We start from the raw sequence: 286,266 nt of genomic DNA on the forward strand, positions 1-286,266 counted from the left end.
TGAATAACAGTGGCGAGAGTGGACATCCCTGTCTTGTTCTTGACCTTAGGGGAAAGCTCTCAGTTTTTCCCCATTGAGGATGATATCAGCGTTGGGTCGTTTGTATATAGCTTTTATGATCTCGAGGTATGTTCCTTCTATCCCTACTTTCTTGAGGGTTTTATCAAGAAAGGATGCTGTATTTTGTCAAATGCTTTCTCTGCATCTAGTGAGAGGATCATATGGTTCTTGTCCTTTCTTTTATTGATGTGATGAATCACGTTAATTGTTTTGTGAATATTGAACCAGCCCTGCATCCCAGGTATAAATCCCACTTGGTCGTGGTGAATAATTTTCTTAATGTATTGTTGGATCCAGTTGGCTAATATCTTGTTGAGGATTTTTGCATCCATGTTCATCAGGGAAATTGGTCTATAGTTCTCCTTTTTAGTGGGGTCTCTGTCTGGTTTTGGAATCAAGGTAATGCTGGCTTCACAGAAAGAGTTTGGAAGTTTTCCTTCCGTTTCTATTTTTTGGAACAGTTTCAAGAGAATAGGTGGTAACTCTTCCTTAAATGTTTGGTAGAATTCCCCTGGAAAGCTATCTGGCCCTGGACTCTTGTTTTTTGGCAGATTTTTGATTACTAATTCAATTTCCTTACTGGTTATGGGTCTGTTCAAATTTTCTATATCTTCCTTTTTCAGTTTTGCAGTGTATATGTTTCTAGGAATTTGCCCATTTCTTCCAGATTGCCCATTTTATTGGCATATAATTGCTCATAATATTCTCTTATTATTGTTTTTATTTCTGTTGTGTTGGTTGTGATCTCTCTCTCCTCTTTCATTCTTGATTTATTTGGATCCTTTCCTTTTTCTTCTTGATCAAACTGGCTAGTGGTTTATCAATTTTGTTAATTCTTTCAAAGAACCAGCTTCTGGTTTCATTGATCTGTTCTACTGTTTGTTTTTTGTTTTTTGTTTTTTGGTTTAGATAGCATTCATTTCTGCTTTAATCTTTATTATTTCCTGTCTTCTGCTGGTTTGGGGTTTTATTTGCTGTTCTTTTTCCAGCTCCTTAAGGCGTAAGGTTAGGTCATGTATCTGAGATCTTTCTCCCTTCTTAGGAAGGCCTAGATTGCTATATACTTTCCTCTTATGACTGCCTTTGCTGCGTCCCAGAGGTTTTGGGTTGTGGAGTTATCATTTTCATTGACTTCCATATACTTTAATTTCCTCTTTAACTGCTTGGCTAGCCCATTCATTCCTTAGTAGGATGTTATTCAGTCTCCAAGTATTAGTTACGTTTCCAAATTTTTTCTTGTGGTTGATTTCAAGTTTCATAGCGTTGTGGTCTGAAAATATGCACAGTATGATCTCGATCTTTTTGTACTTACTTAGGGCTGATTTGTGTCCCAGTATATGGTCTATTCTGGAGAACGTTCCTTGTGCACTGGAGAAGAATGTATATTCTGTTGCTTTAGCATGAAATGTTCTGAATACATCTGTTAAGTCCATCTGGCCCAGTGTGTCATTCGAAGCCATTGTTTCCTTGTTGATTTTTTGATTAAATGATCTGTCCATTGCTGTGAGTGGGGCGTTTAAGTCTCCTACTATTAAAGTATTACTATCGATGAGTTTATGTTTGTGATTAATTGATTTATATTTGGGTGCCTCCACATTTGGTGCATAAATGTTTACAGTTGTTAAGTCTTCTTGGTCTATAGACCCCTTGATTATGATGTAATGCCCTTCTGCATCCCTTGATACAGTCTTTATTTTAAAGTCTAGATTGTCTGATATAAATATGGCTACTCTGGCTTTCTTTTGTTGACCATTAGCATGATAGATGGTTCTCCATCCCCTTACTTTCAATCTGAAGGTGTCTTTAGGTCTAAAGTCGGTCTCTTGTAAACAGCATACAGATGGATCTTGTTTTCTTATCCATTCTGCCCATAACAGCTTTTCAAATACAGTAAAACCTCGGGTTGTGAGTAACTTGTTCTTCAAGTGTTTCGCAAGATGAGCAAACATTTCTAATAAATTTTAACTTGATAAATGAGTGATGTCTTCTTACAATACGAATAGTACGTGATGCCAAACATCACATGATCTCAACTGAGCCAATGGTTCCTCTCTCTCTCTCTCTCTCTATTTTTCTGTGGGATTGTGGGTAATCATCTCCCATGCTCAGATGCTGGGTCTCAGACTGCAGTATTTGGCAGAAACTGGTGAATTTTCAGACCATTAGAGGGTGCCCACAGCTGGCACTAGTGTATTTTTTGTCACTTCGAAGCATCAATGGACAGTCCTTTGCCTTTCCATACAAGAGTGAGCTTAGGAATATTTTACTTCATTCTAGGTCCAGCTTATAGACCCTTTCCTCTGCTGCCTTATTGCCAGTTACATTAAATACGCTATATGACAAGAGTTTATTAACATCCATGGGAGCGTATACAATGGCCCCCCGTGCAGAAAAAGACTGAAAAGAAAGGCGGTAAGAAGGAGAGGATTACGGTGGAAGTTGAGAAGGAAACCACCGAGAAGTATTTGAGTGTATTCGAGTGGCCAAAATTGCACGATTTTGTAATAAGTCTACATGTACATCTCATCTGCCGAGGAGGAGAAGGAAAAGGCGGAGGAAACCCTCACCTCAAGTGCCACCAGGGAAATGCGTAAAATGTAGGAAACAGTGCAGAATTTTGTAGAAAATCACCACCCGACTAAGGCTGTAGCAGTGCAAGTGACGAATCTGTTTGACAATGCAATATCGCATTTCCAGGAAATCTGCAGAAGGAGGCAATAGCAAGTGTCGTTGGATAGATTCCTTATTAAGTTTCCATGAAAAGAAAAGGATTCCGTTGAGCCAATAGATAGCAGTGATTTCGGTAGTGGTAGTGAAAGTCGTCCTACACTAAACCCTCCCCTCTCTTGTCTCCCTCACACCAGCCATGAAGGTTTACAAAGGTGAGTGCAGGTTAATTTGTTTGTTTTTCTTTATATCTTGTATTTCTTTACTATTTTTCATTATATTACAGTATCGTAATCGTTTTTATATGAATATTTTGGGGTTGTGGAACGAATCACCTGAGTTTCCATTATCTCTTATGGGGAAATTTGCTTTGATATACAAGTGCTTTGAATGACAAGCATGTTTCTGGATCGAATATGCTCACAGACCAAAGTTTTACTGTAATTGCAATTAACTTTACTTTCACCACACCTTTCCCAGAGGCTGTTTGGATTTTCTTCTAGTTGAACACCCAGTCGTCTGCAATGCTCCAGAGTGAGCAGTTTCTAAGCGCCTTCCTATCCTCATCTGTTCCATCTTGTTAACCTCAGAGCCATTAAAAAGTGAGATGCTAGGGGCGCCTGCTGGCTCAGTCAGTTGAGGGTCCAACTTCAGCTCAGGTCATGATCTCACTGTTCATGAGTTCAAGCCCCGCATTGGGCTCTGTGCTGACAGCTCAGAGCCTGCAGCCTGCTTCAGATTCTGTGTCTTCCTCTCTCTGCTCCTCCCTGCTTGCACTCTATCTCTCTCTCAAAAATAAATAAAGGTTAAAATGGGGCGCCTGGGTGGCGCAGTCGGTTAAGTGTCCGACTTCAGCCAGGTCACAATCTCGCAGTCCGTGAGTTCGAGCCCCGCGTCAGGCTCTGGGCTGATGGCTCGGAGCCTGGAGCCTGTTTCAGGTTCTGTGTCTCCCTCTCTCTGCCCCTCCCCCGTTCATGCTCTGTCTCTCTCTGTCCCAAAAATAAAAATAAAAAATGTTGAAAAAAAAAAAAAGTGGGATTCTACTCCTGAAGCCAAGACTATGCTGTATGTTAACTAACTTGAGAATAAACACACACACACACACACACACACACACACACAACAAACCTAGGGCCCACTAATCCCTTCTTGCCTCATAAAAAAAATAATAATAACCTAAAACTAATAAAAACAAACAAATCCTTAGGTTATGAAACAGAAATAGGGCAAAGCAAAAGTATCATGGTGTGTGTTTTGTTTTATTTTAATTTGCTGATTAAAAAGTGCGTGACAAGGTTCTAGGACCAGAAAGACTGGCTAAGATTGTAGGAGAGAAGTATGTATCTAAGTTGGGCTTTTGGTTGCAAGTGAGAATATCCAACTGAGAGTAGCTTAAGCAAATATGAGCATATGTTGATCAAAGAACAATAAGTCCTCTCGCTTCTCCTTAAGTTCCAGTTGGAAAAGTTCAAATTGGTCAAATTGGGTCATTGTCTACCCCTGGGTCCAGGTGAGATGAGGAAAGTTCTACTTGGATCACATGGCTGGAGGAGTGGGTCAGAGCATTACCAGGAGGAAGGTGAATATTCCTCCCAGAAGGGAAAGTTGCTGGGCAAACAGAAACAGATGTGCCCTACAGTGGGTGAGCCAAAAATTCAAATAGAGGAAAAGTAGAGACAACGACGATATAAGAATAGAGTTGATAAGGGGCGCCTGGGTGGCGCAGTCGGTTAAGTGTCCGACTTCAGCCAGGTCACGATCTCGCGGTCCGTGAGTTCGAGCCCCGCGTCGGGCTCTGGGCTGATGGCTCAGAGCCTGGAGCCTGCTTCCGATTCTGTGTTTCCCTCTCTCTCTGCCCCTCCCCCGTTCATGCTCTGTCTCTCTCTCTGTCCCAAAAAAAAAAAAAAAAAAAAAGTTGAAAAAAAGAATAGAGTTGATAAGATACGTTTTTTTTTTTAAGGTAAACAAGTAATGAAATAAAATGTTGAGTGTATTGAATTCTTATTTGATACGTACTAAAATGAAATTTAGGATTTTGTGGTGGAAAAGAATTAGAGTCATGTAAGTACATCTTTTGTTAGGTTCTAAAACCCGTGCTGAGTTCATAGGTGTAAGAAGGTGCTTTGAAAATTCAAACGGAAACAACTTGTGACCACTTGAAAGTGGACCCATGCCGACTGCTGAGGTGGGAGAACCTGGCTGAAAGACCCTGTCATTCTCCTGTCCTTGGCAGTGCTCCCTGGGAAGAGCATGTGCTGTGGGCAGACATTTGCACTGCATTTCTAATGCACTGTTTTCTTGAGCACTGGGGAAACCCAGAGAGGGACACTTCATTTTTCCAATTAAAGATGGGCTTTCATTAAGTGCCACCCCAGAGCCCACAGACCAAAAGGCAGATATGCATTAGTGGCTGTCCTGAGCTGATAAGACAGCTAAAATGTCACCAAGCAGGACCACGGAGTGGCTCTACTTTCCTTGCGGTTGGAATCTGTTGAGTTAACAGCCCAGATCTGACCACACAGGCCTGGAACAGCACGCAAGAGAGCCAGTGGGAGGAAGTTAGCCAACGTTGGATCGAAGCCAGTCAACCTTCTAAGAAAATGTGCCAGCAAGGGGGCAGGGGAGACCCTTGCCAAGAGAAAGCTTGTCTCCTGTGACGGTTTCTCATGGAGACATGACGCATTGGCTGACCAAGTGCTCCCACTGGCCCAGCAAAAATGTGTCCTGCTTCTCCAAGCCCACAGAACAATTCCTCTTCCTCCTTGAGCTGAAAAAGGTCAGCATGGCTGCCCAGGAGATAATCGGGACCTGGGGCTCTTCAGATAGCTTGTCCTGTTCTCTCAGAGGGCTTTGGTTGTTTACACAAAATGGAAAAACAGTTAAAAATAAAAGGTTTTGATACTTCACTTTCCAAAGGGAACTACTGAGGGCTTTTTTAAAAAACCAATCAGCAATATTTATTAAGCAGCTACTATCTGCAAAGTACTGTGCGAACTAACCTGTTGTAAATTCACAGGAGTGTGGTATCATTTAGCCATACACATGAGATTAACTATTTCCCAACCAATACGCCTGAGCCTATATATCAGATGAATACGATCTTCTTCAGAACAATTCCTTCTTAGTCCAGTTGTATTATCTGTAGAAAGAATTTTCGAAAAATCTTTTCTTTGGGCATCACCTCTAGATCCCATGGTATAGTCTTTTGAATAGTTTCTTTTTTTTTTTTTTTAATTTTTTAAAACATTTACTTATTATTGAGAGACAGAGAGACGCAGAGCATGAGCAGGGGAGGGGTAGAGAGAGGTAGAATCCGAACCCGGCTCCAGGCTCTGAGCCGTCAGCACAGAGCCCGACCCGGGGCTCGAACCCACAAACTGCGAGAGCATGACCTGAGCCAAAGTCGGTCGCCCTACCGACTGAGCCACCCAGGCGCCCCTCTTTTGAATATTTTCAATGTTGCAAAGCTAGTGCGGGTAGAGGCAAGATAAAACTGAGAGATGTATTGTCTGATAAAGAAGAAATCAAATCCACACAAAGACCAGTATGTGAATGCTCAGACAGCTTTGAACTAGAAACAGCTCAAGTGTGGATCACTGATGAATGGAGAAACAACTATGATATATCCACCCGGTGACTAATAACGCCACCACAAAAAAGAATGGGGTCCTGATACAGGCCACCACACGGATGAACCCTAAAAACATCACGCTAAGTGGAATAAGCCAGTCACAAAGGATCATACATCATATGATCCCGTTTATAAGGAATACTCAGAAAAGGCAGGTCTATAGAGACAGAAAGTCAACTACAGGTTGCCAGGGCTAAGGGTGGAAATGGGTGATGGAGGTGTCCTGAAAATTGGATGGTGGTGACTTTTGCACAACTCTGTGACTTTAATAAAAATCATTGAAAATGCACACTTACAATGGGTGAGTTTTATTATACGTAAATTATACCTTAATCATTCCTTAAAAAAGAATTCTTTAAAAAACTTCTTGAAACAATTCTTTTAAAAAAGAAAAACTTTAAAAATGAAGTGTGAGGGTGGCAAAATATCCCTACGGATGTGGGGGTGACTTGGGAACCAGATCCAAAGTAAATGCAGTACATGGAGAGAGCTAGAAACCACCCCTCTCCCCTGCCCCCACCCCGCCACCTTGCAAAGTTCCAAAATCAGCTGAGCAATTGCAGCACCTTGGGAATGAGTGCCTATCACCTCCCAGGCTAAGGGAGGGGATGTCAATGCTCATTTGCATACAGACTCATGGGCACGGCTCCCGTAGGGCTATAACCATTACAGAGCTAATGCTTTTCCCCAAGCTTGAGATCCACGATGGAGATACGCGATCTATAAAAGTACGGTCATCTATCAATAAACAAAGAAAAATAAATTCGTTAATGTCAAACTGGTAAAAGCCATTTTTTTCCCTCTTTTCAAAGTGCGAGTTGATAGCTGAGTAAGAAATAGGCTCCCCCCCTCCCCCCATGGCTAATTTGCAAAATCCCTACATACAGGAATAAGAAAAAGCAGTTACAAGGAGGAGAGGAAGTCTCCAAATGTGGGAACATATTGCTCTCTCTTCCAGCCTCCCCTCCCTGAAATGTTACTGTAGTAACGGGCAACCTTCCTCTCAAGTCCTTTTGCCCCACGTCCAAGAGAAATAGCACCATGATTGATACTGGATCTTCAAAGTCACAAATATATAGAAATAAATTCAAGCCCTAGTTCAAATGAACGACTGCATGTTAGATGTCAGCTGACACGGAGTTGAAATCTGTCTCTCTTTGGCTTCAGTCCCAAAGCTGAAGTTGGCAACCTGAGATTTTTCTCTGGTGGTTGCACCAATGGCATCTCTCTCTGCCAACCTCGGTTTCTTGTCTTGAGATTTCTTTCCTGGAGGTCAGAATGATTTTCCCCTTGCGCCCTGAAGGATAAACCCACACGGGGTGGCTATGACACTGAGCTCTGTGCCAGGATGCGGAAGTCAGATTAAGGATTTTGTAGGTCCAGTTTTGTATGATTTTGAGAAGTTTAGCACAGTGGGGAACTGGCCTTGTTAATTACTCAGATGAATGCTAATTGACCTATAAAATGCAGGATGAAGTTGTTAAGATCTGCTCCAACTGGCTTTATGGAAAGACGGAGGGGCTCAGGCTGTGGCTACAGCTCTCCTGAGGCAGGCAGGCAGCTATGTGTCACAAAACCAGATGGCCTTTCCATGTCAGTGAAGGGCCTCTTAAGGATATCTGAAGGATAAGAAGAGGCTCAGTTAAAGTACACTGTGGCGAACCAAGCTCCTTAACACGTTCTAGCCAGTTGAAACCTAATATCGAAACAAAACACCAAGCTACAAGTCACCAAGAGGGAACTCCAGGGTAAAAACATTTGGAGGACCAAGCCTAGGACTTGGGAAGCTGTCACTGAATATTCTCACCGTTACTGGGCGAGCAACAGGCAATTCTAGTGTATTTCAGCAGGTCTGGTAGGAGGGGGTGCTCAGCGCTTAGTTGTTAAAAGTTTAGCTAGGAAGCAAGTGTGAATGCATCATTACCACACGTGAGCACATTCCATGGTATTATGTCTGTTTCATGTTTGTGTCAGTTTTGCAATATAAATATTCAAAGGACACCGACTCTCTCCTCTTGAACTCAATTGCTAGTATTTAGCATAGATTCTACAAGGATGCTTGAACAATATTATCGGATTTTGCTGACTTTTATACAGGTCAGCAAGCTCAGCTGAAGAGTTAGAAAAACACAGCCTCTCATCCCAGTAAAATAAATTATGCGAGCCAAGAGTGCCTCCCAGATTTGTCATATAAATTAGCAGTAAAAAAAAAAAAATATATCTCCCAGACAAACTAAGCCTCGAATCTAATCCCCATGTCGGTCACCTCTTTTCTAATTATCACTAAAGCATGACTTAGCTGGATGAACCATAGCTCAAGAGGGAGCATTAAAGTGCAGACATTAGCCATGATGACTTCTCCCAGGCACTGAATAGAGTGGAAATGTATCTCTAAGACTGAGCAGTGGCCTGAAGATATTCTAGATTTGTGTTAAGAACTGACGATCAAAAGCAAGGAGAATCAAACCAGTGCCCAAAGGCAGATAAGAGGGAGCCTGCAATCTACAAGGTGCAGTGTCAAGACCCAGTGAACTTCAAGAAAGACAAATGGTTCTACCAAGAACCAACCCATATCCATCTTCCAAGGCTCCGAAAGCCTGAAACACACGGGTCAGCCTGCACAAGCCAAGAAACCATATGTGAGTCATGACAAGGAGAACATTAGGGACCGAACAAAGGGAAGGAAATGTTGGACTCAAAGAAAGAAGAGGGAGAGGGGAGGAAAATGTTTTGGACAGATGATTTGCAACCGGGTCTTAATTTATAAAGGTGACTGAGTGACAACACAGAGAGGTCAATGCCTTTGAAAGACGTTTTGTTACTTACAACTCCCAAGGGAAGGGGATCACGCCATGCCACCCAGGGCCACGTAGTGAAGCACCAGGTTTGGTCAGGAGACAGAAGCAGGAGTGGGGAGTGTGTGTGTGTGTGGGGGGGGAATAGAGGCCAATAGAGGCCACAGCCTTTATTGGGATTTCTGCGGTAAGGATATGATAGGACAAGGTAAACAGCTGAGGATTGACTTGTTTGAATAATTCCAGAGAGCCTTGGGGGCATAGGGACTGTCCCTGGTTGTCTAGTACCTGAGTTGATTTAGGGCAGGGGAAATACTGGTTTGATGTGTGAGTCAGGTAAGGAGGTGGTTGGGAACAGGGCCTCAGGATTGGTTGGAAGGTTTGTAATATGGTTTTGAGGTTTCTACCGAAGCTGGATCACAGGGAAGATGCGAACAATTTTGGCTATCTAGTTTGGCCCTGTCATTGATGGAGGCCAAATAGACAAATACAGAATCTAAGAAGGCACAGAGCAGGGGAATCTTCTACATCCCTATATATTCATAGTACCCAATCCATTGCTGTACATGTGGTTGAAGATCAATAAATACTGGTTGGTTGGTTGATTGGTAGGGCAGACGGTTGCATAAGACTTTTTGGCCATCGAGAGCCCTTGAGAGAGACAAATGGCACTCTCCTTTTTTTCCTAAAGCACACCCTCCTGTAGCAGAATTTGCCAGCCGCAAGGTTGTATCCCAAGTTGCTCAAGGATGAAATGGCTTGGGTAAGAGATATGTCGATATCTTTCTTGTGTAGGCAATCTTCGCTAGTAGCGATATGCGCACTTACGTCTTTATGTTCCTGATCTATTTTTTATCCTTCGCCATAAACTTGCCAGGGATAAAATGTTCCCTCGTTTACTAAGAACAAGGCATGCAAAGCAGAATCTTTGGTGGGTCCTCAGTAACGTTAGACATGCTCCAGGGGCTCCTCGTCTGACAGTCAAATCCAGATGTCTCACAATTATCCTGTGAGGCCTTTAAGAGCTGGCCCCACCCCCTCTCTGATCTCTACTCCCACCGCACTACCCCTCTGTGACTGTGCCCTGGCCACACAAGCCAACTTGTAGCTCCTAGAGCACAGCAAGCAGGGCCTTTGCATTTACTGTTCCTTTACCTGGAACACCCCCAAGATATCCGTGTAGCTTCCTTTCTCGCCTCCTTCAGCTTTCCAATTCAATGTCACCTTTGTCGATGAGGCTTTGGCTACCCCATATAAACTACCAAACTATTCCCCTTACACACACGCGTGCACCCACTTCATTTTTTATCCTTTGCGTTACTTCCTTGTATACATAGCATTTATCACCAGTTATGCCACTTGCTGTCTTATATACTTATTTTTGTGCACGTATACCCCTTCTCCCCCCTAGTAGGATATAAATTCCATGAAAACAAGAATTTTGGCAATCAAAAGCTAGAAGAGGGTCTGGCCCATGATTGTGCCCAATACACATCTGGTGAATGAATTAATGAATGACCCAAATAAAAGCATACATTCCCTCTTGTTCTCTCTCTCGGATTTTTTTTTTCTCTTAGTCCCACGCCCAGACTTCCCACGGGGTAAGAGAAACTGGCCACCGAATGACACACAAATTTGTTCTGTAAGAAAATCATTCCCACCCTCCATAGCTCTCCTCCTGTTAGCCCTCATCTGGGTAAATGGCACCACCACCATCCAGAAACTGGGAGCCACGTTTCCTGTCGTCTCCTGGTCCCCCCACGCTGGGTGCATGAGCAAGTCCTACATGGTCAACCCCCAGAACATAGGTTGCCCAGACTAAGCCACTATCCTGTTTCACTCAACCTCCTAACCTGTCTCTCCTATTCAATTCCTGACCCACCCCCATCCCCACCCCCACCCCCACCCAGTTTGCCCACAGTAACCAGAGAGGGCTTTCAAAAATTATCTAAGATCAGGTAAGTACCCTAGAAGCCCTTGGATGTCTCCCCAGATTTCTTATTATCGGCCCCCATATTCCGTGTGGTCTGGCCCTGCTCACCCTGTAAACTCATCCTTTGTCACCCTCCTCCCCCTGCTCACTTTACTCCCGCCCTGCTGGGTCCACGCAACCTTTTGAGGATCCCAAGTTTATTCTGTCCTGGAACCTTCTTCCCACTTGCTTCTTCTGCTCTTCTTTGCATGGGTGGTTCACAAAGTCCATTCTTTAGATGTCAGTCCCATGTCACCTCCTTAGAGAGGCATTCCACAGACCCGGTAGGTCTCCTCATGCTATATTCTATCACACCGTCTTGTTACTTCAAGCACTTTACGATTGCTCATTATTTCATTTAATAGTCCATGGGGCCGTCCTTTCAGCTGGACCCTGGGAATTACCTCTCTGGATAAGGGTAACATTTTAGGGAGTGTATCAGGCCAGAGAACTTGCACCTTTTTCCTCTCTGGGGGCCCTTTCTTAATGTCTCCATCCAGCAGCGAGTGTTCCTTTACCCTCTTCCTGATATCAAATTCTGCCCTTCTGAAGGTAGCCAGTGTCAATGATGTATGTGTTAGCATGAGGGGACAAACTCCAATCAATTGCCAGTGTCTGCCTAGAGTCCTGTGTGGAGAATTCTGAGTTGTGCCACAGGCTAAGCGAGACATTCTACTTTGACCAATTCCTGATGTGAAGCCCGGGTAAGGGAAGGAGCAGACAGGATATGCGGTCATGTATTTATCACATACTCAAGTTTATTCTTACTTGCTCCAAGATCATTTGCAATTTTATTCTTTCTTTCTTTCTTTCTTTCTTTCTTTCTTTCTTTCTTTCTTTCTTTCTTTCTTTCTTTCTTTTTCTTTCTTTCTTTCTTTCTTTCTTTCTTTCTTTCTTTCTCTCTCTCTCTCTCTCTTTCTTCCTTTCGAGAGAGGGCACAGGTGAACGAGGGGCAGAGGGAGAGAGGGAGAGAGGGAGAGAGAGAGAGAGAGAAGTGGGGCTCGCCCAAAGAGGGGCTTGTGCTCACTCAAAACAGGGCTCGAGCTCACAAACTGTGAGATCATGACCTGAGCCAAAGTCAGATGCTTCACCCGCTGAGCCACCCAGGCGCCCCTTTATTCTTATTTCTAACTTGGCAGAAAGGATTTGGTCTTCTGGAAAAGCATTTCAAGTATCAAGAACAAATGAGAAAGTTATTTCACAGACTCAGTACCTTCTTCAATCATATCACTAAGGAAACAAATACTTCTTAAAGGATCCTCAAGCATCCTTAAATGTTTTTGAATACGTAACTTATTTAATTATCACTTTTTAGAAACCCTCAAGAATTTCTTATCACTTTTTCACGTAAGAAAATTAAGCTTTTACATATTGATCTTTTCCCCCGTACAGCTAGTATATAACAGAGCTAGAATCTCCCCTCTGCTCTGGCATTTTGCAGAGTCCAGGATCATTTGCTACACATAAGTTCCTCCGTTGTCTTTGCTTAAAGCAGTCCTGTGGATCAGGGGGATGGGAAAGGATGGTTATATGGACACAGAAGAGAAAACCTCTGCCCATGAATTGTCACCTACTTGGAGAAGTGGAACCTATCTATACTCACAACCCGACTCTTGAAACTTTAAATCCATAGACAAACAAGGGAAGGTGAATCTAATTAGAACTATACCTATAATGAATATTTAGATTATGAAAAAAATATGTAATTAGATCTGGCAGTGATGAATCAAGGAAGACTTTCTGGAGGGAATCATTTGTATGAGGTTTTGAAAGAGTATTGATAAAGGGGGGCAGGGATTCTGGGAATAGGAAAATGCGAACCTCATGTCTAAGATGGTTAGTTGTAGCTTCTCAGGTGGACTGTACTTGCGAATGTGTTTGAATGGGAGAAGCTGTATAAAGAAATCACCATTTATTTCTTTGGAAAACTCTATTATGTTCTGCTTAAATGGCTGAAATGTCAGGGTGCCTACAAAAGTTATTTTTAAAAATTGATCGTTAAATTGAAACTATCTAGTGAAGGAATTATAAAAGCCAGCTGTCAGAAAAGCCCCCTCACTGAAAACTAAGGAGGCATCGCGGAGTTGTCACAGAGGAGTGATGAATAGATGTTGGGGACGTCTTCTCATTCTTTTTGGTTCTACCCCAACGGAAAGAAAAAGCAGATTGGGGAACTGAGAGTATGAAAAGATAAACGTGACTGTTGCTCGTGACCTATTCTGTGCCAAGACCCTTTCTTTTTCTGTCTCACAGGTGCGTCTTTAGCTACTATCTGTGGAGGTAGGAGGGTAAATTGGGGAGGCAGTGCAACGGAATGACCGTTTCATTGTTTTACATCCAGACTGTAATCGCTAAGTAGATTATCACCATCAACCAGTGGTCCACCAGGAAGTACAAAAAGTTCTGAGAGTGACCGGGCAGGCAGGGATGACCTCTGACCTGCCTTCGAGGTCATCAAACCCACAGTGCTCCTCTTCCCAAGCCAAATATAGACTGAGCTCCGTGAGTGTTAAAACAGCTTTGCATTTGGAGATTTTAGAAAAAATGTCCCAGCCAACTGGAGTTGGAGGCTGTTGTGGATCGCTGTTCTCCCAGCCTTCCTACTGAAAAGGGCTCTTTCCACACCATGGGACTATGGTGGGCACATCGCTCTACAGCTAAACAATCCTGGATATAGACAGACGGGCATGTGACCTCACTACGGTCCTCTTCAGGGACTGATATGGACTGAATGATATGCTAGGGAGGGAAGGTTTTTCTCTCTTCTCTTTACCTCTAAGGAGGATATAAACCAGGGAGAACCAGAGATCACCTTCGTTGTCACCTGGAGAAAATCTGTCCGGAGTCAACAGAACTAGCTGCCTGCAGAAGTAAGAGGTGATGACAACCGTCATTTGAACCCCAAGACCCGGCTGGGGTCGAACTCAGGTCACCTCTCGGCCTTCTTGCTTAGAGGAATGTAATACTGTGATTTATTATAAGAAACGTACATTTGGTGTCCATCCACATTTCTGGCTTCTAGAGCTCCTAAAACCCTTGGGATTTCATAAGCAATATGAGAGGCCAAGGTGTATTTTGTATTCCGAACAAGCTCCTTTAAACCATACCTGAGTTTATGTTAATGAGGTGATTTTGGAAAGCCCCTAAGGATTTGGGCTGGTTGCCAGGAGAAGCAACCACGGTCATTAGGGGGTTGGAACTTTCAGCCCCAACCCCCTGACCTCCGGGGAAGAGAGAAGGGTTAGAGGCTGAATCACCAACAGCTAATGATTTGAGCTAATGAAACCTCCACAAAACCCCAAAAGGATGGGGTTTGGAGAGCTTCTGTGTTGGTGAACAAGAACCCATCTATGTTCTGGGATGGTGGTGCATCCCAAACTCCACGGGGACAGAAGCTCCTGTGCTCAGATCCCTCCCTTCCAGATCTTACCCTATGTATCTCCATCTGGCAGTTCATTTGTATCCTTCAATATCCTTCGAAGAAACCAATAATCTAGCAAGTAAACTGTTTTCCTGCATTCTGTGAGCTGTCCCAGGAAATTAAACAAACGGGAGGAGGGAGTCATAGGAACAGCACCCCACCCCTACGCCCCTGCCACCTTGATCCAGCCAGTCCATGGCGAAAAGATAGCTAAGATCTCATTCAGGAGTGTGAGGAATGAAATATTCAAAATTTGGCTTGAAATCACTTCTGATCCTAAGCAGACCCGATGCTTAGAAATCAGAACTTCAGGGATGCCTGGGTGGTTGAGTACATTAAGCATCCGTCTCTTGATTTCAGCTCGGGTCATGCTCTCACTGTTCATGAGTTCCAGCCCCGCATCCGGCTCTGACAGTTCAGACCCTGCCTGGGATATTCTCTCTCTCTCTCTCTCTCTCTCTCTCTCTCTCCCATTCATGTGTGTGCACATACTCTCTTGCTCTCAAGGTAAATAAATAAACTTAAAAAAAAAAAAAAGAAATCATGTGCTCAGGAAGGTTTTTGACTACAAGAGAAATTTCAGCGTAACGTTAGAAGGTTATTTTCTATTTAAGCCTGGAGGGAAATCCAAAAGTAGCTTGAGAGATTGAGAATAATTAAAAGGCAGAGAGAAAGGAATCAAATTATACCTAGGTGTTTACACTTAAGTATTATTATTTAAGTATTAATTAACACTCCTGTCACTTTTAGCTATGTGCCAGGTACCCTTCTAAGCACTTAAAAGATATTAGCTCATTTCACCTTTATAACAACCCAATGAGATAAAATAATGATATACTTGAAAATAATTTAACAGGATTTTACCATTGGTAATAATATCTACCATTTGGGGGGCTCCTGGGTGGCTCAGTCGGTGAAGCATCCGACTCCTGATTTGACTCAGGTCACGATCTCACGGTTCGTTGAGATCGAGCCCCATGTCAGGCTCTGTGCCCCATGTCAAGCCTGCTTGAGATTCTCTCTCTCTCCCTGCCCCTCCTCCACTCATGCTCTCTCTCTCTCTCTCTCTAAAAATAAATAAATAAACTTAAAAAATATATATCTACCATTTTTAAGTGCTCACTGTACCTTTATTTTATGTCCAATATTTCATTCAATCTTCACGACAAACATAAAAAGCAGGTACAGTTACTATGACTATTTTATGAATGAAAAAACAAGCAAACAAACAAGAGAAGTTAGGTAGCTTTCCAAAGGCCACACAGCCAAGTGGTGGTATACTCGAATCCCTATCTGCCTGCCTTTAAAACTTGTACTTGGAATCACTGTACTATAGCCTATCAATATTTAGTTACTCTATCTTACTGTTCTAATATAGTTTTATATTCTCACAGAGTAAAACAAAAGCAGGCATATCCAATACCTATACATATTTAACAAGATTATTACCCAACACTATCATCTGTCTGAAGGCAGCTTATTCAAATTGGAGGCAAGGCACACAGGATAAAATTAAGAGCTTTCGAAAGTTGTCTTTGCAACTATCCAAGCTAATAAAGCCAGAGGATAAAACCATAGGCAGCATATCAACTTCCCTTAGGGACAGTTATTCTCATCTTAATTTCCATGCTGTCAGTTGATGGATGTTGATTGAAAGTCAGGTTGATGGAATATCACAAGTGTTCTGAGATATTTTAAGGAGAGTTTGATAAAGCTACGATTTACAAAGTGTGGAAAATCTGCAAGGAAGAGTGCAGTGTCCTGCATTAATCACAGCAGGAAACCCTTAGACCTCCTCTTGTCCCCTTGAAGGTACATAAAGAAGCAGTTCCTGGAACCCAGGGAGGGGAGCTGTATGGAAAAGGACTGCCCACCCACGCTGGGCCTTCATCAGAGCAACGTGGCTAACCCACAGCCACCTGGAAAGTAAGAGACTGGGGGGAATAACCCCCCCCCCCCCGACTGCCTTTCTTTGCTACACTGTGATCTCCTTTCAGTGCCTCAAAGCCAACCCAAAGCCAGAGGGTCAAGGATTCTGTTGAATTTGCCAGCATGTGGGAGCACAGGACAGGGTGAAAAGGGGGTGGGGACTGTCTGAAAGGCAAAAGGACAACATCCAAGAAGTTGATGATGGCCCACATCGGTGTATGTGCCTTGAGAAAACTGAATTTCCAAGCCTGCCCAAGTGTAGGTCCCTGAAACAGCCTAAGTAACTGGTCTCTATCCTCCTTCCAGTCGTGTCAGTCCAAAATGGCCTCGGACCCAAGTTGGACCAGCCTACAGCTTTGGTCTCCTTTGGTGTTCTTCCTTAATCGGCGGGCACCGTGGAGTGCAGAGTGCTGAAGGTCCCCCTCCACCCCCAGCTCAAGGCTAGCGCGGCATTCGCACCTCAAACCAACCTCTGGGGTGGCCCCGTTTGTTGTTCAAGCCAAAGGCTTCCCTGGGAAATTTCACCGCCGGTCTGCTCAGTAGATACCTTGCCCTGAGGTAAGCTTGGAAAGGTTACAAGTTTAAGCAACAGCCAGAAACTCTGGCTCCCGTTTCTAGACTTGTGCAAAGTACGTGTGGTTGCTGCACAGGCAACCCAAAGAGATGTTGGAACTAGCGTGTTTGTTTAAGCTGTCCGGTGAGATAAAGTGTCAACATGTTGGCTCAGTTCAATTTCCTTTCTTCGTCCTTCCTGAGAAACCACTTGACGCAGGGGTTGCACACACACACAGCTCATCCTTTACTCGTTTACTCGTGTGTGTTCTTATCCAGCTCACCTCGACGAGGATGTCCCACTGCGTCTTACTCAGCCTTGGGCCCTTGGGTTAACACTCTGTGCGTTGCTTGTTTCTCTCTGCTCTCGTCGCTATAAAAATTATTTGCTCTAGTCTCAGTCCTTACACCTGGCTGAAAAAATGGGGAGATGAAAAGAAAAACCTAATTGCTGCTAAGTTAGTGACGTGGCTTTCAACGTGTGCTCTGCCTGCGACTAGCTCTTGAAACGTAGCTTTAAAACCTCCCACTCACCAGCTCAGTGGTCTGAGTCATTTGGGGTTGCAGCTCTGAGGACTGAGGTCAGGCTCTTGAGCAAGCGGGACCTGTATCCTCGGTTCTCAGGGCACTGTTTTCGAAAGCAAGGATTTCTCTGTCATACAGTCACATGCGCTACTGAGGAGGAAGAAGAGCGGATGGAGAAATGAGTTCCCAGCAAGGGCTGAGTCTATCTGACACGGTTTTTAGTTTATTTAGACAAAAGTGACCAAGAGGAGAAGACTATTGCAAAACTTAAGCGTAACATTGCTACGGTTTCCGCTACTTGACGTGGTGCCTTGCGTTCTCCTTGGCTAGACCACAGTTTCAGGTAACGATAGACTCCGTGGTCTCCTGTGCTTACACCTTAGTGAGAAGGAATCCATTTCGCAGTCTCCTTGATACGCGTTTTCTTTTCTTTTTTTTTTTTTTTAAACGTTTTTTATTTATTTTGGGGACAGAGAGAGACAGAGCACGAACGGGGGAGGGGCAGAGAGAGAGGGAGACACAGAATCGGAAACAGGCTCCGGGCTCCGAGCCGTCGGCCCAGAGCCCGACGCGGGGCTCGAACTCACGGACCGCGAGATCGTGACGTGGCTGAAGCCGGACGCTTAACCGGCGGCGCCACCCAGGCGCCCCAATACGCGTTTTCTTTTTGACGCGTCGTGTCCCTTCATCAGCCACCTTTATGTGGTTCTAGACCACGCTGGGAGGGAAACCTGGCAGAATTCAGACGCCCCAGCAGTTTCCGCATCCCCCTTCTTCCACTGAAATTATAACTGCAGCCTCGAGCTCATGTGCTGATGATAAGACAAGAGAAGAGGGGACTCAGATTAAATACAGAGATGAGGGGCGCCTGGGTGGCGCAGTCGGTTAAGCGTCCGACTCCAGCCAGGTCACGATCTCGCGGTCCGTGAGTTCGAGCCCCGCGTCAGGCTCTGGGCCGATGGCTCGGAGCCTGGAGCCTGTTTCCGATTCTGTGTCTCCCTCTCTCTCTGCCCCTCCCCCGTTCATGCTCTGTCTCTCTCTGTCCCAAAAATAAAATAAAAAATGTTGAAAAAAAATTAAAAAAAAAATAAATACAGAGATGAGCACCCTGGATAAAGATGTGAGAGACCCCAGACCAGGTTACTTGGGAACGCTGTAGACGCTTCTTTTCAGATAACCTAAAAAATAACGGGCAAGGAGATTGTCAGTTTGGATCGGTTGAGGTTCCTGGAACAAAAGACAGGGTAAGAGGACTTGGGCAATTTCTTTCCGGGGTACAGTTAGAGCCCAGTGAGGAAGAGTACAGATTTCGGAGTCAAAGAGACCCGGAAAGGAGACCCGGTTCTCTGACTTACTGGCTGCAAAATCTTGGGCACAGCACTTAACCTCTCTGCAGAGACTTATAATGAGGATTAAATGAGATTAATGGAAACACAGTACTCAGGATAGAATCTGGCACCAGAGAAAGTACTCCATAAATATTAGCTTCTGTATTTAGCCTCGAGTTTTTTATTAATCCTTTCCTTTCAAACCCCCATGCCCAGCACGTGCACAGAGACCCATTCTCATGCAACCATGGAGCTTAGTCCTTTTGTATCCAGCCCCAAAGCTGCCTGTCTCCAGCTTTACCCAAGTTCCACAGTCTCAGCTACCTCTTACTAGTCAGCTGATATTGTAGCTTCTGACCTAATTCGATTATTTTTTAAGTTTTTTTTTTTTTTTACATTTTTTATTTATTTTTGGGACAGAGAGAGACAGAGCATGAACGGGGGAGGGGCAGAGAGAGAGGGAGACACAGAATCGGAAACAGGCTCCAGGCTCCGAGCCATCAGCCCAGAGCCCGACGCGGGGCTCGAACTCACGGACCGCGAGATCGTGACCTGGCTGAAGTCGGACGCTTAACCGAGTGCGCCACCCAGGCGCCCCTATTTTTTAATTTTTTAAAAAATGTTTTATTATTTATTTTTGAGAGAGACAGAGAACGAGCAGGGGAGGGGCAGAGAGAGAGAGAGGGAGACAGAATCTGGAGCGGTCTCTAAGCTCAGAGCCCGACCTGGGGCTTGAACTCATGAACCGTGAAATCACGGCCTGAGCCGATGTCAGCCACTTAACCAACTGAGCCACCCAGGTGCCCCAATTTCTGACCCAATTTAAAGTATTGTACAGTTGACCCTTGAACGACATGAGTTTGAACAACGCATGTCCTCTTAAACATGTTTTTAATTTTTAAAAAATATTTTGAGGTTTAGTTTTCGGAAAGAGTGCATGCAAGCGGGGGAGGGGCGAAGGGGGGGAGGAGAGGATCTAAAGCGGGCTCCACGCTGACAGCAGAGAACCCTACGTGGGTCTTGAACTCACAAACCATGGGATCATGACCTGAGTTGAAGTCAGATGCTTAACCGACTGAGCCACCCAGGCGCCCCCCCCCCCCGCTTTTTTTTTAGATTTTTTAAAATGTTTATTTAAACATGATTTTTTAAAAATACAGTAAAGTACTGTAAATGTATTTTCCTTATCATTATCTTAATAACATTTTCTTTTCTCTAGCTTGGTTTACTGGAAGAACACAGTACAGAATACACATAACATACAAAATACGTGTTAATCGACTGTGTTATCTGTAAGTCTTCCTTCCGGTCAACAGTAGGCTATTAGTAGTTAAGTTCTGGGGGAGCTGGAAGGAGCACACAGAGTTTTTACTGCACAGGGTGTCAGCATCCCTAGCCCCTTTGTTGTTCAGGGATCAGCTATAGTTGCCCCACGTCTGTTTCTTTCATTCAATCTCCCTCACGTAGAACCTGATGAAGATCCTATTATTGAAGGCTTGCCTATTTCTCTTCAATCTTCGAGTCTGGAATCTATGTTCCAAGAGCTAAAATCTTTGAGCTGGAGGGAACGTTGGCATCATCTAGCCTAGGGTAAAAGCAACGTTGCAGCTAAGTCTAAGATGGGCGGAGAACTCAAAGGGCAGGGAGTAGCGTTTGTAGAGAAGTCTCCTCGGTGTGGTTCACTTCTGTACAGAATCTTCAAAGAGGGTCAGAAGTTGACAGTAAGTGGAGGAGGGGAGGTTGTTTAGCAAAGGAAATGTGTAAACACTGCATGTTCTAAGGTACAGGAACATAGAATGGCTAAAGGCTTGGGTGTCAGGAGGGAAGTTGAGATAAGGCTAGATATAGGAAGAATTTCAGAAAAGAAAGTCATGCAAACATTGAAAGATGTTTTCAGCATTTTAGGAACACAAATTTCTTTACCCACGTTGAGTGCCCTAAAGTGGATGGTGAAGACACACACGGTCTTTTCTGAAATAGATGATTAGTTCAATACCGTGTACATCAGGGTCTCGAAACCTGAGTTTATGTTTTCTTTTCTGTGATGACTTAATCTGAACTCTCACATCTGAGCCCTCCGCCATATCTCCAACAAGCATTTAACGTAGCTTGAATACCTCCAATGCCAAGGAGCACAATCCTGGGAGAGGCAACTAATTCCGTCCTTTTTAACTTTAAATTTATTTTTCAACTGAGGTATAATTACATACAGTAAAACGCACAGACCTTAAGTATACAGTTTGAAACATTTTGACAAATATACCTGTGTGTCCAATGGCTTGATCAAAATGCAGAAAATTGCCATCACACAGAAAATTTCCCCATGATCCTTTCCAGTTAACCATCCTGCCTCCATTCTCCCCCACGGAGACCCAATTCTGATTTCTATTCCCACAGATTAATTTCGCCTTTCCTGGACTTCCCATAAGTAGAATTATTCAGTGCGTGTACTCCTGTCTGGCTTTTTTTCCCCACATAATGTAATATTTTTGAGATTCATCTATGTTGCTGTGTGTATTAATAGTATTCACTGCTGGTCAGTATCCCACTATATGAATTAAATTACCTCCATTTGTGTATCCATTCTGCTACAGCTGAACATTGGCATGGTTTCCAAATTCTGGCTTTTAGAAATAACGCCACAGTGAACATTCCCATACTCTTGTTTGTAGACATAAGATTTCATTTCTTTTGGAATTCCTAGATCACAAAATAGGTGACTCCTTGTAAGAAAATGCCAGTTTTCCAAAGTGGTTGTACCATTATGGATTTGTAGTTCTTTATTGTTTTTGAGTCCTTTGCCAGAGATGTGTATTTCCCCCAGTGTGTGCCTTGCCTATTCTTTTTACTAACAATTATTTTGATAATCAGAAAATTTAATTTTAATGAGGTACATTAAATCATTTTTTCTCTTATTGCTATATGTTTTTTGTATTCTAAGACATCTTTGTCCGTGCCAATCTTTGCAAATATATTCTCCTGTGTTTTCTTCTAGAAAGTTTATAGTTCAGCCTTTACATTTAGGTTTATGACCCATCTCAAATTAATTTCTGTGTGTGATGTGAAGTAGGGGCTGAGGTTCATTAATTCCATATAAGATATCAATTATACAAGTACCACTTAAAAATGACTTCCTCTTCTCCACTGAATTTCATTGGTGCCTTTGTCAAAAATCATCTCAGTTTATATATGTGATTCTATTTCTCGATTCTCTATTTTTTTCTATTTATGCCAACACTACATTGTCTTAATTACCATAGCTGTACCGAAAGTCTTGAAATCATGTGGTATAAGCCCTTCAAATTTGTTCTTTCTCAAGAGTGCTTTGGCTATTCTCGGTTCTTTACATTTCTGTTAAAAATTTCCTATCAACCCATCAATACATTTCATTTTTGAATAGCTCGATTCTTAGAAGTTCTTTTTAAATTTGAACTTAACTTTCCCAGCTCTCCTGTAATGTCTTAGTCTTGCTCTACCATGGAGGCGTGTGAATATGTTCACTTCCTGTTTCGCAGAGGAGGCAGCATAGCACCGGGGAGAAAGCTTCCCACTTTGAAGCCAGACATCCAGGGGTTTAATTGTTGACCCTGGTTTTATGTCTTCCACAAGCAACTCAGTGTCTCTGATCTTCAGTGCCTTGGTCGGTGAAATGAAAATAATTTCCACCCTACAGGATTGCTCTGAGAATCCGAGAAAGTACATATAAAGCACCGAGCCCAGTTCAGGTCTTGGCACGTGATAGACACTAAATGTTTAAAGGTAGTGATTGTTATTATAAACCTTTAAAGATGATGGTTGAGCTGTTCCTGCCAAACCTCCATTTTAGGTCAAATATCCCTAGTTGTTCAACTTTTTCATAAAATATGATTTCCAGACATTGCTCTCGCCAGTTATATTTGAAATATTTAAAAAATCAGTAAGACAAGGGCAGTGACTTCTCAGAAGAGAAGACACAGGCCATTGGGCAGGATCTGGAGGGCCCGTGGCGGACCAAGCATTAATCGATCTTTTATTTACTGGATCCTAGGGGAAGTCCATGGGGACTGGGACAGCGGAGGTTGGGGGTGGTGCTCAGAGGCTAGAGCAGTGACCCTTTGCCAATGGATATACAAGTATTTCAATGTTTTTAGAACCAGAGCATCAGTACTGGAGGTTGGCCGGGGATTCTCAGCCCTCTTCTCGGCGAAGAGAACCTCTGATTTGTAGGTGGGCCTCCAGATGCTCCAACAGTGCCCCTACCTCCTGATGTCCCTTGCAGGTAGGTGTGGCCCCATGACCAAGCTCTGGCAAAGGGGGTGTGAGCAGAAGCGATGTGTGCACTTCGGCTTTGTGCCTTTTCTCCCTCCCACTGTCGGGAATGAGCCTCTGCCTGTGAGCCATCGTGGACCACATGAAGGAGGTACCCTAGGACGACAGGGCCACAACACAGAAGAAGCCTGAACTCCTGACAACTTTGCAAGAGCAAGGCTGGCCCACCATCTAAGGTGAGAGCTCAGCTGTCTGCGTAAGGGCATCGTTTTGGGTCTCCGTGGCCTGCAGCTGACGTTTTATCACAACTCATGAGAACATCGTGTGACCCGCTGTTCCCAACCTCACCCTAGTTTTCAGACCACTCTATAGCCACACGTTAAAACTGACCTCAGTCAGTTCGGTTCTGCCTCATCATCAGTTCTTTTTAATAGAAAAGGGTAGCTGCCAAGGGAGAGCAGGTATACAGGTTAGTTACTTCCCGTTATGGGCTGAATTGTGCCCCCCTGCAAATTTATATATTAAAGTCCCAGCTCCCCGTACCTTAGGAATGTGACCATATTTGGAGACAAGGTTTTTAAAGAGATGGTTACATTCAAATAAGGCCTTTAGGGTGAGCCCTCATCTAATATGTCTGGTGTCCTTATAAGAAGAGGAAGAAACTCCAGGGGTGGCCATGCACAGAGGGATGACCATGTGAGGACACAGTGAGAAGGCAGCCATCTGCCAGCCAAGGAGAGAGGCCTCAGAAGAAACCAACCTTGCTGCCCCCTTGATCTTGGACTTCCAGTCTCCAGATCTGTGAGAAAATACATTTCTGTTGTTGAAGCTGCCCAGTCTGTGGTATTTTGTTAAGGTGGCCCAAGGAAACTAACACCCTGCCAGTTCCCTCATTGCCAGATTTTAATGACAGCAAACCTCACGATGGATTCTGCCATGCATGCAGGCACTTATTGATCATTTATTAGAAACAGGGCAGATTAAGTCTCTCCTCTTTTTTTAGGAGAGCTCACCACACTTTACTTGAATGTGCTTTGCTAGGTGCAGATACAACATTCCGGCGGCAACATTCAGTTAAACTTATGGTCTGTAAACAGGCAGCGAGAATCCCCAAGACGCAAGCAGACAGGACCATTTACAGAACACGATTCTGTTGCTGTCTCTGGAGCGAGAGGACTTGTATCCCTACACCTGTTCGCCTGTTCATGCGATGGATGGGTGTGTCTATAAAATATTTGTGACAAGCCATTTTCTTGAATACTTCTGAATTCACTAACGTTAGCCCCTTTTTTAAAAAAAATTTTAAGTGTTTATTTTTGAGAGAGAGAGAGAGAGAGAGAGAGAGAGAGAGAGAGAATGAGCGGGGAAGGGGCAGAGAGAGAGGGAGACGGAACCTGAAGCGGGCTCCAGGCTCCGAGCTGACAGCACAGGGTCCGACGCAGGGCTCAGACTCTTGAACGGTGAGATCATGACCGGAGCCGAAGTTGGACCTGAGCCACCCAGGTGCCCCAGGAGAGTCTATTTTTAATGCTCATTAAGCTAATTAGCAAGCCACTAATGAAAATCCATTTTTAACATTTTGTGTGTGTGCTGGTTAGTAAAAAAAAAAAAAAAAAAAAAAGAGAGAGAGAGAAAAAAATCACTTGTATTGATTGAGATTAGAATAACTAAAATATTTGTAACAGCTACCTCCCAGGATGGGCTTTCTGATTAGGATGTGAACTGACACCTCCCCTCCCCCCCCTCCCTTAGCATGAATTTCTGATTAGGGCAAATGACTGCCTTAGGGTGCTCTCAAACTAACACAGTAGTATTTCATTGTCTAGGCTGAAGTACCTTTAGTAAATTACAGGCCTGACTGTATCCCTTGAAGGAGGATCTTTAGTTCTAGAGGAGAAACACTCCTCATATATGTTACTTCACAACACACACTGCTACGACACACAGATTATGTGGGTTTTCCACACATCGAGCAATTCTGTGAGGCCAGGTGGTTCAATGGAGTTTAATTCAGTCCAAACACTATCTACTGAGAGACAGCAGCAGATTCCACAGGTCAAGGGTTCAGACAACCCTACCCCCAACCTCAGATGCAAATCGAAAAGTCTAGTTTGTAGCACCTGTGCTTCTGACCAGCCGGCTGTAGATTGCAGGTCCCCACATCCCCCTCCTCAGGTTTGCTCAACTGGCTCACGGAACTCAGGAACACGTTTTACTTACTAGGTTACCGGTTTATTACAAAAGGATGCCATTCAGGAACAGGTAGATGGAAGAGACGAGTGGGCGAAGTATGGGGGAAGGGTGTGGAATTTCCTTGTCCTCTCTGGGTGCATCCAGATCTCCATGTGTTCACCGACTTGGAAGCTGCCGAACCCCATTCTTTTGGGTTTTCATGGAAGCTTCATTAAATAGGCATGATTAATTAAATCATTAGCCATTGGGGATTGATTTGATCTTCAGGCCGGCACTGGTTGGGACTGAGAGTTCCAACCCTTTAACTTTAGATGGATGGTTCCCCGGCAACCAGCCCTGCCCTGTCCTTAGGTTACCTAGGGGCTTTCCAAAAGTCATCTCATTAACATGAACTCTTGGGGTGCTTGAACGGGGTTTGTTATGCATTACAAAAGACACATTTACTGCTCCTATCACTTCAGAAATTCCAAGGGTTTTAGGGATGAAGACCAAATATGTATTTCTTATTATAAAATCACAATCGTTCACATCCCTCTCCTATTCCATGGATGCTGGAAGCTTTTCCTTACTCGTAGTCGCTGTATTGTCTGTAACTGACTTTTAAATACTTCAACATAAAGAGCGTCATGTACATATATGTAAACTAACTTTAATCCATAGTGGGGGACATATAGTTAACATTTGAAGGGTCCCAGTCAAGAATCCGTGCTCTTGTGATCAGCAGTTTGAGCCCCCCACCCCCCCCTCACCGCCACCCCGGGGCAGGAATTCACGCTTCCAGAGAAGGCTCCCTCCGCCAAGAACTTGCAATATCATTATTTAAATCTGAATCAGATGATGCGCTAATTAGCATATCAGAAATAGTTTTTCACTGATGAAATCAGTGCTGTATCGGAAAGGTGGTTGGCTGGAACGGGCTTGCACGGACAAGCTAGAAGAATCCAGCATCCAAATGGCATGCTAACTCCAGCCCCGGGGATGTCTGGTCTTTTGTACCTCTGCTTAAAGAGCAACTCTGTTGCCTGATGTGGCCCAAGAATTTGGTGGACTCCCTGGCCTCAGAACACTGTTGCGTTTTCCTGGGGCCCTGGTTTTCCTGCAGGAAAAGAAGAAGAAGCCAGAGAGAGAGAGAGAGAAGCCAGAGAGCAGGGCCTGACCACCTGTGTGTGTGTGTGTGTTGTCTGTGTTGGCTAAGAACCTGCGTGCATGTGATACAGCCGGATCGGAGACTTGCTTTAGAGCAACGTGTCACCTGGGGGTGAGGTCAAAGGGACACACAGAAACCCGAATAAAACACTGACAATTGCTGAAGGCCCAGATTCATTTAGCAACGATACCTGACCTGAATTCTTCACAATAACCATAGGTCTCATTTAGTGATCAAGTCTTTTGTTCAGGGTTTTAGCCCAACCCATTTAATCCTTTAAACCTGCCAAGGTTGGCAATTCATTTATAAGGGAAGAAAATTAGGTTTTCTTCCCTTTTCTTAGGAAAAGAGCCAGGTGAGCTCTTTCCCGAATGTCCAAACCAATGCCTTACGTCTGCCCACGCTGCTCCCCAAAGCGGGTTAAGCGCGCATCGACCTCGTTACCTTTATGCGATTAAGTGATCCTGGCACGATGAAATCGTAAGGAGGAGGAGAGGTGTAGGGTCAGATCTGACTTCAGTGGGCAGGGAAAAAGGGACACAGTGGGTGCCCCCCTGCTGGCAGGTGACTAAGGCAGGTTGGGGGGGGCAGAAACCACACACTGTGCTTGGCAGACTGTGAGGTATTCCATGGCGTCATTATCAGAGAATAGCAGCCTTTTAGAATTAAGAATAGTCTTAATTTGCACTTCGTTGGGGTTTTCATTTACATAATGTTCGAATGCAAAGAAAATTCATACAAAAAAAAATCCACTGCTAATTTAGCATTGGAGTTCTTGTTTAAATAACCACTGAAAGAGAAAGGATTTTTCACTCAGCGCTCAGGTTTAGGTGGTCAGGCAGTTTTCTAACTCTGGCATTGTGTCAAACCCCAAATGAGAAGGTGTTTGCCTCTGAGCAGATCTGTTGGTATGATCCAAACGCTAATCACCATTTCAATAACGTAGTTGGTGTGGAGGATTTAATATAATTTGTTTAAGGGTTCAGAGAAAATGTTTTATGCGGGGCCTCATTAAAAGTGCTTGCAGTCTCGAGTCTGGTGGGAATGATCATTATAACAGGTGTTAATTCAGCTGATGACACCACCCAGAATTTCAACTGTGACGGATTTAGGGATGGGAGGCAGAGAGGAGTAGGATCCATAGTGCCTTGGGAAAGATCCCATAAGTGCTAAGCAGGTGCCTCAGGAGGTAGATGGACCAAATGACAGTTTGGAGCATGTGCCATGGTCCTGGTGAAAGGGGTGATTGAAGGACACTCTTCAGGCCTCCCTGCCTGCCCGGCACCCCCTGACCACCCTGTACAATGGTGCTGACAAAAGGCAGTGAGGCACTGCATTCAAGGTCTCCCTACACCTTGCCCCTGGCCTTCCCAGCCTCCCTGTGTGTGGCACCACCCTACCCATTTGAGCCCACACCCTGCCTCGCTGCCACCCTTTGCCCTTGAAGCCTTTCCTCATTCTCTTCAGATGCATAAAATAACTTCCGGCTCCTCTTGGAAACAACAGTTTCAGCCTCCCCCTCCAGTCCCCACACGTCCAAAGACACACGCTTGAAACTCCCCTGCTCAAAACGGCTTGTTCTGTGAAAACTCTTCCCCAGTTCACCTTCCCCAAACCCATTGATCATCTTTCTTTTTTTCAAAGCATAGCCTTTTCTGTTGCTAAAAGATAAACCGGGGTATAGGACAGATTTTAAGCGTTTTCGGAGCCAAAATGGGGGCCCCCGGGTGGCTCAGTTTAGTGTGTCTGACTTCAGCTCAGGTCATGATCTTGCGGTTCTTGGGTTTGAGTCCCCCTCCCCCCCACCCCGCTTCGGGCTCTGTGCTGACAGTTCAGAGCCTGCTTCAGATTCTGCGTCTCCCTCTCTCTCTCTGCCTCACCCCTGCTTGTCTGTGCTCTCTCTTTCTCAAAAATAATCAACATTCAAAATAAATTAAAAAGAAAAAAGAGTTCATTTGAACAAAAGTGAACTCAAGTTGGGCAGCACCAACACGTTAAGTGGTTAGGAGAGCTCCTGGGAGCCGGGGAAAATACTTATATAGGGAAGGTGCAGAAGGAAAAAAAAAAAAAAAAAAAAAAAAAAAAAAAAAAAAAAAAAAAAGGTAATTAGTTGATTGGCTCCAGCCTAGAGCCTGGTTGGCTATTTATGATGGGTTATCCTTAGGTTTTGATTTCTTTTTCTGTTTTTGGTTTATTTGTTTATTTTGAGAGATAGAGAGAGAGAGAGAGAGAACGTGAGCTGGGAGGGGCAGAGAGAGAGGGAGAGAGAGAGAACCCCAAGCAGGCTCTGCACTAATAGTGTGGAACCCGACTCAAACCCACAAACTGTGAGATCGTGACTTGAGCCGAAATCAAGAGTCAGATGCTTAACCAGCTGAGCCACCCAGGTGCCCCTAGGTTTTGATTTCTTAAACTTGACGTATTTACAGGCTTAGGTCTCAGTTTGCTCACGTAGGCCACCAAAGCATTAGAGCCACTTCAGTCTAATTTAACTTAGTAGTGGCTCGGTCCTTTCCAGATACTTGTTCCCTATCTTCCCTATCATCGGGCGGTTGGCAATGACCGGATCACACATAAAAGTATGTCACGACGGAAGGACTCACTTTTCTTCACTAGGCTGACTCACTTGGTGCTGACAGGAACCTCAGCTATCTTTCTAGTGTCCTTTGTTGCGGCCACTGGGATGGGGAAATTCCTTCTCCCTAGAGCAGTAATCATTCCATCCCCCCCAGCCATTCATTTCCACTCTGTAACCTATTATAATCTATTAAGTGCCAGACAGGGGGATAGGTCGGAAAAACCTAATTATAAGTTAGAAAAGGAGGTAAGTACTGTTAAAAAAAAAAAAAGACAACAGGCCCCAAATGGAGTCACTTGTGCTAAGCCCCATGCCACCAAATTTAGACTTAATTATAATTTCAGTCTCCTCCAGGAATGGACTCTTAAACCAGTCAATTTGGAATTACCTGGTCAGCACTTCTAAGGTATCTGCCTGATAGACCCCTGCGGTCCCCTAAAGAAAGGTGACCTTGCCAAAAGTAATCCATTCTTTGCTTTTGTGAATAACTTCCTCCTCCTGCCCCCTCTGCCTGTATATCTTTTATTTTGTACAGCTCTTTGGAGCTCCTTTCTGTTGGATGGGATGCTGCCTGGTTCATAAATCATCAGATAAAGCCAAGGAGATCTTTAAAATTTACTCAGTTGAACTTTTTTTTTTTTAATGTTTATTTTTGAGAGAGACAGAGTGCGAGTGGGGGAGGGCTTTAGAGAGAGAGGGAGACACAGCATCCGAAGCAGGCTCCAGGCTCTGAGCTGTCAGCACAGAGCCCCACATGGGGCTCAAACTCACGAACCGTGAGATCATGACCTGAACCGAAGTTGGATGCTCAACCGACTGAGCCACCCAGGTGTCCCTGAACTTTTGTTTTTTAATAGCACTAAGATTGTTGGTCTAATGGAGGAAGAATATGATCAACATTTCAGGAGAGGCATATATCAAGATTGTAGGGCTTTGGAGTGGTTGGGGAGTATCTGGGCAGAATCAAGAAGTGACCTTTTAGTTGAAGAGTAAACAATGGCAAGGTGTGTGGGGCGTTTTTGTCTCCATTTTTGACTGGCACAGGAAAATGGAGGAGAGTTTCTGGGGATTCTATGTCTGAGTGGAATGTATTAGACAAAGGAGGGCAAAAAAGCCAGCATGGGTTAGTCTACTCTTCTTGTCTTGAGAGTGCCAAGAGCAATTCGGGTCATCACACACTTAAACTGGGTCTGTCCAAGTGGCTTTCCATGCCTCCTTACACTCCAGTGCCTAAAGCCATGCCCACCCAGTGTTACTTGTTTTTAAAGTTTTTTTTTTTAATGTTTATTTTTTTTTTTAATTTTTTTTTAACGTTTTATTTATTTTTGAGACACAGAGAGACAGAACATGAACAGGGGAGGGTCAGCGAGAGGGAGACACAGAATCTGAAACAGGCTCCAGGCTCTGAGCAGTCAGCACAGAGCCCGACGCGGGGCCCGAACTCACGGACCGCGAGATCATGACCTGAGCCGAAGTCGGCCGCCCAACTGACTGAGCCACCCAGGCGCCCCTTAATGTTTATTTTTGAGAGAGAGAGAGAGAGAGCGCGCGAGCAAGCGTGAGCGGGGGAGGGGCAGAGAGAAAGGGAGACACAGAATCCGAAGCAGGCTCCAGGCTCCAACCTGTCAGCACAGAGCCCAACGAGGGGCTCGAACTCACGGACCGTTTAGAGCATGACCTGAGCCGAAGACGGACGCTCAACTGACTGAGCCACCCAGGCACCCCTCAGTTATTGTAAAGGCTCTAAGGGAAGGACATAGAAGTCTTTGATATGCAATTTTTCAGAGGTTTTCAAAGAATCTCCAGTTTTAGATCTTCTCATTCTGCCCAAACCCGGGAAGGGGCGTCCCAGTCTATATTCATGGAGAAGGAGATAATTTCCCAGTGTCCCTCAGCAGACCTGCCAGGAGTTTTTAATCCCGGAGTCTACATAACAATAATGACCTTTTCTATGTTTTTGCACCACACACTTTCTTGTCACAGAGGTTCAAGAAGTTGAGTTGCGGGGAGATCAAGGCAAGACCCCTAGGTAAGCAGTGGACCCAGAGGTTGAGGGCAGCCTTTAAAGCCTGCGCTCCTTCACGGGAACAAAATACCCCATTTGAAAATTCAAATCCCTCATTACATTTTTCTAGAGGAGTATAGAAAACAGGGTTTGACCTGGGAGCACTATAACATAACTCCCCACGTGGCCCAATCGAGGGCCCGAGGTGGGAGAAAGGCAAATGAGCACCACGAGCCGCCTGTGGGGGGTTGAAGCAGGGCTGGGCCGTGAGAGGGGAGAGGACCTGAGCGGTTCTGTCTTTTGTGCTGGTTCTCACGGCCTTGCCCACCCCTGGACTTGATACACCGGCTCTTCTCTCTGCCTCAGGGAGATCAGATGGTGGCAGAGAAAGTCAGAGCGGCTCGGTTTGAATCTACCTCGTACAAAGTGTGTGGCTTTGAGCCAGTGATGTGATCTTCCTTCCTGAGCCTTTATTCTCAAAATCTGTGAAATGGGGATGTCAGTAATGCCCGCGTTGGCCCACTTCCACGGGTTGCTGGGAGACGCCATTTGATAGATGATGTTGTTATAATGCTATGCAAATGTAAACTTCTGCTCTGCAAAAGTTACTCCTATTTCCAGAACCTCCTCTTTGAAGTTAATTTATTCTAGAGTGAGAATCTAAGTTACTTGTTCTGGGTGCACCGTATTTTTAACTCCATCAATTATCCCGGACTTTGCCTTAACGAAAGGAGTTTCTGACAACAGCAGGGGGGTACTTCTGTCTTACCCTGGATGGTGAGATGGATGATAGTTATTTGGCTAACGTGATGGGTAGGGGGATAAAGTTGACCACTCTAAGTGTTGGGCAGGGAGAGTCCCTTTTCTGTCTCGGCGACTTCTGGGGTCTGATTGTGACTCAGAGAAGCCAACTTTGGAAGAAAGAAGTGGTGGGGGGTGGGGGGAGTGGTGGTGGTAAGAAAAGGTTAAGATTCAGCTCCATTGGCTCTTTAACTACCCCAAACCCTCGCCACAAGCAAAGGTGGGGGCGTCATCCCTCCCCTCATTCATTTGCATTCATTCTGTAAGTATCACTGGACGTTCATTATGTGCCAGGATTATGCTGGGCACTGGATACACACATGAGCAGGACAAGCCCATTGTTGGCCTCCTGCTGCTTATAGTTGGAGAGGAAGATGAGGTTAAGTAATGTGACCAGAGAGGAAGTATCAAAGACTGCGGGGGACTTAGAACCTTAGTGTGAGGGCTTGTAACCTACCTATGCTGGGTACAGGTGCTGGGAAGAGGGACAGGAGTTGGGGAGGCTGGGGGCAGCGGGGGAGGGCGAGCAGACAGATTCTGGCATTTGGGAAGGCAATGAGGGGAGAAAGAGAGAACAGAAAGAAGTTCAGTTAGGCTTTTGGGATTTTTTTTCCCTTCTCCTCATGGCTGTCCTTGTTACTATTTTAAATGTGACTCCATCTGGATAAAAATGTGGGACGCCAAGACCTCTGGGTGGTTTTCGCCTAGCTTTATCTCCAGCCGGAGCTCCGGATGGCCTAGAATGGGCAGGACAGAGGGGGGCCGCTTAAAGGCTGACCACAGGCTCAAGACTTTGTTACACAGCCGTGAGTCTAGTATTCCTACGCCTGATGATTTTCCTTGTGATACTGCACAGCACGGAGATCGAGGCCGTACACGTTGGGGCAGAGGGTGATGAGAGTACTGCCTCCCTCTGTCTACATTCCCACCCCAACGGTGATGTTGTTTTGGAGGCATGGAGGAAGTGGTGGCGTGTTTACAACCCAGATCCGGTTTTGAAGCTAGGCAGAACACCCTGCTCAATTGCACAATTCAGCTCCAACCCCTCGTAGGTGGCCTCACCTGTGGCTGCTCCCATCTCACGCTCAGGTGGGGGTCCTGAAGCGGGCAGGGAACAATCAGGGCTGCAAAACCTCTTTTCGTGTCGCATATGAAGAAACCATATGCGGACGGGCGAGATGACCAGAACAAAAATCACATGGTCACTTGGTTGCAAAGCCAGGACTAGAATGCATGTCTCTAATGCCACTCGTCCATAATACTCCTTTCTGCGGCCTTTACAACCGTAGTTATTTTATTTTATCTATGTGATTCTATCTGATACTCTGAGCAGTCTCGTGTGATAGATACGGATTCAGGTCCTTTTTTTGTAGATGAGAAAATTGAAGCTTGGGGAATTTATTTGGCCAAGTCCTCCAAGTTAGAAAGCAGATTTCCTAACTCAAAATTCAGTGTGCTTTCCATCCTGCCCTGTGGTTACGGGGCATACACAGTCTCTGGCTTTGCCGATTATCCACCTGAGAACCGCCTGGAATGTAGATAACGACCACAGAGGAGGGCTTTCAAGGAGTACATTTACCATGTTTGAGCATTCTTGCCAGGCTTCCTGCATCCAAGTTGCATATCAGAATCAAAACCAGCAAGTAGCTGGCCCTGGCAAATTGCCATCTGAGCCTCAAGCCAGCAGTTTTGTGTGGGAAAAGCGCCTCCTTATCTTCAAATCCGCACTTAAGGGACCTGTGTCTCTGTTTTCTGCTGCCATTTTCATGCTGCTGGGACTCTGACACTTGTTCTTGTAGAGAAGTTCTCGTTAAATGTACGTGGAAAAAAAACCAATAATTGAATCATCTGCACGGTGTTGTGACTTGAACTGCGTTCCTCTCATTTATCCTTGGGGGTTAAGTAGGGGTAGCAGTGCCTTTGCTGTTGGTCCGGGGAGGCCACAGGGTGGTCCGCTTCTGGTAAGGTGGTCCTGACAAGACATCACTGGTCTAGATTGGGGGTGGGAGCTGGCAGTGGTTCCGGGGCTTTCCCAGAGGATAAGCGATCTGCTAGGTGGGGAGAACCAGGTGGTTCTGTGATTGTATGGAGATGGACGGCAAGATGGGGTTTGGAGGGGAACCTGCTTCGGGGAGAAAATGGGCTGGGAAGAGGTCGGGGACTGCAGAACCTGAGGCCTGGTCCCCAGCAAGTCTGGCATGGGGTGGGGAGGGTGGCAGAATGCTGGGTTTAAGGAGGTGAGGAAAGGCTGTCCCTCCTTTGGAAGGGTGACGCTTGGCAGGGGAGGGGGCCTCTGCTAAGCTAACTGGAGAGGACTCTAGGGCAGGGTGGAGAAATCAAGCTACTGTGGTTTGTTGAGAACAAGGAGCATTTTGGGAGAACTGAACCGATCACCCCCTGCTCCCTCTAAACCAAGGACTGGACAACCGTAGAAGCGGCCTCATCTTTAGCCTCGCTCCTTCTGTCTTTAGTCTTATCAAAACCCAGGATCTGAGACCTGAGCACAGTGAAATATAAAATGGAAGAGAGGAGCCCACAGCAGATAGGTCTTGACTGCTGCTACAAACCCGCAAATCCATGTTTACCTTGGGTGTGCCTCCGTAGTTCCAACCTGAGGAAACTGTATCTCGTGGTTCAAAGAGGGTCTGGATCTTTAAGCTGAATTGAGCTGTAACCTGTGTCCTCCTCCCTCTTTTGAGTGTCTGTCCCCTCCCACCCCCAGTGGCAAGCTTTAGAGGCTTGCGGCAGGTGTTGGCCGCAGGCTGAGAGGACTGGCATATTGTGCCCGTTTGGCAGCAGCGTAGGTAGTAGGGTGGCTCAGTGCTTGGTCACCCTGGAGGGTCACAGGCAAGCCGCTGTGCCGGGGCCCAGTGTCAGGCACAGGCACTCACGTGTGCAAGGAACCACTGTATAACTGTGTGCTTGTCCCCTTTTGGGATGGTCCCTGGCTCTTACTGCCTCTGTGCGGGCGCGTATTTACTGTGCTCGGGGCCTGGGCAGTTGAGCTTGATGGAGGGTAGTTTTTGGCTGTGGCCACTTCAAATACGTTTTGATGCCCAGAGTAGTAGAAACCGTGTGAATTTCACAATGGGGGCGGGTTCATCTGGACCGTAATTTGCCGGCTGCCGTGTTCTGCCTTCTCAGAGCTCGTTTTCTTTGGCTCCGGGCTCTCCCTCCGAGGTGGGGATGCGGCGGGGGGCCGGGGGAGGTGGTCGTGCGGCGAGACAGGACCGGGGGCTGTGCAGTCAGGGAAGGAGACCGGTTTAGGGCGACCTCGACGCGACCCTGCGGAGGAGGCAACTAACTCCGGGGAAGACGAGCGAGCCCCACACAACTCTCGACCGCCGCAGGGAGGACGACGCGGTGCGCCCGCCGGCGGGCCAAGGGGACGCACGCTCGCGGGCGCTCGCTGCCTTGACTTCCCCATCCCCGCGCGGGGGAGGGGCCCGAGCGGCGCCGAGGCCGCCGAGCGCAGAAAGTGCGCGAAGGGGGGACGCGGCTGCGAGCCGCACACGTGACGGCGCCGCGCCAAGCCGAGCGGGACCCGGCGGCGGCGGCGGCGGCGGCGGGCGCAGCGGGGCGGCCCCGAGCGGCGCGGGCGGCCTGGAGCCCCGGGAGCGGCGCGCGCGGCCCCGGCCCAGCCGCCGTCCCGGCCTCGCGCTGCACATTCTCTCCTGGCGGCGGCGCCACCTGCGGCAGCGTTCGCCCGAACATGGCGACACGGAGCAGCAGGAGGGAGTCCCGACTCCCCTTCCTATTCACCCTGGTCGCGCTGCTGCCGCCCGGGGCTCTGTGCGAGGTGTGGACGCAGACGCTGCACGGCGGCCGCGCGCCCTTGCCCCAGGACCGGGGCTTCCGCGTGGTGCAGGGCGAGCCGCGCGAGCTGCGGCTGTGGGCGCGCGGGGGGCCCCGGGGGGCGGACGAGAAGCCGCTCCGGAGGAGACGGAGCGCTGCCCTGCAGCCGGAGCCCATCAAGGTGTACGGACAGGTGAGCGGCTGGCCACCCGCCTTCCTCCGGCTCTTTCCTCTCCCCGCACTTCCTCAGCCCCGCATCCATCCTCTGCGGTGGCCTCCCAGGTGCAGGCACCACTGGGGACTTCCCGGCTTGCATTTGTGTTTTCCCCCCCTCGCACGAGTACAACCGTCAGCACTTGAATTGCATTGATCTTTCCTTCTTCCTGTCGATTTTAGCAAACGTCTGCCAGGTAAACTCGCGGGGTGCTGTGCACATTTCCCCGGGGTGGGGGCACACCGGCGTAGTTTCCAGCAGGTAGAGGAGGGGTGCAGCTTCATTTTACATGTGGCTGAAAAACGGGGTTTCTTTAGTGTGTATCGTCAGTTGGCAGTGGAGGCGAGGACCCTGCAGTTGCAGGATACTTACACAGAGCAGGCAGGGGAGGGGGTTTCCGCACCACAATTAAGGTGGGCAAACCTGAAAGCTGACTATCTTGCCGTGGTCAGAGCAAGGGGTGTGCGTGCGTCTGTGTGTTTGTGTAAGGGCTGAATTTTGTTGTTGTTGGTTGCGGGGGTGGGGGGGTGGGGGGTGGTCTATCCATTCCACCTCCCCCTTTGAGATACTGACTTTATTTTTGGACAGGGATATTAACTCATGACACTTAGGGGTTTGAAAGACTGCAAGAATTTGGTGGGCATTATTCAGTAACTGATTTATGTCTATCCAGGCAATGGGTTTATTAGCTCATAAGTAACATGAATTTCACTTTTATGGTCAGACTTACTGCTAGGAATAGCAAACCGAGTTTGTGGGGGTTAGTATCAGCATTGGCGAAATTAATTTGACCATGTTCTTTGCCTCATGAGACTCCCAGCCCTGTGGTTAAGATTGACATCAGCAGAGCTGGAAGGTCAGTGGTGGGGTGGGGGTGGGGGGAAAAGTGGGGCCAGAGGAGATGGCAAATTGCACGATTTCTGGAGTCAAAATGTTCCCATTTAAAGTAGAAGTTAAAAGATGAGTCCGAGTTCTGCCTCCCTTCACTGATTTTCTTTAGCCATGTCTTCAGGAAATACAGAGAGTTAAATATTCAACCCTTGAAGCCAGGAAGAACCTTATAAACCACCTCACTGATTGTGCCATTTTGTCGATAAAGAAACACAAGCTGAGAAAGGTGAAGTGACTAGCCCAAGGTCACGTGGGGCAGAGTTGCCTGCTGTTTCGTTTTTTGTTGGCATTGTCCCGGTGACCTTTGGGTGATCAAATAGTTGTGCTCTCTTTATACAAGGCTTCTTAAATAACTGCTTTCTAAAATTAAAAAAAAAAAAAATACGGCTCCAAAGGGGCTTGGGATGGTGGCAAGTGGGTGGGAGCATCTGATTTCCATCAACCATCAGTCCCTGGGAAAGAGTGTGTGCCAAGGGGGCACGTAACTGCTGCAGGCAAGGGCTGCCGGAGCCCGCCTGCTTGATTTGTTTGTGGGTCCCGACCTTCTTCCCCTCTCCACCCCCATCTGAAACTTCTTTTTGTATGTTGAAAAGAAAACAGCAAGGTCCTTGCTCTCAACTGGGACAGCAGCATCCCCATGTTGGGTGGGGGCGGGGGAGGGGAAACAAGAGATACTGCCTTGTTCATTGAGTCTTAACAGCCACCCAGCTCTGCTGTCTTGAATCAGCTCTCTGGGGGCTGGGAGTGGGGAGGGGTGGGAGTCCATTCTTTCTGGAGCTCATGTCCCCCGCAGCTATAGTTTTGGCTGAGGGAAGAGCTTCCTAGGGGGCGCCCCGGTGGCTAAGTCGATTAGGGTCTGACTTCAGGGCTCAGGTCACGATCTCGCGGTTCATGAGTTCGAACCCCACGTCGGGCTCTGTGCTGACAGCTCAGAACCTGGAGCCTGTTTCAGATTCTGTGTCTCCCTCACTTTCTCTCCCCTTCCTCCGCTTGCGTTCTGCGTCTCTCTCTCTCTCTCTCTCTCTCTCAAAAATAAATAAACATTAAAAAAAAAAAAGAGCTTCTTAGTCTCAAAAATACGCATACAGGTGCCATTTCTTGCTGGGGTTTGGTTTGTGAGGGCTCCTGGGGATGTGGGGCAAGTTAAAGATGAACTGTGTTCTCATTGGGAATGACTCTCAAACCCTCCGCTTTTGTATTTCTGAGCCAACCAGATGGCGTTTGGTTCAGTTGAGGAATGGAGAGCTAGTAAGCGAACTCATAATGAGGAATTCCTACCACGAAGGCCCAGGGCAGTGTTTTTCTCTTCTCTGAGGCCCCGAGGTTAATAAAAGTGGGATTAACTCGAATCTTTAAGGATCTGAGTTAGGTAGAAAGAAGAACTTCCCGGTACTGGGCTATCTGCCTCAAGCATGTTTGGCACAGCCCCTTCAGGCTGAAAGCTCAAGAGTAGGTGACTGAGGGCTTTGGCGCGTCCCTCTTGGAGCTCTGGAGTCCCTCATCTATTTGGAATGACCTTTCTAGCAAGGGTGACCATTCGCCTCTGTTTTCCCTAGGGACAGACCTAGTTTGTAAGTTGTCTGTGCTGGTTATAAAAGCGCTGCCTTCACTCTCCAGTGTCAGGATGCAGACTATAAATTATATGTCCCTTCTGCTTCTAGCTCTAAGCCAAGTTCACTTCATTCCTCCCCTCCCCTCGCCTTTCAGTTTTTTTTAAACGTCTATTTATTTTTAATATAATTTATTGTCAAATTGGCTAACATACCGTGCGTAAAGTCTGTTCTTGGTTTTGGGGGGTAGATTCCTGTGGTTCATCGCTTACCTCCAACACCCAGTGCTCATCCCAACAAGTGCCCTCCTCAATGCCCATCACCCGTTTTCCCTTCTCCCCCACCCCCCCATCCACCCTCAGGCTTTTCTCTGTATTTGAGAGTCTTATGGTTTGCCTCCCTCCCTCTCTGTTTGTAACTATTTTTTTTTCCCCTTCCTTTTAACCTGAGGAATTGCAATATTTTCCCACAGTAGCCCGTGGAAGAGAGTGCAGTTCTAAATCGAGACGGGCATGCAAATGAGGGAGGGCAGGACATTGTTCATCTCTCACCCCCCCCACCCCAGAAAGTTTTCAGTTTAAGGGAGTAGATACAGCAGATGCAAATCCAGGCGTGTGACCGTGCTGGACAGGAGCAAATACACAATAAAGCGGCTACAACCCTAAGGTCGGATGTTAGTGGGTTGTGTGATACGGGAGGGCATGGGAGATGGCGGGATAAAGGGTCATCGGGCTCAGCCACTGCAGCTTCTTGCCCTCTGACCTTCGAGTGAGGTTAAGTGGATGCCTGGCAACACAGATTAGGGCTGGAAGCTGAAGCTGTCTGACCGGAGAAGCTGTAGGGGTGACGTTGAGGCCGCCGGCTTCGGGAACAGGGGAAGGAGAGCTTCCGCAGGGAGGTGGCTGGCCTGCAGCTGAGAAAGAGCACTGTGTCGGAGGCAATGCCGGTTCTCTTTTTCTCCGGCTCCACTCACCTACGGAGCAAACTAGGCATGGTTCCTGTGACGATATTCCTCCTCGTGTTCTGGAACGTGGGAGAGTGGTTTCTGCCGTGATCCCTTGCGGGCATGTTTGTAATAATAAAATATGGGAAGAGCAGTGAAAACAAGTTGCTGTCAGATATTAGGACTTTTCTGTTCCGGGTTCAGAGTTCCGAGGTTGAGCCCCGCCGCAAAAGCGCCAAGTCGAAGACGGGGGGCCTCCATCGTTCTTGCCACACTGACTTTCTTCCAGACTTGACGCCTGCTCCCTGCCTCTGTGTCGTCATGCTTGCTTTTCCTCTGCCTGAGATGGTCTTCTCCCACTCCTGTCTTTGCTCGCAAAGCCCCTGTTCCCTTCTTCGGCATCCAGGGAACACCTCCAAGCATTCCCGGGCAGGCGCCAGTGGGAAGAGCTCTTTTGAACTTGGTTGCAGCACTTACTGCCTTGTGTTATAATTGCTTGTTTGTCTCATTTCCCTGTTTGCTCCTTGAGGGCATGGACCAAGCCTTTCTCTTCTCTGTGGCTGGCACTTGGGAAGCCCTTAATGAATATTTGTGGACCGACTGCCCGCTTGGAAGAGGAGGAGCCCAGAGGGTAGGAAGCACATCCAAGTTACAGAAAAGGTATTTAGGAGGAGGACCATGGCGAGCCCACAAACGGAGAGGGAAAGTGGGTTGGCTCTCTCCGTGGTGAGGGTAGTGAAGTCCTGATTTTGCTGTGCTGTCCTGGGGGTTATGTGGAACAAAGAGCTGGGATTCTGTTGTACAGAAGCCTCCCTTTTAGGGCTATCATGGTATTGCTAATGGTATTGTTTTGAGGGAAAAAATCCTTTGGAATGAAGCGCAAAGCCTAACAGGATTTACAGGTTTATTTTCCTTCCAGTGAGCGCTCTCTTCATAATTCCTGCTTTTTTAGAGGCCAGGGAGTATTCAATGTCCTGATTTGAGACTGAAAATAAAGTGTCTGTTACAGCACAAGGCCCGGGGACAAAGAGCCTCCTTTGGGGGTGGGGTACTTGTGGCTTTAGATCTCTTTGGAGTAGATTCTTGCATGATACCCTTGCTTGGGAAAGAATCGGCAGGTTGATTCTGACGTTAGGATGCTTGACCTGTTTGCTTCCAAAAGATGAGAAGGCAAAGCATTTGTTGTTTCACGGGGCCTTCTATGTAGGTGAAGAGTTGGCCTGGGGTGTTGGGTTGGGTCGGTAAAGGCCGTGACCTTGAAAAACTTCCTGGTTCCACTTGGCATCTCTTCTTCTTGCGGGCTGCTCCTTGCTCAGGCTCTGGCCACCCTTTAGTTCATTAGGGGCTTGTACATCTTGGGGCACGGTGGGCGGAGGCTGTGGGAGGTGGAAGGGATGGGAGGAAGAAGGGATGGGGGAGGGGCGAGGAGACGGAGAAGTAAACAGAGAAAATGAAAAGCCTTCCAGTGGGTTCATTTAGCCTTCAGTGGGTAATACATGTTTATAAGATACGATTTGTGCAAGAATATAGCGAGAAGTAAATTTCCCTCCTTCTCGTGTCCCCTGTTTATGTTTATGTGCTGCCACTGCCCTCAGTTTTTCTGCGTGTCTTTGCGGAAACATTCTACCCACATGTGTGGCATGTATGTTCAGAAAATTTGGAACTTGCAATATCGATGGCTTTCTGTTATCCATAGCCGCTGATACCATGAGTAACGAATGAGATTCGCTCTGGCTCCAAAATGTTATTTATGGTATATGACTATCAAAAGGCAGGGACTTACGTGCAGTGTCAGAGTGTGAGATAGGTTGTTACTTTTCCTCCAGGCCAGGTGAAGGAAAAGGCAGTCTCGTTGCACTCAGGGCTCCTGCAGGCGGGAAGAGCGGCATGGTAGCTCTTGTTTCTTGGCAAGCTGCTGGAGAGCCGTTCCCTAGAGGGGAAGAGCCCAGATTTGCGAGAACGTCAGAACGCAGACATCACGGATCTTGGTTTTGCTCATGTTCTTTTTGAGACTATTTTCTTTATATTCTGCAAAATGAAGTCAGTGGTGTGTTTAATCAGTTGCTCTGGGACCTGGGATCCAGGAGGCAGGTCCTAAGAGCAAACTAATATCCCACAGCCGAAGATGGATGTTGTCAGGGCATTTCATTGTCATATTTGGGTCTGTTCCTCCTTAGAGGTGACAGCCATCTTTGTATTGCCATCGTTCCATCCCAGGGCCGGAGGTAGATGGAGCCAGTCATGGGCAGACACAGGAACATTCTAATAACCTGGAAAGGAGGTAATCCAAAAAGTAATCGATTTACCTTTGCTCTGTATTTATTTAGCCTTTTCACTTAAAGCACCAGGTTACCCTCCTGGTTAAATTTTGCTTAGGTGAATATTGAAATGAGTTTGCTTTCTTGAGTAGCTGATGTGTGAAATGGCTGGCATAAACGTGTTCAGGGAAAGCCAGTTTGGCGTGTAGAATTTTCGACAACAAGTCAGATGCCGATAATTGAGAGTTAACTGCACGGAAATCTCTTCAAGCTGAGGTATTACGTTAACTTTTCAAAACATTTTAAAAAAAGAGTTAGTTGTGATGGCAGTAAAGGAGAGCTCGCTACATTTTGGTTTGAATAATCGAGGGCTAGTATTTCTTCATAAGTGGTCTGGGCTGCTAGGGGTAGGGCGTTCACTTTGTTGAGCATAGAACCTTCCCGTGTATTCTCTAGGTACGCCCGAATCCATTGGCACATGGCATATTCAGTCCAGCCACGTAGATGCAAAAATCAATTTCCCTCAGTTTAAAATGAGCCACAGTTAATTTCGACCTAATTGATTGGTTTATCGACCTGTGGACCTGGGGCCTTCGAAGAAGTGGCATGGGCAGCCTTCTGGCATTGAAGTGGCTGATGATGCTATAAATCAGAGAAGGCAGGGTCGGTGGCTGATCAGCATCAAGATTTGGATTGTCTCTTACGTTACTGTGAGACCTTGAGGTCTCGATTGTCACACGAGGCATGCTTTGTGCATTTTGGGGCGGGTCCCCTAGAAATAGGACTTCATGACGATCAGGACCACGGTGGGGAGTCAAAAATAAGCACAAAATTCTGTTATCCACGGGGTCATTGTTAGCAACAGTGGTGACGTCCATGATCATGTCACTGCTGCCAGCCAAGAGCTGGAAGACCCTGTCTTCCTGGCCCCACGGCAGGTCTTCAAACACAGCGCTCTTTGCTAGCCCTTCCTGCGGCGACGGAGACGTTCTGTGTCTGTGTGGTCCAGCGTGTCGACTGGCACAGGACCGGTAGGACTGAGAACTGAATTTATTTTCTTTCACTTACTTCTGGTCAATTTAAGTTTAGGTTGAAACGGCCACATGTGGCCCTTGGCCACTGTTTTAGAAGGCATAGCTTTAAAAAAAAAAATTTTTTTTTTAATGTTTATTTAGGGGGAGACACAGACCCTGAAGCAGGCTCCAGGCTCTGAGCTCCAAGCTGGCGGCACAGAGCCGGGTGTGGGTCTCGAACCCATGAACCGCGAGAGCACGGCCTGAGCCAAAGTCGGACCTTCAACCGACCGGGCCACCCAGGCGCCCCTTAGAAGGCACAGCTTTAATGGATTGAGGGAGGCCTGCCTTTTGCAGTACTGGGCAACCTCTGCCTCACCCAGGAGAGAAGCCGTGGTGACAGCAGAGGCCAGCACTTGTTTCCGCCACAAATGGCGGGAGCAAAGCAAGAGCCGAGGGCTGTAGTCTAAAGCCAGGATTCGGTGGCCGCCGACTGCCAACTTGGATGTCGGGAGACAGTGGCCTCTCTTCCCCAGGTCGGAATGCATCAGCGGCCACGGGGCGTGCAGTGGGTGCAGCGTTCCTCTGAGAGGGGGGGCCCCTCTGGGCATTAGCCACTTGGGTCGTGAAGGCTGACCCCTGGGCCTTCACCTGTGACATGGCCTTGCACACCCAGCTCCCTCGTACCGGGCTTTGCCGGGGTGGTGTTGCACACACCATGCGCGTCTGTGGAGCGGTGCAAGATGCAAGCCGTGCCTCGCCGGTGGGGCCCTCTCCTCCCCGCCCCTGCCCTCCGCTTCCTGTGTGCTTATTGATTTACCTCCGTGTAGCTGGGTCTGTCTTTCATCCCTGCGACCCTGCAGGCTGGCACGAAGACAAACATCACGGGCGTGTGGTCTTCATCACTGCATGCGCCCCCCCCGCCCCCCCTTCCTGGTCGGCCCCTTACCTTAGCATGCCACCGCTGTTCCTGCCGCTGCAAGCTCTTGGCTCGGAAAATCGGGACCCTTCACGATGATTTATCTCCAGTCCCCGGAATTAGATTAAAAACACAGCTACGAATTCTCAGAAAGGCAGGCTGATGTGATTATGTCCCAAATCTGAATGGCAGACAAGGGCAATAAAAAGATGTACTTATAGGCGTTTTGCGCCGCGTGGGGGCCGACGTGCTGTTTATTATTTATTCAACCCCCTCCCCCCCGCCCCCTTGTTGGTTTTTGAAATGAAGAAAGTAACAAACGTGGCTTCCGTGTTTTAGAAAAGAGACTAGCCTGTTCAGTAGAAACTTTCCTTCCCCAAATAACTGTGGATCAGAGTGTGGGGGAAGATGGCTAGGGTGATTCTTACGTAAAATAAATGTGGGTTTGAGCCAAGGAGTGGATCCTGAATTTAAGACGCTAGCTGGTACTGGGGTGAGATCCATTTCACTCTGCCTGCGGCGGACGGGGGGTGGGGGGGGAAGCTGAGGAGTGTTGTGATGGATTTGAACTCTTAGGAAACCTCTGTGCCCAGAAGAAATCGGGAAAAGCTGGGATGATCTCATTGAACCAGGAGGGCCAGGGTTCAAAGCAGCCTTGGGTCGGGGAGCCTGGGTGGCTCAGTCGGTTAAATGTCCGACTTTGGCTCAGGTCATGATCTCACCGTTTGTGAGTTCGAGCCCTGCGTCGTTGGGCTTGTGCTGACAGCTCAGGGCCTGGAGCCTGCTTCGCATTGTGCCCCCCCCCCCCCTCTCAAAAAATAAATAAACATTAAAAAAAATTGTCAAGGCAGCCTTGGATGAAAGGCTGGTTTGGAGACTGTCGCTGTGGACACTCAAGTGAGTGCCTCTGAGATGAGCTGTATATGGGGTAGTGGTCCAGGTAGTGGAGGACCCTGTTTCTCGTTAGCCCAGGGGATGTGTGCAAGGCAGTTCCATGAGGGTCTGCCCCGGGGACCTGGGAAGAAAGGCCAGTGCTGGCCTGCCTAAGGATCCCCGCAGAGGAACCTACTGACAGCAGGGTGTGGGAACAGAGTGGAGGTGGGAGAGCAGCCGGTGACACCGTGGGAGCTTTTGGGGAGACGGGAAGCGTTTGAAACCTGTGCTGAGTTCTTTGCGTCACAGGAGACAGTGCACCTCTGCCTTACCTCGTCTGTATATATTTAGTCCCCTGGGCTCGGACAGGGGTGAAAGGCTGGTTGGCTCTGAGCTGGGGCGTTGAGCTCACAGAGAGATGCCTGGGGGGCTTCCCACGGGTGCCTTGCCCTCCTGTGAGCTTAGGGGGCATCTCGTATTACCCTGGATCACATCCCTGGATGGGATGTGTTCTCCTCTCTCTCAGCTTCCTCAGTGTGGTAAAGGAGCCACCGGTAGAGCTTGATGCATGATTTGAATGTGGTCCCTTTGGGGCAAGGAAAGTTCTAGAAATCAGTGCCACCTCTGCACTGGAGCCTCGGGAACGGGAGCTTGGGTTACCCCACATTGCGGTGAGGAAGGCTCCCTGGCCGCGAGCTCTGAGCTAGGCTCAGGCGTGTGGCGTTTTCATCATTGTCCTATGTATGATGTCACCGTTGGCCCTTGAGGCCTCAGGATTCCAGCCTCGGTGATGCTGATGTTCATTTTTTTATACAGAGCCATTTTGTGAAGAATGGCTTGTTTTGGTGTAAATGACATACCAACAAGAGGAAATAACGTTTTAGCATTTTGCAGGTTATGAAGCGTATTCATGGGTAACATCTCGTTTGATGCCTCCCCCCCTTTTTTTTCCTGTTTGGTACTTCTAACAGCCCCATAAAATCAGGAAGATAAGAATTCTTCTCATTTCACAGATGGGTATTTGAAGGCTCAAAAAGATATAGCGACGTACCAAACGTCTTGCCGCTATTAAAATCGTAGAGACCAAGACTGAAAACCAAGCCTCTGACTTGTCTCCAGTTTACTGTGGCACATTTGCCTCTTGTAAATACTCCAGCGAAAGCTTCGCTTGCAGCCAGGGATCCACAGCCTGTTTGCTGTGAACTCTCTTTTCCTCCTGTAAAACCTAGAGATTCATAGAACTCTCCCCTCCCCTTGGCTCTCCTGGTTGCACTCATTTTCTTCCAGCTTTTCAAATGGGGCGGTTCCCGTGTCCCTCCCAGCTCCTGGCTTTTGCTCTGCTCTTCCGCCCGGTGTGGATCTTTCTCCTCCATCCCGTTTCTCCTAACTTCTCTCTCTTCATCTTTGTGGTCCCCACTGTAAGTCACGCCTTCTGGGCACTCACATCCTCTCCCTGACCTGAGGTTATGCCCCACTCCCAGAAGTCATCTGTTTCCTAACACCTGGCATGGCGTTTGCTGTATAGTAAGTGCTCAATAAACATTTATGAATGAACGAGGTGGAGGGCGATTTGTGGTGAAGCTGCCAAACCAAAGAGGCAGGGCAAGGTAAGTGCATGTTGTAGAGCCATCCTCTAAAGAGCTCTTAGAAATGGCTTGGGTTCCTAGGTGAATCCTCATTTGCGGTTAGCCCTGGCTTAGCGGGTCAGCAGCCTGTCCCGGCTGCTGAGCTGGCTCGCTGTAGCCTCTCCCTGTAATGCCCTGCTCTGGGGGCCTGTGGAACAGCACCTCTAACTCTGTCTGTGGACTTAACCTCATCTGCAAAACGTGCAAGTTGGTTTAGTTCTCTGAGGTTCTTTCTGGCCTGATATTTTCTTCTTTTTCTTACCACCTGGTAAATTAGAGGCTGCTAATTTTCATGACAGGTTTTTTATAGTTTCTTATAAATTTTAATTCATTAATTAATTCATTATTTAGAGAGAGTAGGGGAAGGGGCAGGGAGAGAGGGAGAGAATCGTAAGTAGGCTCCATGGTTGGTGTGGAGCCCAACATGGGGCTCGATCCAAGGACCCTGGGGTCGTGATCTAAGCTGAAATCAAGAGTTAGACGCTCAATGGGCTGAGCCACCCAGGCGCCCCTCACAGGTTCTTTTTAATAGGGAGCCCTCCTGGAATAGCGGGGCTGCTATTGGCCAAATGACAAAGTGGGGTTCACCAGGAGGGGGTGCCACAGATAGGTCAGTGGTGGATAGATTCTTCTAGCCAAGGATCAGTCAGAAATACAGGTCAGTCTTTCTGAACTGGTATTGTAAGTCATTGAAAATATGATTATTACCCTTTTGGTAGAGGGAAAGCAAAAGATATCCCCCTACCGACCTACCTACCTAGCTCTTCTCTAAAGCGAGCTCATGACCCCAGTGAAGGAGGTGGTAATGAAATGCGTTTTTTTCACCCAGAGTCATTCTCTGTTTGTTTGCTCATCTGTAAAGTGGGCAGCTGAATTTATCAGCAAAGTCATTTATGAGTTCTGTGGCTGAAGCGTCTTGAGCCAACAGAGAAGTCAAATGTGTGAGCTGAGCAGGGGCTCTCTGCAGGGAGTTCTTAAACTAGATCGTAGCTCTCCTTCCGAGGTGGAGTGCCCAGGGAGGATAATGAGCTTTGCTAAATATAGTGAGGACACCGTCCTGAAAGGGGACACTCAGGACACGGAGGGGCCATTTGCACACCTAGCATTTAGGTCATGCAAATGGATGGTTTGACAAAACCTTGTTATTCTTGGGCCTCGGGAGTCTGTCTTTGGTTTCCTCAGGCCTGTCCTATAGTCCAGGGGATTTAGCAGCCTCCTGTCCTCGAAATTGAAGGACAAGGTATTTGCTTTATCCTTCATTGTAGAATTTGAAAAATCCTTCTTCGCATTTCGTTGCTGCTGAGGCGGAGGAGTGAACCAGACTGCCTTGTTTGTCCTCCTCATCCTGCGAGCTGGAAAGAAGCTGTGTAGGAGTGGTGAGGACCACAGGCTGTGGGTGTCCGTCTAGGACATCCCGATCTTTGGCTTTGACCACTTTGAAAGAGGCGATGGCAGAAGAAATGAAAGGAGATGATACGGGGCCTGTTCCATCGACAGCCCCCATCCTCCTGAATAAGCTTCAGCGAGTCTATGGATTTTGACGGTTCTTCGCACCGGTCAGACTTGGCAACACTGATTTCCCCCAGAGGGGCTGTGTGTCCTCTTGATGGGGGAAGAAACCATTTACGAGCCTCAAAGAACGCCTGGCACCTAGTAGGCCCCAGTGCCTTCATCAGTAGGGGAAGGCCGGAGCGGTCAGGGCCTCCATACAACAAGCAATTTATTTGTCCTCCTTTCTATTTATAACAACCCAGAGCTTGGGGCTGGGGCGGTAGCAGATTCTTTTTTTCCCTCTGAATAATGAGGCAAATCATTTAACCTCTTCGGAACGCCAGGGCACCCCGGGGGCCGGGGGGAGGGGGCTGAGAGACAACGTGGGGGCGGCTTGCACCGAGGTGTGCGGGGGGGGGGGGGGTGGGGGGGGGTGGGGGGGGGTGGGGGGTGGGGGGGGGTGGTCCTGAGGATTGTTGAGAGCTGGAAGTGGATGCTAGCTCGAGGCTGATTCTCCAGCAGGGGACTGGGGATCCTGGGAGCAGGGACCAGGAGGCCTGTGGGGATGCCGCGGCTCTGCGGATGCTGCTGACGGCCCTTTGAAGGATTGCTTTGGCCAGAGACCCACTCCTTAGCCTGCCTCTTCTATGACTCATTCTGACTGCATATTTTGGTAGCAGGAACGAAAGAACGAGATGAGTCGAAAAAGCAGCTAAGAGTGGGAGTTCTAGGTATTAGATCAGCACTTCGGAAGTATGATGTTCTTCACAGGTCACCGATACAGGCTTAACAAAAAAATTATTGAGGTGGGGGTGCCTGGGGAGCTCAGCTGGTGAAGCATCTGACATCGGCTCAGGTCATGATCTCGCGGTCTGTGGGTTCAAGCCCCGCGTCGGGCTCTGGGCTGACAGCTCAGAGCCTGGAGCCTGCTTTGGATTCTGTGTCTCCCTCTCTCTCTGCCCCTTCCCTGCTCGTGCTCTGTCTCTCCCTGTCAAGAATAAGTAAAAGCATTAAAAAAATAAAATAAAAAATTATTGAGGTGAAATTCACATAACATAAAATTAGCTATTTTATTATTAATTTTTGTAGCGTTTATTTTTTAAAATTTTTTAATGTTTTTATTTATTTACTTATTTTAATTTTTTTAATAATGTTTATTTTTTGAGACAGAGACAGAGTATGAACGGGGGAGGGCCAGAGAGAGAGGGAGACACATCATCCGAAACAGGCTCCAGGCTCTGAGCTGCCAGCACAGAGCCCAACGCGGGGCTCGAACTCAGGAACCGTGAGATCATGACCTGAGCCGAAGCCGGTTGCTTAACTGACTGAGCCACCCAGGTGCCCCATGTTTTTATTTATTTTTGAGACAGGGAGAGACAGAGCATGAGCAGGGGAGGGGTAGAGAGAGAGGGAGACACAGAATCCGAAGCAGGCTCCAGGCTCTGAGCTGTCCGCACAGAGCCCGACGTGGGGCTCGAGCCCACGAACCGCGAGATCATGACCTGAGCCCAAGTCGGACGCTTAACCGACTGAGCCACCCAGGCGCCTCAAAATCAACCATTTTAAAGTGAATAGTTCAGTGGTGTGTAGGACATTGGCAGTGTTATGTGGCCACCACCCCTGTCTAATTGCAAGCCGTTTCCATCACTCTAAACGAAAATAAAACCCCTCACCTAGTCAATGGTTACTTCCTGTTTCCCTTTCCCCCCAGCCCCTGGCAACCACCAGTCTACTTTCTATCTGTATGGATTTACTCATTCTGCGTATTTCATGTAAATGGGCTCATGCCACGTGTGACCTTTTGTGTCTGACTGCTTCCACTAGTGTAGTCTTTTTTTGAGGTTTATCCATGTTGTGCCATATATAGGATCATAGAATTGTAACAACTACTCCAGATACCCAAAGACGGCCTCCTCCCAAAAAGAGTGAGTCTTTTTTTCTTTTTCGATGTTTACACATGTTTGAGAAAGAGAGAGAGCGCTCACGTGCATGCGAGTGAGCATGAGCGAGGGAGGGGCAGAGAGAGAGACATGGGGACAGGGGATCCAAAGCAGGCTCTATGCTGATAGCATTGAGCCTGATGTGGGGCTTGAACTTGGGAACCGTGAGATCACAACCTGAAGCCAAAGTCAGCCGCTCAAGCGGCTGAGCCGCCCAGGCACTCCAAAGAGTGAGTCTTCCAGTTACCACGAGTTTGGTCGCAGGTACTAGGAGGGGAATGGACTAGATTCATTGCTCCCCAAAGAAGCTGCATTATGGACACCTGGAGCGTGTCTTTTAAAAAGATGAATTCCGGGGCGCCTGGGTGGCGCAGTCGGTTAAGCGTCCGACTTCAGCCAGGTCACGATCTCGCGGTCCGTGAGTTCGAGCCCCGCATCAGGCTCTGGGCTGATGGCTCGGAGCCTGGAGCCTGTTTCCGATTCTGTGTCTCCCTCTCTCTCTGCCCCTCCCCCGTTCATGCTCTGTCTCTCTCTGTCCCAAAAATAAAAAAAAAAAAAAAAAAAAGATGAATTCCTGGGCCCCAGTCAGGGGATCTGAATCCCAGAGTCTGGGGTGGGTTCTGTCAGCTGGGTTTGGGAGCCCCTGATCAGGTGACCTCTCGGGCCTGAAGGAGCTGTCTGTGAGCCTAGCGGGGGTGCGGGGGGTGCTGAAGCACCTCCCAAGTGCTGTTGGTTGTTGATGACGCTGTTTCTGTGTGGGGAGATTTTTCTGGCATGCGATTTTTCTCTGCTTTCTGAGGGGAGACCTCGGCCCCTCCCTGCTGCTTTTCCAGCTCCAATTAACTGTGTCTCATTTATCAAGTCTTTTTTTTTTTTTTAAGGTGTTTCTCTAGGCTTGCCTTCGACTTCCTTTGTAAGAAAGCCCTTGGACGTTGTGATGCTCGTCCTTTGTGCCGCTCTCACCCCTTCACCTCTGTTAGGACTGGTGGAGGGGGCCTCATAAATCTTACGTCCTCTGAGTAGAAAGACTTCAGCAAGGAGCATTGAGACCTCTTTCCTACTCTCCTCACCGAAGGCTTTGTCACCTATTGCCAGTGTGATTTGATTGTCACCTGCCACAGGGGACCGTGCTGAGGTTGCCCAAGTTAAATATTGGTGGGCTCTTTCATCCCAGACCCTGAGAACTTGGGTGATTCTCGTGGGTTCTGAATCCTTTATTGTATAGATGTTTGCATACGGTCTGTGTTTATTCCCCTCTGGTTCTAAGGGTGGGAAGGTTTTTGGAGGGGAAAGGCTTGTAGCCTGAATTCCCAGGGCACCTGTGCTAGTGGGCTTCTGATCTGTAGATGCTTCTAGATTCTTCCCAGAGGCATGAGCTGGAAGGGGAGAGGTGGGGGCACAGGAAGGCTGGAAGTAAGGCATGAGTTGCTGGTGGAGATTCCAATCTTAGCTGCTTTTTTCCCCTCTAGCGTTCTGGGTTCAATTATTTACTTCTTTCTCTTTTTTATTTGTACCTCTCGCTTGATGGTCGCCTGGACTTACCTCTGGGAATGAGAAGGGACATTTTGGAATGACATGTTTTCCTAAAAACATATCAAAGGTCTTTTCTTGAAAGAGGTCTCATTTCCAATAGATCAAATTAGACGCGGGCGCTCAAGAGCCAAAGCAAAGTAGTTAAGGATTAGCTCCTTTGTCATCTTGTCTGCCAGGTTTTATGGCACTGTTGTTTTCTGTCTCCCCTGTGACATCTGGGAGCACCTCAAGGAGGGGGTGGGGAAAGCTAGGGCAGTGGCGGGGTAAGGAACAGAAAGGAGAAAGGAGGTGTGGGGAGGGGAGGGTTTTCCGCTGCAGAACCTTGATAGGAAGACAGCTCAGAGGGCACGGCAGTGAGGGTGGTGGGGTGTGTGTATAGGTGGGCTATACAGAGACTACCCAGAGCCCAGGATCTTGATCCTTCTCCGTGTGCCCAAGACAGCTGAGGCTGGAGAAGCAAGAAGCTTCTCCACGACGTTGCTCCGCAAGAGGGAGCATGCACTCTCCTGACTGTTGGGGGCTGGTGGGGGGGGAGGCGGGCGGTGGTTTGCCCTGATTCTGACCATTAACACGAGCCCACGGCATTTTTGTTAGTACGATCCTTGGTTTGCTCATCACACGGAGGGGGTGAAATGTTAGCTCGGGGGTTGTGAGATGCCAGCCCTTGAACGATCCATCGGTGTCTGGTGAAGTAGGACAAATAAAAGTAACGTAGTTGGTTTTTCATAAAGTGGGACTATCGGACGAACTGTTCTTTGTTCTGAGATAGATCCTTACTCTGTTTTCGGTGTGAAACGGTCCTTCCTTTAAAAAATGGCAGTGATTGTAGATGGTGGTTATGTTGCTTAAGAGGGCTAACTGCATAACGGACGAGTCCCGGCAGTCCCAGTGGTGTCATTGGGTTGCCCAACTGTGGGGAGTTCAAAATGAGTGTGACTGATTAGGGGAGGGCTTTCTCCTCGGGGACGTGGGCTCCTTCCTGCTTGTGGTTCCGCTCACCTTTGGGGCTCTGGAGTCCCGGACGGAGCCTGCAGATGGGGAAGAAGCAGAAGGCTGGGAGGGGGCTGGGGCTGGTTGGCACCGCCGCCTTCGGTCAGTCCCAGGCCACACCCCGCTGCAAGGCAGCCTGGGCAACAGTCTGCAGTGTCCTCAGGAAGCAGAAAAAACCGGTTCAGAGACCAGCAAGTCAGGCTCTGACTGCTGTTTTTGTTAACGTCCCTACCTGGCAAAACAGAGTTGGCCAACCAGTCGTCTGTTGGCTTTTCTAATTTATTTTCATTTACTGGTTTACAGAATCCAGGAGTCCGGGAACTACTGCTGGCAATAATCCAAAGGTCATTTCTGGGGAGTCCTGGAAAAGATTTCCTCGCCTGGGACACTCTAAAACTAATTAAATAAAACTGTGCCATGATGTTTTTCTCTTGTTCCTCCTTGTTAGGCCCTAAGGGTGAGCAGTGGCCGCTCTAGGCCAGCCAGCCGGAGCACCCGGTGGCACAGATGTTTGCAAGCGCGTGGTCTTTCGGGGAGCCCGGGTGGCTCAGTCGGTGAAGCGTCCGACTTCGGCTCAGGTCATGATCTCACAGTCTGTGGGTTCGAGCCCCACGTCGGGCTCCGTGCTGACAGCTCAGCGCCTGGAGCCTGCTTTGGATTCCGTGTCTCCCTCTCTCTCTGCCCCTCTCCCGCTTACACTCCTGTCTCTCTCTCAAAAATAAAATATTAAAAAAAAAAAAATTGAAAGCGTGTGGTCTTTCTGGCCTTAGCACTTTTTCTGAATGAGGAAGATGTTCCAGCGTTTTGGTTTTAAGCCTTAGGGGGTGCATGTCCTGTGTATGGGTTGGGGATGAAAGTGACCAGAGATTGATTACGCAGAAGACAAGAATAAGCGAAGTCATTGGTGATGCCAGAGAGAGCCTGAGAAGTTGGGTTTTTTTTTTTTGTTTTGTTTTTGTTTTTGCAATCCATTTGTATCTAAAATAGCAAGGAATTCGTGTTTCTTTTTGGGGAAGTTGTGTCTGGTGGCCTCTGCATTGGTGGAAAAATAGGCCGCCCTGGCCCAGTGTTCCAGATCTAAGAACCTTAGCTATTTGTGAGTGACAAAGGAGGAGTCTTGCTTTAGAACATTACGGCCTTCGCTCCTCATGGGTCCTAATGCCTTTGTTGGTTTGACCTCTTTCAGGTTAGCCTGAATGACTCCCACAATCAGATGGTGGTGCACTGGGCCGGAGAGAAAAGCAACGTGATCGTGGCCTTAGCCCGGGACAGCCTGGCGCTGGCGAGGCCCAGGAGCAGTGATGTAAGTATTGGTGTTGTTCTGCACACTCCTGTGCCGCCAGCACGCCCTTTTGGAATGTGGTGGGGTTATCCTGCCAGAAAAAAACAGTGGGTAATTAGAGAAGGGATGGGGATACGTTTTACAACAGGGGAGAGACTCTAGAAGGTACTAAATACCCCCTTGTTCGTCGAACAGAGGGCGGCGCGGTCAGTTTTGCAATGAGATCCACGGGATGTGTGATTACTTTTGTGGAGTGATAGGGTATGATCTGGCTCGTTGCGTCTGTTCCACGAAATGCCAGAAGTGCGTTCCGGGCGGGGCTGCGCGTCTGCCGCGGAGCCCGAGGGAACCCCTTACGGTTGGGTGAGCGGTGTTGAATCCCATTCTTTCCACAGTTGGCTTTCGGGAGCGTTTAATCGCCCAGGTGCTTTGGATGTGTGAGACCAGGGGTCACAGACCCAAAGGCCCACAAGAGACCGGGTGGGTGGCCTCCACATTTACAACACTCTTATGTCCCCCGAGAAAAACGATCTTTCCCGTTTTTCTTGACGTGTGTGGCCTCCTGGTACCCTGTGGGTCGTTTTCCCGCTTCGGTAGAGATACAGGTTCAAGAAGCATTCCCCCGTATGTTAATTTGAACATGGTGATTGATCCTTGGTCTCCGTGTCCTAGAGACACGAGGAAGTAGAAGGGATTTGCGTGCTTTGGAGGGGCCTGCTGTCATCGGCCCCAGCTCTGGTTGCCATGGAGGGCCCGGCGTCGCCAGATCTGATCTCCGAGAGAAGCTCAGAGATTGGGCTTTTTCTGTGAAAACTGCTGAGTCTTAGAAGTTGGCAGCTCATGTGTGGTTTTCACAAATAATTTGGGCGGGTCAAGCACAATGTATGTGAGGGCCAGAGCTCGTCCTTGAGTCCCAGCAGTGCGGCCCCTGCTCCAGACTTCCCCGTGCTGGAAGAGGAACAGCCCCTGCCTTGGGTCAGGGACCGATGTCACCACAGGGTAAATCTGTGGACAAAGAAACTCAGTGTGGAGCTTTGTTTCCTGTGCCCCCTTGGCCAAAGGAAACCTCCTGCTGAATTTGCTGGTACTGTCCCATCGGCCTGAAGGATACACTTGTAATTCTTGAGTATAGATTTGGTCTCAGTGAGGTCCCTCTCTGGGTATCCGCTGTCTGGGTCACATGAGCTCCGAGGTGGGTGACTGGAGGAAGCACTGGGGGCTGTTTCCTAGCGGGTACAAGCGAGGCAGCCATGGACAGGGAGGGCAATAGAAGGGCTGTGATGCATCGCTTTGCCCAGGGTGGCTGCTGGGCAGGGGTGGGTGGGAAACCCCTGTATTGACAGCCAGGTTGGGTGTAGTGCTCTGGAGGACAGCTGGACTTACTTGGGGGCAGGGGCTTCGGCCCCTTTGTAAGTATGATCAGGGTTTGCAAACACAGATGGCAGTGTATGGATGCCGTCGGTCCCGTGAGGCCCACAGGCACTTGGGGATGTATGTATCTCACAGGAAACAGCTCTCTGCCCTACTGTGTTGAGAAGTCCTCCTTAGGGTTTTTTACACATTAAAAACATTCTTTATCTAGATTATTATTATTACTGTTATTTTTGTAAGATAGGTAAAAGCCTTAACCATTGGTTTATGGCCTTGCTGGACAGACAGGAGCCTGGAGACATTAAGTGGCCTGCATGAGGTCGCTCGGCATGTCTGTGGGAGGAGAGCAGTGGCTAAGGAGGCCCGATCACGCGCTGTCTGTGTGAGAGTGTCGTGTTTCTGGCATGGCCAACTTGTCTGTGCTTCGGCCCCCAAAGTCCCACATCCTGGGAGCCTCCTCAGTCCGAGGTGGACCGGGATGGCCGGTCACCCCACGAATTGCCACTCTGCCCAAACCCGGGTTCTCACGCTAAATATTTGGGTGTATCTTCCCAAGAAGCCATTGAACAGTCCAAGTGATAAACTATTCTGTAACGAAATACGTGATAAGATTCAATGGAAAGGAAACGCAATGCTTGGAGGTCATAAATAGGAGTGGTAGAGATTTCCCCCGTCTGTATACAGGCTACGTTGAAGCCTTGGCAGCTGGCAGTGAGATGTTCTGATGTGAAAAGTTAATGCAGAAATAATGACTCAGAGGCTGGAGTCGGTGGTGCTGGGATAGGAACGATCCAGACTTTCTTCAAAGAAGAGTGGGAACACGGCTCATAAGGCCCCGTCAGCAGGGCAGAAGGGAAAGAGCCTGCCCAAGTGAGGGACTGGGTGGGTGTGTCAGAGGACGGCCAAGTCATACATATTCAGTATATAAAAAAGGGCTGGATCTGAAATCCCGGAAGGTTTGCTTTTAAACAGATTAAAAAAAACAAGACAAAACAAAAACCTGTCCTGATGAACTTGTAGCAAGTTGCATGGGGAATGACAGCTGAATGCCGTCCTTTTCTCTGATAAGTCTGGTCGACGAAAGGAAACACTCGGTGTTTAGGTGTCGTTTCGGTTCGTCCTTCCCACCTCTTTGTTTCTGCCCCGTCCTGACATAGTTTACGACGCACTCGGTGCAACGTCATTGGCCAAAGAGCTCTCCAGAGATAGCGTCCGAGGGAAGATCAGAATCCACCAGCTAAGGTTTTAGCAATGGTAGGACTTGCTGCCCTTGTGCCCAGAGTGGTGCGACATGATCGGTGTACCCCAGCATTGTCCGAGGAGCGGGGCCAGTACTTGCTAGCTCGGTCACAGGGCAGAACTTGGTAGCCCGTGGAGCTGGCGTGTGGCTGAGCTCTGGCTCTGTAATCACCCTCCCTGCGTTTGGATCCTGGCTCTGCCGTTCATGAGCCGTCTGACCTTGAGCCGAGTCATCAACCTTCTTTTGGTCTTCTCATCTGTCAATGAGAGAGTGCTTGCAAAACCTTGCTCCTCAAAGTGTGGTCTTGTGAATCAGCAGCCAGGAGTATTTTCTTTTCAAAAGGGAATTTTTTTTTTTTTTTAATGTGTGTTTATTTTTGAGAGAGAGAGAGATAGAGAGTGTGCACAAGTTGGGGAGGGGCAGAGAGAGAGAATCCCAAGCAGGCTGTGCGCTCACCGGGGGGCTTGAACTCACGAACTGTGAGATCATGACCTGGGCTGAAGTTCGATGCTTAACCGACTGAGCCACCCAGGCGCCCCGCGTTGTATTCTGTTCCTTAGGGAGCAGTGCCTTGGAGAAGTCAGAGGGGACCAATCAGTGCAGAAACCTGTGCTTGGAGAAAGACCATGCTGTCGATGCACAAGATGAGTGGGCACAGGGTGTTTGCCCGGATTTGCCTGGAGATCATAGTGGGCAGTGAGTCAGCAGCCTGGTACAAGCCTGGGGGCAAGACTGAACCAGAATGTACCGGTGGGGGTGCAGTGCGGAGACCATGAGGCCGTCAGCCTTCTTGGCGTTATCTGTGTGCTGGCAGAGGCCTTTTCTGGGCTTCCTGGGTGGAGGAGGGTGGAAAGCTGTGCACAGCCCTCAGCCTGGGCTTTGCCCTATGGAGCTTAGTGTCTAGGTTAATCCAATAGAAATAAGAATTATGAGGACAGGATCGGGGCTCCTGGGTGACTCAGTCGGTTAAGCGTCCGACTTCGGCTCAGGTCATGATCTCACGGTCTGTGAGTTCAAGGCCCGTGTCAGGCTCTGTGCCCACGGCTCAGAGCCTGGAGCCTGCTTCGGATTCTGTGTCTCCCTCTCTTTCTGTCCCTTCCCTGCTCTCACTCTGTCTCTCAAAAATAAATACACATTAAATATTAAAAAAAAAAAAAAAAGAATTCTAAGGACAGGATAAAAAGATCGTGTTGGGATTGTTCAACCTGGAGAAAGGAGGAAAGGTTGGTGAGTCCTTTACAAGAGCCTGGAGGTGTAGGAGGGACCCTCACATACTTAGTCTTCACTTCTAAGAAGTAGAAGTCCTAAAGAGATGGGGTTTGTTTGCAGGTGTGTCTGAAGGAAGAGCTTTTTGGTGGTGAGGGCTGTTGTACCTCTGAGTATGAAATGGGGCTGAGAATCCCAGAAAGGACCTGTATTTTGTTAAAGTTGGTGTTTTATCCCTTCTCCTGCACACCTACTGCCCGGCCTGGAGATTCAGCGTATGATCTTCCTCTTTAACAGAGCGACGTAAGTACGTAGAAGAGAACGTTCTCTTAGAAGAGTAACTTGCAAGAGTGGAAAGACAACTGGAACCGGGACTGGAGGAACCCGTTAAGTTTTGTCACTTACTAGCTGTATGACCTCGGGCTGGTCATGAACTTCTCTGAGTCTTAGTTTTTGTGATCTCTTAAATGGAAATAATTCTTCATTCACTCACTGACTCATTGCTGTCATTCTTTTTTATTCATTTATGGGATCCATTCATTTACTTCGCTCTGTGGTATATAATGATACTTACTAATGCGAGAAATCTTTACCGAGTACCTGTGATGTCTCGGGTATGCCGAGGGCGGCAAAGGTGAGGCTAACCCACAGAATTTTTAAAGTTGAGCGAGAATTTATATCGAAGAATATCATATACTGAAAAATGCTACCCTAATATGACTTATCATCACGTGTGCTTCTGAGGAGGTAACACATAGGAGATTATCCATTTTGGGGATGTTGGAGCTGGAGGGGGCTGAGTTCCCTTTTTGAGAAGCCATTAGTTTATTACATGTGACATGGGAACCTAACGGGGAGTCTCAGTGTCCGTTGTGGGTCAGGAGAACGGAAGTAAGAACTACTTTATCTTTTTACCCACTCAAATTATCTGCGAACTTCTCAACCTGCTGCATTTCTGAAGCCATTTTTATGGTGACCCCTTACTGTGGTGCTTGGTAGTTGGGAGCACACATGTGTAAACATAAGTGTTCGTAATAGGGTTTCTTCCACGGTGGCCCAGATATGGGCACAGGCTCTATCTGTGCTCTTCTAACCTTGACATCTAATAAATATTAACGCCCTGTAGATACTCTCCGTTCCTTTGTACCTGCCTTGCGTAGTTCATTGTTTCCATGAGTTATTGTTTGCAAATATTTGTATGCTTACATCGTGTGTAAAGGGCATGTCTTTGTATATCTTGTGCTTAGCACAGTCCTTGCCTCCTGTCAGATCCTTAAACCGTGTTTGCTGTTGCATCAATGGGCCTGGTGGCAATACCCTTTGTGGGATTAGTCCAGTCCTTCCTGTCCTTGTTGGGATGCACCTGTCATTTTTCTTCAGCGCTTACCCCAATGCTCACTAAGTATTCTTAATATTGGATTCATCAGCCAGCCTTGTTTTGAATCCTCTGATTATGTTAATTTCACGTTGCATAGGCAGCAAGTCTAGGTGCAAAATACCTGCCGGCTTCTCTTCTGCCATCTATTTACCCCAGGTGTAGTGGCTTTGGGATTTCTGGCTTTGGAGGCAAGCAGCCTGGATCACAATTCCACGCTGCTGCTTACTATCTCTGTGGCTTTGGCAAGTGACTGATCACGTAAGCCCCCCCCTCCCCCCATGCCTTATCTGTAAAGTGATTTTGATCATTGCAAAGAGCTACCTGAGATCTTTCACGTGACGGTGGTACAGGATCTGGCACCTCGTAAGCACACGGCGAACGACAGTTATTCTTCTGTTTTATTACTGTGGTTACTGGGTAGCCAGAGACCCGGAAGCAGGAGAGAAGAAAATACCGCTGGCACGGGCACGGCTCCTGTGGCTGTTCTCCCGAGCTGTATGTAGCATTAGCAAGCGTAGGCCAACTGGGCCAGGGATCTGGTGCCTATGTATTTAACCTCCCTGCATATTTAATCACTCAGCGCTTTCTTTCTCATCTCTGGGGCTACTCTGCGGAGGCCCGGGAGGGTTTTTTTGTTTTTTTTGTTTTTCCTTTTTTTCTTTCATCTTCCTCGGTGCTGTAGGAACAGAACTTCCCAGCAGAGGATTGAAGGATTAGATTACCTTTTGGGGACATTTCGACAGATGGCAAAACAAGTTCCCAGTCCCTCCCCTCCCCTCCCCAGACAACCACATTCTATCTGCCGCTGGATGTAATTTGTTAAACACTTAACCGAGCCGTGGGGAGGAGGTCAGCCTCGTCGCCATCCGTGGGTCTCCCCCTGCAGGGGGGTCGTGTCTTGGCGGCAGAAAGGAGCCTGTGTAGCAGGCATTGCCCTGCCGTCCGCCCCCCACGTGACTGGACGGAGAGGTGCCCCGCTTCTCCTGTGTGTGTCATCTCTTGGCTTCTGTCGTTTTGTGACACCGGGGGCCTCTCACCCACATTTGGGACCCAGGGCGGGATGTTCACAGGTGGGGTCTTTTCTGCTGCGTTTCTCACCAGCTCTGTCTTCTTTGCCCTCTCCTCCTCCCTAATCCAGGTGTATGTGTCTTATGACTATGGAAAATCATTCAAGAAAATTTCCGAGAAATTGAACTTCGGCGTGGGAAACAGCAGCGAAGCCGTGATTGCGCAGTTCTACCACAGCCCCGCGGACAACAAGCGTGTAAGGAAGCGCTGTCCCACCCGTTGTGACTCCCTGGGGCTTGATTCCATCCGGGACGACTGCTCTGCTAAAGGGGGGCTGGCAGAAGGACTTCCTTGTCATCTGTTTGCAGCTTGGCAGTGACTGTTTTTCTGCTAACCTTGGGAGAACACGGTTGTTAGGGTGGAACTGTGCATAATCAGGGGGGCCAGGTGCCTGCCAGGCGGGATTTCTAGACAAACCTGTTGGGCTAATGCACAGAAAATCTGCCAGCTAATGAGCTGCCCTACTCACAGGTGGCAAACGCGTTACCCATGTGCGCCCCTCCCTCCCCCCAAACCTGCACCAGTGGAGAAAAGAAAACCAAGGCTGCAGACCTGCTGTGCCTCCTGATTTGTTTTCCCAGCTGGCTGGCCTGGGGCTTTGTTTCTGCAGCAGAACCCCAGGCAATTAGATTTGGAGGGAGCATTGATGTGAGATTGTCCGGGGTCCCAGAGAGGTGGCTGCAGAGGTGGGGAGGACAGGAATCAGGCAGCCTGCAGGGTTAGGGTGTATTTGATTGCTTTCTTCCCCACCCTGGTGAGTCCTAGCTCACTTCCAGAGTTAAGACCACTGCTTCTAAGGATGCTCAGAAACCTCTGAGGTAAGCATAGCTGCTGCTTTTTTGGGCATCCAGAAAGGAACAAGATCCACAGGCAATCTCGGCCAGGTTACACCTCCTCCCTGCCCACCCCCCAGCGCTGGCTTCTCCCATTGCCTGTATTCAAAATATTTAGCCACTGGTATGGCACTGACCAATCAGAACAGACTCAGTCTGGAGGGAGCTGGGTCCTGAAGGCCACGCTGCTGGGCCAGGCATTAACCTTTTAGTTGCTGGATTGTGGACAGGTCCTGGGGAAGGGTCCAGGCCACTGGTCCTTAGGAGGGACCACTCCTGGGTTTCAAGGAAGCAGCTGTTTACTAATGGGTATAGAAACAATGAAAAAAAATTTTTTTTTAATGTTTATTTATTTTTTAGAGGGGGTGGGGAGGCGCAGAGAAAGAGGGAGCCAGAGTCTGAAGTAGGCTCTGAGCTTTCTGACGCGGGGTTCGAACTCATGAACCGCGAGATCATGACCTGAGCCAAAGTCAGACGCTTAACCTGCGGGGCTACCCAGGCGCCCCTAAAAACATTTAAAAAAAAAAAAATTTTTTTTTTTTAACGTTTATTTATTTTTGAGACAGAGACAGAGCATGAACGGGGGAGGGTCAGAGAGAGGGAGACACAGAATCTGAAACAGGCTCCAGGCTCTGAGCGGTCAGCACAGAGCCCGACGCGGGGCTCGAACTCACGGACCGCGAGATCATGACCTGAGCCAAAGTCGGACACTCAACCGACTGAGCCACCCAGGCACCCCTATTTTTTTTTTTTAAACTAAAATAATTATTACTGGTACGTCGTGGTTCCTATCAGTCCTGCCTGATCTTGAAGAAAAGCAGCAGCTAGGAACAAACTCACCTCTTCCCTAACTCCCTCCGCGATGAGAATCAAGGAAGAGGTGCTGGAGGGAATTGGCTCTGTAGACAAGATTGCCGGCCCTTTGCACCACACTCCCCACTGCACTTGGCCAGGCAGCCCTGGTATTCGGGGCTCCCACAGTTGGATGGGTCCCGCTGCCCCCAGGGCTTGACTCCCGTGAGGTGAGGAACCCTGCCCCAGGGTCCAGCTTGCTGGCTGTGCCACATCTCCCACGGAGAGATCCGTATGCCCCCCCTTGCCTCTGGGAATCAAATAACTCAGATTACTCACTTTGTCAGGTTGTGCCTGTTACCGTGACTTTTTACACATCGCCCCAGAGCTAACCCTCACTGCAGTTGTGGCCTTGGAACCACCCTGTTGTCCCTCTGGAATCTTCCTTTTCAGCTCTCTCTGCCCCCTCCTCACCTCCCACTGCGAGGGCACAGAGGTCCGCAAGCAGGTTCTGACTTCCTTCCTGCTTGTCATGGGTTGTGGCGAGCGGCTGCCAGGCCCGCGTGCACGTCTCAGTAGTCAGAAGACAGGAAGGGTGATGTTCTGGGCTCGCGAAGATGGTTTGGTGCAGGAAGAAGAGGGGCCTTTGAAGCAACCGGTCTGAAGAAGGAGCAGGGCAGGGGCCGGGGCGCTGGGGCGAGCGGGAAGAGAACTCCAGGGGTGGTTGTCAGGGAGTTTGAGGTGCCGGGGGGACGGGGCATGCCCGCGGCCTTGGGTGCCCCCTCCCTGGAAGGTGCTACATCTTGGGTTTCTCGTGGGAGAGAGGGACGTGCTTTGCAGTTGGTGGGGAAACAGAAGAGGAAACCGCCTTCTTGGAGAACCTGGTGACAGGTGGAGGCCGAGCCTGGAGCAGACTGAGTAGGTTGGAGACACAGCATTCTCTGCTGAGTTTCTAGTTCCCCAAAGAAGGTGGTCACCCCTCCCCAGACTTCTCAGGAAGGAAACCGTGACTCTCGTTGTGCCCGTTACTTCCGTTACTTTTGCCTTTGTCCCTTGGAAGGCAGATTGCCCCACCAGCCCCACCACTTCCTGAGAAAAATCACACAGGCTGGGTGCCTTACTGTTAAGTCCTGGTTGCGGGGCCCAGGCACGTCCCCTGGGTGAAGATGTCAGGGGGGCTGTCAAGGAGTATGGTTTGAAATGGTTGAAATGACCATCAGCAGCTGCCTGGAAAGGTGAGGATGTCACACAAGGGCCACGTGGAAGCCCGAGGGGCTGTGTACCTGTGCAAAGGGAAAGGAGGTGCTGGGTAGGCGAGCAGCTGTGGTCCAGTGGTTTTGCTTCACGATGGAGATGGAATGGCTCTGGGGGTCATGTGAGTGTTTGGGTCTATTTTTGTACCTGCCAACAGCCCCACTTCCTTCTTCTCAGCCTTGTGTGCTGCCTCCCTGAAGCAGTGCACAGCCCTGGCCACCCGCCAGTGCTGCTGGCCTCACAGTGCCCCTGAGGTCAGCCACGCAGTGTCTGCATACGCCTGGGGCTCCTTACAAAAGGCCCCCGAGTGTGCAGCCAGGCTTCCCAGCCTCAAGAGCTGGTCCTCTCTCTTTCCCTTCCGGAGTTATGTTCCTTCATTGCCTCCTGTGTGCCCTTTGTCCTGTCTTTGTGCTCTTGGTTCCTCCCCTCAGAACTGGAGAGAATCACTTGTGCTAACATGGAGGTGAATTCTGTAGCTTTTTTTTTTTTTTTTTTTTAAGTTTAAAGTGAGAGAGCGAGAGAGAGCAGAGGAGGCGCAGAGAGAGAGGGAGAGAGAGAATCCCAAGCAGACTCCACACTGTCTGCAAGGAGCCTGATGCAGGCCTTGAACTCGCAAACCGACAGATTGTGACCCGGGCCAAAATCAAGAGTCAGATGCTTATCCGACGGAGTCACCCAGGCGCCCCTTCTGTAGTTTATGTTTCTAGACTCTTTGTACTTTAAAGAGGAAACATAGGTATTTTAATACATTTTTCAAAAAGAGTTTATTTTGAGAGTGAGAGGACAGAGAGAGAGAGAGAGAGAGAGAGAGAGAGAGAGAGAATGAATCCCAAGCAGGCTCTGCGCGTGTCAGCGTGGAGTCCGACACGGGGCTCGAACTCACGAACCGTGAGATCACGACCTGAGCCCAAACCAAGATCTGGATGCTTCACTGCCTGAATCGCCCAGGCACTCCACGAAGAAACATAGTTGTAAGCCAAGAGCTGAATATTCAGTGACTGCCGACAAGGTGGGGAAGGTGGGGATACGTGAGGACGCTCCTGAAATCACATCACCCAGGAAGCACTTGGTAGGTCAGGTCAGCTCTTCTGGCAGATCTGTGGGGCTGGCCTCGGGCAGACTTGACAGCCAGGCAGGCTGGGGACCAAAGGCAGAGTAGGATGTGCTGTACTTCCTATCACGTGCACACGCAGCACGGTTACGTAACCACGTGAAGCCACACGTGCCCGAGTGCCGGCTGGAACCCACGGGTGTGTGTGGGGCTGGGGAGTCAGCGAGGTTGGATCAGGGAAGTAAAGGCCTCACGGGGTACGTGGGGTTGGAAATGGAGCTTCGAGGACAGGCATGATTCCAGTAGCTCCGTGGAGCTGGCGGGAGTCCAAGAGGGGGAACAGGCCACGGGCCGAGACTTCAAGGGGCCGGCGTATGTGGTTTCTGTGCAGGCGGTGGGGAGATTCACTTCTCAGGGGTGGAGCGTTTGCACCGCGGTGCTTTGGGGTATCGGGCAGGTGCTCATCTAAAGATGGTCGTGTTGGCTTTTGGCCTTGAGGACAGTAGGGAGCCATAGCAGGGTCTGAGTGAGGGGGCTTGCTGTAAATAGTGTCTTATAGGGAAATGTGTGTCCTGGCAACATGCGGGATGCATTAGAAGGGGAAAGATCAGAGAGGGGCCGGGAAGGGAACCGTCGTGGTAATACAGGCATGAAGTTGCCCAGTTGCTCAGCCAGGCCTCGAATACCTGCTGAGCGTTTCGCACCCTGCCAAGCCCTAGAAGGCATGAGAAGGACCAAAACCCAGTGCCCGGCACCGGTTTGCTCGTGGGCTCCACCCGTAGGAAGTGGGCCACGCTTGGCAGCACCGGGGATAAAAAAAAAAAGGAGAGCGGAGAGTGTAAAAAGGAAAACGTGGCCGGCTGGGTGGCTGATTGGGAGTGGGGGCCGAGGGAAGGCAGCGGAGTGCCACCCGTAATGGTGAGAACTCGGGCCGGGCGACGGGGTCGCACGCACAGAGCGGGGGACGTGGCCGGAAGGTGTGGGAGGGCTCGGTTTTGGACCCGGCGAAATACCTCGGCGCGTTAGAGGGGAGATGCCGAGGAGGGCAGCAGTCAGGGTGAGGCTATAGATTAAAGGTCACCACACGCCTGATCGTGCCAGAGGAGGGGAGTCGAGGATGGGGTGGTCGGGTGTGGGGCGTGCAGGCGTGGCATGATTCAGCGTTGCCACGAGGCGGGGGAAGGGAGCTGCCCGCAAAAGCTTGAGGAGCGGAGTAAGAGAGGAGGCGCAGGAGTGAGCCCCGGGGAACAGTGTGCGACCTCGGCATTAAATTCAGGAAATGCTGCCTCTGTTGGAGCAGGAGAGGAAAGGCTTGGTGGCTGGACTGTTCAGGGATGGGCTCTGAACCAGCCAGACACCGATGTAGATGCTGCCTCCTGGGTCACCTTGGCCAGTGAACTTCTCTGCGCTTCAGTGTCCTCGTCAGTAAAGGAGATGATACTCATAGCTAAAGCCCTGACTTGCCGTGAGTACCAGAAGGATGGAATTTGGTAAGGCAGGCGCACGTTTGCAACTCAGTGCCTGGCGCACGCTGAGCGCTCCTGACACCTTTTGTTGGACTGTTTGTTTAGAGTAAACTCCGTGCCCCACGTGGGGCTCGAACTCACGGCCCTGACTCCACCACGTGCACCAGCCAGGCATCCCTGTTCTTGCCGCATTTAGCTATTATCAGGAATGATAATAAGCTCCCTGACTGGGAATGTGATCTTTAGATTTTTTAAATGGGACACGTGTCGAAGCCATGGAGTAGATTTCTAGAGGAGTCTTTTTATTTATTTTTATATTATATTTTAGTTTTTGAAAGTTTATGTTTGAGAGAGACAGAGACAGAACAGGGGAGGGGCAGAGAGAGAGAGAGAGAGGGAGAATCCCAAGCAGGCTCAGTGCTGTCAGCACAGAGCCCGATGCAGGGCTCCAGCTGGCGAAACCATGAGATCATGACCTGAGCCAAAACCAGGAGTCGGATGCTTAACCAACCAAGCCACCCAGGTGCCCCAGAAATCTTTTCAAACCAAGAACACTCCCTACCTTAGGAACCAAGATGGTTTCAGAGCAGGAAGATGGGCTCTGTTACTTCTAGGGAACGCCTTCGTGCCAGAAATCATGATGGTCCTCTTAGGATCATGACTGTTTTCACAACATTGCATTTGCTTATGGTAGTTTTTGGTTTCAAAACGTTTACTAGCCTCTCTGGTTAGGTTTAATTAGGCTCCTGCAGACTTTGGAGTTTTGCATTAGATGCTGTGGAGGAAACAAAAACACATAGAGCGTGTTCTTGGGAATTGGGGAGGGAAAAGCCAAAGGGAAAGGAGCAGGAGCAGTGTGCAAGCGAATGCAGAGCATTAGGACGAGCCTGAGCTGTTAGCACCAAAAGGATTCTGAACAGAAGATTGATCTGGGTCAGATGCAGCCAATTAGGGGACGTGTGCTTGAACGGATTCCTTTGGGTTGTTGATTTCGGGGACTGGCTGGCACCCGAGGAGCTGGGTCCCTCTTCCTCCGGTTCACGGTGACCCTCTGAGCCGCCCTTGCCCTTGTGGGAGCAGGGAGGCTTTCCTTCAGATCTCTCCTGTGTGTTCAAGGCCTGCCACCGTCTGTGCTTCTTGATCCGTTCCCTCAGTCCCTCAAGTCTGTGCTGTACTTTTTTTTCTGCCCGCCCTTGTTCCCAAGCGCAAACTGCCTCAGACTCGGGATGTTCTTTCCCTGTGGAAGTCTTGCCCGCCTTTTACAAGGGCCAGCTCTTCCCTGGAGTCCTTTCTGGTCTCCCAAACTGGAACTAATCTGTGCTCTGCGCTCCTCGTAGGACTCTGTCCATGGTGTCTCACTGAATCGCATTTTCCCTCGAGTTATAGTTATCCACGGTCGTGTCTTTCTTTCTGCCACTTCGGACCCTAAGGATTCTGTGTTTTCACCGTGGCATCGTACCATCTGGTCCGTGGTGAACATTAAATGCACATTTGTCAGGTTGAATTGCCTCCGTCCCTTTCCCTCGAGAACTCTTTATTTATTTTGAGAGAGAGAGAGAGAGAGAGAGAGAGAGAGAGAGAGAGAGAGAGGAGTGTGAGTGAGTCCAAGTGGGGAAGGGGCAGAGAGAGAAAGAGAGAGAGAGAGAATCCCAAGCAGGCTTCGCACCACCAGTGCAGAGCCCGATGTGGGGCTCGAACTCATGAACCGTGAGATCGCGACCTGAGCCGAAGTCGGACCCTCGACCGGCTGAGCCGCCCAGGCGCCCCTCCCCTCGAGAACTCTTTGGGTTGGCCGTCACTCTACAGTCCGGCTTGTGCAGGGGCTAAATAGGGTGCCGCCCCTGCTCCCCCAGGCTGTTTCCTGCCGTGCCCCACAGTGAGTCTGCCGGCCCCACTGGCTGCACGGTCCTCCGAGCTGCCCTGTCACCTGGCCTTGTGTCAAGGAGAAGCTCATCTTCCTAGATGGGTGTGACTTTAGGGATTTTCCTGGGAAGACATGCCCCGTAGCTGCTCAGAGGACGGAGGGGTAGTAGAAACAGTCCTGTCTGTGTGCAGCAGGTCTGAAGAGCAGGACTTCTGTGTCCCCGCTGCCGGTAGCCACCCTCCGATTGTGACCGAGTGACCTGCCAGAGAGGGAGAATGGCCAAGTCAGCTGAGAGAAAAGAAAGGAAGGCTTGACTCGCGCCGTTACCTGGTTAAAGGAGAGCAGTCTTTGGCTCTGTCCCAGCCCGTGCCGCACCCCTTCCTTCCCTGAGCCTTGCTTGGCAAGCACCGGCATCTCCTGGCCCAGGGATGGCGAGGAAGCCGCACGGAGGCCCCACAGGCCCCCAGCACCGCACGCGCTGTGAGAAGCGGGGCTGTGGGTGGCCCTGGCCACGTCTGCTCTGAACTTGCCTTTTTTTTTTTTTTTTTTTCCCTCTTGCAGTACATCTTTGCAGATGCTTATGCCCAGTACCTCTGGATCACGTTTGACTTCTGCAACACCCTCCAAGGCTTTTCCATCCCATTCCGGGCGGCCGACCTCCTGCTGCATAGCAAGGCCTCCAACCTTCTCCTGGGCTTTGACAGGTCTCACCCCAACAAGCAGGTAAGGGAGCTTCTGGAACGTAGTCAGGTGGGGCTTCTCGAGTTTTCTGCTCTGCCCGTGTGGATCGTGTGGCCTCTGAGTGACCTCCCCCGGCCCCTCCCTCCCTCGTCCCCCAGGCTTAGCCCTTGGAGCTATTATTTCACTTCCCATGGCTAAGGAAAACTAGATCTCCCTGGCACTTTCAGAATGCATCCCGGCCAGGGGGTGACGCCAAGCACTTGGCAGGCCCTGTTCAACATCGTGCCTTTCTTGGTGTAGATGCACCTTTGTGGGGCTTGGGGGGTAAATCGAAGCTCTAGAAATTGACCAGAGAGAGCCAGCTAAAGAAGTGTGGAGACTGAGCTCTGCTGGGACCCCTGAGTGAATTTCTGTTCTACTTTCCCATACTCTACTGTAAACACACTGATTTTGTACCATTTAATTGAAATGACCGTTAAATTTAAAATTGTTCCTCTTCGTGCGTGTGCGTGCATGCACATGCATATGTAAATATAAAGGTGTGTGTTTTTTCCTCCTTGAACCTGGATTTGAAGGAAAGCAAGATGGGGAGAGAGCCCCTGTAGGATTCATATCTCAAGGTTGAAACTTGCCAAATCGACAGCATTGGTCTGGTCTAATCCTGTGAAGCCTGTAGACCCTGTGGGTTTGGATTAATGATGACTGTTGAATGGCTTTGCTCAGAGGAACCTTGGAACCTTTCTCTTTCTTTGCGGGTTGTTTAACGAAAACATGATCTGTTTACACTTACTTGCCTTAGGGAGTAACCTAAGTAAGCCTGGGTCAGTTTACCAGTATAGGTGGATTATTGTTTTTTTTGTGGTCCCCTGCTGCTGCTGCAGCTTTTTTCTTCTTCTTTTTTTAAGTTTATTTATTTATTTTGAGAAAGAGAGAATCCCAAGCAGGTTCTGCTCTGCTGGCACGATCTGTGAGATCGTGACCAGAGCTGAGATCAAGAGTCGGATGCGTAACCGATGGAGCCACCCAGGCGCCCCTGCTTCATAATACATGGTCACTAGGGCCAGAGGGGCTCAGGTCCGGTGTTTGGAAGTTCACGGGCTTTGGCAAAGATCAAGATCGGCAAGTTAATTACTCATGGCCGTATCCTTTGTGTTCAAGGTGTTTCCCTTTGGTGCTCTTTGCCTCTGTGCCTAGCCGGTGTTCTCTCTGTTCCCCTTTAGTCACCATGACCCCTTATGGTTTTCTTTGTTTGTTTCTATGAATATAACTTGTTGTCAGATTGGCTTACATGCAACACCCAGTGCTCATCCTAACAAGTGCTCTCCTCACTGCCCATCACCCACTTTCCCCTCTCCGCCCCCATTAACCCTCAGTTTGTTCTCTGTATTTAAGAGTCTCTTGTGGTTTTCCTCCCTCTCTCTTTGTAACTCTTTTTTTCCCCCTTCCCTTCCCCTATGGTCTTCTGTTAAGTTTCTCAAGATCCGCATATGAGTGAAAACCTATGATATCTGTCCTCTGCCTGACTTATTTTACTCAGCATAATACCTTCCAGTTCCATCCATGTTGCTGCAAATGGCATGATTTCATTCTTTCTCATTGCCAAGTAGTATTCCATTGTGTATATAAGCCACAACTTCTTTATCCATTCATCACTTGATGGACATTTAGGCTCTTTCCATCATTTGGCTATTGTTGAGAGTGCTGCTATAAACATTGGGGTACAAGTGCCTCTATGCATCAGCACTCCCGTATCCCTTGGGTAAATTCCTAGCAGTGCTATTGCTGGGTCATAGGGTAGATCTATTTTTAGTTTTTTGAGGAACCTCCACACTGTTTTCCAGTTTGCATTCCCACCAACAGTGCAAGAGGGTTCCCGTTTCTCCACATCCTCTCCAGCATCTATTGTCTCCTGATTTGTTCATTTTAGCCCTTACGGGTTTTTAAGGACACTGTTTCCTAAGCAGGAAGAATGGAGTGTAATCCTTTTGTTTTTACTCTACCTGAGGGCTAGTCTTGAGTAAACTGTAATTTCTGATGATCTGTAAATGGAAGATAAGCCCCAGTCATTTTTTTCTTGTAGCTCTTGAGGTCTTAGTAACTATGGGGAGGAACTTCCCTCCCTGCCCTTGTTTGTATTTGGAGTAATCGAGCTGACCCTGGTGATCTCTGTCCCTGTCTTCACAGCCAAAGTGTTATTTAAGGTGGGGTTTGAGGGCCAGGCCATTCAGGTGGTGGGTGCTGCTTGGATCCTGATTCCTTCTTGTCCTTTTGGTCTTTACAGCTATGGAAGTCGGATGATTTTGGCCAGACCTGGATCCTGATTCAGGAACACGTGAAATCCTTTTCTTGGTAAGTCGTCCATCGAAGGAGTTAGAATTACATAATCACCTTTTTTGAGTTCTGGCTCCTTCATGGAGGACACACCTACCCTCACCTGAAATGCAAAGCCTGTGGTTCAGAAAATGCACGCTCCAGACCTGGGAATTAGAGGTGCCAGTATAATACACCCAGTGTGGGAGGTGGTGGGGGATGAGAAAGGAGGGCTATTTGTGAGAAAAGTGGCAGAGCTTTTGCATTTTTCAATCCATCAGGGGACCCAGGGGAATCTCCAAGCACTTGCATGGATTAGAATTTCTAAAGACCTTCACTCTTCGAGCATGATAACAGAAGTGTGGATTTTTCTGTATAGAAAATTCATTCACTTGTTCATTCATAACTTTTTTTTTTTTTTTTTGGCGTCTGCTGAATATAAAACATGCTAGATGCTTTAGGGTAGAAGTTGAATAATTTATGGCCAGAGTTACTAAGGAGACCGCAGCTTAGGAGGTAAGAAAAGACGTTTCGTGCGCAGAACACGTTTGGAAAGAAGCACAGAAGTCATGGACGTAGCAGGAGAAGCCAGAGGGGAGGGACACAGTTCTTTCCAGATGGGAAGGCCACAGCTCCATAGAAAAGCTTGCTGTTGACTGAGGATGTGTGCAGCAGGCTGGAGGTCGCCGGAGGGCGTGGAGGTGTGCGGGCTGGGATTCCAGGCAGGAACAGAATGGCCCGAGGCAGAGATGAGACACTGTGGTCTCGGGTGGAGAACACAGAGTCTGACTTTTGGACCGTATGTCGGGTGAAGTTTGGGGGAAGGGATGTGGGTGTCCGAATCTGCAGTGCTTGGTAAAGGAACCTGGACCGAATCCTGAAAGCGTCGTGGAGCCCTTGTAGGGTTTTGGGAAGGGAGAGTGAAGTCAACAGAGCCGCCCTTCAAGAAGTACAATTGTTGGGGCGCCTGGGTGGCTCAGTCGGTTAAGCGTCCGACTTCAGCTCAGGTCACGATCTCACGGTCCGTGAGTTCGAGCCCCGCGTCGGGCTCTTGTGCTGACCGCTCGGAGCCTGGAGCCTGCTTCCGGTTCTGTGTCTCCCTCTCTCTCTGCCCCTCTCCGGTTCATGCTCTGTCTCTCTCTGTGTCAAAAATAAATAAAACGTTTAAAAAAAAAAAGAAGTACAATTGTTTCTAGTCCCACTTGTCCCTGATCTTTCACAGTTGCAGGATGCGGGACGCAGCCTTGAATACATGGATTTGTCCCCGTGTGGGCGAATGTGCAGAAAAGATTCCCAGAGAAGGATGTGCTGGGTCAGTGGGTCACTCCACCGGTTCAAAGTTGATTCTTCCCAGATAGATACTTGACCTTCACTGCCCCCAGTCAGCTGCTCCTGTAATCTTCCCCATTTCACTTTCTAGTTGTACAGGGCAAGAACTTTGGGTCGTCACTGATTTCATGTGTGTTTCATGTGTCACATCCCACCTACCAGGAAATCCTGTCGTCTCTTCCTTCGGTTTACATCCAGGATCTACTATGTGGCTGCTACTTTACTCCAGGCCACCACTGTCACTCATCAGTTGTCCACCTGGTCTTTCTGCTGCCACTCCTGTCCTTCTGCAGTTAATTCTCAGTACATGGCCTGGTTGATCTTCCTAAAAACAGGTCTGATCTTGTTCCTCCCTCTGCGTTGAACCTTTTAATATGCACCAATGTTTCTCTCAGGTTAATACCAAGTACGTTCCTACCACGGGGCCTTTGCACTTACTTTCCTCCCTGCCTAGACAGCTCTTATTCAAGATATACGTATTGCTTACTCCCTTACTTCATTCAAGTCTGTTCACATAACACTTTCTAAATGAGGCCTATCTTAAGGATCCTACTAAAACTGCACCTCCTCTCCTGTCATTGTCTGTACCCTGCTCTATTCTTTTCTTGCGTAGCATTTACCAAGATTTTTAGGCTTATCATTTGTCTTTCTCTCAATAGAAAAAAAGCTCCACAAGGGCAGAGGCTTTGGTCAATTTTGTGGACTGCTATATCCCCAGTGAATAAAGCATTGAGATTGTGACTTTGGTAGAGATTGCCAGATCTTCTATAGAGAGTATCAAATTTTGCTCTCATCTCAACCACATAGAAACGTGCCTCTCTCCACAGCCAGTATGTTAGGTAAGACATGCTTACCCTTAGTCTGCATTTTATTGTGAATGAGTTTGAACATCTTTTAACCTGGTCAAGAGTCATTTTTATTTCTTTTTTTTATGACGGCGTGTCTGTTCATGCCCTTTGCTCTTTTTCTATTGATCGGTTAGTCTTTTTATTGATTTCCAGGTGCTCTTTATATATTTAAGGTTAGTCTTGTGAAATGACATATCACACATGTATGTTCATTTGTATTTATAATTCTTGGTTTATCATTTGTCTTTTGACCTTTCCACATAGTGTTAGTTGTCACTAAACGCAGAGTGGCACATACTGTTTGTGCTTCTGTTAGCTCCTTATTTGAAGAGGAATGTCTTGGAGTTGGTATTGCTTCCTTGGCAAAGGAGGTCCGTCAAGATGGAAGGAGGGGTCTCCCAGCTGAGTATCTTCAGGTGCCCCTGGACTTCCTTTTCAAAGAGGGCAGCTGTTTCTGGTCCTTTCGTTATTTTCCTTGGGCAGCGGTTGTGGCGTCTCAGTGAACTTGTAACCACAATCTTATCCAAGTATAACCTCTACCCCAGGAATACCACTAGAGCTTTCTTTGAGTTTTATTTTTATTTATTTATTTAAGTTTATTTACTTATTTTGAGAGAGAGGGAGAGAGAGAGAGAGAGAGAGAGAGAGAGAGCAAGCAGGGCAGAGATAGAGGGAGAGAGAAAAAATCCCAAGCAGGCTCCACACTGCCAGCATGGTGCCTGATGTGGGGCTCGAACTCACAAACTGTGAGATCATGACCTGATCCGAAATTGAGAGTCGGACACTTAACTCACTGAGCCACCCAGGCGCCCCTGCTTTGCTTGAGTTTTACAGGGACACATTGCCCTTTGATCTGTTTAGGTAACCGTATATCAAGAGGGCAAACCAGCAGGAAGACCAAATAAAGGAACTTCACGCTTGGGAATTTGTATGTTGTACCTTTTGCCTCCGTGCAGATACGCAGATATCTTAGGGGAAAGGACCGGCTTATCTTATTTTAGATAATTACATGTCTGGTGTCAGGGAATTTCAGGCTATTTGGAGGATTTCCCCCTAGGATTTCCCATAATACGTGAGAGCGTAATCTGACCTCTCTGCGAATAATGGCATACATTTGTTCAATAACGCGTGGCAGCCTGGGAGCAGCAAGAGTCAGGAAGACCAATGATCTATGTAATCCAGAGCTGGAGACGGGCAAGACAGGACAGTGGGAGGGCTATGGGAGAGGGACTCAGAGGTTCCCGGTAAAGCATCACGAACGGGTGTTCCATGAGGCCGGGTGAGGCCAGGTGACCGCGCTCACAGATGGGAGCAAGCCTCTGCATTTTCATTCCAGTGAGGGCAAAGAGAACCGGAAGTAGTGGAAGGCAAAGGAGCGGAAGCTTGTAGGTGGCCTGCCTTTCGGAAACGGGAGGTCCAAGTATGGATTGTGAAAGAGAATTGGGAGAAGAGTCCCAGCTCTTTCTCTCTCTAGATACTGCCTGCTGCTTTTGTTTAGGAAAGAATAATAGAGGTGAGCTCTGTCTCAAAATAATCTGAGTCAAGGTCCCTTCCTCTCTGCCTTTTTAAAAATATCTAGCAGCTTTGTTTTAATTTGCATATCCTCTAGGGTAGAGGAAGTACTTTAATCAGTACTTCTAATTGTGGAAAAGCACAGAGAACATGCCACAGCACCCCCACACATACGCACCCGGAGCAGAGCGTCTGATGATCCTACATTGGGACCAAGGCTGCTGGCTTCTCCAGTGCCCTGCTGAGACTCTGGATTGTGGGGCCAAAGTCAAGTCTTCTGTTTTTTTCTCTTGCTTATCTCCTCCTTCCTCCCTTCCTCCTCCCTGCTTGCTTGCTTTCTTTCTTTCTTTCTTTTTTTTTTTTAACATTTATTTATTTTTGAGACAGAGAGAGACAGAGCATGAACGGGGGAGGGTCAGAGAGAGAGGGAGACACAGAATCTGAAACAGGCTCCAGGCTCTGAGCGGTCAGCACAGAGCCCGACGCGGGGCTCGAACCCGCGGACAGTGAGATCGTGACCTGAGCCGAAGTCGGACGCTTAACCGACTGAGCCACCCAGGCGCCCCTCTTTCTTTCTTTCTTTCTTGGAGCACATACTCTTGACAGTTCGTCTCTGAAGGAAGTCTATATCAGAGACTTCATTATCCTGAGAGCCATTGTGAATATGGCCCTGTGCAAAGACAGGTACAGAAGCGAGTCCTGCCTTTCCTTGGTCATCACCGTGTCCTCCCTGTGAAGCTCTCCTCCCGGTTCTTCTAGTTATTTCCCCCACATGTTGAATGGTCTGCCTGGCCTGGGGTCTTGGGAGAGTTAGGAAACCTGGGGTAGATTCATCGTCCTTCCAGCTATTGTTTGGGGCCTTATTTGGGGCGGGGGGGGGGACCCCGGTTCAGAGATTCTTCTCGAGGGAGTTTGATCTAGTCAGCGTTACGGTTTTTAAGTAGCCTTTGTACCGTGGTCCACAGGTTCCATGCAGCAAGGTTCAGGTCAGCTGGGAGCCCTGTAGGACAAAAAGAAATCTAAGACGTGGCCTTTAAGGCATCTGTACTTTCTCTAGGAGGCTCAGACACGTTATGGTGAACAATAGATTACAGTGAATAAAAGGCACCACTGTGTCAAGTCACGAGAGTGATTCCAAAATCCACCCACCCAAAGCAGCTTTGTACCTTTGTTTGAAACTCAGATAAAATTCATATGAAAGGCTTGAAATTGAACACTGCGCAGATACATTGCCTGGGTTGGGAGAAGGGTGGAGAGCTTTGGGGGGGAGGGCTTCCTGGAAGAGGTGCCTTGAACTTGACCTCAGAAGATGAATAGGATTTCGAAGTGGAGATCAGAGTGCATGCAGGGAGCATCCCTGCAGAGGAGTGCTCTGTTGACAGAGCACGGGGAGTGGGGGAGCAGTGAGCTCTGTGTTTCTGAAGGACCTCGGCGAGATCAGTACGCGTGGGAAAGAGTTTGTGAAGGACCCTCACGGAACGTGACTTTGCACTGGTTGGATGATTCCCGATTGCATGGACGGGTGACGACAGCACAGGATGGACAGAAACAGAGAGGGCAGGGTCCGTTAGCAAGGCTAGACTCACTGGTTCGTCAGGTGGTTTCTTCTAGAGCTGTTCTTCTGAGCACATACCGTCCTGGGGACACACAGTCTTTCGTTCTCTGGGGCTCATAACTTGGGGCCAGAAACTCACTGACAGCCTCGAGCAGTCCATTGCTTTGTTGATTCCGAAATAGCCCACCTTTTACTTTTTCTTGTTTTCATTCTTCTCAAGCATGGCCGAGGCTTGCCTGGAACCCAACCCAGGGTGCCTGAAAGAGAGCAGTGAGAAACTTGACAAAAGAGTATCCTGGGTAGACCCCACCTTCATGCCCTTCAACTCCCGTTGGCTGTCTGCACAGAAGAACCTCCATTTGTCCAATGGTTAAATGTGGTGATGGTAGCAACTGCTCTTTTTCCTCTAGGGGTGTTGATCCCTATGACAAACCGAACACCATCTACGTCGAGCGGCACGAGCCCTCTGGCTACTCCACAGTGTTCCGAAGTACAGACTTCTTCCAGTCCCGGGAGAACCAGGAAGTGATCCTGGAGGAAGTGAGAGACTTTCAGCTCCGGGACAAGTACATGTTTGCTACCAAGGTGGTGGTAAGTTGAAGGCACTAAGGAATAAAGTCCCTTTGAGTTTCCTTTCTGAGGTTTGGCATGCTGTGATCCAGCAGGTGAGTTTACGCAAGCAGAGACTGGATTGGGGCGCCCACGGGAGCTCGACTGAGGGGCACTGGATGTAGATGAACCTTCCCGTGGGGCTTGGACGGTCCCGGGAGGCTGGAGGAGGTGGAGACGCTTAGACAACCACTCAGGGTGTCTGTGGGGCCTTGGAATTTGTCTCCTGGTAGCAAAGCCTCCTTGTGAAACACGTGCTTCTTTGATGGGGCTCCTGGGTGGCTCAGTCGGTTAAGCATCCGACTTAGGCTCAGGTCATGATCTCGTGGTTCATGACTTCAAGCTCCGTGTCGGGCTCTGTGCTGACAGCTCAGAGCCTGGAGCCAGCTTCGGATTCTGTGTCTCCCACTCTCTGCCCCTCCCACACTCACGTTCTGTCTCTCTCTTTCTCTCTCTCTCTCAAAAATAAACAAACAGTTAAAAAATTAAAAAAACAAACAAACACAAACCTAAACACACGTTTCTTTGACATCCCAATTAAAAGAACACAGAAAGGAGAGGTGGGGCTCAGTGGTGATTTTCTTTCATCTCGCTGCCTGATTCCTTTCACATTAGGGTGATGTCTTTGGGAATTCTGGACACATGTTAATTTCCATGGCTAATAGAATGTGTAGTCACTGGCTAGTGGGAGTTAATGCTCGAAGAAAAGCAGTGATTAAGCTTCCAGCTGTCAGTAAGTAGCTTAACTTCTCAGCCTTTGGGAAAACCGTCCCCTTGATTTGATGTGTTGGATGGAGCCAGATGCTGGAATGGAGGGCTTGCTCATTTAAAGGCAGAGTTGATTATTTAACAGGGCTTGCTTTGCCGTTGTGTCAAATTGTAGGTTGCAACTGTACTGCCCTTGTGTAAAGGAAGAACCTGCCCTGCCCCAGAGCAGGCTGGGCTGCTCTTTCTGGAGTGCAATAAACTTACTTTCTCAATGGCGGCCATTCCCTCCTTGACCTCAGGCTCTGACCATGGCCGCTGGCAGGTGCTTTCCTTTCCATCACACTTGACCTTAGGGACTAAGATCAGGTGTAATATTTTCCTCCAGGTTCTCACTTACTTGTATGATCGGTAGCTGGCCAGGCAGAAGCAGGTCACCCCACCTTGGGAGGACTCCGGGGTGGAGAGAGGACATCCCCCGCAAGGAAAGCAGAGATTAAAGGTTGAGGTGAGAAGATGTGGGTGGCTAGAGGCAAGATAGAGTCCCCATTACCTACTTTGCAAAATGGTTTTATTTTTATGTTTTTAAACACTTATTCATTTTTGAGAGACAGAGACAGTGCAAGCAGGGGAGGGACAGAGAGAGAAGGAGACACAGAATCCAAGGCAGGCTCCTGGCTCTGAGCTGTCAGCACAGAGCCCGACGCGGGGCTCGAACTCACAGAGTGTGAGATCATGACCTGAGCCAAAGTCGGATGCTTCACTGACTGAGCCACCCAGGCGCCCCTGCAAAACCACTAAAATTATGGCAGTTTTTCTTCTGTCAGGCTGTTTGCATTGGGTCACTTGTTGGTCCTTCCTTTCCTGCCTTGCCTGTCACTTTCTCTCACACATGCACAGTGGCCACTAGGCAGGCACCCTTGGATTGTCCTGGGCAGAGGTGTGGTGAGGGGAGCTCAGGGTGAGAAACCAGGCCTGAGAACTGATTCCTTGTGACATGTTCTTAGCCCTCCTGAGGTCCCGGATTGTTCCCAGTTTTTCAGGGCTCCTGGGTCTTTCCTGTGTGAGTTCCTTGGGCCTGAATTTATTTATATGATTTTAATTTCCTTCTATTGACCGAGTTGGGGCTGAGGTGGAGCGCTATTTTACGTCCCTCTCACCCCTATTATTTCTGGATCTCACACCTAAGAGCTGAAGTTATATCCCAGCTGGAACTTTCTGTGCCCTCCACGCGGACCTAACAACTATGTCTGTTCTCTCTCGACGTAGCTGCTTTGCAGACTGCTGGCAGCAAGTTTACTGTTGGTCCTGGCCAGTGGTCAGATGAGAGGCCGTGTCTGTTTTGTTCATCACTGATGTAGTACCCAGCATGCTGCTCGGTGCTTGATCCAGAGCAAGCATACAATAGTTGAATGAATGACATCTTCGCCTGTCTAGTTTAGAAAGCATAGGCCAGTAGATTATTTTTGGTGGGGTAGGGGGTGTTAAATGATCGGTATTTTCATTGTCAACTCTCAGCTCTCTGCATGGCTTGATGGTGAGCCACCAGGTTCCAAGGTCAGTGGTGTTAGCTCGAGGCTCTAGGTCAGGGGCAGATGAGGTCGGCCACCCCATGGAAGCATTTCTCAAATGGCGGTCTTAGGAGCACGCACAGCACCGTCACACAGGGGCACGTATTCCAAATGCAGATGGCCGGACCCAAATGCATTATTTTCTGAGCATTCCTAGGCTGCCGAAGAATCTCCAACATTCGAGAAGCTCTTCCCTGAGGCCTTCTGTCTGCAGATGCTTTCGATAATAGTCCATTCTGTTGTCCAAGGAACATTGTAGATTGGATGGGTTGATGAGGGAAGAAACACAACTGGCAGTGAGTGTTTTCTCCCTTTGAATTCCTTCGTTCTTATTACATTAGACTGTTGAACCACGAGGATAAACAACATTGGACTTGGTTGGATAACCCTATCAGTGGGAGTGTTGAGGTCTGCAAGTATAACTTCTTATCTGGGGTGTACTTAGCACTCGGGCTGCCTGGGTGTGGGGAATTCTGAGTGACCTTAATATTAAATTGATTCAAATCAAATCACGGAGCTAATTGGAAAACCACAGAAAATTGGTCTTGGATGATTAACTCTCTTGCTTTTCTCCAGTACCATGAATGATTACAATTCTCTGCCAGTTAGCTTTTTAGAACACGTGGGGACAGCCATCTGGATTCTGGACTGAAGCTCGTATCTGACTCTTCAGCATCCGCTGGTGCCCTGTTGGCCTGGATCTTACGTCATATGTGCTTTTGGTCTGATGGCCTTTGATGTATGTGTTTTTATACTTTACGTATTTATTTTATTTTTTCATTTATTTTTGAGAGGGAGACAGTGTGAGCAGGGGAGGGGCAGGGAGAGAGGGAGAGAGAGAGAGAGAGAGAGAAAATCCCAAGCAGGCTCTGTGCTGTCAGCGCAGAGCCCGATGTGGGGTTCCAGTTCAGGAAACCGTGAGATCGTGAGCTGAGCTGAAACCAAGAGTCGGACGCTTAACCGACTGAGCTGCCCAGGTGCCCCTCCTTTCATATCTTTTTTAACCTAAATTTAATTTTTATTCCTTGTTTTTTGGCACAAAGTTCACTTACTTGTCTTCATAGTCCACCTCACAATGATAGGCCGTTAAAGCAGCATCGAGATACTTCTGCAAACCAACTTCGGTTTGTTAACTTGGCAATCTGTAGCTGTTAGGTTCTTGCCGGTAGACATCAACAGTTGCCAGAATGTGGGAGGTGGGTGACAGCTAGCTGCTCCTCTGTAGGTTCACCACCAGCTTACCGTGGTCCAAGCCAGGTTCAGACCTTTCTGGCACAAATGTGTATCAGTAAGCAAAGACCCACTCTGTATGGGCTTGATGGTATTTCCCCTGTTCTTACAGGTGATGCAGACACAATGTTGTAGAGCAGGGATTGGCAAACTATGGCCCTTCCCTTGTTTTTGTCAATAAAGTTTTATTGAAACAGCTATTGCATTTGCCCCCATGTTGTCTTTCACTGCTTTCACGTTACAGTGGCAGAATTGAATAGTTGCATGGAGGCAGGATGGCACACAAAGTCTAAAATATTTCTCTATGGATCTTTACAGAAAACCGACCCTTGTTGTGGAGGCAAGATTCTGTTACCCTTTGAGTTGGCATCAGGCAACTGGAATCCTCTAGCTTGATAAGTCATAGGCATTACCCCTAAAAGTTTAGGTTACGGGCCTCCTTAAATTGTTATGTCCTGTTCATGCCAACGTATATATCTTTAGGATATTATCGCCAACTCAAATACCTTGCATGCTGCTGATCTCCCAAGACGGCTCATTTGTACTTTTGCTATTCTGACCGACCAACCACTAATTTCGCTATTGAAAACCAGTTTCTAATGCTCATTATGCTAATTTAAAGTCTCTAAGGATGATAGAGATAATGAGAAAACTTAGGAATTGTCTCAGGATTGTGGGCTTCTCTATGAGAAGTTAGCTGACCATAGTTGCGGCGTGAATTTTAGGATGACTGTCCGAAACCAAGCTATCGGCAAATTATTTTAATCATAACATTACTTCAGTGTGCGTAAACATAACGCTAGGTATAAGCACTTAATGCTTATAACTTAAGTGCAGCAGTAAAACCCAAACACATTTACAGATTGTAAATAAAACTATAATACCAAGAAGTTTAAAGTTAATTTTTATAACACCTTTATTGAGATATAATTCTATGCCATAAATTCCCCCTTTCATTTTTTAATTATTTTATTTTATTTTTTTTGTGTTTTAACTAATTTTTTTTTTAATTTTTTTTTTTAACGTTTATTTATTTTTGAGACAGAGAGAGACAGAGCATGAACGGGGGAGGGTCAGAGAGAGGGAGACACAGAATCTGAAGCAGGCTCCAGGCTCTGAGCTGTCAGCACAGAGCCCGACGCGGGGCTCAAACTCACGAACTGTGAGATCATGACCTGAGCCGAAGTCAGACGCTTAACCGACTGAGCCACCCAGGCGCCCCAAATTCCCCCTTTTAAAGTATACAGGTTGTCAGTATATTCACAAGGCTGGGTAATGCTTATTGTTACCTGATTCCAGAACAGTTTCATCACCCTCTTACCCCCATTCTTTTCTCCTTGCCTCCCAGCCTCTGGCAGCCACATATCAATTTCCTGCCTTAGAGAATTGCCTGTTCTGAACTTTTTTTTTAAGTTTTATTTTTATTTATTTGAGAGAGGCAGCGCGAGTGGGGGAGGGTGGAGAACTCCGACCAGGTTCCCTGGAAAGCCTGAAGCTCGAATTCATGAAACCAAGAGTTGGGTGCATAATCGACTGAGCCACTGGGCGCCCCGCCTGTTCTGGACATTTTGTGTAAAGAGAATCTTATCCTATGTGATCTTTGGTAACTGTTTTCTTTCCTAGTATAATATTGTCAGATTTCAGCTGGGTTTATTGAGGATGATCAGAATTCATGTGTTTTTAGGTTCATTGCCAGTTCAAATCTCTTGTTGAGCCCGTCTGGGGAATTTTTTTTCTTGTGAGTCATTGTACTTTTCCACTCAAGAATTTCCATTTATATAATTTCTATATCTCTATGGATATTCTTTCTTTGGTGAGATAGTGTTCTCATACTTTCCTTTAAGTTTTGTGACATGGTTCCCTTTAATTTAAAAAAAAATTTTTAATATAATTTATTATCAAATTGGTTTCCATACAATGTCCCGTGTGCATCCCAACAGTGCCCTCCTCCATGCCCATCACCCACTTTCCCCTCTCCCCTACCCCACATCAACCCTCAGTTTGTTCTCAGTATCCAAGAATCTCTTATGGTTTGCCTCCCTCCCTCTCTGTTTGAAACTATTTTTTCCTCTTCCCCTCCCCCATGGCCCTCTGTTAAGTTTCTCAAGATCCACATGAGTGAAGACATATGGTATCTGTTTTTCTCTGAATGACTTATTTCACTTAGCATAATACCCTTCAGTTCCATCCACCTTGTTGCAAATGGCACGATTTCATTCTTATTGCCAAGTAGTATTCCATGGTATATATTAACCACATCTTCTTTATCCATTTGCCGGTTGATGGACATTTAGGCTCTTTCCATCATTTGGCTATTGTTGAGAGTGCTGCTATAAACATTGGGGTACAAGTGCCCCTATGCGTCAGCACTCCTGTATCCCTTGGGTAAATTCCTAGCAGTGGAAAAAAAATTTTTTTTAAGTTGATGTATTTTTGAGAGAAAGGCAGAGCAAGCAGGGGAGGGGCAGAGAGAGAGGGTGAGAGAGAATCCCAAGCAGGCTTCACATTGTCAGCATGGAGCCCAGTGCAGGACTTGAGCTCATGAACCTGTGCTGAAACCTATGTCAGATGCTGAACTGACTGAGCCACCCACGCGCCCCTCCTTTCATTTTTTTGAACTTATTTATAATAAGGATTTAAATTTTTGTCTCTAAATCCAATATCTGGCCTTCCTCAGGAATGGTTTTCACTGACTGTTTTGTGTGTGTGTGTGTGTGTGTGTGTGTGTGTGTGTGTGTGTGTGTGTATGGGCCATACTTTGCTATTTGCTTGTCTTGTCATTTTTTTGGTTGAAAGTAAGACATTTTAGATGATATAATGTGGCAGCCCCTCAAGGCAGGATTTTTTTGTTGTTGCCTTTTGGTATTGTTATTGTTGCCTATCTTTGTTTTGTTTGTGAGTTCCCTGCATTCATTTTGTAGTGTTTGTATTTTTCATTGTGGAGGTCTATGAAATGTTTGATAATTAGGTTTAGCGATCTGCTAATGATGGAATAGAGATTTTTTTTAATGTTTATTTATTTTTGAGAGAGAGATAACGAGCAGGGGAGGGGCAGAGAGAGAGAGAGAGAGGGAGAGAGAGAATTCCAAGCAGGCTCAGCACTGTCAGGGCAGAGCCCGATGCAGGGCTCGAACTCACCAACTGTGAAATCGTTACCTGAGCCGAAATCAAGAGTCGGACACATAACCAGCTGAGCCACTGAGGCGCCGCTAGAGATTTTCTTAAATACTTTGAACTTTCTGGTAGCTTTTGCTAAGGGCCACTGAGCATGGGTTGGGGGCCTGCTTTCAGTGCTATCTACAACTCTGCCTTAGCCTTCGGTTCCTGTTCCCGTAGAGCCCGAGGTTACTAGCCAGCCGGGAGAGATCAGGCCCTTTTCGCTTCAACCCTCATCATACTCACAGCTCGCAGATGCGTGTGTGTGAACTCATAGATGCCCCGGGATATTTCACACCTTATCAGAGCCTCTTACAGGCATCTGCTTCCCCCGTTTTTCCTTCCACGCTTTTTAGTTAGCCTTTCGGTAGCTCCGAGTGGTCATGCTTCTCCAGCAGCTGTGATGTTAAACCTTTGCCAGTTGTCACTGTTTTCCGTAAATGACCTGGCTGTAGGTGTGTTTGTGCAGCGAGCGGAGTCAGGTGATATGAACAGAAGGCCTGGGGATGCAGTTTTGAAGCAAGCCATGGGAGTAGTCTGTGCGTCCGTGCTCTCCGGGGACCGCTAGGCTGCTGGTTTTCACAGTTAGGTTTCCACGGCTACCACAGACCGAGAGAGAAGGGGACGGGACTGAGGCCACGAAGTCGTCTCTATCGCTGTGCTTCAGTCACGCTTCTTGAGTAAGTGCCCCTTGTGTTTTGGTGAGCCTTTATTTAATTTTTAGAACTCTGAGAAAGTTGACGTGGAGAGTTATCTGTCAGCGTTCCTGCTGCCTTTCAGACACGAGCGGAGTTTGAGAGTTCTTCCTCTGACGTACCGGACGTGCTTCTGATGAATATTAGCTTCGTGAAACTTTTTATAATTGTGGGCGTGTTCACATGTGCACGAAAGAACGGTTTATACCGATAGGATCTCCTCCGCAGGTGCCGTCATTCGGCCTTAGTATTATTTATATTTTGTGATGTTTGCTTTATTACATTTGCTAATCTCTTTTCATGGGTGTCTTGGAATATTTTAAAGCAAATCTTAAATATATGTATAAAATATATATAAACTCTTATCTGTAAATATTTCAGGATAAACAACATTAACGTGGACGATGATGTTTCCCTGAAACTTTGTTACTGCTCTGAAGGAGAAGGTGGCCGTAAATGCTGTAGCCCGAGAGCTTCTGAATTGGTGTCCACCATGTGCCTTGGGGTCCCTCATTCTCTGGCCACTTTTCTCTGTGAAACTTTGAATTGAATAGCTCACTGTGACATCCTTTGGCCTTTACTCAGCAAGAATGCATCATTTATTTAGATCTTTTCTTGCTCTTTTCTCCTTGATGTCTCATTTCCTTTTTTTGCTTTTTTTTTTAATGTTTATTCATTTTTGAGAGAGAGAGAGAGAGAGAGAGAGAGAGAGAGAACGAGTGGGGGAGGAGCAGAAAGAGAGGGAGATACAGAATCCAAAGCAGGCTCCAGGCTCTGAGCTGTCAGCACAGAGCCCAACGCGGACCTCGAACCCACAAACCACAAGACCATGACCTGAGCCAACATCGGACGCTTAACCGACTGAGCTGCCGAGGCACCCCTCCTTTTTTTGCTCTTGACCTAATCTCAAACATGAATGGAAGTGCGCCCTCTGAAATTCAGATTATTCAGATACACATTTATTTTTCCTTGTCAGAATGAAAACACTAAGTGAAAAAAAATCATCGTAAATTCTCAGACCCTATAATATTGGCAATAAGTTGAAACATTTAAGTAACCCTGGATGCTGGTGAAAGTGTTTGTGTTGAGAGATGCGTTAACTGTGGGCTTTTCAGGACGGCTATTTCTTCCGTCAAAAATGAAAATTTTGACCTAGGAGTTTTAAGAATGGCATCCTACATATATTCTTATGTAGTTCTGAAAAAGGGAATATATACAAGCATAGTCACCGAAAAGTACTTCTAGAGATAACACCAGTGCCCATGAGCTGTTAAATGGAAGATGTCTAAGAGCCTCTGTTAACGAAAAAAAGTTGAATTGCATAACAGTATTTCTATCACAATCTCCTATGTATATAGAAAATAAAATTGCATGTATCCAGTTTGCATTGTGTTTGGATACTGGTAACAGACTAGAAATGAAAGTGGCTTAATGAAGACAGAGGCTTATTTTTCTCGCATCAGTGCTGCCTCGAGGTTGGCAATCTAGGGCTGGTATGTCGGTGCCCTGCTGTCATGGGGGACCCAGCCCTCTCTCTTCCTTTTCCACCAACCTGGCTAATGATTTCCATTCTCAAGGTTCCCTCTTGGTCCGAGACATCTGTAGTAGCCTTTAAGTCTTTATGGGAGTTAGGAAGAGTGAGGACAGGTAGAAAGGCCAAAATAGGACCGCTTCCAGCTGATTCCATCCCTTTAAGCAGCCTTCTGAGAAAGCCAATACCACGTTTCTGTTTATACCCATCGATTAGCACACAGTCACATGACCACATGAGATTACGCAAAAGGCAGAGAACCCTAGTGGTTTATTTGGGGTGGCAGTCAAGGTCCTGGTGCTAAGGAGAAAGGAATCATGGGTGTTGGGTAAGTGTCACCGGGTCTGTCACTATATAAATATGCTTTCAGGCATGATGGCACAGAATACTTCTGTAAGCACCCATGAGAGCCCGTTACCACTGGGTACCCTGGGGAGCAGAGTAGGAGGAGAGAGTGAGGGGAGGGAGAGCGTCTGCATTTTACCTTCTATCTGGCTGTACTGTTGGATATTTCTTTCTCAGGAGCACGTTTTACTTCTACAATTGTGGTAAAGAGAAACTCAACAACCACAGAAACCCGTGGTTCATTAAGGAAAGTATTAGATCATCTATCTGATAATCCATAGTGTGCCACAGTTTCATTGTTAATGTGTTTCTTGGTGGCAGGAAAGTATTACGGTAACTCCTTAAGAGGACCTGAGGAGCAAGCCGGAATGTCCGGGCTTAGGAATCATCATGGTCCCAGAAGGAAGTGGGACAGATGTGTTTTGAGGTTTCTTGTGACCTTTGTATTCTGTGACTTACTGCATTTATGGAGTAAGACTGGGCTTGCTATGAGTTCCCAATTCTCCTGCTGACCAACAGCGCACATTAAGAACGCTTACCGGGGGCGCCTGGGTGGCTCAGTTGGTTAAGCGTCTGACTTCGGCTCAGGTCATGATCTCACACTTCGTGGGTTTGAGCCCCGCGTCGAGCTCTGTGCTGACGGCTCAGAGCCTGGAGCCTGCTTCAGATTCTGTGTCTCCCTCTCTCTCTGCCCCTCCCCCACTCGCTCTCTGTCTCCCTCTCTCTCAAAATTAAATAAACATTAAAAAAAAAAAAAAAGAACGCTTACCTGATGATGGGCCCTGGTGTCACCGAGAAAAGTGGCTCCTTTCTAAGGTATAACCACAGTAGGAAGTAGTAAAACATAAAGCATAAAATAAAAGTGTGTGTTTCACTGACATCTGTGTATTCATGTATATTAATAGGGATTTATATAGGGTAACTTAAATGAATCCTCTGACCTTTATAAATAGCTATAAAATTTTATTGACTCAAAGAGGGCTTTTGGAATTTATGCCTAATGGTTTTGCTAGGCACTGTTTCCTCGTTCAGGTAATACGTTCTGCGTTTTTAACGATCCTGTCGTTTCCTGTGGCCCCATACAGAGTACAAGCCATTAACATGGTTTCCAGTGTGCCATTTTGGAAAGGCGGTGTTTTGCGCCTCCATACCTGGCTTCTGTAAAACAAACTATTTTCAACCATTTGTTCGGTGTGGTTTGAACATATGAGTATATATATATGGCTCCGATGAATCAAGAATAACTTCGTGTCCATCGGCTTGCTTTTCCAGCGGTGTTTATTGGGCGTATATTGGCACAGGGGATTCAGTTGTTACAGTTAAGAGCAATTGGTATGCTTCTTACTCTGTAGGAGTTTAAAGTCTGTAATAAACAGTAGCAACATAGCCAAAGGTAAACGAAGCCAAATTAACCCCTTCTGGCTGGGGAATCCCACTGTTCCGCTGAGCTCAATTGTCATCTGCGTGATTACGTCCACACGGAGGGCGCGTCTCCATTTCTGTCGGGATAGACATGCGACATTTGCTGTCAGTGCTCAGTCCCGTGCTTTGAGAGCTGGGAAAAAAAAAAACCACCTTGAGCCTCTATAGTGGTTCTCCTTTTTTGAATCATTGAATCATTGGAGAACCTGGTAAAAAGCATCTACACAAACTATTCGCATATGTGTTTACAAGGTTCCTGGACCATTGAATCCCGTCGACAGAGAAGTCCTGATGCTGAGCAGCTTCTCATTTTCATAGATGAATAAGCTGAGACCTGGAGAAACTGAGTGAATTCCTGATAGTGATTTCATGCATATTTTCAAGATTCCACAGCTGCACTTTGGTGTCTCTAAAACACAGTGCGTTGTGGCCAATGTCCTGTGGAAATGCCCGGTGCTCTACCCAAGAAAACACATCCCGGCAAAAACGTTCATCAGTGAGAAGTGTTAAAAGATTGAAAAGTAGGAGCAGTGAAGGTTTCCTCAACTCTGTGCAAGTTAAAGCCAGGTGTCACCGAGAAAAAGTGACTCCTTTCTTTTTTTTTTTTTTTTTTTTTTAAAGTTTGTTCATTTCTTTTGAGAGAGAGTGAGAGAGCACAAGCAGGTGAGAGGCAGAGAGAAGGAGAGACAGAATCTTAAGCAGGTTCTACGCCATCAGTGCAGAGCCCCATGTGGGGCTTGACCTCATGAACCGTGAGATCACGACCTGAGCCGAGATTAAGAGTCAGACACTTAACCGACTGAGCCGCCCAGGTAGCCTGAAAAGTGGCTCCTTTTTAAGGTACAACCACAATGGGAAGTAATAACATATAAAGTATAAAAGGGTGTGTTTCACTGACATCTGTGTATTCATATATATTTATAGGGGTATAAATAGGGTAATCTAAATGAATCCTCTGACCTTTAGAACCTGTAACCTGAAAATAGGGAAAGAACAGGGAATAAGTTAAAAAAAATTTTTTTTTTAATGTTCAAGAGAGAGAGAGAGAGGGAGAGACAGAGCGTGAGTAGGGGAGGGGCAGAGAGAGAGGGAGACACAGAATCTGAAGCAGGTTCCAGGCTCTGAGCTGTCAGCACAGGGCCCGACGCGGGGCTCGAACCCACGAACCGTGAGATCATGACCTAAGCTGAAGTCGGACACTTAACCGACTGAGCCACCCGGGTGCCCCAATGTGTATTTATTTTTAAGAGAGAGACAGAGTGCGAGCGGGGGAGGGGCAGAGAGCCAGGGAGACACAGAATCGGAAGCAGGCTCCAGGCTCTCAGCTGTCAGCACAGGGCCCGACGCGGGGCTCGAACCCATGAACTATGAGATCATGACCTGAGCTGAGGTTGGATGCTTAACCAACTGAGCCACCTAGGCGCCCCAGGGAATAGGTTTTATATGCGTGGTGTGTGGCTGACCTCACCCTGTGCTGCACTGGGGAGCTGTCGGGGTTAAGCCTCCACCCCCACTCCCAAACCTAGCTTCAGCCACGGGACCATCTTCCCTTCCTCCTTATCTGGTGTTAGGGAGTATCTAGTACCTGTCGGAGACCAGTTGTCTGGGATGAAGGTCATGCAGCCTGAGCCATGGCCTGAACACAAACGTTGCAAAAATGTGCATTTGCAGTCACACTGTTTTGTGCTTTTGGTAGAAATAGAGGGGTCTGACTTCTCTGTTTTGCTTCTTCGCTTATTTTGAGAGGCCGAAACGTGGCACAATTGACATATCCCCCCTCCTTTTCCTTGGCAGCATCTCCTGGGCAGTCCGCAGCCGTCTTCTGTCCAGCTCTGGGTCTCCTTTGGCCGGAAGCCCATGCGAGCGGCCCAGTTTGTCACAAGACATCCTATTAATGTGAGTGGGGTCCGCTTGGGGGTGGAAAGAAGTATATCGTCCCCGTGTAGGGTTCGGGGGAAGGGTGTTGGAGGAATGTCCTTCTGGGTAGGCGTTGGATGGAATCCCCCTGCATTCACTTGCTAGATGGGTCTCTAGAAAGAACCATTATGCTTTGGCCATCTTGGTCTGTTTTCTCCCTCTTCCCTGTTTGAAGCACAACTCAATGGGAGCCTTCATTTGCTTTATGTGGAGAGGGATTGGCGGGGAGGTTTGGGACCGGAGTCCGTGGGCTCAGTGTGCCAGTACTGAAGGATTGGGGAGCTAGTGACCACAGTTATTGATGAGGCACCTGCTGTGTTGCTTACAGATGGCCGGGTTCCAAAACAGGATAAGATTTGGGTCTCACCCTTTTAGAAACACACAGGTTGGACGTGCGGAGAATCGAGCCGAGGAGGAAATCATATGTGGTCAAACGCTTGACTCCCGCATGTGTGTGTTAGTACGTAGAGATCAATAGGGACGATCTGCATCGGCTGGGGTCATCAGAGAGGTGACCACAGGCAGGAGGTGGCATTTAAAAAAAAAATTTTTTTTTTATGTTTATTCATTTTTGAGAGAGAAAGAGAGAGAGACAGAACATGAGAGGGGGAGGGGCAGAAAGAGAGGGAGACAGAATCTGAAGCAGGCTCCAGGCTCTGACTTGGGGTTTGAACTCATGGACCATGAGATCAAGACCTGAGCCAAAGTTGGGTGCCCAACCGACTGAGCCACCCAGGCTCCAAAGGTGGCATTTTTTTTTAATGTTTATTTATTTCGAGAAAGAGAGAGAGAGAGTGCATGTGCCTGAGTGGGGGAGGGGCAGAGAGAAAGAATCTCAAGCAGGCTCCATGCATAGCCCAACACCAGGCTCAATCCCTTGAGATCATGACCTGAGCTGAAACCAGTCAGACACAACCAACTGAGATGCCCAGGCGCTCTGAGAGGTGACATTTGAAGGCCTTGCCTCTAGCAGTGGGCGTGGTGGCAGGCTGGTAGCTCAGGTGGAGAACATTCTTATCAGTTCTTCGCTTTTTATGGGTTCCGCCTTCCTTTGGTACCTTAGAGACAATGCAAGGAAAGGAAATGCACATTAATGTGTATTGTGCTTTGTACTAATGATAGATCTCCTGAGAAAAAGAGGGAGGAGACATTATTAACTACAAAGAGGTTCTAAGGTCATTTACGGAGTACGGCGGCCCACTCTTTCGTGCCCCATTTGCCAGTAAGGGGCTTACTCCACCTACAGGGCATCCTCAGCCCCTTGACAGAGAAAGCTCGCCAAGCCTTCACCAAGCTTTGGAAGCTGTCCATGGGCTCCGGGCCTACACCTGTCCTTGGGACATTTGGAAGTCATTACTTTAGCGTCCATAAGGAAAGCCCACTACGCGGGTGTGTTTTTTGACTTGTGCATTTTTTGGTTCTTGATTCCAAAGGAATATTACATCGCAGATGCCTCCGAGGACCAGGTATTTGTGTGCGTCAGTCATAGTAACAGCCGCACCAACTTGTACATCTCGGAGGCAGAAGGGCTGAAATTCTCCCTGTCCTTGGAGAACGTGCTGTATTACAGCCCAGGAGGGGCGGGCAGTGACACGCTGGTGAGGTAAGATGATGAGTTCCTCCCCTGCTTTCTTACATCGCTGCAGCCCCCACCATTACATTGGGTGTTTTTCAACGTTACCTGAGCATTTGGACTCATCTGGTGAGTTTCTGGAAAGCCCGATGCCTGGCTTGTGGTGCTATTTAACCACTTTGGGGTGTGGCTGGGGTAGGAAGATTAAAACAATTTTTGGGTAATGTTTATTTATTTTGGAGAGACAGAGCACAAGTGGGGAGGGACAGAGAGAGAGAGGGAGACACAGAATCTGAAATAGGCTCTGAGCTGTCAGCACAGAATCCGATGCGGGGCTCGAACTCGAACAGCGAGATCACGACCTGAGCCAGAGTCAGACACTTAACTGACTGAGCCACCCAGGCGCCCCTGGGGTACGAAGATGTTAAAAAGCCCTCGGGGGGATTTGGATGTGATGCCAAGGCTGAGCATGTGTCAACCCCTCCCTGGGTTCCTGTCCTTCAGTTGTCTGGCTTTGTGGTCTCTGAGTCAGTGGGAGGAAGCACTTGGAAAATGTCAAGCTGTCATGGGTAGGCTGGTGTGGGTAGCCATGGGGCCTGGCCTCCAAGTGACTCAGGTTAATTGACTTTTTTTTTTTTTTCTTACTGTAATTGCAAACATTACTCTGTGGGTGTCTATGGGAAGGGACCCGTCTGGTGAAGCTGGCTGGAGGGCAGCGAGGTCTGGCTCTGAGGCCACGACCACCAGGTCAGAGGGCTTGGGATTGCCATCCATGGTCTCTCATCAGGCTGGTGATTGATGTGGTCACCACTTCTCTCAACAAGGACACGGCTGCTCTGGGCCAGAGCTTGTTCCAGGCACCGCAGTGAGATCACGTGACCAGTGACAAAAAGTCAAAACAGGGCCCCCGTTCCATGGAGCTTTTGTTCTCACTGGGGGAAGACAGAACATAGACGGATATGTGATTTGCGGGGTGATGGGGAGTGCTGGGAAGCAAAGGGAAGCAAGTTCAGAGGACGGGATTATGAGCGTGTTGTTTCGTATAGGCTGGTCATGGAAGGCTGTTCTAGGACAGTGACATTTCAGCAGGTGCCTGAGTTATGTGAGGGAGGGAAGAGGCAGGTACCTGGGGAAGGGCACTGCAGGCAGAGGGAACAGCATGCACAGAGACTGTGAGGTTGGGCGCTGTTGGTTTATTTTAGGAGCGGTGAGAAGGCCAGAGTGGATCCAACAGCTGGAGGAGGAGGGAGAGAACCCAAGATATGGGATCTAAGAGAGCAGGGCTCAGATTGTAGAAGGACTTCGAGAGCATGCAGAGAACTTGCTTTTTCTTCTTTCTAAGCGGAATGTGGAGGGTTTTGACCGGAAGATGGACATGGTCTGATTTAACCCATTACATTTTTTAAAACCATTTTAAACACTGTGAATCGCATTATATAAAGGAGAGCACACGAAACATAAATGGACAGTGTTATCAATAATTTCAGGTGAACACTCCTGTGACTTATCTTTGAAAGAAGCCATCTGGATGCTGTGTGCAACGCAGACTCTGGAAAGATTCTGGGAAGCAGAATGGGAAGATTCTGGGAAGCAGTGTTAGAGAAATCCAGGCCCAGTGGGGATGGCTGTGGGCTGGGCCCAGGGCAGTAGTGGCGGAGATGAGGGAAATGGGCAAATTCTGATCCTTTGCTGGTAGATTTGCTGCTCGGCTCTGGAGAGTCAGGGGCCCACCGCTGCCTGGGCTGGGCCATTGGCAGAATGATGCCCGGTACGGAGTCAGGGAGTCAGGGAGGGCTGGGTGAAGGGCAGGTGTTGGGGGAAAAAAGCAAGACTTCGGATCTGGACTCACCAGGTTGGATGTGCCTGTTGGATGCCCACGGGGAGAACTTTCTACGTGGTCTCTGATAGTGCTTTTCCACTCCCTGTTTCGGCTCTTTTGGAGGTGTGTCCTATTTTATGCCTTACTTCCCCCCCCCCCCCCCCCCCCCAGGATAAACTCAGGAGTCATTTATTATTCAGTGTGTGTTAATGTGTTCTAAACCGTTCCTACCATGATTCAGCCTCAGATTTTTCTGGTTTGGTCAGTGGCAGGCTCTTTGGCCTGGTTCCTGTGTCCTTTTTGTTTTCTTTTTAAAATAATTTATCGAGGTGGAATTCACATAACATTAGCTTACGTATTGCCTGTTACATACATATCAGATACATATATATCTGATATATATATTAACGTTTAGTTTTGAGAGACAGAGAGTGAGTGGGGGGAGGGGCAGAGAGAGAGGGAGACAGAATCCAAAGCAGGCTCCAGGCTCTGAGCCGTCAGCACAGAGCCCGACGCGGGGCTCTAACTCACGGACCGTGAGATCGCGACCTGAGCCGAAGCGGGACGCTCAACCGACTGCGCCGCCCAGGCGCCCCTCCTTCCTTTTATTATAATTAAAACTAGAAGCCATTATTCCTCAGGCCTTGTATAGATTCTGGGTTTTTTTTTTTTGCCCCCCTCACCTTTGAGAGCCTCTGGCTGTGGAGCCGGTAAATCCCAGCTTGCGGAAGGTTTTCTTATCCTCCACATTCGTCAGGTAATCAGGATTAGAGATCTCAGGGCAGAGCTGAAGCCAGAAGCCGAGGAGGGCGGCTCCCCAGGAGGCAGTAAGCCCGGTTATGTGACCACGTGTCCCTGTCATACACACGCATGGTCCTTTATTTGATCACGAAGGTCACTACCGCCCTGCCTGAGCATACGATCCAGTTCGGAAATTGGAAACAGATTTATGTATACACTCACAGACCAGCACAGGCTCAGCCTTCTGGTCGCTCTCCTCAGATTTTTATCTCACGACTGGAGATCTTCGGATAAGCTCCGTCGAGTCCAGTTTTTTGTTTTTTTTGTTTTTTTTTTTTTAATTTTTTGTCTTTTTTCAACGTTTTTTATTTATTTTTGGGACAGAGAAAGACAGAGCATGAACGGGGGAGGGGCAGAGAGAGAGGGAGACACAGAATCGGAAACAGGCTCCAGGCTCCGAGCCATCGGCCCAGAGCCCGACGCGGGGCTCGAACTCACGGACCGCGAGATCGTGACCTGGCTGAAGTCGGACGCTTAACCGACTGCGCCACCCAGGCGCCCCCGTCGAGTCCAGTTTTGTCACCCGCTTCTCCATCTCAGCAGGATGAAATGGGATAAGGGTGCGTGAGCGGATTAGGTGGGCAGGCCGATTAAGAAAAACAGCACAACACAAAGCGACACAAAGCACAGCACTTCTGTGGTATTTGAAATGAGTTGTTCTTTGAACGCAATAGGAAACGCGCCAAAGAACCGATCCTAACTTGCTTTGAGAACTGGAGAAGGAGTTCCTAACGGGGTGACCCTGGCGCTGGAAGGATGGGCAGAGCAGAAATGTCATGGAAAGTGACGTCTGGGTGGAGGACCTGGTGCGGGGAGGAGATGTCAGGCCTGGTGGGGGGGGCAACTGAGGAGAACCTCAGATGAGGGTGAGGGGGCCTTGGGTTCTGCAAGGAGGGTGGTCGAGTGGCCCCGGTGTGTGGCCGGGGAGCAGGGGCAGGTGCTGTTGTGAAGGCTAACGAGAAGAAATGTAGGAAAATGGATGAACAGAGGGCGCTCGGGGAGAGGTGAGTTGTCGCAGGGCCAAAGGGGAGCCGACAGGACAGTCTGGGGAGCGTGTGAGGCACAGAGGACAGGTTTCTGCTTGGCTCCAAGAGCCAAAAATTCCAGGGGAATGACCAGAGGGAACAAGCAGGGCTCTTTTGATGAGAGAAACCCAGACCTCCCGAATGCGTGAAGGAAGCCAGTGGAGCAGCTTCATGATGATGGAATCCAACACCGTATTGTTGAGGCAAACAGAGAGCAGGTAGATGATAGATCTTGAACCGATTTCCAAAGCAGCAACCAAAACATAACTCCAGGAGACCTAAGGAAACCACATGTCAGAATATGTGGTCTCAACACCCGTATCTTACTTAGGATTGTGCTCCGTCTCTCACCCTGAGGTAGCTTTGTCAGTGCTTTTTAAAAATGTTCTTTTTCAGGGGCGCCTGGTGCCTCAGTCGGTTAAGCGTCCGACTTGGGCTCAGGTCATGATCTCGTGACCAGTGAGTTCGAGTCCTGGGTGGGGCTCTGACCGCTCAGTGTCTGCTTCGGATTCTCTCTCTCTCTCTCTCTCTCTCTCTCTCTCTCTCTCTCTCTCTGTCTCTGCCCCTCCCCCGCTCACACTCTGTCTCTCTCTGTGTCTCAAAGATGAATAAACATTAAAAAAAAATTTCAAAAATTTCCTCGTCTGCCTCAGAGCCTGGAGCGTGCTTCTTTCTGTCTGAGGAGGCCAAGCACCCAACCAGCTCAAGATTTATACAGCAGATCATGGAAGAAAGCACTTCTGTGTTTTGTTTTGTTCTGTTTTGTGTTTAAACAAAGCCCAGTGGCTCAGAACCCTTCTAAATAAAGGACACACTTCCAGTTTTGAAAGCCACGTGTGAAGTCTGGTTAGCGCTTCTCCGCGATCTGTCGCATTTGAATCCTGTGGTACCATTTCAGTGCAGAACTGCTTTCCGGTGAAATCAATGTCCTAGCATGGCAGTTCAGGCCTGGGAGGGCTTATTCTCTGCATCACTGTTACCAAGTAGAACCTCAAGTTTCTAGAACCATCCTCGCTCTGCACATGGCCTCCTTGGGTAGGGATTCTGCTCTGCTTTCTGACAGAAACCCTGTGGGCTTCTGTCCGATCAGCGTGTTGGATAATTAGTCCAAAGTGTAAGGCTGTGTAAGCTGTAACACCGTATTCCTGCAGTTGGGGTAAAGCCCCAGCTCTTCTATTAGCGTCTGGCAAAACCAGCTTATTGTTTCCCGTTGGCCGAGGCTCACTGGAGGATTTGCGGTGAATTTGTTAGTGAAGAACTGGGTGGGACCCTTTCATCAGCTTTCTGTGTTGTACTCAGCATTCTGAACTCCCTACCGAGGGGATCAGCATCCTGGCCTTCAAGGTTAAAAAACAATCATGTTAAAAAAAACCCAAAAAACCAACAGATTATTCAACTGTGACAAGGGACGGGGTGCTGTTACGTGCTACAATATGGGCGAATGTTGAAAACGTGGGAAAGTAACCATAAAAAAGGCCACATGTTGCACGATTCCGATGATAAGGAAACATCCAGAATAGGCAAACCTGGAGAGAGGAAAACTAGTGGCGAGGGCTTGCCAGGACCTGGGATGGGAAGGAGACGGGGAATGCTTGCCAATGGGTATGGGGTTTCTTTCTGAGACGCTGGAAAGGTTCTGGAACCGGATAGTGATGCTGGTACAACATAACGTTGCCAAGTGTACTTCATGCCATTGAGTTCTGTCCTTGAAAACAGTTAAGTTTTATGTTATTTACAATAAAAACATACCAAGGAAATGTCAATTCTGGTTCGCAGCTGTTTATTTTCTCTTACTGCAGGTATTTTGCAAACGAGCCATTTGCTGACTTCCACCGAGTGGAAGGGTTACAAGGAGTCTACATTGCTACTCTGATTAACGGTTCTATGAATGAGGAGAACATGAGATCAGTCATCACCTTTGACAAAGGTGGCACCTGGGAATTTCTTCAGGCTCCAGCCTTCACAGGATATGGAGAAAAAATCAATTGTGAGGTATCGATGCTTTCATCTTGTTTGGGCTTTTACTACAAATTTTTATGCGGCGATCTGCCCTTACAGTTCCCAAACTCAGCACCCAGGCGCCCGGGGCTGCCGTGGTGAACTCCCAGGGGCACCTGGGATGTTTTTAAGTTTTTAAGGGAAACACATGACAACGTGATACTTGTTCGTCACCCTGTGAAATGCTGTCTTGAGTTAGTTCCTAGTTTCAACATTACTTCATGCTGTATTTCTTTGGGAGGCATCGTTCCTTGGTGAAGCTGGATTTTCTAGCAGGTGATAAGATAAAAAGCAAGTGGGAAAATCAGGGTGCAGCAGGAAATGACATTGGTATGATTCTAAACTTTGAGAGGTTACGTAGTACCCATCAGGTACACATATCCCGTATTAAGCAAATGTGGTTATTTAAGAATGAAATAGAAATTTTGTTTTCTCTCTCTTTCTCTTTCTGTGTATATGTATATATGTGTGTGTGTGTATATATATGTATGTATATATATATATATATATATACACGTGTCTGTGTGTGTGTGTGTGTGTGTACATGTATATATACATATGTATATATATATATTTTCTTGAGCTGCTACTAAGTTATTAGAACATGTATACTTATTTAAGTTGCTTGGCCTTAACTACTTAAAAAACAAGCGTTGGTATTTCTTCTGGCCTGAGGCTGCTATAAAAAATTCATGGGGATACTAATTATGTTGTGAACCAGAAAAGTTTTGGAAACTCTGACATTTAAAGTCCCACATTTATGTGGAACTTGAAAAAAAAAAAAATGCTTTCTTTTTTTTTTTTTAATTTTTTTTTTTTTTAATGTTTATTTATTTTTGAGACAGAGGGAGACAGAGTGCGAGTGGGGAGGGGCATAGAGAGAGGGAGACACAGAATCTGAAACAGGCTCCGGGCTCTGAGCTGTCAGCACAGAGCCTGATGCGGGGCTCGAACCCACGAACCGTGAGATCATGACCTGAGCCGAAGCCGGACGCTTAACCGACTGAGCCACCCAGGCGCCCCAGAAAATGCTTTCTTGAATAGAATTTAGGATTCTACAATTTTCCCAATCAGTGGCTCCATCTGAAAAGCTGAGAATATGCAAAGTATTAGTTGGTCTCACTAAAGGGTTCCCCCTCCCCTAGGTGGCTCCTTTCTTGTCCCTTGGAAGAACAGTGCGTTCTTGGCTTTGAGTTCTTTGGCCTTATGTGACACCCCACACCTCCACTTTCGCCTTGCACAAGGGATCTGGGGTATATAAAGTAGGTGGGCAGAAGGAACTCAGAAAAACTCGAGTGGCAGCAGTTCTTGGAAAAACCTTAAGAGTTAGACAGTCACCTGGTCTTTTGGGTTTTTGAATTTTGTTTGTCCACGATTGTGTCGACTCTACTATATGCTGTATCTGTGGCCATTGGGAAATTTGTTTTGGAGGCTCTTGCTTTCCCCAGGCTTCTCGATTACTCTTCCCTATTTGGCAACAGGTTTCAGCTTACCACATGGAGTCTAACTTGGGGAAGAGGCAGGCTATAAGTAGATAAGAGACAAACATCCAGGTGCTTCTTTATTCAGGAGTGTCTTCTAGATTTGGGGAGTGTTTCGTGAGTCTGTGTGGATGGGGGTGGGCTGCTTTTGAGTGTCCGCTGGGGGTCTGAGCCCTAGTTTTATAGAATTAGTGGTGTTGTTGAAACTCAGCTTATTCCCCTGACTCATCTGTTTAGTTCTGAGTTGTACAACAGTTGGTCAAGCTTTTCGTTTCTGCTTGTGAGTTTAGGTGGTGAAAAAACAGGTTGGTCGGCACATCTTTCTTTGAGACCCAGCCTAACTTGCTCCAGTTTTCATTTGCGAAACTGTGATGCCAGCAAGGTGGACGTTTGTTAGATCCTTTTTTTTAATAAAAACCAGCGTATCTTGCAGACCATGTCAACTTTTACCTATTAACGTGAGCGCACCCAAGAGTTACCCTGTCTAGAACACCAGACGTGGCCGAATGACATTCGACCATCACATTGTGGCCAAGGGAACCGGGCCCGACCACACAGCAAACGGCTTTGTTTGCAGAACTATTAAAATCCGAATGTGAAGTGGTGGAGGCGAGTTTGAGTAACTCGTTTTGCAGTGGACGTTCATCGCAGGGCTGGTTCTTGGGACAAATGCAGACTGCATCACAATTGTTTTCATGTGGATTTTTAGATCTCATGTGTTGTACATCTGGGAGCTTTATGACTTCTGATTCTTGGTGTTTTCTCTGACGGCGTTGCGTAAATCCTATTTGCAATTGATCTCTCCTGACTTAAACAACGAGTGCCCTGAAATCGTTTCATTTCTCTTCGGTCCCAAATCACGTGAGAGTTATCTCTGGGTAATCTAGAGGGAGTGACAGCTTTCGATCTATTTGAGTTGACACTGATTTCTAATTGCCATTCTCCGAGAGTCTCCGAAGGAATGTTTTAATTTTATTTTTCTCTTTTCTTCAGCGGGAGGCATTTGTGTGGTTCAGATAATCGCATCCACCTGGGGTGGGAGGGGGGACGGTGCGGGGACAGCTGGGGCGTGAGTTCTGGTTTCCTCTGGGCCAGATTCCCTTTCGCTGTGTGTGGCCGCAGTGTCCTCACACGGGCCTCCGTGTTTTGGGGGAGCGGGAGGCATCCTGTCACGTGCTGATGGGGTCTGGAACTTGTGTCCCGTAGCTCGCCCAGGGCTGTTCCCTCCACCTGGCCCAGCGGCTCAGCCAGCTGCTCAACCTTCAGCTCCGGAGGATGCCCATCCTGTCCAAGGAGTCCGCTCCCGGGCTCATCATTGCCACTGGTAGGTCTGCTTTGCTGCTTCTCACTTAGGCCCTGAGCTCTTTGGTTACACGCAGCCGAATACGCGGTGACCACGGACACCTGCCGCGGCAGGTGCCGTTTGTGGTTTGGAGACGTTCTCAGTCGCTAAATACCACTTCGGATTCCTAGCTGGGCAAGGCGGGTATCTGACATATTCTTGAAATTGAAAGTCATTATTCCTCTTGCATTTCAGGGTCAGTGGGAAAGAACTTGGCAAGCAAGACGAACGTGTACATCTCCAGCAGTGCAGGAGCCCGATGGCGAGAGGTCAGCTTCACCCCTGCCCCCCCCCCCCCCCCCCGACCCCAACCCTGCCCCCAGCCTCAGCCCGTGTTCTTGTTTGTCTGAGAACACGATTGGGCCTCAGCATTTCAGGAACACTTGTGGCCTCAGGTGGAGGTCAACGGCACCAAGTATGACTATAAAATAAAGAGGGGAACCCAGAGCCACACATGAGCGCCTGCTGCGCTGACTTGCGTCCACACCTTATAATGTGGGCTGGCGATTTTGCCGAAAGATAGCCCTTTGAATCAAAAACAGACCTTTTCTTCCCCCTGCCTTGTAAATGTAACTAAATATCCCAAGAGGACAAAGCAATGCCCGGTTTGCAGGGCCTGGCATGGGGCGGGTACTCAGCATAACGTTTGCAGACCCTGTCGGCAAAGGACGGTGTGGGTATCTGGTGTGAAGCTGGCTGTTTTATTTATTTTTGTATCTTTTTTTCGTTAAAACTTTTTAAAAATGTTTGTTTATTTTTGAGAGACAGAGAGTGCAAGCGAGGGAAGGGCAGAGAGAGAGAGGGAGACACAGAATCCAAAGCAGGTTCCAAGCTCTGAGCTCTCAGCACCGAGCCCGACGCGGGGCTCGAACCCGTGAACTGGGAGAGCGTGACCTGAGCCGAAGTGAGTCGCTCAATCAACTGAGCCACCCAGGTGCCACAGAAGACTGTTTTTACCTTAAGTTCGTAGAGCTACTTTGGGTCCTTAGGCACTGATCATACTAGTTCTGAAAGTAGAACTCTCTTTATAGTCCCAAAATGTTCATCCAGCCATTGGATGGACATTAGAGAATTGCCAAACTTGTTTAAAAAAAAAAAAAATGAGAAACAACGCTTTCAGCAGCCTCCCATGCCAAGGGGTTGCTTTCAGGGGCACTCTCCTGCCCGTGTGGGGAGCCACCAGGAGATCGCAACAGACTACTGGGCAAGAATTTAACTGAGTACGTCCCGCATGATGTCAGGAGGGATGTAGCGTTCTCCGAAGAGCCAGCATCCTCACGGTGCTTCTTATTGGGGAATGTGATATGTACACGTTCATATTTACTTCTTTATTTATTTTTATTGTTTTTTCTTTGAGCGAGAGAGAGAGGGTGCAAGTGATCCAGGGGGAGACTGAGGCAGAGAGAGAGAGAGAGAATCCCAGGAGGGGCAGAGGGAATGAGAGAGAGAGAGAGAGAGAGAGAGAGAAAGGCAGGGCTCACCCAAAGTGGGGCTCGTGTTTATCCAATGAGGGGCTTGAGCTCACTCGATGTGGGACTTGAACTCACAAACCGTGAGATCATGACCTGAGCCTAAGTCAGATGCTTAATGTCTGAGCCACGCAGGCGCCCTGTACACATTTATATTTAAATATGTACTATGTGAAGCATTAATAATACCCAACGTTTGTTTGGCTACTGTACAGTTTACAGAGACCTAGCACCTCTCTCCTACGAGGTAGGGCTTACCGTCCCTCAGGCTGAGGGATCTGGGACCGAGACGTCGTGTGTGCACGTAAATAAAGAACCATCCAGGGGCGCCTGGGTGGCTCAGTTGGTTAAGCGGCCGACTTCGGCTCAGGTTATGATCTCACGGTCTATGAGTTCGAGCCCCGCGTCAGGCTCTGTGCTGACAGCTCAGAGCCTGGAGCCTGTTTCAGATTCTGTGTCTCCCTCTCTCTCTGCCCCTCCCCTGTTCATGCTCTGTCTCTCTCTGTCTCAAAAATAAATGTTAAAAAAAAAAAAAAAAAAAAAGAAAAGAACCATCCAGGATGGTGGAGAACATAACTCCGTATTCGGGTGAAAGATGTCGTTCAGGCCCAGGAGTCAAAAAGCGTGAACAGTTTGCAGTGTGGGGGGCATCCTTGCGCCGCCCCCTTGGGAAGGATTAAACAGCTGGCTTTCCTCTTCTGGGGAGCCAGACCTTCCTTTTGAAACGGGGTGTTCTCAGCGGATAGGCTTGTGGTTTGTTTTGGACCTTCTGATGTCGGTGTCCTCTGGGATTTGAACATCTGCGAGTGCTCTCCTTAAGGGTAGAAAGCAGTGGCTTGTTCCTTCTCCAGTGAAGCAGTGTCATGTGGCCAATGCTTGGGCCACTCTTGTGCCTCCTGCCAGGCATGCTTCATGCCCACCAAGAGCAGCCATTGCACAAGGGATCTTATTTTTGGAAGGAGGGGAGAGGAGGGTTGAGACTGCGTCTGTGCGAGTGGGCATCTGAGTGCGCTCAGGCGGTGTTCGCATGGGACAGTCTGGGGGTTTGAAGGGCATGGGTGGTGACAGGGGAAGTGTGAGATAGAAATGCGGTGGGTAGAGGCTGCCCAGAAAATTGGTGACTATACTTCTCGTTCCCCTCCCGGTACTCATGAGTAGCGTAAATTCCCCGATCCCGAGTTCTTTTCTGTGCCGTCTTTCCTTACCTTTATTTGTTGAGGACAGTAAACTCTGCATAGGAAAGGGTACGGTTTGATCAGAATTGGTCACCATCCCTAAACCGTCGCCGACCCCACAGTTAAGGTAACAAGCCTTTCTGTCCCTCCCCAAAGTATCTTTCTTCCCCCTTCGCAGTCCATCCTTCTCTTGACCTCGTCCCTGCCAGATTATTAGTTAGCGTTTTCTAGAATTTTATATAAATGGATTCATAATATGCCACCCGTTTGCCTGGCTTCTGTCCCTCGTCGTGGTGATTTTGAGGTGTATTCATGAGGTTTCATGTATCAGGGGCTCTTTCCCATTTTGTTGTTGATTGGTGTCCCACTGTAGGGATATTCTACAATTTGTTTATCCATTCGTCTGTTGATGGGCATTACAGTTTTTGCCGATTATAAATTATAGCGGTTATAACATTTGATTACGTGCTTTTTTTTTTTTTTTTTAGCTACATATTTCTATTTCTTCTGGGCCGATACCTCAGAATGGAATGACTGGACAGCTTAGTGGGTCTTATGTTTAACTTTTTAAGGAATTACCAAATTGTTTTCCCAAGTGGATGTACCATTTTACATTTCGACCAACAGTGTGTGAGAGTTCTGAATGCTTCAGGTCCACGCCAACACTTGGTATGGTCAGTCTTTTTAATTTTAGACAGTTTTTTTTTTTAATTTTTTTTTAATTTTTTAACTTTTTTTTATTCTTATTTTTGAGACAGAGAGAGACAGAGCATGAACGGGGGAGGGTCAGAGAGAGGGAGACACAGAATCTGAAACAGGCTCCAGGCTCTGAGCTGTCAGCACAGAGCCCGACGCGAGGTTCGAACTCACGGACCGTGAGAACATGACCTGAGCCAAAATCAAGAGTCAGGCTCAGTCTGACTGAGCCACCCAGGCATCCCCCTCATCATGGTCTTAATTGGCCTTTCCTTGGTGACTAATGATGCTGAGCTTCTTCTCATATGCTCATTGGCTATTTAAAAATCATGCTGTGCAGTGTTCTCATCTTATACCTATTTTACTTTAGTTTGTTTTAATTAAAAAATTTTTAAAAATGTTTTTGTTATTTTTTAGAGAGAGAGAGATCGTCACGCGTGAGCTGGGGAGGGCCAGAGGGAGGGAGGCAGAGGATCTGAGGCAGGCTCTTCGCTGACAGCAGAGAGCCCGACGCTGGGCTTGAACTCCATGAACCATGAGATCATGACCCGAGCCAAAGTCAGACGCTTAACCAACTGAGCCACCCAGGGGTCCCACTTGCCTTTTTTTTTTTTTTTTTTTTTTTTTTTTTGATGATTATAGTGGACACCATGTATTGTTGGCTGATAGATGTTACTCCTGACTGTCAAGAAAGTTAGACGAGTCTGGGAGGTCCTGGGACCTTTTCTGTGTGAGCCTGGATAAATCTTCTGTGCCCTTTGGAGCTGAGGTTTTCCCCATCTGAAATTGGGTAGTTGGTTTAGAATTATAAAATGACAGCCTGTCAGAGCCGACCAGGGTCCTTATGTGTCAGCATCGATGATGAGACTGAGGCCCCCGCACGGTGGCTGGACCGGGTCTAGGGCCAGTCTCCTGAGCACCTGCCGCCTCTCCTTGTCCCACAGAATCTGCATGAGTGGGTGGGTTTATGGGAGAAGATGAAGTGGCAAGACGGAGCAGGGGCAGCACAGGCTGTGGGCTGGGATAGCCCTGGAGCCATTACTTAATTGTCGAACGGAATTCAAGAGTTGGATGCTTAACTGATTGAGCCACCCAGGTGCCCCAGAATACTTTTTAAAAAGAGATTTGAAGTACCATTTTTTAAAAGTTTATTTATTTATTTTGAGGGAGAGAGAGAGAGAGAGAGAGATCACAAGCAGGGGAAGGGCAGAGAGAGAAGGAGAAAGAGAGAATCCCAAGCAGGCTCCGCACAGAGCCCGACTCAGAGCTTGAAACCATGAACTGTGAGATCACCCAGCCAAAATCACGAGTCAGATGCTTAACTGACTGAGCCACCCAGGCGCCCTCAGAATACTGGTGACACCCAATGTTGGGGGAGTTTCCCCTCACAAGGAGCAGTTCTCCAATTCTCTGGACACCAACTGGATGTCCTACACTTGAGTCCTACACTCCAGCTAGCTGGAGTCAGCACAGACCCCGAAGGTTAGGGGTTCAGTCTCGTGAGACTGAGCCCCACCCCACCTCACCTCTCATGCTAATTGCAAGGTACAGGTTGTCACTTATTCTTCTGACTGACCAGCTTATAAATAGGACGTTCCTATGAACCACCCCCGCCCCGCCCCCGCCGCCCTGCCCCGCAAGCTTCTTGGGTTCCATAATTTGCTAGAATGGCTGACAGAATTCAAGGAAATATTTACTTACGTCCATCAGTTTATTATGCAGGATATTACAAAGGCTATAGATGAGTAGCTGGATGAAGAGGTACATAGGGCAAGGTCCAGAAGGGTCCTGAGCTAGGAGCTTCTGTCCTCATGGAGGTGAGATGTGCCAGCCTCCCAGCATGTGGATGTCTCCATCAACCTGGGAGCTCTTCACATCTTTCAGTTAGGGGATTTTTTAATTTTTATTTTTGCTTAAAAAAATTGTTTTTTTTTTTTAACATTTATTTATTTTTGAAACAGAGAGCGCGCGCGCGCGTATGAGCAAGCATGAGCGGGGGAGGGGCAGAGAGAGAGGGAGACACAGAATCTGAAACAGGCCCCAGGCTCCGAGCTGTGAGCACAGAACCCGACGTGGGGCTCCCAACTCGTGGACTGCAAGATCGTGACCTGAGTCGGATACTCAACTGACTGAGCCACCCAGGAGCCCTAGGGATGTTTTTTTTTAATGGTGGCTTCATCATTTAGGCATGATTGATTATGAACTTAGACTCTCCAGCCCTCTGTCCTTTCCCCAGGGGATGGGGTGGGGCTGAAAGTTTCAGGCTTCTAATCGTGTTTAGCTTTTCTGGTAGCAAGCCCCTGTACTGTCCAGGGGTCCACCGAGAGTCACCTTATTAGAACAAAGGACTCTCCTATCATCCAGGAAGTTCTAAGGGATATAGGATATGTAAGATACACATCACTCCCATCAGGAAGTTACAAGGTTTTTAAGAGCTCTGACCAGGAGCTGGGAGTGAAGACCAAAGTACGTAATTTTTTTCATTATCATACCATCACATATACGATATGGTATTTACATTGTTTGATTCTTGACTATTATACTAATCTCAAATTACTGGGATAAACTCGATTTCATTATGATATATTATCCTGATTAAAAATTTTTTTTTTAATGTTCATTTATTTTTGAGAGAGGGAGAGACAGAGTGCAAGCTGGGGAGGGGCAGAGAGAGAGAGAGAGTGAGACACAGAATCCGAAGCAGGCTCCAGGCTCCGAGCTACCCGCACAGAGCCTGACGCGGGGGGTCGAACCAACGAATCGTGAGATCATGACCTGAGCCAAAGTCGGACGCTCAACCAACTGAGCCACCCAGGTGCCCCGATATATTATCCTTATTATATAAGGTTAGGTTTGAGTCGCTAATACTTTGTTACAGATTTTTACATTATTCACGAGAGAGATATTGGTCTGCTTTTTTTTTTTTTTTTGTAATGTCTTTTCAAGTTTTGGTGTTAGGGTTGGGCTGGTGTCATAGAACAAGTTGAGCAGTGATCCCTCTTTTATGTAAAAGTGGTGTTATTTTTTTTTTTCTTGAATAATTAACCAGTGAATGTATCTCGACCTAGAGTCGTCTTCTGGTTTTTTTTATTTTTTATTTTTTTAATTTTTTTCAAATTTATTTTTAGTAGCACATTTTTATTCTTGGGAGTCTTCTTGGGAATGTTTTGGTTAGAAATTCAGTTTCTCTGGCAGATAGAGAACTATTCAGATTTTCTACGACTTGTGTCTGTCTTGGTGAGTTTCATCTAAGTTATTGAATTTATTGGGTTAAAATGACTCAAGGTATTAATTTTTTTTAATGTCTATAGGATCTGTGGTGATAACCTGTTTTCATTCCTGATATTGATAATTTGTGTGTGTTTTTTTTCTATTTTGCTTTTATTAGTTTAGTTACTGGTTTGTCAATATTATTGATCGTTTTAAAGAACATGCTTTTGGCTTTGTCTCTGTTCGTTCTCTTGTTGATTTCTGCTCTTTCGTATTGTCTTTAACGTTATTTACTTCGGATTTACTTTGCTTTTCTTCTTGTAGTTTTTTTGGTGTAACTTTAGGTCACTGATTTTAGATATTTTTCCTAATAGAAACATTTAAAGCTGTAAGTTTTCCTCTAAATACTGTGTTAGCTACGGCCACAAATTTTAGAGATGTTATAATTTTGCTGTCACTCAATTCAGAATATTTTTTAATGTTCCCCTTTAAAGTTGAGATGTAATTCACATACCATAAAATTCACCATTTTATTTATTTACTTATTTTATTTATTGGGTGTGGAACCCAATATAGGTCTTGAACTCATGACCCTGAGATCAAAACCCGAACTTAACTGACTGAGCCACCCAGGTGCCCAAGACTGTTACCATTTAACATAATTATTGATATAGTTGGATTTAGGTCCATGATTTTATGTATGTATATATGATCTTTATTTTTTATTCCTCTGTTCTTCCTTTACTGCCTTTTTAATATTATTTAGATAGTTTTGGCATTCTACTTTTACTTAGGTATTGTCTTTTTTATTATATTTCTTTATATTTTTTAAATAATTTATTTATTTTCAGAGAACATGGGAGGGGCAGAGAGAGAGAGGGATAGATAGAATCCCAAGCAGGCCCCACCCTATTAGTGTGGAGCCTGACGTGGGGCTTGAACCCAGGAACCATGAGATAATGACCTGAGCCAAAAGCAAGAGTCAGTTTCTTAACCAACTGAGCCACCCAGGTGCCTCTCTTTGTATTTTTTTAGTGGTTACCCTGAGGATGACAACATGTATATTTAATCTTTCATAGTCTTTTTTGAATTAACATTGCTCTTAACATAATGTTACACCTAACCTAAAATTTAGAAGCCTTGCAAGCATGGAAGTCCCTTTCTCTTTTCCTGACCTTTTTGTTATTATTCTGTGTATCCCATCGATATACATTAAAACACTATAAGACAGTGTTTTTGCTTTTGTTTTGCTTTACCTGTTTTTAAATACCAGTTTTAATACCAGTTTTAAAGAGTTCAAGGGGGAAAAAAACAGTCTCTCATATTTACCCAGGTTATTTCTTTTGCCCTTTCTTCATTCCTGAGAATCCCTGTAAGCCCCTGATAGGTTTCCCTACGGCCTCAAGAAACTCCTTTAGCATTTTTTGTTGAGCAGACCTATTGGCTACGCATTTTCTTGGTTTTCCTTCATTTGAGAATCTCTGTATTTCGCTTTCCTTCCTGGAGGATATGTGTGCTGGATATAGAATTCTGGTTTGACAGTAATTTTCTCTCGGTACTTTAAGGACGTGCTACTATCTTCTTGCCTCCCTGGTTTCTTATGAGAAATCTGTAGTCATTTTAGTTTCCAGTTTCCTGTATGCAAATGCGTCATTTTGTGTAAATGCTTCAATATTTTTTTCCTTATCTTTGGTTTTCAGCAGTTTTCTTGTGATATATCTAGATGTGGTTTTCTTTGCGTTTTTCCTGTGTGGGTATGCTGATCTTGAGTATGTGAATGTATGTTTTTCACCACATTTGGGAAAGTTTCAGCCATTATTTCCTCAATTTTTTTTTTTTTTCCTCTGCTCTAGTCCCTTTTTCCTGTTATTCTTGGACTCCAGTTACACATGCTTAGACCTTTTATTATTGTCCTCCCTGTCTGTGGAGCTTTTTTCTTTTCAGTCTTTTTTTGTGTGTTCTTTAATTTGAAAATGTTTTTTATGTTTGTTTATTTTTGACAGAGAGACAGAGTGCGAGCTGGGAGGGGCAGAGAGAGAGGGAGACACAGAATCCGAAGCAGGCTCCAGGTTCTGAGCTGTCAGCACAGAGCCTGCCAGAGGGCTCGAACTCACGAGATGTGAGATCATGACCTGAGCCAAAGTTGACTGAGCCACCCAGGCGCCCCTGGTGTGCTCTTTAGGATGCATAATTTCTACTCTTCTATATTTATTGCCAAGTTCACCAATTCCTCTGTCATTTCCATTCTGTTGTTGAGCCCATTAGTGAATTTGTTACTTCAGATGTTATATTTTTCTGTTCTAAAATTCTTTCCTTAAAAAAGAGTTTCCACTTCTCTGGGAAGAATTCATGTCTTTTGTTCATTTCAAGTGTGTTTTCCTTTAACTCATGAGACAGAGTTATGATCGTTATTTAAAGTCTTCGGTTATTCTGGCATTTGAATCATCTTGGTGTTGGCCCCTTGATTGTCTTTTCCCTTGAGAATTGGACACGTTTTATTGATATGCTTACATGTTGAGTAATTTTGGATTGTGTGCTGGACATGTGAATGAGATGCATGGAATAAAATCTACTGGAGGAATGTCGATATTTTTGTTTTAGCATATAGTAAATCTGCTCAGATTCAGACTTGAGCTTCCTTTTTGTATTCTGAGGGTGGCAGTTAAAATCTCAGTTCTGTTCGCTAAACCTTTGCTGTGCTGGTTTAGGTCCTGCTGCACACATGTTTAGTTTAGGGGTTGGGCATGAGTTCATATACACAGAATTAGAGGATTTACTTGTTCGACACTTTCCCCTCTGGGATTTCATCCACATTCTCCCAGGCCTGTAGGGGCTTCGTTTCCTGATTCCTTAGGCAGAAACAGTTTCTCCTGAAGGTTTAGCCATCCATCTGGGACTGAGGTATTCCATGACTGGGACTTTCCCTTGGGGCAAAGCCATACCAGCGAACCCCAACCTTGTGTTAGCTTCTCAGGTTTTTAAGTCCCCTACACAAGCCACCTGATTTTGTTTACTTTTCAGCATCCTTGGGCAGCTGACTTTTGTATCTTGTTCAAAGTTTTCAGTTGTAATTGGCAGGAACGATGGACTGCCGTGGGTTTATATAATCACGGTAGAATTCGAACTCCGGTTGGTTAATTGTTAAAATTTTTTTTTTTTAATTTTTTTTTTCAACGTTTTTAAATTTATTTTTGGGACAGAGAGAGACAGAGCATGAACGGGGGAGGGGCAGAGAGAGAGGGAGACACAGAATCGGAAACAGGCTCCAGGCTCCGAGCCATCAGCCCAGAGCCTGACGCAGGGCTCGAACTCACGGACCGCGAGATCGTGACCTGGCTGAAGTCGGATGCTTAACCGACTGCGCCACCCAGGCGCCCCGTTAAAATTTTTTTTTAATGTTTATTTATTTTTGAGAGAAAGAGAGAGACAGAACGTGAGCAGGGGAGGGACAGAGACAGAGGGAGACACAGAATCCGAAGCAGGCTCCAGGCTCTGAGCTGTCAGCACAGAGCCCGACGCGGGGCTTGAACTCACAAACTGCAAGATCGTGACCTGAGCCGCACCGCAGTTGGACGCTCAACCGACTGAGCCACCCAGGCGCCCCTCCAGTTGGTTAATTTTTAATCTCTGGTTGGTGAGAGTAGATTTGGGTTTGACTCCTGCCTCTACTGTTTATAGTCAGCCCCTTTAATGTGACCCCTACTTTCTTCATTTGTGAAAAAAAAAAAAAATTAGGATATGAGAACTTGCTGTCCTATCCCAGCGTCGTGTGGAGCAAATGAGGTAATGGCTGTGAATGTGCCCTGAAAACCAAAACATTGTATTCAAGTGGTTGATGTTGCTGCTGCGTTTTCATGTGTGTGCCCGTGTATGTGTGTGCCTGTGTGGCGTGCATGGTTTCTGCCCAGTCACCTCCACAGCGGTGGCATCAGCGCTGGCTTTTCCTCTTTAGGCACTTCCTGGACCTCACTACTATACTTGGGGAGATCATGGCGGCATCATCATGGCCATCGCCCAGGGCATGGAAACCAATGAGCTGAAGTAAGTGTTTCCGATGAAGCTTTTTCTTTTAACGTCACGCTGTACTCCCCAAAATTTAAGTCTGTGAGTATAAGCGGATTATCTCTCTACAGCCCTAGATTGTTGACGGCACAGTTTATGACCGCAGCGTAATAACCCCCCATTTCTAATAGGGGGATGATAATCTGCCCTTCCTATCTCAAGGGGGTATCATAAGGAACAGATGAAATAATTTTATTGAGCCTACAAAGGACAGCTCTCTATAAATGTAAATTAATAATGACCAAACAATTAACTAGGGACTTTAACTTGTCTTTCTTTGCTCTGTGTGTGACGTAGAATGAGTGATAATAAAAACAGTCGATAAATGATAATAGTACCTGAGTAATCATTTCAGAATGCATTCTACGTGGTAATCAGTTGACTTCTGCTGTGATCCATTTGGTTTTGGGATTCATAGGAACAGACCTAGAAGGGACATTTGGGGTTAACTGCTTCATGTTGTAAATGAGAAAACTGAGGCTTAGTAAGGTAAGGTAGCTTGCCGAGGATTCCCACATCTGTTAGTGACAGGCCGGACTGGTACTCATGTTAAATTGCATTCTGTACTCTTTGCAGATGTATTGCTCTGAAAAGCAAAAATGTCAAGGGTCTGTAAACTCTGCCTGCGTAAGTCTGCTTTTATCGGAACCACTTCTTTGATTATTTTTGTCTGAGTTAGGACAAAAGTTAGTTTTGTTAACGTTACATCAGGGCACACAGGCTGTCACTTCTCCCTCTTTTTAAAAAAATGAGCCTGTGGCTCAGTTGGTTGAGCATCCGATTTCAGCTCAGGTCATGATCTCATGGTTTGTGAGTTTGAGCCCCGCATCGGGCTCTGTGCTGACAGCTCCCTCTCTCTCTGTGTCTCCCTCTCTCTCTCTGCCCCTCCCCTGCTCATGCTCATGCTCCCTCTCTCTCTCTCAAAAATAAATGTTAAAAATTAAAAGAAAGTTTATTTATTTTGAGAGAGAGAGAGAGAGGGAGAGCTAGAGCGCACATGCACACATGCTAATTGAGGAGGGGCAGAGAGAGAGGGAGACAGAGAATCCCAAGCAGGCTCCTCTCTGTCAGCACAGGGCCTGACACGGGGCTTGAACCCACAAACCGTGAGGTCATGACCTGGGCCAAAATGAAGAGTTGGACGCTTAACCATCTGAGCCACCCAGGCGCCCTCCCAGTTTTGAGCTGAACCCACAAGATGTATTACTAACGGAGGCGGAGAGGCTTCACTAATCATCTTGTTTAATGCAAAGAAGAAAGCCTTCTTTTCCTTTGCTCCTTTTAGAAACAGGGTTCAGCAGCAAGAGAGAGGTGGGTGGTTTGAAAAAAGAGGCCTTAGCATCTGGTTTCCCCTGTGGTGAATTTGCCCTGTGCTGAGGAGCCTGGCCTCAAAGAAGCAGAGAGAAGCCAAGTCCTGGCGTCTGGCCGTTCTCCAGTCCGTATGGCCCTGGTCAGCTGCTTCTCTCGAGCCAGGAGTCAGAAGCCCTGTTTGTACGCAGCACTGTATCCGCATTCCGATTGGTGTTTGCTCCCATGAGGACAGTCACCGAGCGCTGTGCTTCCCACATTTGAGCTGCCATTTATTTACCTATCCGTCCACTTACTTATTTATCCATCAATTATCAGTTTGCATCTCACGTGCTTGGCAAACCTGAATCGTGCCGGGTACTGAGTCTCTAAAATAAGATGTTTCCCTTCACTCGGAAGGAGTCCATCCTCCAGGACTAAGATCCCCAGGCCAACAAACGGTGTGACGGTTGGGGCACTGCTGTGTGAGACATATGGTAGGGGACACAGTTGGGCTTCCTGTGCGTCCCATGCCGTTGTTTGAGTGGCAGTCCGATCGTAGAGTCAGTTTCTGGTTCTCCTCGTTTAACTTCTCTGCAGGTTCCATTTGCATTCCGGGCTGGCTTCACGGAAGCCGTTCGCGTGACTCTGGTCCTCTCACACCATCTGTCGGTGCGCCCGTGCTCCGGGAACGCAGTGTCATTGCTGCACTAGCAGGAGCAGCACACGGTCAGGAAAACAAACCTGCTGCCAGAAAAGCACCGTGCCTTCCCCAGACACTTAAAAGTGACCGTGGGGTTGTGGACTGGAGGGTGTGTGGGCACTGTGGCGCCTTTGTATTGCTCCGGGGTGTTTGGAGGCATCTGCATGGGTGGCTCAAATAAAGCACTTGCAAATACGAGAATATTTTCAGGCCTCCTAGTGACAGGTGCATGTGTCCCGAATAGGAGTCTGAGCTTGGCCTAAATCTCTGTAGCCACCTGGCATTTGCTTAGTATGTTGCTTTCAGAGGTTTTTGTTTTGGTTTGGTTTTTGGGTTTTTTGTGGTAGTGGTGGTTTGGTTTTGTTTTCTGCTTCTCCTGCTTCTTTGCTTTTGACCTGTCACCCTGTGCCATCAGCTTCATCAGAAGAGAAGCAGGAAATAATACTATGGTTAGTTCATATCCTCAGACTGCAGTGTCCACTTACTGTGATACCTGAGCACAAACAGAGGATTTCTGTTGCAGGTCTAGATGTGTTGGGCCCCTTCAAGTCTGGCCTCCCCGACCACCGTGATCGCTCTCCTGGAGTCTTGCAGCATTTATTGTCTGTCTTATTATTTGGGCATTGATCACATATGGACGTCCTTCGCTAGTTACCCTTTCGTTATATGCCTGACTTTTTCAACTCATTAACAATACTCTTTTGCCCAGTATTTCTATTTTGTAAAGGCTAGCAGGTGCTTAGTCAGTGTTCGATTGTTCAGTAAATAGGTCATGCACACTTAGTCTTGCAAGATTGCCTATTTCTTTACCGATTTATTTAAGCATTTATTTGTTTTTGAGAGACAGAGCATGAGCAGGGGAGGGGCAGGGAGAGGAGAAGGCACAGAATCCAAAGCAGGCTCCAGGCTCCAAGCTGTCAGCACAGAGCCTGACACGGGGCTTGAACCCGTGAACTGTGAGATCTGAGCTGAAGTTGGACGCTTAACCAACTGAGCCACTCAGGCGCCCCTCTTTACTGATTGATAAAACCAGAAGGGGTGCAGGACTGTGGCAGGTGCACGGCTCTGAGGGGACTGCTCCCACAGTGCTCTGCCTAAATGGCAATTGCTGGAACTCAAGTAGGAGTGACAGGGGGTGGGGGTTGGTCCCCCAGATATGTGCAACCCAGAGGCATCAGGGCTAGCCCAGTCTACCTTCCTCACTTTTCACATAAGGAAATAATGTGACTTGTCAGTAGTTAGGGCCCAAGCTGGAACTCGAGCATATTTCTGTTAGATAATCATTTCACGTCAATTACGTGAACATTTGTTGAACACGTGCAATGAACCAGTCGCGGTTCTAGGTACGGAGGGTGCAGAGGCGAGTGAGGCATCATTCAGGAGCTGCCTGTGCCCACTGTGGCTCTGTTATGTCTCTGAGCCAGCTACAAAGAGAGGCCAGGGGAAGGACCTGTTTCCAAAGAGAGCTTCCTGACACAAAGCCTTAGGGAAGAAAGCCATCATCAGGAACAACAGGAACTCTCGTAAGAGTTTCAGTAGGGACAGAGGTTGGAACATTGCTTAATATAAGAGTTAGGTTTTTGTTTCGTCTTGTTTTGATGGTGGTTCTTTTAAATTATTCACATCTGGGGTGCCTGGGTGGCTCAGCCGGTTAAGCGTCTGGCTTCGGCTCGGGTCATGATCTCACGGTTCGGGGGGTTTGAGCCCTGCGTCGGACTCTGTGCTGACAGGTTGGAGCCTGGAGCCTGCTTCGGATTCTGTGTCTCCCTCTCTCTCTCTGCCCCTTCCCCGCTTGCGCTCTGTCTCTCTCACCCTCTCTCTCTCTCAAATCTACATTAAAAAAAATTTAAACTATTCACGTCTTTCTTTCCCTGATTAGCACAGATACTAAGAGTCAGCCATTACTTGTTCAGCTCCTGCCTGGACTCTCCTCTGAGGCCTTTCTGTTACCTTTGTTATTGTTAATTGAAACTGAGGGCAAGAAGTGGAACCCTGTATTTTTTGCTCTTGTGTCTGCATGTCTGAAATGAGTAAATAAGAACCCCTTCTGGGGATTCAGCTTCATTCGATCAGCACGTTGTCACCGTGAACCTGCTCAGGGGATGCGCGGTTTTCTTGTGTATAATCGGTGTGTTCTTCAGAGAAGGGGCTTCTGTGTTCTTCCACTCTGATAAAACAAAACAAAACAAAGCAAAACAAAACAAAACAAAAACCCAAACACAGGTTTGCTGACTTGATCATGAAGGACAAGATCATTTTCTGTTTCTTCTAGGCAGGTTTACCTGCCAGCAAAAGGCTATTCTTGGTAGTTTACTAATAATATTTTGGACTCGCCCAAAAGCGTCTTTCCTCACAGGAGATTTAAAAAAAAAAATTTTTTTTAACGTTTATTTACTTTTGAGACAGAGAGAGACAGAGCATGAATGGGGGAGGGTCAGAGAGAAAGAGGGAGACACAGAATCCGAAACAGGCTCCAGGCTCTGAGCGGTCAGCACAGAGCCCGACGTGGGGCTCGAACTCACGGACCGTGAGAGCATGACCTGAGCCGAAGTCGGAAGCTTAACCGACTGAGCCACCCAGGCGCCCCTCTCATAGGAGATTTTTGATTGAATAGGGCTTTCATCCCGGAACCCCGAAAAGACAGTGCAAAGATTACATCCGGCAGTGCAGCTGTCTTTTCTGGACCTGAGTTCTGGAAGCAGCCCCTTGGTTCCAGAATGTGGGAGGTGGCAGTTAGCCTGCACGCTTGTGTCAGCATTAAGGCGGCGGGGGGGGGGGGGGGGGGGTACCACTTACTGGGACGGTTGCAGAGAGAGTCATCCCTACCTGCTTCATTTTAACCCTCATGTGGTCTCTTTGGCCTTTGGGTTATAGTGAAGCCAGTGTTATCACCTGTTAATTGTTAAGAAACTGAGTGATGGGGTTCAAAAAATACAGTGCAGTTCATTTACTTTCCTTTAGCAAATGTTAATTAATGCCCCTTCTGTGTGCCAAGAAAGGTGCCAGCTGCCAGGGGCGGGAAAGTGAGGAGGAGGGCTCGTTTCTGACAAAGGGCAGTCTGCTCGAAGATGCTCACAAAATCAGGTCATGAAAATAGAGTACGGGGTAAGGTAGAAGGAGCACACGGTGCTGTGGGAACACAGAATGGGGGCCAGGGAGAAGGAAGGAGAAGGAAGCCAGGAGAAGGAAGGAGGAGGAAGAGGAAGCTTGAGCGAGGTTGGTGTGCCATTTCAGGGTTAGAAAGACCTTGGCCAGAGAAGGTCCGGCCTGAACCAGGGTGGAAGCTGTAAGCTCGAGTAGTAATAGAATGCAGACTGCAGGGAGGCGGCCGTGAGACATGGGGATTGAGGTCGGTGTAGGTAGGGGCTGGGGGCCGGAGGACCTCCATGCCTCCCCGGAGAGATCAGACTTGCCTTTCAAAGTCGGGGGTCCTAAAAAACGCCTAGAGGGTTTTCAGTAGGGGAATGACAGGGCTAGATTCACGTTATGGAAAAGATGGCTCTGGCCAGCTGAGGAGGATGAACGTAAAAGAAGCAAGAGTGGAGGTGAGAGAGGAAGCTGGTGGGGGGACTGAGCATTTTGGGGGACAACGTCTGCAGGGCTGCTTTTGACTAGGATGACGGGGGACGCTGATGAAACCCTTCGTAGAGGCGCAGGGGAAAGTGAGGGGAGCAGGCCCTGAAAGGCCATCAGAGGAATGTGGGTTTGGACACGGTGGGCTGAATTGCTCTGGGCTGTCCAAGGGGAGATGTCCAGCAGGAATCTGGACGTAGTCCGTCATCTGGGTTGGCCTTTCGCGAGTGCTTGAAAGCATTTTTATGGAAGTCCACCAGTCTTTCCTTGAATAGTTTGAGTCACGGGAAATTTACCAGATCACGAAGGGCTTCCATTTCACTTTGGGACAGTTTGTTCATGTCTCCATTCGCTCACCATTTTTATCCATTTATTCCTTTATGAATGGAGGTTCTCAGGTCGGAGAGAGCCCCAATTCTCCTCTCTCCGGTTTCTAGCGAGTAGGCTTAGTTCTGCCCCCAGGAGACGCACACGGAGGCCCTTTCCTCCTTCCCCTGAACACCTTTCAGGATCTGAGGCCCCTCCCTGTCCTCCTGTGTGTCTCCCATTCCGTGGCAGGTGGCTCCGGTTCCTGTCCTCTGATGCTGTGGGGTCCCGACCCTTCGCCATCCGGGTCTCCTTTAGCCCACCTCACGGTGTCAGTGCTTTCAAATGTGGGGCCCAGATCTGACCCCAACATGCAGGGATGAACACCAACGCAGCTCTGGACACCCAGTTTCTGCCAGTGAGAACCCAAGACTCTTTTTACACTTCTGACCGCCTCCCTACCTTTCTAGCTTCTACTAAATCATCTCGTAGAAACTGAGATACCAATTTACGCACCATGAGATGCTCAGATTGTAAATCCACCACTTAGTGCTGGAGGATGCCTCGTCAAGATGCAGAAAATTTCCATCACCCCAGAAAATCCCTCTGTGCCCCTTCCTCCAATACCACCGCCCCCCCCCCCCGCCCCTCCCCAGCTAGAGGCAAACTGATGGTCCGATCATATTTTTATCACTGTAGGTTACTTCTGCCGCTAGCAGAATTTCCTGTGTTTCTTATTTGGCCTCTGCTATTCAGCATCATGTTTTTGAGATCCTATCTGTGCTGTGATCTCTATCAGTAGGTTTAGTTCAGTGTCACCGTGAAACCTACAGATCTTATTTTTTTTTTTTCTGATGGATTTTATTAAAGGCACGATTTTCTTTTTCTTTTTTTCTTTTAATTTTTTTATTTGAGTATAGTTGACCTACGATGTTACATTAGTTTCAGGTGTACAACGTCGTGATTCAGCATCTCTGTATGTTCTGTGCTCACAAGTGTAGCCACCATCCGTCACTATACGACACTACTGTAATATCATTGACTTGAGACTATATTTAGTAGTAGTACTTTTATTTTATTAAAAAAGTTAAAAAAAATTTTTTTTTTAACGTTTATTTATTTTTGAGACAGAGAGAGACAGAGCATGAACGGGGGAGGGGCAGAGAGAGAGGGAGACACAGAATTGGAAGCAGGCTCCAGGCTCTGAGCCATCAGCGCAGAGCCCAACGCGGGGCTCGAACTCACGGACCGTGAGATCGTGACCTGAGCCGAAGTCGGACGCTCAACCGACTGAGCCACCCAGGCGCCCCTAAAAAAGTTTTTTAACGTTCATTTATTTTTGAGAGAGAGAGAGAGACACAGAGCGCGAGTGGGGGAGGGGCAGAGAGAGGGAGACACAGAATCGGAAGCAGGCTCCGGGGCTCCGAGCTGTCAGCACAGAGCCCGACATGGGGCTCGAACTCACAGATTGAGCCGCAGTCAGACGCTCAACCGACCGAGTCACCCCGATGCCCCCAGTAGTCGTAGTGGTATTTTAAAAGTTTATTCACTTTGAGAGCGAGAGAGTGAGCATGCGGGCAAGCAGGGGAGGGGCAGAGAGAGAGAGGGAGAAAGAGAGAGAAAATCCGGAGCGGGCTCTGTGCTGTCAGTGCAGACCCCAAGGTGGGGCCGGGCTGGAACTCATGAGACGTGAGATCTTGATCTGAGCTGGAATCAGGAGTTGGACCCTCAACCGACTGAGCCACCCAGACGCCATGAGATTTTATTTTGAATAGGTGCGTGTAGGGTGGAAATGCCACCTTCAGCATTAATGGAAACTCCAGAAGGAAACTAGGGTAGTTAAACATGCAGCATACTTTCCTTTCCTTGCATCTCTGGGAGTACGTAGCTGTCTGTCTCCACAGACATAACCCAGGAGGCCCGTGACTTCCTTTGCTATCGTGTAGGAAAACAGCCTGAGAATGAAGACCACAGAGAGGAAAAAATGATCGAGGGGTGGAGAAAACAGACTGAATCCCAGCGACAGCTTTGCCGTACTGGGGGGACTTGTGCCATTGGACTGCTCACATTCATGAAATAACGCATTCTTTTAATTAATTTATTTATTTTACCTCCAAGCCAGTTTGAGTCGTATTGCAACTTCATGATAAAGGCAGTATAACCCTTCACTAGCTGGGTAGCCTCAGCAAATTACTTATCTTATGGAGACTCCGTTTTCTCATCCGTGGAAACGCCTCACAGTATTTTTAACGTGGCAATTTAAACAAGGTAATTGATGCAAATAATGGAACGCATCATCTCGACTTAGAGTAGTTTTGTCACTACTTTTTTTCCTTCCGTATAGCGTTGTATTGGTTTCGGGTGTAGAATTTAGGGGTTTATCACTTACGTGTAACACCCAGTGCTCATCCCAACAAGCGTCCTCCTTGTGCCCATCACCCATTTGGCCCATCCCCCACCCACCACCCCTCCAGCAAGCAACCCCTCAATTTGTTCTCTATAGTTGAGTCTCTAATGGTTTGCTTCCCTGTTTTTATCTTACTTTATTTTTCCTTCCCTTCCCCTGTGTTCAATCTGTTTTGTTTCTTAAACTCCACATGGAAGCGAAATCATATGGTATTTAAGACCAGATTTTCTCCATCTGAGCAGGTGTCTGAGCAGGTAGGCTTTTGAAACAACGTGGGAACTTTTTTCTCATGTTTGCTTATTCTTTTGATGTAATAAGAGTGTTTTGAATCCTGTTTGGGCATTAATTGCATTACCAGTCCAATTAGCCTTGTAGGCTTTGCACATTTGATGGGTTGACCTTCCACATTGTTATTCATGTCTTTGACTAAAGCAGGGAGCAGTGTGGGGACTAGCGATCTCATTTGGGGTTGGGTTCACACCATATGTCGGCAATCAGCACACCGGGACTTGTTTTCCCAGCGGTGAATTTTATCTAGCTGTGTGGTCCATAGAGATCCTTATGAAAAAAGAACGTTCTCTATCATTGCCCTCTTCTTCAAATCAAGGATTACCTTGAGAAAAGGAAGTGGGATTCGATTGTTGTGTTGTGACTTGGGTGTGAAACCATGTGAGTCCCAGCCCTGACTTCCTTCTTTTCTAAGGTCTCTCAGATCAGCTGTTTCCATTCTTGAAACCATTTTTTAGTTCCTTTTTTTTTTTTTTAATGTTTATTTATTTTTTGAGAGAGAGACAGAGACAGAGAACGAGTGGGGGAGGGGCAGAGAGAGAGGGAGACACAGAATCTGAAGCAGGCTCCAGGCTCTGAGCTGTCAGCACAGAGCCCGATCGATGCAGGGTTTGAACTCACGAACCACGAGATCATGGCCTGAACTGAAGTCAGATGCTCAACCGACTGAGCCACCCAGGCGCCCCCATTTTTATGTTCTTTAGGAAAGTAAAACTATTCTTCCTCCTCTGGGCTTCAAGAATCTCTGTTCTTTGTGATTCTTTTAGAGATTCTTATCTGCCATCGTATTTTGAACTTTTTCTATTCTCTAGAACGTTCTCTCTTTTGTACTCATTTTCTTTTAACGTCCCTGTCTTTTTTTCCTGCCTTGTCCAGTCTGAAGATCATTCTTGGTAAAGATACAACCAAAATAGAAATTGAGTGCTTCTGCCTTTTTTTCTCCTTTCTATTGTTACTATTTATACCACTGACCATCAAAAGGACCCTTTCTGGTTCTTTATAGAATTTCTTGCTAATACTTTGTAGAATTTACTAGGCAACCAACCCACCATCCCACTGACTCACGAATCTATCACTAATTGTTATAATTTGAAGCATAATCTTTGACTCATTTTGGGTTTGTTTGCTCACGGTTGCTGCAGATTACTTGTCATCAGAATTATAACGGGAATTAACCAGCAGATAAGTACTGCCCTTTAATTTTTTTTTCTGAGTTCATCAAGGACCTTTCCGTACAGCCACACATTAATGTCTCGAATATTACCACTTCCCTTATTTAGTGTATCTGTGTTATATTTATATTACAAATTTATTACATTAATTATATTAAATGACCTTCCCATCCTCTTGAGAGTTTTGACCCTGGGATTATGTGTGTATTTTTTTTTAACATTAAAAAATTTTTTTTTAAATTTATTTATTTTTGAGAGACAGAGAGAGATAGAATATGAGCAGGGGAGGGGCAGAGAGAGAAGGATAACCAGAATTCAAAGCAGGCTGCAGGCTCCAAGCTGTCAGCACAGAGCCCGATGCGGGGCTCGAACTCACAACTGTGAGATCATGACCTGAGCCCAAGTCGGACGCTTAGCCTACTGAGCCACGCGGGCACCCCTATGTGTGTATTTTTATCTGAACATTTTGAATCCTCCAGTCCTGAAGGTTAGGGCTCTGATGGTCTTTCCTGACTGTAGGAATACACAGGTGACTTGGTTTGTTTTCTTGCAAGGCTGTTGTCATTTTCACCCCATCAATACATGTTGTTCTTTAGGGGATCAGAACCTGGTCTAGAGTAGATGTCTCCCTAACTGTTGTAGTGGTAATGTGACTTGCTTCTTCCCTGAAACTCGGAAAAAGCACCGCTTTTTTTTTTTTTTTTAATTTTTTTTTTTTAACGTTTATTTATTTTTGAGACAGAGAGAGACAAAGCATAAACGGGGGAGGGTCAGAGAGAGGGAGACACAGAATCCGAAACAGGCTCCCGGCTCTGAGCCGTCAGCACAGAGCCCGACGCGGGGCTCGAACTCAGGGACCGCGAGATCGTGACCCGAGCCGAAGTCGGACGCTTAACTGACTGAGCCACCCAGGCGCCCCAAGCACCGCTTTCTAAATGCGCAGTTTGTTCTCAAATACAAGGCTCTGCTTGGCCATGTATCAGTCTCATCAAAGTGTCATCCCATCAGTCATCTGGGAACCTCTCAAGAAATGGGGTGCTTCATTTCCTAAGGTTATCGGGGGTTCAAGGAGCTCCTAAATAGAATTACGGGGCTGTGCAAATGGATGGACCTCCAACATTATCCCTGATAGCTCTCATCCTGTCTGGATAATAGGCCAGCTTTTCCCATTCATTTTCCTTTAAAAGTGATACTCAGCCGTTAGCTCATCACGCTGGTGCAAGGAGAGTGAATGAGTTAACTTATCCCTATATCTGCTTCAAAATCAGCTTCAACCAAACGCAGTTCAGCCAGATGAGGATCTCTCCTCTTTGGAAGATCCGTAGGGGAGTCACTTGGTCCTCGTTGACCTTCTTTATTTATGTTGCCCTGTACACCGCTCCCCACCTCCCATTTAACCCGTGGCCTCTTGCAGAAGTACCCATTGTCGTCATCTCGATTTGGGAGAGAGTGTTTGGGTTGTATGATGTTGCGAAAAGATTTGTGTCAAGCATTCTTTGAGGAAGCAAAACTACAATCTCAAAAATACAGGAAACGTGAAAGAAAGAGAAATTTTGCATGTAGGATTTAAGAGAGAAGCGAGAGCTGACACTGAAGAGAGCTCTACCTGAGTGGTTTCTCATGTTGAGCATCTTGGCCAGCTTCCTGGGAGGCGAAGCAGGTGTTAGGTATTCCCCATCTCCCTCTGCACCTCCCCTCCCCCTCAATACAAAAGATCATGAAAAATCAGCACAGTTACGTCAGTGCCGCCTATTTCTTTAAAGAGCTTGCTTTCTCGTTCTGCTGTAGCAAGAACAAGCCCTCCTTGGAGACTTTTCTCTGGACATATTTTTCCTCCACCTTAAAAATCTGTCAGAGCGCGGGAAAAGGCGGAAGAATCGTATAAAGGACACCCACAGAAGTTTGCCCAGAATCACCAGTTGCTAACATTTTGCCAGTTTGCTTTCCTTCTGTCATCTATTCACCCTACCTGCCTGTCTGTCCATGTGTCTATCCTTTTGTCATTTGTGGGTTTAAAAAAAAAAAAACGTTTATTTGTTTATTTTGAGAGAGAGAGCATGAACATGAGCGGGGTAGGGGCAGAGAGAATCCCAAGCAGACTCCATGCTGTCAGTGCAGAGCCTGATGCGGGGCTCAGACTCACAAACTGTGAGATCATGACGTGGGCTGAAATCAAGAGTTGGATGCTTAACCTACTGAGCCACCCAGGCGCCCCTTGCTGAGCCATTTGAAAGAAAGTTGTAGCCATCGTGCCCCTTCACAGCTAAATATTTAAAACATGTATCACCGATACGTACGGGTATTTTCCTATGCGCTCAGAATGCCATTATCACATCTAAGGAAATTCACATGAGCTCAGTGTCCCTTAGACACTGTATTTATATTTTCTCAGTTGTCCCAAACTGCTTACAGCTGCCTTCCCCCACCGGTCTGGGATGCAGTCAAGGTTTACCCATTGCGTGTGGTCGTTAACACCTCTTTAGTCTCTTTGTAACAAGCCTTCCGCCTTTCTTGGTTGGTTTGTTAAGTTTTTCACGGCCTCAGTTTTGTGTTGGAGGAATCCCGACCAGTGGCCACGGAGACCGTCCCACGTTCTGGATTTGTCCGGTCGTACAGAACGGTACACAGATGATACTCTCTCAACGCTTTATCCGGGAGGCACGTGACGTCAGGTTGTCCCATTGTTAGTGATGCTAACTTTGGTGACAGTTGTGACTCTTAATCCATTGTAAGATTGCATTTCCCCATTTGCAGTGAATGATTCATCTGTGGGTTGATGTGAACACCGTGGTCCCCGTGTGAACCATGTGGTTGTAGCATTCAGTGGTCTTCTTTGCCTGACTCGGTCATTACAGTGCGGGTTATGGGATGGTTGTTTTTCTCATGCTGTCATTGTTTTCAATATGTATTGGGTAGCATTGTAGCATAAGAAAAGCATCTTCCCCCTTCCCTTTTCTCTTCCTTTCAGCATCATTCGGAGACCCCTGTCGTATTTCTATTGGGTGTATAATCTGTTACCGTCATTTTTCTGTTTTTGTGTTCAGATTTTCCCAAATTGGCCAGTCGGAGCTCCATCAGGCTGGCTGCTGTGTCCCTTTGCACTGACTCCGTTAGTCTCTTAGCACGTCCTTGCTTTCTGGCACAGCCTTGAAGGTTCCCTGCTCCGGCTGTTCCTCCAGAGAGTCCTGGCTCTTACCACTAGTGAATGTTACCTGGAAACCAAGCCCTTGCCCTAGAGACTTTAACTGTAAGTAAGAATCCTCTTACTCGTCCTTGGCAGATACAGTACCAACGAAGGGGAGACCTGGAAAACGTTCATCTTCTCCGAGAGCCCAGTGTTTGTGTACGGGCTCCTCACGGAACCCGGCGAGAAGAGCACTGTCTTCACCATCTTTGGCTCCAACAAGGAGAATGTCCACAGCTGGCTGATCCTGCAGGTCAATGCCACAGGTGCCTTGGGTAAGCCGCTGCCTCCTCGGCCCTCTCCGTGGAGATATTTGTTGACCAGGGCATCGGCTTCGACACTCTGTACTCGAGAGAGTCTGTAGCCGTTGAAGGAGACGGACACGTATGCAGTAAGCGGTTGGGAAATACAGAGGTAGTTACTCAGACAGCTCTTAGTAGGAGCAGGTGTTACGTCTTGCACCCTCACTTCCTGTCTAGTCGCTGGCGCATAGTAGGTCTGCGTGCGTGTGCGTTGAGCAGGTGAGTAAATGAAAAACATCCCTCCACATCAGCAGTTCTGCTTTGACAGACTCAGCGGGTGACTCCCGTGTGAATGGCAGTGTGCCCCATGATGCAGGGACCTCTCGGCCGTCTAGGATCTCATCTGCCGTCTGCTAGTGTAGGCACAGGATGTGTAAGTAAGCAGGGAGAAGTGTAATCCAGAGTCTTTCTTCCTCCCCCGTTCCCTCTGCAGCCCTACTCTTTCCTCCCCCTTCTGGCTCAGCCGACATCATTCCAACTATCTGGAACATCCCCTCTGCTACCCATTCCGTTTCTCCTAGTCGAGATCCTTTTCACGTCTCAGGATCCAACGCACTTGGCCGCTAATATCCCAGCCAGAGGACCCCCCCCCCCCCCCGCCTCTCGTCCGTGTGCAGAACATAAGCCCACCCCTCACGCCGTGAATTAAAACTTGTGTCTGTCACCCTGTTTATATCACTCCCCATCGACTAGATTACAAGGGTCTTAGAAATAAGAACCTGTCTTGTGCATTCTGTATTTTCCGCCCACTGAACAGCCGGAGAGCCTTGCAGCCAGGGCTTAATAAGTAGCTGCTGATTTGAATGGCATTGAGTTGACGGCTGTTCATCAGTTTCAGGCAGCATGCAATCTGACACGGCTATAAAAAAGACACAGAGTACCAGTATAGACGTAGGTATACTTTGGAATTCCCGTAGAAGCCACTCTGCTTAAATTCCAAGTGAGTACGGGTGGATGGAGTGACCGTCCAGGTTGTCTTACCATTTCTCAGCCCCTCCTTCCGTGAATCTTCCACGAACTTTCTTCCAAGCAGTGACAGCGGACTCTGTCGCTCTCGGGCCATTCCTTCCAGGTGTGCCCACCCTACCCCCCCAGAAAGCAGGCAGGAGACAAAACCCCTGGGTGACACCATCTACCAACGATTCGGCGTAACTCCCTGGGGGATAGGCACCTCTGATACCCATTTCTAGAAGGCACTGCTGAATCTGCTAAAATATTTCAGAAGTTTAGAGAGTGCCAAAGGTGGCTTGCTTCTTCCCAGATTTCTCAGACAAACGTCTGTGTTTCAGGCGTTACCATTTTCATTTGCCTGGGTGCCTCCTGGCATCAGAGCAAGGTGATCAGGGGCTTGGGACAGTTCCCGAGGTCTGCGTGCCCGCTGAGAAGCACCGGGATGAGCCGGACGTGGGTGGCGGGGCTGAGGGGCGGGGAGGACGGGAAGGCCCATGTGGGTGTCCCTCGGACGCTTCATGCCGCGTTTCCTTTTCCTCAGGGGTTCCCTGCACGGAGAATGACTACAAGCTGTGGTCACCGTCTGATGAGCGGGGCAACGAGTGTTTGCTGGGACACAAGACTGTGTTCAAACGGAGGACTCCCCACGCGACGTGCTTTAACGGAGAGGACTTTGACCGGCCCGTGGTCGTGTCCAACTGCTCCTGCACCCGAGAGGACTATGAATGGTGGGTTCTTCCTGGATGCCCGGGGACTGGGTTGTGTCTTCCTCAGCAGTGTTACATACAGGCTAGGGCATGGTTCCTTCCCCTGAGGGAAAGAAGGCAATCATAGGAAATATATATTTCCTTTTTTTTTTTTTTTTTAATTTTTTTTGGGGGGCCCCGGAATGGCTCAGTCGGTTGAGTGTCCGACTTTGGCTCAGGTCATGATCTTGCAGTTCGTGAGTTCAAACCCTGCGTCTGGCTCTGTTCTGTGCTGACAGCTCAGAGCCTGGAGCCTGCTTCAGATTCTATGTCTCCCTCCCTCTCTGCCCCTCCCACTCACACTCTGTCTCTGTCTCTCAAAAATAAAGATTAAAAAAAATTTTTTTTTTAATCTTTATTTTTGAGAGAGAGAGAGAGAGAGAGAGAGAGAGCGAGCGAGCAGGGGAGGGGCAGAGAGAGAGAGGGAGACACAGAATCCAAAGCAGGCTCCAGGCTCTGAGCTGTCAGCACGGAGCCCGACACGGGGCTCGAACCCACGAATGGTGAGATCATGACCTGAGCCGACATCGGACGCTTAACTGAATGAACCACCCAGGCGCCCCAGAAATAAAGATTTCTTAAGAATTTTTGATGTGCCAAGAATGGTGCTAGGCACTTTTTATATAGGTTATTCCATTTAATTCTTATAGCTACGAAATGTGGGAGAGGAGTTACATCCTAGGGAAGCTGCCATAGTTTATTTAGGAATGGATCACTCTGGGATTTATTTCTAGGAGGGCGGCTTCCAAAGGGGACACACTGAAGGTTCCTGTGTAAGTAACTCCTTTTCCTTAGAAGCCTATCCTGTAGGGAGTGTGCTTCTTTTTTTTGTTTTTTAAAAATTTTTTTTTAACGTTTATTTATTTTTGAGACAGAGAGAGAGCATGAACGGGGGAGGGGCAGAGAAAGAGGGAGACACAGAATCCGAAACAGGCTCCAGGCTCCGAGCCGTCAGCACAGAGCCCGACGTGGGGCTCGAACTCACAGACCGCGAGATCGTGACCTGAGCTGGAGTCAGACGCCTAACCGACTGAGCCACCCAGGCGCCCCTGGGAGTGTGCTTCTTTATCTGCAGTGAGGGAATGTCAGTGCATGTATATTTGTATATTCATCAGTCCTGGAGCAGAGTACCCAAGGCAGGGCTGAGAATGGTGACAGCAGAAGAAATGACAGGTCCACAGATAACTGTGGCCAGAGAGGGAAAGCCGCACGTACCTTGGAGGAGGAAGGGGTGCCTTTATTGTGATTGTTGGCAGGAACGAGGAGACTGATTTGGGGCTTGGGAATCAGGAAGTTCCTGGAGGAGGCACGGTTAGAGATAGAAGCGCCTGGATTTGTGGACGGGAGCATTCTGAGAAGATGTGGCAGCACTGGGGAGGCGGAGGGGTGGTGGGGAGGTCATTGGTAGTTTGGTTCGGATGCCTTGTCGGTATGAAGTGGGGTCAGTGAGGGGAACTGAGGCTGGTAGGTAAGGGTAGAGACAGGGGTGTGGACCTTATTCTGTAAGCAGCAGAGGGTCTTTGAAGGCTCTGAGGAGAGTCGCTGATCAGAGCAGAGCTTAGCTTTGGAAGATGATTCTAGCGGTAAAACACATAGGGTCTGGGAGCCCGTAGGCAGTCCCTGGTGCCTGTAATCCAGCATGAAATCACCCCAGGCTGGGCGGGGCTGTCAGTAGAGAGCATGGGTATTGAACTAAGCACGTCACTCACTTCTCAGCCACTGCCATTCTCAGAACAGCTAAAGTTTGCTTTAGGAAGCCACACTTATCTCGATGAAAGCCAGAAGCCTGTGATATGTTCTAGCCTGAGGTTGGAACAGGGACATGGGGTAAATGTCCTAGGCTTTGCGAGCCCTGCGGTCCATGATGGTGGCTTGGCGACTGCTTGTGGGAGCACAGAAGCAGCCGTAGGTGGATGGGCATGCCTGTGGTCCCAGAAAGCTCTGTTTAGAAGAACAGCTAACCAGATCTGGCCAACTCCTGCCCTAGACCCATGCTTCTGAAAGTCGAGCGTGCGTATGAATCACCTGGGATCTTGTTAAAATGCCAGTTCTGACTCCAGTTCTGGGGCTCTGTAGCTGGTGCCCTGCTCTGGGTGATCTGAGCTCGCTAATCTGCCAACCCATCCTTTGAACAGCCGGGTTTTAGACCATACAGGACGCGCATTCTCTTTGAAAGCCATGTGGTCCTGAGATAACGGCATAGGGCCTTGCAGTGTAAAACCACAGAGCTGTTTGACGTTCCCAGGGTTGTCCGTTCAGTGCCCCTTTGCTACCTTGTGTTCTCTCTTAGATGCCCCCAAATTGTAAATTCTAATCTGAGAGCTTTTGCTGGCCTGAGGTCCCCTGACTGTAGAGGCCCTATTCATGGAAAAGTTTGTAAGGCTCTCTCTCTTCTCTCTTTTATCCTAACTACTTCAAGACAAAAGGAAATAATAAACATGTAAGAAACCCTAACAACTCTCCTTTGTTTTTGGTTTGTTTTCTTAAAGACCCCTGCTGTGCTTTTTCTCTAAAATCTGCTCCCTTTCTACCAAAACGACAACAGCAGCCAACAACCAGAGGCTGGTGTGCCTTCTTGGTAAACTGGCTTAGCTCCCACTGATCTCCCCTGGTCATCCCAGCTGACTCGTGGAAACCCACTAGGGGCTGAGGGTTCAGTTTGGACGGGGAAAACCACCTGTCTTGCCTCTCACAGAGTTGGGCTTCAGGCCAGATGAGATCGTGAGGGTGATGACCCATGAAAATGATAAAGGATGTATTGATTTCAAGGCCTCTGATTGTGTAGCTGCTAGAAAGGAGCTGGCTGGACTGTGTGGCTCCTGGAAATGTTTGGGGGCCTTGGACCGCGGCAGTGAGGACGGGATGGTCTGAGGGAAGACTGTAGGGGGGGAAATGAGAATGAGTGAGTTTATGGTTTCCGTGCGTTAGTTCAGCTGCCAACTGACAGCTACATGTGGAAGTCTGGTTGCTTCTGACGGTCCTTTCTGACCTCTCTGGAAAGCCCAGCCACTGGCCCATATGTTCCTTGATTTCAGAGTTAGTTTCTTTCAGAAGCTGGGCTTAACCCTCCCAACGTATGTTCACGGCCTATTAGGCCGTGACCTACAGATTGCAGAAGCCTAAGAACAGGTGCTTTGCCATTGGAGGCAAGTAAATAATTAGGTAATGCTCCACCTAGCCCCCAAAAAGATCGTAAGCAGCCATTCGGTAAAAATGACCTGATTTAATGAATGAGACGTGTTCCACACAGTAATAAAACTCTCCCTTCTGAAAAATTCCTACAAATTGCTAAATGTCGATTGTGGCGTAAGGAACCCACAGACCACTCAGCCCCATACCTGTTAACACTTCTCGTGGAGAAAGTGTTTAATAAGTAATTCATTGGTCTGAATAGAGTAAAGGAAGCCTTTCGAGTAGAGCATGTCAACGTGGAGAATCTCTTTGAATTCGAATTTCGGTTTTGGGCCGGGCTTTGGGACGTATATAGTGTAACTGCCTCCTCTTGGGGTTGTTCACTGCGGTAAAGGGCAGAGTCAGGACTAGACCTAGTGTCCCTGGTTCCTACTCCAGCTCCCCCCCCCCCCCGCCCCCGAGCTGAGTATTTTGGCAGAGATGTGGCCCCCAAATTGTAGAAGGTCTCGTGGGCCAAAGTGTTGTGTCCTAAAGTACAGGATGAGACACCCACGGTGATTTTAGGTAGTGCATGGACATGGTCTTAAATAACATTGAATCATTCATTTAAAAAGGTGATTCTTTTAAATTTCCTTTCTAATGCTTGTCAGCATGTCAAGGAGAAAGTATCACTGAGTGCTAGTAACTCTTTAACATTTGCTGGTCCCTCTTAACAAAGAGAGGGCAGACCCAGTGCCTTTGGGTGGGGAGCTAGATCCAGCTAAAAAAAAGTAATATTATTTTGTTTCTGGTGTAATGCCTTTGTCTGTTTTTGGCATATGATCGCGGTTTGCCAGTCGTGGTTCAGATACAACGTTTCTATTGAAAGTGTGTTAGCATCAAAAAGGGAGTGTTCTTCAAAGGGACATGTTTAGTAACTTACAGTAAGTTGGTAGGCGTTATGGGAGAAGTCACAAGAGTTGGTATTGACATGCCCCAAGTACACAAGCCATTGGCCCTAACAAACCCCGATTGCCTTTGCAGTGACTTTGGCTTCAAGATGAGTGAAGATCTGGCATTAGAGGTCTGTGTTCCGGATCCTGATTTTCCTGGGAAGTCATACTCCCCTCCTGTGCCTTGTCCTGTGGGTTCTACATACAGGAGAACAAGAGGGTACGTACCCCAACGTGCTGGGGACATGTCTGCACTGGGTTTGAGAGAGCAGAGAAAGCCACCTGGGCTCCTTTCATACTCCAACCGCTTGGATTCGTAGCGGGTCTCAGGTAGCTTGGGCAATATTTAGAATTAGGATGTTTACAAACGCTTCTACCCTCTGTGAGAAAAAAATGCAAACCCGTAAGCTTCTCTGTAGCTCTAGCTATATGTTAAGTCATAAACTTCAGCAAGGACACATCGTCATAGGACTTCGTGGAAGGGATACATGTATACTCTTGCCCGGGACAGTCTTCCCTGTTATCTGGGCTTCCCGGTGTAATTATAAGCAGAACCAATTGAGAATGATGAAACATCCTTCTTGTTCTATAGGGAAATGAAGAGATGGATGTGGATAGGAAATAGGTTTCCAGGTATGAAGACTTAATGGCTGTTCTTGGATGTGTCTGACCTCTTGCTCTTGGGGCGGGGGGGTGACAGCTATCGGAAGATTTCTGGGGACACTTGTAGTGGAGGAGACGTTGAAACACGGCTGGAAGGAGAACTGGTCCCGTGTCCCTTGGCAGGTAAGAGGTGGTTTCTTGCCTTTGAGTTCTTGAGACGTCATTGTAGTGTCCTTATGATCTCACGTTGGTCCAGTCTTGTGGCCCTTCTAACTCAGTGGTAGAAAAACATAAGAATTGCAAGCATCACAGACCTCCCCTTTTCCTCTAACCTTGGTATCCAAACCAAATTTATAGCCTTATGCTTGCATAGGAATAGAGAGTAGCTTTTTGAGGGAAATCCCTTTTGGTCATTGAAAAATGTTTATTCGGCATCTCTTGTGTCCTAGGCACGGCGAGGGTCTTTTGTGTGTCCCTTGGTCTGTTTGTCAGGGTTGGAACATAAACTATGGCTCTTTGGGAAGTAGCGAAGTGGTCTATCTTCATTTTTATGATAATTATAACGAATACTTGAATGGAGTTTCACACTTTTAATGTACTTTTCCTTGTGTTGCCATTTTAATCCTTATCACCACCCAATGAAGCAGATACTATCATGAGTCCGCTTTTTTTTTTTTTTTTTTTTTTTTTTTTTTTTTAAACGAAGAAGCATGTTCAGAGGAGAGGATGAATCGACCTGTTTGAGGTCACGCATCTGGTAAGGGACAAAGTTCAAATTCAGACTCTTAAGCCCCATGCCCTTCCTTGGCCATCGCCCCAGTGGCAGATGAGTGTCATTCGCATTATTTTAGGTGACCGTTATGCATGCTCATTGGGAAAACATTCTTTGGAGCGAGGGTTTGCGCTGTAAGGGGACGGTGTGGTCCAAACGTGCGTTAAGTTGACTGAGCGGTGATGGCACAGGTATTTGCAACCCAGGCAGGAGACGATGATCCCCTTGCAAAGAGTTCACCTCCCGGCCTCTTTTTTCTTCCCTCCTCTGTTTCCGGTTCTTGTTCTTGCAGAACTTCCTTATTCCCTGTGAGCCCTTCCTCCTGCTCTTACCTCTCGGTGAAGGTGGATGGTTGGGGCTGCTTGGACCCGTGGTGGTGGTGGTGGTGGTGGGGTCTGATGGAACAGCCATCGGCACCCCACTGAATCACGAGAAGCGCATGGCCCTCCGCAGACGGGGCAGAGCGCCCCCCTCCATTGCTCACCGCTTGCCAGCGTTTGCCCCGGTGTTTTTCATGCTAAGCTCATTAGTCCCTTAATTTAATCTTCCATCATTACCAGAGTCATTAACGTCCCTCGCTGTGGAGACTTCAAAAGAACACGGCTTCAGCAGATTCCTGCAAATGAGCAGATAATATTCAAATATGCTCCTCACGAGAGCTGTTACTGATGAGGGTTTGGGTTAGTAGGGTTGGAGTGGTGGCTCTCAAGGGCTGGAGTGCATACGTTCATAATAAACGTTTCTGAAGATACTTCTGTGAGGGACAAAACAGTGTGTGGAAAACCACCTAGACTGGTAAGAGAGCTGTTTTCTTTGCTGAGAGGAGAAAATAGAACAGGGACCAAAGTAGAAAAAAAAGCACATTTGTAGTGTAGACCACCTCCTAAATGTAAAAAAAAAAAAAAAAGAAAGAAAAAGAAAAAAGACGCATGGCACAGAAGGCAGGGGTGTACCAAGAAAGGAAAGGATGGTTTCCTAGGGCTGATGGGAACCACAGCATCTTTGTAAAGATTGAGGTAATCTGGGCATCTGGTAATCTGGGCATCAGTTTTTTTTTTAAATATTTTTGAGAGAAAAAGAGACAGAGCATGAACAGGGAAGGGGCAGAGAGAGAAGGAGACAGAGTCTGATAGAGGCTCCAGGCTCTGAGCTGTCAGCACAGAGCCCCACGTGGGGGCTTGAACCCGCAAGCCATTAGATCATGACCCGAGCTGAAGTCGGACACTCAACTGACTGAGCCATCCAGGCACCCCTGGGCACCCTTTTTAAAAATGAAGTCATCTTCCTTCCTTTATGATGACTGTAATAACACAGATGTCTAGGCTCTTCCTAGGCTGGGATTGGTCAAGAATTCTGTTCCTTTCCTAAGCACTGAACACCAGAAATGGGAAATGTTCCTCTGTCCCTAATCCTAAGGCAAGTCTTTCTGGACTCAGGCTCTGCTATAAAGGCATCAGGTGGTTAGAAGGAAAACCAGAGCCCCAGCATGGGGTTTGCAGATGTTGGAGATGCGGGGTGGAAAGCTTGCTGCTGTGAACGTATCCTCCACGACCCCCTGTGGCAGCTGCGACGAGAGTCCTTGACTTCCCTGTCACGCACGGGCTTGGCAGTTTTCGTCTTAACGGCCCCCTTCACTGGGAATTACAGTGGGAAGCTTCCCTTGAAAACCAGAAGAAGAGATTAGTTACCCTGTGGTGGCGGCTTAGACATTTTTGAAGTAAAATGAGACCAAAGGAAAAGTAGGCAGACTTAACCTTTATTAAAAATTGTATGTAGGGGCACCTGGGTGTTAAGTGTCCAACTCTTGATTTCGGCTCAGGTCACGATCTCCTGGTTCATGAGACCGAGCCCCACGTTGGGCTCTGTGCTGACAGCGTGGAGCCGGCTTGGGATGCTCTCTCTCCCTCTCTCTCTCTGCCTCACCTGCTTGCGTGCTCTCTCTCGAAATAAATAATCTTTAAAAAAAAAACTGTAGGTAGATTTTTGGGGGGGGATGCATTATCTATCTTCTAGCTGGGAAGCAGGCAGCTAGTCCACGTGAACTCAATGAAGGGAATCAGAGAGAGCGAAAAACGGTCACCCTGCAGGCCTGCGGCAGAGAGATTCAGGTCTTGGTCCCACACACAGCATACTGTCCAAATGGACACGTTAGACATGGACGGGGCTGTGCTGCTCGTGTCCATCGCTGTGGAAAAATCTGAATATTTTCTAGGCCGTTCCTTAAGTAGAAGAGAGAGAAGACTAGCTCCTCCAGTGACTGGTTGTCTGACATTAAGTAAGTCGTCTCAAACACTCTGGGCCTCTATTTCTGTGTCTTCAAAAAACGACCACGTGAGCATCTCCACTGTAAGAGGCAGCATTGTGTAGTGGGTAAAATGTAGGTCCTGCAGCCAGACTGCCCAAGTTCAAGCCGTGGCTCTCTTACTTCCGAGTTGGGTGACCTTGAGTGCGTTAACCTCTCTGCTGTCGGTTTTCTCACGTATAAAATCGAGCTAACAGTCATGCTTCCATCAGGCGGTTGTTACGCCCGCGAAACAAATGCCGGAAGCTGGTATATACACTGTGTAAGTATTTGTTAAGTAGAGACAGAATCTTCGGGATGATCGTGTGGTGAGACGTTTCGTTAAGTATTCGAGAACAAATGTAGCCTTACTGTTTTGGAAACACACTAGGTTGATATAATTGCCCTGTGTCATCGTGAATGACGTTGGATGGGTGAGCAAACAGATTAGCTACGAGTCTCCGTGACGAGGGGTCTCCAGTCAACGTGATTACGGTGCTGTGTGATACAGTCCTGTGACGAAGGAGAGCACACTGCGTGGGGTCATCATGTTCTCATGTGTAACTTGAAAGACTTCTAGGTCGAGCTCAGAAGCGTGGATGTTGGAGCATGCCTACTGGGGCACCCAGATAAAAAAGAGCAAATGTAACGAGGGACACGGTTTGCAGACAAGACAACGGATTTATAGGGGTTGAAGTAGCTTGTCCCAAGTGGAAAGGCGATTCTGCTTTCCACATCTCGATTCCCGTGCTTTGCCACTAGATCCATGCCACGGGCCCGTGGCTCTGAGGTTTAGGCATGAGAAGAAAACAGGCGAGGCATGCCAAGACCTCCTCAGCAACCCCCGGGCCCACCCTCTCTGTTGCTTTGTGTGTCTGTGCAGAGGAGAATGAGTTCATCCTGTACGCCATGCGGAAGTCCATCCACCGCTATGACCTGGCCTCAGGAGCCACAGAGCAGCTGCCTCTCACTGGCTTGCGGGCCGCAGTGGCCCTGGACTTTGACTATGAGCAGAACTGCTTGTATTGGTCTGACCTGGCCTTGGACATCATCCAGGTGCGTCAACCCTTCGGTCTGCTCGCGGGGGCTACGCCTCGTGATCGCCCAGTCCTGATAAGCCTCTTTCCAAATGGCCCACTTCTAATTCCCAACAGGTATTAGAAATGGGTATTAGAGGTTTTACGTGGTAACTCATTTCAGGGCCGGCTGATGAAAATTTTCAGTCTTCTCTTTTAGCATTTTCTTGCCCTGCCTACTTCTGTCCTTGTAGGAAGGACAGAGGGAGCCCAAGTCGGCAGTCTGGCTTATAAGGGAAGCCTCACTTTTCCTGCTGGGAAGATTTTAGGACTAGCAGCGTAGGATTATTAGTCACTATCACACCAGCTGCCTCTTAAGCGTCCTTCTGCCGAAGCCATGACCCAGTAATACTTGACTTCTCCACGTAATTATCCACTTGAGCTATTCCGAACACAGTCAAGAACTGGGAAGTGAGCTCTAAAGATCCCCACACAGGCCAGATAGATAGCCATCTACACTCAAACCCATGCATTTTAAAGGAGAGCTATTTGATCTTTATTCATTGCCCACTTAATCCCTTTTAGAAAAGCAATTCCAACAAGCTTTCTCGGGACTTCCAACCCAATTTTACTGTGGCCGGGTTTTGAGGAGGGTGGAGATGGGGGGTGGGGGATGGGCATTGGGAGGGACTGGTGGGTGGAGCTATCCCAAGGGAGGAGAGCCTCTGAAAACTGACCCAAGAACTCAGAGATAACAGCAGTCTGGCTTCGTGTATTTTAAAAGCAAACAAAATCCTGCTTCTCCGTAATCTCCAACCTCATTATTGTGATACGGCATCGTTCAGTAACCGGTGTTCGTAATGCTAATGCAGAGTCCTACAGATGATTACGTTGTGTTTAGGTGTTCTGCTGAAAACAGGAAGCGGTGACATGTTCTAGAACACTTTGCCCGGAAACCGGCTTCGCTCACGTGGGAAGTTGACTCATCTAAAACCTCGCATCCCTTGCCAGCCAAGCCTGTTGAGGAAACGGTTACCATCGGGGGGGACCGAGCTGGCGCGGGGTCGTCTGCGCGTTTCACAGCCTTTGTTCTTTTTCTCTCTTCAGCGCCTCTGTCTGAATGGGAGTACAGGGCAAGAGGTGATCATCAACTCCGGCCTGGAGACCGTAGAGGCCTTGGCTTTTGAACCCCTCAGCCAGTTATTGTACTGGGTGGATTCTGGCTTTAAAAAGATTGAGGTACGTGTGTCCCATGCTGTCCGTAATTAAGCGAGCAGGGGGTGCACCTGGGCCTGGAGTCACGTTTGACACCGAGGTGGCAGCTAGTGTGTCCCACCCACTTCTCTGGAGATTCTTCGAGAATTCCAGAGAATGGGCCAGCGGAGCCTCTGGAAAGGGAAGAAAAGGGGGGAGGTTCAGAATTCTTGCCCTTTGCCGTGAAGGGCCCACGTGAGAACAGGATGCCTGGACCCACCTGACAGAGATTTCACGAAGGTGCCCTGAATGGTTCTGTTTTGGCTAACGGCAGCCTGTGGGAGTAACCATAATGATAATCATAATAACGCCACAGCATGATTATCGTGCCGTAGTATCAGTGCTCTAGTATGACTGTTGTCGACCAGAGTCATAAAGACAACGTCACGATCATGATCACCATCGTTATTATTAAAGGCAATGAGGACTCCCTGGGTGCCAAGCCCCACTAGAACCACTTTGCATGAATTATGTGATATACTTCTTACAACGACCCTGTTAACAGTGGGTACTTTTTTTTTTTTAATGTTTTATTTATATTTGAGACAGAGAGAGAGAGAGAGAGAGAGAGAGACAGAGCATGAGTGGGGGAGGGGCAGAGAGACGGAGACAGAACCTGAAGCAGGCTCCAGGCTCCGGGCCGTGAGCTCTGAGCACAGCGCCCGATGCGGCCTCGAACTCACGAGCAGCGAGATCATGACGTGAGCTGAAGTCGGACGCTTAACCGACTGAGCCACGCAGGCGTCCCAACAGCGGGTACTCTTATTATCCCGTTTTTACCTGTCTGTGCCTTAGCTACCTAAGGCAACGCGAGGGTCAGGAATGGCCTCGACAGCACCAAAGTCATGGTCTCATAGGCACGCTCACCTCCTGGACGTCACGGCTGCGGCCCATCGTCCCCAGCCCTCTTTGTACTGACGATGTGGAAGCATGGCACGCGGGTGCTGCAGGAAGTGCAGTAGAGGCAGGGAGGCTCAGAGAGTCGGGAGAAGTTGCCAGACGAGACCCGCGAAGTCGAGAGCCAGACCTGGGTTCGGTCTTTATTCTGGAAGCCGAGTGACTCAGGCGAGTTTCTTACCCACCGAAGCTTCGGGTGCTTCGTCTGCGATACGAAGGTTCGTTTATCCACTCAGTGGTTGGACGGGTGCTTTCTCCTCACGTGCTTACGTGCCAGGTATGGTTTGAGGTGGTGGAGAGACAGCAGTAGGCGAGCCACAGGTTCCTGTTGTGATCGAGATTAGAGTTTCGTGGAGGCAGCGAACTAATGAAGAAAGAAGTCTGTCAGTTCCGTCAGCGACGCGTCCTCCAGAGAATGTCCGGGGTGGGGTGGGGGGGCAGTGTGATCGTGTGACTGCACAGTCAGGTGGCATGCCACGAGGTGGGCAGGAAGGCCTTGAGGATGTGACACCTGAGCGGAGCCCTGAGGACAGGGTGATTAGCGTCCACGCCACAGCGCGGCTGGGGGAAGTGAACAAGAAGGCGCCCAGTGCCTTGGACATACTGAGTAGTGCGTCTGTCTTGCCCTTCCTCTCCTTTCTTTGATGTGTGTGGTCAGCACTTTGCCAGGTGCTGGAAGGATGCAGTAAAGCGTAAGCCCCCACACAGCGTACAACTCAGGTCCCGTCTGTGCAGAATGGTGAGGGGAGTCACGGACAAGAAATGCTGATGCTCGTTGCTCGAGGCAGGTCAGAGGCGTTAAGCCGAGGAAGTGGGGCCTGGAGGTGAGTTTTGAAGGAAAGACACGATTTGACTACGGGGCAGAGGACAGGCCCAGGAGGGGATATGGTAAGAGCAGACGAGGACGAGGAGTACGTCAGGCTTGGAGACCCACGAGAAGGCCAGTCCCACCAAAGTTGTAGGGGCTGACGTGGAAGAGAGAGAATATGGAGGAAAGAAAATGAACGGTCTGTGGAGGCTCCTTTTTTGTTTTTAATTTTTTTTTTTTTTTAACGTTTATTCATCTTTCGAGAGACGAGAGAGAGAACACGAGCAGGGGAGGGGCAGAGAGGGAGACGCAGAATCCGAAGCAGGCTCCAGGCTCCGAGCTGTCGGCACAGCCCAACACGGGGCTCGAACTCACGAACTGTGAGAGCATGACCTGAGCCAAAGTTGGTCTGAAGCCAGAGCTTAACCAACTGGGCCACCCAGGCGCCCGTGTGGAGACGCTTAATCGTGAGGCGGGAACTTTGAGGATTTGTTTTGTGGGCAACGTAGAGCCACTGGTGGCTTTGGAGCCTGGAGTGACGTAGGTGGGTTGCTTTGTGCAGATCTTCACGCCCCAGACCTGGGGCACAGGCGGCCGTGTGGCTCCTCTGTCAGACCACGTGAGAATTGTCCCATGACCGGAGGAGGGAACAGCTCATTCCGCCGGGAAGTTTCCCAGATGGCGTCTGCAGGGGAATCAGGCAGTCATAGAGGCGCGTGTCTGTAGGCAGCAGCCCCATGGGAAACTGTGATGTGGGCCTTTCAAGGAGCTCACATCCATCTTGGCCTTCCACCCACGGCTCCCACCAACCCCCCCTTTTTTTTTGTCAGGTAGCTAATCCAGATGGTGACTTCCGACTCACGATTGTCAACTCCTCTGTGCTCGATCGGCCCCGGGCCCTGGTCCTCCTGCCCCAAGACGGGTAAGTGTGGCCCCAGAGGGAGTCAGCATGTGTCGGATGCTACAGCAAACAGATTTTCGTGGAAATGCGAACTGCTGAACACAAACTTGTTTCTGATGATTATGGTTGAAATAATCTGTTGACTTCGAGTTTTGAAGCCAGAGCTCAGTCATCTGGTCAGGTAACTCTACTCCCTTTCCGTTCCCGAGCATCAGAGTCTCTGCACCCAGATGTCTCACATCTGTGGGGTGTTTTCTCCAACGAAGGGTATTATTGAAAGCAAGTCTCTTGGTTAGATGTGGTCAGGCCTGGTTGGATATCGTAAGGATCTTTACCTGGAGTTTGAGGCATGATGCAAACATTTGATCCCGTCCATCTTTTTCCTGTGCGCCCTCCCCACCCCCCCCCCCCCCCCCCCGCCGGCTTGGGTGGGTTCTCTTACTAACAATTTGTATGCACCTGGGAAATGCAAAGGTGCTTTTTATTAATTTCTTAACTTAAGGAAACATAGCTGAAAGGAAATTCTGGATTAGGTTTTCAGTCCTTCTAATATTTATGATACGGAATTCGATCTGCTTTTTAAGAGAAAAAGTATATGTACCTGATTAAAAACGTTACGAGAACAGAAGTTTATGACATGAAAAACATTTGTTTCCTCCTTTCTCACTCTTAACCCTTCTCGCTCACGCATCCTAGGGGTAACCATGATTAGTGGTTTCTTGTGTAGCTTTCAGAATTCTCTTTTACCCGTATACATGCGTATATCCTTAAAACACATGTACACGCCCGTGTGTCAGACAGAATCGGAGGACATTTGCTGTTCTGCATGTTTTAAACATATTTAACGTGGTTTGAAGATGACGTTTTCATGTGAGTGCTTGTAGATTTTTCAGGCTTCGTAATACTCTTTTGTGTATACCACAGTCTGTCACTTTCTCTGTATATTGACGTTTTGGTGTGTATACATATATATCCACCTAAAAGTGTGTGTGTATCTGTACACACATAATACATATACGTGTACACATATGTATACATATATGCACTTGCTAGTAAGAATGATGCCGTGATGAATAGCTTTGTATATTGCAGTCACGTAACTTGATTATATCTGTTTAAATTCCGGTAAAGGAATTCCTGGGTCAAGAAGTTAAGTATCTTAAGTATCACAATTACAGATTATAACAATAATGCTGAGCGAACTGGCCTTATGTTTGTCGATGGGCTTCTTACCTCCTTGGGGTAGCATGTGACCCCACCCCCCACCCCCCCACCTTTCCCCAGGTCTCATGTGATGTGCATTCTTTCCCGGTTTTGACCAGGGTGATGTTCTGGACTGACTGGGGAGACCTGAAGCCAGGAATTTATCGGAGCAACATGGACGGTTCTGCTGTGCATCGTCTCGTGTCAGAGGACGTGAAGTGGCCCAACGGCATCTCTGTGGATGACCAGTGGATCTACTGGACAGACGCCTACCTGGACTGCATCGAGCGGATCACCTTTGATGGCCAGCAGCGCTCCGTCATCCTGGACAACCTCCCCCACCCCTACGCCATCGCCGTCTTTAAGGTGGGGGCCTCCTTTGCTCCCACCTTGGGCGGTCTGTTAGAGCTGGGGAAGAGTGTACCCAGGTGAAGAGCTGCTCTTGTCTTACATTGATGCTTGTCGACTTCTAGAAAACCGGCCCATTTCTGAATTTGAGACCGTTTCCTTTACAGTTTCCTTTCCTTGACATCCTTTACGGATGTCACAGTTGCCGGGCTGCTCACTGTTCACATTTCAAAAGATTAAAGGTTGAGGTTGTTTCACAGAAAAACCCCCGTTTGCCCTTGAGTGCCGGTAGTCTGGGCTCCGTGTCGTCTCCTGTGAGGCTTGTCCGCCTCGTGCCCTGATGGCTTCAGATGAGCTCTGTACCACCTGTGTTGCCCGTCGCTCCTGCTTCGACTCTAGAAAACAGAATGGTCACTTCTCCCCAACGTTGGGAAGCAGATTTCGAACCGAAGGGCTGGGCCGTGGGCAAACTTGATTGCCCATCGGTTAGTTTCCTTCTGGCGGTCCCTTCTGTGCGGCTCTTTGGTGAGGTCTGGATAAAACCGCTGCCTTGCATTTCGGCGGAATCTTGATGAGGCTGGTCATTCACCAGTGAACGTCAGGCATCGCCCCGCACGGTTCTCACGGAGGGTCCAGAACAGGAGACCCAGGAACTACGCTAACGAGCACGGTTTTCTTTTTTCTTTTTTTAGAATGAAATCTACTGGGATGATTGGTCGCAGCTCAGCATCTTCCGAGCTTCCAAATACACCGGCTCTCAGATGGCGATTCTGGCGAGCCAGCTCACGGGGCTGATGGACATGAAGATTTTCTATAAGGGGAAGACGACTGGTAAGGCGGTGTGCCCCACTTCGTCTTTCTCTGTCTCTGTCTCTCGTGGATCTCTAGGCGGGGCTGGGCGTGGGCAATCCCTGCTCAGGCGGGATCTGGCAGCCTGCATTTTTATTGTCACGACAACATGCACATTATTTAATGTCTTCCTAATGACATCTTAATTTCTTTTCTAATGGTACACAAACAGCTGGAAGACAGCGTGTTTTTGCCTGCCTAGCGTGTGATACTTGGCGGGTAATTACACCCCCCTCCCCTGTCTTTGGCCCCTGACTGATTGGTGGTGTGGCTTCTGTTGCAGCTGGAGAGTCCCAGCGGGCGCTTAATCCCCACTTGGCAACCTTACAGGGCCCAGCGCCGTGCTGGGTGTGCAGACAGTCGCTGCCTCCTGATGGGATCGTGTCTTGTTCTCCGGTTGCCCACATGACCTGTTGCTCATTGAGCGCCTACCTATATGATGCATTAATGAATGCGTCCCGCCTGCAACTCTTAAGGCCCATGAAGAAGGAGATTGTGGGTTTTTTCTTTTTTCTCTTCTGGCCTCAACAGTTTTGCCACTGCCTGGCACTTAGTAGGGCTCGGTATTTGTGGAAAGAGGTCATGGAAAAGGAAGAGCTGCCATTGGATGGAGACAGTAGCTGTCTTTTTTTTTTTTTTTTTTCAATTTTTTTTCTAACGTTTTTATTTATTTTTGAGACAGAGAGACAAAGCATGAGCAGGGGAGGGGCAGAGAGAGAGGGAGACACAGAATCCAAGGCAGGCTCCAGGCTCTGAGCTGTCAGCACAGAGCCCGACGCGGGGCTCGGACTCAGAGACTATGAGATCATGACCTGAGCTGAAGTCGGATGCCCAACCGACTGAGCCGCCCAGGTGCCCCAGTAGCTGTCTTAAAGATTGCTGGCGGAGGCTTCGAGAGCTGCTCCGGTGCCTGTGACCCTCTGGTCCTGGAGAAAGCCTCCTTCCTTATTTCCTGCCCTTTCCGTCTGTATGCCACCCGTATGGTTGGCTCTCCAGAAGAGACGGCAGGATGCTCCGGGAAGAATAGTCCTTTTAAGAAGCACCCTATTTTTCTCAGCAGGATTAAATAGCACCCTGGGTCTGCTGACTCTCCTTTATTGACAAACTGCTAGGTTTCCCGGTTTGAACTAGAATGTTGACATTGTTTGGTGGGTTTTGGCTGGCCTTGTGCTAAGAGAAGATTGTCAAAGGGAAAAAATACGGTTATAGATACCCTTGTTATTTGGGGGAGACCAGTGGAGATAGCATTGAGAACACCCTTAGGAAACCATACGGAATGCTGGAAATTTAAGTCTGTATTCTTGTCCTGCCTTTGCGACTGACCTGTGACGTGGGCGGGGGGCGGTACTGGGATCCATGGATCATAGATGAGGGAACGACATCTCAGATGTTGTGAATTCGCTCTCTCAAAGGTCCCTCGCTGGTTTAGGAGCCGGACTTTTGTTCCAGTTCTGCCACAGAATGTAGGGGTCACTCTCTTCTCGGACATGGTGCCTGTTTTAAAACAGGGAGAGATGAAGGACTGCTTCTCAGCTCCAGGGGCTGAAACTCAGGGTCTTTGTCTGATGGAGGACCCCCACCCCTGCTGATGGGCGTGGGTAGCAAGCCCAGTGAGTCCTCAGCATTCCTCTGGATTAGCACTCCTTCCAGAAAGCAAGTCTGCCTTTTGACAAGCGCTTGTAAGCACGTGTTGGTGAGCACACAGCAGCGTTCAGATGAACCGCTGACCCTTGGGCTCCCCCCTCCCCGGTCTCGGCTGGTCACTTGCTTCATTCCAGCTGATGTGCAGTCACCGCCAGGTCCCGGTGGGGGGGTGGGGGTGGTGTGCTGGGGGAGCGAGTTTGTGGTCTAAGCATGTGCATAGGTGGTCTCCTGGGCCTGTGTACACGGGCCTGCGAGCCTCACCTTGGGCATGATTTCCCCTTTGTGCCTGAACGAGCCCCCTTCATTTAAACCATCCAGAGTAATTCCGGGAGTCTGGCTGGGGTCTGGACGGAGATGTGTGCCGGTGGGTAGCACACAGACTCGGGCCTGCAGCCTCAGGACCGGTCGCTGCCTTCTTTTTGGTCCTTCCTCCATTTGCCTTTCAGATTTCCTTTTTCTCCTTTGTGTGAGAAGGATCCTTGCAGCCGGCCTCCTGCCCACAGACACAGGGCCGGAGAAGCAAGTCTGTGATCTCTCAGGGCTAGTTTAGGTTAGCTGAGCACTTTTGAAATGACATCTGGCTGCCAGCACTGCCTGTATGCAGCAGGTGCCTCTTGGCCTTGAACTTGTTTGCTCTAACCTGCCTGATTTTTTTGGATCCTGTTTTGCACATTCGTGACCTCTGGTGCTAGTCAATCTTTATTATTTTTATTGTCAGCTTCTAGCGCACGTAGGACTATTAGCCAAGTGTAAAATAATAATCGAGATGATAACCTACATTTATTTAGGGATTCCTGTGTTATCAGTATCACGCTAATGTGCTTTGTGGGCTTGAATGACCTCAGTTAACCTTCCCCAAATCCTGTGTACTATTAATATTTCTGTTTTGTAGATGAGAACATGAAAGTCAGGTTCATGTTTCTGTATCATACGTGTAGTTAAGTGGTAAGAATTTGCACCGTGGCCTGATTCACTTCCAAGCTTGACTTCCACGAAACTGTTAGGCTCTGCTCCCTCTATCATCTGTTGTTGGAATAGCAGTGCCCTGGTATATGATGGTGATATGGAAGTCCTAGATGTTGATTGATTGTTGTTCGGGATAAAAATTTGTTCACTCTGAGCATTTGTCCATTTGGGTGATTTTGGTTATAACCAGATGCCTTTCTTGATCTTTGTCCCTGATTAGTTTTCATGTAGGGTTACTGGAATTTATTCTCCACAAAGAGTGCTTTTTAATAAAAAGAGAATTTATTTTTGAGAGAGAGAGAGAGCACAAGCAGGGGAGGGGCAGAGAGAGGGGGAGACAGAATCCGAAGCAGGCTCCAGGCTCTGAGCTGTCAGCACAGAGCCCGATGTGGGGCTCGAACTCAACGAACTGCAAGATCATGACCTAAGCCGAAGTCAGAAGCGTAACCGACTGAGCCACCCAGGCGCCCTGAGTGCTTTTTCTTTAAAGAGCTTAGTTTACAAGGCTGTTGATTTTTTCAGTTGATTTTGCAATGGATTAAAATACTTTGGAGCTCTTGGAATGGTCCTTCAGAGTCTCAGTAACCTAAGGCTTTTAAATATCTGTAGTGAGGGCAAACACTTATTCTCTGAGGTGGATTTGATTTGATCATTGTCAAACGTTTAGATAATTAAGCAAGATAATAGCATTTCTGTGTCCTAAACTGGTTCTGGAGGAATTTTCCAAAGAGGAGATCTGAATATGTTCTGAACCTGCCCAATGAAGGCATCATGGGGCTGTTTGGTCTTTGAAGGGGACATCTTTGGAGATGACTGCCATTTGTCCACTCTTTATATCAGATTGATGGTCTTTGTATTGTCTTGCCCATGCAAGACTGCAGCCTCCTGTATAGAGTCCGTGGCCATGTTCTGGGGGTGGAATTCTGCTGACTACTCTTTCCATGCTCTCCCGGCTTCTCTGTAGCACCCCATAAGCTCCTACCCAGTGTACCTCTTGGGGTCAGTGACTGGGTCTGCTTGGTTTGGGGTTTACCTATGGACACTGCCTCTCAGACTGTATACATCTCTGTCTAGAACCCCATTTTGGGGGTGCCGGGGTGGCTCAGTCGGTTGAGTGTCTGATTTCGGCTCAGGTCATCATCTCGTGGTTCACGAGTTAGAGCCCTGAGTCAGTCTTTGTGCTGAGAGTTCAGAGCCTGGAGCCTGTTTCCGATTCTGTGTCTCCCTCTCTCTCTGCCCCTCCCCTGCTCACGCTCTCTCTCAAAAATGAATAAACATTAAAAAAAAAAATTTAGAACCCCATTTTGGGTTCGGTGCTTCTGGCTCTTGCTTCCTTGGGTAGAAACCTTTGCTCCACATGTGAAAGTGTTAGTTGTGTTCTTTTACAGACATAGCCCATGTGAAAACATCATCCTGTCCTGGAGTATTTTTTTTTTTTAAGTATTCTGTTACCGTTCCATTTCTTGGAACTCTGAATGCTGTGTTGTCCTCTGAATACAAAGAACATGTTCCAGATCGTTTTGGAGTTGTTTTGCATTAGTGGCAGCTCTGTGTTCTTCCCTGTAGCCTAGAGCATGTGTATTTTGAAAAAGGAATAATCTCTCTTCATGGAACAGATCAGGGTGAACTGATCTCTGGCATTTCTGCTCTAGTCAACCGGTTATTCTGCTGTGGAAACTCTACCTGTGGAGTTGGTTAAATATTTGTAGAACCCTTTTGAATGTTTCATCATATGGATTCTCCTCTGCGAATGTATTTCGTGTCTTTGGTAATGCTTCGTACTCTCCGGTCCTTAGCGTCTAAACAACACTGTTGCTATATATCCTGGTGACTTTTATTTTTATGCGTGTGCTAGTTAAACACTGATGAAGTGCCAACACATCCAAAGCCACTGAGCGTATCATCACCCATATTAACACCAGTCGTCATTAACGAGCCCTGTTTTCCAACCTGCAGGTCAGTATAGGCAATGACATGGCTAAAATCTCCCCGCATGGAAACAGGTTACCTGGATGTGATTGTGGTCGGTTTGTCTGTCCGTGAGACAGCACAGCTGAAGGACTGTCATCAGCTGAGTTTTATCAGAGCGTTTATGTGTATTTCCCCCCGAGTTTGATGATGGACAGTCACAGCCAAAAGAACACGCTTACATTTCATAATTTATGTGGCTTTTATGGTGCTCCATGGTTGTATCGTGTTTCCAGCTTTTACCCAGTGGTGTGTGCATCCTCTCCCGCCTTGCCAGAAGGATGTGGAGGGTAGGAACATCCCTTTCCCGTCATTGTGCATCCACAAAAGTTCTCTCTCCAGAATGCAGCGAAGGATTTTATGGACTTGCGTCTGGCCCTCTCTGTGGAAAGCTGAACCAGAGAAAAGACTGGAAATAGGGATAGATCAATGTTAACTAGTCCTTATGTGGATTTATTGCATGACAGATAGCACTGAGGCTAATGGGCACCGTGGCTGGCTTTTTATTCAGCTCGGCCGCTGCACTCGGGCGCAGAGGAATTGAAAAGCAGAGACCCGGCTGTTCGTCTGGGCCCTGTCATTACTCAGGTGCATGTTCTTGTTAAGGGCTCTTGGGTCAGAGGAGCAGAAACCCAGTCAAGCTAACTCAAGTAAAAAGTGCTAATGAAACCATAGAGATTGTAAGGAACCCAAAGAGAGGAAACAGAGGTGAGCCTTGTGGGGACAGGTGCAGGAAATGGTAAAGACACCACTTCTGTCTCTCTCTCTCCTTCTCCCTGTGCTACCCTGGTGTGGCCCTTCCCCTCCCCTCTGGAAGTCTGCCGTATTCTCCCGTCTGCCTCTCTGGAGTCTGTTTCTGCACAGCCTTGACCTGCACGGGGTTTGGTTTGTCCTGCCTCACCTTTGACACCCACGCCGTGTGACTTCTCTCCCGGCTCGGGCTCCCCAGTTGCTCTGTTGTTTTTCCATCACCCCAATTCCAAATTCCCAGGAGGAACAGCGGACGCCCGGCCCTGAGCAGAGGTTGTCGGCGAGGTTCGAGCCCCCGCACTCGGCCCTTCCCCTTTCTCTCTTTCTGCGCTCCGCGCCATCGTGTGTCTGTACGACGAGCAGGTTGTGTTGATGTCAGTATCCCGTTCGGTGTTTTTTTTAACCCGGATGTGGCCGCCGCTTGCCTTCTCTCCAGGAAGCAACGCCTGTGTGTCCAGGCCGTGCAGCCTGCTCTGCCTGCCCAGGGCCAACAACGGTAAGAGCTGCCGGTGTCCGGAGGGCGTGTCCAGCACTGTCCTCCCGTCCGGGGACCTGATGTGCGACTGCCCGCAGGGCTATCAGCGGGAGAACAGCACCTGTGTCAAAGAAGGTGCGTCCCTTCTTCTTTTCTACCCTCCTTCCCTCTCCCCTCCCCTCCCCTCCCTTCCCCTTCCCAGTGCTGTGTGTTCGCCACGTTGCTGGGTTATTGAAATTGCCGCGGGTAAGAATCAAATCCGCTAGATACATACAGACATCCCGGCTCAGGAGCTGAGGCCTGTGGTACTTCAGTCCTCAGTGGGAGTCCCCTCTTTGTCTCCTTCTGCCTCTTTTTATTTATTTATTTATTTATTTATTTATTTATTTATTTATTTTCACTTATTTTGAGATAGAGAAAGAGAGAGAGCGAGTAGGGGAGGGGCAGAGGGAGAGAGGAGAGGGTAAGAATCCTAAGCAGGCTCCGCACTGTCAGTGCAGAGCCCGACGTGGGGCTCAAGCTCACCAACCGTGAGATCATGACCTGAGCCGAAGTCAGACGCTTCACCGACTGAGCCATCCAGACGCCCTTCGTTCTGCCTCTTCCTTTCCTCATCCACCCCTCCACATCCGGGTTCTCAACTTCTCCTGCTTCCTGTCAGTTGGACCAAACCTGACTTGGAGAAAGGACTGGTCGGACCCCTTCACAGCTCACCTGGGCTCAGCAGCAGCTCTTTCCCACACCCTGTCCGCCCCCCGTCCGCTGCCCCCCCCCCCCCCGCCCCCGCAACACTAGCCCAGAAACAACCAGAGTGTTCACAATGACGTTGCAGAGGGTCTTGAGGCTTTACCTCACGCCATGACCAACTGGCTCTAACAACCCCATCCATTCTTTCTTTGAACGTGAATACATAGATTCTAAAACTTTTCCTCTGAAAACCTGTCTTCGTCTTGCTTTCCTGTCTAATTTGTGCCCTTATCACCTCCGCAGTCCGGCCCTGTATATTACTGTCAGTGAGGGGAACCTCTGGAAGGGGGCCCTGCCAGGAAGCGTCCGAACCCCTGCTATTTTCACTCCCAAGGTTATATTTGCTTTGTAATCACGACCTCCCTCCTCACAGCAGCCTCTTAGTCCCGGGCGGGGGAACACACGAAGCGGCCCTGGGGTCCCTCTTCCATAAGAAATACAAATGGAGGGGTACTTGTGTGGCTCAGTCGGTTAAGCGTCCGACTCGTGGTTTCGGCTCAGGTTATGATCTCATGGTTTGTGAGTTCGAGCCCCGCATTGGGCTCTGTGCTCATAGTATGGAGCCTGCTTGGGATTCTCTCACTCCCGTTCTCTCTCTGCCCCTACCCTCCTTGCTCCCCCTCTCTAAACATAAATAAATACACTTAAAAAAAAAAAAGAAATATAAATGGAAAAAAGATGACCCTGCCCTTCTTAGACCCGGGAGATTCTCTTTCAGGCTCTGGACATCCTCTTATATCTGTTTTAGAAAGAAACAAAGTTAACGCTAAGTTAACCAAGAGGAGAGGGAAAGGCTTTTCTATATTTTCCATTAGAATGCCTTTGGTTACCCAAACAAGAGGCCAGTCATCACGTGTTCTAGACTCAGTTTACCAAACAACGCGTTTTTCTTTCTCCTGTGTCACGGGTAGAAAAAAACCTCAAGAGTATTGTGTATCCTTTGGTACCTACTTGACTGAAAAATTGAAGATCTATGAATATATATAATAGTATGTACAGAATACAGATGGCTATAACTATATTGACTATGTATGTTTTCATACTGTGTAGACATAGTCCCTTAAGCAGTTCCTTGGATGATTAATATTTTATAACGTTGATGGGCTGGTATCTACCCACCGGACCCAACCTGCACCATCACTGTCCTTTTTCATTATTGTAACCACCCCCGGCACCTCTCTAGCTCCCTCTTACCCCTTAATTGTAATTGAAAGAGGAAATAAGGAGGCCTCTATCGTAGTGCAGGTGAGCTTGGCACCCCCCCTCTCTCCCTCTTGGCCATTTAAGGCCTGTTATTTGAGGAAGAGAAGCGGAAAGTCAAAAGAGAAGAGTCTTGCGGTCCAGCAGTAAGAATAATATTGGTTTCGTTTCCTCTTCTGCCTGCCGCCGGCGGCCAGAGAACACCTGTCTCCGTAACCAGTACCGCTGCAGCAATGGGAACTGTATCAACAGCATTTGGTGGTGCGACTTTGACAACGACTGTGGCGACATGAGCGACGAGAGAAACTGCCGTGAGTCTCTTAGCTTGGCCGGGCGTCTGGGATGTTACACGTTTGTGGTCACTCGGCCGGTCAGCTCCTCCCAGGTGGGGACCTGCCACCCCGGATGGCCCCTCATGATCAGCGATGCCCGTTTAGGCTGATGGGGCTTGGAGAACAGAGAAGAACATGTCTCCACCGCCACTTAGATACAGGTTATTGTTTAACACCCAACCCCCACAGGTGAGGGAAGTGCTCACTACAAGGGGTTGACCAAGAAGCATCTCGTGGCTGAAACTGAGCTGCCTGGGGCGTCAGGCGGCCTGGGCTGTAACTGTGGCCCTACTACTGTGATAAAGCTGTTGACCAGGTGACATTCCTTGATCGGTAAATTCAACCTTTTCAGAGACTGGAAACAGGTTTTACTTTGTATGCCACTCCAATCGACGGATATCAGCTGCCTGCCAGGCTCTAGAGTGATCATCCTAATTGACTGACGATGCCTGGTTTGGTTTGAAATGCGGGGCTGTTGGGGCGCCTGGGTGGCTCAGTCGGTTAAGCGGCTGACTTCGGCTCAGGTCACGATCTCACGGTCCGTGAGTTCGAGCCCCGAGTCGGGCCCTGGGCTGATGGCTCAGAGCCTGGAGCCTGCTTCCGATTCTGTGTCTCCCTCTCTCTCTGCCCCTCCCCCGTTCATGCTCTGTCTCTCTCTGTCTCAAAAATAAATAAACGTTAAAAAAAAAAATGAAATGCGGGGCTGTTGATAGGTGTGCATGGAAACATCCACTCCAAAGAGTGTATACTTTCTAAGGGTAACAACTAAAATATATGATTGTGTTTAGCAAGGTTTAAAGACAAATAACTATGTATCATGGGTAATTGATTTGCTTCCAGTTTTTAATTTTTAGTAGCTTCGACATTACCTTGTAAGGAGGTGCTTTGCCTTCTGACAGTGAGTAATACGTTCAGACATTCACTCAGCAAGTATTTGTTGAGGACTCCTTTGTTCTAGGCTCTGTGCTCTGTTCTAGGCTCTGTGCTTGGCTCTGTGCCTGGTCTCAGGTGATCAGGTGGACAGGTGGATCAGGAGTTTATAGTCTGTAGGGGAGTTGGAAAAATAGAGGCAGTTACAGAGGAGCCTATGAGTGCTGTGATGGGGACGTACCATATGTATCCAGGAAGAGCACACAAATCAAACTTGGGTAGGTATTTATGGAGAGCCCTGAAGAAGGGTGGGTAGAGGTGAGCCAAGCAAAGGTGGAGGGAATATCGTGGTAGGCAAGAGAACTGCAGGTATGAAAACCCAGAGGTCAGAGTGTGTGGTGTGGGGCATCGGTGACAGGAATGGAGAGTTGGCCTAGGGATGGTCCCCAGAGCAGCAAGGGCCTGTGAGCTTTATTCAGAGGAGCAGTTGGGAACGGTTGAAATGACATGATGAGATTTTTGTCTTTGGAAAGATAAGGACTAGGAAGAATGCACTGGAGCGGAAGCAGACCGGGAGCAGGCAAGCCAGAAACTAATCCGCAGGCTTCTCTTTCAGATATTTCCCCATGGGAAATCCAAAAGCTCGTTGACCATTTTGTGCTGTAAGAACAGGTCGATGGGTGCCTCCTGGCTCCATATACTCTTCTGGCCTCTGGTGGACGTACTTAGCCAGCCACCTATGGGGGCTGTGCCAGGTTCCCAGGCTGTTGCATCCAGAAAGTAACCTCAGGAGCAGTCAATTCACTGATAAAACTACGTATTGCCCTTCCTGGCTCACAGGAGGTTTTTACTAAACCTCTTCTTAATGCTTTTTTCTTTGGTTTCAGTGGTTGCCATTCACACCCAGGGAGAAGAGCTTACTGAATGGCAGATTTGGGAGAACATTAGGCTATCTGTGTGTTTTCTTCTTTTCTTTTCTACCAGAGTCTCAGGAAGGTGTGGTGTTTGTGGGGGAAGAGCCAAAGCTCCTTAAAAACTGTCCACATGAACAACAGGGGAGCCTACCTTGGAAAGGACTTTATTACACAATGGGGTGGGAGAGGAGATGCTTCTTAGAATTGGCACGTTGGGTGAAGATTGCCAAGATGTGATTAGGCTTGGTGGAAGCAGAGAGATTTAAACTAGACGACCTTGTGTCCAGTGATGGGGATTCTACCCTGGGTTTTGGTGTCTACTCGACGGATAAGCCGGGATCTTGTGTTGGTTCAGCGTTAGGAGGGAAGGACCTCCCTCCATGTTCAGGACTTGACGCTCTCCCGCCCAGCCCGTGAGCTCTGCACGGGCCTCACAGGCTTCCAGAGAGTTCACACTCGTCCTCTGGGTCAAGTTGGCAGCTGGCTCTGAACCCGCCCTGCTTTGGTGTCACCGTCAGCTGGGATTGACCTTCCCGGGACCATGGGACTTACTTGCTGCTCTGTTCTTTCTCCATTGACTCCACTTGGCCCAAGTCCCGACCAGTCAGATGTGGCAGAGGGGAGGGGTGGCAGGGGACCCAAGAGAGTGGTGCTTGTCTGTGTCTGCTCAAGCGGCTCCCTTATCAAGGAGGAGGAGAGCCGCGCTTATCCTGATGGTGGAGGCGCCCCGGCCGAGGGCAGGGCTGCAGGAAAGGAGCAGGCTGTGGCTGGGCAGTCCTGTCTGGGAAGTTAAATGCAACATCCCGTCAGCTGCCAGGGGGTGTGGCAGGGGGGCATCCTGTCAGTTCATCTCCCTCCTGCGCACACACACTCCTGTGCTGGGTAGCTGTCAGGTGCTCTGGGTTTTGACATGAATCCCCTGCAGCCTTGTCATTTTTGCATTCATCCTCTGCCTCCCACCATGAGCTCAATTACAGAGAAGAAATGGAGCCTCAAATAAGAGCTGCTGGGGATGTGTCACGGCAGCGTTGGCTTTTCATTTCACGGCACAGCCCCACCCTCCGCCCCAGGATTCTCTTCTGTCACATCCTACCTTGTGTGTCAGCTGCTTCCGAGAGCAGCCTTTCCTGGAGGGTCTTTGGCTGGGGTCAGGGGGTTGTGCTCACCTTCAAATAAGTTCTGTTCCAAAGAGGGAGAGGAATCTGTACCCGTTCGGATGCAGTCGGGCAGAGGAAGGACGAGGAAGAGACGTGACATCTGGTGGTGGGAGCCTCTTCTATTTTACAGCCTATCTAATGGGCTCTGGTCCCAAACCTGTTTCCTTATTTATTTTCACAAGCCTGTCACAGGGTAGGTATTGTACGATTTCCACATTACAATGGAGAACACAGAGGCACAGGACGGTTAGGTTACATAAGTAAGTGGTAGATAACAGAACCGAGAGATCCGTATCTAGTCTTTCTGTCATCACAGCACTTGGCCCCATCACCTTATCCTCTTCCTGCTGTGCAGGAAACGGGCTCAAGGAGGTTAAAGTTAATTGCTTGAGGCAGAGGCAGAGCCAGGATTTGAAGCCTGACAACAGGGACCGCGTGCCCGCTGCAGAATCCTTGCCCAACACTCCCTGTGTCATCGAGACGAGGAGGTGCCAGCTTCTTGTGCGACATCGGGCTTCTTTAATGGTAGTTTTTCTAGATGAAGGTGTTTCTGCCACTTACTTAGGAAGACCCCTCCGTGTCGGAGCGGATCGTAGGAGGTAGTCCAGCCCATCAGTCTCTCTCCCAGCTGGATGGTGGTTTCTCACTTTCCCAGCCCGGTTCCCATCTGGAAGCTGTCTACCGAAAGACACGCTCTGATCTCCCTTGGTCGTAAATTTCAGGTTCTCATGTTTTGTTTCTTGTTTTCCCCCCTTGGTTGGCTTTCCAGGGAAATGTTTGTGTTTGGCAGGGGGAATGAATTGTTCCTAACGAGTATGTTGTGTCTCCCGTCTTAGCTACTACCGTTTGTGATCTGGATACCCAGTTCCGTTGCCAGGAGTCCGGGACCTGCATCCCCCTCTCCTACAAATGTGACCTCGAGGATGACTGTGGAGACAATAGCGATGAAAGTCATTGTGGTAAGGAGACACGACGTCCAGGAGCCCCGTTCCTGAGCAGGGCGACACTCTTTGCTCACTGGGCTGTTGTGGGTTACAGATGCAGAATTTTCTTTTTTCTTTTCTTTTCTTTTCTTTTCTTTTCTTTTCTTTTCTTTTCTTTTCTTTTCTTTTCCGTTCTTTTCTTTTCTCTTCCTTTCTTTTCTCTTCCTTTCCTTTCCTTTCTTTTTTCTTTTCTTTCCTTTCCTTTCCTTTCCTTTCCTTTCCTTTCCTTTCCTTTCCTTTCCTTTCTTTTCTTTCCTTTTTTTCTTTTCCTTTCTTTTCCTTTCTTTTCTTTTCTTTTCTCTTCCTTTCTTTTCCTTTCCTTTCTTTTCCTTTCTTTTCCTTTCTTTTCCTTTCTTTTCTTTTCTTTTCCTTTCCTTTCCTTTCCTTTCCTTTCTTTTCCTTTCCTTTCCTTTCCTTTTCCTTTCTTTCCTTTCCTTTCCTTTCCTTTCTTTCCTTTCCTTTCCTTTCCTTTCCTTTCTTTTCTTTTCTCTTCCTTTCTTTTCTTTTCCTTTCCTTTCCTTTCTTTTCTTTTTTTTCTTTTCCTTTCTTTTCTTTTCTCTTCTTTTCTTTTCCTTTCCTTTCTTTTCTTTTCTTTTCTTTTCCTTTCTTTTCTTTTCTTTTCTTTTCTTTTCTTTTCTTTTCTTTTCTTTTCTTTTCTCTTCTCTTCCTGTCTTTTCCTTTCCTTTCCTTTCCTTTCTTTCCTTTCCTTTCCTTTCAATTTTTTTTAAAGAACCTTATTTTTTATTTTGAAAAATAAAGAGTGTGTGTGCAAACAGGGTAGGGACAGAGAGAGAGGAAGATGCAGAATCCCAAGCAGGCTCTGTGCCACGAACGCAGAGCCCCCCACGGGGCTCGAACTCACAGACCATGAGATCATGACCTGAGCTGAGATCAAGAGTTGGACGCTTAACCGATTGTGCCACCCAGGTGCCCTGATGCAGGATTTCTGAAAGCGTCTCTGGGTTTATGATAGTCCAGCTGCATGACCACCATGGTAGGAATGATTCATTCAAAAAATAACAGCCCCTGCTTGTACCTTGCAGAGGCGCTGTAAGCATGGATATGATAGTGAGGAAGATTTCTAAATGAGTTTAGGCGGTTCGTAACAGCTGTATGTGGAACAGACTTGGCCCACACATCTGGGCGGCTGTGAGATTAGCCCCCCGAAGACACAGATCAATACCTTTGTGAACGTTTTTTTTTTTTTTTTTTAATTTTTTTTTTTTTTAACGTTTATTTATTTTTGAGACAGAGACAGAGCATGAATGGGGGAGGGTCAGAGAGAGCGGGAGACACAGAATCGGAAGCAGGCTCCAGGCTCCGAGCCATCAGCCCAGAGCCCGACACGGGGCTCGAACTCACGGACAGCGAGATCGTGACCTGAGCCGAAGTCGGCCGTTTAACCGACTGAGCCACCCAGGCGCCCCAGTGAACGTTTTTTAAAACCAGTCTAACTCAGTAAACTCTGTTAGAAGCCCAGCAGATGGTACGAACGTAGTTTGAACATCTGTTTTCCGAATGGAGGTTTTTACATTTAGAAAAATTAGTGTTTTGGAATTGCAAGGCATGATAAGGAGTTCTCTAGTTCAAGTCCTTTCAGTTTCCAATTAAATGACCGAAGGGACATATTTCAGGGGACGCTATTGGTTTGTGTCGGAGTAGGAACCCGGAGCCTTGTTTCCCACCCGACCCCCGCTGCTGCCCGGCACCGGCCCTGCCCCGGTTCACGAGGCCTGTCTTGGTGAATGGCTCTGGTACCCAGCTCCGCATTGCTGACTGTGCAAGGAGGAAACATTACACAGTGCACACAGTGTACCAGATTGGAGGGATCCTGGCCATGAAAGGGAAGTGAGAATGGAGGCCAGACGCTGACCCCAGACATCATGATGAGTTGGTGTGGCCGTGCCAGTTCTCTCTGCCCACCCACGGGGCAGGTCCGGTCAGGCTGTGCCTGTGCTTACAGATGGGGCCTGCTGTTTTCACCAGCAGGCAGTTTGACCCCAGACACTGAAATGAGGAGAGCAGGGGAAATGCTCCTAGCCTGGCTCTCTGAGGAATTTTGTGGGATCACATCATTTTCCCTCATCTCTGTAAACATAGGAAGTTCTGGAAAGCAGTCTTCAGGATCCAGTGCTGTTCTCCCTGCATTTCTTCCATCTCCTCCTCAGCGCCCTCAGAGGGGTGAAGGGCACAGCTTGGTAGGAAGGAGACCCCAGTGGTGTCACTCACTGGGCACACGTTTGACCATCCGATGGCTGGATTCTCCCTTCATGAGCCTGTTCATGCTGGTGTCTCCTGAGTCCATCCTGGGGTCTCAGTCCCTGACATCCTCAGAGCCAGGTCCTCTTAAATATCTGAATCCCCAACTTCACCCTCAACTTGTCTCCTGAATGAGGGCAACTCAGGGAGTCACCCTGGGCCCCAGACTTGGCTACCTCTGGGCCCCAGACTTGGCTACCTCTGTTTTCATAGAATCTTTTTTTTTTTTTTAATGTTTATTTACTTTTGACACACACACACACACACACACACACACACACACACACACACACACACAGTGTGAGCAGGGGAGGGACAGAGAGAGGGAGACACAGAATCTGAAGCAGACTCTAGGCTCTGAGCCATCACCACAGAGCCCGACGCGGGACTCAAACTCATGAACCGTGAGATCATGACCTGAGCTGAAGTCGGATGCCCAACTCACTGAGCCACCCAGGCGCCCCACATAGAATTTTTAAAACTCCATTTCAGGGGCACCTGGGAGGCTCAGTTGAGCGTCTGACTCTTGGTTTCGATTCAGGTCACGATCTCAATGGTTGGTGGGTTCGAGCTCCGTGTCGGGCTCCACGCTGACAGCTCAGAGCCTGCTTGGGATTCTGTCTCTCCCTCTCTCTCTCTGCCCTTCCCCCACTCGCTCTCACTGTCTCTCTCAAAATAATTAAATAAACTTAAAAAAAAATTTTTTTTTTTAATTCCATTCGAAAGTTCTGTTTTAAAGGATAGTCCCAGGGCCTGTAAATGGTGTTGCCAGGGAAGCCTGCTTGCAAGTCTTGGCCAGGCTGCACGGGCTCATTTGCTTCAGGACCCCACCTTTCTAGAGACAGCCGGCCAGCCAACATCCCTGGAGCTCTGCCCACAGAAGCTCCCCAGTTTCCTGTGTTTCAGGAGCTCGGCACTGACCTCACGTTCCCCTATCGGAGCATCGCATCCTAATCAGCCCCCTTGGAGTTCTCACTACCCCTTTTCTGAAACCACAGGCTGATACTAGAAGGCTTCTGTTTCTTGAGAATTCTGCTTTTTGGACAACTAGAGCATCGCCCCCCAACCTTTCCATCACAGTAGCCATAGACGGTGGTAATATTTGCAGAGTGCACCGAGAATAACCCTGTTCTTTCCTGGAGGCAACCAGCAGCAGGAGTATCTCAGGGCACCCATACCCCATTTGCAGCACGCTGGCTGGAATCAATCCTCAGCAGCCTTGCAAATCCCCGGTGCAAGTCCGTGCTATGTCTGGATAACTGGGGATGATGCGGATAACGCGTGCCCTGCTAACCCTTAGGAGCTCTGGTGCCAGAATGGAATTATGAGCGAGGCTTTGTCCCCACGGCTGTGTGTCTGTGGTCTCTCCTGCAGAAATGCACCAGTGCCGGAGTGACGAATACAACTGCAGTTCGGGCATGTGCATCCGCTCCTCCTGGGTGTGTGACGGGGACAATGACTGCAGAGACTGGTCTGATGAAGCCAACTGCACCGGTCAGTACTTTCTGCTCTCCCTGAACGGCACTTGTCTGTATGTGCACTGGTTAGCCTCGCAGCCCTACGTGATCGTAGACTCTAGGCTCTGAGAACTGGACCGTAGACATCAGCCAATTGGCTGCTTCTCAGAGAGCTGGTCTGTGATGAGCTTGTGCCGACGGGTAAACCAACATCCTGCTTTCTTCATGGAGAAGGTCTTGCTGTGAAAAAAGGATTGACTAAACGGGTATCCTGATACAGTCAGTTCACATTCTGGCTCAAGCTTATTTCTTCTTGACCGTTAATACACAGTTGACAGACTTGGTCCCTTGTCTGGGGACCCTACATGGGGTAGCACTGGACTAGCTCGTGGTTTTGATTTTTTTTTTTTTTAATGTTTATTTTTGAGAGAGAGCGCGAGAGAGAGACAGAGCATGAATGGGGGAGGGGCAGAGAGAGAGGGAGAGAGAAACACAGAATCCGAAGCAGGCTCCAGGCTCCGAGCTGGCAGCACAGAGCCCGACGCGGGGCTCGAACCCATGAACTGTGAGATCACGACCTGAGCTCAAGTCAGACGCTTAACCAACTTGAGCCGCCCAGGCGCTCCTAGCTCAGGTTTTTGAATGGGGAGCATCAGAGAATTCCCCAACGGTGAAAGCCTAAAGTGTACTGTGCACCTGTTTGGGGCAAGATTTTATGAAAAATAAAGTTGGAAAGAGCATGAGGATATGAGAGAAAGGCTGGGCGGTGTGATGTGGAGGTAATGTTTGAATTCTTCTGTTGAGTGATGGGTTCACTCATGTTCATTATACTACTTTTTATGAATGAATGAATGAATGAATGGGGCCCATTTACATTACGGTGGAATGGAGGAGAACCAAGAATTGGGAACGCTGTGGAGGGGGAAAAAAAAGACTGATCCCATTGCCTGATGAGTAAATTTTCTCTGCAACTTCTTGAAATTCACTCAGTTCTACGTTTAAATCTCTCCAGTGATGGGGCTAAGGTGGTTTCACGTACCCATTTCGTCGTGGTGAGGGCAGATCTGCTTCTCAGCTTTGGTTTTCAATTCACTGTTAACGGCATTAACTTGTCATTCATGCAGTGTGGATCATGGCTCTTGTGGCGGGACTTCCAAGGCCCCTGTCTTAATCTCTCTCGCCCCCAGCGTGCCCCACCGGTTCCTACATGGCCCAGCATCTGGGAGCTCGAAGCATGCCTACCAGTGTGTAAAAGCAAATAAAAAGAAGGTTATGTGATCAGATCCCAAATGTAAATAGAGACAACTTGTGTCGTGATGCTTTAGTTTAGATTTGGTTCCTGTAGGGCAGAAATGACCTTTGACCCCTTTGTGTTCTCCCACTGCCCAGCCCCTGGGAAGAGTGCCTGTTCAGGGAACTTTTGTCAATTTGGCAATTTACACAACTGCTTTTCTGTAGTCATCTTAGTTTCGAGGTGACCTCCTGTGGCCTTAAAGAGTACATGGCCCTCCCCAAGTGCCCTGTCGTCCCACAGGATGATCTGTGATGTTACCAAATTCTGTCCCCTTGCAAACTTACCCTGAACTTGCCCTTTGTCCTTTCTGGTGTGATCTGTCAGTGTCTGAACCTCTGTTCTGGGGGCACTGCAGGAAAATGCTTCTCTCCAAACATGAGCATGGCCCGCAGAAGGAGGAAAAACCAAGGTCTGTGAAGGAATTGCCGTCAGCCCAGGAACCACGAGTGCTGTCTGGAAGCTGTGGGTTTGGGTGGATGATTGGGTAATAAATTAGAGGGGTGCACTTGGGCATTTCAGTTTGTAAATTGCAAAATGATCGAACATCTTGTTAGCACAACCGCGTTAGTCAATTTTGTGTTTCAGCAGCATGTGCTGATCTTCCGGGATGAATGATCAACCCATGGGTGGGCTCACCGTAGACTCCTGATTTTCCTCTCTCAGTTTTTTCTGGCAGGGCTGTCTGGGGAAAATGTAGAGTATTTGCACCTCACCTGCTCCCCTGTTCCCATGGCTGTTCTTCCAAAGCTATTTAAAGATGATTCTCCTTCCCTGTCATCTCCGAATCGATGGCGGTCAGCTGTGAGCTCATTAGGATGTATGGCGTGTCACTTCATTTCCTGACCTAACAAATTAAGTCATCTGCAAAGCCAGGGAAAATAGATCGGGGTCGACTGACTTCCTGTTGGCCTCAGCTTGCGTGCAAGGTCTTTGCTCTTCTCCCCCCCTGCTTTTTCCTTTCATGGGATTGAATTTCCTTTATTCCCTTCTCCCCACCTCCCTGAATGGAATTTTGAACTTAAACTTGATTTCTGTTGTATTAGCGGTTACACTTAGACGTCTCGTGTGTCTTTGTAGTAACATCCGCCTCTCCTCAGAATGCCTGGATTCCAGTCTCTGCACATGGTCCCAAGACTAACAGACTCAGTAAATACTTAGTATTTTAGTTTCACATTTTAAAAATCCTAATATTAGCCATTGCTATTATATTTTAGTAACGATTTATCACTGCTTCTTGTATCTGATGCCTCCCTTCCGAGTACATCCTTCTCCATTTCTTGCAGCAGGAGTCCGTGAGTGGTAAACTCAAATTTTAAGTTTTGTTTATATAAACGTGTCTTTATTTTGCTGCTCTCAAGTCCTGAATTCAGATGGATCTGGGTTTCTGGGTTTGTGGTAATTTTCCACAAGTATCTTGACGAAATCATTCTGTTTCCTTCTGGCCTCTTCTGTGTTGATTTCTCCTGTCGGGTGATCTCTTCAAACAACAATCAGACATTCTTTCCTCTTGAGTTATCTGTGGGTTCTTGTTGATTCGTTTGTCTTGTGGTTGGTGTGCAGCTTCCCCCATCTAGGTGTGGAATTATTTTTATTTGTCCTGCTCTTGAGACTTGTTTTCCTTCTCGGGTCTGGGGATTTGTTTTTCATCGATTCTGGGGAACTACAGCCATGATCTTTTCAGCTCTATTTGCTACTTTCTCTGCTTTGGTCTTCAGCAGTTACTGTCAACCATTTTGTTGGACTGTGTGTGCCCTTCTGTTGTTCATGGTTCCTGTTTTTGTATCCCCTGTCTCTTTATGACTCTTTATGACTGTCTATAGTCTCGGTTACTTCCTCAGACTTCTCTTCCAGTTCAACAGTTCTCTTTTCAGCTAAATCTAATGGGCTGTTTCACAAATCCACTGAGCTATTATTATTTCCATGACTATATATACATTTTTTAAGCTTATTTTTGAGAGAGAGAGAGAGAACAGGGGAGAGAGGGAGGATCCAAAGTGGGCTCTGTGCTGACGGTAAAGAGCCCAATGTGGGGCTCAAACTCACGATCCGTGAGATCATGACCTGAGCCGAAGTTGGACACTTAACTGACTGAGCCACCCCTGGGCACCCCATGACTATATTTTTTTATATCTCGAATTTCTGTCTCTTTTCTTTATGCTTTACGTTATTACTTTTATTTCACTAATCATTGAAGTTATATTGATATTCTCATTTGTGTTCCCTCGTTCTCTTCCTAATAGTCCAGTGCTGTGTGTTGAATGTGGCAGTGCTTTCCTACCACATTAATTCATTCATCCCTTCTGCCCCCCCACTTGTATTTGGTTAATAATTTCCATCGGGTATTCCAGAGGGTCCTGCTGAGTCATAGAAGATCTGTCCAAGTCAGAGAGTAAGGTGTGGGATAACGGCCTCTATTAGAAACCAGGATGCTCTAATTTCATGGTCATTTACCCCATTAGCCCATCCATTCTTATAGTCACAGTGAATCCTGCCGTGTGTAGGATTCCTATTTTTCTTCCCAGTTCTTTAGTCTGTATTAAAGTCCATCTCTTCTATCCCTGTGCTTAAAAAAAAAAAAGTATTAATTGAACATGTATTATTTACTAGACACTTAGTGTCAGAGAGCTAATAAGTTACTCAGGAGGTGGGAAAATTCAGAAAAAGAGAATGTGTTAAGCATTGCATTCATACCTGGCCACTTAAAATGGAGTGGTGCAAACTGATGAGTCTTTCTGAGCGCAGCTCCTGTGATGGATTTTGGAGATCTCCGACATGCCTCCCAGAATGGTCATTTGGAAACTCCATTAGCACTCTGAAATTGCTTTCAATTAAAAGTGAAATGCATAAGCTGAATAATAACAAGCAGATCAGTATGGTAATGAGCTTAGGCAGCAGCATATTTTATGAAAGTGAGCAAGGCTTTGCTGAGGAATATTTTCAAGGGCTGTCAGACTTGGAAAACCAACAGATCAAAAAGTATTCCAGGCAATGGCTGTTTACTGGGGCAAAAAATCATGTACCCTGTTACTCCTCTTACCAGATAAGTATATTTTAAAAAAAGATGTTTAATGGATTCCTTGTACCAAAGGTTGTAAAATATTGAAACTTCCTGTAGACCTGTTTGCATGCTACGCATATATCCTTGATCTTCAGAGAGAGAGGAAGACAGCAGATAATGGACCACCACTTGTGTTAAAGTGGCTTAAAAGATCAGGTTCTTTGTATTTCCGACTGCTGCAAAAAATAGCCTCAAATTCAGTAGAAATTCTCGAGGGCGTTGGAAGCCAATTTTCCCAACCCTTGAGTAGCAGTTGCCAACCATCTTGATTGAATAAATAACTACAGTATGCACTCAGTAACCCACTTTTGTTTGTTTTGCCTCCTGGGTTGCGCAGACATCCTGTCCACACAGTTCAACTAACAGAGGGCTCATCTACCTCGGTGGTATTATTTTATGTCAGTTGTCAAAAAGGCCAGACCTGGCTTTCATTCGGCCATGAACAGACACAAGCGGCTTTCTGTTTCAGTGGAGGAAGGGCAACTCTCATGGAGAAGGTGGTTAGTCGTGTTGGTTGGGTTCAAGGCACCCATTCTGCGTCTGAACCAGCCTTTGATCAGGGCTTCGAGAAGTTGCTAAAGGACTTCCGGGTGGCCTCAGCCCACGTATGCAGCTAGGGCTGTTCGGTTATAACAATAGCTCTGTTCTACTTGCCTCTTTTGAAATGATTGTCGGGGACACCACGTATTTATTGTTGGCTGGTGGATGTCACTCCTGACTGTTGAGAAAGTTAGACGAGTCTGGGGGGTCCTGGGACCTTTTCTTTGTGAGCCTGGATAAATCTTCTGTGCCCTTTGGAGCTGAGGTTTTCCCCATCTGAAATTGGGTAGTTGGTTTAGAATTATAAAATGACAGCCTGTCAGAGCCGACCAGAGTCCTTATGTGTCAGCATCGATGATGAGACTGAGGCCCCCGCACGGTGGCTGGACCGGGTCTAGGGCCAGTCTCCTGAGCACCCGCCGCCCCTCCGTGTCCCACAGAATCTGCATGAGTGGGTGGGTTTATGGGGGAAGATGAAGTGGCAAGACGGAGCAGGGGCAGCACAGGCTGTGGGCTGGGATAGCCCTGGAGCCATTACTTAATCGTCTTTGTGAACGTGGGCGAGTTTCTTCATTTCTCTGAGGCTGTTTCTCACCTGTGGACGGGGAATAATCCTTACATCGTAGGTGGTCGTGAAAAGCAAATGATTTTTCTGGTTGTTGTTTTTAACGTGTACATCGGCACTTGTATAACATTTCCAGACCCACAGAGCCAAGCGATTGCTTCATCAGGAGGCTGCCCCCCACCTTCAGGGCGGCCCCGGGTGCCTAGCTCCTGGCCAGGGAGGAGCTCGGGTGCTCCCCACACGTACCTTTTGACCCAGTGCGGTGTCTCTTTAGTCAGCCCCTGGGCGGTTGGTGGGGGAGTCGCAGTGAGGGCGGCATTCACGCACTCTCTCTCCCCTTTTGCCGGCAGCCATCTACCACACCTGCGAAGCCTCCAACTTCCAGTGTCACAACGGGCACTGTATCCCCCAGCGGTGGGCGTGTGATGGCGACATGGATTGCCAGGACGGTTCTGATGAGGATCCCGTGAAGTGCGGTAAATGCAAACGCTCCAGCCTTCCCCTGGAGCTTCCCCGGTGTCTGCTGGTGGGGAAAAGAGGCCACAGATGGGCCGGGGAGTTCTGCTCCACCGTTCCTCTCTGCCCACTCTGACAACCAAAGAAGCCCGCCCAGGTTCCGTATGGCATCGCGCAGGACGTAAAGGGGTGTGTGATACGGTTTTCATTGTCAGGCAAGCCGTTTGGCCTCATTGCTTTTCCATCGCAACTTTGAAGCAAAGCAGTGGAAACCAATGAACGCACCCAGAGTGCTAACTGCAGTCACCAAGGACGGAAATTGCCAGGGTTCTGCCAGAACTTAGCCAACGGTTTCTCTATAAATAGCCTATTTTATGACTGAGAGTTCTCTGTTATGGTCCTTTGGTAAAATGGACCCTTCCCCGAAGGTAGAACATTTTCAGCATAAGTGATTTAGAAGAGAATTCCGAGGTCATCAGTTACCTTCACAAAATAGCTCTGACACGAACACAACGTATGAAATCCTCTTTGATACCAAATATCTTTAAGGTTCCCTCTCCTTATCCTTTTCTCTATAACGTCTGTCAGAAACCAATCCCCCGTGTTTCTCCTCTGCTCTCAATATTCTGCTCACAGAATACTTCAACATTTCTTGGCCACCAAATGTGTGTTTTCCACACTAAGCAATTCTTCAGTACCAGCTGGGTGTCCCACAGTTAATTCATTCCTTACTTTGTCTTCCTTGGGATAGTGTGAGACCTTACAGGGGAAGGGTTTGGTCCCCAACGCCGCCCCCCCCGACTTCAGATGCCAGTCACAAGCCTCAAATTGCCACCTGAACTTCTGACCGACCGGCCATAAATCCACATTCCCACGTCCCCTCCCTTGGGTTCATCGATTTGCTAGAATGGCTCACAGAATTCAGGGAAGCGCATTTCCTACTTGATTGAAAAAGGACAGAATGAACGTCCTGATGGAAGGTACGCGTAGGGCAAGGTATAGGAAAGGGATGTGGAACTTCCGTGCCCTGTCCAGACCTGTCACTTCTCCAGCCTCTCTGTGCTCAGCAGCCTGGAAGCTCTCTGAGCCCCATACTTGTGGACGTTTATGGAGGCTTTACGGCATAGGCATGACTGATCATTAGCTGTCTCTAGCCCTCGGCCCTTCCTGGAGGATGGGGAGTGGGGTTCAAAGTTGCAAGCCTCTGGTCATGGCATGGTTTTTCTGGTGATCAGCCCCTATCCTAAAGCTACACAGGAGTCTACCCAGAGTTGCCCCATTAGAACAAAGGACACTCCTGTCACCTAGGAAATGATATGGGTTTAAGAGCTCTGTGCCACTAACCAGGGGCAGAGACCAATATATATATTTCCTGTTATTTTACATCATATGTTCCGGATCTTCATGGGATGGTAGTCATTGCACGTCACATACTCTGTTCCTCTCATGTCACCATATTAAACAAAGATGTTTGCCTCTATCTGTATTTTTCTGTAGTTAGCATTTTCATGGCAGATGCATATTCACTTTGTATTTCTCTGACGTGGTTCACTTGGTTGCTTCCTGGTCGGGCATTAGCGTGTTTTTAATTTTACACTGTTATACGTAGTGAAATTATTCACTTCTTTGGAAACAAAGGTTTAGTTTTTCTTGAAGGTACTCGTTATGATATGTTTTCTCAGTATGGAATTGCTGGGTCAAGGGTTCTGATGGGTTTTCATAAAGATTCTCATTAAGTGTCGCCATATTGCATTTCTGAGTGATTATGCCAGAAGCGTCTCTATCAGTAACGTAGTGTATGTTTCCCCAAGTCTCCCTTGATCTTACATTTTATCTCTTTAGTTGTTTTCACTAATGTAATAATGAATGGGAGTTTGTCTCGTGTGATTTTAATTTTATACTTTTATAGAAAGCTTTTATACTTAGCGGCATTAAATATTTCCCTGACTCATGGTACTCACTTACTGTTTTCTGTTTGATGTCCTTAGACTAATTTCCTAGGCATGATGGCTTTTTAGGGGATGAAAACACATTTTCTTGCCTGACACATGCCCCTCCCGGAGCCATTCTCCTAAGAGTTGGGTTTGCAGTGGCCCGTGACTCACGTGCTAGAACTTACATTTAAGCCTAATGGCCAGCAGCAGCTCTGTGTTCATGAGAAAGGGTTACCTCATACTAAGAATTCTCTGCTAAGTGTAAAACCTAAGATTCTTAACATTTCTAGGATGGACTTTGTCCAAAGGGCTTTGGCTTAGAATTCCTGAAGAATTAAGATGGTGATTTATGAGAGCTTTAAAAGACCAGGGTTTATAATCAGGACTCAGCTCCTCATTTTCTTTTTTTTTCATTCACCGAAGTTTTCTTGAAAACATATACTCCGTTTTTTGAGTAGGTAACAGGTTCAAAATGGAAAAAAGTATCACGAGGTGTGGGGTAAACATTTCTTTCCCCATCTGCCGGACTGTCACCCTGTCCGTGTAGGAAACTTTGGTTGGAGACCCTTGTAGGATGTTTTTGTGCGTCTGTGCACGTTTTTTTTTAATTTTTTTTATTTTTTTTTTAATTTTTTTTTTTTCAACGTTTATTTATTTTTGGGACAGAGAGAGACAGAGCATGAACGGGGGAGGGACAGAGAGAGAGGGAGACACAGAATCGGAAACAGGCTCCAGGCTCTGAGCCATCAGCCCAGAGCCTGACGCGGGGCTCGAACTCACGGACCGTGAGATCGTGACCTGGCTGAAGTCGGACGCTTAACCGACTGCGCCACCCAGGCGCCCCACGTCTGTGCACGTTTAAGTATAGTGTGTATTCTTGCGCTGTTTTACACGAGTCGTATGCTATGTGTGTTGTTTCTCACCTTGGTTTTTTTTTCACACAACCGTGTATCTAGGACACATTTTTACAGAGTACTAACTACTTCTTCAGTCCCTTTGTAACAATCTGGTGCTCCAGTTGTACGTACAGCAAGGTCTTACAGAGTCCCCTGTAGAGGGACGCGTACGTGGTCCTCAGGGTATTGCAAAGAGTGTTGCGGTGAATAGCCTTATACCTACCCGATTTTCCACTGGTGTGGGCAGATGGCGTTTTTCCAACGGCATCGCCGGCTCAAGGTGCACGTGCACTTGCAATCGGGACAGCCGTTGCCCATCTCCCACCCTCCTGAGGGGTGGTACAGACCCGTCCCCTTCTCCCCCCCTGCGATGGGCGTGCATGCCTGCCTGTTTCCTCTCAGTCATTTCCCTCCGTTGTCGGATTGCATTTCAGAGAAGAAGTGTAACGGCTTCCGCTGCCCGAACGGCACCTGCATCCCCTCCAGCAAGCATTGTGACGGTCTGCGGGACTGCTCGGACGGCTCCGACGAGCAGCACTGCGGTGAGTCCCCTCCCGGCAGCGGCGGGGCGATCGTGGAAGAGGTTGTAGCTCGGCGAACCTTGTCGCTTCTTCGCAGTGTGTTTGGGGATTGGCCCATTGTTTGGAACTGAACGCTTACTTCTCCTACTCCCCTGTTGCTGACTGTCGCTCGGGTACCATTTTTGGCGGGGGGACCCTCTTACCCTCCATTTCCTTTCTACTCGTAGAGGTTGTCTCGGGTCACTGGTGCTCCTGCCTGAGTGTGCTTTGCCTGGGTCCATCCCTCCCAACCCTAGATTTCTGATGTAATTCTGGAGCATGACCTGAGCGTGGGGATTTTTTTTTTTTAACGTTTATTTATTTTTGAGAGAGAGAGAGAGAGAGAACGAGTAGGGAAGGGGCAGAGAGAGAGGGAGACGCAGAAGCGGGCTCCAGGCTCTGAGCTGTCAGCACAGAGCCCGACGCGGGGCTCGAAGTCACGAACCGCGAGATCGTGACCCGAGCCGAAGTGGGACGCTTAACCGACTGAGCCACCAGGGCGCCCTGTAAGCATCAGGACCTTTAAAAAGTGCCCCGGGTGTTTGTGATGGGCAGTCCAGGTTCAGAACTGATGTAATAGTGGAGGGGTGGCAGTCGGGCCTTGGGGGCGGAAAGCCAGCCCGTACGTGGCCTGTCCTATTAACTGAAGTTTTCTGTAAACACAGACACTCCTCCTGCTTCCATGCAACTGTAGCAGAGTGGAGTGGTTGTGGTAGAGACTGTATGACTCTCAGAACCTTGCGAGCTTGCCCCCTGGTTGTGCCGCTCCCTGTGCTCCAGGAAAACAGAACCAGTAGGACGTGTGTGTCATATACAGAGAGATTCCTTTTCAGGAATCCGCTCATGCAGTTTTGAAGGCTGGTGAGTTCCGAAATCTGCAGGGTAGGCTGGCAGGCTGGAGACCCAGGGACAGGCTGATGCTGCCGTTCAAGTCCAAAGGCCATCTCCTTGCTGTGTCCTCAATGGCATTTTGTCTGTGCCTGCGTCCCGGGTGTCTCTTCCTAGGAGGCCACCGCCCACACTGGGCCAGGGCCCCACCCACATGAATTCCTTTAACCTTAATGACCTCTTTAAAGGCATTTAAAAGGGGTTCTGTCTCCAAATACAGTTACACCGGGGATTAGGGCTTTAACATACGCATCGTCGGGGGTATAATTCCATCCATAACACCGGTCCTTTACAGAAACAGTAGTAGAGAGTCCATATTCTTTTTTCTTTCTTTTTTTTTTTTTTTTTTAAACGTTTATTTATTTTGGTAAGAGAGAGAACAAAGCCAGGGAGGGGCAGAGAGAGAGAGAGGAGACACAGAATCCGAAGCAGGCTCCAGGCTCTGAGCTGTCAGCACAGAGCCCGATGTGGGGCTCGAACTCACCAACCGTGAGATCATGACCTGAGCCGAAGTCGGACGTTCAAACGACTGGGCCACCCAAGGCGCCCTGACAGTCCGTGTTCTGTGTGGTGATGAAGATCTCAAGCATTGATGTCGGAGAGGCCCGGGTGTCCATTTTGGCTCCACTCTCATTAACCGTGTGCTCTTGGCAAAACGTTGAATGCTGCCGTCCCCTCTGGTCTCATTTGGAAAACAGGACACTAAGATCTCTCATAACATTGTCCTCAGAGTTTAATGTACTTCCGTGTCAGGTGCTCTCACCCAGGGCTCGGCACACAGGAAGTGCGCAATAAATGATGCCTCTTGTGACTGTTTCCCGAATGCGCGCGCGTCCGGGAGCATCCGCTCAGGGCCGGAGAGGGCCCCACCAGTCCTGGATTGCTGACACCTTCTCCCCTCCCCGGGCCCCTTCCAGAGCCCCTGTGCACGCGCTTCATGGACTTTGTCTGCAAGAACCGCCAGCAGTGCCTTTTCCACTCGATGGTGTGTGACGGGATCGTCCAGTGCCGCGACGGCTCAGACGAGGACGCGACGTTCGCAGGATGCTGTGAGTGGGCTGGATGGGGAGGTGCCTGAGCCACTGGAGACACTCTGGGGGGAGCGGGCCACTCAGGTTTACAGGTCTTGCTCGAGTGCCCAATCTTGCCCTTCCTGAGAAAGACTTACCTTTGTGGCTTCAGAAGTGTTGCTTTTTGGTCGTTGGTATACGTATAAGGGGGAGGCGCCGAAGGTCCGAGGTCTTGGCCCAAGCGGGACCTTCTCTGACAGGACTTTCCCACGGCCCATCGCTCTGTAGCGTCCTTATCTTGCTCCTGTGGCCTTCCCGGCACTAGTCAGCCCTTGGCACGCTGTGTATTTATTTGCCTGCCTGTCTCCCCCTGCCGGAATGTGGGCTTCACGAGAACAGGGCCTTTGGTTTGTTCACTGCTGTAGCCCCATTTTCTTAAGTGTATTTCTTTTGAGAGAGACAGAGACAGTGCGAGTGGGCGGGGGGCGGGCAGAGAGAAAGAATCCCAAGCTCGACTCGGGGCTTGAACCCACAAACCGTGAGATCATGACCTGAGCCGAAACCAAGGGTCAGGCGCTCAACTGACTGAGCCACCCAGGTGCCCCTGTAGCCCCCTTCTTAAAACAGCACCCTGCCCGTGGTAGGTACTCATTCTAGTCAGCTCTGGCCACCATCACAGAAGCCCACAGACTGGGTGGCTCAAAACCACAGAAAAGTGTTTCCTGACCGTCCAGAGGCCACAAGTTTGAGGTTAAGATGTCAGGAGGATTGGTTCTTCTGAGGCTCTCTTCCATGGCTTGCTGATGGCTGCCTTCTCCCTCACGTGGTCTCCTCACCGTGCCTAGCCGTGTCTTGCTTTCCTTTTCTTCTAAGGACACCAGCCTTAGTAGATTACGGTCCACCCTAATGACGTCACTGTAACTTCATCACTTCTTTTTTTTTTTTTTTTTTAATTATTTTTGAGAGAGAGAGAGCGAGCGAGCAAGCACGAGTGGGAAGAGGGACAGAGAGAGAGAGAGTGAGAATCCCACGCAGATTCTACACTGTCAGTGCAGAGCCTGAGGTGGGGCTCGAACTCACCAACCATGAGATCATAACCTGACCTGAGCTGAAATCAAGAGTCGGACGCTTAACTGACCGAGCTACCCAAGTGTTCCTAATGTGACTTATTTATTTGAGAGAGAGGGAGAGAGAGAAAACAGAGTGGGAGTGAGGGGAGGTACAGAGAGAGGGGGAGACACAGAATCTGAAACAGGCTCCAGGCTCTGAACTGTCAGCACAGAGCCCGACGCGGGGCTCAAACTCACGAACCGCGAGATCATGACCTGAGCCGAAGTCGGACGCCCCACCGACTGAGCCACCCAGGCACCCCTCACTTTGTCACCTCTTCACAGACCCCATTTCCGAGTACAGTCACTGTCTGAGCAGGCGGGGTGGGGGGTGTGGCTATCGGTTGGCTTTTGCTGTCAAGGCGCCCCGTGGCTGGTCTGTCTCTTGGAGGAGGACGTTTGCCCTTCCCTCTTGTTTCCAAGTGGGGGCACTCCTTCGAGCTCGTCGGTGTGGCAGTAACCTGGAACCTTCTTCCCTACCTAGCCCAAGACCCTGAGTTCCACAAGGTGTGCGATGAGTTCAGTTTCCAGTGCCAAAATGGAGTGTGCGTCAGCTTGATTTGGAAATGCGATGGCATGGACGATTGCGGCGACTACTCTGACGAAGCCAACTGCGGTAAGATCTCGGGCCTCCAGCCTCCTGTCCCTAGCCTCCGGGTCATGGCGACTCCTGTGGTCAAGGAGGGCCACGCTCAGCACACTCCCACGCAGGCTCTGTTTTCTCCGTCCTCAGCACTCGTTCCTGCCAGCTGGCGAGCGAGTCTCCATAAAGGAATCGAGTCTTGAGGTGGCAGCCTGCCCCCCAGGAAGTGTCGGGGGCCCGGTCGGGGTCCGGGGGGTGGGGGGAGAATGTTTATGCCCATTCCTTCTCTTTCCCCAGCTGGGAAGTTCACATTATGTCTAAGGAATATGGTAGAGGAATTACGGTAAATATTTCAGAGCGCGCTTCTCTCTCCCCAGGAAAAGTTACAGATTTCACAGTTTGGGGTTTTTCTTTTTTCCTTAAATTTAAATTCCAGGTAGTTAACATACAGGGTAGTCTTGGCTTCAGGAATAGAACCCAGTGATTCATCTCTTACACGTGACACCCAGTGCTCATCCCAACAAGTGTCTTCCTTAATGCCCCCGACCCATTTAGCCCATCCACCCACCCACAATCCCTCCAGCGACCCTCGGTTTTGTTCTCTGCAGTTAAGAGTCTCTTATGGTTTGCCTCCCTCTCTGTCTTTATCTTATTTTTCCTTCCCTTCCCCTACGTTCATCTGTCGTGTGTCTTAAGTTCCACGTATAAGTGAACAGATTCTGCAACTTAACAGAGTCTTTGTCCTTGTTGGGGCATCGTCACTAGTTAGGTCATCCCTTTGGTAAAGTGTCAAAAAGTCGGGCGTTATTTGTAAGATACAGAAGCCTAGTTCAGTGAAGCACGAGTTGGGATCCGGGAAGACGGGCTTCTGTTTGCGGATATGTTATCTTTTTGGCTGCCCGCTGTATCTGGTAGGGTTGTGCAGGCTGCGGGACCTGGGTATCTGTTTGGCCTTTATGTCCACACCTGGTGCCGGGCTAGTGACTGACTGTGTGGTTCCTCTCCCCCAGAAAACCCCACAGAAGCCCCAAACTGCTCCCGCTACTTCGAGTTCCAGTGTGAGAATGGCCACTGCATCCCCAACAGGTGGAAGTGTGACAGGGAGAACGACTGTGAGGACTGGTCTGATGAGAAGGACTGTGGAGGTAAGGGTCCTGAGGCAGCCCCATGCCCAGGAGTCACCAGCACACTGCCTTCCACCTTTCTGCACAGAATGTCGTTCTGTCTCCTCACTGTCAGGCCGGTTCAGTGATCTGGGTGGGGGTTGGGTAATAACTCTCTGAGTTCTTTTCTGTCCTCTCCCACTTTGAAAACCAGTGTGGCTGGTTCCTCTGGTTTCTAGGTATTTTGCAGGCCCCGGAAAGCGGAAAGCGCTCTGCAGCCTGGCTGCTGCAGGATGCGGCCTCCGCTTCTGCTTGGGGCTTGTTAGAGATGCAGTGTCTGACCCCACCCCAGGCTGCCTTTGAGTCAGAATCTGCATTTTAACAAGGCCTGCGGGTGACGAGTGTGCCTCAGTACATCTGAGAAGCACTGGTGTGGAACGCGAGCTCGTTACCTTCCCTTCTGGCGTTCTCACGTCGGAACTGGGTCTCAGGGGGGTGCTGTAGTTGACTTTTCACCAGAACAGCGTTCAGCCTCCGTGGGATGAGCTCTCTCACCCTCCCTGTGCGTTCTGAGTCACCTGCCCTCCGTCAGCCTGCAAAGGCACTGAGCCCCTATTGAGTGAGTAAGAGCAAACTCGTTCGAATATTAGCCCAAAGCAAGCACAATAGGATAGGTGCATCTGCCTCAACAAAGGGAAAAGATTGCCGTCCGTTCTGATGCCCCAGTAGAAATGTGCGGGACACATTTCGGTTGGAGGTCACGGCTTCCTGTAACACTCTGGGTTTTCTCGCTTGCTTGTGTTTTGCTCAGATTCACACGTTCTTCCCTCCCCGACTCCCGGGCCCTCCACGTGTCTGCCCAATTACTACCGCTGCAGCAGTGGGGCGTGCGTGATGGACAGCTGGGTATGTGATGGGTACCGAGATTGTGCAGATGGCTCAGACGAGGAAGCCTGCCCCTCGCCTGGTGAGTGCCGGCCCTGCCCTCTCCTGTGGCACCTGCTTCTGTGGAGCAGGGCCTCAGGGGTACGCCCTGGGCGCGGCGTCGCCAGGCTCGGTTTCCCCTGCCTCCTGGGACCCTGTGCTCGGGGGGCAGGCTGCTGCTCACCTCCAGAGCAGGGAGACCCGTGGAACTTGTGACTGGAGTGTCTCATCTCCTATAACCGCCTTTTGATCTTCCTGCACGAAGAGGCCAGCCACCTTGCTTTCCACCCTGGCTGTGGTTGGGCCACCTTTGCTTCCTTCTACACAGGAAATTAGAATGGGAATTCTAGGGAAAATATTTGTGTGTGTTAACACTCTCCGGGGGAGAGTCCGACTTTCCTGCCCACTAGCTGGAGGCCCTCCTACTAAAGGAGGGTAAGCACTGCCATCTAGTGGCCCAACGCAGAGAGGCCTCTGAAGGTGTGGGCAGTAAACTATGTTGCTGGAGGCGGGGGTAAACCCTGAGACCCCCTGTCTAGTGCATGCCCTTAACTGCAGGCAGGACAGAGGTAAGGGTGCTGTGTTCTTTCCTCAACCGGATTCTGTTGCAAATTCAGTTTATAATGAGAAAATAGACAGTTGTCCGCCATGCTTCGCAAATCCTTTTCCTAGCAAACTCCTAGGTCAACACTCATTTTCCTCCTTTAAGACTCATCCGTCCCATTGCTTCACTGTTTAACATCATCAGTGGTTTCCTCTTGTCCCGAAGATAGATCCCAACCCTTGAGTCTTATTTTCTTTCTTTTTTTTAAAATTTTTGTATTTTTTAAATTTTTTTTTTATTTTTCAATATATGAAATTTATTGTCCTTGAGTCTTATTTTCAAGGCCCTTCCTTGCCTGCCATTGCTTCGCACCTCTGCCAAGCTGGGTTCCTCCTTCTCATCCTCTCTGGAAAGACCTGCTTCTTCTCTGCTGATATTGTTTCAGCAGGGTTTCTGCCTCACCAGAGACCTCTGTCCTCCTTGACCTTGTCCTCCTCCTACTCCCCCCCACCCCCCATGAAACCCACCATCCATCACGGCAAAGGGAGGCATGGATTTTGCAGCTAAAAGAGACCTTGATACGCCCTCCGTATTTATCAAAGAAAGTATGGAACAAAGACCGCCTGTAAGGGAATCACTTGGGGTGTTTTTTTTTTTAATATATTTTTCAATTTTTTAAAATATTTATTGAATTTTAAGAGATAGAGAGAGACAGAGCATGGGCAGGGGAGAGACAGAGAGAGAGGGAGACACAGAACCCGAAGCAGGCTCCAGGCTCTGAGCTGTCAGCACAGAGCCCAACGCGGGGCTCAAACTCACGAGGTGTGAGAGCATGACCTGAGCTGAAGTCAGACACCCAACCTACTGAGCCACCCAGGCGCCCCGCACTTGGGGTGTTTGTAAAAAATACAGAATTAGGATTTCTGTGTGGAGCTCAGGAGCTCCCCATGTGACCTGTAGGTTCACTAAAGTTTGAGATTCTTGGAACAAGTACACCATCATTTTCCGTCACAAGGCCACCACCATGGGGCTTTCACCGAGTCCTGTAATTGACATAGTTGATATTGACCTCTTTTCCAGTCTCACGTTTACCCATTGTCCTTTTGATCCCTCACTATGATCTGTCATGTGCTGCTTCCTGGTCATTTCACGTGTGGGAATCTTTCCTCCCCAAGCGATTCTGTGGACCTTGTATTTTTGGGGATCGTGCTGCATGCCGCTTGGAATCCCCACTTTGCCTATTACAGGAATAGGCAAATAGTTAGTGTCCCAAAAACGTTTCTCAAAACAAATTGTAAAAAAAAAAAAAAAAAAAAAAAAAAAGATATTTTTTAAATCTCTGTCCTTGGCCCCCAAGACCCAGCTATCTGGTTAGTGAGTGGCTCGATTCTCCTTCTCTCACAATTGTCTTTTGGTTATCGGAACTCTGAGCAGGGCATTAACAGACTCTAGCAAATTCTGCTTAATCCAGTGAGCAGATTCCTATTTGGATTTTCCATTCAACTTCTGTGATTTCTTTTGCATGTACGTCATCAGTGCAAATTTAATTCAGGTTGTCTCCAGCTCTCAGATCTGGTTTCTTTATTGCGGGTCTCCTAACCGGTCTCAGGATCTTGTGTCTCTCCCGTTTTCGGTGTACCTTCCGAGAGGCCGTATATTGATGCATGATCTTGTCGTCCCCAGTTTGGAACCTTCTAGCGGCCCCCTCACTGTCCAGGCAGTAGTGCTGTGATGTGCCTTGGCCTGGCTTTCTAGCCTCATATTTTACTGCTTTTCCTCATGCACCCTGTTTTCGCAGAGTGGTTCTGGGGGTAGGAGAGGCCCCTTTGAAAACCCAGTTAAAACCATGGAATGAGCCCAATATCCCAGAGTTAGTAACTGGTTTTTGTTGTTGTGTTTGTTAGCTCAGGTTATCGTGTGATGTTTGCTAACGCTCTCTCTCTCTTCACGACCTCTGAGGGTAACTCTCCCCAAGGTCACCGTATCAGTGATTTCTCAGCCCCAGGGTTTCTCTGGGCGATTTTCCTTCTAATGGCCTAGATCTCCCTCTCTGGGCCCAGGGGTCTCCAGGCCCCCTGCGTGCCCCTCCCCTGGGCCTTCACTGCCCTCCCTGGGATTCTCTTTGCCTTTCTCCTGGTTTAGATTCGCTGCTTCCTGGGTCTCGTGTTTTGCTTTTCTCGGTTTACTCCCTTGTGTTGTTGGAGTACACCCTCTGGTAGTTTTGCCAGATGCATGTGGTGACACAGTGGCCGAGGACACAGAGAGGATAGCCTTCAACGTGTATGTCCCCTGAGTGTGCTGCTTGGATTTGTTGTGCCTGTTGCTGTCGATGCCTGGGCCACAGGTGCCTTGTGGGACATGTTTTCTCCATCCTAAGGACTTGTTTTACTTCTCTCATGTTGGAGCTTCTATTTTCTGTATCCTAGATTTCTTGAACCTTTCCCGTTCAAGCCCACTTTTTGGTAGAGCACATTTTCCAGAACGTTCTCAAGAAAGGGAACGTGGGAGGTATCATTGAGGTCTTACTTATCTAACAGTGTTTTTCTTCTGTCTTCAGATGTGGTGGATGATTGTTGGTCCGGGCTTGGAATGTTATGTTGTCAGTAATTCTCCTTAAGAATTTGGCTCCCCTGCCGTTGAACCGCTCTTGGGAAATTCAAAGTCATTTTGATTTTGATCTTTTACATGTTGCATGTTTGTTTGTTTGTTCATTTTTTAACTCTCTGGAAGCTTGTAAGGTATTCCCTTTGGCTCCAGTGTCTTGAAATCTCACAACGATGTGCTTTGATGCAGGTTCCTTTCCATCCAGAGTGGTGGATGGACGCTGATAGGCTCCTTTATTCTTCAAATTTATGTATTTGAGTTTGGAGAGTTTTCCTTGAAATATTCCATTAATGGTATTTTCCTTTCTGTTTTCTCTTCCGGGAACTCGTGTCATTCATGCATTAGATCTACTGACGTGGTCCTCTTTTTCTATTTTTTTAAATTTCTTTATCTCTCTCTGTCTCTGTCTCTCTCTTTTTCTGTTTTCTGGAAGACTCACCCTATCTTTCAGCTCTACTACTGAGTCTTCCATGTCAGTTACCATGGTTTTTAATTTTAAGAGATTTAAAATTTCTAGTACTGTTCCTTTTTCATGGCATCTTGTCTTCTTTCATGCAGAAATCTATATTCTTTCATTCTGAGCATATTAAGGATATTTATTTTTTGAAGTTTTCTTCTTACAAAATCTCTGTTTCCTCCAGATTTTCTTTATTAGAAGGGAAGAGGGTCCACACTGGTTTCTGTCTTTCATGTCAAAGGTTTTGCCCACATAATCTTGGGGTGTTTGCTTGTGTTTAAGGCTGGGGATGAAAACACTGTCAAGAGACTCCCCACGGCTTTGAGTTTCATGCTTGGGCTGTTTGTTGGGGAACTCCTGATCCCCAACAAGAGTTGGGGTTACTTGAGGGTTTGTCCCCGAGGCTGGTCAGTTGCCCTAGAGAAGAGTTTTTACAGTAATCTACTGCCTAGAGAATAAAGGTGTCACTGCCACGGTTTATGAGGAAGGGGACCAGGGTCCTCGCATTCAGCAATCTGTGAGTTTAACCCCTTTCTTCAGTACAGCATTCTTGCTCTTAGCTAGGCCTAACCAGCCCTTTTTACCCTGCACATTACAATCCTCCAGTCTTCTGTGGGAGTGACGTACGGGGTGATTGTCTCATGGGGTTAATAGGAGCAGGGGACTTGGGAATCTTTAGTCTGTTCCCTTACTGTCTTTCTCCCTCTTCTCTCCCAGTTCAGGTATGCCTCATCTGGTCTCTTGAGTCACTTACCACTCTCTGTCTACATCCACCTTCCAAAGTTAGATGCCCACGTCTGGTTGATCTGCCTTCCATATCCAGAGCTCACCTTTGTCTCCAGGCCCCCATCGTAATTCCCAAAGCACTGTCATTTCCTAAATTTCCTAACACGTCGAGTTGGTTGCTCTTGCTGACCGGGTCCCTCAGTACTGAAAAGTGAATTTAAAAAAAAAAAAAAACCAACCTCTTCTTCCAGCAAATGTCACTGCTGCCTCTACTCCCACTCAGCGTGGGCGCTGTGACCGATTTGAATTCGAGTGCCGCCAGCCAAAGAAGTGTATCCCCAACTGGAAGCGCTGTGATGGCCACCAGGATTGCCAGGACGGCCAGGATGAGGCCAACTGCCGTGAGTAGTCTCAGAGGGAGACGCTAAATAGGGAATAGTGTAAAATGCAGATGGGCCTTTGGGACATGAAAAGAACAGGGCAGATTAATCCCACACTCCCCCAAATGATAGCAGGAACGTTTCGGCCCAAATGAAACAGCCACACGGTAAGATGAACATTGAAAATAATCAACAGAGAAGTGCAGTAGGACCTTCCTCCTGGGTGAGATTAACTCATTGATTGGTATTCTTTTTTTTTTTCTTTTTAAGTTTATTTATTTATTTTGAGAGAAAGAGAGTGCTGACGCAAGTCAGGGAGGGGGTTGGAAGGGTTGAGAGAAAGGGAGAAAGAGAATTTCGAGCAGGCTCTGCGCTGGCAGCACAGAGCCCAGCACAGGCCTCAATCCCATGAATGGTGAGCTCGTGACCTGAGCCAAAATCAAGAGTTGGACACTCAACCAACTGAGCCACCCAGGCATCCCCTCGTTGGTATTCTTTAAATAAGTTTATTTAACCTGTTCCAAATTGGCCTTATTCATAAGGATGTTGCCTAGTTAAGAGCCTTAAAATAAAAATGTGCTTCGTCTCCAATTCTCCCCAATCCATTCATCCGAGAACCCTATCAAAAAAGGAAAGGAGGAGTGCCTGGGTGGCTCAGTCAGTTAAGCATCTGAGATGGTTGGTTTCAGCTCAGGTCATGATCTCATGGTTCGTGGGTTGGAGCCCGGCATCAAGGCTCTGGGCTGGTGTTACAGGACCTGCTTGAGATTCTCTCTTTCCCTCTGTCTCTGCCCCTCCTCTGCTCATGCTCGCTCTCTCTCTCTCAAAATAAATAAGCTTAAAAAAAAAGGAAATGAGATTAGTATGGCATGATTCTTCTCAGAAAAGCTGGTCCCTGAAGGCCACTGCATTCTGTTCTAAGTGCTTGTTAATCATTTGTTATCAGTTTAGGAATCTTCACAGATTAATAACAACTAGATTCTCAGTTTCTAAAACCTACATTTTGCCACTTTAACAATGTTGAGACATGTTTAATAAGCTGTTGTTTGATTATATTTTTCCACGTGGGGTAATTCTGTGTTGGGGATCTTGGCAGTCTCTTAAAAAAACGCCTTTCACAGGGTTTCTCCCTGACCGTTCTATATGAAATGACCCCTGCCCAGCGTTCTGTTATTATTCTTCTCTTTATGTTTCTTTGTAGTTGTTAATCACTGTCTAAAATACCAGAGTTGTTTGCTGTTCCTCTTAATAGAAAGTAAGCTCTATGAGGTTAGGTCCTTTGTTTTACACATCACCATAGTCTTAGCATCTTGAACGGTGCCTGATTCATGGTAGCCCTCTGTGAATATTCCCTGGATGGGTAGATGGTTGGGTAGAGGGATAAATGGAGGGGTGGATGGGTGGGTGTGTAGATGGATAGATGGGTGTCTAGATGGGCGGGTGGGTGGATGGATGGATGTTGAGTAGATGGATGGTGGGTGGGTAGGTGGATGGATAGATGGAAGGATGAATTCCATCTTGAGTTTCTTATACGAGTGGGTCTCAAACATTTTCTAAATGCTCTAATGCAGTTTTATTTGTAACCAAGCCCCCCTTGCAACTTCCCCAAAGCAAAGCAGTTTCTACTCAGCATATAACAGAGCTCTATAATACAGTGGTTTTCCAGGAGAAGGGGAATTATAGTTGGTAAAAACCTCACATTTCCTTTCTTTCATCGCGAATTCCTCTAGTAGAGAGCTCTTTTATTTTTATTTATTTATTTTTTCAACGTTTTTTATTTATTTTTGGGACAGAGAGAGACAGAGCATGAACGGGGGAGGGGCAGAGAGAGAGAGGGAGACACAGAATCGGAAACAGGCTCCAGGCTCCGAGCCGTCAGCCCAGAGCCTGACGTGGGGCTCGAACTCACGGACCGCGAGATCGTGACCTGGCTGAAGTCGGACGCTTAACCGACTGCGCCACCCAGGCGCCCCTAGAGAGCTCTTTTAAAAGCGTAGCTAATTGCAGTCTATACTTCCACACTAGAGACATGCCATTTTTAATTCGCCGGTTGAGGATGGTTGTTATGACATTCTACCCCGCCTCAACCCCTGGATCTCTTCATCTCTAGCAACATCTCTGTCGATCCCTTATCCATTCCCGTTGCCATCCTGGTTCTCTCGTGAGCACGTTATCCGTTCTTTCTACCTCCGTCTCAAGGTGTGGTTGTCAGAGGTCGATGCGGTGTTGCAGGTAGAAAACGGGATTACTTGTCCTTGTTCTGGAACAGGAGTATTCAAGCCAGTTCTGGTGAATCGCTGTGGAGCTTGTAAATGACTGCATGCACTCTAGATCACTTGACTTCAAAGCTTTTGCTCTTCCTGAAGGCAGGGTCCAGCGGTTACCGTCAAAGAGGCATCACGGTCCCATTGTGGGGGGGTTACCACTCCTCATCCCGGAGGTGTATTTTTTTGTTAATTTTTTTGAATGTTCATTTATTTTTGAGAGAGAAAGAAAGAGAGAGAGGGAGCGAGCAGGGGAGGGATGGAGAGAGAGACAGAATCCGAAGCAGCCTCCCGGCTCGTAGCTGTCAGCACAGAGCCCGACGCGGGGCTCAAACCCACACACTGTGAGATCATGACCTGAGCCGAAGTCGGACGCTTAGCCGACTGAGCCACCCAGGCGCCCCCAGAGGCATATTTTGAATCAGAAGCTGATTAGTTCGGAGAATGCAGATCCCTTTTCCTAAACACGACAAACCGTTACCACAACGTAGCCCTCCCCTGTGTTGCAGCCACACACAGCACCTTGACGTGTATGAGCATGGAGTTCAAGTGTGAGGACGGCGAGGCCTGCATCGTGCTCTCCGAGCGCTGTGACGGCTTCCTGGACTGCTCAGACGAGAGTGACGAGAGGGCCTGCAGCGGTGAGTGCCACCCCTCGGGCCCTGGGCTCAGCCTCAGCTCTCCCCGCCCCCACTCCAGCGGGAACCCTTGGGAGCCTCCTCAGTCTGAAGAGGAAACCGCTTTTTGCCCAGTTTTGGAGCACCCGGTCAAGTGAGGCTTGTCCTGCCTCTGTGGTAGTTTGAACTCATCCCCGTGAGGGAAACACTGGTCTCGGATTTGTTTTCTGTGGACGTCCCACCTCGTGTGGGTGCACCTTGCTCCCAGAGCCTCAGGCTTTGCGGTGGGGTGAGCTCAGTCCTCCTGTGTAGAACGTGTCTAGAAATCGTCCTAGTCCTTTTGGGCTGCCGTAACAGAACACCGCAGACCGAATGGCTTATAAGCAACAGAAACTTCCTCCTCATAGCTCTGGAGGCGGGAAGCCCAAGATCAGAGCACCCACAGATTCCGTGTCTGGTGAGGGCTCATTTCCTGGATCATAGATGGCCGCCTTCTGTGTGCCCTCTCACAGGGAAAGGGGTGAGGGAGCTCTCTGGGGTCGCTTTTATGAGGATACCAATCTCATTCACAAGGACTCCATCCTTATGGCCTGAACACCTCCCAAAAGCCCCATTTCTTAGTACCATTATGTTGGGGATTGAGTTTCAGCATATGAATTTTGGGGGGGGGGGACACAAACATTCAGTCTACTGTAGCGGCAATGGATCGTGCTATGACATTGTCCCTGGACCTGCAGTATTTTCTGTTGAGAAACAGCTTACCTCAGTGCAGACAAGGAGGCGAAATCTAATGAAAATTTCATGACCGGATATTTGGGAGACCCCGACAGAGGTTGTGTAGGAAGGTTTGAACTCTTTTTCTGGAATGTCTTAAGATGATGACAGTGGCTTGACAACGTGGATCATGACAGGTCTGCCTAAAAGTCAAAGGACCTCTTGGGTCCTTTGGAATCCAAGGATACCACTTTCCATCCCTTCTTCTCCATCTCTCTAGATGAACTAACTGTATACAAAGTACAGAATCTCCAGTGGACAGCTGACTTCTCTGGGAATGTAACTTTGACCTGGATACGGCCCAAGAAAATGCCCTCCGCTTCTTGCGTCTACAACGTCTACTACAGGTGGGTCCCGTCTTTGCCTCGGGAGAAGAAAACCGTGTCCTTACCACCACTGGATGTGCTGTAAACCCTCGTGGCGAGCACGGCGCGGCTCCCCGCCCGCTGAGGCAGGCATCCCAGCAACCCCATGCTGCTTTGACGTGACGGTATCTTTATTCTTTTGGCCAGGGTGGTTGGAGAGGGCATATGGAAGACTGTGGAGACCCACAGCAATAAAACAAGCATGATATTGAAAGTCTTGAAGCCAGATACCACGTATCAGGTTAAAGTCCAAGTGCAGTGCCTGAGCAAGGTGCACAACACCAACGACTTTGTGACTCTGAGGACGCCGGAAGGATGTGAGTGTCACAGTTAATTTTTATGGAGCGCACAAGCCCTTAGGTGGGGTTTTCAGAGTTTCTCAAGGACGCTTGGCAACGTGGGAACATAATTACGTGTGCCTCACACATGCAGAAGATTTGTGGCGAAAGTTTATGGTCCCACCCGAGTGGTTGACCATGTATGTATTCTCCTTATCACATCACGTAATGTTTTTCTACCCTAAGAAGTTAATTTCAGATTGTGCCCACCGTTGCCTCCTTTGCATTTCTTATCTTGTTCCCGTCCCTACCTTCCGTCTCCAGGTATTTCCCGGTACTCGGGATTGTGAGATCATTGTGAAACCATGAGGCACGCCAAGACTATTGAGGCTAAGTGGTAAAGAAATTTGCCGAAACTCACGTGTCCTAGAGGGTTCCCTGCTTCTTCCCCTCTCACGGTGGCTGACACTGGGTGACTGTGCGTGTGTTCCAGTGATCCTCTTTCCCAAGGTTTTGTGAACGTCTCATTTGCCAGTGCCCGTGCTGACATTTAGATTACGGTTGGAGACATCACTGTGAACTCACGCTGGTCTTCGTGTCCGTGCAGATGCCGACATGTGAAATAGATTCAGATAGGCATATCTAGGCGTATCTTGCTGTACACGCGTGTATTTGCACGCTTTGTCAGCTGAGAAGGCCCAGACGGAGAGAGGACTCCACAGTAGCAGTGAGAGCACCTGTCAGTAAGACTTGGGCTTCTGTGCCATTCTTCAAAAAAGGAAGACCTTCAAGGAGGGCTCCTTGAAGAATCCATTGATTCCAGCACTAGGGCGGGGCAGCTAGGAGATGAGCCTACTGCTAAGGAGGATCTTGGCTAAGTTCTTGGCGCCCCGGAGCGATCTTTGAAATACCCCATTCGTTGATTTTCTTTCCACAGATAATTAGCTGAGCACCTAGTATGGCTCAGGTGTTAGGTTAGACACAGGAGCTTCGGGTGAATGAGACACAGTCCTGCCCTTGGAGGGCTTGCCAGCCACCGATTGTTGATGAATGCTCACCGCATCGGTTTGCTGGGGCTGCTATAACAGAGTGATGTGGACCGGGTGGCTTACACGACAGAAATTTATTTTCTCACAGTTCTAGAGGCTGGGAGTCCGAGATCAAGGTACTGGCAGGGATTTTCCTTCTGAGGCCTCTGTCCCTCTGGTTTGCGCATAGTATCTTCCGCCTGTGTGTGGGTGTGTAAGGGGGGATGGGAGGGCCCATAATATTCAACGTTTGTGGCTCATCCCCGTGGATAAGTACGCTGCAGTCAGAATGAAGTTTGCCCAGAAGGTATCGTAGCTGGTTTTCATGTATGGCGGCGTCTCACCCAGCTCTTGAAGGCAGTCACAAGAGAGAAGATCCAGAAATGTCTCGGCAGTGCCCGTGTAATTAAAGGAAAGTAGTTAAAGAGCCCGCTTTGAGGGTGATCCCATTCATTCGGGTACAGAAGTTCTGCGCCGTTAGAAAGTCTTACTCCTCTGTGGTCATGCCCGTGGTACGAGGGTTGTACGAGAAGTCGAGGCAGCAGGTGCTGTGCTTGGCGGTTAGGATCTCAGCATTGAACGCCCAGTGCCTGCAGGTGATTCTGTCCTGCAGCCCTTGTGAGCCTCACACCTACATCACAACCAACGAAGCCGTGATCTCACGTGTGGACAGCACACCTCACATTCCAGACGAGAGGAAAGGTTTGTCGATGCCAAGGCCAAGCTCACGGCCTTTCCTGGTGGCTTCTTGCCAGTGCTGGCTCTAGATTCTTTCCGGTCTTTGTGGTCAGTCTCAGGGAAGTTCCTCCCATTTACCCGACACGCAGATGGGCTTTAACCCTGCCTTGACTCTCTTCTAGTGCCAGACGCCCCTCGCAATCTCCAGCTGTCGCTCCACAGGGAAGAGGAAGGCGTGATTGTGGCCCACTGGATTCCTCCCGCCCACACGCATGGCCTCATTCGAGAGTACATTGTAAGCATCTTCACGTGCGACTGTGTGAACAGGAGATTCTGGGTCTGCCAGCACAGCAGGGTGTTCTGTGTGCCGAGCACTTGATTTGGGGTAGCCTGGTAAATAGTGGTCCACCTGTTAGAGGATTTTACATATCACCTCCCTCTCTCCTCCTGCCTCCTCGTCAGGTATCAGGATGTCAAAGACCATTGGGTACCCTGCTGATAATTGTTTCTTCTCGCTTCAGGTGGAATACAGCAGGAATGCTTCCAGGATGTGGGCGTCCCAGAGGGCTACCAGTAACTTCACGGAAATAAAGAATTTACTGGTTAACACTCCGTACACCGTCCGAGTGAGTGTTAGCACCCGTTTCGGCCATTCGGGCGGCCTTAGAGCATGCCTTTATGAACGACTTACGAATAGTCTGCTAAAAACCCAGCCCTTTGCTCGGGGGGGGGGGGGGGGGGGGGGCGGCGGCGGGGGGAGGCATCATTTTTTTCAGTCTCTTAAATCAGTGCCACAGAGAACTTGAAATCAGACTTCCCTCAGATAACCAAGAATTTATGGTAAATGCAGCTTTACCTGCTTTTCACCCCGATTTTCTGCTCGCGTTTCAGCTCCCATACGTCTACGCTTACCACCTTTCTGCTGATCCTTGGCTGCAGGGTGGTACAGAGCTATGGTCACTGGCATTTACAAGCCAATATCGTAGGGATCTTAAGCAATACGTTATTAATACCTTTAGCAGAAAAGAGAGAGATTTTGTGCAGAACATGTTTGTTGGGACCCTTACGGGCACACACCGACTCCATGACCCTGATCATTTCCCCATTACCCTTTTTCATTTGTGTGTCTGCACGGCCCCACGCCTCCACGCGCACACGCACCCCCCCCCACCCCTGCCCTTGACATCCGTCAGTCCACACGAATGCCGTCATGTCTGCACTGTCACGACCCCCTTTGCCCTGCTTCCTCTTATTAGCCCCTTGTTTCAGATGCTGGGGCCTCTGAGTGTCCCGGATCCCTCTGTGTAGAATGTTTGCCACCCTCATTGCCGGGGTCTCAGCCCCATAGCCCACTGGGACCCTCGCTGTATGGTGTACTGCCTTTATCTTCTAATTCGCACTCTGATTTGAAAAGGTGGCTGCGGTGACTAGCCGTGGAGTGGGAAACTGGAGCGATTCTAAATCCATTACCACCGTCAAAGGCAAAGGTAAATGATTCCAGCGTTCGCAGATTCAGAGGAGAGAGAAACCCTTCGGAAATAACTTCCAGTATGACTGGGAAACGGAGAAGCGTAGATGAGAAATGTTCACGCATCCTCCTTCTGCCCAACATGCACACATTTCCAGGTGTTTCCATACTGCCTTAGCTACAAAGTTCCTTCGGGTGCCTGTTGAATGTCCTCCTACCCCTGAGCCGAGCATCTCTAAGGATGCAGACGTACAAGAGGGATTTCCGAAGGCCGTCGCGCCCAGCTCTTATACTCATGCACAATATCCAAAATCAAAGGACTCCTTCCTTCTCGCCATGGGTACAGAGGATTTTGTCCGTGTCCATTTATGGTGTTTGTAAGATCCCCAGGCTGACCCTTGTGTCTTCCCCAGCGGCGCTGACAAACCGTGTGTAGGTGGTAGTTCCTAGCACCAGAGTTGACCCTAGTGATAGCTGACTGCCCGCCAAGAGCCGGGTACTCGGGAGCACCTGCTGCTCGGCATATATCAGCCCATGTCACGGATGTAAGAACAGATAAGGAAGTAGAAAGAAGCGAAGTCACCTCCCACGCGGTCAGTAAATCGCAGAGAGCTGGGAGCAGACCCTGATCCTCCTGGCTCCAAAGCCTGTGCCTTTAGCCGCTGGGCTGCTCTGCTCCCCTTGGGCCGAGACGCATGCTCCCGCTGCCCTGTCCCGCTTGCACGTGTCCTCGCGAGGGCAGGGGGGCCCGGCTTGGTTTCCTCCGCCCTCGTGTCACTGGTGTTGAGGGCGAGCCAATGAAATAATTGAGGAAGGAATGAATTAAAGCGATTAAAATGAAGGCTTCTGGCGTAGTTGGGGGAGGCGGATTACAGCCTCATGTTCCTCGGCGGTTTCCTGATCTTAGCCTTGGCACTCGCGGCTTTCGTTTCTGGACAGAAGCATCCTATGGGACACGACTGGGGGGCTTTAACCTGAGCCTGCGCCAGTGAGAAACAGGCTGTGGTTTATGGAGAGTCACTATCTGGTTGCCTTTAAAATTGGGGCTCATTGAGATCAGGGCAAGAGGAAGGCAAACTTAGTGAAGCCAGCCATTCTGTAGCAGGGTGCTCTTGGGTAATTAGAAAAAAATGGACTGAGTTCACACTCCCCTAGGGTTTTTGCTGTGTTGTCATTTCCCTCTCCAAAACCCATCAAGGCATGCTGGCCGTACGTATCGAAAAGAAGGGACCCCGGAAGGTCAGCAATAAAACATGTGCCTTGAATTCTCTCAGCGCAAATCACACCTGCTTTGGAAAGTGTCTTACACGTCTTTTGTGTGATTTTGTTGGTGAGCCTCAGCTCATAACAGGTTTTGGTTCAGGCACGTGCAGGAGGTCACGCTGTGCTGAATCAGAAAGTGTGTGTTGCGTTCGGTCCGTGATCCTGTGTCCTCGTGATGTAACACACAGGACAGACGCAGTGGCGTCAGCCAGAAGCACCACGTTCGTCATGGGATGTGGTGGGTTAATAACAACAGTGTTTCTCATTGAGTCCACGAGATTGAGTACATTGTATGCTTCTTGTGTACTAAGCACCTTGCTTCCTTTTTACATGAATTGATCTCCCTTAAAACTTACTGATCCTGTAAGTATTCCTAGCTCATTTTGTAGCTTAAAGAAACCGGGCTTCGGAAAGGACTGTGACCTATCCCCAGCGACCACGACTATAATTCAGGTTGACTTTACAGCAGCAGCCACACTATTTTGCTCTGAGTCGGCGGCCTGAAACTCCTATCTTTTCTTCTTCCTGCCTTGCTATCCTTTTTTCTTCCTCATGCTGACTCTCATTGCATGGTTGATCATCTGGAGGGACTCCTCCAGATTTTGGTACGTCTCTTTTACCACCAAATCTTATCCTCTCCTTCAGGTGTCTCTTGCCTTGCCTGTATCAGAGGCGCATGTGCTAAAAAGTCAAGTATACAAGTTGTCATTTAAATACTGTCTTCTGGGGGCGCCTGGGTGGCTCAGTCGGTTGGGCGTCCGACTTCGGCTCAGGTCACGATCTCACGGTCCGCGAGTTCGAGCCCCGTGTCGGGCTCTGGGCTGACGGCTCAGAGCCCGGAGCCTGCTTCCGATTCTGTGTCTTCCTCTCTCTCTGCCCCTCCCCCGTTCATGCTCTGTCTCTCTCTGTCCCGAAAAATAAATAAACGTTAAAAAAAAAATTTTTTTAAATACTGTCTTCTGATAATAGTTATCCCACTAAGCCCTTTGGATTATGGCTGGCAGAGCACCATCCGCCATCTTGTGGACGGGCCTTCTGAACGTCAAGCGCCCTGCTCATCACTTGCACTGAGAGGGCTCTTTTCCCTCTGCCACTTTCTTTTCACACACACCCCTCCCTGCCCCCCGTTGTCAGCTTGGGCTCTGGCCTTTTTGAGAAGGCCAGTGACTTACTAGTTCCTTCCTCTGTCCGAGGCGGGACTTTACTGGACACGGAAAGAAAAGGCACATTGGTTGAGTTAACATTAGTATGAAGGGAAGTAAGTTGCCTCCAGTTACACAGTCGTTAAGTGTCTAAAACGGGAACTTGAACTCGGGTTTGCCAGACTCCAGAGGCCACGTGGTTTGCATCTTGCCACACGTGCATTTACAACTTCTGCCTTACGATCTGGCCTGCTCTCTCTCAACTTTTGAAGAGGCCGCTGAGACCTCCTCAGTGCCAATAAATGTGGAGCTTTCTGTGATCCCCGCAAGTTTCAGAACCAGGCCGCCGCTGGGCTGTTTGGGGGCATTTACACAGTGGAACTTTTCTGCTCCACCTGATTGCCAGGAGAGCGGGCTGAGCCGAGAGGGTTACGTGTTCGCCGGGCAACTGTGGACCCAACCTCAGCTGCAGGACGACAGCGGTAAAAGAGACGAGTGAAAGCAGCCCAAGAAATGCCCTTTCTTCCCCAACTAAAAAGATCGCTTTGTCTGTTGAGTTGAGAACTGTGCGGCCCTGCCTTCCTCACTTTTCGTCACGTGCTTTCTCTTTTTGAATTCCTTTTTGTTTTCAGTGATCCCACCACCAGATATCCGCATTGACAGCTACAGTGAGAATGCTCTAAGCTTCACCCTGACCATGGATAGTGACGTCAAGGTAACGTTGGAATTTCCAAACAGCGGCGGGTGGGGCTCTCCTTTGTATGGAGCTGGTGCCACATGGGCCAAATGAGATGAAGAAAAGCGAGGGATTTGATCCAGTAAACCCAAAATACCACAGCCAGGTCGGTTCCTTCCCCCGACGAAGAACAACGTGAGTCTTTGCACGTAATTGTTCTGCCTCAGCCCGGTGCCTTTTTTTCCTTTTTTTTTTTTTTTTTTTAAACCGTATAATTAAATGGTTCACAGCTACAATGCAAATAAAGAGTTGGTGTTAACAGAATATGTATGCCCTGTAATTTTCAGCCTTATTGGATTTCCTGGTGCTAAGCACTAATGCAGAGGTTCCCACAGGGGAAGAGAGAGTCGGGTGCCTTAGAAACATGCCCCCTTGTAGCCACCGCGGCCCCTCCCCTTCCAGCGCCCCCGTCCGCTCTGCGAGGCCTGTCTGCAAAGCCGGCTCCACCGGGGTTCTCTGCCTGCCTGTGGTTTTCCAAGCTGAGGTCCACCTTCCGTAGCGTTCTTGTCTGTTTTGCCTCGTTTCCCTCCCTGTCCGTGGAGCGGTGGTGGGACAAACAGCCTTCAGAGCCCCTTGTGCCATTTACGGGACTGCAGTTTGGGGGCACATGCCCTTGGCTTCAGAGACCGTTGGTGTAAGAAATGGCCTTTATGTAAATCCTGTCTGTATCACAGTTTTTGGTCTTGCACGCGTTTTTTGGCTGGTGTCCCATATTTAAAGGTCTTTAGATCAAATTCCTTTATGAGCTCAGGACTTCGAAAAGGTAGGCTTTCCTGATACATGGATAGGTTTGCTCCTGTTAGACAAGAAGAGCTCAAAGGGAGCCCCTTTTGTAGCGACCTCTTGGCCTTGACTGCAAGGATCGCCCGAGCTGAGATTTATCCTTAATTACCATAATGTAATTATCTTTAAAGTTTTTCCTCTTTCTGCCTTTGGCTCTTGTCCTTTTATTCTGCTACAGTGTTTTTGATTTCATCAAGCCCATATTTTATATTCTACATAGTCTACTGTTTGTTTTTAAATTTTTTTTTTTTTTTGGATTTTTTTAAAAAATGTTTATTCATTTTTGAGAGAGAGAGAGAGAGACAGAGCCCGAGCCAGGGAGAGGCAGAGAGAGAGGGAGACACAGAATCTGAAGCAGGCTCCAGGCTCCGAGCCGTCAGCACAGAGCCCGACGCGGGCCTGGAACCCATGGATCGCGAGATCGCGACCTGAGCCGAAGTTGGACGCTTAACCGACTGAGCCACCCAGGCGCCCCTTTAAATTTTTTTTTTAACGTTTATTCATTTTTGAGAGAGACCGAGCATGAGTGGGGGGAGGGGCAGAGAAAGAGGGAGACACAGAATCCGAAGCAGGCTCCAGGCTCCGAGCTGTCAGCACAGAGCCCGACGCGGGGCTGGAACTCACAAACCCTGAGATCATGACCTGAGCCAAAGTCGGACATTCTACTGACCCAGCCACCCAGGCACCCACCCCCCCCCTCCTTTTTTTTAATGTTTATCTAATTTTGAGAGAGAGAGAGACACACACACACACACACACACACACACACACACACACACAGAGTGTGAGCAGGGCAGGAGAAGAGAGAGAGGGAGACACAGAATCCCATGCAAGCTCCAAGCTCCGAGCCGTCAGCACACAGAGCCCGACGTGGGGCTCGAACTCACGAACCATGAGATCGTGACCTGCGTCGAAGTCTTATGCTTAACCGACTGCGACACCCAGGCGCCCCTGGTTTTAGAACTAGGGGCCAGGTAACTAAATATTCAGTGATCGCACACTTGGAACCAGCCTAAAGATCAAAAGAAACAACCTGTCTGCTGTAAGAAAGGAGATGCCGAAAGCAGCCATCGTCAAGGGGTGCCTTTTGCGTTTGCTGTGCTCCCTTGACTGTGTACTGTTCCTCTAACCTGTTTCTTCGTTCTCGGCAGGTGAATGGCTATGTGGTGAACCTCTTCTGGGCATTTGACACCCACAAACAAGAGAAGATAACTTTGAACTTCCGGGGGAACATCTTGTCGCACAAAGGTAACACCTTGGAGCTAGTTGGCACGTGAGCAGGGAGGAGAAAGGAGATGGATATTTCCTGGTGGCAGAGTTTGTGTGGGGGCCGCCTGGAAAGGGAGGCTCTCCCCTGCCTGCTGTTCTGGGTGGGCAGAGTGAAGAGACTGTAAATGACCCCTGCTTCGGGGGCGGTGGGGAGGTGGTCCGCTTGGCTCGTCAGCCTCCTTCTCTAGCTTGGTGGCTCTTCTGTTGGCTCTTAATGGAAGTTGGAGGCTTCAAAGAGGAAAAACTGGAAAGAAGCTAGATTAACCCTCTACCGATGATTTTTTAGCTCCAAAAGAAAGTTCTGGGAGTGAGTTACCTGCACCTCTTCTCTGGCGTGGTTCACTCCTGCTTTGCTAATGCGAGGTCCACAGGGCGTGGTGCATAGTTGGTATTCAGTGCACGTTTGTTGAATGGATGGACAAGCGACCTGAGCTAAGGGAGGAGGGAAGGAGGTACCCCAGTCCCTCTTATATGTGTGCACCTACTGTGCACAGGCATTTACCTAGGCGTTCTTTGTAACCTAGGCATTTTATACAACCCCAGTAGTAAATCTATGGGGTATGCTCGTTTCATGGGTGAGAACCCAAGGTTCAGAGATAAAGTCGTTCCCTCGGAAGGTGGCAGCTTTAGAACCTGCAGCTTTCTGATTTCTGAGGCTATGATCTCATTGTCTCAGTGTCGCACCGATAGAAATTGGCAGAATCAGAAACAGTAATCGTCTTGCCTGAAATATATTAGGGCTAGCTAGATGTGAGGCACCCTGCCGAACGTTTTTTTTTTTTTAAGCGTTTTATTTTTGAATCCTTGGAATAGTAGCTGCTGTAAATGTAGTTGTTCTTTTCTGTCTTACAAACAAGGAAATGGACTTCGTTTGAATATAGTTGACCCTGAACAGTCGGGGGTTAGAGGGCACTGACCCCGTTGAAAATCTGCATATAACTTTTGACTCCCCTAAAACTTAACTACTAACAGCCTGCTGTCGACCAGGAGTCTTGCCAATAACATAAACAGTGAATTAACACATTTTGTATGTCGTTTTCTGTTATATACTGTGTTCCTACAGTAAAGTAAGCTAGAAAAAAAGTGTTCTTAAGAAAATCATAGGGAAGAGCCAACATACATTTATAGTACCAGATTATAAAAAACCCATGTACAGGGGCACCTGGATGGCTCAGTCGGTTAAGCGTCCGACTTCGGCTCAGGTCATGATCTCACGGTTCGTGAGTTCGAGCCCCGCGTCGGGCTCTGGGTGACAGCTCAGAGCCTGGAGCCTGCTTCGGATTCTGTCTCCCTCTCTCTCGGTCCCTCCCCGCACTCATGCTCTGTCTCTGCCTCTGTCTCTCTCTCTCAAAAATAAATAAAAATATTTTAAAAAATAAAAATAAAAAACCCATGTACAGGTGGGCTCATGCAGGATCAAACCTGTGTTGTTCAAGGGGCAGCTGTAGTTTTATATCCTGCCCTTTCCACTTAACGTAAAGTTGTAGGAATTTTCTAGTCTCATTAAATATTTTCGGAAACAACTTTTTAAAAAAATTTCTTTAAATGTCTATTTTTGAGAGAGAGCGCATGAGCAGGGGAGGGGCGGAGAGAGAGGGAGACAGAATCTGAAGCAGGCTCCAGTCTCCACGCTGTCAGCACAGGGCCCGTTGTGGGGCCCAAACCCACCAACCACGAGATCATGACCTGGGCTGAAGTCAGACGCTCAACCAACTGAGCCACCCAGGCGCCCCTCGGATTGTCAGCTTTAAAGAAACTACCTAGCGCCCGTGCAAGTGTGTTATTTGTAGGAGTCATCAGTAACTAACGCTGGGATGAACTTGCAAAACGATGAAAATCCTACAGCATGTGGGACTCACTTAAACCGAGAGATTGCCTTAAAAAAATAGGTTATCGGGGCCCCTGGCTGGCTCAGTCGGAACAGCATATGACTCTTGATCTCAGGGTCATGAGTTTGAGCCCCACACTGGGTAGAGATTTTTTTAAAAACGCTTAAAAAATAGGTTGTTGTATAGCAAGTAACAAATTCTTTTTTTTTTTTTTTTTTTGATGAAATTTTTAATTTTAATTCCAGTATCATTAACATCCAGTGTTATATTAGTTTCAGGCGTACAATATGGTGATTCAGCACTTCTGTGCGTTACGCAGTGCTTACGACAATAAGTGTGCTCTTAATCCCCGTCACCTGTTTGACCCAGCATCCCCCTACCTCCCCTCTGGGGATGTCGGTATGTTCTCTGTAGTCAAGCGTCTCTTTCTTGGTTTGTCAAGACACAGATTCTTGACTGATACCTCCAGCTCCCTCCTGACGTCTTCTTGTCCCTGTTTTCAGTTACCAATCTGACCGCTCATACATCTTATGAGATTTCTGCCTGGGCCAAGACTGATTTAGGGGATAGCCCTCTGGCGTTCGAGCATGTCATGACCAAAGGAGTCCGCCCACCTGCTCCTAGCCTCAAAGCCAAGGCCGTCAATCAGACTGCAGTGGAATGCACCTGGACTGGCCCCAGGAATGTGGTAAGTCAGCCAGGGTGACCTTTGCAGAGTCAGTATGCGAGGCTAGGCAGCAGCCCGAGGGCTTTCTCCTCTGTTACCACTTCCTCGTTTCTCACCCAAACACAGACCGCTCTCTTGGTCAGTTCTGGATTACCTTCTAGAGGCACCTGCCGTCCCAGCCCCAGCATCCCTTTCCACACCTTCGCCTGGCATCCGAGAGAAAATGTGCATGCTCTTTCCTGTTGAATAGACTGTGAGTTTCAAGAGGGGGTCATGTTCCTGTCATGGGGGACCCACCTTGGCTCATGGGCGTGGTGACACGTTAGCAGCACTAACAAGACCCTCCAACTCCTCCCCACCTATGTGACCCCCCCCCCCCCCCCCCCCGCCGCGCCCCGGCGCCCGGGGCTGCTCCTCCCACATGTGCCTCCCCCCTCCCCCTTCATCCCAGTGTCCCTGCTGCACGTTACATAGGTCTTTTTTTTTTTTTTTTTATCATTATGTATGCATTTTAACTCACTATGATCAGATTTGTGCTTCCTTTTTGAATGTGGCTTTCAATCCCCATACCTCCCCTTTGCTTTTAGGTGGGTCTTCCCAAGGTTCTTGGCACATTTTCACCCCCTCCTGCGTCTGTACCTTGGCTTATGCTCTTTCTCCTCCTGGAGTCCTTCTGTCCTTCTGTCCTTCTGGTCTGCAGTCCAATCCCACTGTCTTCTACTTGATGCTTTTCCCGTATGAATTCCGGAGAAATGTATAGTTGGTGCCATTCAGAGACCTGTCTCATTAGATACCGCTTTATCCTCGTTGACATTTTCCGTGCATTATTTATCTCCCTAACTAGTCTGTGAGCTCCTTGAAGGGTTTCTGAGTTTGCAAAAGGGAGAAGCCCATAGAACTAAATCTGTAGGCGAGACTTAGTCCTCACCGTGACTGGTGAGCATGGAAGCCTGTGTCTTGTCCTCTGAGGGCATCTCCAGTGTGCATCTGGAGCGGGACTGAGCGATGGGGAATGAACCAAGGTTTGCACGTAATTGTAAGGTCGGCCTTGAAGAAAGGGGAAGTAAGACACCCCGAGAACCCTTTTTCCTTCTCCCACTTGATCCTTTCCTCAGCTCCCTGGGGTCAGTGTTCTCAGTTTACCAGTGAGGAAACTGAGGCCCAGAGGGGTGAGGAGGCTCGCCAGAATTGAAGCTGTAAAGCAAGCTCAGGTCTGGCTCGTGTGACAGCTTCTGCTCTTTTGTCGCTCCAGAGCCCGATTCTGAGGCGGGGGCAGAGATGAGACGCCCAGAGCCACGCCCGGGACCCCCCTTTCCCTCGAAGTAGACTCTCTGCACAAAGGGCCTTTCTCGCTTGCGTACCCAGCCGAGGCCACGGCCACCTTGCCGCACCCAAGCGTGTTCGCAGCGCGGGGCCTAGTGTATGGCACCTTGAGTCGTTACTTGACCTCAGGGTCTCTGATTACACGTGGACTCCGAGAAGTAGCCTTGCTCTGCCTCGTCCTTGCTCCGCGTAGCTTTCCGAGGGCGAGAAGGCCAGTGAAACCACCTGTCGGAAGCTCTCCGCTTCTTCCCGACTTCAGTCCACTGAGGACGCGAGTTCGTCACCCACGGTTGCCCTCTCCACCGTGGGAACTGCACAGCTGCTGTCCATCTCTGGGGCCCTTCTTGCACCCTGGCCTCCTTGGCTCTCGGAGCCCTCTCTTGGCCCCTGGCCGGAGCCGCCCCACGCCGCCCCATCCCCAGCAGCCACGGGCCTGTCCTGTGGAAACCAGGCCTGCTTCTGAGGCTGGAGGTCCCCACCCCCATTCCCGTCTTATGCTTTGAGCACCTTCCTTTTCTTGTTCTGCTCCATTTGCTTTGCTTCTGACTCCCTGGAGTCCCCCAATTCTTTCTTTCCTCACCTCCTACCAGTGTATCACCCCCTTGGGGCTTCCCTTCCCCTTCCCTGTATGCTTTCCCCTCTCTGGCCCTGGCTGCTGAGCAGCTTCGAGAAAATGCACAGCTCTCTGGGCCTCGGAAGTCCCCGCGCACGTCCCTGGGCCGTGCCCTCCGGCCCCACCTCCTCTCCAGACTTGTACAGCTCTCTTCAAGCCCCCATCTTACCTGCCCATGCGTGCTTTCATGCTGCCTGACAAAGAAAGCTTCCTCGGCACTTTACTGCCCCTTCCCCATTATAACCCCCCACAGAGGCCATCCCCTACCCCAAGCCCATCAAATCCCCCGTCCCTGCTTTAAACTCCCAGTTTTCCACCCACCTCAGCCGGGGTTCAGAGTGGCTGCATATCACAGGCCTGAAAGTGACAGTGGCTTTTACAGGGAAGGTGGAGTCCTTCGGTGAGCCTGGGTTTGTACAGGAGCAGCACGGTTTGATCCGGGACCCAGGCTGCCCGTGGCATCCATTTTCAAGGTCACCTCAAGGTCCTGGAGGGCTGGAGCCACACCATCATCTGTGTTCCAGGCGGGAGGAGAGCTGAAAGAAGGGCTCCTCCCCCTATGTTAATGAGCCTGTCACTCAGGCCCCACGTGACATCTCTGCTTAAAGTTCATTGGCCAGAACTTTGTCACCTGGCCTCCCAGCTTCCGGGGAGGTGGGAAGTGCAGATTTTCTTCCAGGTGGCAATTCTCACTAAGAACCAGGTCTCTCCTAAGGGGGAGACAAAGAATGGGTGTGTTCTGGGCAGCGCCCCATGTCCGCCCTGCTGCCTTCCCTCCTCACCTCCCCCTACAAATGCACTCGCTTCCTCCCCAATCAGCACTTCCGCTCAGCTCCCCTCTTCCATCCCTGCTTTTCAGGTAGCATGCCCCCTGCTCTCTGGGACCCACTGCCCCCTTCTCCGCGGCTCCTCGCGCAGTCGCTCCCTGTAGCATCCCCTGTTCTGTACTGGCAGCTTGTCATTTATAATCGTGTCTGTTTTTCTTCTCTGCTCCTCCTTCCTCAAAAAAAAAAAACAAAAAACAAAAAAAAACCGAGCTCTTGGAGGACAGAGAGCACCCGCCGTGTTCATCTGGGTGGCCGTGGGTTCGCTGCCAGCCCCAGGGCGCCTTCTCTGTAAATGCCGATGCAATACATGCTACATGAAGACTTTTCTCTCCTAAGCTCCCCTGCAGCAGGGCATAAACTAGGGATTTCAAGAGAATGAAGTCACTGGCCACCGAGCTGATGTCCTCTTCCATCCTCTTGACCAGGTTTATGGCATTTTCTACGCTACATCCTTCCTTGACCTGTATCGCAGTCCGAAGAGCTTGACTACTTCACTCCACAACAAAACCGTCATTGTCAGGAGGGATGAGCAGTATTTGTTTCTGGTAAGGTTCCCGTACCAGGGGGTCCAGAGGACTTTCTGTTCTTTAAGGATGGCTTAGATCCTGGGCGCCTCGCCCAGACCGAGACCTGGGGAGCTGGACGCGGGACTCCAGGATGTGAGTGTGTGAGGAGAGGGTAGTTCCTCTTCTGTGGCAGCATCAAGTTCCTGCTTGAAAAACAGAACGAATGGTCCCTTAACCCACCGCCGTTCCCTGGTGGGGGATCGCGAACTTGGCAGATGGGTCACAACAGGAACAGACACACCCCGCTTTGTCCGACTCCACTTCTAGGAACTTAGCCCACGTACCTGTCTGCACGTGTGTGCCAAGATCTCTGGAGAAAGGTGTCTGGTGCGCCCTTGCTGGTGACAGCAGAAGGTTTGAAACGCGTGGCTGCCAAGGCTGGTTAAGAAGAGTGTGGCTGATCCTTGCAATGAACTACAGGGCAACCCTTCAAAAGACAGAGAGCCCCGTACCGAGGGGGAGACATCTCTGGGTTCTGTTATTAATGGCAAGAAGCGAAGAGCCTAACGAGCCGTGTAGTATTTTCTCATTTGTATAAAAAAATTAAGAAGAGGCTACCTAGACGCACACGCACGTAGGCACGCATGTGTAGGAGGCACACGTGTGTAGATCTGCGCTTAACGTGTGCACGGGACACCGGGAAGGAAGCACCTAAGACCATTTCCAGCGATACTTCTGGGAAAATGGATTAGAGATCTGGGATGGGTGGGGAGTTCTTTTACATTCTGTGTCTTCTTTTGCAATGATTGAATCGTAATTGGGTACGTGTGTCACTGTTTTGTGGGGGAGGGAAAAAAAAAAAAAGTCTTAGCGTGGACTGCGTGCGTCCATGGGTGTTTGTTTCAGGTCCGGGTGGTGGTGCCCTACCTAGGGCCGTCCTCCGACTACGTTGTGGTAAGGATGATCCCAGACAACAGGCTCCCACCTCGTCACCTGCATGTGGTTCGCACCGGCAAAACCTCGGCTGTCATCAAGTGGGAATCCCCGTATGATTCTCCTGACCAGGACCTGGTGAGCGGGCCGGGCATTCGGCCGGCCATGCGTGTGCTCTTGGCATGGTTTGGGAGCGGAGAGGGGGTCCTGTGATGGGACCAGGAGAGCCAGCCCTGGTGGCGGGAGCTCAGCAGGAGGTCTCTCCCCCCGTTTCTGTCCGGCCAAAGATGGGGTCCTTGCAGGTGCCTCTTCTTAATCGTTGCTTCTCCAGGATTTCCAGCTGCCATATTGGTTGGTCCCTCTTTCTTCTCTGACTTCTCCCCTTCCCTCCCCTGATCCTCTGAAGCAGGGTTGGCAGACAAATCCCTGCAGGCCCAATCCAGGTCATTGCCTGCTTTTGTAAATACAGTTTATTAGAACCAAACTCTTACCGTTTGTGTACATCTTCCCTGTGGCTGCTTTCATGTGACACGTGGCAGAGTTGAATAGTTCTGGTAGAGACCCATTTGGCCTTCAAAGCCTAAAGGTATTTTGTATCTGAACCTTTACAAAAAAGTTTGCTGGCCCCTGGTCTAAAAGAAGAGGCATTAATTCTGAAAAACAGCTTCTGTTTTCCTTTGCTCCAGGCTGCCCTCTCCGTCACCCCAGGGGTGGGTGGTTTTATTTATTTATTTTTTTAATTTTTAAAAAATGTTTTATTTATTTAAAAAAAATTTTTTTAATGTTTGTTTATTGTTGAGAGAGAGAGAAAGAGCGCAAGTGGGGAGGGGCAGAGAGAGGGGGAGACACAGAATCCAAAGCAGCCTCCAGCTGTGACTCGTCAGCACAGAGCCAATGTGGGGCTCGAACTCACGGACCATGAGATCATGATCTGAGCCAAAGTCGGATGGACGCTCAACCGACTGAGCCACTTAGACACCCCTTATTTACCTTTGAGAGAGAGTGGGGGCGCATGGGTGGGGGAGGGACAGAGAGGGAGACACAGAATCCGAAGCACGCTCCAGGCTCCAAGCTGTCAGCACAGACGTGGGGCTCAAACTCACAAACCGTGAGATCTTGACCTGAGTCGAAGTCAGACACTTAACCCACTGAGCGCCCCTGGGGTGGATGGTTTTAGATGCTCTGTTGCTAAGGCTTTCCTTGACTCTCAGCTTCTTCCTGGTGATGGAATCTCCTGCACTTACCACATGGCCCTGTCTTTTCCTCTTGCCTCCCTATATGTAAGAAGCACTCTGGGGGAGAGAATAAGCAGAGCGTTTTGTCCTTTTATCTCCTCTGACAACATCCCGAAACTATCACAGCTGAGGAGATGCTCTGAACACTCAATTTGGACTTTTCTTGCCTGTTCCAACCTATTTGCTGATGCCACAATAAATGTAACTTTCCCTAGGCTTGTTTTTCGGGTTGAATTGATAATACTGTGCACAGTTCTGGGAACAAATACTTGTTCCAGATTTGGACCTGGCCACCCCCAAAGGCTTTCCAAAGAGCAGAGTCAGACTGTGGGGCTCAAAACATCGTCGCTCTGGGTCACAGCCACTGATGCGCTTATGTCCTGTCATCCGCCATCGAATTGCCAAGAGTTAAAAAATGCCGAGTTTCTGATTACCCTTAAGGTCTCTCTTTCTTGTTCTAGTTGTATGCAATTGCGGTTAAAGATCTAATAAGGAAGAGCGATAGAAGCTACAAAATAAGATCCCGCAACAGTACCGTGGAATACACCCTTAACAAGTTGGAACCTGGAGGAAAGTACCACGTCATTGTCCAACTGGGGAACATGAGCAAAGATTCCAGTATAAAAATCACCACAGGTAAACAGGAGAGCGATGAGGAGCCCTCTCGCGCAGCAAGGTGCCCCCAGGGCTGCTAGGAAGCCTGTAGAAACACAACATCTCTCAGGAACCGCCCGGGAAGTGTCGGTATCCACGCCTGGCGGGCAGGGCAGGGTTCCAGGGCCTGGGCTACAGGGTGGTGGCCCGGGGGGACGGCTGTGGTTCTCCGTGTCCTGCATCGCTTTCGCTCTCCTTCTGCCTAGCTGGTTTCGACATTTTTAGGGGCCCAGGGCAGGAATGCCCCCAAAGAGGTAGGAAGTGAAACAGCCTCTGCCCCGAAAGCCGAGGATGGGAACCTAGGCCGAAATCACAGTGGTTTCTTGCGGCCAAGGAGGGAGGCCAAGAATTGGGCAGCGTATTAAAGGGGGCTTGCTGCCACTCCCGAGCTGGCTCAGGCGTCAGACTCTGGTTCAGAAAGCAGGTCACGAGCTCAGGTCCCTGGCTGGCAGCAGACGGTGTCAGGATGTCCGCGACAGAGGCCCCACTAGGCTGGTGGTGTGAGCAGCGGGTCAGGGCCTGACTCCAGTGTCACTCCAGGGCCCTCTTGTCGGGTACAGCCCCTGGCCCCTCACTGAGCAGTCAGGCTCCTCAGGTCTTGGGGCGGGACCGGGGAGACAGGAAAGCAGACTGCAACCAGAGCAGAAGTCCAGGAAGGCTCTGGAACCGTGGTCCATCCCACCCCCTCCCTTTCTCCCCGACCCAATTTGTTTTCGGCCATCTGTGGCTCTGAGGGCCACTAGAGCAGGTGCTATCCAGATTTGGCCAAAGGTATTATAACAGCAACAAGAGAGATGCCACTTAGGGAGCGTCTACCTTGTGTGAGGCTCTGTACTAAGCAACACATGGCTTCCGTTTCTTCCTTGACCTAGCCTCTCAAGTTGGCGTTATTTAATCTCCCTCTGACCAGAGAGAACAGCGATTCCAATACATAGCCACTAACCGCATCCTGCTGAATCTTTAATTTTCAGTTTCATTGTCCGCACCTGATGCCTTAAAAATCATAACAGAAAACGACCACGTCCTTCTGTTTTGGAAGAGTCTAGCTTTGAAGGAAAAGCATTTCAATGAAAGCAGGGTGAGTTCCTCCCTCCTCCACAATGACTTCGGGGGTCTAATTGAAATGCAGCTTTAGAGATGGGCTCGTTACCAGCCCGCTGGCGCGTCAGTAGGGGGAGAGAGAAAGAAAAGGGCACGGGAGAGAACTTGAGAACAAAAGGGCCATTTTCTGTGGGCTCGCTAATTACTCAGAGGTTTATCCTGCCCGTTCAAGAGAGCCCTGCACTAAGCACCTTTCATTCCTGAACTTGTTTTCCCCCCGCAAGACAGGGGAATGGGCCAAGCCCTCCCTGTGCCTTCTGACAGTCCCAGAGCAGGGCCGTGGCTTCAGTGCCGGGGACTGAGCTACATCCGTGCTGTGGCATCGCGGTTTCTTTCCGGTGATGTCCGAAGGAACAAGAAGTACCTGCAGATAGTCCGTCAACGTATAGAAAAGACTTTTGTTTTGTTTTGTTTTGTTTTGTTTTGTTTTGTTTTGTTTTGTTTTGTCACTGGCAGACCCATGACTGTATTCGCAGCAGGAGATGGGAGGGAGGAGGAGGAGGGCGAGTAGATCTGCCGATCTGTCACCCAAGGGTGGACAGGTTCTTGAGCGGACCTGGCTTGTCCCCGTTGTCAGCAAAGCACGAGCTGAACAGAGACACGACAAATCCACTGTGGCTCTTTCGCGGCACAGCATCGGTAAAGGGCGCTGGGGTTGTAAATGGTCACCCTGTAATGCCAGAAGCAAAGCTAGAGTAAAATTTGAAAATCCTCACAACTCTCCCCGCCGGGACGGATGCGTGGTTAATAAACTCAAATATAAAGAAAGCTTTCAAAGCAGTTCAGAAGACTAATATTCTGATTCTGGAAAAGGTACCGGTAACACAGTAAAAACTCCAGCAGCAGTGGGCAAAAGAAAAAAGGATCAATCTCACTGGTGATCTGAACAACAAAGATAGGACCCTTTCAACATTAAATCAGCTAAGTTTGGCGGGGGGGGGAAGAGTATTACCAGAATGAGCCGTAGTTGGGGAGATTAGCATGCTGGGAATACAAATTGGTTCAGCCTTTCTGTAAGGCACTTTGGTGATACATGTCAGAAATAAAAAGCGTTCGCATCCTTTGGCCTGGCAATTCTTTCGGGATTTTATTCTCAGGAAACGATGTGCATAAAGAATTTATGTACAAGGCCCTGTTGAGGGCCTTGTTTTATTTCTGATAGCAAGAAAGAGGAAATAACTTTAGTGTCTAAAAGAAGAGGATGTTTCATAGTTAATTAAGTGAATGACCGACGTTTGTATCATTTGGATGTTTTTCTTTACACCTTTATGTATGTTGCACGCTCTTGACAGCAAATACGTGCTAGATAGAAGCAATCAATGCTAGTTTCTAAAGAAGAATGGGGGGACAGGATTCCAGGTAGGCGGTATTGGGAGGCCCAGTTTGGCAGCCAGTGGTCCACCTCACAGCCCAGCTTTTAGGTGGAGGTGACAGGTCAGTATTTGACTCCCAGTGGAGGGTTCTGGCATAAGCATATAGCACATCCTGCTCCTCTCCCCCTGGCTTAGAGTTCAGAGAATAGACAGGTCAATGGAATGGGGACCAAGAGTCCGTGAGTATGCAGTGGGGCCCAATATGTGGATAGAGCTAAGAGAGGAGGTCTTTTTTTTGGTGCTGGTGGGGTGGGAGTTGGTAGCTTTGAGACTGGAATATTGGGAGATTGTCAGAGAAGTCCAGGAGTCTGTTCTGCCCCCACTCTAATGTTGAAGTGCTTTCTAGTCAAGGCCAAGTTGGTCTGGGGCCACCATCAGCCTGGAAGAGCTAGAAAGTGAGGAGCTGGGGAGTGAGCTGTGGGCTGACAAGGAAGTTCCCACACACTGTTCTCCCTAGAAATGTCCTGACTTTTCCAGCCTCGCTGCTGGAGTCCCACCACGACCCGGATTTATTGTGAGTCAAATCCCATTACATTACAGCAAACTGTTGCTGAATTGTCCGGATTCTTTGTTGCGTTTCGTATTGCTTGAGATGAGTGGACTCTTGACCAGAACTTTGAATGTGTACCAAAATATTTATCAAAATGGCTTTCATTAGGGCTATACTTTTCCACTTTGCAGCTCACAAGTGGGCGTGGTAGTTATTTGGGATGGGAAAATTGCCATTTTCTGAATCCAATATCTCAGTGGTAACGTAAAAAGATCTAGTAAGAAACCCAAAGTGCTTTCGCATCTATAAAAGCCTGCAATAAGGAGCTCACATAAAATTGGAACCAGTAATAGAATCTGTCAGATTCCTTACTTAACTTCCTGCACAATCTCTCGTGTCTTTGTTTTCAGGGCTATGAGATACACGTGTTGGATGGAACCATGAATATCTCAGCTTACCTTGGGAATACTACTGACACTTTCTTTAAAATTTCCAACCTGAAATTGGGTCATAATTACACTTTCACTGTGCAAGCAAGATGCCTTTTTGGCAGCCAGATCTGTGGGGAGCCTGCTGTCCTGCTGTATGACGAACTGGGGTCTGGTGAGTCACTCGTGTGGCCACTTTCCATCTTCACTTCTGGGGAAATAGATGAAGGATGTGGCGTGGTCTGATGAATATGTGTCTTTCTTACGCACATTTAAAATATTCTTTCAGGGGCGCCCGGGTGGCTCAGTCGGTTAAGCGTCCAGCTTCGGCTCAGGTCATGATCTCACGGTCCGTGAGGTCGAGCCCCACGTCGGGCTCTGTGCTGACGGCTCAGAGCCTGGAGCCCGTTTCAGACTCTGTGTCTCCCTCTCTCTCTGCCCCTCCCCTGTTCATGCTCTGTCTCTCTCTGTCTCAAAAATAAATAAACATTAAAAAAATTTTTTAAAATATTCTTTCAGTTCAAAAAAGTCATTTGTGCATCCGTGTAATCAGGCACTGATTTATTTAACAAATATTTCCCGAGCCAGGCATGGGGTGAGGAGCTGGAGTTACCGTGTGACCAAATTCTGAATGTAGAGCCTAGAAAGGGCATAGGTTAGCAGTAGGTTTTGTTTAAAAAAAGGAGATTCTGCTTGGGAAACACTAGGTTAGTGTGAGTGCTACTGCTTGTTGTTTGCAGGACTTCTCAGAGCCTCTAGTATGCTAATATTCCCTGGGATTCTTCCAAGTCGGTAGATAATCTCCTTCCCATAGAGTAACCGATTGTATAGCCTCCCCCTTCGTCTTAGCCGCCAGTCCAGATCAGAACCTGAATTTGGCCTGGCATCTTGTCTTATAAACACTCACAGATACCAATGTTGGGTCATGCCGAGGGCAGAGGTGGGGCAGGGGAGAGGAACCTTTCATTTGTACAGAAATGCTGCTTGTATCGTAGTAGCTTGGCCAGCATTTCAGCCAACGTTTTGCCACTGGTCTTTTCAGTTCCATTTACTCCCAGCCAGGAGCTCGCCGATGCTTAAGCCAAAATCTTGCGTTAGAGTTGTTGTGTGTTCTGTCATGTCATGTTTCCCAGGCACCTCCCTGAGGGAGGACGACCTTGCAGACTGTGTCCCCTTTGGAGAATCATAGCGTTATTAGAGGTTCTGAGAAGGTCTTACAGAAAACACACAACAGAAGTCTTGTTAACCTAGCAGTTCCTAAATAGAGCCTCCTTTTTAAGCAAAACCAATTAGCAACTGTGAAATAGACTCTGGGGGGAAAACAACTGTTGCCTTTATAAAACCAAAATCGTCCAGCAGAAAGAATCTCTCAGTGAGGCCTCCATTTTCCACCACAGAAGCAGGGTGGAGGAGGTGAGGGCCCACTCATTCTTGTTTCCTCCGCCACACTGGTTCCTCTTAACCGTTCCAGGCAAGAGCATTGCCCTAGTTTACCACTTCACAGCTGGGGTTACGTTGGGACATACGAAGTAAGACTCTGCTACGGCTTTTCCCCGTAGGTCAATAACGAAAGAATGTAAAGACATGCGTCTTGAGTTGTTAGATTAGGCTCGCAAGAAATGGCTGTTCTCTGGCCCATCTGGTTGAGCACCTTGTTGGGATGAACCCCTGGGTGGCTACTGAGCCTTCCCTCTGAGGCACAGGCCTGTGCCACAGCACCTTGCCCCAAACCAGGGAACTGCCTCAACTCTTCATAGGACAGGGAAGGTCCACTTTGCTTCCTTAGCTAAAACGGGCTCCCAAGTTCCATTTTCCTGCCTCACTCAGACTTTCCCCAGGAATTAAAAAAAAAAAAAATTTTATTTTTTTTGATGTTTGTTTATTTGCGAGAGACAGAGCACGAGCAGGGGAGGGGCAGAGAGAGGGAGACACAGAATCCGAAGTAGGCTCCAGAATCCGAGCTGTCAGCACGGAACCCGACACGGGGCTTGAACCCACGAACCGTGAGATCACGACCTGAGTCGAAGACAGACGCTTAACCGACAGGCGGCCCCTCCCCAGGGATTTTTAAGACTGGCCCTAACCCAGCAGGGGGATGGCTTTGCCCTCGGGCCCTATTGGTACAAATCTATCTATACATCATCATAAAGGGAGAATTTGTTGAAGATAGTGGGAAGTGGGCATCATTGTTAGGTTACAGACACCTAAATGGCTTTGCCAAGTGGATTGTTAAAATGTTAAACGTATATGGAAGGGTTCTCTCTCTCTCTCTTATTTAAGTAAGGAAAAAAACCTCATAAAACTTCATGAGCTGTTAAGTCAGTGTTGCAGTTAAGGGATCTCGTTTGTATCACTCGACGGAGCTTCAGGTATTTGCTGTTCAGAGTGACTTCGGTGCCAAGTAGGGGGAAATAATTGCAACCTCGTTAATTACTGGTCTGATTTCACATCCTCTTATGTAAGGCCAGCGAGTGGTCTTAAGTAAGAACGCTAACGAAATCAGTGTCACTACCCCAACAAAGGTCTCCCTTCCAGGAGATTATCTAAATCAACAACGAGGCAGTGATTAGGAGTCTAACGTAATTACCGTATTTGCATGCACAAGGCCCGTGGTCTCTCGGCTCGTGGCACGGAGTGGGGACCCAGCCGGCCGTCACGGGCAGGAACTCGTCACACCGGGCAGGCGGTTCGGGTAACCGTTCGGCAAACTCCCCGCTTTCTCGGCGGGCGGCTCTTCCGCCTTTGCAGAGGGGGCTCATGCGTGGCTGTCTTAACGTTGGCAGGTGCGGGTGCGTCCGCGGCCCGGGCGGCCAGGTCTACGGATGTGGCCGCCGTGGTGGTACCCATCCTGTTCCTGATACTGCTGAGCCTGGCGGTGGGGTTTGCCGTCCTGTACACGAAGCATCGGAGGCTGCGGAGCAGCTTTACCGCTTTCGCCAACAGCCACTACAGCTCCAGGCTGGGCTCGGCCATCTTCTCCTCCGGGGACGACCTGGGTAAGTGGGACGGGGTGCCCTGGCTCTTCCTCCCCACGCAGACCCCTTCCAAGCCGGTGGCCTGAGTAGGAAGTACGGAAGGGTCGATCGATAGGCCCGGGGCTTTCGATACCCCCGAGGTGTCAGCAGGTTTTCAGGAATTCCCAACCCCTCTCCATCCTTCCCGGACCCGGAGGTCCGGCGTCCTTGAAGAGCCCGGTCAAGATCAGGAGTCACGCCTTCCCAACTGACTTCCGTCCAGAGAAGCCTTTTCCATCTGGCTGTGCCCCTTTCCGATCGCTAGGGGCACCTCCCCAGTCATTCTGCTTTTTACGTACCCATAACGTGGTATGGAAGAAAGAAAGAAATACCTTTTAAAACGTCTACGTGCTCATTATAATTACGAAATGCCGTAGAGCTAGTGGACCACTTGATATAATAAGTTAGGCGTGTTTTGGGGTCGTCCCCGAGCGCAGACATGTAGACTGTGACTTTACATACCTAGTTTTTTCCCTGTAAACCAGCTATAATATTTTTTTGTTTTATAAAGATATTTGTATATTCCCCGATCACTGATCATTTGATATTAGCTTTGCTCCCTCCTCTTCTCAGTTTCCTGTCTTGCTTAGTACAAGTATTTGGTCTGCTTTGCGTGAATGGGGCGGGTTCTTTGCTTCCGTTACTGGGGGCAAAAGAAGTTAATGGTACCACACGGTGATCACTAAAGATGGATCGTGACTTGGTTGTACAGGATTGTACCGGGGGCCATGAGGGGACATCCTTTAGTCTGGGAAGCTGCCCTCAAATAGCTTCAACCCCTCTGAGGTCCTTTGCCTCAGAGCAGTGTGGGTTCAGAGGAGAAAACGGATAAAGAAGCTCACAGTGTTGTTGTAGGGTGTGGATAACTCCCAATTAGGGAACCTAAGTCACCCGTTGGACTTTTGGATAGGTCATAAGGTTCTCCTTCCTAAATGATTTCCTTTCTTTCTTTGGTTAAGTTCAAGCTACCATTAAAATAAGCTTGGTCACCCGTGGACGGGGAGAAGGTGACCCAAGAGCGTCAAGGGTCAGCTGAGCTCAGTTTCGGCTTAGACCACTGTGCCTAGAGGGCCGTGGTACCGATTTTCCAGGCTGGGGCTCGCGACGGTGTTGGGGGCGGCTGGGACGGAGGGGTGGGTGTCGGGGTTGGGTGCAAGTGCCCTGGAACTTACCAAGGACCGACTGTTTTGCCTTTAGGGGAAGATGACGAAGATGCTCCTATGATAACTGGATTTTCAGACGACGTCCCCATGGTGATAGCCTGAAAGAGCTTTTCCTCACTAGAAACCAAATGGTGTAAATATTTTATTTGATAAAGATAGTTGATGGTTTATTTTAAAAAGATGCACTTTGAGTTGCAATATGTTATTTTTATATGGGCCAAAAACAAAAGACAAAAACAAAAAAAAAACAAACAAAAAAAAGGCAAGAAAGGAATGAGTACACTTTGTAGTCATCAACTGTGAACTTCCAACCAGGTTGATTTTAGTAACCAAATTGCTTTAATTTCATATTAATGTAGTCTTACAGGGCTGTGCTTGCTGGGCATGCTTTTAAGTCTGTGAGATCATTTTGATTCAATAAACTGGCCGTTCTTTTTATTTTTCTAAGACACAGAAATGTATTTAATAGAAACACTTCAAGAGAGGGTGACGGGTGGGATCCCTCCCTCCTCCTTGAAGGTGTGCTCAAACTTTAAATTTCGTTCAGACTCAGTTTACATGAAAGTGTGTGTGTTATAGGGGAAGGTTCTTTCCTGTTACTTTGTTAATTTATTGGGACTCTGTATAAGGCAAGGCTTTAGCGGTCATCTGACACCAACACTGCCCGTTAGGAACCCCTCGCCTTGTAGGGTCGGAAGCAATCCATTTTTAGTCACTCGTGTGTCACCTGATGGTATTTGGCAGGAGAGCGCATTGAGTCATTGCTCCGTTTCAGTCAGTCAAACAGACAGCAGTTTCTTCTCTTACGCTAACTGAGGGAATCTTACTATAGCGCCTTTCACAGCTATAAAACGATAACCCTGCTTTACTACACCCGGTGTCATGGCCCTTGCAAAAAAAAAAAAAAAAAAAAAAAATCACCCAGGTCGTGGGAGAATCCTAGGTCTGTGCCATGATAGATACACTGGCAGATATAGTACTGCTTTGTCCTTTTTGGCTTTTTTGTTTTTACTCACCACTGAAGAATCTCGAATGTAAAATTTTGTATTTGTGTTGAGGTGGCCACTTACTGTCTTTAAAAATCTACACTGATATATGCAGTCATTTTGAATTGGGTCAGTGCCTTCTCTCTCTCTCTCTCTCTCTCTCTCTCTCTCTCTCTCTTTTTGTTTCCTTCCACCTGCTTCCCCCATACCCCTGCCCAGTTTAAAGGGTCCTGTTCGCTCTTAACAGAGATACAGGAGATCGACAAATCCGAGACCGTTCTATCCAGTTTGCAGCTGGAACAAGACTAGAGTTTATTCTTTCTGTAGAATAAGCTGAGCTTTTTTTCTTCTTCTTCTTCTTCTTCTGCCTTTAAATGCCACCCTGGTATTCAGTTCATGGCCACTTGATAGGTACGTGGAATCCATTGTGGACTGATGCCCGCCCTTTAGACCTAGCGTCGTAGGCACCAATGTCCGGCGTTGTTGTGACTCCTACTGTACGGACCTCGCTGCAGAACCTCTCAGCCGAGAAGCAGTGAGCTCTGGGGATAGTCCAAAGTCATGTTTCTGAATGTGTGTCCTTTACGTGCGAGCTTTCTAAAAACCCCATCTCCTCTGAGATGCTTTACATCACCTTCTCACAAGTATTTGCTTTCTTTTAACCAAAAGTATCATTCTTGGGTGATAATATAGTTTCGCTCTAGCTAGTGATTGTCTGGAAAACAAAGAGCCAATTCCATTTTTTTCGTTCTAAAAGTTTTAATTTATATATGTATATATTTTCAGGGAGGAGTGTCTTAAACTGTAGACATGTAGCATGTTGTGTGGGTAAGGCTCCCTTTTATTTTAACACGTGGTGGTCATGACGAGCCTCCTTCCACGTTTTCTCCCTTCTTTCTCTCTCCTTTGTTACTTTTTCAAAGAATGGAAGTTCTTTGGTTTTATCTCGTGTTGTCTTGGGGTTTTGTTCGGAACTCCAAGGCCTACCCCCCACCCCCACCCCTTTAGTGAAGCTCTTTTAGTAGCTAAAAGATAAACAGTCTGGTGGGAGGCAAGTCGTTTAATTGAACCCCTAGAAAGTATGTTTTCTTCTTCTCTTTTTCGGCCAACTTTTTGGTGGCATTTTTGAAAGCTGATATAAAAGGCTCTGAGACTTTATTTTCAGTTATTCTGTAGGCAGGCCTTTGTTTACAGGGCCCGTGTCTCCAGTTGGCAACTTGAGACATACCTGAGCTTCCAGTTCTCGTCTCCAGCGCCTCCCAGTGCTTAGTGCACAGTACTGTATAGACTGGCCATCACCCCTCTCCTCGGAAAACGCCACTGTGCTGTTTGAGAAAAAGCAGCCTTTTAGGGCTAGAGTATTTTATATACACAGAAGAGCTAAGTTTCTGAAGACTAAGCTAGGTAGATACAGCTATGTGCAAATTGTATATTTTTATGAACTTTTGAAGCGCCCACTCTTCCTTCCCTCCGCGTGGCTTTGTGGGGTTGTGGTGTATATACACGCCGTCTGCAGGAGTCCAGAGGTTGGAGTGACCATAGGAAATGAGAACGCAAACTATGTGCAGCCTTTGAACGTGACCAGATCATTGTCTTCACTGTGACCAGTTGGAGCCCCTGGTTGTTTGTGAAGAAGGGGCTTTGTACCTCGTTGGAGATGCCACCTCAAAAGTTCACACCGTACAGGAAAAGAGTTCTCTTCTCTCCCAGCACGCACGTTAGAATGTCAGCAGCCCGCCCGCACGTGGACCGCGACGGACCACGAACGGACCGCTAAAATTTGGCAGGCAGGGGCACTGTGTACAGAGTTTTCTCTGGAAGCTGACTTTGCCCCCATGTGTATCGAATGCCCCTTGAGCCTGAGGAGACACGGGTCCATGCGGATGACATGACAAAGAGTAGAATTCTGCAGAGGAGTCTGGGGAGAAGCCACGTCTATGCAGGCATTTCCAGACAGGTGAGAAGTTCCAGTAACTCCTGGCTGCCCCGGCATACTGGGTACATGGTTATGATGGTGGGAAACTGTGGAAACTTGGGACTTTGGGGACAGAGGTTCCTGGGGTTCCATCTCTGCCAGTATCTCTAGGGATATTTGGGTGGAACAGGTGTGGGACGCAGAGCTACATGCTCTCTCCTGCCCATCATCCTGGCCTACTAGATTAAGCTACACTTCAGCCTGTTAAGGACCGTAACCCTTCTCAGATAGCGGCCATTCTGGGGGAACTGGGGAGGGTGATGGTGTGGTGAGGCTCTTGTAGATAACCACCCACCTCCCCTGGGAGAATCTTACCTCCAAACATCCACCCGGCGGTCACTCCATCTTGTAAGATGATAGTCCCGGTACTTCCTTAAGGGCAGAAACCTCATCTTGGTAGGTTTGGGTGGTCACTTTCCTACTAAGGGGATCATGGTGAATCTCCGAGAAGATTTTTCTCTTCCTTCGGCAGAGTTGGGAGACCCCTCCCTCAAGGGGTCCGGGAGATAAATCAACCGAATAGCATCTCCATATTGATTTTCCGAATTGACCCTCAGCCCCTGTGCAGAATCTTCACTTTGTTGAGATTGTACTCTTGACATTCCTAGCATGTTATTTTTCTTAACTGGAGCGTGTGCTGCCTTTCAGGTACAATTTTTGTGTAATAAAAGCCAGTGCATTAAGTTCATATAGACTACTTTCTATGCAAGACTGAGATATGGAATAGATAGCAAGAGGTATGCTTAGTTGGGTACATGGACAATGAGCACGTTCTCGGAATGGGAACCACCACTGAACGTGGGTTGAGGGAGGATAGGTTGTGCGTATGTTTCTGCCCACCGATTTTGAGCAGCCGTGTCGGGAATTAAATCCTCAGAGCCAAGTAACCCAAGAATGGTATTTGCTTCACGTACAATAACGCAAATGGAATAAGTATGAATGCTGAGGGAACATTATTCTCAGATATTCCATGTCATTTCTCATCTAAAGACTCTTGTTACAAATTATTAGAAACTTTAGGCAAAATTGAAAGCATTGGAAGCAAAATAAAGGCCTACTCTGCTCTCATTTAAAGTGAAACACCGTATACTTGTTTCTCTCCAAGGTGACATGAGGCATTTATGATTTCGATTGCCTTGACGCGTTTCCAAATCACCAATTTATGCTGAAGATTTTACTATATTGTTGCACAGTTTTACGATAATTTTTGTCTCAATGTCAACTTTTTTCACTGAATAAAAATTTAACTGGGTGAAGGAGACACCTATATGAGAACCCACTCTCTACGCGTGTCTTGAGTTGTTCTTTTGAGCGCAATAAAGATGGTCTGTACAGCGTCCGGACGCTTTTTGATTTGCCTGGTTTGGGAGGACGTGTATTTGATAGACGAGAGAACACGAAGGCCTGGGATAATCTTGTCATGACCCAGGGGGTCTCGCGTGGTGGATCCTTGAAGAACACGATGCCTTAGTGGTGGCCGAGGAGCGGGGAGATGTCAAGGCAGCTGTTCTCGCAGTGAATAGAATTACTCCACAGGGGCAGTGACTTCCTTAAAGCTGTCACTACATTTGCTGAGACACCATTGGCTAAGAAGGCAGTTTTCAAGTCTTTCGAGAAGAAAGCACAGCAGTGTGATGTGCTGTGTTGTCAAAGAGCACTTTGAGGGGGCGCCTGGGTGGCTCAGTCGGTTGGGCGTCCGACTTCGGCTCAGGGCATGATCTCGCGGTCCGTGAGTTCGAGCCCCGCGTCGGGCTCTGTGCTGACAGCTCGGAGCCTGGAGCCTGCTTCCGATTCTGTGTCTCCCTCTCTCCTGACCCTCCCCACTTGCACTCTGTCTCTTCCTGTCTCTAAAAAATGAATAAACATTAAAAAAAATTAAAAAAAAAAAAAGAGCACTTTGAGGAGGTTCCGTGGGCAGTGGGGTCGTGCGAAGGATGCTGCCAGCCCCTCTGATGGGTCAATGAATGGCAGGTGGGCCCATCAGTCAGGCCTGGAGAATATGGAACGGGAGAGAAGGGGAGGCAGGTGTTTCTAATGCAACAGATCCGCTGGTTTGTCGCTTTTGTTTAAATATTGAGCCCAAAGAGAACCCCGAAGGACTGTCCTTCTGTTGTGTAGAAGAGGCAACAGAGGCTCGGAGAGGCTAAGCAACTGGCTTCGGGAAACCAGAGCATGAATGGCAGAAACAGCCTCCAGTGCCAAGAATTTCTGACCCCCACACACTGCCTCCCCACCCCCCCACCCCACCCCCGTCACCATTCAGCGTCAGAACACAGTCTAACACGTCGCACCCAGAGGAATCCCAAGGGTGAATTTACCTGGTCGTGACCTAGCCCTTGGGTCTCCAGGTTTAGATAATTTGTCAACACGTTAGTGAGTTCGTCTCTTGTGAGCAGGTGCACTTTAACCAAGCTCCTGAGACTGATCTGCGACAAAATAATGCCCATTGAGTAGCTCATCACGGGAAGCAGTCCTGTCACTTAGAATGTTAGCATGGCCAGTGCATTCTCCCCCTCCCAGGGCCCTCTGCCCAGGAAGCCAGACACAACTAGAAGGTTGCTTAGTAACATGGACTCAGAAGAAAGGAAATGGGAGGGACCCAGGTGAGAATAGGGGTTGCCCAATAAATATTGAATGAACGAACAAATGATTGGCATGCCAATACAAGAATAATGTACTCCATATGAACTTAGTATTTGAAACCTTTGGGTTGCAACTCTGTCCATTTCTGAGGAAAGTCTTGCCAGTGGGGTCTTGATCCTTGATGTCCCTTCGCCAAAGGTTCCCTCCACCAGGGCTTGGGCACCGCCCATATCTGCCACTGACTCCTCTTTTTTTGGGTTTTGTGGGTGAAGCAAGCTCCCCGTCCCCCATCCCTTCACTAAAACATTATATAGCTAATGTTAATGAACCCTGACTGGGTTACAATAAAATCATCCTGGCCTGACAGCCATTGCACCTGTAAAATTATTCTGCCTATTATATGTTGGTTTTAAAGTTTAACTCTGGGAGGGCGTTGTTTTGGAGTCTGGGGGACCACGTCAGGGTAGCCCCCAAATTCTGACTTCATCTGTCAGCTATGTCTCGTTCCCCAGTTGACAGCAAATTGAAAATGGAAAGGCACTGCTAAAGGCAGATAGCCTGACTATAAAAGAAAAACTAAGGAAGAACCTTACAGTTAGACTACCCAAAAACCTCTACAAAGGAACTCTCGACGACAACTCGAGGCCATTTACCAAAAAGCCCTATAGACCCCATAGGGCCAGTCCTATACATTAAGTAGCTCACTTGAGCATTATAACAGGGCCCTTCTACTGAACCCCTATGCTTTGCCCCTCACTGCTAAACTCTAGAAACAGCTTTTTGCAATTTTAAAAGTGATCCTGTGATTTAGATATGAATCTGTGTTTTAGAAGGTGAGTTACATTAGTCTTAGGGGAAGTAACCGAGATCTCACGTGTGGTAAGTGGCAACAGTCAAGATTTGAATCTAGATTTATTCCATTCTGAAATTTATTTTCTTATTCACATGCTACTTTGCCCTTTTGGTTTCAATATTAGAGGTCTAGAATAGTAATACTATGTGGTTAGGGAATTTAAGGGCACAGATAATACAATTTTAAAGGATTTCCCCCAGGAAGATTACGGATGACATTTGGAGACATGACGAGATAGACTTAAGTTTCTTTGCAAAATCATATATGTGAAACACAAGATGCTAGATCCATGAAACCTTTTCTTTAAAAAAAAAAAAAGGAAAATGTTTTTGTTAAGAATCCAGCGCTGAGAACCACAGAGAATTCTTTTCCTTTGTGACAACCCAGTTCGATTTTATCAAAATCCCATGCATCTTGGGGAAAGAATGTTTAACGGACGTCTTATTCACGGTTATTTAGGTACACGGTGGGGCACACCATTGCAACATGTTCCAGTGGGGTGATAATTGGACTAGCACGAGACCATTATGGTCCCAGCAAAAAGAGGTAGCTGCCATTCTTTTCATCCAGCCCTAACTGGCTTTGATTCCGGTGCCCCATTAATTTTTTTTTTTTTTTTAAAGATTCTGTGTAGGGTAATTGGAGCCTGCAATAATTTCCAGAAGAACAATGATGTTAACGCTTTTAAAAATGCTAATGGTACCATTGTTAGAGCTGCAACCTTATTTAATGCCAAAATGACAACTGGTAATGTTTGGGAATATTTGTATGAAAACAATGACATTTCATACTTAAAACTTGGCATCAGCAAACTTTGCGGGAGAAAAAAAAAAACACAAAAAAGGCTTGGATTTAAATGTAAATCAGCTTTTTATGAAACTTGCCCATTGGTTGGAGACCAGTCAGGAAAGCCCTCAGCATCGACGGAATGAAGATCTCATGATTAAAATTTCGTTTTCAGCCTCTCACTAGCAGAAGCCGAACCTGTTAGTTACCCCGGGATTGATGAAGCCTCAGATGGAGCTGAACTGTCTGGGTGTGTGTGCATGTGGGTTTTATGGAATTCTTCATAGGCGGTAGGCGAACAATGCAGGAGCATCACGCTCTTGACTTCGCATGCACACCTCATTCTGAACCCCAAATAGCTTGACTGCTCCCGAGAATCGGCACTACCGTTGAATGAAATTGTATCCCAACGTATGCACGTTGCAGTGATTCCGGTGAATGTGCATAAGACCCTGAATACACTGCCCCCAAAGGTGGTTCCAAATACACGGTAGCCACGATGGGACTTGATGATGAATGTTAGTAGCAAAGCCAAATTGCGCTCCGGTGGGAACTGTTCTGGGGGTTTCTTATACGTTAACTCATTTAAGCCTCACACCAATCGTTTAAGGAGGATATTATTGTTCTTATGTTCTAGATGAGGAGACTGATGCACAGAAAGGTAAAGAAAGTTGTCCAAGTTCACACCAGCTAGTAAGGGGCAGAACTGGGATTTGAACCCAAGTAGCCCGGCTCCAGAGTCTGTGTTTTTAGTTACTTCACACAGCCACTCCCAAGTGTCCCTTCTGATAGCCCAGTTTGGATATGTCTACATTCGGATTTATTTTAACCAGCTAGTTTACCTTTTTAAATAACACTATTGGGGATTATACTTTTTAATGTTTTTTTTTTTTAATTTTTTAATGTTTATTTTTGAGAGAGACAGAGTGCAAGAGGGGGAGGGGCAGAGAGAGAGGGAGACACAGAATCCCAAGCAGGCTCCAGGCTCTGAGCTGTCAGCACAGAGCCCGACGTGGGGCTTGAACTCTCGGACCACGAGATCGTGACCTGAGCTGAAGTCAGATGCTTAACTGACTGAGCCACCCAGGCGCCCCTGTCCCTGCAACCAGTTTTGACAGAGACTTACTCCGAAGAAATGTGGAACCGGAGAATTGTCACTTCATTATCTCTGGCTCACTAAGGGTTCCCCATTCACCGTTTAGTTTCCAAACATGGGAGAAACAGCCATCAATGCCTCCCACCAAAGGAAATAGCATGAACCGACATAGGAGAGCGTAAGACAGATGCATAGCAGACGATGGTTTGCAAACATGGTTGTCACACTAAGCATGTTTGGTACAGAATAATCTGGCTAGCCAAGAGGGATGTGTCTGGATTCTAAGAGAGAGAAGGGAATGGTCTGAAGACGGCTAGAGCCTAGGTGGTTTGCCTGTGTCTGCGTGACCCGTGTAGGGAAGGAAAAGAGGGAATTGGGAACAGTGCTGGAGGGATTTAGTGTCGGAGGGTGAACTTTTTCTCCACCTCAACTGGAAAGGGAATGTGTTAAATGGCAAGACAGTTACGTGTTAAATTGCAGCGTATAGATAATGGCAGAGCTAGACGGTAAAAAAAAAAAAATGTGGCGTGAGTCCCCTATTGGAATCCCTTACAAATATCTACCCTCTCCAGGCTAGAGAGGTCTCAAGCAGGAGGAAGGCAGAGAATTCTGAGGATTGGGACAGTTCCCGAAGAAATTAAAGATTAATGTCAGGTCTCAAGCTCCCGGCTGGCAAGATGCAAACCTTCCTGGTCAGTGAGGCACCTACTCGGTTCCTGGATCCTAGAGCAGCGTTCATTCAGGAAGTCCTTGTTGAGCCCATCCTCCATCTGAGGTCCTGTATTGGCCATTGGAAGAACAGTGTAGAATATAGCAGACAGGATTCTTGCCCTCTGGCACACGTAGGATGGAGCCTCTGCGTGGCGAGGCCGTCCCGAGTCTTGTGTAGATGATCTCAATGATTTTATACAAGAGGACACTGAGGCGGAGAATGTGATGTGACTTGCCTCAGAGTTGGGTTTATCAGCTGGCTAATCAGCCTTAGTCTAAAAGTCTGAAGTCAAGCCTGTTCTTGTGCATCTCATGACTACACTGGGGGAGGCAGGAGGCTCCAGTTTGATTCTGAGCCTAAGCCAGAGGCTCCAATTCAGCTTCTAAGAGAAACTCTACCGGGGGTAGGAGAGTGTGTCATGGGAGGCTTACCTAGATTGGATTAATTATGTGATGCATTGTTTCCTCGTGGCTATTGCTTTTTTTTTTTTTTTTTTTTTTTAAAATTTTTTTTCAACATTTTTTATTTTATTTTTGGGACAGAGAGAGACAGAGCATGAACGGGGGAGGGGCAGAGAGAGAGGGAGACACAGAATCGGAAACAGGCTCCAGGCTCCGAGCCATCGGCCCAGAGCCCGACGCGGGGCTCGAACTCACGGACCGCGAGATCGTGACCTGGCTGAAGTCGGACGCTTAACCGACTGCGCCACCCAGGCGCCCCATGGCTATTGCTTTTTACATGTTGACTTCCTTAAATGGAAGGGACTGTGAATGAGAAAGGATGCCAGGACCCAAATACGGTTCTGTAACTTAACACTGTGCTTTTTATTCTTTTATACTCAAGAAATGAAGGCTGGGGCACCTGGGGGCCTCAGTGAAGCGTCTGATCTCACAGGTCATGATCTCACAGTTTGTGGGTTTGATCCCCACGTCGGGCTCTGCGCTGACAGCTCGGAGCCTGGAGCCTGCTTCGGATTCTGTCTCCCCTCTCTCTGCCCCTCTCCCGCTTGCCCTCTGTCTCTCTCTCTCTCTCAAAAATAAACTTTCAAAAAAATTTTTTTTTAAATGAAGGCTGATTGTAATAATGTCAGCAAAACATATGAAAAGTAGGCCATCTTTTTATTTACAAAACGCAGAGACTAAAATTTTGAATAGCCCACCTTTTACAATTTTCCCAGGGCTTCTCAGCTCCCCTCCTTTAGCAGAGATAAGGGAGTGCAGATACGTCTATCCTAACCACTTCATCCCGAAATCTACAATTCATACTAACTGATACTGAACATTAGCCTCTAAAACATAAACGAACAAGGTGCCCTTTCCTCTTTGGTCTGAACCCCATGGTGGGATTTCTTCCCCTCACCTCACCTTTTAGCCCTGGAAACATTGGTGAAATCAGCCGCATCCTAACACCCAGGGGGCCTGTTGTGAATGCAGCATCATTCCCCGCAGGACCCCCGGGAGGGTCACGATGGACTCCTTCCCTGAATGTTTGTCAACTTTGGAGACAGGGGACCCAGCAGGATAGAGGGTGAGAAATATATCCCTGGGTCCCGGCTAGCCTCTTGCCATGTGCCATTCTTAATTTACAGAGCAGATCTTCTCTGCTAATCTCCAGGTAGGGAGGGCTATGTGAGGAAATGACACATACCTGTGGCCTCAGGCATGAGATGGCTTATTGCTAAGATCAATCACATTACAGGATTCATTAGACAATTAATTTTCTGTTTGCAGAGATCCTTGGCCATTGGAACCCTTTGAAAGGAAATCCATTTTGCCGTCTGAACTTGGTAAAAAGTCCCATAACTTCTATCTGGGATGGCAAGATTAAGTTCTCTAAAATTAAAGGCCATATTGTCTACTTGTTTTCTGTTACCCACATTTCCCACACTGCTCTGATTATTTTGGAAAAGCTTGCTCGGTGGACAGATGGATGAGTGGATAATATCTCCCATTTGCTGAGGACTAATTGTATGCCAGACTCCACCATTTCATTTCATCTTAAAACGCCTTGAAGTGAAGAGAATCTCCTCTCATTTTACACAGAAGAAAATAAAGCCCGTTTTTAGCAGAGGTCTGTTTGACCCCGAGGGTCTTAACCCCCCACTTACACTGGTTTTTGGATGGTCCCAAGTGTGGAATCAACAGTGGGGTTTTTAGCCCTTCCCGTATTCAGAGCCCCAGTGGTCCCAGAGGGGAGGGAAACAAGAAGGAGAAGACAGCTACGCAAGTTGATACTCTTAGAGCTACTGTGCGCGTTAGAGGGTGGACGTATCTCCACGATGTGGCAAACTTTCTGAATAAGGGCCAGACGGAAGCCGTCTTTTGGGGCCTCGCTCATTCCGATTTCAGGTGGGTTGGCTCTTCGCACAAAGGTATAAACAGGCCCGAAGTGGCTGTGGGAGTGCCCCCCCCCCCCCCCCCCCCCCCCGGTGGGACAGGATGCACAGAACGTGAACTCTCCATTTCAGGGACATAAGTCAACCACCTCCTGTTGGCGGTCAGCCTGGCGCGGGGAGCTCCGGAGTGAGGCCCGGGGATCTCACCAAAAAGCAGGTGGGCCATTGTGGAGCAAAACCCCCATCGTCCATCATCCTGGGTCCTGGTGACACGTGGGGCAGCGTGGAGGCGAAGAGGCAGAAAATACCGAATCTTTGAGACTGGGGCTCCTCCTTCGTTGTATGTCCACAGAGCCTTGAACGTTCCTCGACACTTAGTCAATCTGTTGGTTGAGTGAAGGCATGAGTCAACCTGTTCTCGAAGAATGAATCCATGAGTATGAGGTACAGCAGAGAACAGCCCAAATCCCACACGGTCGTGGTGTGAAACGTTTGTCTGCTCTCATGTGCTGCCGTGGAAGCTTCAGCCGTGAAAGACCCAGGGTTGTCCTGGCTTTCTGCTCTGCCGTCCTGTGCCTGGTTTTCTCACTTTGGGTCTCCTCGTGGCCTGCAGTCTGTACCCAGGGTCCTCTTCTCGCCATCACGTCCGAGGTTCGGGCAGCGAGAAAGAGGAAGAGGGGAGGACAGAGAAGAACCTCAGAGCTGCACCGGCTCCATTCGGAGAACTTTCTCCGCATCTCCACCTAACAAGTAGCGGTCATGTTCCCTTTCTGCAAGGAGTCTGGGAAAGGTAGTTCATTTGTCCCTGGCTCGTCGCCATTTCCAATGACGGAGGGCTTTTGCTGGAAGGAGGAAGGCGAGGGTGGATATTGGCCACACAGGGGCCTTTGCCACACAGCGTCTTTGGTATGTAAAAGGAAAGCAAACGAAAAATTCAAGAACAACAGTCCCCCGGGGCGGGGGGGGGGGGGGGGGGGGGGGAGGGGTGGAGTAGGGGTGGGTGGGGGGCAGGTCATATAGGTCCTCCCTCAGAGGGAGAGCCCATGAGCTGAGGTAGCAGCCTGCTTCTGCAATTCTGGCTACGGGACCATGGACCACAAGGGGGAACCCATGACCAATGTCAGCCAGGCACCTCCTGGGCACCAGGAAGCCTTTCACGCAGAATTTCAGCGCTTTGTTTGTGCAGAATCGCATGTAGTCAAGGCTCTGGGCTCTGGGATCACAGTCTGAGTTCAAATCCGGACTGGGGAGCTGGAGATTCGGGGTGTGTCTTCACCTCTTTTTTGCACTGAAAGTTCCTCTCCTGTAAATAAGGATCCTTTAGCACCTACCTCATAGGGATGCTGTGAGGATTAAATTAGGTAATTGGGCGCATTAGATAATGCACGTCAAATGCCGTGACTAACAGCATTAGCTAGGAGGCCATCCCCCTCTGTGCTTCCCAGAGCTGCTGGGGGAGAGTCCCCCATTCTGTTCCTCCCGGCATCTGGCTGTGGCATGCTATGGTCCCTGGTCGGGGTGGGGGGCTTGGGGGAGGGGTCGCTGGCCCCATCGGCAGGGAATGGAGGGAGAGGAGCTCTACTCTCAGGAGCAGCCCTTCTTATTCTACATCTAATCAGCCGTCCCCACACTAAGCAAGGGTGACCTGAGACAAAGGAGGCACCAGGTTATCCACGATCTGCAGGCCAGAGGGCATCAACTTTGCCAAGACCTGTGACCGGGGCAGAGGCACACAGAACCTAGAGGGGTTGAAACAAGCCTTATGTTTGGGGAAATTGGGTGAGGCATCTGGGCGGAGTTGGCGTTAGACCTGGGTCACGTGGAACCAGTAGGAGTTTGCCTAGTGGGGAACACCTTCTTGTGACATCTTCTAGAACACCACAAGTGTCCTCCAAGTCCAGAGGGAAGCGTGTTGGAGCCACTTCCTGTTATTCTCACAGAAGTCCAGAGAGGCAACGCTGGGTTCAGAGGATCTTGACCATGACCCCGAGCCTTCAGATCTCACCATCACGCATTCTGACCTCCATCCACCTTCTCTGTGTCTTATGGTCGAAGTGCTTATGAGCTTTTGTGAGATGGGAATGTGGGAGGGGTGGGCTGAGTAGTGCCGCCGATCGAGTACAAACATACGACGTTTTATGCACAGACACATTCTGGAATTTTCTGTGTCAATCTGGTTGTTGTTTTTTTTTGTTTTTTTCAAATTCAATAGAATCTTAAAGACTTGAGAGGGAGTTGTCATTTAATGGAGTTCAAACCTGCCTCTTTTTTATCAAGTGAAGGGTCCTTTTGTGATGCAAATAACGTCTCCCTTCCGTGAGCAGAGATTCTGTCTTGGCTTTCTTTAAATGAGACACACCCCTGTGGGGCAAAACGTGGGGCTTACACGCAGCATTTTAGACATAGCCTAGCATCCACCCCTGCCTTTGTTGTTTGTTGTTTGGTCTTTGTTTATATCAGGTATTATTTTGGCCACTGGAGGGCCCTCCAGATAGAGAATGACTGGAGAATCCCAAGTATGCTCCGGAGCCCCCGGCTTCAGCTCACACCCAGATTTTTGAGCATGCGGCATTTCTTGCAAATCGGATTTAACTGGGGAGAGTAGCAATAGCATTGATGTCCCTTTTATTTAGGAATTTAAGCATAAAAGAAACCTCTATTTAAAAGAGCAGCTTTCGGATTATAGTCTATTTGGGGCTGGAAAGGAGGTGCTAATCTTGTATGTGGAGAGTGATCTTGCAGAATTCAGCCCAGCTTAGGAGAGCAGAGCTTTGAACAAAGGTTACCTCTCTGCGTGGAGAGAATCACACCAAGATATACGGAGTGAAGTGGGGCCACAGAATTTCTTTTTATCACGAGGGAAAGAGAGTTGAGGTAGGACTGGAAGAACCGTGTGGAAGGTTGGCCCTTTGCACCTACTAGAGCACAAAGTCACAACTGTTGATGTTCATGCCACCTCTTTTCTCCTGCCGTCAGGGTTTTTTCCTCCCCTATTGTCTGAGTCTAGTTCAGAGATTTTATTTTGCTGAATGTTGACAAGTGACCCTAACTTCTGAGTTCAAAGATGTCAATGCAGCACGAAAAATTCCACCTCCAGCCCCCTGGGGATCAAAATACATACCTGTTGCAAAACCAGGTAGAAATGGGAAAAAGGGTCAGGGAAAAGATCCAGAAAAGACATATGGGTCAGTGGCCAGATTTCCTCAGTTTATAAAACAAAGAAAACTCATCAAAACTCTCCAGGGCAGATCAATACCAGACCGGAGTAAAATGAAGTCTCCTATTTTAATCCGTTAGGGCCTGAAACAAGACCTGAAATTGATTGTATTGATTTGCATGGTTCCCCTGACCTAGTAATCTTCCAGAACCTTGTGCAGGGCAGTGCAGGTGACTGGCGGACTTGGAGGCAGCTTTGAAGATTACATCCTAACAATGGAAGAACTTTGCGTCTTATCAAAACCGATGTGGGCACTGGGGCTACAGCTAACGTATGTCAAAATCCATAAGGACTGAGCTGGGTCTCATATTATTTGTCCAGCTGTAGAATGGGAAGAAATCTTTTTTTTTTTTTTTTTTTTTTTTTTTTTTGCTGACTCATCCTTTAGATGATAGTTCGGTTCTCAGACCCACCCAGAGGCCAGCTCTTGCTATACTTACGTGGGGGTAAAACGGAAGAACAGAAGGAAATGGGCTCCGATAGAGAACCTCAGTTTCCCTTTGAACTGGGGAGTTTTTGGTTAGGTGGGCAAAAATGAGTGGACAGACTGACTTCAGTTCAAATGAGTAGACTTCTCTGAGAACCTCAGAAGTGGCCAGTAGAGAGCTCAGGCTATGTTCGACAGATGAACGCAAAGGGAGGTAAAGGGACTTAACGAGATATGCCAGCCTGGACCTTTTCATGTGACCAAGTTCTTTTTCCTTTAGATTAACCCCTCACGGCCTGTGAGTTTGGGAAAGGCACTGTTCCTGAGGGTCTGTCTCAGAATTTTGCTTCTGACCCAGGGAGTCAAGTACAGGACCCACCCAATTCTGGTTGTGGGTTATAGGATACAGTTTAGATGGTCCCTTAGTGTGATTTCCTCTGGCAATGAGCTCCCCAGAAACTAGAGAGAAGGACTGAATTGTTGGGTCTTGGGAGAGAGAGGCTAAGGCGGAAGCAGGTTGACTAAAAGCGGTTATTTAGGGGATTAGACTACAGGAGGGGTAGCTGGGAGAATCAGACTTCTCAGAAATGCCCCCAAACCCCCAGAAAGGGCCGGATCAGTGTCTGGAATCCTCTCTCTGCCTCTGAACTCACAGCTGTCATTGTCTCCAACGCTCCCTTGACATTCAACATACATTTTCTTCTGACATATTTGTATTGTTTTTTTTTTTTTTTAAACTGTATGACAAATAGTTGTGCTGAGTGAGTGCTGGGCACCTAGCAGGCAGGCAGTAAATATTTGCTGAACGTTGCAAGAAGGCTGTGGCTTGGCTGTCAGTATGGCTCTTATATTCAGAATCCATCCCCGGGGCTCCATTCATAGGAGGCTGGGTGGATCTCACGATAAAGGGTTGGCCAAGCCCTGCCTGACCAGAATGGTCTCTGTGAATGCTGGAACATTCTCAGACATGCTGAGTAAAAGGCATCGGAGCAGGAAAGAGGGATGGCTGGGGGAAGCGCAGCTGGGAGTTTTCCTAGAGACGCGGTGCGGTTTCTTTGTTCTGGTAGGTTTCAGCCAGGAGGAACAGCAAATTTTACTGTCTGCAAACCACCAACGAGCTACTCCCTCCGCCTTCACCTCGTCCTTCCCAACCTGGGAATTCATTTGCTGCTTCTCTCTCCTCCTCCTCTGCCCCAGAGCAGTCCCCAGGGACAAAGCTCTTTGTTGTGAACACCCGAGACAATACGGAAGTAGTGCACAAGCCCCGGGGCAAAATCGGGACCGTCCTCCACGAAGAGTGATCGCCGGGGCAGAGACCCCCCCCCGCCCCCCCCCCACCTGTTGCTCTCCCCCTTTCCCCGGGTGAGCGGCAACCTGCATTGTGCTCCGGACGCACGCGTTTCTACACCAGGCTCAGCAGATGGCGCCGGTGAGCAGAGCCGTTCCCTTCCCTCCCCCGCCCCTCCCCGCGGCCAGAGCCTCGCTGGTCTAAAGCGAAAACAGATGTTTTCATCATTTCTGGACCTGGCATGTGACTTGCAGTTCAGCAGTGTGCCGACATAACCTAGAGTTGTGCGTTCTCCTCGTCGCCCGCAAAATAAAAATCCTTCAACGAGCCTTCCTCCTGAGTGAGCCACTGACACATGATCTGTTTAATCCAAGGGGGCACATGTTTAATCGAGCTCCCCAACTGCAACCGGCTTTGTAGCCCGCCTTGGCTCTGTAATTGGGAGGTTGTCTTTTTTTTTTTTTTTTTTTTTTTTCCCTTCCAGAGAAAAGCCAGGGCAGCCAGACTAGCTATCTTTACACCAAGGGCTGGGGAGAGGCGCTAGCTTTTTAAAATAGCCCTGGTCTGGCTGGCTGGCGAACGCGTCTGCGTGGGAGCCAGTGCGTCCTGAACAAAACAGGAAGGCCGGGCCTGCGCGCCCTGTTCCCTGCGCCCACGGCAGGTGGCAGCATTGGCCCGGGCTGGCCTCCGCCGCTGGCCAGCCCCAAAGCAGGGCCCTTTTACTTTCGGTGGCCTCAAAATTATTAGTTCCAGATGAGTTCTTGCAATTGTAATATTTGGTTTAACCCAATCTGCCCGATTGCGTCAGCACACGTTCAAATACAGCCGTCTGAAGTCTAACCAGACATCAGAGGCATGTTTCAGGGGGTGTCAACATTCCGTACCCTTTGAAAGAATTAAAAAAAAAAAAAAGAGCTTGATTTATCCAAAAAAAAAAAAAAAAACAAAAAAAAAACGACGAAAGAAGGGTGAGCCTGTTTGGGGCTGGGGTGCCCGAGAGGGAGCGAAAAGGGGAAATTCAGGGAAGGCGTAACAATAGAACTTTGCGGGCTGGAGCCCGCTAGAGTGGAACTGGATTTATTTGTTGAACTAGGAAGGGACTTCTGGGCTCTTTGAACGTTAGAGCAAATAAGCAAAACTGGTGGGCATTTGGTTTTCTAAGAGAAGAGCCCCTCAAGTCACGTAGCTGCCATTGTCAGACATAACACACACACTATCTGTCCGCTGCTGGGCCCGGCTGCTCAGGAAGGGGGTGGGGGGCAGCCCTAGTTTAACACACAGCTTTGAGGGGTGCCCGGGAGTCTCCCTGCTGAGGATGCAGACCAGGTTTCCTAAGGACACCAGCCTAAGGCCCCAGGGGAACCCAGTTAGAAGACAGAGGCCCTCCTTAAGGCTCCCGGCCAGTGGACCTGCCGAATCCTCAAGTGTCTTCTAAACGGCCCCGCTGCCGTCAGGCACCGCCACGCCCTGCTGCTTGACATCGGGGGCGCTGGGGACCCTCTCTGGTGGTCTCGGGGCTTTTCAAATGTGTCAGCTGAGGCTGAAAGGCTCTTTGAGCCCTGGGGCGGGGTAGCAAAATAGGCACAGGCAGTCCCGGAATCTGCTCCAACGACCAGCTAGGAAAGGGCATCTTGCCTCCTCTAGCTGAGATGGAAGACTCTGGCGTCAGGAGATAGTCCCCGTGGGGCAGGCCTCCCCCCGCTGCTTGCACCCCACTTTGGAACCCGTGCACAAATTCTTCTAGCTCCTCTCGCAAGGTTGCAGCAAGCTGCCTGCCAGCCAACAACAGGGAGCCTGGCCGTTTCCCCGCAGGTCTCTGGCTTGACATGGTCCTGATCGAAAGCCGGCAGCCGTCTGGCAGATGCTTCTAGTGCTGCGCGTCGGGAGCCAGTGGCGGGCGCTGGCGGCAGGCAGGCAGGCGGACTGATCGGCCATCTTGGGGGATGTGGTTGGGCCCTCTCTCCCCTCCTCCCCCCTCCAGCGGCCACCCCACTGCCTGGATTACACGTAGGAAGGGTGGTGGGACCTCCGCACAGCTGGCCAAACACCTCCAGAATGTTTAGGGATCCAAGCCTCCTGCCGTTTTCCTTCCAGCTAGAAAAATACATGTGTCCCCACAGGTTGCTGGGGAAATGCTGAGTGCCCGTGGTAGGAGTGGGCCTCGATCCTAGGGGATGCTCGCTTTGGAGGAATGATCCAGCAGGCGAGGTGCACACAATACGTACCCCGGTCTCCTTACAGCAGGCACAGTTAGGCAATTCCAATATTCCTTCTCGCTGCCACACAGACTTCATTCACTTTGGAGGATCAGCTTTTCAGATCCTATTATCCAGAGGATCTTAACCCTGGCTGCTTAAGAATCACCTGGCCCCTACTCCAGAGCTCTTGAAATCAGAATGGAAACGAGGTGAGGGATGGGCATCGTAATTTTAAACCAGTGTTCCCCCAACCAGATGATTATAATGTACGTCCAGACGTAAAATAATAATAATAATAATAATAAATCACTGCAATTCTATTTCAACTTCTCTTGTTTTACAGATGAGGTTCCCAAGAGTTAAGGGGTGCAGCCAAGGTCACACAAGTTCAAGTCCAAACCTGGAATTTCTGTATAAGACCTCTGGCTCCTCCGTGGTGATTGAGCGTTTCCTCAATCTTCAAATCTTTAGGGACTGAGTCAAGCCACCTCCTCTAGGCAGTTTCTCCCGTTCAGCGTGGCTCTCCAGCAACCACACACCTGTGTTGCTGTTGCCTCTGAGAAATTTGGAAAGAACAAATGCTTCCTGAGGAATTTTCAGGTGTTTTTTTTTTTTTCTAGTTTAAATAAATGCTTACGCTCCGTCTGAAATGAGAACCACCCCTCACCGATGTCCCGCATTTATCACTTCTGTTTCCAAGAGGGATTCACACCTGCAAATGCCTCTCATGGTGACAACTGGTCCGAAATGATCTGGTTTTATGGGTGAGGCAAGCGGGTCCTATTGACGCTCAGTGACACGTTTGAGTAAAATGGATGACAGAGGCGAGGCGAGCGTGGGGCATCCTACCTATCTTAGCCCCGAGCTCCAAGCCTTCCTCTTGCCACCCTTTCCCAGGACTACACAAAGTACAGTTTGCTTCTCGGTCTTTCCTCACGGGAGGCAACAGGCACCCTCCAAAGTAACTCCATCCTGCCCAGGCAAGGAACAGTCACAGGAACCCTGTGAAATAGGGTTTCTGAGAATAGGTTTGCCTTGAATACTTTGAGATCTTCGATGCTTGAAGGTTGAGCGAATTGCCCCTAAGTCATCGGGAACAAGAGAGACAGAGAATCCAGATATCGTCATGGCGACCAGGTAAACTTGAAAGGAAGCTTCAGCTTCTCTTCCAGCTCTGACGTTCCATGTGGCAATCAGGCCCCGCTTTCTGGGACCTTCCCATCTTCAGTCAGAGACCAAAGAAGCATTATAATTAGATACAGTGTGTGAACCTTGACCGGGTCCTAGATCCAAGGGGAAAAAAGCTATAAAAGACGCTTCTGAGACAATTGGAGAAATCTACGTGTAGACTGCATACTGGGACGACTGATGATTGTTTAGATGTGATCATGATATTGCGGTTTTCTAGAGAAAGTCCTTATCATTGGTGGCATGCCGAAATATGTCAGGCTGACCGTCAGGTTTGCTACTTAACCTTGAAATGCTTGGGAGAAAACACCAGCCGCGTCACCAGTGTGCCAGAGTGTTCACAATTGATGAATCAAGGCTGGAGCGTATTGGTGTTTGTTGAGTAGTTATGCAACTTTTCTGTAGATAGGACATTTCCAAAATAAGAAAGCAAGACACAAAAGGAAGTCTCTCTGTCCTCGAGGGGCTTGCCATTTACTTACCACTTCCTGTTTGCCAGAATGGGCAAGGAGGCATGTGAATCACTGTGTTTAATCAAAGGCAGAACAGAAAGGCTGGCCGGTGGTGGTGTAAGTAATACATGTGGGAAGCTCAGAACAAAGACTGGCTCATCTTCCCTGGGGTGGTGGTGGTGGTGGTGGTGGTGGTGAGGGATGTCTTCCCAGGTGGGGCAGTGTTTGGGTTCGGTATAGAGAGGTGTGTACTGTGTCCATAGGGAAAGGGCCAGAAGGGAATTTCGGGCTGAGGGGACAATAGAAGCAAAGTACAAGCCTGAGATTGTTTGGGGAACAAGGATTAGGCCGGTGTAACCAGAAGATCGTTGGCAGGTGAAGGGATACACCAGGATTTAAAGATTGGTTGCTGTCTGATGATGGGTGGCCTTGAATGTCCCTGCCCCCAACCCTCCTACCCCCCTCCCCCCTCTCTCTGAAGGGTAAGAGATGAGCTCCAGCCATTTTCATACTGCAGGTTCAAGCTGACCATGTTCCTACCAGAGATTCTTGTAGGAAGGAAAAGTTTCCTGCCGAATCCAACAGCAGCTTAAATCCCATGTAGGAAACAAATTCAAACTATGGCTCTCTCAAAGTGAGAGCAACCGAACATATACTTTATTCTGCATCCACAGCTGTCTGCTGTGTAACCATCGACACTCAGCTGTCCAGTTAATGATTTTTCTATAGCAGAGGCCTGTGGGTTCTTCAAAACCAGCATACATGACTCCTCTCTAAAATTTTCCCCCAATCTCTGCGGATAGAATTAGGTGCTCTGGCCTTTTCCATTCCCATTCTCGAAACTCACTCACACTCATCGCCCTTGTTGTGGGGAGCACGTAAGGCCAGTCTCGACAACAGCCAGTCCTCCATGTTCTCAGAGCCAATCTGCGTAACTTTGCTGTTCACAGCACTTATCGTATTGTGCTACGAGCGTTTCCTTTGTCCGTTTCCCCTACTAGATCACGAGTTCCTGAAGGGCAAGTACCTTGTCTGAGTCGGCTTTGAGTCTCCATGACTTAGCACACTCCCTGGTACTTAGTAGGTGCTCAGCAAACGCTTACTGCAAAATGAGTGGGTAAACGAATGGGCAGAAAGAAAAGTATCTTTCGTTCGCATCCAGTCAGGCGTCTGCCCCATTAGTTCCTTATTTGAGTGCCTAATTGAGAATTGCCGATTTGCGTAGAAACCGACAGCCATAAATAGGTCACAGAGAGTCTACCTTATTGAAGCGTCGTCTCTGTGTTTATTTGTATTAGTGCGAATTTTAAATATGGCCCCCTAAGACAGTGAGAGTCTCTAGTGGGAAGCTGTTTATCGGATGCATGTAAAAGAGATCAACTCTGCCTTTGAAATCACAGTGGGATTTCAAAATGTATCAACGCGGAGCTTGGGAAAGGAGTTGAGTCATAAACCATAATAATCATAATAACTTTGCTCCTACATGTGGCCCTTTTCACCAGCAGATCCAGCAAATACACGGCAAACACTAATTAAATCGCAAGATTGCTAGAGCAGTGTTCCTGTCCAGCCTGTATGGGAAGTGCATTCTCATCACATCCACAGGGGCATGGCCGTGTCACCACGGTCTCACACACCAGTAAACTGTGTGTAGAGAGTCAAAGGCACCAACTTCAGAGCACAAAGCAGTTTCCACGAAGAGACCAGGCCAGGAACCATGGGGTCTGTTCTGATCACTAAATAACTATCCTTAGTCCGTATAACAGATGGCGGCTAATTGTGTTGGCTTGTGTGTTTTGTCCTGGCAGTGTTTCCTTGATTACTGTTTTCAAAATATTCTCTCCATCCCTGTCCCCACCCTCCTATCTCCCTACCCCCTCTCTCTGGAGGGTAGGAGATGAGTCTCCAGTTACTTTCATGCTGCAGGGCCGAGCTGACCTCGCTCCTACAAGAGATTCTTGTAGGAAAGACAGGTTTCATGCTGAATCAAAGAGCAGCTTAAATCCCACGTAGGGAAACTTGGAGTGGCTTTGGTGACCGATTCCACTGATGACGAATGGACACGGGCGATCTGGCTGGGCTCAGGGACTTGGCCCTACGATAGCGAGGGACTCTGGGTTCCATCTCCTTAAACCGGAAGCACAAGAATCCTCCCCCGGCAAATGACGAAGTCTGTGACCAAAGAATCACATCGCCACACCCTCTTCTGAGCGCTATTCATAGAACCATTTTGGCTCATTTCACTTCAGTGAAATTCAGTGATTATTTATTGAGCAACTCTCATGAATAAGACACCATACCAGGTGCGACAGGGGCATGGTATCCTAGGTTAGACACGGATTCTTCCCCTCAAGGCTTTCTAGATCTACATCCCATCTCTACTCCAATTCTTGTAGGACCACAGACCTGATTTCATCCACAGATTCTATTAGATAAGTTGGCATAGGGGAGGGAGATCCCAGGAAATATTTGAGAGAGAGAGACAGACAGACAGAGAGCAAGCAGGGGAGGGGCAGAGAGAGAGGGAGACCCAGAATCCGAAGCAGGCTCCCAGGCCCTGAGCTGTCAGCACAGAGCCCGACGCAGGGCTCGAACTCACAGACTGCGAGATCATGACCTGAGCCGAAGTCGGCCGCCCAACCGACTGAGCCACCCAGGCGCCCCCGTTTTCATTATTTGAGTACGTTTCTCTTCCCTCGACTCTGGTGCCAAGGGTCTGCAGCCATCAGAATGGAGAGTTGAAACTGTGGGCACTGGGTAAAGACCCACTGAAAGGGAGCTGGGCAAGGAAAGTTTTCAAAGTGGCTAAAAGAAAATGCTAGGTCAGCTTTATCTATGAGCTCTCAGGCCCCCTTAGATACAAGGGAGTGCTAAGTCTGAAATTAATTTTGCTCAGGTTTTCCAGAGTTCTTTCCTGCGGGGCCTTTCCTTGAGTTACCGTGACTCTAGAAGGTTCTGTGTTTTGTGCTATAATGAAGAGGCTTCCCAAAAGCCGCTTTCCCGCTATTAATTCTGCCATCCATTAGCCCACCGGTTTAAGTTGTATTTATTAAATATCTGCTGGGTGTCTAAGCATTGCACTCCTTGCTAGAGGTAAGGGGGCTCCATCCTCAAATACTGGTTGCATCACTTACTTGTTTGTAGAGAGAATAACAGCTCTTTCAGTGGGAGGTTTTGAGGCTTAAGTAAGATAATGCATGTTAGAGTGTTTCCTAATTCTTAACTACGGCACTGATGATAGCCATTATTGTTATAGGCACCCTCAAAGAGCTTACAGTCATGCTAGAAGGCCATGAAACACACGTGTGAAACACTTACACTTAGCACATGACTAAAAACCTCAATGTCGCAGTGCTTTCTGTCAGGACCCCAATGCTCCCGTGCCCCCTGTAAGTACCCCAATGCTTTAGTACCCCAATAAGTTTCTCAATGCCCCAGTGCTCTCTGTAAGTACCCGATAACCCAGTGCCCTGTGAAAGTTTCCAATGCCCAGTGCCCCGCGTCCCCTACGAGTACCCTAAGGTCCAACGCCCCCTGTGAGTACCCCAATGCATAAGTTCCCCAGGGTCCCAATGCCCTCTGTAAACACCCCAATGCCCAGTGCCCTCTACAAGTACCCTAATGCCCAGTGGCCTGAGTACCCCAATGCTCCAATGCCCCGCATAAGTTCTCCAATGTCCCAGGGTCTTATGCAGTATCTCAATGCCCAGTGCTCTCTAAGTGGTTTGACCTAACCCATATTCCTTCTTCCAACATAAAAATGGGGCAATAAAGAAGGCTGCCTGGCACCTTTCGATGATGTAATGGGTTTTGAATAGCGCCAAATTGTCCTTCGTGCCAACTCAGCCATACAAAGGTATTGCTTGAGCATTGTTTCCACCCCTTTTCTCCTCCCAACCGTGGCTCCACTAAGCCTCTGGGCAACCAATGCCTTTGCTCTAGCCGGACTGGACTGCTTTGCTTTTCAACAAACCCATCTTGCCCTATTCCACCTCTGCATCTTTGCTGATGCTGGACCCTAAAGCTAGAACTGGCTTCTCCTTTCACGGTGTTATTCACTCCCTTTCTCCGTACATTTTGTCTCAATCTTTGTATTCCCATGGCAACCAGTACAGGGCACGGCACATGGTATGTGTTCAATAAATATTTATTGGATGAGTGGTTAATTTTGTTCTCCATATTATATTCGAAAAGATTTAATAAAGGGATTAGCTGTAGGAGGCAATGTGCCAGGTGTCCTACTGAGATAATTACATGAAGGATTCCTGTCCCTAAGTAGCTTAACATCTAAAACTGTTAAACAGATATAAACACTCATTTATAGCAGTCAATGACCTGGGTCCTTAACCTGGAGCCTATTGACAACTGTCTCTCTTTATGAAATTTCTGAAACTGTATGGGAAAAGTTTGCATATGTGCACATTTTGCGGATAGGGTCCCCCAACCACTATGAGAGTCAGAGCAGAAGACGTGGTAAAAGGCAGCAAATTCTGGATTTGATTCTGGATTTGTTGATGGACTGGATGGCGACGATCGCAGTCGAGCAGAAGCCAGAATACTCATGCGTTTTCTATTGGAACAATTGGGTAGATGTCCTGTCATGTACTGAGGGAGCGATTTTGGTGAGAGAGGTGGGGGCACAACTGGGGAGAGGGAAATTGATAGGTAAACAGGAAGTAGGCTGGCGATATCTATTAGGCATCCATATACAGGTGCCAGTGAGCAGTTGTATATATATATGAAATGGAGCTCAAGGGAAAAGTCTGGGCTGGAGATATAAATTTGGGAACTGTCAGTATGTAGGCGGTACTAAAGTCGCAAGGTTAGATGTCACCCAAGGAGGGGGAGAGAACCACAGAAGAATCCTGGGGCTTCTTGAAATGTAGAGATATGGAGGAGAAGGATCCAGTAAAGGAAACGTAGGTAGGTAGAAACTGATTTCGGAGGAAAACCAGGTGAATGTGGATCCTTGAAGCTTAGAGAAGATGGTGTTCAGAGAAAATCAGTGGCCAGACGTGTGAAGTTTCTCTCTCAGAGACTGCATCACCTTAATGTACTTGTTTACCCGTCTGTTTCTCTGGTTAGACTGAATTTCTTAGGTGCAGCAATCATGTCTTAGTTAGTTTAAAGTTTGTTTATTTATTTATTTTGACAGAGAGAGAGAGAGTGAGTGAGCAGGAATGGAAGAGGTAGAGAGACAGGGAGACAGAGAATCCCAGGCAGGCTCCATGCTGTCAGCGTAGAGCCCAATGCGGGCCTCGAACCCATGAACCATGAGATCATGACCTGAGCTGAAATCGAGAGGCAGACGCTTAACTGACTGAGCCATCCAGGAGCCCCATTGTCTTAGTTATTTTTAGAATCACCAAGATAGGGGCGCCTGGGTGGCGCAGTCGGTTAAGCGTCCGACTTCAGCCAGGTCACGATCTCGCGGTCCGTGAGTTCGAGCCCCGCGTCAGGCTCTGGGCTGATGGCTCGGAGCCTGGAGCCTGTTTCCGATTCTGTGTCTCCCTCCCTCTCTGCCCCTCCCCCGTTCATGCTCTGTCTCTCTCTGTCCCAAAAATAAATAAAAAACGTTGAAAAAAAAAAAATTAAAAAAAAAAAAAAAAAAAAAGAATCCCCAAGATATACGTAGCACAAAGCTGGGCACATAATCAGTACTTGCTCATAATGGAATGAATGGAAAAAAAAAAAAAATCTCAAAGGCCAGGCAGGAGAATAAAATGCCCTGGAGGCAGAGACCACTATGGCTGAGATCAGCGTCGTTTCTAACGCGCTTGGGCGACGTGTAGGAGCGGGTGTGACAGGACATGTCTCCATACGGCAGGACGCAGGGCTGTTGCGCTGCCATGTCAGAGAGCTGGAGCCTTGGTAGGACACTTAAGCAGCAATGTCATCTGCGCACAAGGGCACTTGGCTGGGAAAGCAACGGCACGTCCACCCCCACCATCTGCTTAGCTGATTCCCAGCCCACTGGCTCCGGCGTCACGTACCTCTTAATTACCGTCCTTGGCTCCCACCTGGCTTGAGCGGCCAGCTTTGCTTCCTTGTTGCATTTTAAGCTGTGACCCTATGAACCCGTCTCTCCTGGCTGAGGTCGCCTTCCGTTGCCTTTTAGCCAGCGCTTCTGCTCTGAGATGTCCCGAATTTGCCCATTTAGGGGTTCAGAGCAGTCTGACAGCCTGGTGGTCCTGGCACCTCTCAGCTAGTTCTGTCCACTCACGGGCAGTGCCCCCACAGGACAAACTGGCAGTTAGAGGCTTTGAGAGTAACTGGCAGGAGATAAAACCAATTAAGAGGGCAGTGGAGAGTTGCCTGGGACCGGTGGCAGAGTCTACCACAGGTGGCCTTTCCAAGTCGGGATGAGGGTAATTACCTGAGTCCTCGATGCTGTGTATAGTGTTCTTATATCCTGGAAGCGATCCCACTCTAGTTGATTAATCTCACCCCAGTGATGCCTATTCTCCAACTATCTTCCCTCTAAAGGAGTTCAGCTTCCTTTTTTTCCTTTCTCAAGTGGGCGAGGTGGCTAATGGGTTTATGGCATCTTGGTTTTATGGCATGATCCCAGAGTGGAGAGCTTTCCCCAGCCGAGGTGACCCAATTTGCCTCCTCTTAACTAATGCTTTTTTCTGAAATCCCAGTCAATAGAGAACCCCCCAGATTTACCCTTGTCTTTCTGAACTGAGCTGCTTCTGTTCTAGAGGCAAGTTAGTCTTTCCCTGGGTGACACCTCTGGAAGGTAGATTTGTCCAGCACGTCTGTGTGAACGTGCTAGGGAACAGGAGCCTTGATTAAGAAGCCAGCAAGGAAATGCATTTCCTCATTGTATCCCTTACAATCCCAAGGGGGAAGGAAAGAGAGAGGAGTCTTTTTTCCTCCCCTTTTTGCAGATGGCAATTCAGACTTAGAAATGATGAGTTACCCCCAAGGTGCATCTGGGACTTGAACTTGGCTCTTCACATTCCCACCACAGGGTGGGAGGAGTCACATGTGATTCCTGGTTCATCCTTCTGGGATGAAGGTGGTGGAAAATGGCGCCCAGCTAGATCTCTGCCCATCTGGTGTATATCAGAATCTTTAGAGTGGGCAAAGGAGGGAAAAAGGGGGTACTTTCCAGAAATATATTCATTATACTTTCATCTTTAGAAATTGAATGCTGACACTACAAGCCACTTAGCAAAAACCCTAATGAAAGCTTGACTAATGAGGCTAGGGTTAAAAAAAACATTGGAAACCAGCTTTGTGCTCCATCTCCCCTGGAGAGCTATGGTCCTGGAGCTGCGACGGCCACTGCACAGCTCAGCCATCATCTCACTGTCCCCCGACCAGTCGCAGAGTCAGAAATAGCTCTGGAGGAGTGAGCCATCATTGGAACTCTTACTAGCAAACTGTGGTCTCAGACGGAGTGCATTCTGGTGAATGGGTAAACCGAGGCTGACCCTTGATTAATCACAAAGTCTTCCTAAGCACACGTCTAGTGTTATGCTAGGTCCTTTGGCCAACAGAGAAAGCCCACAAGGAGTTTGCATTCGAGGTAAGGAGTCCAAATAAAAGGCTCGAGGTTGGATTGAGCCACATGACACTACTAGACACGTTTATAGAAAAGAAGAATCCATACGTTACTCATTCGGCATTGAATACTAAATATCTCCTGGGTGCTAAATCTCTTCTATCAAGCATTGAAAAGGTGGGGAGGCATAATAGTCAGGATAAGCTATGCTATACGGAAGTAACAACTGTCTCCAAATTCCAGAGCTTGAACACAACATAGGTTTCCACTGGTTGCTGAGGTAACAAACACACCCAACAAGCGTGGTCAGGAGTTGTGTGTTTGGAGGCCCACACGGATGGAAGCTTTCCATGTTGTAGTTGTACTTTCTGGGGACATGTGAGCTCTGAGGTTTCCAAAGAAGGGAGGAGAAGGGTGGATGGGCACACTGGCTTTTAACCCTCAGCCCAGGAGTGACATATGCCACTTCTGTTCATAATTTGTTGATCTGAACTAGTCATATGACCTTAAGGTCATGAAAGGGAAACTGGAAAATACAGGACCCATGAAATATTTGATGACCGCTAACAGCTTCTGCCATAGGTGGGGAAAAATAGAGCCCCTACCCTCAATCACTGTGCAAAACTGTGACACAAAGCAGATAGTGCCACACGGCATCAGAGAGATGACGATGGGGTGCTGACGAAGTTGAGGGGCTGGGTAGATTTTGGGGGCTGAATCCGGGACACGATTCCGGAGAACGTGGCATTAGAGTGGTTCCCCCCCCCCCCCCCCCCCGGGGTTGATGGACTTTAAGAACCATGGATATTCGCAGAAAAGCGAAGTAGGGTAGTGAGCAGGAGGGCCGGATTTGTGATGAGGAAAAATAACATTAATGACAATGTTAATAAGAAATACTTGCTGAGCACCAAGTATACAGTAGGCCCAGTTCTTTTTTTTTTTTTTTTTTTTAATTTTTTTTCCAACTTTTTTTTTTTTTTTTTTTTTTTTTTGGGACAGAGAGAGACAGAGCATGAACGGGGGAGGGGCAGAGAGAGAGGGAGACACAGAATCGGAAACAGGCTCCAGGCTCCGAGCCATCAGCCCAGAGCCTGACGCGGGGCTCGAACTCACGGACCGCGAGATCGTGACCTGGCTGAAGTCGGACGCTTAACCGACTGCGCCACCCAGGCGCCCCAACAGCAGGCCCAGTTCTAAGCGCGTCACATCCGTTAACTGTTTCAATCATCCCTTTGTTGAAACTGAAGTTCAAAGACAGAAGGAATTGGCCAAGGCCGCACCAGCGTGTGGCAGAGCTGGGGTCCTCCTCTGGGCTCTCCGGCTCCAGAGTGGGTACCGCTGACCACTGGTTGGAGAAATAGGCCAGGGCCAGATCCCAGAGGGCAATGGACACCAGGCTAATGTGCCCGAGCGTTTATCTTGAAGGCAGAGGGTGCAATTGAAGGGTTTCAAGCGGGGCAGCGACATAATCAGGTCGGCAATGAAATCATGAATGTCCTAAGGCCCGAGTGTGCAGGTGGGGGAGAAGACGGGGAAAGGCTTTGTGGAGAAGTACCCGAAGCTGAGTTCTGAGAGATGAGGGGACGAGGGCCCATCGGAGAGGAATAAAGGGCCTTTGGGTCAGGGGCCACTGATGGTGAATAAGAGAGATTTGAAAGTCAGGCCAAGGAGACCCATTTAGTAGGAAGGAAAGAGACACCGACTGCTTTGAAGACACAGCTGAAGAATGTGTTAAGAGGAGCCCTAGTGCCCTTCACTGTCCCCAGCCCGATTCTCGTACAGGCCCTAAGACACCTGGCATTTCAAAGCCCGGGGGCATTTTTAAAGTAAACCCGAAAGTCTCGTTGTCGTTCTTCCCAAAGATCGCTGCACGACAAGCCATAAAATAATTGAAGTCAGGTGGTTGTTTTCTTTTTTTTTTCTTTCTTTCTTTTTTTTTTTTTTTTTTTTAATTTTTACAAGAGCTGTTCCAAAGGTGTGAAATATTAGACACTTGCGCATCTGTGAATAAGATTGTAGGCTAAAACGTGTGAGTTCCCGTCTCGGCTAATGAACAGGAATACGGTTTTAATTTTTGAACTGCAAAAATGTTCCGCCTTTTTTTGATGGTCCCTACAGAAGACTCTGTATTTTAATAATTCAGTAGAGCCTAATTACTTTAATTAATCACCTTCTTTTCAGAGATGTCAGTGGGCTTCCTTCCTTATTTTCTTGTTACCGTAGGTGCTGCCGGGAGTTTTAAGAAATTTTGAAAATAATACGTGTAATAGCACAGGTTAACCCTTTCATGAGATCTGAGATGTGCGTCCTTTTGCTTAGAGCACTCTGTCATTCTCATACGATGGGTGAGATTATACCCCAAACTCCTGTCTCTTTTGTCACGCTCCCTGACCATGACCGGTTAACAAAACTATCTCTGGTCATTCCGTGCCTTAAAAACTGCTGTCTGGAGATGAAAGTAAAATGCTATTTAGAGCAAGTCAATATTTTTGCATCTTTCTGAGTCATGATGAATATACTGGGAATGACAATAGCTTTTATTGTACAATCAATATAATTTGCTTCCCTTGCAGGAAAACATAATTAGCTATAGTTCACACACGGGCAATGAAAATGTGCTCATTTCTGAAGTTTGTTTGTGGGTGGAGAGTGGGGGATGTCCCCTCCTGGCTCCCGCCCCAGGCTGACTGGGGTTAACTAAGCAGATCACCTGACTTTGGGGACCTTTGTTAGTTCTTTGCATCAAGCAGTGACGATGCTTTTCTACAGAGTTAATAATACATAAGTTGCATATTTAGAGGTTTAAATTTACAGCCCGGCTTTGAATACAATCTGTAGCGCTTAAATGACAGTACTGTAATATTGATTTTTCAACTTGCCCCATAATTCTCCCTCTCTCTCTCTCTCTCTCTCTCTCTCTCTTCCCCACAAAACAGACACCTTATGATTTTTATCCATTTCCCCAGTAAATGGAGAAGGGCACTTAACTGGTTCCTATGTTAAGATATAGAGAGAGAAGTCACCATGTAACCTCCCTTCATCTGTCCTGGGACCAGTATGTCCCCCTTGGTGGCTGCTTGGCCCCCCACTCCCCAGTGTGGGCTGGCTGCCTGCAACTTCATTGCCATGCATTTTACACTCCCTGGCACTATTCTCTGGAGCCTCCGCTTGGTTCAGGCGGGGCGGCTTTGTAAGCAGTGTGAGGCTTTATGCGAACTGAGGACAAAGTGAGGTTTGAGTGGAGACCTTGTGTGAAGTACAACTCTCAGGATTCCTGGTAAAAGGCTGCAAGGAGGCCTCCTGTTTGGGGCTCAAGGTTGAATGCTTTTATTTTGAAATGCTGGCCAAAATCAGATTTACTCTACCCCGACTTTGGCTTTGAACTGGAGCATACACACGCTACCTGTCACCTGAAGGGTGCAGTTAGGGTCTGCACTGGGAGCTGTGTTTTCTATCAGAGCTGAGGGGTGGACGTGAGCAGAGACTGGCGTTTGTTTGGCTGGAAGAAAAAGAAAGGCAGATTAAAACGTCTCTCTTTTTGTTTTATCTCCTCCCATTTTCTGCTCATGCCCCACCTTCCATCCCCTCAAATCTCCAATAAGCTCAGAAGTCAACAGAAATCTGTAAGAAAGAAATTGATAATCAGATCAATTCTTGCCATGGATCCAATAAAGGCTTGTGGTTGAAAACCCTCTTGGTCCTTCTGGGTCTCCTAAAATCTTCTACTGCAATCAGAGATGTTAATTGGTTGAAACTGCCTGTGGTCTTAGGAAGTGCTCCGATTACAAGGAGAAATCCTTTTATGTTGCTGGATTCCAGCCACGGAATCTCTGAAGTAGGAATCTGGCAGAGGTTGAGCCCCCTCCGGGGTGTAAATAAACTGGCCAGGTCTATAACCCAATAAGAAGTCAATTTATTGCATGTGTGTTTCAAGTCACCCTGCCCAAACCCTGCACATTTATTAAAGAAAAGGTGTGGGTTACAGCCGGAGCCCAGACAATGGAATATGGCAAGGGAGGTGGATGATTGTCAACTCTACACGGTCTGTGGAGGGAAAGAGGGGGCCTGCAGGGATCAAAGCTTGTCTTCCTGCCCACGTTTGCAAGGAACTTTCTAGAACCCAGCAGCTGAGCATGACTGGCACACAGAACTGCTCACTTTCCTAGCCTGGAGGCTGAGACTCAAACGGCTTAAGTGGGTGAACGTTTTATTGCCCGGGTCTGGAAACCCGGGGGTGACATTCTTTGCCTCTCCGTGCACGCACGTGGTTGTTATCAGAACCGGAGGTTTCGCTGGGCCAGATCTGGCTGTGACCCACAGAGATGCCAGGGCAGCGTGTTGGGAGGCGTCTCCCAAGCCTTAGGCAGGGAACATGCTGAGCCCTGGTTTACGCACGCGGCGTCCGTTTCACTTACACTGCGAAAGGTTGTTTGGGGTTCACCCGATTGTGATCAGGACTAGAGGACGCATCAAAGCCTCCCCCCACCCCGAAGCCCTAGCATAATTACGTTTCCTGAACGGTGTGTGGCAGGGTGAGGGTGTGAAATGTGCCTGGTCTCGTTTGCATACTGCTCCAGACTGCCGGTGACAGTGAGCTATTAGTGAAACCCAGGACAGTGTGAACAAAGCTGCCTCTAATGTGCTCATTCTTCAGCATTAGTCCATCGGACAATACTATCCACCTACAACTTAAAAAAATAGACCAAAAAAAAAAAAATAACAACCCTCCCGTAAATTTACAGTACCCCACTCTACTTTAACATAGCAAATACAATAATAGTCCAGCCAGAGTCTTTTTTGGGGGGGGGGGGGTGGCTTCCCCCCCCAACCCCTTCATTCTCATTGGCTCCTGCGGAGTTCCAGAGAACCAATGGGATTCCTCTTCTTCATTCATGTCCTAGCAACAAGCCCTGTTCCAATCTTTCTCTGCCAAACTAACACCTGAAAAATTACATCATGAATAATGGCAAAAGCAGCAAGGGCCAGAGAAGGGCCTTTTTTTTTCTTTTTCTTTTTCTTTCTTTCTTTCTCTCTGTTTTTTTTTTTTTTTTTTTTCATCTGCTGCAGAGTTCATTTAAGGTGTTTTCGTCTAGTTTCTTAAAGCGACAATGTCCCGGATTTTTGCCTGTGTGTGTGTGTGTGTGTGTGTGTGTGTGTGTGTTTCCAGCACATCGGTGAACATATAAAATATAAAATGAACAGTAATTAAACGTACTGAAAGGTCTTCAGGTGAAGCGAGGGGAAAACATTTCATAAGTTGTGTTTCCTGATCCCTTTAACAACCCTCTTGCAGGAAAGCCCTCGGAGTGGAGAAATAGATTGTTCATATAGTATATTCTTTGGGAAGTGACTAAAATATCCCAAACCGCAGAAGTTGCCCACCCACTCTCCCGTACGAAAATACAGCCCTTGCTGGTGGCTCCTCTCGCTGCGGTTAACTATACCCAAGGCTCTTTGGAATAAAGGGCTCATTCTGTTAAGGGGGTCTTGGAGCCAGGTTAGGAACTGCCTTATGAATCTTTGAAAGGTGTTGGGTTGTCGCGGTGAGGGGCTACAGGGTGGGAGTGCCGTGAGCACGTGTGTGTCTGTGCACGTGCAGGGCTGCAAATGCAGACAGGCAGCTGGGGAAAATGCAGGAACAACGAGATCCAGATGACCAGGGAGGAAGGAGGTTGGTGGAGGAATCAGGAGGGGGAGGTGAGGCGATAGGGGAGGGGAGGGGAGGGGAGGGGAGGGGAGGGGAGGGGAGGGGCGGGGCGGCGGGGACTGCCGGGGCCGGGGAGGAAAAGGCTGCTGCGCACGCAGGCTCCTTCTCTCCGAGTGTGCCGGGGTTTCTAATGAAAATGTCCACCCTTCAAGGCAATTTTCAGGACCCAGACGTTGATTTGCCGCTTCCGGCTTCCCCCACCCCACCCAGTCTAGCGCAGACAGCTAGCGGTGAGGCGCAGACACAAAGAACTGCAGCCTTGCGCGCGCCCGGAGAGGGAGAGGGCGGTGGTTAGCACCTGCTCGCGTCCGCGTGCACCGAGCACAGCCAGCCGCGTACCCCGGACTCCCCCAGTGCTAGGTGCTGAGGCCCACGCACCCTGGCACCCTGGTCTCCTTGTAAGCGTCTGTGAAGTGCCTGTGGCACCGGTGGGAAGGGACCCAGGGCCCCGGAGGCCGTCTCGGGTGCCTTGCTCGAGAAGCAGAAAATAGATCTATTTGATGTCTGGCTCAGACTCGGGAGTTTGCAGCTCGCCTCAGCCATCGCCTTGGCAGCGGAGTGGTTAGAGGTGCTGGCTGACAGTCTGCCTTGGTACTTGTGAAACCGCATGACTATATAAGGCCCGGGAAGCAAAGAGAAGGGTGCCAACCCGAGGGATGGGATGGCAAGGGAGGGGAGAGAATTTGCAGGGGGCTGGGCTGGAGATGTTCCCCTTATGCATCCCCCCCACAAGTTGCAGCAGGGATAGTAACTCCTGCAGAAGTTCTGTGACCAACTGTGGAATAATCAAGAAATAATAAAGGGCGGGGAGGGGTAGGAGGGCAGCTGTACCAGGCATTTGCAGGAATAGATGCTCTTTCCCTGGGGGCGTGCATGGCAGCTGTCTCCTCCTCTGGCCTGAGAGTCAGCTGGCTCCAGGGCGGGCCAGGGAGGAGACCCAGAAGTCCAAAGTCTGAAATAGGTTAGCGTATATCATATGCCATGGTAGAGAGAATTTGGATCCCCTAGCCCGAGGGGCAATTTTGGAGAAATAGAGAGCCAGGCAAGCCAGGCCAGTGAAAAGGCAGTAGGGGGGAAAGAATGCTGGGATGGCTTAGGGTGTCTCCTGTGAGTTCTGGCTTTGGCAGGGCGATCCATCTAGAGCAGAGCTTCCCCTCTCCGACCCATTGTTGCTGTTGGAGCATCAGATCAGATGATTCACCCGCAAAGTGCTTAGAACAGTGTCTAGAGTGTACTCAATCACATTAGACGTTCATTATCATCACCACCCACCGGCCTTGTGAACGGATCTGGAACCTCGAGATAGAAGGGGTGCCGTCCCCAACTGCATCCGCCTTGAAGTGCTCTCTACGCCTCCTTTGCCTCTGAGGTGGAGCACTTTTCTGCTTCTCCTCCCACCTGCCAGGCCCTGCTGGCCATTGTGGTTTGTGGCACCTGTGTCCTCTGGCTGGGCGTCGATTGTCACTTCTCCTCTGGGCTCTGTCTTGGGCCCCTACTCTTCTGCCCTCGTACCTCTGCTTGTGTCATCTCATCCTCCCCGAGTCTTTGATGACTTGTCCCTCCCTGATGGCCGCGGTACCACAGCTCCAGCCCACATCTTCCACGTTTCAGGACTTTTCCAGGTGAGTGTCCTCCAGGTACTTGAGATTGGGTATGTCTCTCATGTCCTCCTCCCACCCCCCATCGATTCGAGGTCTGACCTCATCACTCCTGCTCAGGCTCCTCTGAGTTGCTCCCCTCCCAGGACATGGATTTGACCTTCCAGGCTTCATCTTCTGTTTCGCTCTCTCCCTTGCACTTAGGGCTCCTGCCGCACTGACCTTCCCTTGGTTCCTTCAAAATGCTTTCTTCTCCCCCACTGGGGCCTTATAATGCGAAACGCACCCCTCAACTAGATAAGTCCTGCCCACTTGTCCTTAAGCTCCCAACTGGATGGGAGCCTCGAGGAGTCTTACCCTGCCCTCTTTCTTTCTTTCTTTCTTTCTTTCTTTCTTTCTTTCTTTCTTTCTTTCTTTCTTTCTTTCTTTCTTTCTTCTTCTTTTCTTTCTCTCTTTCTCTCTTCCTTCCTTCCTTCCTTCCTTCCTCTCTCTCTCTCTCTCTCTCTCTCTCTTTCTTTAAAATATTTTATTATTTATTTTGGGGAGAGCACCTGTGGGAGAGGGGCTGGGAGAGGGGGACAGAGGATCTCAAACAGGCTCTGTGCTGACAGGCTGACAGCAGTGAGCCTGACGTGGGGGCTCGGACACACAAACCGGGAGATCATGACCTGAGCCGAAGTTGGATGCTCGACCGACTGAACCACCCAGGCACCCCTTACCCTGCCCCCTTTAGACTCAGCCACGTTCCTTTTTCCTGTGGTCGCATAGAGCGGTACAGCTTCCTTTGGCTTCGAATTGCACCTTCCACTTATTTGATTAGTGTCTGCCTCACCCGAGGTCTGTAATGCCGTAAGAATAGAGACTTCATTTTTTTTCACCATTATAACCTTCACTCCCTAGCATATAGTGGGTACTTAAAGAATATTTGTTGGATAAATACATAAAAAACTCTCCCATCTATGTGCCACCCGTGAACTTGATATATATAATTTCTTGCTATATATGAATGTAGAATCCAGTGAGTTTGAGAGCAAAGCCCTGTACTTTAGTTCAATTTATGTAATCTTTTTTGATTATTTAAAAATCGACATTATTGAGGCATACAAACATACCTCGTTTTATTTCACTTTGCTTTATTTCACTTGCAGATAGTACATTCTTCACAAATGAAGGTTTGTAGCAAACCCTTCATCGAGCAAGTCTCTTGGCACCATTTTTTCCCAACAGCATTTTGCGCACTTCATGTCTCTGGGTCACATTCTGGTGATTCTTGTAATATTTCAAACTTTTTCATTATTTATTTTTTAAAATTATTTTTAATGTTTATTTATTTTTGAGAGAGAGACAGAGAGACAGAGTGCAAGTAGGGGAGGGGCAGAGAGAGAGGCAGACACAGAATCCGAAGCTGCCTCCAGGCTCCCAGCTGTCGGCACAGAGCCCGACGCGGGGCTCGAACTCACGAACCGTAAGATCATGACCTGAGCCGAAGCTAGACACTTAACTGACTGAGCCACCCAGACACCTTAGTGATAAGATATTTTTAAATTAAGTCATAGGGGCGCCTGGAGCGTCCGACTTCGGCTCAGGTCATGATCTCAGTCTGTGAGTTCGAGCCCCGCATCGGGCTCTGCGCTGACAGCTCAGAGTCCGGAGCCTGCTTCGGATTCTGTGTCTCCCTCTCTCTCTGCCCCTCCCCTGCTCATGCTCTATCTCTCTCTGTCTCAAAAATAAATTTAAAAAATTAAAACAAATTAAGGTATATACATTGTCTTAGTACATAATGCTATTGTATACTTTATAGACTACAGTATAGGGTAAACATAACTTTTATATGCACTGGGAAACCAAAATACTCATCTGACTCACTTTATTGCTATATCCACGATATGGTGGTGGTCTGGAACCTAAGGGCAGTATCTTTGAGGCGTGCCTGTAATTTATATTTAAATTACATATGTTAAAATATACCACCACATCAAGATATAGAGCATTTCCATCACTTATCATGCTTCTTTGCAGGCCATCTTCAATCCTCCCTGGACCCAGGCAACCATAAATCTGTTTCTGTCAATATTGATTAGTATGGTATTGCCTGTTCTAGAATTTCGTGTAAAGAAATCATACAGAATGTATTATTCCTGTCTGGTTATGTTTACTCAGTATGTTTTAAAATTTTTTTTTTAACATTTATTTATTTTTGAAGGAGAGAGAGACAGTGTGAATGGGGGAGGAGCAGAGGGAGAGGGAGACACGGAATCCGAAGCAGGCTCCAGGCTCCAAGCTGTCAGCACAGAGCCCGACATGGGGCTTGAACCCACAAACCGGGAGATCATGACCTGAGCCGAAGTCAGACGCTCAACCGATTGAACCACCCAGGCGCCCCTACTCAGTATGTTTTTGAGATTCATTCATGGTAGCACATGGGAGTACTTTGGTAGTTTGATCTTTTTGGTGAGGAGGAGTATTCCATGACAAGCATAAATAAAAATATCTTTATAGATTCATCTGTTGGTGGACATTTGGGTTATCTCCAGCTTGAGTTATTATGGTTAAACCAGTCTCAAACATTTGTCTGCAAGTCTTTGTGTGGACCTATCTTTCACTTCTCTTGGGGAAATGCCTAACAATAGAATTATGAAGCCATAAGGTGAATGTATGCTCAACTTCATTAGAAGTTTTCTAAGGAGCGGTCTCATTTTGTTCTCCTACCTTTGTGTCCATTTTTAAGTTGGTTGTTTGTGTGCATCTTCTTATCCAGTTGTAAAAGTTCTTATATACGTATTTATTACACACATATGGAAACTTGTATATATGGTCTGATTCAAGAAGTATGTATATTTCCCCCTCCCCCTCCCCCCAGCTTGTGGCTTTTTCTTTTATTTTCTTAACCATATCTTTCAAGGAACAGAACGGAAATACCTTTCGTGGAGTTTAACTTACTGAGTTTGTCTTTTAATGCTTTATTTGCCCTAAGAAATCACTGCTACCCTAAAATCATAAAGATTTTCTCCTGTTTCCTTTTAGAAGTTTTGCAGTTGTAAATTTTAGGTTTTGTTTCATGATCCATTTGAGTTACTTTGTGTGTGTATGAAGGTAAAGTGAAAATTTTTTGAAAAGACTGTTTTTTTCCCAATTGGATTACCTTGGTAAATCAACTGTGTGAATTACCTGACCAAAATGTCAACACTGACCAAAAATCAACTGACCAAATTATATGGGGATCTATTTCTGGAGGCTTTGTGCTCTCCCCTGACTTGTATGCCTGTCCTAGGTCAACAACACCCTGTGTTGTTTAGTGTAGCTTTATCATAAATCTGAAATCAGATAATATGCATCCTCCAACCTCGTTCTTTATCTAAAATTATGTTATATATATTATAGGTCTTTTGCATTTCCATATAAGTTTTAATTTTTTTTTAATTTTTTAATGTTTTTTATTTATTTTTGAGAGAGAGACAGCACAAGCAGGGGAGGGGCAGAGAGAGAGAGAGGGAGACACAGAATCCGAAGACAGGCTCCAGGCTCTGAGCTGTCAGCACAGAGCCCGACGTGGGCCTGGAACTCACGAGCCGTGAGATCATGACCTGAGCCGAAGTCAGACATTTAACTGACTGAGCCACCCAGGCGTGCCCCGTCCATATAAATTTTAAAATCAGTGTGTCAAATTCTACAAAGTATGTAGGTGATTATGTGGTTTTCTTCTTTATTTTGTTGTTATGGTAAATGTCAGAGGTTGAACTTCAAATGTTAAACTAATATTGCATTCTTGGTATGAATCCCATTTGGTCATGATACATCATCATTTTTATATGTGGATGAATTTAATTTGCTAATATTTTGTTAAGATTTTTGTTTTAGGATATTTCCTAATTCCTAATTTAGGAAAACAAATTCCTAAAAATTTAGAAATTTCCTTTTCTTGTAAGTTCGTTATTTAGTGTTGGCATCATAGTATTGCTGTCCTGTAAAAGGAGTCAGCAAATGTTCCCTTTTATTCTCTTTTCTGAAAATTTTTGTGAGATAAGTATTACTCTACCTTATAGGTTGGCTAGAACTCACCTGTGAAACCATATGGGATTAGAGTTTATTTGGGGGAAGGTTTCAATTTATTAATTCAATGTATTTAAGTATTTTTTATAGTTTCTCATACATTTACTATTTCCCTGCTCATTTGCCTTCAGCTTCAACTTCATTAACTTTTTTTTTTTTTTTTTTTTTTAAGTGCAGATCTACTGGCAACAAATTCTTTTAGGTTTTGTTTTGTTTTGTTGTTGTTTTTTTTAAGAATGTCTTTATTTTGCTTCCATTTTTGAGGAATATACTCAATGAATATAGAATTCTGGGTTGACTGGTTTTCTTTCAGGACTTTAAAGGTGTCCATCTGGCCTGCATTATTTCAGAGGGAAGAATATGGGCATTGTTACTTTGTTTCTTTGTTTTTAATATGTCTTTTTTCTCTGGATGCTTTTCTAATAATCTCTTTACCTTTGACTTATAGCAGTTTCATTATGATGTGTCTAGTTTTCTTTCTTTATTCTTGCTCTTTGTTGAGTGTCTTGGATCTTTGGATTTATAATTTCCATAAATTTGGTAATTTTTCAATTATTATTTGTTTAATATTCTTTTATGCTTTCTCTCTGGGACTCCAATTACACATATGTTAGATTGCTTTATATTGTCTTAAAAGTTACTGATGTCATGAGCATTTTTTTCCCAATGCTTTTCTTTCTCGGCTTCAATTTGGATCATTTCTATTGATCGTCCAAAAGTTCTTTGGTCTCTTTTTCTACAGTGTTTACTATGCTATTAAGGAAGTCCATTTAGTGAATTTTTCATTTCAGATATAATTTTTCAGCTCTGGAAGTTTCATTTTGCTTTTTTTCCCCTTATATCTTTAATTTATCTCATTACTTTTATGTTTTCCTTTAAATCCTCAAACATATGGGGGCGCCTGGGTGGCTCAGTCAGTTAAGTGTCCGACATCAGCCTAGGCCATGATCTCACTGTTCCCAAGTTCGAGCCCCGCATCGGGCTCTGTGCTGACAGCTCAGAGCCTGGAGCCTGCTTCAGATTCTGTGTTTCCCTCTCTCTCTGCCCCTGCCCAACTCGTGCTCCATCACTCAAAAATAAATAAACGTTAAAAAAATAAATAAATCCTCGAACATCTGTATACTCGCCATTTAAAAACCTCTGTCTGCTACCTCCATTCTTTCTATATGTTCTGCCATTGTTTTTACCGTTTGGTTATTTTTGTTTGTTTTGTTTTGCTTAACTGGTTAGGGGTTACATATCCAGCAATTTGTGGTGTTGGGTGTCCCAGTGGCATTGGAGATTATGACTGTAACATTGTTGAGTGTGTAGATTTTGTTGTCTTCCTTTAAAGAGTGGTGAATATTGTTTCAGCAGCCACTAAGTTGCTTGTGAATCAGTCGGATCCTTTAGAGACTTTAAATAATTTTAAAAGATGGATCTAGAAGAGCATTTACCCTTGGGGTAGTTTTACCATGTTTCTAAGGTGTGACCCTTCTGGGTTCTCGACAAAATGCCCCAAGGTTCAACAAACTCTCTCCATGCTGGCTGGTTGGAACTTGGCCATTCCCCAGCCCCATGTGAGCTCTAGAAATGTTTCATTTCAGATTCTCAGTATTTGTTATTTGCCTGGCCTCATAGAGTTTCTTCCCGAGCATGTGAAACTTAGTACTTAATGAAAGACTCAACGGGATCACTGTGCAGATTTCTGGATCTCTTTTCCTGTATAGATTCCTTCTGTACGGTATTCTATTCCACAAATTCCAGCCGACTCTACCTACTCAAATTTTGATCTCTGCCTCCTCAATTCAGCGAGACCACTATGCTGTGCTTGGACTGCTTCCCCCTGTGCTATGGCTTTGGAAATGCTTTCAGACGAAATACCTAGCCTATCACAAGGCTCATCTAGTTTGCATCTCTATTTTCAGGGATCACACTCAAGCACTGCCTGTTTTATGTCTAAAAATCATAGTTTCATTGCTTGTGTCTTGTTTTCTAGTTATTTACCACAGGAAGGCAGGCCTCGTATCAGTTATTCCATCACGGCCATTATATATTTTTAACTCGCTTACCTAACAGAATTCTCATTTTGCTTATATTTCTCCTAAAGAAATCACCCAAGAGAGTATAAGACATTACCAAAAATGAAGATATACTATCTCTGTATAATCACATTAATTCACCCGTTTCATAATCCTTTCCATACAGGAAATAAGATTAGTGGATTTTACTTAGTCTCAAGGAACCCATGCTCACCTAAAGATACTCCCTCTTCCTCTTCGTAAGTCATCTGTTCAATAATATTTTCTAGGATTCTGCGAGAGTATATTATGTTCACTATTAAGCTGTTTCCAGAATTGTTTTTTTTTTTTTAATTTTTTTTTTAATGTTTATTTATTTTTGAGACAGAGAGAGACAGAGCATGAATGGGGGAGGGGCAGAGAGAGAGAGGGAGACACAGAATCGGAAACAGGCTCCAGGCTCCGAGCCATCAGCCCAGAGAGCCCAACGCGGGGCTCGAACTCACGGACCGCGAGATCGTGACCTGAGCTGAAGTCGGACACTTAACCGACTGAGCCACCCAGGCGCCCCCAGAATTGTTTTTTAAAGTATGAAAGCATGTATCTATTTCTGGTCTTTTGACACAATAATGTTTATAAATAATCCCTATTTATGTATAGAGTGCTTGCTTACTACGTTCCTGGCAGCATGCTAAATATTTTATATACATCATCCTTTGGAATCATCACAATACTGTTAGTTTCTTCTATTATCTTCATTTAGTAGATGAAGAAACTGAGAATAAGAGATGTGAAATAACGCCCGAGGACACACAACTAGAAAGAGGTGGGGCTGACATTTGAACCAAGGTGGTTCACTTAGAAAATGCCAGTTTAGGGGCACCCGGGTGGCTCAGTCAGTTGAACGTCTGACATCGGCTCAGGTCATGATCTCATGGTTGGGGAGTTCGAGCCCCGCGTCGGGCTCTGTGCTGACAGCTCAGAGCCTGGGGCCTGCTTCAGATTCTGTGTCTCCTTCTCTCTCTGCCCCTCCCCTGCTCGCACTCTGTCTCTCTCTCAAAAATAAACAGATGTTAAAAAAATTAAAAAAGAAAAAGAAAATGCCAGTTTATCCATCAGACTATCTTTACTATCACCTTTCTCAATCTTCATGATTGTCAGAATTTGTGTCATGATAAAGCGTCTTTATCCTTCTTTGTTTTTGTCTCTTTTTTTTAATGTTTATTTATTTTTGAAAGAGAGACAGAGAGAGAGAGACCACCAGCAGGGGAGGGAAAGAGCGAGAGAGGGAGACACAGAATCCGAAGCAGGCTCCAGGCTCTGAAGTGTCGGCACAGAGCCCAACGCGGGGCCTGAACTCGTGGGGCCTGAACTTTGTTTCTTAATATCACTTGTGATACCCAAGGAATGGCAAATATGAGCAATAGTATGGGGACCTTCAGCGCATATCGAGTATGCTTTATTGATTAATTCGTTTAATCTCTTTCTACTCTTAGGGCATTGCAGGCAAACGGAGCGACATGTAGAGCGACAGAAGCATGGAGCTGCAGAACTCGTTAATTCAAATGCAACATGGCGAGGTTCCATAGCAACCCACGTGGACGTTGTGAGGGTAAAAAAGGAGGAAGTGCATTTTACATACATAAGGTACTCCTAACAAGAATATGCGTTTAAAGTTCCTAGATGCATGCCACAACAATAACTGTGGCGTCTGCATGGGTTTAATTAGGGCTTTTCCTGCGAAGAGTGTAAAGCGCTTAAATATATCATAAAATATTATCGGCAGTGGTGTTAGGAGAGGAAATCAGTCACCAAACAAAACAGACAAGAAAACCATGAAACCTGACAAGGGCAGTGTGCTGGAGGTAGGGGATATCCAACGGAGGGTGAGATCAGCCTCACCCAAAGAAAGGTGAGAATTCGCGTGCCAGATGGGAATCCAAAGAGCGGGAGGAGAGGGAGCTCATTCAAGTAGGTGGAACGACATGGGTAACCATGCGGGGGCATGAATCGGGCCACATTCTCTTTGATCGGTAATTATGCCTATACATAGAAAATTGCATAGACCATTCAAACACGTTTGAGGTCTTGGTTTTCTCTCTCAGAGGGTTTATAACGTAACCGAATAGGTCAGGTGCAAGTATGGAAAGAAGATATTGACAATATGTGATGGAAGCCCGATAGCATCGATTTTGTCGGATGAATGAATGATGACAGGGTGTGCTGAATGCCAAATGGCTGATGCCACCTGTGAGATCTTCAAGGGGCACAGGGCAGGGGATATTCATTTTTGGATGAGCGCTATGACCTGCCTTCTTTTACCACTGTCATCCTGCTGCCGGGTGGAAAATAAAGTATAAAAGGGAGGCAGGGATCTTGTTGGAAGTTGTTAGGCTGATGTGCAGAGAGGGCGGTGGCTTGGATGGCGGTGATGATGGCAGAAATGGTGAAAATTAGGTTCTGGATATTGAGAAAAAGTTTTTTTTAAGTTCCTTTATTTATTTTCAAATGAAAGAAAAATTTATTTTCAAATGGGAGAGTTCAAATGGGGGAGGGGCAGAGAGAGAGAGAGAGAGAGAGAATCGCAAGCAGTCTCTACACCACCAGTGTCGTGCCTGTTGCAGGGCTCGAACTCACAAACTGTGAGATCATAACCTGGGCCGAAATCAAAAGTTGGACGCTTAACTGCTTATGCCACCCAGGCACCCCCGATGCGGGATATTTTTTGATGGCAGAACTGATGAGCTGGTTTTGAAGTGTGAGAAATGGAGAGGGTGTCAAGGTTGTCTCTAAAGTTTTTGGCCTGGCAAGCCAGTTTTTGGCATGTACGGAGATGGAGATATCTCAGGGGAAAATAGGCTGTGTGTGTGTGTGTGTGTGTGTGAGTTGAGTAATCTGATGACTGGAATCAGCTACTGGATTTGCCAACACAGAGGTCACTGGTGACCAGAACAATAGGACAATAAGAGCTTGGACGAGAGTGACCGGAAAGCCTAGCAGAAGATGGTTCTGGAACAAATGAGGGAAGAGTAGAGACAAGTATCAATACTTATTTTGAGGACTCCCATTGTACAAGGAAGGAGAGGAATGGGGTGATGTGGGGTCAAGGGAGTTTTTTAATGGCGGGGGAGATGTTCCAGTTTGTTCATAACTTTTTGGCTGATGGGAATGGCCCATTTGAGAAGGGGCTTTTAGGGAGAGAAAGGGGAGGTTTGGTTGAGTGAGGGCGAGAAGGGAAGGGGTTGGCCTTGGAGGCAGGAGTGGGGACAGCGCATTATGGTAATAGATTTGGTATGGTAATTTGGTGGTGGCCTTGCAGAAGTTCGCTTTTGATTGCTGCCATAGCAGTGAAGGAAGAAACAAAGTCACCAGTGGCTAGAGGAGGGGGGGAAGGGACGGTGGGGGTTTGGGAAGGAGGGTGGTCATTTTGGTTCAGCTTGCGTTGAATGTAATGAGCTGATTGATCTCTCAAATGAAACTATTTGACAGGCGGTCAGAGCGGTGCGACTGCAACTCGTGGCGGGGAGGGGGTGTCTCACTCGAGAGAAAGCTGGGGGCCGTGTGCAAACCTGTGGGAGCTGTACCCCAACAGTGGCTGAATTCTCCAACAGGCAAATGCAAAGGAGTAAGCCTCTCACCTGCCCCCACGCTGGGGGCAAGGATAGGAATCGAGAATTCGGTAAAGGAGGCCGAGTCAGGGAAATCGGTCTGATGCTCAGGCCCCCCTCCCTTGCTGCTTTCTTCCCTCTCTCTCTGGAAGTGGGAAGGTCACTCAGAATTGCCGCGGGCCTGCCATGTGCCCACCACCGTGCTGCACACCCTTCAGGAATTCTCGCAAGAGTCCTGTTACCGTGTGACCGTTGCTCCCGTGTACAAATGAGGAACTGAGGCCCGACAGGCACAAATGAAAGGGGTGAACCGGGATAGGAACCCTGTCTGTCATCTCCTTTCCATTATCTCAGAGAGGGAGAGAAAGTTCCATGAACACAGAAAATACTTCATCAGCTCCTATACGGCAGCATCCTGAAGGAGTCACTTCTGACCAAGTACGCTATGGATTATGGATCACGGTGAGTCTTTGCAACAGGAAAAAGGCTCCCCATCTGGGTGGACTTGGCCTTTCAGGTGCCGGCTTGGTGCGCAATTAGCATCGCTGAATGGTTCAGAGAACGGGGACCCTGTTTTCTGGGGACCCTGCCCTGAAGGGTGTATGGCCTGGGGATGGTACAAGCTCCATTGCAGCCCCACCTCACGTCCTTGGCCCTAGGGATCAACTCCGACCCCTATGATCATCCTCAATTTAAAAATGGGCAACGTAGCTCAGAAAGGTTACGTAGCTTGCCCCGGTCGCACGCGTCCCGAGGGGCTGAATCAGAAACTTGACGCAAGTTTTCTCTCTAGCTTTGGAAGACACACGCTTAGCATTAGGCAACATGGCCTCTCTTGCCTTGTCGGAGCCAGGAAGCCTCCCCGGATTTATAGTAGGAAGAAGGTGCTGGCTTCGCTCCACCCTCCCTTCCCCCCCTCCCCGCCCACGGCCGTCTAAGCAGACCTTTATTAAGCATATCCTTTGGGATTATGGATAGGGATTATGGATAGGGTGCCGTGGGAGGCAAAGAGCTGAGCAAGCAATCAGAGCCTCCAGGTAAAGTCAGGAGGATGGTTCGCATCTGAGCGGGCCTGGGGTTATTACCAATTTATGTAGAGAAGACACACGTTTTGCCAGTGGTTTCCTGCTGTCTTGAGGCACTTGCTTTAACAGCCTGTTGGAGCCAAACGGCCGGCTCCCAAATGCCTCCCTGGAGTATGGAAAAGGGGCTGTGCAGCTGCATCAGGACCCACATAGGCAAGCATCCGGGTACGGCATTCCTCTTTTGAGCAATTTTGCCGCCTGGGCTGGTGGCCTCTGGATTTGCCAGTGCGAGGGATGGGGACAAATGTGTGTTCGAGGCAGCCTCTGGCCAAGGAAGGATGGGAGACTGAAGCTGGAAAAGTGGCCGAAGCCTTCTCTGCCCCTCACTAGCAATGGGAGTAGCTTGCCTTGGTGTCCTGCTCTGTGAAATGGGATAATTATATCCCTGCTCTGTCTCACTGTCTATAAAGGAGATGTGGGAGCTTACATAACGCATGTGACGGGGCTTTGCAAAGGGTAAGGTATAAATAAAAGCGTTACAGATGATTCTAAACAGCAGCCAAATACAATCACTTGGAATGTGTTTTAATTCTTCGTTTAAGGAAATAGGAGCTCAGGCTAACACTAAAAAATTTAAAAAAAAAAACAATCTCGTGGCGTATATTTTATTGATGCCCAGGGTTTTGAGGCTCTCTACCAGCACTGTCCATATAATGAGAACCACATTTGTAACTTAAAATTTTCTAGTAGACGCATTAGAAACGTAAAAAGAAAGAGCTGAAAAATGTTTATTGCTGTATCTTATTTCACCTGAATGCATCTAAAATATTATCATGTTGATGTTTAATCTCTGTAAAAATTATTCATGAAATCTTTCACATTCCCTTTTCACACGCAAGTGTTTGAATTTCAGTGTGTATTTTGTGCTTACAACACATCTCAGTTTGGGAATTAAATTTTCAGTGGCTAAAGTACAATGTAGTCCTACCAAGCGGTACGGTTGTGTTTAACAGGAAAATATTTCACTCTGTTTCAGTTCCTTAGTTACCCGGGATGTGTCTCCGGTCAGTGGGCATGTTGGCTTGTGGCTACCGTATTGAACAACAGCTTGCTTGCTTGCTTGCTTGCTTGCTTTTTTAGTGTTTGTTTATTTTTGAGAGAGGGAGTGAGGGGGATTAGGGGCAGAGAAAGAGAGAGAAAATCTCAAGCAGGCTTTGCACTGTCAGCCCAATGCGGGGCTCGAACTCACAAACCGTGAGATCAACACCTGTGTCGACACCGAGTCGGATGCTTAGCTGAATGAGCCACCCAGGCGCCCCGTGAACAGTACAGCTTTCTGTCAACTGACCCCTCTTTATTCTGATTTATGTCACATTATGTCCTACTATATAATCGGAGACTTTCCTGCATTGTCCTGTGAACATAGCATGGTAGCTGGGGCTCCGTTTTTTCATCTGTCCAATGGGGATACTGGGAATAGCTCCTCACATAGGCTTGTAAGACGTCAGCAAGATTACTTAAGCGAAGTCCCAACGGCAGGTGCCTGCTGAGTAGTAGGTACCAGCAAATATGAGCCTCTGGTCCTGTTTTCTAACATCATCGTGAATTTCTTCAGGGCAGGACCAGAGTGCTCCCGATCTCCCAAGCATTTCCCACAATGCTGAACTCACAGTTCAAAATAAACACGTACATTTACATTTTTTGATTGATTGAGGTGGCCTCAGAGGTGTTCCTAATGGCCGGGGGAGTTCCACTTGGATTTAAAAAATTGAGTGTAGACAAAACACTCTGTGAATTCAGTGGCACACAGGTAGTTAAGAATCGACTGTGAGGGACACATGGGTGGCTCAGTCAGTCGAGCATCTGACTCTTGATTTCAGCTTAGGTGAAATGATCCCAGGATTGTGGAATCGAGTCCCCTGTTGGGCTCTGTGCTGAGTGTGGAGCCTACTTGAGACTCTTTCTCTCTCTTCCCGCTGCCCCTCTCCCTTGCTCGTTCGTACTCTCTCTTTCTCTCTCTCTCTCTAAAAAAGAAAGAAAGAAAGAAAGAAAGAAAGAAAGAAAGAAAGAAAGAAAGAATTGACTGTGATTTGCCCTCATATGGAGTTCATCAATTTCAAGTTACTTTATGTTAAATTTTACAATAAGTTAAATTTCCTTTCTTTAAGTAATGCAGTCAAATTTCAAAATTGTTGGAAAATAAAGGAAAGAAAAAAATCCATACTCCCAGAGTTATTCCAATATTCTTTTTTATTAAAAATTTTTTTTAATGTTTATTTATTTTTGAGAGACAGAGACAGAGCATGAGCATGAGCAGGGGAGGGGCAGAGAGAGAGGGAGACACAGAATCTGAAGCAGGCTCCAGGCTCTGAGCTGTCAGCACAGAGCCTGACGCGGGGCTCGAACTCACAAACCATGAGATCATGACCTGAGCCGAAGTCGGATGCTCTACCGACTGAGCCACCCAGGCGCCCCCCCCCCTTTTTTTAATGTTTATTTATTTTTGAGAGAGAGAGAGACAGAGAGACAGAGAGACAGAGCATGAGCAGGGGAGGGGCTGAGAGAGAGGGAGACACAGAATCCGAAGCAGGCTCCAGGCTTTGAGCCGTCAGCCCAGAGCCCGACGTGGGGCTTGAACCTACTAACCGTGAGATCATGACCTGAGCCGAAGTCGGCAGCTTAACCGACTGAGCCACCCAGGTGCCCCCTCCAATATTCTTCACATGGGTTGCTGGGTAGAAAAAGCCGCCTTCTCCATTTTATAGGTAGTGATACTGAGACTCAGAGATTCAAGAAGACTGCTCAAGTTTACATCAGAAATCCGCGTGAAGACACAAGAGAAAGGTTAGGTGTGCTGACGGCCCCTCCCAGTGTGGAACCGACAGGTCATGGTAGAACAGCCCCTCTTCCCGGAACCACTGCCTTGAGTTTCCATGATGGATTTGAATTCGAGTGCGAGGCATTACTAAGAAATTGCATTGCCTTTATTTTCATTGCATGTTTACTTGCCTTCTAGGATTATGTCAGGGTTTCTTAACATCAATAGGAAAGGGGAAATTTGTAAAAACCAAATGGCGATGGCGTTCAGTTGCATCTTTGAAAGGAACCTGGATTCAGTTAGATCATTGAGGCTTTGTTTGACCTTAAACAGCTTTGACAGGTTTTTTTTTTTTTTAATTTTTTTTCAACGTTTTTTATTTATTTTTGGGACAGAGAGAGACAGAGCATGAACAGGGGAGGGGCAGAGAGAGAGGGAGACACAGAATCGGAAACAGGCTCCAGGCTCCGAGCCGTCAGCCCAGAGCCCGACGCGGGGCTCGAACTCACGGACCGCGAGATCGTGACCTGGCTGAAGTCGGACGCTTAACCGACTGCGCCACCCAGGCGCCCCCAGCTTTGACAGTTTAAATTTGAGATTTTAACCCCTCCATAAGGCTGTTAAACCAGCCAGAAAATGTGGAGCATTTGAGAAATTCCGCAGATGGAGGGGACACAAATGGGTCGAAAGGAACCCAAATGCTGGTGCTGGGGACACAGGTGCCCGTGGCAAGGGGGGGGTGGGGGGGGGCGACATACCTGGGGCAGCGAATCCCTGGAGCTCCCTAAATGATGAGGCCCTGGGTCTTCAGCTCTCTCTTTCCTCAACGTGCACCGGCCTCCCTGGCACCTCCTGTAGAATGGCTTTCTTTTTTTTTTTTTTTTTTTTTTTTTTTTTTTTTTTTTTTATTTATTTTTGGGACAGAGAGAGACAGAGCATGAACGGGGGAGCGGCAGAGAGAGAGGGAGACACAGAATCGGAAACAGGCTCCAGGCTCCGAGCCATCAGCCTAGAGCCCGACGCGGGGCTCGAACTCACGGACCGCGAGATCGTGACCTGGCTGAAGTCGGACGCTTAACCGACTGCGCCACCCAGGCGCCCCTAGAATGGCTTTCTAGCACCTTGGCATCTTGAGCGAGAGTCGGGAGAAAATCCTAACAGAGCTGCCTGGCTGTGCTGCGTGCAATGTGCTGACTTGTCCGTTTAGTGTGTGCTTTACAGCCTGTGGTGCATGCAGAATGGGCAGAGGGTTCGGAAGCAGATTCAGATGACATGCCTGGTGGGCAGCGTCTTGCCTTGTTTTGTGGCCATGTAACGGGGCTCAGAGAGGGGCTCGGGCGGCTTGCTCCTCACACACCAGTCTAGCGTGATGTGAGTAATCCCAGGTGCCCTGTACCAACAGGCTGATCTGACACCATCTCTGAGTTTGGTTTGCTGATTGTGACTGTCATTTAGGAGCACAGGCTTCCTGTCTACAAAGGGGACGGAGAAATGGCATCAAACTCCAAATCCAAAGGCTGGTTCTTACCCGCGTGGGCGGTCCTGGTGACACCCAAACCTGTTTTCACACAAGATCCCTTCCCCAGGCTTCAGACTTTCATGTTGTTTCCTCGGTGGTGGCCTCCTCTGGGTCCCTCTGGCCTCCTTGCCGGGAACCAAGTCTCAAGGATTCCAATGTGACCGCCACGGGCCACTTTATCCAAATGTAGCTTAAATATTACGGCAACGAATGGTCTTTTGCTACTTGAGGAACTCGGCACCTGAACGGGTGTGGTCCCAGATGCTCAGGTGTCATTATGGCCACTTTCTGATAGGGCGACAGAGAGCTCAGAGAGGGGAACCAGTCGGCTCAAAGGGGCACGCATGCAGGGCAGGATTGACCCCCGACCCCCCAGTGCACTCCCTCCCTTCTTGCTCTCGCCCGGATGTGATCGTGACCTAGAACTCCAGGGCTTGTGGCTGGGGCTGTCAGAACACTCACTCAAAGCCTCTCTGGGGCCTTCCCTCTCTTGCCCTCCAGTAAGCGGAGCAGAAGCTTGCAAAGAGCTCAAATTTCACTGGGGGATGGAGTGGCAGGCAGGCAGGCCTGGCTGCAGCGGTAATTTGTCTGGTTTACTAGGTCAGTTTCCTGTCAGGGCTCACTGTGGTTGAAAATTATTGTGGAGCCGGTTTCTTATTGACAGAGGCTTTATAAGCCCCCGCTATGTCTGTTCCGGCTTCCAGCCTGGAGGGAGCTGCTTCGCCACAACCTCTGCAGGCCTTGCTTCTGTCATTGAGGGCTAGATATGCTTTTCCGGGGTCACCTGTGAAGCCACGCGCAGCATCAGGGCCTCGATTGGGGGCTTCCCCGGTTTGGGGCTGGCGCTGGCTGTCCTCAGCTCCCTTGCTGCTAAAACACCACAACTGTCTTTTGGAGGGAATGTCACTTGATTTGTATTTTTGTTTGTTTGTTTAATGTGTATTTATAGTTGACACACACACACACACACACACACACACACAGCAGGAGCCGGGGAGGGGCAGAGGGAGAGGACACAGAATCCGAGGCAGGCTCCAGGCTCCGAGCTGTCAGCACAGAGCCCGACTCGGGCCAAACCCACAAACCGTGAGCTGAAGTCGGATGCTCAACCGACTTAGCCACCCAGGCTTGATTTGTAAATGTAATCTATTGTCTCCGTCTTCTCCCTTTTTCTCTGTCTGTGAGCTGTCCTGTGCTGTAGCCAGCCACATGTGGTTATTGCTTCCTCGAAATGGGGCTAGTCCGAATTCAGATGTCTCCCGTGCGTAAAAAAACACCCTGGGTTTCCAAGACTTAGTACGAAGCAGAAGGTAAACTAGCTCGTTAAGTTTTTTCCTATTAATTACGATGAAACGATAATATTGAAACTCTGTCGGGTTACATCAGAAATTACCATGGCTTTCAGCTGTTTCTTTTTACTCTGTTAATGTGGCTACTGGCAAAACGTTGACCCGTGTGGCTGGCGTTCTATTCCCGTTGGGCAGTGCTGAGCTACACCAATTTATTTTCTCCAGAATGCAGATTGCTCCTGTGCCCCTGTTCGCATTTGAAAGGCCTGGACCCACACTTCTAGTTCCTGTGTGACTTGTTTCTTGCCTCTACCTAGCTTCAGACTTCTTCACCTTGTGCTAATAATACTGCCTGTGTTTCCTGCATCTCATGAAATTTTATATGGGGAAGGGAACGCTTTGAAATGTGTGGCGCTGGCTGTAAGGAATTCTCATTTTTATCAGGTGGTAACGGCTGCCACCTATAATAGAGAAGCCAGCATGTCTAGGATTGGTTCTCATCTTCCACCCCGTGCAAGGAGAAGCCGGAGTCTTTTCCTTCCTAAGAGTTAGGAACAGCGGTCTGAGAGAACCAGGCTGTCTTTGGGTTAACAGTTCCCAGAATAGAACTGGGGGAGTAAAAAACAAAAAGGTCATCGAACCGGGGAAGGAGACCAAGGGTTGCTGGCCTTTCACTTCTTTTGTTCTCGTTCTTGGCCGTCAGAACTGAAACTGATGGGCAGTTGGTGGCGGGTGGCCTCTGCAAAGTGGCCTGATCAGATTCCTGAGCTTCTAGGTCATTGAGCAGGATCCCGACTGGCCGGAGCCATGCTACTCCCTCCTGACCTTGAAAGGTGTGACGAGTGGACTCACATTCATTGCCTCTGTAAGCCTCTATTGCCTCTCTAGGATGTACTGGGCATTGATCTGATCTTTGTGAGAATTTGGTGAGCCAGCAAAGGAGTAAAATAGAGGAAAGAGAAGAAAAAAGTATGTGTGTTTTTTTCTTTTTATCAAAAAAAAATTTTTTTTTAACATTTTATTTATTTTTAAGACAGGGAGAGACAGAGCATGAACAGGGGAGGGTCAGAGAGAGGGAGACACAGAATCTGAAACAGGCTCCAGGCTCTGAGCTGTCAGCACAGAGCCCGACGCGGGGCTCGAACTCACGGACCGTGAGATCATGACCTGAGCCGAAGTCGGCCGCTTAACCGACTGAGCCACCCAGGCGCCCCAAAAATCCGTGTTTGATATTAGTGAACAACAACAATAAAGAAGCCAGAAATAGGGACGAATGTAAACTACTCCCTCCCTTCCTGTCCCTCACCTCCTTTTGATCCTCAGAGTCCAGCCTCGTCCCTGGCACTCGTGGATCTCTGCAAATGAACGAATGAATGGGCTGTTTGTGTCAAAATAGACATGTTCATTTGTAAAATAAAACGGTTTGGGGTGTTGTGATTTCTCTCTGCGATTCCCAAGAAAGCTGCCAGAAGATGTCAGGCATCAGTTTGGAGCAAAGCGGGATTCCGAAGGTACTCCATGTATCGGTAGGAAACTGGAGAAGGTGAACTCAGCCTACATGTGTCTGATATCAGAGATTTTTCTGAGGGGCTGGAGGGAATTACTTCTCCATAATTACCATTCAAACATAATGTTATATAAACACGGAAATGCAATCATATTATATATATATATATATATATATATATATATATATATGTATGTATGTTTTGTTTGCCTTGGTAGCATGGTCTTTCCTTTCTGTTGTTGTTTGGTTCCTTCTTCATCCAACCACTGTGTCCGTTAATACTGCCTTCTCCCATGTAACTCGTATTGATACCCTAATATACGTCTTTCCTCACTTTTCTCTGTGTGTATATAATCACAGACACACATCAGGTGCACATAGCATTCCTTTTGTCGAGGTGTATTTTAACTAAATGGAATAAAATAGTATCGCTTTCCTTATTCAATGGTACTGCACGGAAATTCCACCAAGACACAGAGCTCTAAATCATTCTTTTTTGTGACTATATAATATTCCATCGTGTGGCTCTATCATCGTATCCTAACCTTCTCCTTAGCAATATGCCTGTTTGTTCCCAAGTTTGTTTGTTCGTTATTGACCTTTTGAACAATGTGTGTCCCTATGCCTCCTTTTTTTGGTACGGGTGTTTTTATTTATGTTAGCTAAGTTCCCAGGAGGAGATTACAGAGTATATATGTACTTTTTAATTTTAATAAATATTACAATTTTTATAATTTTATATTTTATATTTATTTATAATAATTATTAAAATTAAAATACTTTTAAATTTTAATAATACGGTCACAGTACTTTCTGAAAAGACTGTAACAGTTCTCATTTTCATCAGCTGTGTAAGAAAGTACTCCTTTGCTATACCTCCAGAAGGGTATTTTTTTTTTTTAAAGAAATTCCTTGCCAGTATGATAGATATAAATGAATAATTTATTGCTCTAGACTGGGAGTCATGGGGGGGGGGGTGGACTCCTTCTCAGAACACTGTTTTTTTAACAGGCAGAATAAATTACATGGGATCACAAAGAAAACTAATTACATTGAAATATAGTTCTCAAATATCGAAAAACCTCCAATGTACAATATAGACGTATGTGTGTCTCTATTAACATATTAAATAACAGTCTAGTTGCAGGGCTCGTAGCTACCATTAATTCAAAGAAGTGAAATATAGATGATATTTCAACATATATGCCACAGCGGTGACATGATATGAAAAGATCTGTGATTTGTAATGGAGACACAGTCATAGGTACTGCTCACGTGACTGTGGTTTGTCGCGTGCACTTCTGATTGAACGTAAACTCTCCAATTCAGCTGGAAATGAATGAAACTAGAAATGTAATGTTTTTCCACGCAAGCTCATAGACTGCCCAATATTATCCTTAGGCTCCTTGGGGCCTCTCCGTACTGTAGGTTAGGTAGGTGCCCCTGCTCTAGACTCTCAGAGAAGAGACTTCAGAGACTGTCCGATTCTACTCTTTCATTTTACCGCAGAGCAAGACAGTATCCTAGAGATCTGAGGTCAGATCTCCCAGTCCCCTTCCTGGTATTCTTTTGCCCCCAGTTTTCCCTCTCTCTAGGGAGGCCCACCCCAGCAGATGAGGTTGGCTTAGCCTCCTCTGTTTGGCTCCAAGTCCCGGCTAGACCAGTGGTTGGGAAACTACAGCCTGTGGGCCACTTCCAGCCTACTGCTGTTTCTTGTAAATAAAGTATTATCAAAACACAGCTGCAGCCATCCGTTTTCATATTGTCGTGACTAGTGCCTGTTACGATGGCAGAGTTGAGCGGTTGCGACAGGGCACAGGGCCACAGAGCCTACAATGTTTACTCTCTGGCCCTTGGCAGGAAAAGTCAGCCGGCCCCCAGCTTAGACCCACAGGTGATGTGTAGTCTGACCGCCACTGTGCCTTAATGCTGCCTCTTCCAACTGTGGAGCTGGGGAGCACAACGGCACCCTTGTTTTAGGGACTTTGCATATACTGTTCCCACTCTCAAGAATGCTGACCCCTCAGCCCCCACTCCTGTGATTTCACTCCTTCCAAGAAGCCTTCCCTGATCAACCCCTTTCCTCAAGTCTAGTTTGCCTGCCCCTAATGCGTGCCCCTTGAGTGCCCACCTTGACTAGCACTGGCCATGTTTAACTGTAACTGTCTAGTGGCCTGTCTGTCCCCCACACTAGATATAAGCTCCCTGATAGAAGTTCACTAATATATCCACAGTATCTGGCTTTACGGAGACGCTCGAGACATATTTGTGGGCTGGCTGGCTGGATGAATGAATGAATGAATGAAGTAGGTGAAAGTTTATCCTCAGTGGCCCTTACAGTTCCCTACTTTTTTATCCTTTTGTCTTTCCCTTCAAGGACAACCTATCACCACCCTGCTCTCCTTTAAATGGACTCACTATAATCCCCTCCTACTATTGAAATGTGTTTTCCGGAAATAACTTGATAAACTTATTCTTAAATATCTGATACAGATTAATGTAAGGGCCATGAGAGCACAAATCTTCTCTATGGTATTTGCCCCTTTTATCAAATGCCCAGTACGTACAGGGGAGCGTACAAAGAAGGTGTTCGGGAGATATTTTTCCAAATAAATTAATGTTTGTGGTAGCTCAAGTTTGGCTTAAACCAAAGGAATACGTCTCGAATTGTGGAATTTTTGGGGTGGGAGGCCAAGTTGGGAAATACTTTTGGAAATAAAATATCTTCTCTTGTGGTTCTGAAATATCGCTAATTCAAAGACTTCCCCTTCCGCTTAGCTGTGAAAGGTAGACTGGCGTCTTAGGTGTCAGGGTAGGGGATGGAAATGCTGGAGGAATGTGTATTAGGAGAGGTCTGAAAACCCAGGGAAGGTGGGTTTTTGTGAGAAAGTCTGGTATCTTTGTGGCCGCCCTGTCTCAAAATTCTTTCAACCCCGAACGTACAAAGGTTAACCTTTTTGATGTTTATGGGGAGTCTTGACAGCCTAGCTTCTTTTTATTTTAAATGTTTATTTTATTTATCTATTTTTTTTTTTTGAGAGAAAGAGAGAGAACAAGCAGGAGAGGGGCAGAGAGAGAGGGAGACACAGAATCTAAAGTAGGCTCCAGCTCTCAGCCGTCAGCACAGAGCCCGACGTGGGGCTCAAACCCATGAACTGTGAGTTTGTGACCTGAGCTGAAGTCAGACACCCAATTGACTGAGCCACCCAGGCGCCCTGCCCAGCCCAGCGCCAGCTTCTGATCCCCAGAAGCCACAGCCCAGCTTGTGATCCCCAGTTCTAGCTCTGCTCTGGGGCCACCCTTGCTAGCTCTGGATGAGAGAGTAGAGTGAGTGTCTCATGTGCCGGGTGACGAGAAGTCCCCCTCCCAGGGCCAAGGTGCCATCACCGGTGCCTTTGGGGGCTCGTGGTGCCTCGGTTTGGGGTTGCTCCTGGCCATGCAGGCTGCTGGGAGATGCCACCCGTTATGGCCCAATATCCTGTTTTCCCCATACTGGGCTTCTGTCTTTCTCCAATGGCCTGTGTCTGTACTGGTAAAGAGGTCTCACTACCCCTTCAAAGTGCCAGAGAAGTTGGAGATCTCAGCAAAGTTTCCAGATCTTTTGCAACCTTCAAGGGGGCTAGAGAGCTGATCGGGTTCCTGTCCTAGCTAGAGAGGGCCCCTGGTAGTGAGAAGGGGGGAAGTGAGAAGTGGGGGGAGTGAGGAAAACGACAAACACAACCTTCCACATCTCTGCTCTCTCTGGACCGCGGCTGGGCAGGATAAGGTAGATTTGCGAATAGTGTCCCTTTTCCCACAATCACTGATTCTCGGGTAGCTTTTCTTGGGTGGAGAGGAAAAGACAGATTCTGTGTAGATGTAAGGCCTCTGGCTCGATGGGCCCCTAACGCTCTCTTTCTTTCCCAGTCCCCTTCTCCCTTTAAGCAGCCCGCTTGAGAAAATATTCCGGACGCCCCACAGTTCTAGTCCTTGCCCTGCTTGAGAATCCCTGAGGATTATCTGAGGTCTTTCGGTCTTGACCTTCTAATGCCTTCTTGCCCTGGGCAGCCAGTCCGTGGCCTGGGTCCATAAAGCCTTCCTAAAATGTCCAGGTGGTCCGGCCTGCTGTGCCACGTAAATGGCGTGTGCCAGAGATGGGAGCCTGGCCCGGGCAATGCCTGTAACAAGTCAGCACAGGAAAATCACGTAAGAGCCACAAACTTCTTAGTCCACAGGGCAGCTACAAATCCCTTCTTTTCTGGAACGTACCACCAGCCCGGGGATGGACTGTGACGAATATTTGGCCTCAGGCAATGCTGGAGCCTAGGGAATGCTTTAGATGCATGTGTGTTTTCTCACAGAATTATAAAGCCCAGCAGCTCCCGGTGCCAGAGCTCGCAGAGAGTTTCTGTGTTTTTCGACTATTCATTAGTGATTACATACCCCCCTGAACACCTGCAAAACCGATGCATAAAGCGAGCATTCATGGACTTTGGCAAGGCCTTCATGGGAACTGCGGAGCATGGGCCACGGTCATTGTATCTCCAGATAAAAACATTCTCTTACCAAGGAGGCCTCTGAAAATAGAAGCAGGCTGCAATTTCGGTTCGGCACCACGGGGTATTAAAAAGAAAAGTGTTACTTCACCTCGTCTCTTTATAAAGTCAGCACGCTGCGGGGCCGCGGCGTTCCTGGACAAACTCTCTTTCAGGGACCCTTTGGGGAGTGACAAGAGGGGGTGGTGGGCGCTGCGTGATCGGGCCAGAGGACGGCCCGGCCGTCGGTGCCTTGTGGCCTGCTCTCCTGCACGTTATACTGATTTACAGCAGGATAACAGGAAACACGGAGCCTGGGTGGCCTTCTGTGTAATCCTGGGTGACAGATTGCTTCTGCCCCTTATAAAAACGGTGCCATAATTAATCCAAAAAGGCCAACGGTAATAAATAACCATTAAAAGAAATAGCATCTTGATACAAAATATGGCGGTGACTTTTAGCATGGGTCTCTCTCACCGTTATTTATTTATTTATTTATTTACTTACTTAGTTATTTTTCTTGCAAACGTTGGCTCTTAAGTGACAAAATGGCTGCTGCCGGCACAGGAAGGCTCCGGAAATCGGGGCTGGGGGTACAGTGGTGAAGTCTGAGCTGGCTCAAGGGGCAGAGCCCAAGTGTCCTCAGAAGGACGGTGAGGACCGTTTTACAGGGTAGGGCAGCTGAGATTTCTCTGGGCATCAGAGAGCCCGGGCTCCTGAAAACGTAAAAATATTTTGTCTACAGAGGCAAAAAGACGTTTATGTTGATTCACTGTCAGATGAAATTGGCCGGCCTGGATAATTTAGCAGGGTTTTTCTTGAGTGTGGGTGGGTGGATGGGGGGGGGGGGGGTAGGCGCGGGGTGGGGGGAACAGGGCTGGGGAGGGCCCCAGATCGCCCCTCTGCTCTGCCTGTGTAGACAGCCTCCAGTGGTCAATTAGCCTCCTGAAGTGCCTCATTCTCCGATAACAGCTTATCCGCTAGGAGAAGCGACGCTCACAGTATGTTTTATCCTCATACATATAAACACACATCGTCACAAACTCATTTAGGTTAGAAAGGACTTTTAATGGGACATCTGGCTCTCTTCCACGACTTCTTGTCAAGGCAAAGTAGATTCCCTTGTTAATATCCTGTAGCAACCACATGGATGTCTAGAATCTGTGGTTACGTAGAAATATTTTTTGCCTCTTGCTATCGATTCAGCTGGTACAGGGAGCAAAAATAAAATAGTTAATCCCAAGAAATGACCGCCAGAATTTCCATAGATATCATCACCCTGAAAGGTGGACGAAGCTCAAGTGCTGGCAAATAAGGGAAGCCAGGATTCTTAACAGAGAGTCATGGTCAGGGTGGTGGAACTGACTTGTAGCCGTGCGTAAAAATCCTGCTCTCCAGTTGGGGGAGCAGTGGAGTATAGCGACTGAAGTATGGACTCTGGAGTGGGACTCCTCGGGTTTGAATCCCAGCTCGGTCACAAACTACCCGTGTGAACTTGGACCTGATTTTTGACCCCTCCGCTTTTCCGAGTTTAAGTGACTTCCTCATCTGTAAAATAGCATCATAATCGTTGCTAACCGCAGAGGGTCATTGCAAGACTTAAACAAGTTAACGTGGACAGAACACTTTAAACGCTGCTCAGCTATATTGATGTTAATTGTCATAAGTTAAATGATCCAGATCACTGGTTATCGCTAAAGAATCGCTTGTGTTGGGGTGCCTGGGTGGCTCAGTCGGTTGAGCGTCGGACCCTTAATTTTAGCTCAGGTCTTGATCTCGGGGTCGGGAGATCGAGTCCCAAGTTGGGCTCCACGCTCAGCCTGCTTAAGGTTCTCCCTCGCCCTCTCCCTCTGCCCCTTTCCCACTTGCACGTGTGCTCCCCCCTCCTCAAAAACAAGTAAATAAATAAAAATCCACCTCGAAGGGGAATTTTCTGTATTTAAAGGAAATCATAGATGTTAAAGACCTGGCATATATGTGGCACTCAGACTGTTTTATTAGTATGAGCAGTGGTACCTCACCAAAGATCTCAGTGGATTATTTGGGGGAAGTACAATAAACAAATAATGAGGACGAATAAAATGGGAGAATTTCATTAGCTGCAGTGACATCGGACACATGGAAAAGGATGCATCCACTTCTGTCTCCTGGTGTCAATACGTAAGCACGGTGATACGAAGCAAGCTATTATTTAAATAATTCAGTGTGTGTAAAAAGTCGATACAATCAGGTCTCTACCACGTCTTGTTCTTTCTCACAGCAGGATTTTTTGTTTGGTTCTAGATAATGCCCTAAGCTACTTCTAGATAGTTCTAGATAATGCCGGAAGCCCTAAGCTTCCCGGTGTATTTTGCATGGAGGTAGCCACGATCTGCAATCTTGAAAAGAGAACAGCTAGATTGTACAAGATGATTTCTTACTATCCTGTTCGTGTCACCTGTTAACTCGAGGCTTGATTCCGCTCCTCCCACAGTGTAGACTCCGTGTTATGGTAAGTGGGGAAGGTTGTCAGTTACCTAATAATGATAAAGCTCTGGATAATTTAGGCAGGATAAAAAGCTTGCTCTTTTCTGGATGATCTGGTTAATTATCTGGTTAAATTAGGTTAAAACCTTTTTGTCAGGGGGGCCTCTAATTATCTGGAAAACCAGGTAACTGTGTCCTTTTAAGAGCCTTTAGGCTTGAATTATTCATCGACAGAACCCAGCATCCCTGGAAGACACCCAATTCTTTACCTGCCGTTTTGTGCATGGATTTGGATGGAGACTCTCTGTTCTATTTACAGCTTCTTGTCGATGCAAAATATTCAAACCATCTCCATTTTTTTTTTTTTTTCCTTTACAAAAGAGAGATCCAACTTTGAGCTGTAAGGATGCTGGTGCTCCACTTGGAAGATCGGTAGCAAATTTTCCCAAGAGACACAAACAAACACATACATAACCAGAATATCAATGAGTTCTTTTTAGAGGAGACGCATTAAAATGCAAGGCAGGAGATAATGAGATAAGCAGCAAGTTACAGGTTTCTTAATTCTAGCGTGAAAGGAGGGGGGGCGGGGGAAGAATAGAAAACCCCAGTAAAGTAGCTTAGCACAAGGATCTCCTGGGCTTGATATTAAGCTTGTATGTGTGTGTGTGTCTTGGGGGAGGGGGGGTGTTAGGGGGTGTTTTCGCCATCATCTCAGTGACATAAGTGGAAATGGAAAGAATTGTCTTTGAGGTGACAGGAGAGATATGAAAACCAAGCAAATCTTTTTTTTTTTTTTTTTTTTTTTTAAGATCCTGGTTTATGTCTGTGTCCCACCTCTACTAGCCTATTTCTTTTTTTTTTTTTAATTTTTAAAAAACATTTATTCATTTTTTTTAGAGATCGAAACAGTGAGTGGGGGAGGGCCAGAGAGAGAAGGAGACACAGAATCCGAAGCAGGCTCCAGGCTCTGAGCTGTCAGCACGGAGCCTGACACAGGGCTCGAACCTATGAACCTTGAGATCATGACCTGAGCTGAAGTAGGATGCTCAACCGACTGGGCCACCCAGGTGCCCCATCTGCGAGCATATGTCTGAGTCAAATATAGGACATGTCTTCTGGTTATAGCTTGACTCTATCTTGGCTATTCTGGGGGAAAATTGTTACCATTTCTTGAGAACAGACGATGTAGCAGGCATAGCGCAGGCAGCTTTGACCTCATTTACAGCATCCTTTCCACAACCCAGCGGGGTGATGTTATTGCCCCTCTGGTGATAGATGGGGAGAGAGGCTTGAGAGTTATTGCTCAAGGCTGGGAATCACACCCAGGTTACCTGGACTCAAAGCCAGGCTCTTAGCCACAGCGGCATTCAGAGCCACCAACGTCGTGTCCAGACAAATGGTCTAATTGCCCGGCTTCAGTCTGGCCTAGAAAAGAAGTAGGACAAGAAGTAGTCTGGGGCTACTTAGTGGAAAGGCAGGAGAGAGAGCCCTTGACTTCTGGCCAGAAAATCTGAGCACCAGCTAGCTGGTGGCTTTGGGCAGGTTACTTAACTTCTCTGAGCTAGTTTCCTCACTGGTAAAACTGAGATACGAATACGTATTTTTCAGGGGGTGTTTTGAATCTTAGTTGATGTAAATGAAAGCACAGGACTACTTAATTCATGTTTAAAAAAAAAAAAAGTTAGAGAGGGAGGGAGCCAAAACATAAGAGACTCTTAAAAACTGAGAACAGGGGCGCCTGGGTGGCTTGGTCGGTTAAGCATCCGACTTCAGCTCAGGTCATGATCTCACGGTCTGTGGGTTCGAGCCCCGCGTCGGGCTCTGTGCTGACAGCTCAGAGCCTGGAGCCTGCTTCCGATTCTGTGTCTCCCTCTCTCTCTGCTCCTCCCCTGTTCATGCTCTGTCTCTCTCTGTCTCAAAAATAAATAAACGTTAAAAAAAAATTGAAAAAAAAAAAAAACAACTGAGAACAAACTGAGGGTTGATGGGGGTGGGAGGGAGGGGAATGGGTGATGGGTATTGAGGAGGGCACCTGTTGGGATGAGCACTGGGCGTTGTATGGAAACCAATTTGACAATAAATTTCATATTAAAAAAAAATAATGAATGGAATAGCACAGTATAAAAAAATAAAAATAAAAAAATAAAGTTACCCCCCAAAATAAATAAATAAATAAATAAAATAAAAATAAAAACCAAACCAATAAACAAAAAACAAGATTGTAAGTCCAGGAGGAAATCAGGCTAAATATTCACATAATTAAAACAAAAATTTTTTTTTAATGTTTATTTTTGAGAGCGCGGGGAGGGGCAGAGGGAGAAGGAGACACAGAGTCCGAAGCAGGCTCCAGGCTCCGAGCTGTCAGCACAGAGCCCGACGCAGGACTCAAACTTCCAAACCGCGAGATCCTGACCTGAGCCAAAGTCGGCCGCTCAACCGTGCCCCTAAACATTGATATAAATTAAAGTTACCTCCTCTTTTCAGTAAATGGTGTTGGGAAAACTGGACAGCCACATGTAAAGGCATGAAACTGGGCCGCTGTCTCACACCATCCACGAAAATTAACTCAACATGGATTAAAGACGTCAGTGTAAGACCTGAAACCACAAAACTTCCAGAAGAAAACATAGGTGGATAAGGTCCTTGACATCCATCGTGGCAATAATTTTTTGGATTTGGCAGTAAAAGCCTGGGCAACAAAAGCATAAGTAAACAAGTGGGACCACGTTAAACTAAAAATCTTCTGCACGGCAGAAGAGAACACCAACAAAATGAGAATTTGCAAATTATATATCTGATAAGGGGTTACCACACATAAAACATATAAAGAACGCAGACAACCCAGTTGCAAAATGCCAAACTATCTGGTTTAAAAACTTAGAACTGCCATGTGTTCCAGCAATTCTTCTTCTAGGTATTTATTCAAAGAATGCAAAAACGTGGAGGCGCCTGAGTGGCTCAGTCGGTTGAGCGTCCGACTTTGGCTCTGGTCATGATCTGGTAGTTCGTGAGTTCGAGCCCCGCCTCAGGCTGTGTGCTGGCAGCTCGGAGCCTGGAGCCTGCTTTGGGATTCTGTGTCTCCCTGTCTCTCTGCCCCTCCCCCCGCTCATGCTCTGTCTCTCTCTGTCTCTCAAAAATGAATCAACGTTAAAAAAAAAAAGAAAAGAAAAGAATGCAAAAACACTAACTCGAAGAGATACCTGCATTCCCACAGTCATTGCAGCATTATTTACAGCAGCTAAGATATGGAAACCACCTATGTGTTCACCAAGGGATGCATGGATAAAGAAAATGTGATATATGTTACATCTATAATATATACAGTATTACTCCGCCATAAAAAAGAAGAAAATTTTGCTATTTGCAACATGGATGGACCTTGATGGTTATCATACTAAGTGAAATAAGTTGAAGACAAATACCATATGAGTTCATATGTTGAATCTAAAAAAGCAACCCCCCAAAACCCAAGCTCATAGATACAGAGAACAGATTGGTGGTTGCCTAGAGGTGGAAGGTGGGGGGTGGATGAAATAAGCGAATGGGGTCAAAAGGTATAGGGGCGCCTGGGTGGCGCAGTCGGTTAAGCGTCCGACTTCAGCCAGGTCACGATCTCGCGGTCCGTGAGTTCGAGCCCCGCGTCAGGCTCTGGGCTGATGGCTCAGAGCCTGGAGCCTGTTTCCGCTTCTGTGCCTCCCTCTCTCTCTGCCCCTCCCCCGTTCATGCTCTGTCTCTCTCTGTCCCAAAAATAAATAAAAAACGTTGAGAAAAAAAATTTTTAAAAAAAAAAAGGTATAAACTTCCAGTTATAAAATAAATAACTCCTCAGGGTATAATGTGTAGCACGATGACTATAGTTAGTAATACCGTGTTGCATATGTGAAAGTTGCTAAGACAGTGTATGTTAAAATTTGTAACTACGTATGGCGACGGATGTCAACGAGACCCATTGTGGTGATCATTTTTGCAATCTCTACAAACGTCGGAACGTTATGTTGCACACCTGAAACAAATACGATGTTATATGTCAGTTATGTCTTCATAAAAAGAAAGCAGAAAGGTTTACTTCCTCTCTGGGCCCACTGTTACCACCTCAGCCTAGGCCCATAATCTCGCCTGGATTTTTGCAACATTTTCTATCAACTTCACCTGCCTGTAAGCTTTGTCTCTCTCTCTCTCTCTCTCTCTCTCTTTAATGTTTATTTATTTTTGAGAGAGAGAGAGACGGAGCGCAAGTGGGGGAGGGGCAGAGAGCGAGACGGAGACACAGAATCCAAAGCAGGCTCCAGGCTCTGAGCTGTCAGCATAGAGCCCAATGTGGGGCTCAAAGCCGATGTCAGATGCTTAACCGACTGAACCACCCAGGTGCCCCAAGCTGCTATCCAAGAGAGCATTCTGAAATTACGGTATGATATTGTGACTCCCCTACTTAAAATCCTCCAGTGGCACCTCAAAGACTATGGGACCAACCCAAATTCATCACTGCAGTGCAGATATGGGTGTCTCCATGATTTGGTCCCTGCCCCCTTGTAAGCCCCTTTTCCTGACACGCCCGCTGTATTGAGCTGTGGTTTCAAAAATGAATCGTAATCTTTCCTACATTCAGATCTTTGCACACGCCGCGCTGTCTTTTGGGAATGGCTTCCGGCTCAGATTCATTCACTTCTGCTCCAAACCTTCGCTGATTTTTCTAGCCCAGAGTTGCTACATCCTCCTCTCTGTTGCAATAGCCGGAAACTTCCCAGATCGTGGCAATGGTTTTCTTACATGTATCTCATCTGCTAGATTGAGAGCTGCTTGAACCCAGGCCCAGGAGGATCTGTCTCTGTAGTCCTAGCTACATATCCTTTATTCAAGATGCTTCCTACATATCCTTTATTCAAGAAAGACTTGGGGGCGGGAGTGGACAATGGACCAATTAGGAGAAGGCTGCAGTTGTCCCGGGGAAGAAATGGCAAAGATCTGGACTATGAGGTAGGGGGAGATCTGGGTTTCACCTCTCTCAAAACCCATCCCCTCTGCATTGATTGATTGGTTGGTCAAGCGGGCACCTCCTCTGTTACCTGCCTGTCCACAGATATCTCTTGAAGCACAGCTTCCCCCCCGCCAGGGTCGAGAAGCTGAGGGGCACCTGAGTGGCTCAGTCGATTAAACGTCTGACTCTTGATTTCTGCTTAGGTCATGATCTCACAGTTTGTGAGATTGAGCCCTGAGTCAGGCTCCGTGCTTTCAAAAGAAAAAAAGAGTGGAAGACCTGAACCAGGTCAGTGGCAAGGGGATGGAAAGGGAGGAGTGGGTTCAAGAGGTTTAAGGGATTATTGAAAAGTGGAATTAAGAGAAACAATTGTATGTGAAGGTCAAGGTAGAGAGAAAAATCCAGCACGAATTATCCCAGTGAGTCAGGAAGGAGAGCATGATGTTTCCACCTTTAACACAATCTATTTGTTATTCAGAAAAAGGGAAAAGTAACTGCTTACGCGTGGGTCATGCCCAAGCCAGTCTGAAAGCTTCAGAACTAACAGGGTAGCAACAGAGGCTGAAGGGTGGTCATGTAGAAACCGGAGGTCTGCAGTAAACTTGTGCTGGGTGAGCTCAGTCCTTCACAGAGGAGGAAGAAGAAGGGGCTTAGAGGGATTTGGGTTTCCTACCAGGGCAGAAAGTTTTCTGATCTCGTAATGGCTCGAGTGACAGAGCGGTCGTTCTGTTATTCTAGTCGGTGTCAAGGTGAGGGTTCCCTCCAAATTCCCTCTGGTTTTCTCTCCAAATATCTGGCGGTTCTGGAAAGGGCAAAACGTATTTATTTATCATTGTTACGTTTATACTGAGAGCATGTGGCTGTGTCTAAAAGGGGGGGTGTTTAACAAAGGTTAGTCTTTTATATATTTTTGATCCATCTGATGACTTTAGGGGGATGGTGGAGGAAGCCACTCAGAGGCTGTATTTCACCAACCTCCAAATTCAGTTTGCAGATGAGAGAACGGAACCCCTAAATTTGAATGGACTGCTCCCCAGTCACTGTAGTACCAGAAACACACTTCCCCCACCCCAGCCTTCCTAGGACTCAGCTCTTGTACATTTTTCATTGTTCCCTGCTCTCCTCCAGCCTTCACAACCAAATGCTTTCAGGATCAGAAAGCTGACACTCCAGAAGGTATGGCAGTTGGGTAAATGGTTTGAAGTTTTGGCTACCCACCTTGGTTTAGAAGACAGGTCTTGGTTTTAGGAACTGAACACCAATTTCAGCTTCAAGGAAAAAGTCTTCTGTGCCCAGATTTCCTACACATTGTTAGACGGTCGAGAGAAAGGCTGTTCGTGTTTTAGACAGAATGGACTTTAAAGCAGTGCTTTCAATGTTGACTATATATTGGAATCACTTCAGTGCTTAAAAATTCCCGATGCCTTGGTCCCACTCCAGAATTCGTAATTTAGTTGGCCTGGGGGTGCGGTGCAGGCCCTGGGGTTTTTGAAAGAGCCTCACGTGTTCCCAGTACTAAAACCAAGGCTGAGAACCACTCTCTGGGATGTCTCGGCCTCCGTTAGCTCTAAACAGTTCACAAGAGCTGTTGGCCTCACCTTGTGCAGGGGGCTGTTGGCGGCCTTGACGCGGAAATCGGAGAGAGAACAAAGAGAGAGGAAGTTAAGACATAAGAAAGTATTCAGAATAAAGGTTCCTTATTAACCAAACCCAGTAAAGGAGGGAAAAGATGTTTTCACTTCTGCCAAAGGCCATATGCGAGTGCCTGTGGGGGAAAGCATATCCATAGCTTTGTGACTGAACCAATAATTCATATCTGATTCAGAAGCTGACGTTGTTGGATTATAGCTCTACAGCTGTTCGTAGTCTCAGCCCAGCCTTTCCCAATGGGACTCATTGTAGCAACACATCTCATTTATAGAACTCATATGCAGGGGCCCAGAGACCCCAAAACTGTAAATTAAAACCTTGTGTATATTACTTTGGTGAATTCAATTCCGAGGCATTTTGGCTTCTCCAAACAGGCCATTTTCACTAGAAAGTGGAGGGAGCCGGGAACACAACGGAAAGGAAAGAGGTCGTTTGTATTCACCCTTCCTATTTCTGGTTGGAGATCTTGACGCGAAGGTCATAATGGAAATAACTTCTGATAAAATGCTGAGGCTTTGGTCAGGCGTGGTACTGGCATGCCATGGCGGGGGGGAGTAGGGTGGGAAAACAAGTGAGCAGGAAAGACAGAAGGATGGAAATTTGGAGCCTGAGTGTTAGACCTAGAAAGTTCCTCGGAGACCACCTTCTGGTAGAAGACCAGCTCAAAAGGTATTTATTCTTAGAGGCTTCTCTGGAGGAGGGCTTTTTTTCCTCCAAGTTGACAGTAGGAAAGGAAACTGAGACCCAGAGAGAGAACATGTCTTGACCAAAGTCACACCATTAATTAGCAGATAAGGTGGCACTAAAAGCTATGTGTCTGGACGCATCATCCAGCGTCCCTCCCTCTTACCAGGTTGCCTTCATGGTACTTTGGTGGTATTAAAGGAGACCTAAGGAGAGAGTGTTCTAGGTACTATTGTGAAGACGAAGTAAGCCCATGAATCAGAAAAAATGGCCAGGAGTTTCAGGTCACGAGAATTTTCCAGGCTTGTCCCAGATAAGATACGCCTAGGGCTTGAGGGTGATCCAAAAGTGGGGATAGATGTGGGGGACATTTTAGAGGGTGAACGAACCAGATCAATGACGTACTTACTGGATTTTGAGGAGGAAAAAGGATAGATAGGGCCGGGAGATGATGACTGTCTCATCTCGATGCCCCACAGATCTGCATGTGTCCCTGTCCAGTGTGTTGACTTAAACTACTCAGGTAATGGCTTCTATCATGTAGTTAGTTCTTCTCTATTTAGAGCCAGATGCTTTCCTCTTGTCTCATATTATTAAGGAATCAAGGACTAACACCATCGCTCTTCTGCTTCCTAGGGTTTCCACTTCCATTGCTGTCCTTGATACTGTTGCTGATGTGCTATTTGGGAAGACCAGGCATTTATACCCCCAACAGGTAAGTCCAGAGAAGTTTTCTCCCGCTCTTTCTAACCACCCCCTACTCTACCGTATGTAACTAAAATTTATTTCTGAAGCATTTAAAGGAGAGCTTGCTGTGTACAAAGTACCGTGCTGAAGCTCAAGGGCCAAAATGAAAAGCATCGTGACTATGCCAGGAGTTCAGGCAGTGGGAAGACCATGAAAATCAGGGCACCAGAAGTGGCCCTGTGGAGGAAGCAGGTTTGAATCGATGCTGTGCAGGAGGGACATGGAAGGCCTCAGGGCAGGAGAGACAGCTTGAGCACAGACGTGGATTGGGAAATGTTTTCGACATACTGGATGATGGTGGCCGGACCAGTGGCGCAAGCCTTTGGGAAGAAGGAAGTAGGGACCGGGTCGCGCCTTGGGCATTGACTTGCTGTCCAGGTGTCGAGGCATAGCAAATGTGTTGGATGGAGCCATTTGCACCTTGTTCTGAACTATGTCACAACCCACACTTTGCACCAGTGGGATGGCTGGATGAAATTCTACTGCATCCTACGTCCGGCAAAGTGTGACTGCTGCTTTTTGGTCGGTGAACTGAATGCGTGGGAGGTGAAACCTCTGCACTTGGTCGCATTAGCACCTTGCTCCAAGCAACTCAGATACACTTCACAGCCTCCCCCCCACCCCCACTCCCTTTTGGCCTGTGACCTCATGCATCCTCATAGATAAAAAGACTTCTAACACGGTCATTGCTAAGTGAATGGTTTTGAAATGAGGCCCATCTTGTGTTTGCTATCTTTGCGTCTGTGTTTCCTCCTTGGAATTTCTTGGCCAACCACAGCCAACCACGCTGTGACCGCCTCACGTCGGAAACACAACTGCTGGGTGACTGACTATATTGTCTTCCTGTGAGACACCCTGCAGTTTTAACAGGCAAGACAAATCTGAGTGAGAAGGGGGTGGCGAAGAAGAGTATGAGGGTCTGGGTGGTTTTTGGTTATGGGGCAGCCAAACAATTCCAAGTTAAACTTCTATGGTAATGTTCAGGGACTTCTTCTAAAGCTCACTCTGCCTCTTGATGATGGTGGAGTCTTACCCAGTTGGCCTCAGACAGTAGACCACGGGCTGACGTAGTTTGTGAATTCTATCTCAGCATGTCTCCACCTGGGTCTGGCCAAGGAGCTCAGGTTGGCTGTAGGGATGATAACGTGTTTTTCTTGCCCGACCTACTACTCACCCTCCAAGGCCAGATCTCGAGTTGTTTCTGCCACAAAGCCTGTCCCCATCACTCCAGCTCGCTGAGATTGTCACCTATTTAAAATTCATAAATCTCATTGTCTGTACCTCTCACTTGCAAATAATTGCATATTATCTTGCCGAACCACTTGTCACGTTGTCTCTTCTCTAATGTAATCCTTATGCTGGTACTTACATTGGATATGTTGATGCTTTGTTCCTCCAGATTGGTTGCAAGCTCCGTGCGAGCAAGGGGCAGACCTACTGGTTCATTGTATATATAATCATGTTACTTTGCATTTTCTGGCACTTTAGAGCTTACACATCTATTACCTTATTTGCGCCTCACGATAATTCTGTCGGTTTAGAAGAGCCGGTGTCGTTAGTTCCCTCTTTTCCCAGACAGGGTAGCCTGGAGTTAAGAAGCGTAAAATGTTTTGCCCAAAGTCACGCTGGCCCATATTTTCTACGGGACAGGGCCATCGGAGATGCTCAGTCAGTATCATCAATTTATCTGTTCGTTAAATCCGGGCTCGGTTCCGCCACCAGTCTGATGTCTTAAGCAATAGGTTCTGAATCTGGGAGAGACGACTGGCTGGGAAAATCTCCTGAACTGACTGGCTGAATAGGCAACCTTCTGCTTCACCCTCAGTGTTTGAAATGCGTTTGGTAAATCAGGACAACACAGACAGATGATAGCTCCGATTTTTACCATGTGTCCCTCCTCCCTGTTTTCCTCCGGAGGATGTTGCTGAGAATCCCTTTTTGGCTGCTTGCTTTCCCTCTCCTTTTCACGCTGCCTGGAAAGACACAGGTGGGGGTCATGAAACAGTGGGTTTTTACATTCTTCTTTCCAGATGTCATCTATTTAGTTCTTGCAATAATACTTGGCAGCCATATTCGATGTTAGAAGTGTAAAGATTACTTGAAACCATATGACAGAACGGTTTTTCTTATGGAACCGACTGTTGAAAGAGGCTTTGGTAGAAAAGTGACACAACAAAAATGGAATTTGTAAAGGGGGATTTTATACCTTTGACATTTCCAGGAGGAGCCTGTCAACCTGAGAAGGACCAAAGTGCGTGGTCCTAGGGTCCTAGGGTCCAAGGACCTAGGGCCCTTTCTGCCTCAGTGTGTGCAGCACAGAGGGACTCCAAGCATGTGTAAATTAGCCGCCCCTTCCTGCCCCCCCCCCCCCCAGCGCCCCCCTCCCTGCTCCCACCCCCTCCTCGTCCCATTCTGTCCTCAGTGTATTCAGACGAAAGTAAAGTTTTCAATTTGTCGGAATTACCTGAGAAGTTGTAAGGATAAATGAGGTGTGAAAGCCCTTTGAAAGTGGAGAACTGCTTTGAAGAATCCAGACCCAGTCTAAACAGAACCCCCTGTACTTTATAATCCAAGAAGAAAGCAGACAATGACAATGATAAAAATGAGATTGGGGAAGAGGTAGAGGAGAAGTGGGCTTCGAGGGAGTGTGTCCCTGCGTCAGAGGCAGCTTGGGGGCAGAAAGAAATGCTAAGGAGTTCCAAGATTTGAACCCAACTGTCACTTGCGTGCGCGGCGTAATGGGGATGATTCATCACATGTCTGTGACTGTGTTTCCTTATCGGTGAAATGGTGATAAGCTTTGTAAACAGAAAGGCGCTATATGAAGGTAAGGGATTACAGTTGTTATTTAGAACAGTATCTTGCGGCTTTGACATGGGCTTTTATGAAGTATGTTGTGGCTTTTAATGTTCCCATGGATGATCCAGGAACCACAATGTCTACAGTAATTAAGCAAAGACTCAGTTACGACCATTAGTTACTGTTTTAGAAAGGGAACTGATGACCTTGAGAAACCGTGCCCCAGCACTCCCTCAAAGACCCTGGCTCTTTCTAGGAAGATCTCTTCTTGACTTCTTGATCCCACACGTGCCCTGACTTTCCCTCCACCTCTGTGCTTTGGTCCATCCAGTTCTTCAGCCTGGAGGTGGGGTGGGGAGGTTCCGCTATAATCCTGTCCGGTCCGCAGGACTCCCTTGTGTCGTCAGTGAAGACTTTTCGTGAAGTCTTTCTTGGTGAATACCAAATGGTAGTCATTTGGAATCTCTGCAAGGTGCCTGGTCTGGGCCCCTTGATTCGGGGCCCTGAATCAAGGATGTGGTACGGATTCAGAAAACAGCTGGTGGCTGATGATGGGATTCTCACCAAAGAGATTCAGAAAGGGGTTCTTAATTCATTTGTAGTTTGTCACAACATTAAATCCACCAAAATAGTTCATTCCCCTGAGCATTCTGGCTACTCCAGACCTCTCAATACAAATCATCTTTAATGTCTCTGGGTATTTTGTTGACTTTAAAAGAAGCAGACGCCCAACTTGGCAAATTTGGAGACTACAAAAAACTTAAAGAAGAAGAGTATACTACTACTACTACTAATACAATATTGAGATACTGTGTTCTATTTTTACTGGGTATGAAAGTTTTGAGATTAAATTCTAACATATAATTTTATGACATTTTTCACTTAATAGAATATCAGAGGCATTTTCTGTGCCATTAAAAAATTCTAACAAAATATATTTTTGGTGACTACATAATGTTCCATCATATGGATAGGCCATAATTTACTGAACCATGACCTTCTATTGCTCATTTAGATTAGATCCAATTTTCATTTATCATAAATGATTCGTACATGAATATATATATTTTTTGTTTTTTTTAATGTTTATTTTTATTTTTTATTTTTTTTTAAATTTTTTTTTCAACATTTATTTATTTTTGGGACAGAGAGAGACAGAGCATGAACGGGGGAGGGGCAGAGAGAGAGGGAGACACAGAATCGGAAACAGGCTCCAGGCTCTGAGCCATCAGCCCAGAGCCTGACGCGGGGCTCGAACTCACGGACTGAGAGATCGTGACCTGGCTGAAGTCGGACGCCCAACCGACTGCGCCCCCCAGGCGCCCCTAATGTTTATTTTTGACAGAGAGAGAGAGACAGGCAGGGCATGAGTGGGGGAGGGGCAGAGAGAGAGGGAGACACAGAATCTGAAACAGGCTCCAGGCTCTGAGCTGTCAGCACAGAGCCTGACGGGGGGCTCGAACTCACGGACCGCGAGATCATGACCTGAGCCGAAGTCGGACACTCAACTGACTGAGCCACCCAGGCGCCCCTCGTACATGAATACATTTAAAAACATCTTTGTGCTTCACATTTTTCCTTAGGATACATGAATAGAACTAAAATCACTAAGGCACAAACTTTTTTTAAGCCTCTGGGTGCATTTTCCCAAATTATTTTCCAGAAAGACTGAAACAATCACATCTATTTTCATTAATGGGTCTTAGAGTGCCCATTTCATCGTATTTACTGTACATTTTATTACTTCAACTGTCTGACCAACTTTTTTAGAGGGTGTTTTGGATCAACCGTGGTTTGTTTTGTTTTGAAAGAGAGAGAGAGAGACAGAGAGACAGAGACAGAGAGAGGGAGAGCGAATGGGGGAGGGGCAGAGGGAGAGAGAGAATCCCAAGCAGATTCCTTGCTCAGTTGTGGAGCCACTCAGGGCTCGATGCCGCGACCCAGGATCATGACCTGGGCCGCGTCAGACGCTCAGCTGACAGACCCCTCGGGGCACCCTGGATCAACCTTGTTTTAACACATGATACTTATTTACTGTTAGTCATTTATTTCTGGAAGGTTGTTTTGGTGAAATGATCGATGTCATCTTCTGAATTGATGTGCGGTGCCACTAATACAATCCTGGTGGGTATGACGTTAACTCTAAATAATACAAACCTTAAAGTGGTATGCAAGTATGCCCTTTTGTGCTGGTGGCTCTTATGATTTCCCAAGACACAATAGAAGTTAGGCAACTCACAGATCTAAGAAGATGTCTACTGCAGCAATTTAGGATGGAAACAGTCTTCGGTAAACACAGCAATGTAAGGACGCGGACTAAAATTGAAGGATAAGTCGAGCGCATATTAAAAATGAGAGAGGAGATTCAAGCCCATTGTGTAACTATATTAGCAATGTTTTTTGCCTGCGGTGAATTAGCAACTCAAAACTAAAGGTGTGCGTGTATGTGTGTGTGTGTGTGTGTGTGTGTGCATATACACTATTAGATGTGTCTGTATCCATTTATTATTATTACTTGCATTTCTTCTAAAGCTTTTATGTCATTATTTTCTTTTCTTCCAGGTCATAAGGGGACCACTGCCTTCCGAATGAATAGGAGTATCTTCATGGAAAAAATATCTTGAGAGGAAAAAAAGTTACTGAATTTATTATTTTTTAAAAGTTTTCTTAAGTTTATTTACTTTTTTTTTTTTTTTTTTGAGAGAGAGAGAGAGAGAATGAGAGAGTGCGGGCAGGGAAGGGGCAGAGAGAGAGGGAGAGAGAGAGAATCCCAAGCAGGCTCCGCACTGCCAGTGCAGAGCCTGATGTGGGGCTTGAACCCACGAACCGGGAGATCATGACCTGAGCCAGAATCAAGAGTCAGACGCTTAACTGACTGAATCACCCAGGTGCCCCCAAACCACTGAATTTATATCAGAAAATCCAGTGGAAGTGATCAGGACAGCAAAGTGGAATCACGGTCCTTAGGAGCAAGAGGGAATTAGAGATAGTATAGTCCAACCCTTCTTTTTATAGATGAGGAAACTGAAGTCTCTTGAAGTTAAAATAATTCATCTAAAGAAAGAGAGCAGGGTGGGTCCAGACATGGGTCTCAAACCCAGGTCTCCCTGTTTCAGGTGTAGTGTATTTTCTACAAAGCCACTCTGTCTCTCAACAAGTAATTTTGTTAGCAGACGATATTGCACGGAGATTTGTGAACTCTTCTTTATATTTGTCAACTCAAGAACTTTGGCTGGGTGTGCGGAATGGAGAACGCTTTGTTCTATTATTTATGGAGACATCACAGAACAGCCGGTTGGAGCTAAGGAAGCACCAAAATAATGTACCGGGTGAGAATCCTCCCTTGTTCTCCGAGATCCTGATGGTGTACCCCAAAAGACATTTTATCACTGGTAATTCTGCGTTGTCATTTGGGACTAATCAGAGTGAAATCACGCACTGAATCATTGAGCTTTGTTATATTTAACACAACTGCTACCTTACCTTCTCCAAATGCATCCAGTGTGAATGTTATGAGTAAGGACAAAGATTTTGGATGAAAGGGTTATGGATTCACATGAACATTAGGCATCAGTGGGCTTGTCTCCAGGGAGCTATTTGGACTGAATGACCAAAAGGCTGAGACCTGGTTTCCTGGAGCAAAATGAAGAAGAAAATGACAACAACAGTTCGCATGATTTAGGGTTGAGGTGCTTAATAACACAGCAACATGAGGGCTTTTTGAGGTGGTTTGTTTTGTTTTGGTTTGGTTTTGTTTGTTTGTTTGTTTTTGCTTCAGTAATCGGCATTGACTTCAACAGACTCTTGTTCGGTTTTGGTTACAAATATCTATGTCGAAATTTTCATTCATAAAGTTAAGTAGACAAAAGCAGGCATGCCGTATTTCTAGCACCATTTCTGTCCCCTGTCCCCATTCCTGACTCTCTGGTCCACTTCCCTGGCTTATCTGAATACGTTTGTATCTCAAGTCTTCCTGGTAGAGACATGACCTTTGTTGAGTTTCCATCCTAAGGGGAGAAGAGCAAAGAGGCCACAAAAAACTAATATTTTCCTTTTGTATAACTCGTCTAATTTAATTCCCGATTGCCACCCTCATTTCCATCTTCATTTTTAGGCTAACCAATCAGAAGGCCATGGTCCCCCTTGGCTGCCTGTTTATCCAGACACCGGAAGAATTACTCAAGACCTAACTTTCTTTTTATTGCACTTCTTAGGAGTACCAGGTAATAAATCAATTGGGCAAGGACAGATACAGAAAAGCAATATTTAAAATGACTTATGATGTAAAAGAGATGACTTTGCTATTATGTTTTATCAGAGGCAGCCACTAACAAGCATAATGTAATTCACAATGCTTAAGCAGGGTGACTTTAATTGCAATGGTCATTAAATTCACAGGACCATTAAATGCATTAAAGGAGGGAGCCAGTGAGCTATCATGAATGAAATAAGGCCCCCACTCACCTCACTTCACCCTATTTAACTGGAATTGAACTTAGTCCGGGTCTCTGATATGTCACAACCCTTGACTTCCTCTCCTCCTTTCTCTACAAAGTTGCTGTGGCTGTTTCAGAACAGCTCCAACACAGAAGCACTCAAGGGGAAAGAGAGGCAGACAGAGTTATTATCAAAAGACATCGAAATGTACTAGTGGATTAAATTTTGCCTATTACGTTTTATAGCATTTTCAAGTTTGAAGTCTACTCACATTTAGTTTTGATAAGTTTGTCATCTTCAGAAGCTGACATAAGAAAAGAACTACTAGCATCAAAAATTTCCGTCTCCCCAGTAATGACAGAAATGTAAACTGAAACGTATCAAATTGATCAAAACTAGAAACACAATGATTTTTCCTATTGGCGGGAAGTGTATAGGGAAGTCGTCACTTTCTCACCTTGTTGTGGGACGTTAAACATGAATAAAAATTTCTGGAAAACTCTTTGGTACTGTGTATCAAAAACCTTAAAAAAGTGTTCTTATATATCGAGGCAGAACTTCTGTATCTAGGAAATTATCATCAAAAACGATGAAGATTTAAGTATAAGGAGAAACGTAAAAAGAAATTGGAAATAATGCCCTAATTATCCCACACTAAGAGATTGAGTAAATAAAGTAACAGAGACAATAAATGAATATTATACACAGATTTATTTTTTTTTATTTAAAAAAATTTTTTTTAACATTTTTATTTATTTTTGAGACAGGGAGAGACAGAGCATGAACAGGGGAGGGTCAGAGAGAGGGAGACACAGAATCCAAAACAGGCTCCAGGCTCTGAGCCGTCAGCACAGAGCCCGACGCGGGGCTCGAACTCACAGACCGTGAGATCATGACCTGAGCCGAAGTCGGACGCTCAACCGACTGAGCCACCCAGGCACCCCTATACACAGATTTAAAGCAGTGTTTTAGAAGTGTACTTACTGAGAAGGAAAAGACATTAACAACATAAAGTGATGAAATGTGTACCACAAAACCTTATGAATGGCATGGACCCATTTTTTTAAAAATGTCTTTTTTTTTTGAGAGATAGAAAGAGAGCATGAGTGGGGAAGGGGCAGAGGTAGAGAGAGAGAGAGAGAGAGAGGGAATCCCAAGTAGGCTCTGGACACAGGGCTCGATCTCACAACCATGAGATCATGACCTGAGCCAAAATCAAAAGTCAGAGGTTTAACGGACCGAACTACCCAGGCACTGCTCTAAGAACGTATTTTTAACGCATATCTACCTTTACATAGAAAAGAGTGGGGATTTATGTTCGGTTTTTTTTTTTTTCTCTTCAATTTCATGTTTCAACATTCATGTCTTTTCACCCTACTGTTCTGACATATTGGGGGTATTTCAGGGTTGTTTTTACGCAAATGCTCTTTCTCTCTTTTTTCCTGGGTCTTCTAGAACATTGTTCTCAACTTAGAACACTGTCTCTTCTGTCCTCCCTTTTGCACAACCACCTCAAGCTTGGCCCAGGTCTCACGTTAAATATTTTCTACTCCAGAAATCCTTTCTTGACCTCTCAAGTCTGAGCTGGGTTCTCCTTCAACTCCTATTCCTATTCCACAGTATACCTTTTGTATCATTGTAAGGGCCTGTTTACTCGTTCGTATCATCCATTCTTTCTGGGAGGACAGACTGTATCTAGATCCTTATCTATATGTGGTCGTTTCTCTTCAAGATGGCCACCATCAAGTCCTTCCCTTCCTGTATCTGCGTGCCACACCCCCTGTGGAAAAGTGAAGCCTATTCCTTCCCTCACTTTGAATCTGGGTGGGCTTTAATGATTCACTTTGACTAAGAAAATGTGGTAGAAGTGATGTGCAGGGACTTCTAAGGCTTCCAGTTGGGTTTCTTGGAACACTTGCCACGGTGAAGTTAGTCATCTCATAAGGACTACAAATACTGTGAGATAGCCATGTTGTGAAAAATCCAAGCAAAGTGGAGAAGACTCAGAATATGAGACATCCTGTGGGGGGAAGGTGGGAGGGGGAATGAGAGAGCAAGATAGAGAAACAGATGTAGAGAGGCAGAGAGAGGCAGAGAGAGATAGAGAATGGCCAAGGAGCCCTGAGGTTCTAGACATTTGAGGGGAGATGCCACCTTCGAAGTAAACCCTCCAGCTCACCAAGCCAACAAATGCCAAGTGCATCCAGCTCAACCATTCCCAAATCCTTGACTCTCAAAACTCATGAGCAAAATTAAATTGCTGCCGAAGCAACTACATTTTGAGATGGCTTATTACATAGTAATAGATAACTAACTGTAACATCAGCCTGGCATGTATTGAGCCTTCCATAAATATCTATTAAAGGAATGCATAATGGGAGTTTTTACTTCATTCCTCACCCCACCCACTTTCTTGTTTCCTTGTCATGTGGATCAACCATAAACCACAAAATCTTTTCAGTTTCAAGAGATCTGAAAATGGCAGATTATGGCCAGCTGACCGGAGAATATCTCTGATTTAACCCAGTTCTGTACAAGTGTCCTAAATTCTTTCTGCTAGAGCAGCTTTTCCATGACAGCCTCTGTCTCGTGGAGAAATGAATACTTGTCTGAAAGCCTAGCGCCAGGGTAGAGGGAAACGGACACATAGTACTTGATTTCTAATCTCTGTTTCTAAAACTTCAAATGGTCCCTGGAAGTGTCTATCAGTTCACCTTAGCGTTCTCTGAGCTCATCATTGCCTGTTATTCGGGGAAGAAAAAACATTATGCCCTCTTTTTCTTCTTATAGCACAGTCGCAGGTTCTTAAGGTTAAGAGTATGGAAGGTCTTCATTTTTGTTTTAAATGAGCTTCTATAAGTTGAGAGGAAAATACCTCTTGGCTCATTATGACGTGGCAGGGAGTGGGGGCGTTGTACTAACATCCTTCACATGAGTGTTTCTTTCCAGTCTGGGCCACACCTAGGTTTTGCTTATGAAGACGAGGGAGAGCAATTACTGTCAGTGATGTTTCTAAACTAGGTGAAGCATCTGTGTCTAGGATGAATTAGGTGTCCTGGATGGATGGAGTGAAATGCTCTTTAGTGACAAGTGGAGGATTAACTAGATGGTCTGGGCTAACACTTTTTAACTCAAGAATTAAGTGGCACGAAAGGTCTCTTCTTGGTGGGCTGAGAGCATTGAGGATCGTTCCAAATCCTACATTTTTGATCCCATTATTCCATAGGTCCGTCCCTACATTCTAGATCCTCTGAGACCAAAGTAAAATAAATGGTGAATAAGCGAATTCATGAATGGATAAATGAATTCGATACATAGCTTTATTTTTTTATGTGGTAAAATATGCATAAGATTTAATATTTTAGCCATTTTTAAGTTTATAATTTGGTGGCATTAAGTACATTCACAATGTTGTATAACCATGACCAGTGTCGTATTTCCAGAACTTTCCGACATCACTACAACTTGATTTTTAATTTTTTTTTTTTTCAACGTTTTTTATTTATTTTTTGGGACAGAGAGAGACAGAGCATGAACGGGGGAGGGGCAGAGAGAGAGGGAGACACAGCATCGGAAACAGGCTCCAGGCTCCGAGCCATCAGCCCAGAGCCTGACGCGGGGCTCGAACTCACGGACCGCGAGATCGTGACCTGGCTGAAGTCGGACGCTTAACCGACTGCGCCACCCAGGCGCCCCTACAACTTGATTTTTAAAACACCTTTCGTAACTATTCAAAGGCTGTTTATTTATTTTTTCCTATTTCTAGATTCTGAATGTTTGAGATAGCCAAATAACTGACTTTGAGATAAGTGCCTTATTTTCAAAATCCTCCATGGACGAAATCTTTCAGAAACGTGTTCCTTGGACTTCTCAATGTAGTGGTCAGGTCGGTGGTTTTAAATCCTCTGAGAAGAGTTAGCATCCAAAAGCCTAACAACAGCTGGGACACCTGGTGGTTTAGTCGGTTAAGCAACCGACTCTTGATTTTGGCTCAGGTCATGATCTCACATTTTGTGGGTTCGAGCCCCGCATCAGACTCCGCGCTAGCAATGCAAGCCTGCTTGGGATTCTCTCTCTCTCCTCTCGCTGCCCCTCTACCCCTCTCAAAAATAAATAAATACACTTAAAAAAAATGAAAAGCCTAACAGCTGCAGTTGGCGAGTCATTCAGATTGGTTCCGTATTGGGGGTGAATATTGCTGTCTGCTCAGTGCCTATTCTCCTGCTGTCCCTTGCTAATGAACTCTGCACCCCTGGCCACAGGGCGATTGTGGTGATCGTGTGGTCCAGGCGGGCCATTCACTCACTCACAGACCACAGTGATTGGTCCAAGGGATGGGCAAAAGATCCAAAACCATGTTCGGAATTTTTGTCGGGGGATTTTTCAAATTTCAGTTGGGAGAAGAGGGCCTTTATTTACACCTCTGGTTTTAGAGCATTTGGGATACAAAGTTGGAGTAGCCAGCAGCCATAAATGCCACTCTGTTAGGTAAGATAGTTTGAGAGAATAAATCTAATATTCGGAGGGAAGCAGAAATGGGAGATGAACAGAGAGACCTTTTAGAACATTTGATCCTTGGTTTAGTTGTCCCTAAGGCCATGTCTCCCCCTGCCTTTTATGCTGTTGGATTATTATGAATCCTCCCCTCTTTTGCTTAAGTTTTTTGAGTTGTGTTTCTGTCCCTTGTGACCACAAGTCCTGGCCGAAACAGCAGGGTTTAGAATTGTGGACAAACTAGATATTTCAGTCAATAATATAGATGGAATCAGTGTTGGTACCCTGTGAGTTTATGGGATAAACCCATGGATAGTGTTTCCCATGTTCATCTACCCACAGGTCCAACCATCGGCCCGTCCAGCTCCCGTCCCATGGGGATCACATACGTGTGAGTACAAAGCGACATTTTATTGATTTATTCTTATTTTTTTAAATTTTATTTGTTTTTAATTTGAGAGAGAGAGAGAGAGAGAGAGAGCGAGCGAGTGTGAGTTGGGGGGAGGCATAGAGGAGAGAGACAGAGAGAGAGAGAGAGAGAGAGAGAGAATCCTAAGCACGTTCCACGCTCAGCGTGGAGCCCAACACAGGGTTCCATCCCACGACCCTGGGATCATGACCTGAGCTGAAATCAAGAGTCGGACACTCAACAGACTGAGCCACCCAGGCGCTCCCAAAGCAACACTTTAAATTGCTATAATGTTTTCTGTCTTCTGAGATCTTCATTGGCCCAAATTGTTAGCACGCCATTGCAGGGAACGGAAGGCACCGCATCCATTTAAGCAGTAAGAGATTTAATACAAGGACTTGGGTGCCTCTGGAATTGTTGGCTGTGCTGCAGGATCACGCTGTAGGGTGGGCCTCCGGGAATAAAACTGGGCGATTGGTCCACCCAGGGAGTTTCTACTTGTGCCACAGTCAGAGAGGAATCTGGAGGCTGCCCCTGGAATCAGGAAGCCGCTCCAGATGTCTTCACAGTTGTCTCTATTACCCTTAAAGCTGGTGATCAGGAAACTTCATTGGGTTGCAGCATAATCCCAGTCTCCACCGCTGTCCTTTGCTAGTGGCAATAGCAGAAGGTAGGAAAATGGATTTCACCTCACTTCCACCTTACGAATCTTGTGGGGGTATCTAAATGCCTATCCTGTTAACTGGGTAAAAGAATCTGGGTTTAGAACAGAGGCGGGGTAGGGGCGCCTGGGTGGCTCAGTCGGTCGAGCGTCTGACTTCGGCTCAGGTCACGATCTCACTGTTCGTGAGGTGGAGCCCCACGCCGGGCTCTGTGCTGACAGCTCGGAGCCTGGGGCCTGTTTCGGATTCTGTGTCCCCCTCTCTCTCTCCGCCCCTCCCCTGCTCACACTCTGTCTCTGTCTCTCTTTCAAAAGTCAATAAACATTAAAAAAAAAAAAAAAGAAAAGAAAAGAAAAAACACAGTTGGGATAAGCCTGCTTTCTGTGCTGGTTAGACCCCACTTTGCATTTTGTTTTGGGGTAGCCCACTTCGCGAGGGGAAGAGATGAATAATGTATTTGGGGATGGAAGACATGATGATGGAGAAACCAGAAACCTTGTTATGGAAGGAGTAACTGGGAATATGTAGCTGGGAGAGAGAAGACCCAAGAAGGCTCTCCCAACTTTTGCTAGATATTTGATAGGCTAAGTTCTTCATGGTCCTTAAGGGTAGGATGAAAACTATAGGACAGAGATTTTAACGGACATTAGGAAGAAATTTCTGCTAGCTAGAGCTATGGAATGTTCTGGAGTTTTCCAACTCCAGAAGTACCCAACCATTATTGACACGACAAGGTAGCAGGGATGCTGTGGAAAAGGTTGTATTTTTAGATGTTAGAGGTTTGAATATGTTTTCATTATGAAGTTGATTAATTTTGGCAAAGTTCTTCCATTTCCTCAATTTTCCTGGGTAACTGGGTCGATATTGATGCTGGGTTTAGAAAGAAATGAGGTTGACACAGCTTCTCTTTCAGGACCCAAACGAAGAGCTTATGAAGGCGGGTGGCTATGAGGAACTCAGAAGAGAGGCAGAACATGGTTGAAATAATACCATCAGGGGATAGAGAGGAATAAGAAATAGCAGTACCTTCCCCCCCCCCCCAATATTTTAGGAATATATCCTATGGGGCATTTGGGCAAGATTGGGGTTTGACTGAGGGCTGTAATGGGGTTTGTTATAAATAATCGTTACTGAATATTGAGATATATATCATTTAATACAGCGTCTTTTTTGAGAGCCCTTTGATTTTCACACGAGGACAATGCAGCCTGCAGAGGCTACATGACTTGTCCAGGGATACTGAGTTACACAGGGGCAGAGCCAGGGTTTGAACCCTAGAGCTCATGCTCACGTACTTCATGACAACGTGTTCCTCGTCCACGTTGGCAAAGAATAAAAGTCCAGCTGATAGTGGAGCCTGGGCTGTTGACAATCTGATCTACACCGCAGGGCCAAGAGTGGTAGGAAAGACAAATACCAGAATCACATGGGCAATGAACCACCCATATTTCCTTCCATAATAGGGATAAGACCGTCACGTCTACACAGAGCCAAGGAATGCTATTTTTGAGACATCTTTAATAACTTATTCCAGCTCCACTTAGTCTAGTTACAGTTGTTCATCCATAAACTAGAAATAAAAGTAATTGCCTCAAAAGGTTCATCCGAGGATTCATTAATGTACGTAAAAGTGCTTGCCTGGAGTGGGGTTGCTAAATCAAAGGGAGGTGACCGAATTCCCAAACCAGAGGCTGATTTGCCTTTAAGGAGATGGTCTCAGTCTTAGACCATCTAGTCGGTTAGAAGAACAATGGAATACGAGACATTTTTGAATTCTGGGTAGGTCTTGATTAAAAGAAAAAAGAGGGGGGGGGTGGAATTTCACCTGTGAGTGCTATTTGAGTCAACAACTCTGTTATATCTTTGGATATAACAAACAGGCAGGGGAAGTAGGGAGTTCAGCTTGTATGCAGTGAGTCTAATTTATTTTCAGGTTAAAACACCTCAGTGTAAGGCCAAGTGGTGTATTTTTCTGTACGGTCACTGTTTTCATAAAAGAGTAAGTAGGCAGCTTGCTTATGTGATATGATCTGAAAGATACCGAAAGGCCTTCTGTCCTTCCGTCTTCCCTCTCTCCCTCAGACGTAGAATCTGAAATTCCATTTTGAGAAGCCTTGGGTTAAGGCAGTGATTCTCAAACTTTGCTGTGTATCAAAGTCATCTGAAGAACTGAATTAAAATATTGGCCCTGGGACCACAGGGTCAGGCTCTGGGGTTGGGACGCAGGCAACTGTACGTTTAACTAGGTGAGTCTAATGCACAGCAAAATTTGAGAAACACCTGATGAAGGCTGTATATCTACAGAAGTCTCCCATTAAATTCTCAGTTTTCTCTCAGGGAGTTGCCATGGTTCTCAGATTACAACTTCTTATTCCACTAAATACCTCCTTTTTCTCCTAACACCGTTCTTGCCAATATCATCAGTAAAGGTCTTTGTTGTCAACTGTAATGGATGCTTTTCGGTCTTTCTATATTATGATACTTCTCCTTAGCATTTGTTGCTATTTGCTATTCCTCCTGTCTGTATCTCTGAGATAGCAACCTCTCCTGGTTTTCTGCCTTACCTCCTTGACTGCTCTTCGGTCTACATTGATGGCTTCTTCTTAGTTCAACTCCAAACACTCTGAGTTCTTCAGGGCTCATAGTCAGGGCCTCTGCTCTTCTCTCTATACTCTTCTCCTGGACTCAGGTGCATAACGGCCAGCACTTTCCAAATTTTTACCTCCTACCTAGTCTTCTCTCCCCAGCTCCAATGTTGCACCGCTGGTCAACTTGTACCTACCTGATAAATCCGCTTGAATGTCTCATGATAATCTCAAACTCACGATAATCACTGAAAGTGACTGTT

The 286,266-nt window shown here is 47.7% G+C and overlaps 1 protein-coding gene and 3 long non-coding RNA genes across 4 annotated transcripts; 2 read left to right on the top strand and 2 right to left on the bottom strand.

The window, feature by feature from the left end:
- The first annotated feature begins 35,461 nt into the window (after nucleotides 1–35,461).
- On the top strand, nucleotides 35,462–207,088 carry SORL1 (sortilin related receptor 1). Its single transcript, XM_058687081.1, has 48 exons — nucleotides 35,462–35,840; nucleotides 53,074–53,190; nucleotides 59,503–59,628; nucleotides 67,254–67,415; nucleotides 69,655–69,722; nucleotides 75,338–75,518; nucleotides 87,986–88,087; nucleotides 89,542–89,711; nucleotides 95,126–95,318; nucleotides 98,012–98,129; nucleotides 98,343–98,416; nucleotides 108,650–108,738; nucleotides 121,776–121,954; nucleotides 123,474–123,660; nucleotides 127,834–127,962; nucleotides 128,443–128,528; nucleotides 132,282–132,454; nucleotides 133,522–133,653; nucleotides 136,204–136,295; nucleotides 137,597–137,843; nucleotides 138,518–138,656; nucleotides 144,439–144,612; nucleotides 146,622–146,735; nucleotides 150,534–150,656; nucleotides 154,314–154,433; nucleotides 160,204–160,329; nucleotides 163,574–163,681; nucleotides 165,505–165,636; nucleotides 167,191–167,322; nucleotides 168,300–168,434; nucleotides 169,204–169,359; nucleotides 173,899–174,048; nucleotides 176,801–176,932; nucleotides 177,903–178,029; nucleotides 178,195–178,364; nucleotides 180,214–180,326; nucleotides 180,553–180,657; nucleotides 181,446–181,518; nucleotides 184,537–184,619; nucleotides 186,575–186,671; nucleotides 189,025–189,209; nucleotides 192,377–192,496; nucleotides 193,364–193,528; nucleotides 195,087–195,261; nucleotides 196,251–196,357; nucleotides 198,654–198,846; nucleotides 201,455–201,667; nucleotides 202,883–207,088. Exons 1-48 carry the CDS (start codon nucleotides 35,565–35,567, stop codon nucleotides 202,948–202,950), a joined length of 6,636 nt encoding a protein of 2,211 aa, XP_058543064.1. The 5' UTR covers nucleotides 35,462–35,564; the 3' UTR covers nucleotides 202,951–207,088.
- On the bottom strand, nucleotides 72,484–119,054 carry LOC131486958 (uncharacterized). Its single transcript, XR_009249538.1, has 2 exons — nucleotides 118,889–119,054; nucleotides 72,484–72,619 (listed from the first exon to the last, which is right to left on the bottom strand). It is a non-coding gene; the product is annotated as an uncharacterized LOC131486958 (long non-coding RNA).
- Nucleotides 129,047–131,086, top strand: LOC131486957 (uncharacterized). The gene is made up of 2 exons (XR_009249537.1): nucleotides 129,047–129,102; nucleotides 129,197–131,086. It is a non-coding gene; the product is annotated as an uncharacterized LOC131486957 (long non-coding RNA).
- On the bottom strand, nucleotides 147,572–149,976 carry LOC131486956 (uncharacterized). The gene is made up of 2 exons (XR_009249536.1): nucleotides 149,707–149,976; nucleotides 147,572–147,800 (listed from the first exon to the last, which is right to left on the bottom strand). It is a non-coding gene; the product is annotated as an uncharacterized LOC131486956 (long non-coding RNA).
- Nucleotides 207,089–286,266: the final 79,178 nt, after the last annotated feature.

The sequence above is a fragment of the Neofelis nebulosa genome, chromosome 10 (assembly GCF_028018385.1).
Source record: "Neofelis nebulosa isolate mNeoNeb1 chromosome 10, mNeoNeb1.pri, whole genome shotgun sequence".
In the NCBI taxonomy this organism is placed as follows: Eukaryota; Metazoa; Chordata; class Mammalia; order Carnivora; family Felidae; genus Neofelis; species Neofelis nebulosa.

Coding starts and splice junctions, on each gene's coding strand:
- SORL1 (XM_058687081.1), top strand. CDS start 35,565: ATGGCGACACGGAGCAGCAGGAGGGAGTCCCGACTCCCCTTCCTATTC. Junction 89,712..95,125: donor GGCAGTGACACGCTGGTGAG/GTAAGATGATGA, acceptor CTCTTACTGCAG/GTATTTTGCAAACGAGCCAT. Junction 98,130..98,342: donor CGGGCTCATCATTGCCACTG/GTAGGTCTGCTT, acceptor CTTGCATTTCAG/GGTCAGTGGGAAAGAACTTG.